The following is a 288,358-nucleotide window of genomic DNA, read 5'->3' as shown; positions in this document are numbered from 1 at the left end:
ATTATATTCCACAAAGAGTCTAATATGATAACATTGGACTTTCCCAAAGGAGGTCTTTCTGCCAAACAGCAAGTGTCAAACGTAAAACTTGCTCTTCTGGGGAATTCGTAACTCCCAGATGTCCCAAAGGAGCTTAAGTCACTGATGTCTTCCAACACTGCACTAGCTCATTTCCCCAGGCATCTGCTCTCTACTATGAGCTCCTAAGTGAAAGGTCCGAGGCTCCCCTCCAAATATTGCCACATATGTCAGCAGGGGCAAGGGAACATCAACAACATCTCTGGGACAGGGAGGAGCATGAACTACTACTGTGCCTGGACTCTGTGGAATCACTCATGCTCCTTCAGCCAAGGAGTCTTCACTGGGCATTCCAATCGCCATTTGTGCCAGGAAGACATCAATCCTCATCTGACAGGTGTAATTCTCTCCTGCGGAAGCAGGTGCACCTCCCCCTGGATTCTCCCTTTCCACTTAACCATATTGTAAATAGGCAAGATAAAACAAAAAACATTGAGAGTGACAGAGGGGGCTGCCTGACACATCCTGTCTTCAAGCTTTCATCTTGGATCTCCCAGGAAAATTAAAAGTTTTCAAACATTAGCAGTCCTTACATGAAAACTCTTAGTTCCTTCAGCCTGAAGCTGGTTAAATTTCAATTTGGACAAGTGATATTAGTTGAATATTGTCAACAGCCCTAACACAACAAAAAATTTACCATTTGTGATGTTTAATCACTGATGAATGCATCATATATTACACAAATCAAGATCAAGGGTTGGAGAGAGGAAAAAGAAGAAAAACAAAGCACAATATTACCGAGTTGTTTAAATTCAGCTTTTTTAGCAGTGACTCTAAGTCCCATCACTGCAATGCTGATTTGTGTAGTAAAGCTCAGACAAGTTATATCTTTGGTCACCAATTAGCAAGCAGATTCCTAGATTTTTACTCCACATTAGCGCATTTGCAGCATCCAAGCTAATGCTCAGTTTTTAAAAAATGGTTTAGGTAACCATGTGCGAGAGGATGCTGTTGGGGATATTTAATGCTTAAACCTCTGTACAAACTCTGTGGTTGTTTCAAGGAGACTATATTAACATTCTGCATTGCATCTGGGCAAGGTTCAGTGAAGGATGGAAACCCAAAATGTCATAGACATGAGGAAAAACTAATTTTTTCCACATAGAGTTTAAAATATGTGCTTTTCGAGATATGAATAGCCACTAGCTTACTGAAATCCTAAACCAAAACAAATATTTTATAGAAATCACTCATTTTACAGTTCATATTCCAGGTGTCTTTCACATTCATTTGCTGTCAGCAATGAAGTTTTTCAATTTAATTTTAAGGAAATAGAAACTCTTAGCGTCTCCATTTTGCAATGATAAGACAGACTATTAGTAGCACTGAAAACTTGCTTCTAGGAAATATATTCACTGGTGTGAAAGTATAAAAAAGTTTCTGTATCCTTGAACTATATTTTATATAAAAATAAAGTATATTGATAAGAATGTAATATTTTACAATATCAGTCATCACAGTATCAGGTACATTGCAATTTTAAAAAGAAGTTATCATGTAACACCTTAGGGATAGCACAAACGCCCATTCATGGTCAATTCTGTGGACACTTAGAGTGTCCTGCCAAGAATACCTTAAGCTCATTTGTACATATGCTCCTATACTAGCAACCTCCTGCCCTCCAACTAGATTCATGCTTGCCTCTGGGCAATTACCTTTCCTACAAGGGCACACTAAAACCTCACAAAATCCAAGGGGGTCACACTGTTCTTAAAAATGTATCCTCAAACCAATCAGTCACAAAAACAGAGCTAACAAATTAAAAAGTTCATTAAAACAGAACAATGAACTGAATTCATACAATTAATACTATCTATGTTATGGTTCTACCCACGGTGAGCCGCGGGCAGTCCCTCCACTTACCTGCTTCAGTTTCATGGCAGTCCACCGCTGCCACCGTCCCCTGCGGCCTGGAGGCTGCAGCAGGTCCCGCTGCTGAGTCTCTGCTTCCGACTCCATCTTCACAGTTGATGCTGCCGCTTCTGCCGATGCCTCCTCCATGCGGTCCAGAGGCCGTGCCATTGCGGCCTGGACTGCCACACCCAGAACAACCTATTGCGGTAGGGTGCTGCGAGTCAATCCTACCTGGAGCGGCAGGGGAAAGCCGCTACCGTCCTGATGTCATTCCATGGCCTGTAGGCCGCCCCAAAATCTGCCTGCTCCTTATCTGTCCTGCGCAGTGAAGATGCAGCTGTCCAAGATCCAGCGTTCTCTTTCTGGGCCTTCCTAGGTGCCAGCGCGCATCTCTTCAATGTATTTAAAGGGCCAGTAGCAGGAAGTGCTCCTGGCCCCACCGGAATCAAGCTGGACTTCATTTCCTGGTTCAGCCCTATATAAGGGCCTCTCTTTAGTCACTCCTGGCCTTCGGATCCAGTGTCACAGTCATCTGTGCTTCACGACCGATCCAGGTCCTCCATGGTCTTCTCCTGCTTTGACGGCTTCATCTTCATGTTCCTGATGTCCTTCGTCCGTGCCTCCAGATGTCTTCATGTTCCTGATGTCCTTCGTCTGTGCTTCCAGATGTCTTCATTTTCCTGATGTTCTTTATTCATACCTCCTGATGTCCGATGTCCTTCCTGACGCCTTTGCCTTCGCCTCTGCCTCCATGCCTTGGTTCCTTGATGTCCACTGTCCCGGCGCGCCGTTGTCGTGGTCCGTGACCAGTCCATGGACGGGCTGTATAGGGTGCCTCACGGCACAAGGCCACCTTCTCCTGCACAGTGCAAGCCTCCGGAAGACTTTTGCTTGAATCCTTAGTCTTGAATCCTGAATTGTCTTTGAATCCTTGAGAATCTTGAATCCTGTGTTTGAATCTTGTCTCGGTCTTCGGAGCTCCTTGCATTTGCGTCCATCCATGCCAAAGACTCTGTTTGAACCTGCTCCGCATCAGCATGGTCCGCGACCAGTCCCGCGGGTGGATTGTGTAGGGCGCGCCCCAGTGCAGGCCTCTTCACTATCTTCGCCATGTTCCAGTATCAGCCTTCATTATCTCTCCTAGAGTCTGCTTCGAGCCCACAGTCTCGACCCAGCACTTTGATCCTATGCCTTGATTCTTCGTCTACAGTGTCTTGATCCTTGCCTTCGTATCCTCGTCCTCACCTGAGTCTTCGTCTACAGTGTCCTCGCCTGAGTCTTCGTCCAAAGTCTTCTATGTTACAAGGACTCCGTCTGCCCTCGTCCTCTGTCCAGTCTGCCGCCTATTGCCGTTACCCAGTGGCAGATCCGAAAGGGCTTGGAACGTTCGGAGGACTGTTCATTGATCATCATTGCGTTGATGGTCATCCTGGGGCGTGCAGGTCCGGTAGAGGATCAGACCTTCCGTCTCCTTGTCTTTGCTCCAGCCTTGTCATGCTCCTTGTTACCCGTGCTCGCACCAGCTCACCTCCTGCGGTGTGTCTTGGGGCTCCTCCCTGAGTCGTACCATGGTCCAAGGGCTCATATCACCTGTTCTGGAAACGACCGCACCGCCGCGCTCGTAACAATCTAGACAAGTTTCACTGTTCTTAACCAGTGTCCAGAGAAGTTTGGGATAGGCTGTCCTAGAGCTAGATCAGGGCCTTGGTACATATCTGTTTCCTCTGCTCTCCCAGCCAAGATTGGAGCAATGTGGAAGATTTGGGGGTGATGTCTCTGTGGGCTGTGTCTGGACCAATTAGGGCACAAAGTAATAGCTTTCTGACCAATGATACTGCAAAATGTATATAATGTTGCAGCTCCCTGAGTCAAACAGGTATTCTGTGATGGCATAGGGGTGGGCAATTCCAGTCCTCGAGGGCCACAAACCTGTCGAGGTTTTAGGATATCCTAATGAATATGCATGACATAGATTTGCATACAACTGAGGCAGAGTGCATGCAAATCTCTCTCATGCATATTCATTAGGGATATCCTGAAAACCAGACTGGTTTGTGGCCCTCGAGGACCGGAACTGTCCACCCCTGGCATAGTCTGTCCGAGGTAAAGCCAAGAGCAGGCAGTGCACAGAAAGGGTGAGACTAGTGGGCTTTAACTAGAGCAGAGGCAGGGCATATTCTGCCTGCAATAGACATCTTCCTTTCAGGTTGAGCCTTCAGGTGCTAGAAGCTGGCAGAACTTGGACAGGAAAAACAGGAAACACAAGGCATATGCTAGGACAATGTAGACTCCAAACCTGGAGGCATGAAGGCACCCTCAGAAGTAGGGCAGAACCTCTGCAGAAAACCTGGAGACACAAAGGTGCCTACAGAGGTAGTGTAGTAGCATTGCAGGACTGGATATATGAAGCACTCTAGGACCAACAAGAACACTGGATACAAAAAAGCAATCTAGGACCATACAGGGACATGAAACATAGAACCAAGTACAGGACCTACGGTCAAATATAAGACAAAGCTCTTGCAAAGTGCAGACTATGAGCCTGGAATATATATATATATATATGTCCAAACAAAAATAAGATGAAGGCCAACAGGTAGGGAAATAGTTCAAGATGCCCACCTAGGACTTCTGCTGGAGGGAGGCAAGAACTACTCAACACAGCCTCACACATTCCAAGCCTCAGTTTGAATTACAGTGTTGAAAGTGTCTGGACGATTCCTGCAGGCTAGCTTAAGGGAAAGGAGTTCTCTCTGGAGAAAAAAAGTCCCATGGCAAAACAAGGAATCACAGTGCACCAAAAAAACCCCTGTTTTGCCACATCTCCTTCCTTAAAAGGAGACCTCAGACTGTGGCTTATTTGAACCAGTGGTCATATCTGTCGAGGTTTTAGGATATCCTAATGAATATGACTCAGCTTTGTTTATACTAATAATTGTTCTTCTGTCTCAAGCCTTTCCTTCCTTCCATCAGTCTATGCTTCCAAGTTTAATTTCCCTGTTAAATGTAACTTTGTTTTTCATGTTCAACCTATTGTTTGGTTACTGTTCTTGGTTCAGTTCCCCAATTCGATGTAAACCGATCTGATATGGTCACCACCATGAAGGTCGGTATAGAAAAGTGTTAAATAAATAAATAAATAAATAAATAAATAAATAAATATCTCAGCAGCTCAGTGTGTTGTGGATGTAGACCCTTGAGCCGGAGTGAGAGGTGATGACCGCCGAGGGAGAACCCTCAATGAAACTCATCTCCGGGAGGTGGCGCTGGCGAAGAGAAGAACTCACATGGAATGGTTCCAAGGGATCAGGCAGGATGGCCCTCCGAGAAACGGATAGCCTATGAACGCAGGAGAGCCCCCAAGGAGCGGGTACTCAGAGCGTTCACCCAGCGAGACAGGAACCGAACTCCATGAAGAGGGGGGATGGAGTCCAGGCAGAAGATCCAGGGCAGGCTGCGAAGATGCGGAACAAAGATACAGGCCAAAGGTCAGGATGAGCAGCAGACAAGCAGAAGCGAGGAGACGCGCCAAGGTCAAACCTGGAGATCAAGCCGAGGACTGGGTAAGGAACAAAGGCAGGAACTTCGGAGGCAAGGCAGGAACACGGAGCCAAGGTAGGACCTTTGGAGGCAAGGCAGGAGAACGGAAGCAAGGCAGGAACTTCGGAGGCAAGACAGGAGCACCGAGGCAAAGCAGGGGCACCGAGGCACGGCAGGAGCACAGCCAGGTGGCAACAGAGAAGACCTGTTGCAAAGGCAATGAGAGAGTGCAGCTGCGGGGTTTAAATACCCCTCTTAGCAGATGTCATCTTCTGGGGCCGGGTTAATTCTCCCACCGCGGCCCCTTTAAGAGGCTGGGCCGCCCACGCACGTGCGTCAGGGGAGGCCCCAACATTGACTGGGAGGAAGACACTGCTTGAGCCGCGCGGTCCGGCGTTCGCGGCCTGCCGCAGACGGAGGGCCGTCACGCCAGAGAAACACAGAAGGTAGGAGGGACTGGCTGGGGGCTGCCGCGTCCAGGTGCCGCAACACAGTGTCAGGGCAGTTTTGGTTCATCCTTCTTGGAGACTCCATGTTTGCTGCCATTCCAGTGCTGGATGGTGAAATTGTACATTCGAAGGGACAGACTCCAGTAAAGTAGCTTCCTATTCTCTCCAAGACTCATTTAAGCCAAATCTGTAATGACAGTGAAATCCCATTCATACAGATAAAGTTCTAGCTTCTTAAGAACCCACACTAAGGCCAGATATTCTCTCCCACTAATGGCATAGGCCACCTCTCTGTTCAGAAGCTTGCGGCATAGATGCATAATGGAATGCTCTTCTCTTTTACTATCCACTTGAATGAGTACAGCTTCAACGCCATAAGCCGAGGCATCAAGCTATATCAAAAAAACTTTGTTTTAGTCTTTAGGGCTTGAAAAACTGCTTCAAATTCTGGGGATACAAACTTTCGGTAATACCCTCTTGTCCCTCTGAAAGCTAGAACCTATTTCTTAGTTTGGGGGGGTGAGCTAGTTTTGTATCGCTTCTTCTTTTTTCTGGTTTAGGCTTTAGTAGTTCACCTCTCATTGTGGGTCCTAAAAGAGTAACTTTAGTACTGGCGCAGGGGTGCACTTGTACCGCGTATGCCGGTTCACCTCCAGAGATGCGGCCGTGTATATGCGCACATGGTATAAAACAGGCTGAATGTGCGCACAAATAGCACCTTTACCACATAAGTGAGGGGACTTTAATAGAAAAGTGTGCCGACGCAATTAAACCACTTCATTCCCAGTTCACCCAGGTAAGGGACAGGACTTCCTAATCCCCCTATTTAAATAGCCTTCCTTTTCCCCTCTTAACTCCAACCCTTAAAACCCTAGTGATTAGGACTTGCACGCCATCCATAGCTGAAGTAAACTTAACGCGGTAGAGGACCCCAGCTCACGCTTGTGCACGTAAGGTTTTACGTGCTGGTTTCATTCATAAATCCAGGAATGCCCATGCCATGCCCATGCCCCACCCCTTTTTTGGACTTTTTCATTTGTGTGCATACTGGAAGTCACATGTGTACATGGGTGGCTTTTAAAATCTGCTCGATGTGCACCGGCCCGACATACTCACATATCTTCCTGTTCTGGCACATGCCAGGCTTTTAAATTCACCTTTAAGGCAGCAGTTTCTGTGGAAACTCAGCTGTGCTAAATGCCTTGACTCTTCAACAAATTCCATCACTTGATTGAGCATAGAGTGAAAAAATACTTTCTTTGATTTGTTTAAACCTATTAGCTTCTCAGAGTGCCCCCTGATGTTATTATCATTGTAAACAGCCTAAAGCTGGTTTACATTATATAGTATATCATATCAAATAAAATAAGTATTTGAAAGGGTAAAAACCATCCCCCTATTTATCTGTTACACTCCATTCATTATTTTGAAATCACGTAGTCCTCGGTTCTCCAAGCTGAAGAGCCCTAACGTGTTTAACCTTTTTTAAATAAGGGAGCCATTTTATCCCATTTTTCATTTTGATTGCTTTCTATATATATTTCTGCCTCTGATTTATCTTTTTTGAGATGGGGTAACCAGTATTATACATTTATTTATTTATTTATTTAAATTTCTTATATACCGGCATTCGCGATGGGAGTCGCATCATGCCGGTTTACAAATAACAAGGTGTGACAACAGAATAAATACTTAATAACTTAAAAACATTAACATGTGATAGAAGAATAAGGTAGCAGTTACAATAAAACAGGGATAAAATGCAACTTGGAATGAAGAGAAGGCAAAAGAGAGATTAACACTGAGATAACAAAAGAATGACCAAGGTAAATAAAACCAAGGTAAATAAACCTGCCTCATTAAAAAAAAAAAAAAAAAAAAAAAAGAGAGAACATTATTGAGTTGTCAAAGGTTGTTGATTACCCTGACGGGAGTTCTTAGTTGCTTGAGTTGAGAGTGGGTTCAGTTGGTGTCTGGAAAGGCTTTCAAGAATAGCCAGGTTTTAAGTCTTTTTCTGAAAGTGGGGAGGCAAGGTTCCTGTCTCAGTTCTGGTGGGATAGAATTCCACAAGGTAGGTCCTGCTGTAGAGAAAGCCCTGTCTCTGAGAGTCCTATGGTTAAAGGTTTTTGCAGGAGGCACCTGTAATGAGTCTCTGTAGGACTCTCTGATAGGTCTGATGGAGGTATGTTTTTTAAATGGGATTTGGAGGTTAAGCGGAGAGAGTTGATGGAATGCTTTGTAGATGGTAGTAATGGATTTATATAAGATTCTATAGTGCACTGGCAGCCAATGTAAGTCTTTGAGAATCGGAGATATGTGGTCTCTTCTTCTTGTGTTTGTCAAAATTTTGACAAACACAAAATTTTGACAAACACAAAATTGTGTTTGTCAAAATTCTTGAATTTCATGAATACATGAAATTCAAGATGCAGTTGCATCATGGAACAATTAAGATATTCTCAGTTTTCTCAATGGAGAGAGGCAAACAGTGGAGTGCCACAGGGATCTGTATTTGGAACAGTGCTTTTTAATATATTTATAAATGATCTGTAAAGGGGAGCGATGAGTGAGGTGATCAATGTTGCGAGCAAAGCGGTGTGGTCTCTTGCTCTAGAGGGATGTAAGCCCTTGGACCACGGCACGGCTCAGGCACTAATACAGGGTGAGTACTGCACCACAGCATGCCCTACACAGCAGCCCATGGCTGGTCGCAGACCACACCAGAAGTGAAGTAGACTCTAGATGAGAAGATGAAGATTTTAAGCTGGAAACATGACAAAGATTCAGGAGAGGCCTGCACCAAGGCGCGCCCTACACAGCTGCCCATGGCTGGTAATGGACCACGCTGAAGCAGAGCAGGTTCTGGCTTGAGTCTAGGGCATGGACAGAAGCAGGAACAAGGAACTCCAAAGACCAGGAAAAAGATTCAAGGATTCAAGACTCAGGATTCAGGAACAGACCTCAGCATTAAAAGCAAGGGCCTTCCGGAGACTTGCGCTGCAAACGTGAAGACAAGCCTTGTGCCAAGAAGCACCCTACACGGTCCCCCATGGGATGGTCATGGACCACAAGAGTGGCACGCCAGGAAAGGTGGACGAGAAAGAAACCTGGAAGCAGGATGAAGAGCAAGAGATGGGAACATCAGGACCAGGACTGGAACATCAGGAACTTGGAACATCAAGAACAAGGAACATCAGGAACAGGCAAAGAAGGAGCTCCGATGAGGAACAAGACTGGGAACATCCACAGGAGACCCACCAAACATGTAGATAAGAACCCATTTGCCCGCAGCCTCGCCAACACAAAGGTGAGGTGGTGGCATCAAACTTACAATAGAGCATAGGATATCTGTAACTTCTCATTATTAATCTGACCAACAATTCCGCTCTTTTAGCACATAAAGAAGATTTATGCGCTTTGTACCAAATGAGCCTCCATGTCTTAGGTTCTAGCCGTAACCCCAAGTCCATTGCCCATTGTTCCTCAACCTTCAAGGTAGGGGTATGATTTAGGTGGGATTGCACAATTGCCCTATAGAGAATGGAACACCCTTTCTTCCTGGTAGGGCCGCCAGCAAGAGCTAGCTCAACCGGTGAAGGTCTAACCCATTACCAATCCTTCCTCTGCTTACTGTTTAGCACCTCAAGCAACTAAGTGTAATATGAGCGGGACTGGGCTGTGATTTCAAACTCTTCTTGAAGCTCGTCAAAGGATCTAATCCTATCCACTTCATACAAATCATTCAAACATTGCAATTCTGCCTCCCACCATTGTTTTGCCTCATAGCTATAAGTATACAGGGACAGAGCAAGGTTCTTTTTTAGGGGCAAAAATGCCAGGGGGCCCTTTCCAATAATACCCAACCCTCTACACAGTGCTCTCCAAGATTTAACTGTACAGGCGATGGTGGGGCAAACTCTGCAGGCCCTTCTACCCCCAGGTTATAGTAACGGAGATATAAACAAGGAGAGAAGATCAATCTCCTCCACCATGTTCCTCTCGATAGCTAACCACAGTGACAGGCTTGTAGATCTGACACCATGTGATATTAGAATTTATTGTAATTAATTTATCTTGGTCAGTCTATAGATGCTGTTTTACTTTTTATAGAAATCTGTTATATTGGCACCAAAAACAAAATAACACATTAGCACAGCACACATATGTTTCCTTTTTAATACTATGCAAGAAAAGAACGGCTAATATCTCTGACATGAGTAAAGAACAACTTCCTAACCCCTCCCAGCCCATCACTCCCCTGCCAGCTCATAACCTAGCAATAATAACACAAAAATGATTGAAAGGCATTATAAAAGTTGTGTACTAGAAAATAGATCATGTAACCTCATAAGACTAAGCAAAAAACAACAGTCACTGAGGCAAATTGTCCAATTAATAAGTCATTTAAAATAAGACTATGTGCCCTCTGAAGTAGTGGTTGAATGTAAAGGCACCAGACTTTGAGGAAAAACTGATCTGTAATAAAAAGATCCATACTGACATATGTATTTCTCCATTGTCAACAGGTGATGAATTTCATTTCATTCTTGTATGAATGAGGGAGTATCTGGCATCCAGCAACATCACAAAATGGATACCTTAGCCAAGAGCCATATCTTTCATATGCATAATTTATGAAACATAGTCCCTTGTTGCAAAGAAGACGCATCATCAAATAAACACGCTTCTGGGTGAAAAGGCACATTGAAATGTACAATCTCAAAAATGTCTGAATCTGATGCTATAAGGACTGAATCTTAACACAAGACCAGAATTGATGTCCCAGCATACCCACAGCCATCATGCTTTTGAGACATTGGTCGGAGTTTGAGAGATTGGCCCTATGGGTCTGTTCCTGTGAAAAATAGAAACACATAAGAAATTTATATTGAACTTGTCTCAGATTAGCATTAATTGTTATTGTCTTAATTCTAGAAAAACAATGTTAAAATACTATAGATGGTAAATGTAAACCCAATTCCATGTTCCATTTATTAACTATAGCTTGTAACTGTCATCAAGGTTCAATAAAAATGTCTGAAAAAAGGAAATGGCATGGGATCCCTTTTCTCCCATTAACAAAAAATCATGGGCTCCCTACCTGGGTAACATCAAGCTAGGTTGAGAGAACATTGTACAAATATCATCGTTGTGTGAGTTTCCTCACTCCGAAGGACGTCAAATCTTCACAAGAGTGCACTGTTCTGTTCGTACATCTCACTCTGTATGTCAAAGTGGCCCCTAAACCCTACACTGCTACCTAAACCTCACCTCGAGTTACTAGGTGGGCCTCCTATCGTAGCATAAATAGCTGTTTGCTAGAGTGCCACCCCCAGAGGTGCTCTTTCTCTCTCTCTCTCTCCTCTCCCCATCTCAGGGCCCCTCCCCAGCTTAAAAATGCCCAAAACACAATTTGCAAAAAAAAATCACAATTTGTGTTATGGGCATATTGCACAGCTTAATGCCAATGAAAAAGGTGTAGTTATTTTCGGCATTAGAACTATGCGATATGGCTTCGCAAAGCCAGCCTACTTTTTCAAAAATCCCACCCCCAACTCCTCCCCTTTTAAAAATTTGCATTGCACCATGCAATATGGTGCTTTTTGTATGCATTAAGGAATTTTTCGCCATAATGTGACTTGGAAAATAACCCCTAAGTTTGTTCCTAAGTAACCCTTACTTGGGGTGTGTTAAATCCCAAGGGCACTCAATCTAATGTATTTCTTTGGGGCTTCTATGGCTAACCATTCACTCCCACACTGACCCTTAATCCCTGGAAGAGACGTTTTACAGGGGGAAGGTCTCGCTTATGGCACAGATGAAAGAAGGTCGCCAGTGTTTGTGCTGTATTTTAGGTGCTTCCCATGAGGTGAGAGGCTGTAAGAATTAGACAGGACCAGGTCTGGGTGTTAAAATAAAGTTTAGTGATTCAGAATGTAAAATAAATCCATTTTTCTAAAATGATGAGTGTTCATCTGACTGTAGTTACAGGGTTTTCTTTCTGTGTAGATAGGTGTCCTTATTACAGACATCTGGATAGAGTCTGTGGTGATTTGAAATGCGCTTACTCTCTCAGCAGCTGTGCCGTGGGAATCCTTGTGGAGGGATCCTCTTTGCTTTGCAAAAATCTTACCTTTAGAAATCTTTCCCTCAGACACCCAGCCTGTCCTGGTTCCTGGTTATGCAGAGATCCGGATGGGGTTTCCTTCTTCCTTTGGTTCAGCTGTTCCTTTATCCTTACCTGTTACTTCAGGTGATTTCTCTTGTGGAAAGATCTGTGGGATCAGGTTATTAATCCTGTACTGAAACCCCAATGGGGAAGGGGAATTCAAAAACCTCCCCACTAACTCGAAGTCCAAAAATACTTCATACATATTCCTAAAATGGTGTTATTTATTTATTTATTTGATGAGTTTTATATACCGTCATTCGGTAGAGCCATCATAACGGTTTACAAAGTGAACATTTTTTCTTAACAGTATTGAAACATTATAGCAGAATGAGCATATACAGAAATAAAACAAGTCAGGTCCAATAATTATTCTTAGATTGGATGAGGAGGGTAAGCAAGATTGGTTGGAGATTAGAGTCGAGAGTTCATTTGATGGTTGGTATGGTCAGATGACAGAGGGTCAGTGAAGAATTTGCGGGGAAAAAAAAGTTTTTAGGTCTTTTTTGAATGTTTTTATGTTGTGCTGGGTTCTCAGGTCTTCAGGTAGTGTGTTCCAGAGTTTGAGGGACGCGATGGAGAAGGCTGTCACAGGTGCTTGCCACATTCAGGGTGTGAATGGGCTGACTGGTCTTCAGCTTCTGTCCCTTGAGTATGGCCAGAGACGATGACTTTCCCCAAAGAAGCAGAGTGAACTCAGTTCCCTCCAAAAATAGGACTCCTCTAGCCTTCCCTGACTCTCGCAGCAGGATACATCACTGGTGCTTGCCTACCTAGGGTTTAGAGAAGGCTCACGGGACTTTTGTCCCCTGGTGAGAGCCCTTTTGCCCCTAAAGCAGTGGTTCCCACCCCTGTCCTGGGGACCCTCCCAGCCAGTCGGGTTTTCAGGATATCCACAATGAATATGCATGAGAGAAAATTTGCATGCATATCCTGAAAACCCGACTGGCTGGGGGGTCCCCAGGACAGGGTTGGGAACTACTGCCCTAAAGGGTATCCAGCTCAACAATCTAGGATCCCCTGGCAGGGAGTGAACAATGAGGTATCCCCTCTGAAAGAAAGCTCCTTAAGGCAAGGCCGAGAGGCCCTACCAGAGTGTGGAAAAAATACATCTTTACTCTCTGACTGCTTTCTCAAATTGAACCCCTGAGTGTTAAAATGACTGGGCTAAATAACACAGAGTCATCCAATCCATAGCCTCCTAGTAGAAAGCCTGAAGGGATGGATGGCTCCTTTCTAACTGGTATAGGATTCTCAACAATAGATCAGTATTTATCATGTGGTTTAAATTATACACAAAACTTAATAAGTAAGTTATTCAGATGCATTACATACTCTCACAATAATGTTACAAACATTTTAGGGAATTTTCTGAAAATTTGTTGTGAGTTTATATAGAACAGAGAGGGAATTTTTAGTCTTCATTTTGGAGAAGGTCGCTGGAAATAATCACGGATTTCCAACCATCTGCAATTGTATTCATCAACCATCAGGACTGCAAAGAAATTCTTCTAAAGTATTCAGCAATCACATGAGGTTGAACTCAAATAATATGTTAATATTCTGGCAAGAATTTAGATGGGAATTTTGAGAATTAATTTTTTTATTTGAACTGAAAACAGATATATAGTAGGGTTAGTGGTTTTCAGTTTAAACTATAAAAAGCTACATTTTCTTATTTTTCCAATGCTACTAAATTTTTCTTTTACTATAATGCCACATGCTTCTGTGACATTATATGTATATGTAAATGTGCATGCATGGAGTTTGCTTATATTACCTGAAATAATAATAATTTGTGGTTTTTATTACATTTTACTTTTTTTCTGCTCCGGCCTCTTATCCCCATCCTTGGAAGAACCTTTAAGTATGTGGCTCCTCCTATAGGTGGGGGGTTTACATTTGCTTTATAGAGTATTAGTCTTCATAACATTTTAAGAGGTCAATGTAATAAGCCACATGAAAACCAGCTGCTAACATGCGTTAAAGATCAATTTAAACATGGATGCTATCTTCCGCAAAACATCATCTTAAATACACCATATACTAATGGACGTATAAATGCAGGGCTTTGCAGCAGATAATGTTGATCATGCAATGGCCAATGTGAGCCATGAGGCATATTGCCCCCTGCCCTCCTTTCTGGACAGCCAGAATAAAGCCCTTCTGGGCTGATTGATGCCACTCAACTCCCTTCAGAACCATGCAAAATTAGCACATTGACTCCTTAGTTTTCAAATTGTCATTGTCCTTTTCAAAATTTTAGAACAGCTATGTTAGAAAGACTAACTCTAATATAATTGTTACAAACTTACAGTTAATCTTGCTATATCCAGTATGGAAATACATCATTGTGTGCAGTCTTGGTCACCACATCTCAAAAATACATTATTTTGAATGTGTCATACTGTGCTGTGTCAATTTATTTTTATCTCTTATGATATAATTCCCATTCCCCACACTGCTGAACATGGACCTCAAAATGTTTTGATGTATATCGGGCACAGTGAACAGGTTTTTTTTGGGGTTTTTTTTGGCGAAGCTGCTCTGTAATGGTTGCTAGTTCTTGTTTTATTTTCACAGATGCTGCTTACATTTTTTTTCTTTCTTTCTCAAAATCCCATATTATTCACACCTATAGACTGTGCATTTCAAATCATGCTAAAAATAATTTTTAGAAAGTAATAGCAAGCAACATGATTAATTTTTTATGCTGGAGCAATGACAAGCACCCTATTTTCTTTGTTTCTAGATTCCAGTCCTGCCATCTTTTAAAGACATGGTCAGGAAAATCAGCCTGTTTCATTTTTTTTCAAAGTTTCAGAATCAACTGTGCTGTTTGTTGCATTCATATGCAAGTTTAATTTGGAGGTTCATTTCTTTGGATATTTCGCAGTGTCCATAAGGGAAACAACAGTGTCCACCACAAAACAAAGTAGATCACATGCAAGTTTTAGTCTGGTTATACTAAATCAATTTGGAAACACCAGTTATCAATATTGTTAGATTTATGACCTCAGTCCTGGGATTATATAAAGTTAGTCTATACCAGGAGTAGGAACCTCTATTCTTCTAGTGTCGCAAACTGGTTGAGTTTTCAAAATATCCACACTGAATATAGACAGCTGTGCCCAATAGGGATGTGAATCGGATCCGATATCGGATCCGATTCTGGTTCCGATTCACATCTCTATAGATGTGAATCGGATCCGATATCGGATGTGAATCGGATCCAATATCGGATCCGATTCACATCCCTAGTGCCCAACACTCTTAAGAGAAGTAGTAAAACTAAGAGCTATTATTCAATAGTAATAGCTAATGAAATAAGAAGCAAGCCTAATTGAGGAGAAACTGCATTTGTATCTACCTGCTGCTTAGTTCTGCCGCAGATGTGATGAGTATTGGCCAACTCAACGCTCTATGAATAAAAAGTAGTATTTTCTGAAGAAAGCAAAGAATCTAGGAATATCTTTTTTTACATTATTAGGAAAGTTTTGAAAGAAGATACTGGCTATACAGTGAACCAAGAGTTATCATTTTATTATACTCATTGCAGAAGAGCTCCAAAAATGTTTGATATTGACCTTTCGAATTTATATGTTTTTGAAATTGGGAGCTTCTTCACAATAAAAATTTGTTACTGACTTAAATTGAACATTTTCATCCTCTAAAGAGGACAACAATGGCATTTGCCATGCTTTCTCTTTTTCAGTTTTGATATTAAGCTTATACCATATTCAGAACTATACACAAATTTCCTGAACTCAGAGACAATACTCACCCACCCCTCTGATGGAATTCTACGTCCTGTATGTCATCCAATACAATGTCCTTTTGCTAGCAGTCATTCTCCTAGATATGATGTTCTACTACACTATGCTGCGGGTGACTTCCAGTAGGTTGGTCACAGTTTCCATAGAATGCTTTGTGTGGATCAGCTTGTACGTGGTCCTTAGTATCCATAAGGCCGGTGTGACATGTTGCTGGCTTCTTTATGAACAGTATAGAGAGGGAGTACAGTTGTAGGGCAGTAAGCTGTGCCATTTGTTCGGGCCAGTCTCCTTCAAACTGGGAGGAGGAAGAACCATGAGGAACAACAAAAGGAATAGATGCTAGTGAAGTCTTTTCCAAAATCTTTAATAGGTGGAGATGTATTAGATAATTGATAAAATTCGCCCGACTCAGGCCAAGTTTCACCACCTTCTAGTGGCTGCCTCAGGGGCTATGAATAAACATACATATAAACATAATAAATAATAAATAGATATAAAAACATAACTCATTCTATAAAAGGAAATTAACTAAAATAAGACATAAATATAAAACCATTTAAAGACAATAAAAATTATATACAAAATCTCACATCAAATTGAATAAATAGAACAAAATAACATAAAAAGACATACCATGGAAAAATGTGGATAGAGTAGCAGAGCATAAAACTGACATCAAACTCAATATTGTACCTCACTCTAAAGATATCTAAAAAGGCGAACAGAGACCTACGTATATTAAAATTGTTATGTACTAAACCGCATGAAGGTGGCGAAACTCAGCCTGAGTCGGGCAAATTTTATCAATTATCTGATACATCTCCACCTATTAAAGATTTTGGAAAAGACTTCACTGGCATCTATTCCTTTTGTTGTTCCTCACGGCATTTCTAGATTGCCTACCTTGTTGTTTTTTAAGGAGGAAGAACCATGACATGAGATAACCTGTGTGGCCTTTGGAGTTGCTCCTCAGGGTGACTGATGCAGTTGCAGAACAAAGAAACTCTGAAGCAAAATGGTGAGTTTAAGGACTCCTTTTCCCCCTTCAGATGCTCCTTGAACAAAACAACACATTATCCACGATCCATCTTGGAGTTCCAAATGAAAAAGACTATCCTAGTGATGGCTCTAGCTAGTGCTACTGGAAATGACTATGTCTGTACCATATACTGTAGCACGGGGAGAGCCTTGTTCCTCAGGACCATGAACAGTTCATTTAGTTTCACCAGTTTCACCAGCTGAGGAATAGATTACAAAAATTGGCAGCTTTCTTAATCTAGTCGTTGACTTTTGTTGTACTATATGTAATCCCTGCACAATGGAACCAGTTACTTCATAATATTTGTGAAAATCTTTTTGATATATAGTAATAATAGCTCTTGTATAAATCAGCACTATGTTTGTGTGCTATAAGCCCTTTCATAATTGCTTATGGAACTCCTTGTAGACAGAGAATCTTGCAAACTAGTTTGACACCCTGTGTATGTGTAGAGATCTCTAGTATTGGAACAGTGTAGAGAAATCAGGCAGATCCCAGGAGCAAGATGACATCAAGCTGGCTCCAGGACCAGCATGGAGAGCTAGAGCAACTCACCATGCTTCTAGGGTGGGCTTGCTTATTGTTTTTAGGAGACCAACGCAGTACTACCAGAGAACCTCCTCTTTCCAAGAACCTCTTTTGGTATCAGCATCTGAGGACTGCGAGCAAATATCTTTGCTATACTGGATGCTGAGAGATTCAGGGCTCTTAGCTGGACTGCCTTAACATTTCTGGGATGCCCAGGTAATCTGGGCTAGTCAACTCTTGGAAGCTGCTACAACTGTCTCAAAACATGGATTTAAATGCATTTGCTTTGAAGTTTCCTGAGGATTTGACTTTGTAAATACTTTTCCTGTTTAGAAAACACAGCTATTCTAGTTTCATGCTCTCCCGTACAATCCTCACAACATCTCTGTTGATGCCAATTGGTGACAACTCTGTATTATCTTGTTACTGCCGCTTTTTAGAGGGGGGTGAGACATGACTGGCATCAATCAGTTCTCTGTCTTCCAGATGGGTCTACTCTTTTATGGAAACCATATTTACCTACCGATCTAAAGCCAGTATATCTGTTCTGTCCTGGAGAGGTGTGAAATACAAAATGTCTTCCATGAGATAGCATCTATTACATTTGGGAAATAAGTTATCAATTGGTTCTTCCGAGTGCCCCAAGAAACCAGCTATCAGAAACATAAGCATTATCCATCTTATTAGTTTGGTGTGCTGTGACCACAACTTGCTGGTGATAAATGTGGTAGCCTGGGCCCTGCCATGATGCCTTTATATTAAGATAGAGGCCTTTTGAGGTCAGGATCCACAGGACAGAATTCTACTAGGTGAGTCCTGAGACTAATGAATACTTTGGTGGTGCTAGAGATGCCTTCTTACCGGTCGATTTTAAAAGACCTATGCGCGCCGAAGCCAGGAGATATGCATGTGACTGGGCACGGCACACGCCGTGCGGATTTTAAAACCTGCATAGGTATCTCCTGGTACACACACACAAAAATAAATTTTCCCAAAGGGGGCAGGGCATGGACGTGGTCTGGGTGGGGCGTGGGCAGGACATGGGTGGGCTGGGCCTGCACCGTGAAGTCAGCCTGTAAGTAGTTATGCACACAAGCGCGCACTGGGGTCCCCTACAGTGTAACTTTACTTCTGCTATGGACGGCGTGTAAATCGTGTAACAAAAAAAACAAGGCTAGTCAGCAGGGTTTTAAGTCTCAGGGCTAATAGGGTAAAAGAGAGTCAAGTTAGCTAGGGGGTTTACGAAGTCCTCTCCTTTACTAGGGGGAACTGGAAGTGAACTGGGAAAAAGGCCTATTGCGTCGCCATGCGTATCTATTAAAATTCCCCCACTTACGCGCTTGAGATGGCATTCACGCGAACATGCACGCGTCAATATAAAATTATGCATGCGTGTACGCGCAGATAGTTGATTTTATAAACGCACATAATGTTATAAAATTGACGCGTTCATGTGCGCTCACCGGCAAATGTGCACACACGTGTGCCCGCATGCGGATCTTAAATTGTACTTCTTAGTGTCTAGCAGTTAATGGTATGCAAATTCTATTCTGTGCTTATAGGTGTGGCATGGGTGCCACTAAGTGTTGTTGAAAAGGACCGGTGTTGGGACCGGTCCTTTTCAATATCTTTGTGAGCGACATTGCGGAAGGGATAGAAGGTAAGGTATGTCTTTTTGCGGATGACACTAAGATCTGCAACAGAGTGGACTCGCCGGAAGGAGTGGAGAGAATGAGACGGGATTTAAGGAAGATGGAAGAGTGGTCGAAGACATGGCAGCTGACATTCAATGCCAAGAAGTGCAAAGTCATGCATATGGGGAATGGAAATCCGAATGAACTGTATTCGATGGGGGGAGAAAGGCTGATGTGCACGGAGCAGGAGAGAGACCTTGGGGTGATGGTGTCTAATGATCTGAAGTCGGCGAAACAATGTGACAAGGCGATAGCTAAAGCCAGAAGAATGCTGGGCTGCATAGAGAGAGGAATATCGAGTAAGAAAAGGGAAGTGATTATCCCCTTGTACAGGTCCTTGGTGAGACCTCACCTGGAGTATTGTGTTCAGTTCTGGAGACCGTATCTCCGAAGAGACAGAGACAAGATGGAGGCGGTCCAGAGAAGGGTGACCAAAAAGGTGGAAGGTCTTCATCAAATGACTTATGAGGAGAGATTGAAGAATCTAAATATGTACACCCTGGAGGAAAGGAGGAGCAGAGGTGATATGATACAGACTTTCAGATACTTGAAAGGTTTTAATGATCCAAAGACAACGACAAACCTTTTCCATAGGAAAAAAATCAGCAGAACCAGGGGTCACGATTTGAAGCTCCAGGGAGGAAGATTCAGAACCAATGTCAGGAAGTATTTCTTCACGGAGAGGGTGGTGGATGCCTGGAATGCCCTTCCAGAGGAAGTGGTGAAGACCAGAACTGTGAAGGACTTCAAAGGGGCGTGGGATAAACACTGTGGATCCATAAAATCAAGAGGCCGTCAATAAAGAGTGGGTGGCTAGCCAGAATGACGGCTACTGCCTGGAGACAATATCCTTATTCAATAAACATACACATGGTTACTGTGACTCCAACATCGCTCTAAGCTACAACAGCAAGAGGAAATGTGGAAAAAAGGATTTGCACTCACAAAGTGGGGAGTAGCTGGCTTGTTACGGCGGTTACTACCCCAAACCAAATAAGCCTGATACTTCACTTTCAATGCATATCCAGCATAGCTCTCTGCTTCAACGGCAGGGGAGAAGAAAACCTGATACTTCACGCATATCCAGCATAGCTCCCTGCTTCAACAGCAGGGGAGAAGAAAAACTGATACTTCACGCATATCCAGCATAGCTCTCTGCTTCAACGGCAGGGGAGAAGAAAAACTGATACTTCACGCATATCCAGCATAGCTCTCTGCTTCAACGGCAGGGGAGAAGAAAAACTGATACTTCACGCATATCCAGCATAGCTCTCTGCTTCAACAGCAGGGGAGAAGAAAAAAGGATTTGCACTCACAAAGTGGGGAGTAGCTGGCTTGTTACGGCGGTTACTACCCCAAACCAAATAAGCCTGATACTTCACTTTCAATGCATATCCTGCTTCAACGGCAGGGGAGAAGAAAAACTGATACTACAAGCATATCCAGCATAGCTCCCTGCTTCAACAGCAGGGGAGAAGAAAAACAACCAATAAGGGCTGAATAACACAGTCTGGGTAAAACAAATAAGCATGGGTGTAGCTTGCTTATTGCGGCGGTTACTTCCCCTACTACCCATAACTAATCAAGCTTGATATTTCACTTGGTTGCAGCTCCATCACTGCTCTCTACATTAATGGTGGGGGTGGAAGGGAAATAGAACCAAAGAGCTAAGAGAAACAGATAAGTATGAGAAAAAAATGTGAAGCTTGCTGGGCAGACTGGATGGGCCGTTTGGTCTTCTTCTGCCGTCATTTCTATGTTTCTATGTTTCTATGTTTCTATAAGTGTGCACTAGTACTGTATTTTTATGGGGTTACATGTTCATATAGATTTATTCTATATAATGTTTGAAAGTTTAAAAGTGCAGAAGTCCAGGGTTAACAATTGGGAAGGTTGTGGGCTGGGCAAACCTGGGCAAAATATGTTGGTGGGAGGACACTTTGGGGTAGTCCTTCCTCTAAGGGGATGTTCAGAGTGTTTTGGGTTTTTTTTTTATAAAGGTTAAAAGTTTATCCTATTTCCTGAACCAGGAAAATGTACTCCTGGGGGAATTCTGCGCAAAAAATGTAAAATTCTGCGCACAAAAACTGAAAATTCTGCAAAATTCTGCAAACTTGATATTGGTCAAAATAACACAATTCACATGACAGTCTTTAAGTAATCAACAATTATATCGAAAGCTATGATCCCAAACAATCCATGCACTTCATCGTGTGAGTACACAGTATGCTAGTTGTAAGCAGACCTCATATCAAGGCATACATATTCATTGCTATTTAGCAAAAGGTATACTGAAAATATAATCATAGGTCTTATTGTATTTTTTCAAAACTTATTTTGTTGCTAAAGTGCAATAGTGCATAGTCCATACGTGACCTATATTTTGATTATTACGAAAAATGTAACTTAGCTTCATAGGCAAAATGGAGGATCGCCAGAGACATGGTCGTGAGTTCTTACAACCGGAGAGCCCGACACGGACCGCGTTTCGGCGTCAGTGGCCTTCATCAAGGGCAATTAGTATCTATGAATGCAAAAATAAAATTAGTGACAATATAGCAACAATAATAGTTACACATCCAACAGATACGAGGTACTAACGTGAGATAATAAAACACAGCATATCAGAATAGTACTGGTTGTCCTTTATCCGGGGATCCATTTTCGCGCTATTTTTAAAGGAAATAGTAACCAATAAAATCCATCCCAAACCGGAAATGACGAAAGTTGTTGAGGAATTGTCATAGCAACGAATACCACTCGATGGCGGCATTTAAGCCATCGGGTTGCATAGTTTTTAACTGGAAAATCCAGCGTTGCTCACGATAATTGAGAAGCTTCTGAGGATCACCACCACGAGATGTCAAAAAAATTCGGTCAATAATGTGCCACTTTAGTTCCACGAAAAGATGTTTCTTATCAAGGCAGTGCTTGACAATAGGAGCGTTGATCTTGCCGGTATTCAGGCAGCTCCGGTGTTCAATAAGGCGAGTTCTAATCGCACGTTTTGTCCTCCCTACATATATCTTCATACATGGGCATATAATGATGTAGATTACATGACTAGTAGTGCAATCAGAATGAAAACGGGCTGAGTGTGAATATCCATTCTGATCGGACCATGTGATGCCATTCATAGATTGAGAACATACAGTACATTTACCGCAAGCCCAATGTCCAAGGGGTCCTTCAGAAGAGGGATCAACAGCTGGTTGAATAATCGGACGAGTAAGTAAGTCCCGTAGATTCTTGCCCCTACTATACGCTATTAATGGAGGTTCATTGAATATTTCATGAGTGTGTAAAACGTGCCAATATTTATGTATAATCGCAGCAATTGCTTTTGATTTAGTGGAAAACCGAATAGTGCATACCAACGGTAGATCTTGAGATTCATCGGTGCTATCCAACAGAAGCCATTCAGTTTTTACTGCTTTTCTGTACCCTTTCCTGGTGCCAAGAGAAATTAACGCCTACCTTTGGGTAGGCGTTAATTTCTGAAAGTAAAATGTGCGGTTTGGCTGCACATTTTACTTTCTGTATCGCTCAGGAATAACTAATAGCGCCCGCAACATGCATTTGCATGTTGCGGGCGCTATTAGGTTCGGGGGGGTTGGCCACGCATTTTCGACACGCTATTACCTCTTACTGAATAAGGGGTAAAGCTAGCGCGTCGAAAACGTGCGTCCATATGCGGGTTAACAGTGCGCTCCACCGGAGTGCACTGTACTTTATCGGCCTTAGGTGATTCTACTGTGTCCTTCTTTAAGCCTTTCTGAGCTGTCAGGCTAACCTAGTATTGGAAAGTGAAGTGTTGCTATGCCATCAAACTGCCCTTTATGGACAGAAGAGCAATTAATAAATTGAGAAGGTAGAGGATAAATATAGAAAACGTGTTTTCTTTCTTTATTACCAACCTCTTTAAATAACAAATTCACCCAAGGCAGGATACAACATATTAGAAAGGTAACATATAGTCAAAGACCGATAGGTATAGCAGCTTAACACTTCTAAATTGAAGGAGAGATGGACAGTAAAGACTAAACTTGAAATCAAACAATAGTACAATAGGTAACATGTTTCAGCACCTCAACAAAACAATAGGTTGTAGCAGCATGTTCTGGCAATTTACAGCAGTCAGTTTCATTCTAATGAGCAAGATTCTCATTGCTTTCCGGGATGTAGGTAATTATGGGATTAGCATTAAAGGCCTAGCAAAGAGCCAGGCTTTTATTTGCTTCCTCAAGTGGGAGAAGTCACATTTTTTGGAGGAGCTCCTCTGGAAGAAAGTTCTGCAGGACAGGTGCTGCTCTTGAGAAAGTTCGGTCAACAAGTTTCTGTTCTTTTGATTTCTTTTGTTTACAGGTGCAATTGAGGCACCAGGTGAGGAGCTTAGAGGTCTGGAAAGCTTCTAGAAGGCCTGTCTACCAGGCACCTTGGTCTGTTTCCTCTCAGGGGACTTGTAGAGCAGTGTCAGGATTTTGAATTTGGTTGGGGACTGGTAGCCGATGTAGTTTTTGTAGGACAGCTGTGATTATTAATCATGCAGAAGAATTTTGTATTAGTTGGAGTTTGTGAAAGGCCTTATCTGTTAATTCCTTATACAGTGCATTACAGTAAGCCAACTGTGGTTACCATGGCAATCACAACTGTGGTGCTTCCATTAAGCAAACTAGACACTCACTTAGAGCACCAACATTTTGGGGTTGGCAAAATCCCACCAGCAGAAAGCCCAGAAGCTGCTGTGCCAGAGCCAATACCAGAGAAGGGGGCATGGTGCTGAAGCCATTGCCACCGGTAAGAGGAAGTGTTGTGCTGAAGATGGCACCAATAGGTAAGTTGGGGTAGGAGAGTGCATGACCGAAGGTTCACCTAGGGTGCCAAATACTCTTGCACCGGCTCTGTGTGGCTAGATTCTTTTTCTCAGAGAGAGGACAGAGTCTTTGTAATGTACATGTAAGATAATATGCATAAAATCCATTAGGCTTCACCATAGATTAATATGAAGAATTTTCCAGCAGAGGTATATAAAGGATGCATAGCTAGCAGTAACTAATTGATACGATCCGTCCCCCAGGGTGGGTCCTTTTTCTCAGTATCTATACAGGTGTTTTCATGAGACACTAGAGGAAGTTATTCAATGCCTTGGAAGAAAGGAAAGAGGCAACAAGAACACTGGCCTGCTGTCTGGAGAGATTTCACCAACTTCTCACTTTTTTTTCCAAGCAGGAAGGCTGCATGTCTTTTCACCAAGGCAGAGTGGACCTGATTCTCAGTTATTCTTAGATTCTGTAAGAACATGCCATACTGAGTCAGACCAAGGGTCCATCAAGCCCAGCATCCTGTTTCCAACAGTGGCCAATCCAGGCCATAAGAACCTAAGTCTATTCCATGTTACCGTTGCTAGTAATAGCAGTGGCTATTTTCTAAGTCAGCTTAATTAATAGCAGGTAATGGACTTCTCCTCCAAGAACTTATCCAATCCTTTTTTAAACACAGCTATACTAACTGCACTAACCATATCCTCTGGCAACAAATTCCAGAGTTTAATTGTGCATTGAGTGAAAAAGAACTTTCTCCGATTAGTTTTAAATGTGCCACACGCTAACTTCATGGAGTGCTCCCTAGTCTTTCTATTATCCGAAAGAGTAAATAACCGATTCACATCTACCCGTTCTCATGATTTTAAAACACCTCTATCATATCCCCCCTCAGTCGTCTCTTCTCCAAGCTGAAAAGTCCTAACCTCTTTAGTCTTTCCTCATAGGGGAGCTGTTCCATTCCCCTTATCATTTTGGTAGCCCTTCTCTGTACCTTCTCCATCGCAATTATATCTGTTTTGAGATGCAACGGCCAGAATTGTACACAGTATTCTAGGTGCGGTCTCACCATGGAGCGATAAAGAGGCATTATGACATTTTCCGTTTTATTCACCATTCCTTCTTTTTTTTTTTAATTTATAACTTTTATTTTGAATGGGGTAAAAGTAAACAGTGAATACAATGAGTACCATGTTTTGCAGGTCCCTTCGCAAAGGGGGACAAAAAGAACATAGAGTGGTACTTATCACAATTTCCATTGCATACATGGTATAATACTGGCAACCCATAAAGTACAATATACAATCGAAAACATCCCCTTCCCCCCTCCCACTTCCTTATAGAAATCGAATAATATAGAACTCCAAATACTCATCGGGTATTCATACATGAAGGATATATATAACCATCACCGTTTGCAAGAACGCCCAAAGCATAGAAAGAACCCTATAGGGTACATAAACAATCTTAGCCTCTTACTATAGAAGTACACTAGGCCCATTACAGGAAATCAACAGTGCCCCCTCCTACAATCATGCTCATTTAGAGAGGTTAAGTACACCATTCCCTTTCAAATAATTCCCAACATCCCAGTAGGACTGGGAGACTTACTCCACCAAGGTAGGCAAGCTCAACCCTCTGTAGCATATTTTTAATCAAAGGATCTCCAGTGAGATGCTAGAAATCCACAGCTGTGAGCTGTATTCTATTTTTGTGCAAGAGAAGCTGGTGAGAATTCTGCAGGTGCCACCTTTAGGAGCGGGTACAGCTCAAAGGGAGGAAGATAGAGCCATGGTTGAAGGACTGCAAAATTGACAGGTATCTGCCAGATCTGAAATAGTAATAGTAGAGCCAGCACCACTTTTGGAGAGGTCTAAAAGGGAAAGGTAAAATCCAGAAGGAGCTCCTGGAATCTGTTGAACTGCTCTATATTTTTCTTTTTCTTGCCGGACTGTGAACTGTAACTTTTGGGGAGAATCCAGTTGTCTGAGCTAGATTTGTTTTTCTGCAATATTATTAATTTTCAGGAAACTTGTTTTGGATCAACACATTTTTTTTTTGTGAAGCACTTTCTTTTATTGATTGTATGAGATTGCCTTGGGATTTAAAGCAAAACTTGTCCCCCACTGGAAGAATCCTGATCCAGATCTGTAGCCAGTTTCCCTTCTATACTGCGGCACTCGAAGGTGGTCCCTAGTCTGCTCTCAGGGAGTGCCCTGAGAAAACGGGCTACATACTGTATGCAATAGAAAATGGGGGGAGGCCTAAAAACACACATGAAGAGGTTTTATTTAGGGTTGCCAGATAACAAATGCATTTTAGCCTGAAAGTTCTGTAAATCCTGAGTGGGGTTAAGTCAACCCATATTGTACTTGTTCTCCATGTCTATTAGAAACAGAAAATTGGACTTGGGCAATTTAAGAATTACCTCCTTAGGGCCGGATTTTAATAGCCGCGCGCATGTTATAAAATCCGGGGTCGGCACACGCAAGGGGGTGCACACTTGTGCACCTTGCGCGCGCCGAGCCCTAGGGGAGCCCCGATGGTTTTCCCCGTTCCCTCCGAGGCCGCTCCGAAATCGGAGCGGCCTCGGAGGGAACTTTCCTTCTGAGGCCGCTCCGAAATCCCTCTGAGGCCGCTCCGAAATCCCTCTGAGGCCGCTCCGAAATCGGAGCGGCCTCAGAGGGAACTTTCCTTCCGCCCCCCCCCCCAGCCCTACCCAAATCCCCCCCCCCTACCTTTATTTTGTTATTTACGCCTGCCTCTGGCAGGAGTAACTTGCTCGCGATCCCCCGGCACGGCCGCTGTGCCAGATGCCTCGGTCCCACCCCCGGACCAGAGCCCCGCCCCCGTCCCTTTTTCGAAGCCCCGGGGACATACGCACGTCCTGGGGCTTGCGCGCATCACCAGGCCTATGCAAAATAGGCTGGGCGCGCATAACCCCCCTGCGCACATAAATCCAGCCGGATTTACGTGCGCAGGGCTTTTAAAATCTGCCCCTTAGTGTCTCACTATGAACATGTTTAGGAGAAAACTTGAGGTTTAATAAGAAATTAAGGCAGATGGGCTGGTCCAGTGTGAACTGCCATGTGGGAAACCTGGGTTCAATTCCTGGGTCAGGTCTTCTGCTCCCTGGGCCACTGAGGCAGCACTCACTCACAGTCCTCAAGGGGGTGGGGGGTGAGAGAGTCTCAGTCATCGTGCAATAGCGACACTTAATGGCCTGATTTAGTGTCTATGATTGCAGGAATACAGAAGGAGCAATGGTGAATGGCTTCTGGCTGAGAACTGTTGCTGCTGGTGAGATGAGAGAGAGTATAAAGTAGGTGGGAAATAAATTCTCCATGCAGTTACCAAATAAAGGTTTATGGTGCCTAATTTCAACACAGGTTCTGATTGAGCTGGAACCCCAAGGAGAAGGAGGAAACTGGCAAGTCTATAAAAAGAAAAGAAAAGAATTAGGACTGTAAAAAAAGAAAAAAAAGACTGATGCCAAGGGGTTGTTTAAATCAACTGACTTACAATAATGGAATATAACAGAAAAAAAAAAAATAACCTCACAAGGAACAGCAGTTCCAATATCCCATAATTCCTGTAAATGCAAATATGCAAATATTTACTCTTCTTCAATGTGGCTGCTGCTGTCATGAGGTTTTTTGTTTTTTTTTTGCTACAGAGATCTTCAGATCATTGCAATACATTCTAATTGTAAATTTTGTAACATTAACATCATCTTTTTATTTTGTTTTCTTTTTCTTTCAAGACAATATTTTCCGTCACTTTATAATACAATCCGTTAGCATGTTATTTTTATTTTAACCAAGGTTTACTAATGGCAGCATTCTTTCTGTTTTATAATTGAGTCAATATACATTAAGACTGAGAAGACCGAACATTTAGGAGTTTCACTCATTTTGTAAATAGATAAGCTCTTACCAGTTGAAGCATTTTTAGCTGCATAGATGGATCATACAACTTAGACATAAAATATCAGCAGCACATCTTGGTCAATGCGGTTTTCCTTTTAATGTCTAACTTGCTATGTATTTGAACATAGTTTAACTGCATGCCATCAGTACCCCACCAAATACTACAGAAATGCCTTGAAATGTGCAACCTGTTAGCAGCAGTTTGTTTTTTGTTTTTTTTGCTTATATTATTTTTTTGTGTATTTATATAGGACCCTAAGCCAGGGTGCTTTACAACAGAATGCATACATGTGCAATAAGTCTCTGTCCCATGAATATGCCTAAGGTGGCAGTGGCTGAAACAGGATTTTAATACAACTCTCCTGTTTCCCAATTCAGATCTTTACCTAAGGTATTAAAAAAGAAAAACCTGAAATAAAAGCAAAAACTACTTAATGGTACATGGGGATGAAAGAAAAACTCCAGGGCCCTGCAAAAAAAAAAAAAAAGCACAAAAAAAACCCAATATCTGCAGCTCCAGAAATTTTCACTGCAGTCAGGGACAGCGTGAGGATTAGGCAGGACTAGGTGGTTGCCTAAGGTGCTGTAAATGTGCAGGGCGCCATAGGGTGACGCGAGGGCGCCATTTTTTAAATGCGCGATGGAGGAATGAGAGAGTTCGCGGCTTATCATACGGGAGGCAAGGCAAAGGTAGAGATTGGGCATGAGAGATATGCAATTTTTATGGGGGGAGAGAGAGCATTGACTCCGTAAAGTCACCGCATAGGGCAGCTGGAGACTCTCGCACCAATGCTGACAGCAGTAACTGTGAGAGCACAAAGAACCGTGACTTGCAGGCTTTGCGGAAGAAATGAGACTGAAGGACCCTGCCTGGGAGATTGGGAAGTGGCTTAATCTGCACATGCTCAGTAGAGCATGCTAAAAGCTTCTAGAATCTTTGAAATCAAAGTTCCGTGCCAGGCTCCATCGGATGATTTCACCCCACATGTGAGGACTGACATCCTGCCTGTCCTTGGAGAGTCCAGTGGCACTGTTGACATGCTATTGTTATGTGAACTAATCAACTTTCCTCCCCTTATTATACAACATGCACACATACTGGAAAGTTTCCTCAGAAATTAAAAAAAAAAAATAATCTTTTTAAATAATCAGAAATAATCTCTAGTGCAATGGTATATGGGAAAGCTCATATCTAAAGCAACCATCTTTGCTTCTAATACAAACTGCAAAATCACCAGAACTACACACAAGAAAAAGAGAGCCAAGAACGAATGTCAGTCCAACTTCCAAGGAGAACATCGTGCAATTTTACACATACTTCATTGTATTGATTAGAACTGAAAAGCACAAAACACTCAGTTTTGTATTACATATCAATCTGCACCTAGAAGACAGATATTCTGACAGTTTATACTTTTTAATAACACAATAGCAAAAACTTTTGCTCTCCTTGTTTCCATCGCATGGCCATAATGACTTTCTTTTTATTGAATTCTAACAGTTTAAAACAGCAGTACTAATTCTGCAGCCTGGCTTCCTTTGTCTGTTTTTATGATTGGCTGAGTTAATGTCCCATTAATGCCTCAACTCTTTCAAATAGTCATTAACTACCAGTAAATGCCCTTTCCATCTGCCATTATTGTTTAAAGTTGAAATCTCGCAGTCGATCCCAAATTGAAAGCTGTAGGGAATTTACTACCCAAATAGTCTTTGGTAATGTCAGCAAAAATACCAGAATCTTCTTTTCACAGCCAGGCTTTATTTCCAGGCAATTCACTAGAAATAAAGCAGCCCGGCACTTTCTCACTCTTTCCTCTGCTTCTAGCAGTCTTCTTGTTATCGTTGTATAAGTCGTGCATGCTATGAAGAAAATGCAGGGTGCTAAAGTGATATTTCAACAGAGCACGATGAACGTTTTCCACCATATGTTGAGAAGTCTGCTCTTATATCCCCCTTTTTAGCATTTTTTTTTCTTTTAAAAAAAACATTATTTGCTTTGCATGTGTGCACTTTGTTACAGAACATAGGAAGTGAGCTATGGAGTGATTAGATGACAGAGAGAGAGAAATTCTAGATATAACACAATTTAATTGTTATTATGCAAATTACATGATGTACTGTGGAATAACCTGCTCAGACACACTTAAATCTTTAGCTATCTATCCAATGATATTAAAAAAAAGAAATTCTCGCCCCAAATCAGTCAAATTATATTTATTTGATTTATTAAAATATTTGTGTACCACATTATCTAGAATTCTAAGCAGTTTACAATAAAACGTTCATAATAAAACCATAAAATAGACAATAACTCTTGTTACTGTCTTTGTGAGAGACAGAGAGAGAATGTGGGTGTGTAAAAAGAGTTCTGATAGTTTTTATTGTGTAAGTTCTGAATGTGAGAATTCTCATGCTGTCACCGACAGACACATTCAGGAACTGCATGGCCATATTTGCGATGTCATTTGCTGTTTGGTCATCAAACATGGAAATGATGATCCTTGACAATAGTTGAGACAGTCAGTAGATTTAGATTAAACTTTTCCATATATTGATGAGTGGTACCTTATATACTGACCAAAAAATAACCTTTTTTCTAACTCGCAGATATACTCTGCCACTTCCAAATGGGAGAAAACCATTGTACGATATCCTGTCTTCCTTTGCTGCTTTCCATCTTGCAAACCAGTTGCCAGTTTGTGATAATGAGCATTGTTCTAAGATATCAATCTGAAACTGCAGATTTCCATTTCTTTAACATGCTTAAACAGCTTGCTTCCTTGTACTGCCTGGTGTAAAGATCAGATATAGTTTATAAAAACAAACAGACCATTGTGCTCTTTTCCTCAGTATTCAGCAGATTTTGTGCTGATAGAGAAACAGGCATCTTATACTAGCTCTATGACAAGGCGTGTTAGACTGAGTTTTTTAAATTGTTGTCTATTATCTACAGCAATGGCTCTCAACCTTTTTCCCTTTGTGACAGACCTGACGGACAACACTCACATGTGTGATACACTGCTCATTATAATCAATGACAGAAATTTAAAGAAAAAAGACCCAATATTACTTTTATTGTTAAGAATGACACAAGGGAAAGATAAGTATTCTTTCTGAACAGAAATTACATAAATATTAAACCTTCCATACCAGAACAGCATCAACTTCCAGCCCTCAAACAGAAACCATGTTACATAAGAAAAGGCAAAACTAGAGCCCTACACAGAAACAACATGCCAACAGAATACCTCACCTCAGTCACATGTGCAGACTCTCACCTAACAAAGAATAAAGAGATTATAAAGCATAAATAAAACATGTAAATCATAACTGAACTGGAAATCGTAATAAGCCAGAGACTGTATGTAGTGCAACAAAGAAAAAAAAGAAGCATCATCAGTCCTCAAAACAAATCAAGAAATATAAAATCAATAGCAGATATACTAACAAAAGGAATAGATTATTTCAAAACAGATGATGAATGGAATATCCAATAATTAAAAACTCTTATCAAAAATTTCCAGACACAAATATTTCAAAACAGCAAACACAAAGACCCAATAATTAAAAATAATAATGATTGAAAAAACGCTCTGCTCTCCCTTACCTGGAAACATTTGATTTCCAGGTGCCCTGAGATTTTTGTGAATTAGGAGGGGGGGAGGTTGCTTGCAACTTTCTCCTCTCTCAGTCACACATAAGCTCTCTCTCTCACACAGGCTCTCAATCACACACATATACACATGCTTTCTCTCTTTAGGCTCTCAATCACACAAATTCACACATGCTCTCTCTCTTTCTCTTATACACACAGGACCAGATTTTCAAACCTACGCGCGGGCGTAGATTTGTGCACGCAACCCGGTGCGCAGAAATCTACACCCGATTTTATAGCATGTGCACGCTGCTGCGCGCATGTTATAAAATCCAGGGTTGGCACGCTCAAGGGGATGCACACTTGTGCACCTTGCGCGCACCAAGCCCTAGGGGAGCCCCGATGGCTGCCCTGTTCCCTCCGAGGCTGCTCCAAAATCAGAGCAGCCTCGGAGGGAACTTTCCTTTTGCCCCTCCACCTTCCCCTCCCTTCCCCTATCTACCCCCCCCCCCCCCGCCCTACCTAAATCCCCCCTACATTTATTATTTAAGTTGCGCCTGCCTCCGGGCAGGCGTAGGTTGCGCGCGCCGGCTGAGTGCCAGTGCGCGATCCCCCGGCCTAGTGGGACTTTGGAGGCCTCTGGCCATGCCCACCTGGACACCCCCTCCCTGTCCCTTTTTTCAAGCCCCAGGGCATACGTGCATCCCGGGGCTTGCGCGCATCGCCGAGCCTATGCAAAATAGGCTCAGCGCGCGCAGGAGGGGTTTAAAAGGGTTACGCACGTATATTACACGCGTAACCCTTTTAAAATCCGCCCCACAAGCTCTAAATCATACATACACATGCTCTCTCTCACTTCTACATACAGGTTCTGAATCACACACTTTCATACACGCTGTCTCTCTCACACACAAAGGATCTCAAACACACACACATGCTCTCTTTCACACAAAGGTTGTCAATCACACATTTCCACATACAGGTTCTCAATCACTCACATACATGCTGTCTCTCACTCTCACACACACACACACAGGGTCTCAAACTCATATGCTTGCTCACTTGCTCTCCCCCACCCCCACTGAAGAACAGCTAGCGGCAGCAACAGCCTCCTCTTCCAGCCCTCACGGTCTCGAGAAAGGAGTCCCATCAGCAGCAGGGGCTGATGTTGCTGCTTTTTTTGCTCCAAGCCATGCTGATCTTCTCCTTCAGGCCAATGCTGCATGCACTTGTACCTACCATGGTCTCTTCTTCCCATACGCAACTGCTCTTCCAGGCTGCAGGGTAGGAAGAAGAGACCATGCTGCCAGTGCCACTGATTCCAGCTATCCTGCCGCGTTCCACCCGGGCTATCAGCATTTTAAGCCTGGGCGGAGGAAGAGTTTGCATCTCGCTGGAACAGGGGGAGTTTCTGGGCCAGTAGGAGACCCTGAAGTGTGGTGACATTCCTGCGTTTGCTTGGCAACACACTGAGGGCCGGATTTTTTAAAAATTATGCGAGCCGGGCCTATTTTAAAAAGGCCCGGCTACACGCATAAAGCCCCGGGACGCGTGTAAGTCCTGGGGCTTTACTAAAGGGGCTGTCCGGAGGCGGGGGATGGGGTGGGGGGCGGGGAGGTCCGGGAGCGGGGCGGGACCAGAGGCCTCCAACACAGTGGCCATTACCGCTGTGTCGAAGGATCGCGTGCTGGCAGGCTGCCGGTGTGTGCAACTTGCACCTGCCCGGAGGCAGGCGCAAAAGGTAAAATAAAAATTTTGGAGGGGTTAGAATAAGGCTAGGGGGAGGAAAGGTTAGGGGAAGGGGTGGGAAGGTCAGGTTAGGGAGGAGGGAACAGGGGAAGGCAGCACGGCTCGGCGCGCGCAAGGTACACAATGGTGCACCCCCTTGCGCGCGCCGACCCCTGATTTTATAACTTGCGCCTGTGCACGCAAGTTATAAAATCAGGCGTACATGTGCGCGCGCCGGGTAACGCACGCACATGTACGCCCGCGTGCAACTTTTAAAAATCTACCCCTGATTGAGAACCGCTGATCTACATTAATCGATCTATACCTATTGATTCACCCATCTTTGTATATTAACATATATAATCATTTATAAAAATTACAAGTCTGAATCATAGGGCTACAAATTTGTTGGAAATGAAACAGAAAATTATAGCAAAATTTTCTGTTTGATTTCATTTTGTTTTTAAAATGAAAAAAAACCCACATTTTGTTTTAAAAACAGGGCATCCTGCTGCAACACTTACCCCCCCATACACAAACCCCTCCTGGATCCTCCCTCACCACCACCCCCCCCCCCCCCCCCCACACACACACACAAAATTCTTACTCCATGTCTTCTTTCTTTACAGAACAAAAGAAACCCCTGGTCATTCCTGCCAGCAGACTGAGACCAGTGTCATTATCAATTTCTTCTGTAAAAGTAAATGTCATCAGCCTGGCTCAGGCCAGTGACATTTTCTTGTACTAAAGAAATTAATCATGGCAATGGCCTTAGTCTGTCAACACAATTTATAATTGTAAAACCAGCAGGTCAAGAGCAACTGGAGATTGTTCCTGCCCTGTGACAAAAGGAGACTTGGGGAAAGAAGATCCAGAGATCCTGGGGGTTATCGAAGGAGGGTCTGGAAAAAATTTGGCATTGGGGGGGTGACCAAATGTTTTTTGTTTGTTTTGATTTTCATTTATTTCTTTTAATTTTGTTTTTTGTTTCAAATAAACAAGAAACTAAAACCAAAATGAAATGAACACAATGTATGTGCACAGCAATACTAAATAACTTTTTCTCATTAAATGTATGTAACTATTCCAAACTAGGGGCCTGATTTATTAAGGTTTTTCTCCTATTCTGTGTCTATGGGAAAAAATTCCTAGTAAATGAGGCCCTAGGATTGTGCATTTGTTTGTACATGAAATGAAAAACATAATATAACACCCTTGTTTCAATTTGTTGGTAATTGAAAGAAAAAAAATCTAGCTGAATTTGTTTCTTTCCTTTTGGAAAATAGTATGCACTATTTGCAAACAGTGCATGCTATTAGGAAATATTGTGTACTATTTACAAATAGCACACACTATTTCCTGAAAAAACAAAATGGAAATAAAATTCCATTGACATGAAATTTGTTTAGAAAACTCCTCCAAAAATGAAACAAAACAAAATGAAAGCTTTTGCCTGCACATCCCTAGCCCGATTTTTTTAAATAGAGACTTTTTCTCATTAAACTTATGGTTCTAGTACTACATTTATAAAAAATGAAAAGAAAAAATTGAGAAAAAAAGCATTTATACAACCTACTCTGCAATTCTTTAATTTTTCCATTGATATGCAGGGTTGAATTAACCATTACACTTGGGTGATGTCATCCTGTGGCACTGAATGGACCTCTCTCTTACAGGCCGATACAGTAAAAATCGCGGGAGAGCGGGTGAGCGCACAAGCCACTCTCCTGTACGCGTGATTCAGAAAAATAATTTATTCAAATTAGGGCCCGTGGTAAAAAGAGGCGCTAGGGACACTAGCATGTCCCTAGCGCCTATTTTGGACAGGAGCGGCGGCTGTCACCGGGTTTGACAGCCGACGCTCAATTTTGCCGGCGTCGGTTCTCAAACCGCTGACAGCCACGGGTTCGGAAAACGGACGCCAGCAAAATTGAGCGTCCGGTTTTCGAGCCACGGGCCGATTTTACATTTTTTTTTTATTATTTTTTATTATTTTAAACTTTTGGGACTTTCGACTTAATATCGCCATGATATTAAGTCGGAGGGTGTACAGAAAAGCAGTCGGCCTATGAGCTATTAGAGCTTTTGCTCTACTAGCTAACAAGCTAGTAGAGAAAAAGCTAGTAGAGCAGTCGGCCTGTTAGCTAGTAGAACTTTTGCTCTACTGAGCATGTGTGGGAATTCCTACTTGGATGTTGCTTCGTGAACCTCTTTTTTTTTCATTCATGTACTAGCACACCTTTTGCTCTCTCTCTCTCTCTCTCTGTTTTTTTCTAATTATCTTGATAACTTTTCCTTAACGTTGTCTCAGTGCCTTAGCAGCCCCCAAACAGCACTTTTCAGTGCTATTTAAAAAAAGGAATAGGAAAATTAAGAATATTTTTCCTCAACATGTCTTTCAAGAAGAAATCTACAGTGAGTGGATTCAAGGAGTATGAATGTGGACAGATATCCCTGCATATTCAAAAAATGAGGGCCTAGAAAATGGAGGAACTGTGTAAGACTCTCAGAAGCTGGTCTGTCCTCCTTCCTGCAGTCAGCCTCATCTGCCTTTCTGGGAATTGAGTTGAGTGGAAGTGTCTCCATTGGTGGAACAGGCCTAATCCTTGGGATCGACTAAGCATCATAGATTGAAAAAGAGGCGTTACTCTGTGGAGCTTCAGGAGCAGCCAGCATGCAAAAAGCTTCTAGTCTTGGGTGTATCAGCACTGTTGAAGCATGGTGTTGTCAATGCACAAGACCCTGGCACCATTAGCGCATAATTCCTCTATGGAATCAATACTTCATTCTCCATCATCAATGCATCAGGCAGAAATACTTCCAATAAAGTATGCTAGCCTGCACAGAATTTTAACAGAGACTAATGGGGTTATCTTACTCCTACCCCAACCAATTAGCACAGCTCTTACACCAACAAAATTACTGGAACAAGGGCTATGCCTGGTGACTCCAGATCCCATTTGCTCTCTGGTACCTCTCACATCCAATAGGCCTCCAATTCAGATTCTGTAGAACCTAAAGGATGTGAAATATTCCATTCTGATATCAGAAGAGGATGTTCCACCACCCATGTCAGGACAAAGAGTAGGTCAACCCTTAAACCAGATAGCAGAGTTGGTAAAGGATTTCTTTACCTCTGTATTGGCTAAGGATAAGGAGGGTACTTTCCAACCTCTCCTTTCCAGGATATCAGATTTACTCCTACAAAAAGAAATCCCAGTATCTCTAGTTCAAGGGTTGTGCTATCAGAGCTCCTGTGGATGTGGTTCTAGTCCATGGCACTTCATGATTGGGGTCCTGGATCAATGTTTTCTCTCTTCAAGATCTAAGGAGGAATAAATGGGAATCCCCTCTGACATCCTCCCAGAGCCTCCAAAACTCTCATCTCTACCACAAGACCTTTCCTACTCTAGATTTCTGGACAAGTTGGGAAAAGTGCTTGGAGTTAATGTACACAAGGACAAAGATCACCACACAAACCTCTTTGGTCTCCTTCGAAATATGAACACTCTGGTGGTCCCAGCAGCCATATCATCCTACAAGAATTACAAATAAATATGTGGGAAAATCCTATTTCCTGTGTCCCAGTTGCCAGGAAAGTAGACCTTAAATATGGAATGCAGACAGCCACAGGATTTTGGATAATGCAATTATCCCATCAATCAGTTATGGTATAATCAGCTCCAAAAGAGCAAAGGAAACAAGGATATAGTCAATTACTTTGCTGAGAAAGGATCCCAGGATACTGGAAACTTTGGTAAGGTGGTGTTCCAAAGCTACATACTGAATGCATGGATCTCTGCACATCAGTCTTACTTGCTCAGTACTTACACAATTATATACAAATCTACAGCCTTTCCTTCTACCCAATGAAGGAGGACGTGCGTACCCTCAGCCACTCCTGGAAGCAGAAAAGTGGTATACACTATCGGATTTGATCCATCTACAAGGCATTCAATACCTCAGCATGTACTTCGACAGCATCTATTGAATCTTGCTACATGGCTTGGTTAAGAGCCAGTAGCCTAGGCATCGCTGTCCATGACAAGTTGGCAGATGTCCCTTATCTGGGTTATCACCTTTTGGTGAAAAGCTCAGAGAAACAGTCATTCAAATAAAAGAGCAACATATGGTTTCCTGTGGTGAGCATGGTAGTGGCTCAAGGCACGGGGTACACCAGAGGTTCCATCAGCAAGATGGTAGTAATGAGAGGCGTACTCATAAGGCTGGGTCCCAAACAAGGATAGATGGATTCTCCAGGCAGGAAGGCCCTCCGAGGAGCGGATAGCCAGAACGTGACAAGGCCCACGAGGAGCGGGTACCTATAGCGTTCTAAGTCCAGGAGTTCAGTAACGAGTACAGAGTAGCAAAGTGAAGCGTCTCAAAGAGGAGTGGAATTAAGCAGGAAGGAAGTCCTTGCTAACTTGTAGGAAGCATAGGCTGGAAGGTTTAAATACACTGGCGAGTGACATCATGCGGAGGGGATGCCCCTGAGGTTCCCGCCATGACGTGAATAAGAGAGGGCCTGGTGTGCACGCGAGCCCTAGGTAATCCCTGATTCAAGATGGCAAACAGGATCGTCCACGCTGTCCCGGGGATGCCGGGGAAGACGGCATTTGCAGGCTGAGGCCGCCATGCTTCTGAGAATCGCTGGTGCAGGGAAAAAACAGGTGAGCATCAGAGGTTGCAGCCATCTGCGACTGACAAGCGCATCAGTACCCCCCTTCTTAGAGCCCCTCCCAGGGGGTTTCGGCTTCCTTGGATGAGTTAGATGAAATTGTTAAATTAAATCCTTGTCAAGGATGTTATTAGCAGGCTCCCAATTATTTTCTTCCGGCCCATATCCTTCCCAGGATATGAGGTACTCCCATTGCTTTCCACATTTGCATATATCCAGAATGTCATCCACTTGATACGTGATGTGCTCTTCAGCAGTAAGAGGTTGCGGGTCCGGAGTCTTTTCTGAAAACTCGGAGAGGATGAGTGGCTTCAAGAGAGATACGTGGAAGGCATTGTGTATTTTCATGGAAGTAGGTAGTTGCAAGCTGTAAGTTACTGGTCCCAGGCAGCGGAGAATGGAGAAAGGCCCAATGTAGTGTGGAGCGAATCGAACAGATGGCAGCTTGAGACGGATGAACTTGGTACCGAGCCATACCTTGTCTCCTGGTTGGAATTGGGGTGCTGCTCTGTGATGAACGTCATAACATTTCTTGGCCTGTTGTCCTGCCTTTTGCAAAAGGCCTTTGGTTTTTTCCCAAAGATGATGGAGTTCTTCGGCTGAAGCCTGGGCTGCTGGAGATGAAATCGACAAGGGTATTGGTAGCGGAGGCAATGGCTGACGGCCATACTCTATTTGGAAAGGCGTTGATCGAGTAGCAGATGATGGGTGTGAATTCAGGGTGAACTCGGCCCAGGGGAAAAACTCTGCCCAGTCACTTTCTCTGGAGTTGACGTAGGAGTGAAGGAACTGTTTAAGTGTACGGTTAGTTCTTTCAGTTTGACCATTTGATTGTGGATAGTATGCTGACGTCAGGTCTAAAGAAATATCGAATTTCTTACAAAGAGCTCTGCAGAACTTAGCCGTGAACTGTACACCTCTATCCGAGAGGATATGCTTTGGCATGCCGTGCAGGCGAAAGATATGCTGTATAAACACAGGAGGGAAGAGTTAGGTCAGCTGTCATAGTTGGTGATTCGATTATTAGGAATGTAGACAGCTGGGTGGCTGGTGGGAGTGAGGATCACCTGGTAACATGCCTACCTGGTGCGAAGGTGGCAGACCTCGTGCATCACCTACATAGGATTTTAGACAGAGCTAGGGAGGAGCCGGCTGTTGTGGTACATGTGGGCACTAACAACATAGGAAAATGTGGGATTGAGGTTCTGGAAGCCAAATTTAGGCTCTTAGGTAGAAAGCTGAAATCCAGAACTTCTAGGGTAGCATTCTCTGAAATGCTCCCTGTTCCACGTGCAGGTCCCCAGAGGCAGGCAGAGCTCCGGAGTCTCAATGAGTGGGTGAGACAATAGTGCAAGGAAGAGGGATTCAGTTTTGTAAGGAACTGGGGAAGCTTTTGGGGAAGAGGGAGTCTTTTTCGAAAAGATGGACGCCACCTTAATCAGGGTGGAACCAGGCTGCTGGCACTGACCTTTAAAAAGGAGCTAGATCAACTTTTAAACTAGAACAAAGAGGAAAGTCGACAGTCATGGTTCAGAGGGAGGTATCTTCAAAGGATACTAATGAAGCATTAGAATTAGGGCAACCTAACAGTGAGGTTCCAATAATGTATTTATTTATTTATTTTTCTATACTGACATTCGATTTGCCATATCACATCAGTTTGCATATAACAAGAAGTCTAAGGCTAGCCTTATAATGACTTGATACAGTTTAAGAGATTAATTGGATAACTAGCTAAGTACAATTAACAGTTATATAAGATAGTATTACAAATATAATATGCTTAACATTATGACTTTTTACAGAGTGAATTTGAAGATAAATTAACTATGTACAGTGGCGGAGGGGGGGAGGTGGGCGGGGTGGAGGGGAATGTTATTTGTTGGGGATGGGGGTTGAGGGGGAATTATTTATCTGGTGTGAATGCTTTCTGGAAGAGCCAGGTTTTGAGGTTCTTTCGGAAGGTGGGTGTGGAGGGGTCAGTTCTGAGAGCAGGTGGAAGATTGTTCCAGAGGTGAGGGCCTGCTACGGATGCAGCACATTCTCTTGTGGAGATTCGATGTACTTCCTTGGTGGGGGGAGTGGGGAGCAGTCCTGTGTTGGTTGAGCGGAGGTTTCTAGTGGAGCTTCGAGGGGTCAGAGGTCCTTGTAACCAGCTGGCTTTCTCATTATGGATTGCTTTGTGTATGAGCATGAGTGTTTTGTATTGAGATCTGAACGGGACGGTTAGCCAGTGGAGTTGTTTGAGTGCAGGTGTAATATGATCTGTTTTTTTCTTATTCGTTGGGGATTGTGTGGCAGCATTTTGTAGGAGCTGGAGGGGTTTGAGGATGGATGCGGGAAGGCCGGTTAGGAGGGCGTTGCAATAGAAAAGAAGAGATTGTAGTACTGTCCGGTAGTCTGGGGGATGAAGTAAAGGTTGGAGTTTCTTAAGGATTTAGAGTTTGTAGAATCCTTCTTTTATTAGTGTCTTGATATGAGGTTTGAAGTTCAGTTCCTGGTCCAGGGTGACTCCGAGGTCTCTAACCTTCGAGAACATATTGTAATTGGATTGAGTTGTGAGGTCGGGGTTGGGTGTTGATGTATTTCTGGAGAGGTGACGAATTTCCGTCTTATTGTGGTTGAGCGTTAGTGCCATTTCAATGAGGATGGAGGTTATGTCTGTCCGGTGTGATTCCCATCGGTTTAGGGTATTGCTGATGTTGTCTCTGATGAGGAGCAGGATCTGTATGTCATCGGCATATAGAAAGTAGGTGAGCCCTGTTTTGTCTAGGTATTTGCATATTGGCAGCATATAGACGTTGAAAAGGGTAGGGGATAAGGATGAGCCTTGTGGGACTCCCTGTGAGAGGGGGATTCTTTCTGATGTTGAATTTCCTTGGGCTACTTTAAAACGATCTGTTGGTGAGAAATGATTGAAACCATTGTAGAGTGGTGCCACTAATGCCTATTTCTCTCAGCCTGTGAATTAGGATCTTATGGTTGACGATGTCAAATGCGGCGGAGATGTCCAGTAGGATTAAGAGGAAGGATGTGCCTTTGTCAAACCCTCGTAGTATGGTGTCTGTGAGGGTGAGTAGCAGTGATTCGGTGCTGTGAAATTTTTTGAAGCCATGTTGTGCGGGAGCTAGTATGTTGTGGTTTTCCAGGAATTCTGAGAGTTGGAGGTTGACTGTTTTCTCGATGATCTTGGCCAAGAATGGTAAGTTCGAGATGGGATGGTAATTGGATGGGATGGTCGGATCGAGATGGGTTTTTTTTAGGATTGGTTTGACTACAGCACATTTAAGGGATTCCGGGAGTATTCCTTGTTCAAGGGAGAGATTGGTGATGTCAGCGATGGGCCTCGCTAGGCAGTTCGGAATTAGTTTGAGGGTTTTTGTTGGGATGGGGTCGAGCGGGTGTGCTGCTGGGTTGATCTTTCGAATGAAGTTTTCAACCTCGATGGAGGCTATGGTCTCAAACTGTGTCCATGTTGGTGCTGTAGGGGGTGTTTGTGAGATGGGTTCAGGGTTGATTGGTAGGTCTTTTGGACTCAGTTTAGCTATTTTGTAGAGATGTGAATCGTGTGATCGATCGTCTTAACGATCGATTTTGGCTGGGGAGGGGAGGGAATCGGATCGTCGCAGTTTTGTTTTTTTAAATATCATGTAAATCGTAAATCGGGGGAGGGCGGGAAAACCGGCACACTAAAACAACCCTAAAACCCACCCCGACCCTTTAAAATAAATCCCCCACCCTCCCGAACCCCCCCCCCAAATGTCTTAAATTACCTGGGGTCCAGTGGGGGGGGGGGGTCCCGGTGTGATGTTCCACTCTCGGGCCATGGGTGCGTTGATAGAAATGGCGCCGGCGCTACCTTTGCCCTGTCAGGGCAGGTGGACGGTAGCGCTACCTTTGCCCTGTCAGGGCAAAGGTAGCGCCGGCGCCATTTCTATCAACGCACCCGTGGCCCGAGAGTGGAACATCACACCGGGACCCCCCCACTGGACCCCAGGTAATTTAAGACATTTGGGGGGGGGTTTCGGGAGGGTGGGGGATTTATTTTAAAGGGTCGGGGTGGGTTTTAGGGGTGTTTTAGTGTGCCGGTTTTCCTGCCCTCCCCCTTCCCCTCCCCCTTCCCCCGATTTACGATTTTTGACGATAAATCGGGGGAATTCCTATTATATATCGCCTGTAACGATTTTTGACGATTTAAAATATATCGGACGATATTTTAAATCGTCAAAAAACAATTCACATCCCTACTATTTTGTCTATCAGGTATTGGGCGAAATTGTGACTGGATATTGTGGAAGCCTCTATTTGTGAAGGATTGTTGATTGGTCACGTCAGCTGAGTTACATATTCGAATAATAAGAAAAGTAGTCCAAATTCCTAAAATTAAAAACTCACCTGAGCTAAAAGATTCCAATTTATCCGTGTCAACTGAAAACCAGAATGTAAATACAAACAAAAAACACACTTTGAAATGTTTGTATGCTAGTTTAAGAAGTAAGATGGGAGAATAAGTGTATAACAGTGAATGATGACATAGACTTAATTGGCATTTCATAGTCATGGTGGAAAGAAGATAACCATGGGGACAGTACTATACCGGGGTACAAATTATATCGCAATGACAGAGAGGAGCACCCGGGAGGTGGTGTGGTGCTTTATGTCTGGGATGGCATAGAGTGCAATAGGATAAACATCCTGCATGAAACTAAATGCACAATCGAATGTTTATGAGTAGAAATCCCTTGTGTGTTGGGGAAGAATATAGTCATAGGAGTAGACTACCGTCCACCTGGCCAAAATGGTGAGATGGACAGTGAAATGCTAAGAGAAATTAGGGAAGCTAACTAAACTGGTAGTGCAGTAATAATGGGAGATTTCAATTACCCCAATATTGACTGGGTAAGTGAAATAGGGCATTCTACAGAGATAAAGTTCCTGGATGGAATAAATGACAGTTTTATGGAGCAATTGGTTGAGGAGCCAATGAGAGAGGGAGCAATTTTAGATCTAATTCTCAGTGGAGAACAAGATTTGGTGAGAGAGGTAAGAGTGATGGGGCTGCTTGGCAATAGTGATCATAATATGATCAAATTTGAATTAATGACTGGAAGGGATACAGTAAGTAAATCCATGGTTCTAGCGCTAAACTATCAAAGGAATATTTTGATAAAATGAAAGGTAACATGAAGGTACTATTAGGGTTTGTGGACCCTTGGCCGAGGCGGTGTTGGCACAACCTGTGAAGGATGAGCTCCAAAGGTCCCTACCATCGGGAGGCGAGGCCAAACGGGAAGCAGAGCAGACAAGAACTTCCCTAGTACCAGCCCATGTTCCCCGCAGACTGAGCCCTTGGGTGCCGGGGCCAGCTGGTCTTACGCGGACCTCTGGGTGGCTGATCTTGGGAGCGGCCAGAAGATGGTGATGTCAGGTCTTGGGCCCGAGATGGACGATGCAGGTGGCAACTAGGTGAAGGAGAGGTCAGGTCCAGTCCGAGGTCAGAGGCAGGCAGCGACAGGCGAAGGTCAGGTCCAGTCCGAGGTCAAAGGCAGGCAGCAACAGGCGAAGGTCAGGTCTGGTCCAAGGTCAAAGACCAGCGACAGGAGGCATAGGTGAAGTCTGGGCCAGAGCCCCAGGGGGTCCTGGAGGAGCCGGAGCCAAAGACAGGGGTCCGGCTGCAGTCAGCCCTGGAAGGAGAGTAATCAGCTGAGGCAGAAGGCTGAAGCAGGAACATCTCAAGCATGAAGTAGAGAATGCTGAGCAGGGACCTCAGAAGCAGGACCGCTGAAGCAGGAACCTCTGAAGTAGGAATGCTGAGGCAGCAATCTCTGAAGTAGGAACGCTGAGGCAGGAACTGCCGAAGCAGGAACGCTGAAGCAGGAACCTAGGAACTCGTTGCCAAGTCAGTCAGCTGGAGCTGAGGTGGTCCTTTTATATGCTGGAGGGTCAGACGTCATCAGTGCGGGCCAGAGCCTGGTTTCTGTTGCGACTGTCGCTGCCCGACATCTTCACTCCGCCCTCTTTACTTCTGTGGCGACTCCCTCCAGGTCTGAAGGACGGCTGGCTGCCGTGGCGTCTCCCTGGCGTCTCCATCCGGTGTCCCCGGACCGACTCGACGCTGCAGATCCGCCATGTTGCCTGAAGCCTAGGGCGCGCACGCTCCGAGTGAAGTACCAGCAAGGGTGCGAACCTCAGGGGCGTTCCCCTGAGATTATGTCATCCGCTTCCAATATTTAAAGGTCTTTGATATCGCTGACAAACTGAGTTAGCAACGGATAGGACAAGGTTTACTAAGGTTACCCTGCCTAAGCTACTCTGCCTCCTCGGACTTACCAGAGGTACCCGCTCCTCGGAGGCCTTGCTCTCTCCTTGCTTTTCAGGTTACAGACAGGAACCGGTACTCGCTCCTCGAGGGCCCTCGTTCCTGACTATGTGCTGATTCTCTTCTGCCTGGAAGCCATCACTGTCTACATCATTGTGAGTTACCATCGCTCTCTCAGAGCTTTCCCTGGAACCAGGTACTCGCTCCTCGAGGGCCTATCCTTTCCAGCTCCTGAGCTCTCTGAGACCAATATGTGAGTGTTGTCATCTAGTTCTGTTCATGAACTCTGCATACCCTGCCTACTCACTGTCTTCAATTTCTCAACAGCTCAGCCATCCAGGGATCGCTGTTCCAGTATCTGAGGGACTTCAGCCCTGCCGGGCACTTCAGCTCACTACTGCCACCTCTGGTGGTTTCAAGACCTGTTTAATAAAAGAACTAGTGTGTGTCTGTCTCCATACTCTAAGCCTAGCCGGTGGTCCCTCTTGGGATCTTCCCCTGGGGGTGTGGTCATCTGCCACTGGCCTAAGGATCCACCCACTACTATCTCCAGCAGTCTATAACAACAGATTGCTACTCCGCCTACGGAATACATCAGATTGCTACTCCTATCTGATTGTTCCTCCCATTAGCATAGAGGATCATGACAGTTTCCCACTGCTGACCCTTTAAAAGGAGCCAAGGCGGCGCGCACGCATGCCTAGGGATAGCCCAGATGGAAGCAGCGGTCGGTGGAGTCTCAGCCGCCACACGGAGTGCAGGAGGCCCGGGCCAGAGACGGAGTATGGCGGCAGCGGCTGGCTGCTGCCACGAGTGCCCCAGGAGCCGAAGAGGTCGAGAGCCGGTGGGTGAGTGGTGCTGGCTGTGGGTTGCCGTGGCCATTGAGCATAACAGGTACAATTAGATCTTACCTAGCTAATTGTCTTTCCTGATAGACCAGTCTTCACAGTGGGATTTGTCCCCCTACCAGCAGATGGAGACAGAGTTCCAGACGCATTCCCTGAGGCCTTCTCTATATAGGCTGGTTCAGCAGGGAAGGAGTCAGTAGGTTCTTTACCCAAACTGGTGCTATCTATCATGAATCTCAACAACCTTGCTGTTTCCCATGCCCCCTAGGAAGCATAACTTATAAACCACACACTGAAAATAAGGGGAAGAGAAAAAAATGAAATGCCGGGTGCTACTACTCGGGGTGTCCTATCTGGGGAGGCCAAACCTCTTGGTTGCCTCCCCTTCCCCCCAACTTCTCTTTTTATATACGTATGTTATATACTCTCTTTTTTATATTTTTGGTCCCCATCTACCTGGAGTAGCCTTAAACCAATTGGAAATTTAAAACATGGCCTGCCATGCGCCCGGGTTCACCCTTGCCACTCGCCTCGAGGGGGCTGCTCTGAAGGGCGAAGGTAACGCCTCCTCTAAGCGCTGCTGTTTTGGTTGTCTGCAAGGATGTCTGCAAGGAAATAATATTCTCCCTCTATCTCTTTCTCCTCTTTCCCCTTTTTCTTTTCCCTTTTTTTTTGTACCAGGGAGGTACAGGCCTTCAGGAAAAATAATTAGCGAGGTAAGATCTAATTGTATCTTCCTTTTCATCCTGCCAGACCAGTCTTCACAGTGGGATGTACCTAAGCTATCGACATCCCGGATGGGAAAGAGCTAAGGCTGCTTCCAGAATTCTCTTCTCGAATCTGGTATCCCTTCTTTCATGCAGGTGCAACCTGTAATGCTTCATGAAAGTGTGAACCGAGGCCCATGCGGCTGCCTTGCAAATGTCTGTAGGAGCCACCAATCTAAATTCTGCCCAAGAGGAGGATAGTTGAGTGTGCCCTTAGGTCCTGGGGTCACTGCTTCTTTGCTCTGCTGCAGGGAGAGGGGACGAACTGTTCCCTTATGCTGCTCTTTAGTTCCGAGTAGTATCCTTCTTTGATAGTCTCAAGAACCATTGATCTGACATTTCTAAGATCCACTCGTGATAGAACTCCTTTAATCTGCCCCCGACCTGTGGAGGCTTTGAGTGGACCTTCAAAACTTCATTGTGCCCCCTTAGGGGAATGACCTCTGTTTCTTGTGCCTCATGATCCACGTCTGGGCCCCCGAAAGGGCTGCCCGCATGCCCTGCCTTCTCCACTGGATTGGAATCTTGACCACCTGGTCTGCCTGGTGTCCCTGGGATGCTGCCTACCGGTGCCCCCTCTCTGTGGTCTCCTGCTTCGGTCCTCTGGAAGCCTCAAGGACTTGGACTCCTGGGCCTTCATTAAGGCCTCCAAGTCCTCCCCAAACAACAATTTCCCCTTGAACGGGAGTTTACATAGCTTGGTCTTAGATGCTGAGTTTGCTGCCCAGCTCTTCAACCACAAGAGGCGCCTGGCCATCACGTTACTTGCGGCTGCTTGGCTGTAATCCTAATCAGGTCATAAAGAGCATCTGCCACATAGGCTGCAATGGACTCTGCTTGGGCCAACTCTTGGTTACTGGCCCCTTCTTTCTTACCTACTTGTGGGGAAGGCTGTAAAGTGCAGAGTAAAGCCTTTGCCGCATTCCTTCCACAGATCGCTGAGCGTAGTGCTAGGGTAGACAGTTCAAAATCTTTCCTTAAAAGTGTTTCAATCCTTCCATCCTACAAGTCCCTGAGGGCTGCCCCTCCTTCGATTGGGATGGAGATTGCAGCCACTGCTGCATCCACCTTAGGGAGTTCCAGCAGGACCCCCTTCCCCATCTGACCCATCACATAGAGTTTCTTCATGTTCCTTCTAGTCCGTAGCCTAGATTCTGGCAAGGACCACTCCGCGTTAATCATATCTTGAATTGCAGAATGTATGGGAAAGGCCCTTGCTAGTTTTTTATTCCGCCATAAGGATAGAATTACCCTTTAGCCTCGGGCCCCTGGGCTGTTCCTCTGAAAGCCTAAGGACCTGGGAGATCTTTGAAATCAGAGCCCCTAACTCCTCAGCCATAAACAACCAGACCACTGAGTCTTCCTGCTCTGGTCCCAGATCCTCTTCTTCCTCAGTCTCCTCCAGGGAATCCCCCCAGGATGAGTCCTCCTGTTCATCTGACAGGCGCTCCTGTAAGGACCTGGGTTTCTCCTCTTCCCTACATTCCAATTTCTTCTTCTTTCCTGCAAGGGGAGTGGGATCTGGGCCTATGCCTTTGGGGCCTGCGCCCATGGGCTTCCCCTTCATTTCTTTGTAAGCTTTGTGCATCAGAAGCACAAATTCTGAAGAGAACGCCTCTCCCCCTCCTCGGAAAATTCTTCTTCCAAGGCTGCCGGGGAGGGGGCGGGGAGCTGTCCAGAGGTGACCTCTGATAGTGGCGCAGAAACCAGGGCTGCTTCACTGCCTCCCCCCCCCCGACTACTTCCGGGCTGGTGGGTGCCGCACCGTCGCAGTTGCGGCAGAAAGAGCCAGTGACTGTCGAAACATGCCGCACCCCACACGCTAGGCGCTTCCTGCTCCTCTCCATACCTTGTCACTGCGGGGGGTTTGGGGGACTTTGGGCTGGGTCCTGTGGTCTTTTAGGCACTGGGCCTACTCTGCTGTCGCTGCTTCAACTTCGTGTGTGCGGGAAGTGCTAGGCCACAAGGCTTGATCACCTGACCTGAGGGAGGGAAAAGAGACCCTAGGAGGGCCATCATCCCAAGGAGAGAAAAGAGACCCTAGGAGGGCCAATGACCCGGCCCAAGCTCTTCCCTGTATAAAGCAACCTCAGGGAGGCCGTCACCTCTACCTATTCCTCCTGCCAAACCAGCTCCACCTGCCATCTGCTGGAGGCAGAAAACTACTGACTCTTTCCCTGCTGAACCAGCCTATACAGAGAAGGGCCTCAGGGAAGAGGTATAAAACTCTGCCTCTATCTTCTGGTAGAGGGACAAAACCCACTGGTCTAGCAGGACGAAGAGGAACAAATATTTGACAAAAAAAACATTGAAACATAGAGAAGACATAGAAATAGAGAAAAACAAATGAAGAAATCCAATGTACAATGAAAATAAATGAACCTGAATAATTTAAGCTTGAAAACCTTTTAGTATATTTGTCTCACCTTTAGTGTACAGTACAATATAGGACTTTGTATCTACTATATCTATAGACATACAGTATTTGTTTTGTTCACTGCCATATAAATCACAAGCCAGGAGTTAGTTGTGGCCCTCAAAAATAGTTCAAAACTACAGTTTGAATTTAAGAGTGGTAGAGGATGGTGATTCCTTTATCGAGTACTATGTTCAATTTTTCATAGATCAACACTGCCACACTGTGGTCACATCTCTCAAATTAAGCCTAAAAATATAAGTAAAATGGAGAAATGCAGCTAACAAAATAAATGTGTATTTTTTGCAGTTTAGCCAATGTTGATGCTTTAAGAACAGTTTGATTGCTATCTGTTTATTCTACTTATATGGAATGTCTGGAAATTGTTTTATTGTTTGTAAATAATATACTAAATAATATACTTAGACAATGTCACATGCAAATGCAGAGGCACTACAAATCCAAATTTATACTCCAATTTTGGAGATCTACGGAATATATAGGGCTCAACGTAGGCAATGAATATCTAGGAAAAAAGACTGCAAATGAACAAAAATATTCATTTTTCTTATCATAAATGAACTTTTGAAATTTGTTTGGAAAAACTAAAGAAATAAATGTTGAAATATTGATTTTTTTTTTGAGTCATGGAACATTCTAAAAACGTGTATATATACATAAACTGGATTCTGGACATCAAAAGGTGCATTTTAAAAGCCCAATGCATGCCAAACCCGGGATATTTGTGCATAAGTTGGGCTCAAGGGCGCTGAATGGATTTTATAAGCCATAGGGATATGCACGTACTTGCCAATGTGTGCACAAAGAAAACGTTTCTAAAAAAGGGCAGGGCACGGTCTGGGGGGGCCATGGGTTTCCCCATGAAATTGTGCGTACATACTTATGCACACTGACGTGCACTGGGGTCCCCTACCACGTAGCATTACTTCTGCTATGGATGACGTGTAAGTTTTAAAACAAAAGAATTGAGGGGAGTCACGTGACATGTTGGAGGTGTAAGACGTGTTCTTGCTGAGATCCGCGTTCCCTCCCTCCAGAGAAGTTCAAATTTTTACTTTCAAGACTCCCTAATTCTTTTGGTGTCCGGCTTGGCGACTCGGTATTATTCTCAGCTACCAACCGGGGAGCCTCATCTTTGGACTGTATGGCTGCAAAACCACAATGCCGAGGTTTAGAAAAAGCTAAGCTGGCAGAACCTAAAATGGGGACAATCTCGAGCGCTCCCCTGTCTCCCACGGCTCATGACATAAAGGTAACGGAGGTTGTTGAGGCGGCGCTAGACGTGAAGTTTGAAAAGCTATACGAGAAATTTGAAGATATAAGCCAGCTGCCAGCGGACTCAATGAAAAGATTTCAGGAAGTGGAAGCGCACATAGCTACAGTGGAGGATCGCGAGGATATTTTCGAAAAACAGCTTGCTGACTTAAAATCAGATATGGATAATAAAGCTAGGAAACTTGACGATCTAGAGAACAGATCCTGATGGGGAAACTTACGTTTTATTGGTTTTCCTGAAACTATTTGTGAGATCGATCTTACGGAGATTTTGGAAAACTGGTTGCCACGTGTGTTTGATCTACCTGCTAAACATATCCAGTTACCGCCAAGTTTCTCAACTCGGCCCATAAATTGGATATTCTTCAGGCTTATAGGAAAAATCACACAGTAGCGTACGAGGTCACTCCGACCCTAATCTTTCAGGATTATTCAGTGGTGGTGATGGCACAGAGGAAAGCTTTTGCTCCAGTTTGTGCAAAGCTTGTGCAACGTAAAATACCTTTTATTTTACAATTTCCAGCCAAACTAAAGAAGGCAGAATGAATCTCAGATATATGACTCTGTGGATGAAGCGCTTAAGTTCCTGCATTCTGTGGAAGTGACGTCCTCAGAGTAAGGGGAAAGTACTGTATTGCTCTTGCTTGTCTTATTATAAAAGGATTAAAGCTTTTGCAGCCGTGAGGTGTCTGCTTCCCTTATGAGACTTGTTTCAGCATTTTAAATATTGCCTTTTGTTTTGTCACCTGCGAATTTGGACTTCACGGCTGATTGCTCCGTACTGTTTATTATTACAGCACATGGATCTACAGTGGACATTAATTGTATAGGTGAATATGAAAGTGGAGCTCCCAGGTCCGCTTTTGTTCTGGTCTTCACGGGACTTGTATAGCCTATCCTATCTTTTCGTCTCACAGTTCAGCTTATATTTTTTTTGATATGGAAATTGGAATTCTGATATCTGGCTCGCCGGGGTTGATCTTTCCATCCCTATGCCATTTGGTGGTAGTGACATTGAAGTCCAGGGCATGCACACCACGGCCCTTGGTTGCTTTGTAGGATAGCTCAAGTCTGTTGCAGTACAGTGCCATTTGTTTGACTTTTGAGCTCTTTGCAATTGATTGGTTGCATATTCTCTCAGCCTCACCTTTTGCAGACCAGTGATTTATCTTTTTATGTTTCATGCTATGCTTGTTCATTTTGGGGAACATAGACTCATAACAATGTTCAAAGATGTTCCTAGAGTATTTGGCACCTGGGGCAGATACTTTTTTGGCACCCCCCCACACCCCCCAATATATAATTTAAAAATTTCCTAAACATCGATAAAATATTTCGAAACAGCAGACACATCAAACATCACCCAATAATTAAAACAAGGATTTAAAAAATGTCCCGCTCTCCATAGCTGTCATCCTAAGATTGTTGTAGACTGGAAGCATGCATGCATGCATACACACACACACACACACACACACAATATGCTCCCTCTCTCTCATACACACACATACATGCTTGGTGAGTGTTAAGGTCCCGGGCTTTGCCCCGGTCCCTCCACCTACCTCGGGGCCGGCCCGAGCCGCAGGAACTTCTCTTCGGCTGTCTAGGCCCAACCTGGCTCCTGCCGCGGCTCTCCCTTCGCAAGGGAGATGCCACCGATCCGACGCATTTGGCCCTGCCCCTAGGCGCGCGCGCACGGGGGCTCAAACTTTTAAAGGGGCCAGCGCAGGAAGAGGGAGGACAGCCCTCGGATGACGTCAGACACTGCAGGGTATTTAAACCCTGCAGCTTGTCCTAAACCTTGCCTTGCAACGAGGTTCACTCTTGTTAAGAGTTACTAGTTGCTGCATCAGGATCTCTGTTCGTCTCTTTGGCCTCTGTCTTCTGGTTTGTGACTCTGGCTCTGTTCCTGGACTTCCGATTCAGCTTCCGTCCTTGGCTTTGTCTTCGGCTTCTGACTTCTGGCTTCCAACCTTGGCTCGTCCAGACTTCTGGCTTCAGCTTCCACCCTTGACTGGATTCTGGCTTCTCTTCATCCTCAGGTATCCGATTCTTCGCCTACCAGGGGCCTCGCCTAAGTCCCAGCGGCTCAGGTCCTCACGGGCTCCTCCCCGGGGGACCGTGGGCTTCCAAGGGTGAAGCCTTCCAGAGCCACCTCCTCAGCGCCACCTCCCGGCTGCGACGTCCACTGTGGTCCCCCACAGTGCATCACCATCCATCTCAGCTGACTCAAGGGTCCACCCCCCTAACAGAGAGAGACAGGGGGAGCATGTGTGTGTGTGAGAGTCACACACATACACACACACACTTTCTCTGTACTTCTCATACACACACACTTCCTCTGTGTCTCTCTCACACAAACATGCTTCCTCCATCTCTCTCTCTCTTTCACACACACACACACACACACACACACACACACACACACACACAGACAAAAACTGAACTGGAAACCACAAGCCAGATTCTGTATGCAGCGCAACAATGGCAAAGCAGAAAATCACTATTCCTTAAAACAAAACAATCAAGAAATATAAATCAATCAGAATAGTAAAACCCTACTACAAAATATACATTTCAAAACAGCTGAATAGAATATTCAATAATTAGAAGCTCCTATACAAATTTTTTAAAATTTCCTAAACATTAATAAAATATTTCAAAACAGCAGATTTCAAACAACACCCAGTAATTAAAACTAATGATCCCCCACTCTCCACATCTGTCAACCTGAGAGTGTTGTGAACTGGGGAGTTGGGGAAAGAGGGATGGGTGGGGAGGGCAGCGGAACATGGGATTTCCATTTGAAGGAAATATTGCAGGAATAAGGGTTGTTTATCCTGAATTATCGGGTACTGTTTTGTGGTATATAATGCTACTTTCACACATTTACCTGTTTGAGCTCGGACCGTGGCTGGGAGGTCCAAGCTTTTCTGTGGTATTTTTTCTTACTGATTCTTTCACTACGTATACATATTGGGACAATATGACACCCATACATCTTAGCTTTTGGTGATGGAATGTTTCTGGTGTAGGCTCTGTAGTCAAAAGATATAAACTCTTGCAATCTTTGCAGAGGCACAGAGTACATATAGCTCTCTTGCAGGAAATGAAACTAAATCGAGCGGTACACCAGAAACTACATCACATGTGGGTAGGGAAAGTGTTTTCTGCACAGTCCTTGACCAGGGCTGCTGGGGTAGCGATATTAATTGGCAAACAGGTCTCATTTCAAACTGAACAAGTGATAACAAATGATGACGGGTGGTATCTTATACTCACAGGGAAGGTAAATGGGCAATTGCTTACACTTTGTAACATCTATGCTCCGAATGTTTATCAGCATACCTTTTTCACCGAGATAACGAAATTGATAGCTGAAAAAGCTCAAGGCCTCTTATTAATAGGAGGCGATTTCAATTGTGTGCTGGATCCGGCACTGGACAGGGCGTCAGGATGCCCAGGAAAAGGGGGATACAACGACGAGAGGTATATCTTATGTGTGTAACACCTTAGGACTTGTGGATGTCTGGAGAACACGCCACTTGATGGATGTTGAGTACACCCACATCTCGAGAGCGCACAAAACTATTAACGAGGGATAATGATTTTGCCCAGCTGCTGCAAGTGGATATTGGGCTGCTGGAAATAACAGACCATGCACCGGTGACCTTAGATCTGCAGGAATTCCGTCAGATGAGTGATTTCTGGGTATGGAGATTTCCCAAACATTTATATTGAGATGAAGGGTTTCAGATTTTTTTTTAATAAAGAAATGGGAAGCATATTCCAGCAACATTGTGGAGCATGGGAGTCAACCACTTTTTTTTTTGGGAAACCGCTAAAGTGGTTCTATGTGGGGACATCATTTCATTTGTTGTAGCAAAGAATAAAGCATTGCTTAATCAAATTTGACAACTTGCGGGTCAATTAAGAGAGGACACATTGATTTATGAAAAGGAACCAACTAAATAAAATAGGGAGAAGCTGCTTACTTTGCAATATGTGCTAAACTCTTTACCACACCAGAGGGCACAAAAAACCCTTAGGTATTATAAAGCGAAATACTATCATTAAGGGGAATAGATTGGGGAGAATACCTGCCAATATTGTCTAAATCCTGGTGAGGGAGGAGGTATATTTCTGCAATGCGGTTCCTACAAGATAAACTGGTTAATTCTACCAAAGACATTAGTGATATATTCCATACTTATTATAAAACTTTGTATTTAGCTGAGCCGGTTTCTGTGGCCCGTGTTGAAGAATATTTGCAACATTCTGACCTGCCCAAACTGACAGATTCTCAGTTAGCGGTACTTAATATGCCTATGCAAGCACAAGAAGCAATGACTGGCATTAAGCAGGCTAAATTACTCAAAACACCTGGCCCTGATGGATACTCAGCAGAATCTTTTAAGATTCTAGCCATGCAATTGGTGTTGCCTTTGAGCGCAGCAATTAAAGATCTTATAGATCACATACATTCACCTTATTCCCCTAATCTAGCTTATATCACTGTCATTCCCATAGCTAATAAAGATCCCACATCTCTGGTCTCATATCGGTCTATTTCTCTTCTAAATTTTGATCTTAAACTTTTAGCCAAAATCATGGCTGATGAATGGAATATCCAATAATTAAAAGCTCATAGCAAAAATTTCCAAACACAAATAAAATATTTCAAAACAGCAAACACAAAGTCCCAATAATTAAAAAAATAATAAAGATTTAAAAAATGCTCTGCTCTCCATATATGTTCGATTTCCAGGTGCCCTGAGATTTTTGTGAATTAGGAGGGGGGGGGGGTGGCTGATAGACTAGCTAAAGGTTTGCCACATCTAATAAAATATGACCAAGTAGGATTTCTTAAGGGAAGGAGTTCATCTTTAAATGTACATAAGATTCTGGCTTCTTTGGAGACTTGCCAATGGAGAGGACTTCCTTCAATGTTGATCAGTTTTGATGCTGAAAAGGCATTTGATCATGAAAGCTGGTGTTGCATCGGAGGTGGACCCTTGGGCCGAGGTGCGGTTGATGCAACCCGTAGGCAAGGGCCTATAGGTCCCCACCGTCAGCAGGTGGAGTGGGCTGATAAGCAGAGGCCACTGAAGCTTCACCTATACCAGCTCTCATTCCCCGCGGGTTGAGCCTTTGGGTGCTGGGGCCGGCAGGACTTAGGTGGGCCTCGAGGTAGGATAGTGAGAGAAGCTGGTTCTGCCCAGAGACAGCAGGCGAGGGATGGAGTAGTCCTACACTGGACTGGGTAAGGTTCTGGAAACTCGAGCGCCAATGAGACAAAGGCAGACTGGGGGAGCTAAAGCTAAGATAGGCCGAAGGCTAGTAAGTCCACGTCCAGAGAGTAGGCAGAAGAGGCGTCCAATGGTAGGCTTGAGTCAGGGCCGGCGGCAATCCAGGGGCTGTGGCAAGCGATGCTGAGGTCTGATCACGGAGGTAGTCAGTAGCATAGTTAATCAAGGCTGAGGTCAAATCACAGAGAAGTCAATAGTGTAGTCGGATGAAGCGGTGATCTGGGTCTGGAGATAGGCAATACGTGGTCAGGCAAAGCAGAGGTCTGGGTCTAGAGATAGGTGGTAGCATAGTCAGGCGAAGCGGAGGTCTGGGTCTGGAGATAGGCAGTAGCGTAGTCAGGCAAAGCGAGGTCAAAGTCCGTGTAATCAATCCGAAGCATAAGCAGGTCAGGAACAAGGAGAACAGGAACCAGGAACAATGAGGAGTAGAGACGAATCTCTAGCAGCAACGAGTACTTGAGTAGCGAGGAGACCTGCATGGAGCGGAACCAGAGACTGGAGTCCTTAAGAAAAGGTGAGAGAGCCATGCCATGGGTCTGAGGCGGTCGGCATGCGTAACAGTACCCCCCCCCTTACACCCCCCTCTTGGAGGTCAGGGTTTTCCTGGATGGGCACGATTATAATTCAGGAGGAGAGTTTTGTCCAGGATGTTCTGAGCTTTCTCCCACAAATTTTCTTCGAGTCCGTAACCCTCCCAAGAAAGGAGGTATTCCCACCGGCGGCCACTATGGCAGACATCGAGGACTTCGTGTACCTTGTACGTCATATCGGTTTCCGCCACAAGTGGAGGTGGTTCAGGAGTCTTCCGGGCAGGCCAGGATAGGACCACAGGTTTTAAAAGCGATACATGGAATGTATTATGTATTCCCAGCGTAGAAGGCAGCCGAAGCTGATAATGGGTCCAATGCATCGGGTGACCATAGAAGGCACAATATACCTTGGAGCGAATCTTTGGGATGGTATTCGAAGTCTGATATACTGAGTACTTAACCAGACTTTCTGGCCAGGGAGGAATTCAGGAGCCGAGCAACGTTGACAGTCAGCAGTTCTCTTAGCCCAGGAAGCGGCCTGACGTAAGCATAGATTCATCTGCTCCCATAAAGTCTTGAGGGCATCCACAGTAGCTTGTGCCACAGGGTCGGCACTGATAGAGGTATGGGCAGCGGTGGTCGTGGTTGTTTTCCATAGACAATGGAGAATGGAGGTGTGCCTGTAGCAGTGGCAATGTGGGAGTTGTGAAAAACTCCACCCAGGATAGCAGTTTGGACCAATTGTCTTGGCAGTCATTGATGTAAGCACACAGGAAGGCCTTCAAAAAGCGATTAATTCGCTCGGCTTGTCTGTTAGCTTGGGGATGATAGGCAGTTGTTAGGCTGATATTAATACCGAATTTTCGGCAAAGAGCACACCAATATCTAGCAACGAACTGTGGACCTCTGTCTGAGACAATGTCCTTGGGTAGGCCATGCAATCTAAAAATAAGATGGAAAAACAGGCGTGCCAATTCTGGAGCAGATGGTAGGCCTGGTAGACGGACGAAATGGTCCATGTTTGAAAATCGGTCTATGGTTACCCATATTACGGTATGACCCTTCGATGGAGGCAAATCTATGAAGAAATCCATAGACAGGTGGTTCCATGGTTCTTCGGGAGCAGGAAACGGCTGTAGGAGACCCCAAGGTCGACCGACCGGGGGTTTTTGCTGTGCACAGATATTACAGGATTCAACGTATGCTTTAGCATTGGAGATCATAGAAGGCCACCAGAAGAACCGCTGGAGCAGTGACAAGGTCCGTGCTCATCCTGGATGACCGGCAAATTTGAAATCATGTGCCCAGCGGAAAACTCTTTCTCTGAGTCGTCGGGGCACAACTGTCTTCCCAGCAGGAACTGGGTGCGGAGCAGATAAACAGATACAGGCTGGATCTATGATATGGCTAGGCTCTTCCGGCGTGTCTTTAGGCTCAAGGGATCGTGATAGCATATCTGCCCGGAGATTTTTATCTGCTGGGCGATAATGAAGTTCAAAATCAAATCTGGAAAAGAACAAAGCCCATAGAGCTTGATGGGCGTTGAGATGTTGGGCTTGGCTCAGATGTTCCAGATTGTTATGATCAGTGCACACAGTAAATTTGTGTTGTGCGCCCTCTAGCCACGGGCACCATTTTTGAGAGCCAATTTTATGGCAAGTAACTCACAATTCCCTATGTTGTAAATTTGCTCTGCAGATGAAACTTTACGGGAGTAGAAGGAGCAAGGGACTATAGTACCGGAAGCAGTGCGATGACTCAGGACCACCGGAGCCCCAATGGCAGAGGCGTTCACTTCCACCAAGAACGGATGATTCAGGTCAGGATTATGTAAACAAGACCCCTTCTGAAAGGCTCTTTAAGACGGAGGAAGGCTGCGACAGCCTCCGGAGTTCAATTTCGCGTATCTCACCCTTTGCGAGAAGGCCATCAAAGGAGCAGCCAGAGTCGAGTAATGTGGGATGAAGCGCTGGAGAGCTTTAAGGCCTATGGGCTGGGGCCAATCCTGGATTCCCTTTAACTTGCCTGGATCCATGGAGAACCCTTGCTGAGAAATAATATAACCGGGGAAAGTCAGGCTGGTTTTCTCAAACAAGCATTTGTCCAATTTTGCAAACAGGTGGTTCTCGCGAAGGCGTTGGAGGACGGTATGGATATCAGTGTGATGGGTGTCCAGGTCTTTGGAAAAGACTAGGATATCGTCCAAGTAAGCCACTACTTTGATATACAGCAAATATCTAAAAATTTCTTTCATCATCTGCTGTAATACTGCAGGCGTGTTTCAGAGGCCGAACCACAGATTTACAGCAAAATATTTTATAATAGTTAAGATGTATAGTTACATGTGTATATATCTATACCTATATATACAGTATGTATGTGTGTATATATATATAATATATATATATATATATCTTAATGCACACACATAGTGGCAGAGTTCTAGATGGTAAATTTATCAGCCAGAGGCTGCTATGAAACCTATTTCCCTTAAACCAGGGCTAATTAAAAGAAACAAGACAACTCCAGGGACAGCAGATTAAATGAAATTAATTGGTCTAAGAAGAGATAGAGCAATAAAGGGTTCCCTGGGACATAGGGGTAGAAGAGTTCCTGGCTTGAGGGAGCCACGGGACTCCAAACCACCCAGAAGCAGGTGGTTATAATCATTGGCACTCTTAAAAAGAGGGAGCCTATGTAATAAGCTGAGTGTTACAACTGTGCGCTGAAATTCAGGAGTTAAAAAATGCACATAAACCAGAGAATGTGCACAAAGAAAAAGTTTAGTGCACAGAAAAAGATGATTTATGTGCATAACTCATTTCATATGTTGGTTGGTTCTGGCTAGCAAACTAAAATGGAGAGCACAAGGTGAGGGGTACTTATCTAAGGAAATCTGGGAGTGAGGATTTTGGAAACCTTTCTAAATAATGCTCAAGCAGGGCCAGCGCAAGCATATTTGGCGCCTTAGGCGAACCTTTGGTCATTCATCCCAGAACTTAAGTATTGGTGGCAGCTCAAGCACAGTATTCACTCCTACTAGCAGCAGTGTTTCCAGCACAGTTCTCCCTTCTTTGGTAGTATTGGCTTTGCTACAGCTCCCCTCTGGACCTCAAGCTGGCAGGATTTTGCCACCCTGAATATTTTGGTTCTCTAGGCGATCGCCTAGTTTGCCTAATGGAAGCAATGGCCCTGGGCTCAAGGCAGCTAACAGCATTTTTAGAATTCAGGTACAATAAGTGCCTTTCCCAAAGAGTATTCAATATTACTGGGTATCTAAGACAATGGGAGATAGTGACTTGCCAAAGGTCACAAGGAGTGTCAATGGGATTTGAACCTGGTTCTCAGCCTATTGCTCTAACCACAAGGATACTCCTTTTCCTACATACATCTGTTACGCTCCGCGGCCGCAGATGGCTGTTGCTCACCTCTCTTTTTGCTGCACTGGCTCTGTTGGGCGAACTCATGGCCTTCCGGCCTCCGTTCCCGGGCCTACCTGAGCAGCATAGAACCTGCCGACCACCATCTTACCCTTGGGGTTCCCTAGGCGTGCACGCGTCCCGGCCAGCTTTAACCACGTCATGGCGGGAACCTCAGGGGCGTCCCCATCAGTTGACGTCACTCTACGCCAGTATTTAAGCTTGCCAGCCTAGACAGCCAGTGACTTGGCAACAAGTTCACTTGCTGCATTACCTACTCTCACTTTCAGCATTGTTCCGGTTCCTGCTTCCGTGGTGGGAGACTATCAGGTACCCACTGCTCGGGGGCCTTCCTCGTCTCCTTGGCTATCCGCTCCTCAGAGGGCCGTCCACCCGGACTCCTGTGTGCCTGTCTGCCTCGTTTCCTGAGGCTTTCTTCAGAACTTCTACTCATCTTCAGCCGCTGTGAATACCACACTGTGGACCCCCATTTGTGTCATCTATGTGGGACCTCTCTCCGGTGTACTCTGCTCTGCAGACCATTGCCGTGATTATTAGAGGAACCCTCACCGGTGTACCCCGCTCAGCAAACCATTGCCATGATTACTAGAGGAACCCTCGCCGGTGTATTCCGCTCTGTGGACCACTACCGTGATCTCCCACCAAGGAACCCTCTCGAGTATCATCCCTATGGACCCAGTGTAACTACTGTATTTGTAACTTTCTCCCGGCACCCCCATTCCTCGGGTAGTGCCGCATCTATTGCCTGACTCCAGTCTTCTGAGCTGAGTCTGACGGCAGCGGCAGCGCTGCCACTCCCTGGCCCGCCTCCTGGAGTCACCCTCTCTTTCTCCCACTACACATCTGCTGTATATCATCCCGCAGCAGAGACTCCACCTCCCGATGGTGAGGCTCAGCAGGGCTCCTCCCCCAGGCGGTTCCACCTCTCATCTCGGCCAAAGGGTCAATTTACAAATCCTAACAACATCTAGACCTATAAAAGAGGTTAAGAATCCTTAGGGGCGGATTTTAAGAGCCCTGCTCGCCTAAATCCGCCCAAATCCGGGCGGATTTAGGCGAGCAGGGCCCTGCGCGCCGGTGAGCCTATTTTACATAGGCCTACCGGCGCGCGCAGAGCCCCGGGACTCGCGTAAGTCCCGGGGTTTTCTGAGGGGGGGCGTGTCGGGGGGCGGGCCCGAACCGCGCTGCGTTTTCGGGGTGTGTCGGGAGCGTTCCGGGGGCGTTCCGGGGGCGTGGCTACGGCCCGGGGCGGTCCGGAGGCGTGGCCGCGCCCTCCGGACCCACCCCCAGGTCGCATCCCGGCGCGCTAGCGGCCCTCTGGCGCGCGGGGATTTACGTCTCCCTCCGGGAGGCGTAAATCCCCCGACAAAGGTAAGGGGGGGGTTTAGACAGGGCCGGGCGGGTGGGTTAGGTAGGGGAAGGGAGGGGAAGGTGAGGGGAGGGCAAAAGAAAGTTCCCTCCGAGGCCGCTCCGAAATCGGAGCGGCCTCGGAGGGAACAGGGGTAGGCTGCGCGGCTCGGCGCGCGCCGGCTATACGGAATTGATAGCCTTGCGCGCGCCGATCCAGGATTTTAGCGGATACGGGCGGCTACGCACGTATCTACTAAAATCCCGCGTACTTTTGCTTGTGCCTGATGCGCCAGCAAAAGTACGCCAAATCGCGCGGTTTGAAAATCTACCCCTTAGTGTTTGTTGCAGTTGACTATGTAAATCGTGTTTTGCTTCCTGAAACCGTGCTGCTTTGTGTTTTTCTGAATATTTGGCAGCTTAAGAGGAAGGCCTCCTGGGAACAAAGGACATAGATTTGTTATAGCCACTCACATGACTAGCAGGAAGCATGTGCAAGATATAGACACAGGAGAGACCAACTACTGGTTCTATAATATTTATTATAATACTAATATATAACAAAACAAAAAATCAGAACACGGTAAGCTAGCTCCACACAGAAATATCTTTCCATGCCTAGCTACCTAAATGAACATGAGTTATCTTTCACCCAAGCCAGTCTATTATCCATTTTGGCCAGAAGCAAAGGAAGCAATATTCTGCATATAGACACTTCAAAGTGGATTACATTTACGTACTATAGATGGTTGCTGTTGGTGCTGCTGCTGATGCATTCTCTGATGCTGCTGTACTGTGTGTTGCTTTCACACATATTATTATAGTCCTTTGTTTAACAGGCTGCACTGTGTCAGAAGCTGGGGGGGGGGGGGTTCCTTTTTTTTTCAATTAGTAGTAGTATTTCTTTGAGCCATACTTGGCTGAGTTGTTTCAGCAGCTTGTTAGCGCCTTCAGGAAACAAGGGAGAGATGTCTGTGCAGTCATATGTAGGAGACCATCTCTCTTGCTCAAGAAAATACTGTCCTTCCATTAGTCATGTAGCTTATTAACATGTTGGAGGATGTATCGTTTTGCAGATGGTTATTAGATCTCTATGTTCCATGCCAAATGACCTTGAAGCTGTTGAGCATAATGTATTTCTTCTGTAGGAAGGTACAACTGTATTAATGAGGTCATCCAGAAGTCTTTTCTGCTCAAAGTAGGGAATAGGCCAACAATGCTTAACCAATCCTAAGTCTCATTGACTAGGCCTCAAGCTAATGGTTATGCCTACCCCAGCTCTTTGCTTACCCTAACAAATTAAAGTTGCTTCCCAGGAACTGACTGCATTAGCATCCACTCTACTACCTGGGATATCATCTGGATGACTGGTGGACTGTCATAAGTAGTGACAGTGGTGGGATTGTTCCACATTAGGCTTGGCAGAACTAGGGACTACAGAGGCAGAAAACATTAAAATCACTCACAAGAACTCTGGTAAAGGTTGCGGAGTACAAGAGACCTGGAAGGACAGATTTTCCACATGGTACCAAGGGGAACTGAGTCTGGGTAGAATAACAATCCATGTTTGCAATCATTTTTTTCTGTTACAAGAGAAATGAGATATAGTAATTTATCAGGACTCTAGTGAAGCAACAACAGCAGAAGGAGTTTAAAATCCAAGTCTCACAGCAACTCTAGACTCATCTGCAGCAACAGCTGCAGCTACTCATGACCCACACTCCAAACTCCACTGTGACTGAACCTATTAGACCTAGCTAGTTCTTGGTAAAAAAAGATTTGTGACAAATGTCATAAAGGCAATTCTTACTGCATTTGAATGCACTGCTACCAGAGTCCAAGCCTCTGCATTAATGGGCCAGCCTTCTTGTCTTTTTCTAATAAGGGAAGCCCAGAAAGCCTATCAGGATCTAAGTTATGACGGGGTAGAAAACTATGTCATACTAAGAGAGAAGCTATGAGAAACCCAAGAAAGAATCCTGCGCTAATTTTACTGGCCTGGGATACATGAAAGAAGTATGACAGTACTGTCTCTCCTGTCTTGAATGTCTATTAACTGCACCACAAACACAGTTTAAGGCCTTGCTAGTATCCCTCTCTAGTATCTAGGAGCACCATGGATCTCAGGAGCCCACTAGAGAAAACAACAAGGGGATAACAGGATATTCTTGTCATTCTGGACTATGTTGTTTGCTATCCAGAGGCCATGCATCTGCACTATATGAGTATGAAACCACTGTCAAGGTGCAAGTCTTGTAAAGAGTCAAAATCCCACATTTACAGATTAGGGGACTCATTTCATGTCTAGATTAAGTAGCAGCTCTTAAACAGCTTATAATGCAAATCATTAGGACAGGGGTCCCTAAACTATGGCCCAAGGGCTCAACTTCATCTGGCCTTCAGCAGCATAAGAAGCTTGATCCAGCCCACAGTAGCAATGATAGGAGTGTGCTCTGGCCTGCAATGGTGGGAACATTCTACTGCTACCAACAGATCAAATACTTGAAGTCTAAAATGCAAGTGGCAGAACATCAGAGCGACTGCATTATGCATGGCTGGCATTAGTGCTACTTGTGCAGACGGAGCTACTTGGACCAAAGATGGAGACAGGCTGCAGCAAAGCCACACAAGTTTTCAGCCACTGTGAAAGGTGGTGCAGGCCAAGGAGAGAAAGGCTCTGGTGGTACTGAGCTGTGTGTCTGCGGGGATACCATGGAAAGCAAACTAAGTATGGTGGTGCTGGGAGTTCCCATTGTTCCATCTCTTTGGAGCTGTTGGGGAAGGCACATGGACATCATCCCCTAAGGAAGAAGGCTTTGGAGGTGTACTGGGCAGAAATCCTCATTATTATAACCTAGATACCAAGTCTCTCTCCCTGACCAGGGTCTCCAGAGGGGTTGTTTTGCTCATACTGTTGCAGCTTGAAGCTGCTGGAGAGGATAGTGGACCCTTGGGCCGACCTACCGAGGGTGACAGGGTAGGCCGGGAGGCGGAGACACAGCCTGGCAAAGCTTCACCCGGAGCCGGGGACCCCCCGGGAGGAGCCCGTAGGGACCCGGGCCCTTGGGACTTAGACGCTGTTAAAGAATGTCCAGAAAGGCTGAGGCGGAGAGAAGGCCAGAGGCCTATCAGCAGCAGAAGAAGAGCGGGTCGAAGGGCTGGACCAGCAGGGGCGCCGGAACCAGGGCAGGCAGAGTGAGATAAGAGTTCGTGATACCCGGGTAGGCTTGGGAGCCGGCTGAGCTGAGCAGAAGGTCGGGTGGAGGCAGGGCAGACCGGCGGCTGCAGCGGAGTCAGAAGCGAACCGGAGTCTGAGGCAGGCAGCGGGCTGTAGCAGAGTCAGAAGCAAACCGGAGTCAGAGGCAGGCAGCGGGCTGAACCGGAGTCAGAAGCAAACCGGAGTCAGAGGCAGGCAGCGGGCTGAAGCGGAGTCAGAAGCAAACCGGAGTCAGAGGCAGGCAGCTGGAGGTCAACAGGAACGCAACTGGAAGCAACTAAGAAGTTGGGAACCTCGTTGCAAGGCGTTTAGGGTACGTCTGAACGCCGGTTATATCGGGAGCTGGGCGTGACGTCAGCCACGAGGGCGGGGCCGGGCTTCCGGGAGCTGGGCGCACAAGAAGGACGTCTTCGCGTGCGCGAGACCGGAGAAGAGCAGGCCCGCAATGGCGACCACCACGTGGGAAGAGAGAGACTACCGGGACCCGGACCAGGCGGAATCCGGCGACTACTGGAGCGGAGGTAGGTGGGCCTGAGCCCTATCAGGAGAGGGGCGGTTGGGACCGCAACAGTACCCCCCCCTTTACGGCCCCTCTTGAGAGGACCGGGCTTCTCCGGGTGGTCACGGTGGAACTGTTGCAAAAGGGATTTGTCCAGGATGTTACGGCTGGGCTCCCAAGTGTTGTCCTCGTCACCGCAACCCTCCCAGGCGAGAAGATATTCCCACCTTCGGTTGTAGAAACGAACATCTAGAACCTCGGGTACCTGAAAAGTGGGATCATCATTGATGGAAGTGGGCGAAGGATCCGGAGGTTTTCGGTGGTAGCGGGAAAGAACTACGGGTTTTAGCAGGGATACATGAAAAACATTGTGGATCCGAAGAGAGGACGGCAATCTCAGCCGGTATGAGACCAGGCCCACTCTCTCAGCGATCCGGAATGGCCTGCAGAACCTGGGAGCAAATCTCCTCGAGGGAAGGCGGAGATGAATGTTTTTCGTACTGAGCCAAACCCGGTCTCCTGGCTGATAGGTGGGAGCTGGGCATCGGTGGCGATCAGCGGTTCGTTTGGCTGAGGAAGCTGAGAGAGTCAACTTGTCTTGGGTCTTCTGCCAAATGGTCTGCAATTGTTGAGCCGTCAACTGGGCGGCCGGGGAGGCACTGGGCGTAGAAATGGGAAGCGGAGGTCTCAGCTGTTTCCCATATACTAGCTGGAAGGGTGAGAGTCCGGTGGCGGCATGAACCTGGTTGTTGTAGGCAAACTCGGCCCAGGGCAGAAGCTCAGACCAGTTGTCCTGCCTTTCATTGATGAAGGCTCGCAGGTAGGTTTTCAGGGACCGATTCATCCTTTCGGACTGCCCATTACTTTGAGGGTGGAAAGCAGTAGAGAAGCTGAGCTGCACCTTGAAGCATTTGCAGAGAGCCCTCCAGTAGCGTGCGATGAACTGCAGCCCACGGTCAGAAACTATGTCTTGAGGAAGCCCGTGCAGCCGGAATATATGCTGGGCGAAGAGGAGAGCCAGTTCGGGTGCAGATGGTAACTTAGGCAATGGAACAAAGTGCACCATTTTGGAAAAACGGTCGACGGTGACCCAGAAAACCGTCTGACCGCGAGACAGCGGCAGGTCAACCATAAAGTCTGTAGCGAGATGGGTCCAGGGTTCTGTGGGGACCGGCAGAGGCTGAAGAAGACCACACGGAGGTCCAGGACTGGGCTTTTGTCGAGCACAGGTGGGACAAGAGCTTACGTAGGTGCGAACATCTTGTCGGACGTTGGGCCACCAGTAGTATCGATTGAGGAGTTCCAATGTTCTCTCTCGTCCGGCGTGCCCTCCAGTGAGGGAGTCGTGGGCCCAGCGGAGGGTCTTTAGACGGTCTCGACGGGGAGCCACGGTCCTATCCTGGGAGAGAACCGTCAGGGCGGATAAACAGACCTTGCTAGGGTCCAGAATGTACTGCGGAGGCTCTCGGTCCTCCTCGGACATGGAGGTCCGCGAGAGAGCATCGGCTCGAAGATTCTTGGCTGCAGGACGGTATTGTAGGGTAAAATCAAAGCGGCTAAAGAACATGGCCCATCGGGCTTGGCGGGGGTTTAACCGTTGGGCCTGGGACAAAAACTCTAAGTTCTTGTGGTCCGTGTACACGGTGGTAGTATATCTTGCTCCCTCAAGCCATTGCCTCCATTCCTCGAAGGCGAGTTTGATCACTAACAGTTCCTTGTCGCCAATGGAGTAATTCGCCTCAGCAGGGGAGAACTTTCTGGAGAAGTACGAGCAAGGCAATAACTGTCCAGAAGCGGAGTGTTGGCTGAGGACCGCCCCCACGGCCACGCTGGAGGCATCGATCTCGACGATGAAGGGTCTTGCCGGGTCTGGATGGCGAAGGCAGGTGTCCGCCAGGAATGCCTCCTTCAAGTTGGCGAAGGCTTCGACCGCAGCGTCGGACCAGTTCTTGGCGTCGGCTCCCTTGCGGGTCATGGTAGTAAGGGGGGCGACCCGATGTGAGTATTGCGGAATAAAATGTCTATAAAAATTAGCGAATCCCAGAAATCTTTGGAGAGCCTTGAGGCCCCGGGGTTGAGGCCATTTGGTTATGGATGAGACTTTCTCGGGGTCCATCCGGAAGCCCGTGGACGAAATGATGTACCCCAGAAAGGGCAAGGACTCTGCTTCAAAGACACACTTTTCTAGCTTGGCATAGAGATGATTGTCCCGGAGAGCCTGCAGAACTTGTGTGACGTGGTGGCGGTGAGTCTCCAGGTCCCTGGAAAAGATAAGCACGTCATCCAGATAGACAATGACGTGAGAGTGCAGCATCTCACGTAAGACCTCGTTCATGAGGTTCTGGAAGACAGCCGGGGCGTTTGCAAAGTCCAAAGGGCATTACTAAGTACTCGTAATGCCCGTCCCTGGTATTAAAGGCCATCTTCCATTCATCCCCTGGACGAATACGGACGAGGTTATAGGCCCCTCGGAGGTCTAGCTTCGTGAAGACGCGTGCTCCCTGAAGGTGATCCAAAAGTTCAGGGATCAGAGGAGGCGGATAACGATCCTGCTTGGTGATGGCATTCAAGCCTCGATAGTCTATACAGGGACGGAGTGAGCCGTCCTTCTTGGCCACAAAGAAGAAGCCGGCTCCAGCGGGTGAACGAGAGGGGCGAATGAAGTCCTTGGCAAGGTTCTCAGTCACGTACTGAGACATGGCAGCAGTCTCTGGCAAGGACAAAGGATACAGCCGGCCACGGGGAGGTGTGGTACCCGGTAGCAAATCTATCGGGCAATCAAGAGGCCGGTGCTGAGGGAGAATCTCTGCCATCTCCTTGGAGAAGACTTCGGCGAACACCTGATATGGCTCTGGCAAGAGAAGAGTCGAGCACAGATGTAAGGACTTCGGTGGATGTGGAAGCTGTAGGCAATGAGCAAAACAGAAGGGACTCCACTGGGTTAGTTGAAAGGTATCCCATTGAATAACGGGCGAATGCCGTTGTAGCCACGGAAGTCCAAGGACCAGAGGGTGCACGGCCCGTTCCAAAACCAGCAGGGAGATTTCTTCTGAATGGAACAGCCCGGTCTGGAGAGTCAAGGGAGCCGTGCAGCAGGTGATGGTTCCAGGGAGCAGCGTACCTCGGATAGAGGAAATACGCAATGGAGGAACCTTTCGCTGTGTGGGGAGAGACAGCTGGTTTACCAGATCAGCAACAATGAAATTACCCTCGGCACCAGAGTCAATGAAAGCCCGGATCTGGAGTTCCCCACCGGGGTATTTAAGAGTCACTGGTAAGGTGCATTGAGGAGCTGAGTCCGCAAAGCCTAGGAGTAGCTCCTCGTAACCTAGGCACGGTCGTTTCCCGGACACTCCGGGCAGTTGGCGAGGAAGTGCCCCTTGCCTCCGCAGTAGAGGCAGAGACCCTGCGAGCGGCGTCTCGTCCTTTCCTCGGGAATTAGTGGAGATCTGCCCAGCTGCATGGGCTCTCCAAGGTTGGCAGAAGCAGGAGGTCCCTTGGGTGCTGGATTCTGGCGGCAGTTGAGGACAGTGGTGGTGTTCTACGGTAGGAGCGGGTTTCCTTATCCCGCTGCTGTAGGTGGCGATCCACCCTGCCGGCGATGTCAATTAAGTCATTTAAGTCCTCCGGGAGATCTCGGCCTGCTAACTCATCCTTGATGCGGCTGGCAAGACCTTCTAGGAAGATCCCCCTAAGGCAATCATCCTGCCAGCCAACTTCCATGGCTAGTGTGCGAAAGTCTATAGTATAATCCGCCACCGAGCGTGTCCCTTGCCTGAGATGCAAGAGTTCCAAGGCAGCGGTGGTCTGGCGTGCAGGATCGTCAAAAGCGAGGTGAAAGTTGAGACGAATTCTTGAAAATTCTGTAACAAGGGATCCTGACGCTCCCACATGGGAGAAGCCCAGTCGAGTGCTTTGCCATCCAGTAGAGAAAATATGTACGCCACTTTAACTGCGTCTAAGGGGAATTGCGCAGGCAGGAGAGTGAAGCGCACATAGCATTGATTCAAGAAGCCACGGCATGTCTTGATATCCCCGGCATAGCGGGTCGGTGCAGGCAACTGGGTCACCGATGCCGGACTGGGTACTGAAGCAGGAGAAGGGGCTGGAGGCGGATCCGGAGGAGTGGCCTCCAGACGACTGACCAGCTGTTCCACGGTGGCAGCCAGAGTGTCGATACAGTGCTGTTGCTGATGGAGACGTTGTGCCATCCCCGGGATGGCCTGTAGGCTTGGGGCCTCCGCCGAGTCCATGGCCTTGCAAACTGTTGCGGCTTGAAGCTGCTGGAGAGGATAGTGGACCCTTGGGCTGACCTACCGAGGGTGACAGGGTAGGCCGGGAGGCGGAGACGCAGCCTGGCAAAGCTTCACCCGGAGCCGGGGACCCCCCGGGAGGAGCCCTTGGGACCCAGGCCCTTGGGACTTAGATGCTGTTAAAGAATGTCCAGAAAGGCTGAGGCGGAGAGAAGGCCAGAGGCCTATCAGCAGCAGAAGAAGAGCGGGTCGAAGGGCTGGACCAGCAGGGGCACCAGAACCAGGGCAGGCAGAGTGAGATAAGAGTTCGTGATACCCGGGTAGGCTTGGGAGCCGGCTGAGCTGAGCAGAAGGTCGGGTGGAGGCAGGGCAGACCGGCGGCTGCAGCAGAGTTAGAAGCGAACCGGAGTCTGAGGCAGGCAGCAGGCTGTAGCAGAGTCAGAAGCAAACCGGAGTCTGAGGCAGGCAGCGGGCTGAAGCGGAGTCAGAAGCAAACCGGAGTCAGAGGCAGGCAGCGGGCTGAAGCGGAGTCAGAAGCAAACCGGAGTCAGAGGCAGGCAGCGGGCTGAAGCGGAGTCAGAAGCAAACCGGAGTCAGAGGCAGGCAGTGGGCTGAAGCGGAGTCAGAAGCAAACCGAAGTCAGAGGCAGGCAGCTGGAGGTCAACAGGAACGCAACTGGAAGCAACTAAGAAGTTGGGAACCTCGTTGCAAGGCGTTTAGGGTACGTCTGAACGCCGGTTATATCGGGAGCCGGGCGTGACGTCAGCCGCGAGGGCGGGGCCGGGCTTCTGGGAGCAGGGCGCACAAGAAGGATGTCTTCGCGCGCGCGAGACCGGAGAGGAGCAGGCCCGCAATGGCGACCGCCACGTGGGAAGAGAGAGACCACCGGGACCCGGACCGGGCGGAATCCGGCGACTACTGGAGCGGAGGTAGGCGGGCCTGAGCCCTATCAGGAGAGGGGCGGTCGGGACCGCAACATATACTATGAATCTGGCATTTTGCAAGAGGGGAGGAGCGAGGAGGGTAAAAGGCAGAAAGGGGTCAGGGAAAGGGGCAAGAAAAGGAAAAGAAGAAAGGCAACAAGTGTGTGAGGAGGTTGCGAGAGTCTACCACACATACAAGCATCCCCATCCCACCATTAGGCTCAGTGGTGTAGCGAGGGTGGGCGGCCGCCCCGGGCGCCGGGTCTAAGGGGGCGCCAAAACGCGTGAGGGATACGCTCTAGGAATCACAAAGCTCCTGTTACGCTCTCCGACCAACTTTTTCCATTCCCACGCGCACCGCCTCGTGGCAGCAGTTTACCATAGCTCGTCGCGCACAACTGGAAGGAACCCCAATCGTTCCCGTCGCCGGCACACGCAGACTGTAGCCGAGAAAAACTGGCCGCGAAGCCTCCCCAACCTCGCTCGCACGTGTCCCCTATTGGCGGCAGTCTCTCATCTGTCTTCACTGCTGCTGCCCTCTGATTGGCGATGCCGGCCGGCAGTCAGAGGTGTTTCTCGGGAGTGGACTTGCTTGGAGTAGACTGCGGCGGGCGGAAGCTCATTCGAGCTTGGTTTCTGTTTTGACTGAGGCGGTGGTGGCGCCGCCTTTCTTTTGGGAGCTTTCCCTGTTAGTCAAACGAGAGGAGTCCAGCAGCATTGTTGCAGAACTGCACTCCTCTTTGTAGCGGCCAAAAGGAAAGGGGGGGTGGTACAGGAAGAAGGCGTGTGGCCGTGGAGGGCCCCTGCAGCACCGTGTACTGAGTGCAGGTCAGACACTGAATGTTGTGTGTTAGCCGCCGACAGCAGGGAAATCAGTATATCTGTGAACTGAGCTGGACTGGGATCTTGGAGACTTCACATGCGCCACTATTGTGTTTCTCTTATCTTTCAGAAGGTCTAATGGGGGCGGGGGTGATGCTGCTATCTGACAGGCCAATGGAATAAGACTGCTGATTTTTCTGCGTGGATTTTTTTTTGTGCGCATCCTGCAAAAACTTGTGGAAGTACGGGATGTAATAACAGCCATGTATGCTAATTAGACACTGTATAAACTCCATGCACACTGAGCATATGTGCCGGGTCTAAGGGGGCGCCAAAACGCCTGGCTCTACAGAAAAATAGCACCAATTTCAATGCAAATCATTGATGGAGGGAGGGGGCGCCAAAGAAGTCTCTTGCCCCGGGCGCCAAATTGTCTAGCTACGCCACTGATTAGACTATCCTCCCTGCCCCCTACTTCCCAAGAAGAGCAGATATTGGAGAAAGGGAAAGGCATGAAGCAAGGTTGCTGGGGGTGTGGCATGGCTGCCAGATATTCTATCTACTACACTCCTAGAAACCCTACTCCCTGCCTCCCTCCTTTGCCAGCATTTGAAATCACTGAAAAGGCTAGATAGAAATGGGAATACTGGATGTATCCCATAGGGGTAGATTCTAAAATGCCTACGTGCGTAGGTGGGGTTACGTGCACCAGGCCTATTTTAAAAAGGCACGGCGACGCACATAAAGCCCCGGGATGCACGTATTTCCAGGGGCTTTGAAAAAGGGGTGAGGCGGGGTGCTAGTGCGCACAGCATGTGCCTGCCCCAAGGCAGGCGCACAGTAAGTTAAAGGAATGGGGGAGGGTTAGAATAGGGCTAGGGGGCGGGAAAGTTAGGGGAAAGGGTAGGAAGGATAGAGTAGGGTAAAGGGAATTTCCCTCACAGGCTGCTCCTAAATTGGAGTGGCCTGGGGAGGGAACGGGTGAAGGCCGCGGGTGTCGGTGCGGGCAAGATGCACTAGTATGCACCACCTTGCATGCGCCGACCCCCAATTTTATAACATGTGCGCACCTGCGCGCGCATGTTATAAAATCGGCATCTATGTGTGCGCGCTGGGTAGCGTGCACATGGACACCCGCGCGCAAGTTCTTAAAATCTACCCCATAGTGAATAGTCTAGTCTTGTAGTTCCAATCCCTAAGCAGATAGATCAAATTGATTCTGCAATGACTTCAGATGACTGAATGAAGTATTGAAATGTGATGCCTACCTGCTACTACACAAAGATGGAGTTAATGAAGGACTAGAATTGTCTCAATACTTCACTGTGTTACATCTTACAAAGGGATACTGGCAAATTCCCTAAACAACAGCTCCAAAAAAAACATCAAACAAAAAAGACTTTCAGTATACACAAAGGTTTATTGCAATGCTCTATTCTCCCTTGTGAACCCCTTGGAATCTAGCCACTTTCCAACAACTGATGGATAAGCTACATAGGCCCATTGAGAATATGATTTTGTTATTCATGGATAGAATTGGGAATCCCATTTGAAAAACTACAAGATGTATTGAACAGCTTGTGCCAAGCATGACTGATAGTCATTCCCACAAGTGACTGACTGATGCCAGTTAGCAAATGTTGCTTACCTGTAACAGGTGTTCTCGCAGGACAGCAGGATGTTAGTCCTCACATATGGGTGACGTCAGTGGACGGAGCCCTGTTACGGAAAACTTTTCTGTCAAAGTTTCTATAAAGCTTTGACTGACACTGGCATACTGAGTGCACTGAGCATGCTCAGCCTGCAATTATCCCTGTGACCACAGGTGTCTCCCCTCAGTCTCTTATAGCAAAAAGCACAAACGAAACTAAAATAATAAAACGTATGTAGACCCAACTCCGCGGGGTGGTGGGTGGATTTCGTGAGTATTAACATCCTGCTGTCCTGCGAGAACACCTGTTACAGGTAAGCAACATTTGCTTTCTCACAGGACAAGCAGGATGGTAGCCCTCACATATGGGTGAGTACCGAGCTGAAGATGCCCGAGAGTGCACCAAATGCACCCAAAGACGTGCAAAAGGCGCAACGACGGGGATGGAATTTGGTAAGGTGGGCATCCTGAAACCCTTAACGGGTTGTGGAAGGATGTTGGGTAGTTAAACTGAAAAGAAGATGAGAAGATGGACTGGCCAAACATGGAAGCATGCCGGCCAGTCTTATCTAAGCAATAATGGGCTGCGAAGGTATGGAGAGAGCTCCAGGTCGCAGCCTTACAAATATGTACAAGAGGCACTGGCCGAAGGTGAGCTATTGAGGCTGGTACGGCCCTAACAGAGTGTGGTTACACACGGTGTTGTAGTGAAATGCCTGCTTGTTGGTAGAAAAAAGAGATACAGACCGTCAATTAGGAGGAAAAAGTCTGTTTGCCCACTGGAACTCGCAGCTTGGCTTTTGCCACAGAAGGAAAGAGTTAGGTGTAATTCCTATAGCGTGTAGTGTGATCTAGATAGAATGCAAGTGCACTTTTACAGTCCAAGGAGTGGAAAACCCTCTCGCCCTGGTGAGAGAGAGGTGTTGGAAAAAAGAGGGCAGAGTATATTCTGAGTAAGGTGAGATGCTGCGTCTACCTTAAGAAGGTTATGAAGTTGAATACGTAAGACCACTCAGTCACGGAGGAACGCAGGGTCGGGTGAGTATGTAACAAGGTGTGGAACTCACTGACCCTGTTGGCAGAAGTGATGACTACGAGGGAAAGAATTTCCCATGCCAGACTGTTAAGTGAGAGGAATGGAAAGGCTCGAACGGGGAACGTATGAGTCTTGTAAGCACTAAATATAGGCCTCCTCCCGTAACCAGTAAAAATAGAAGCGGCTTAATCAGTGGATAACCCATGGTAAGCTGACTCAGAAGGGGTTGAACCGTTAATCGGGTATCCCCACTCCCGAGTGGTACGCCAATTGGAACTGAGGTGTACCCATGTGGAGGATGTCTGGGGAGCAGAATCTGAGGGAGTAAGAGAAAAGAGTGGTGTAGAAAAAAAGGGGGTAATACCCTTTTGTATGCGCCATGTGGTAAATCATGCCATTTTGAATGGTAAGATTTATGTGCGGAAGGTTTTTGTGATGCTACCAGTACCTGAGAACATCATTGAGTCCATGATATGAGACTAACCTGTGAGAAGGCGAATTGGTTACTGGTGTGATAGATTGAGAAGTATGGGAAAGCATACTGGTCTTGGCTAGGATGTGAGTCTGAGAAACAGTGAACCCCGTCCCGGTGCAGCATAATAAGAGTGCTGGCTATGAGAGGCATCGAAAGAGACAGAGCCCTTTGTTGAAGCAAAGGTGTCCATGGAAACGCATTCAAGACATGTGTAGGGAGTAGAATCTGTCCACCGTATGGTTCTATTCAGACGCAGAGGGCAAGGTCGGTTGACCTCAGCGCTAGAAGATTTTTCTCGCTACACATGTAGTCCGAGACCATCCGAGAGGATGGAAACCTATATGGAGAAGGTTTGCTAGTGCGTTCAGTAAGTCTGTTAGATAAGTGGCCTGGGGATGCATGGAGTGAGCATGGAGTGCTCCTAGCAGAGCAGCTAAGAGGTTGTGCATACTTGTGTGTTGGAAATATCACATTGTCACTATGCTGTCTGTCTGTCTGCACAAAGGTTTGTTGCAGAGGCAGTATTGTAAGGCATAAAGGCATAACTCATGGTGCGAAGCTCCAGGAAGTTGATGTGAAACTCTGCATGGAGCGGAATAGACTGCCATTATCACTGAGAGCAAGGTTTCCATTTAAAAACAAGTCACACGCAAATGACGGTTGACTCCTTTGAGATCCAGAATGGGATATTTATTTATTCATTTTATTTTAATTTTTTTATATACCGGAATTCCTGTATGCAATACAAATCAATCTGGTTTACAAGTAACGAAAAGGTTGCCCTGGTCTGGGAGGTTAGACCGGGGTTTTTTCACATAGAACATTGAACAATAACAATCAACCATTGAATGAATCTCTCCTTCTTGGGCATAACAAATCTCTCCTTCTTGGGCATAACAAAATAAATGGAATAGTAGCCCGTATTTTCTTGAGATGTGGACACTGGAACCACAGCCTGCAGGCTGAAGAGTCTTGACAATGTACAATCCACTGTGTCTCTTCTGCAGAGAGTTGCATGGAGACACCATGAACACGTCCCGAGAATCACTGCAAAACTCCAGCGCAGATCCATCCCGTATCACCTCCAGGACTCACTGGTCTGTCATGATCTTGACCCACCTTTGATAAAAAAGAGAGAGGCAACCTCCTATCTCCTGATCCCGGAGGGTTGGCACACCTTCATTGGAAAGCTTGGGGTTCTCAACTACCTGAGCCTCACCCCATCTGGGCTGCCTGGGACAAAATGTCCTCTGAAAAGCCGCTCTTCTGTAGAGTTGAAAATGTCTGAACCCCCTAGTGCGACCTCTTGCACTGAAGGATCAAGGTGCCTGTTTCTTATCCTCTGGCAATCGAGGAACCAGGGACTCACCCCATTTATTGGCCATCTTCTCCGGTTCACTCCCAAATAAGAGTGAGCCTTTAAAAGGCAATTTCATAAGGTTAGGACTTTGAGGTTGTATTGGCTGACCAAGTTCTCAATTACCGAAGCCAACTCTCTGGCCGAAGTGTGGACCAAATCACAGCCTGCATCTGCCAAAAAAGCAGCTGCTGGTTCCATCACTGCCCTGGAATTTACACCAGATTCATTAATCTCCTGAGACAGCAGTAAACAAGAGCGAGCAACCAGAGAATAGGGATGTGAATCGTTTTAGGACGATTAAAATTATCGTCCGATAATTTTAATATCGTCTTAAACCGTTATGGAACACAATACAATAGAGATTCTAACGATTTATCGTTATAAATCGTTAGAATCGTGAGCCGGCACACTAAAACCCCCTAAAACCCACCCCCGACCCTTTAAATTAAATCCCCCACCCCAATGACTTAAATAACCTGCGGGTCCAGCGGCGGTCCGGAACGGCAGCGGTCCGGAACGGGCTCCTGCTACTGAATCTTGTTGTCTTCAGCCGGCGCCATTTTCCAAAATGGCGCCGAAAAATGGCGGCGGCCATAGACGAACACGATTGGACGGCAGGAGGTCCTTCCGGACCCCCGCTGGACTTTTGGCAAGTCTTGTGGGGGTCAGGAGGCCCCCCCCAAGCTGGCCAAAAGTTCCTGGAGGTCCAGCGGGGGTCAGGGAGCGATTTCCCGCCGCGAATCGTTTTCGTACGGAAAATGGCGCCGGCCATATGCGTATGGCCGGCGCCATTTTCCATACGGAAAATGGCGCCGGCAGGAGATCGACTGCAGGAGGTCGTTCAGCGAGGGTTCCGGCGCCTCGCTGAACGACCTCCTGCAGTCGATCTCCTGCCGGCGCCATTTTCCGTACGAAAACGATTCGCGGCGGGAAATCGCTCCCTGACCCCCGCTGGACCTCCAGGAACTTTTGGCCAGCTTGGGGGGGGGCCTCCTGACCCCCACAAGACTTGCCAAAAGTCCAGCGGGGGTCCGGAAGGACCTCCTGCCGTCCAATCGTGTTTGTCTATGGCCGCCGCCATTTTTCGGCGCCATTTTGGAAAATGGCGCCGGCTGAAGACAACAAGATTCAGTAGCAGGAGCCCGTTCCGGACCGCTGCCGTTCCGGACCGCCGCTGGACCAGCAGGTTATTTAAGTCATTGGGGTGGGGGATTTAATTTAAAGGGTCGGGGGTGGGTTTTAGGGGGTTTTAGTGTGCCGGCTCACGATTCTAACGATTTATAACGATAAATCGTTAGAATCTCTATTGTATTGTGTTCCATAACGGTTTAAGACGATATTAAAATTATCGGACGATAATTTTAATATACCGGTGTTCGTGCAAGCACATCACGCCGGTTTACAATAAACTTGAGAAGGAGGAAATTACAAAAAACAGGGAGTGGGGGAATGGAGCAGGAGCGAAAAAGGGGGGGGGGGGAGGGGGGGAGAGAGGTAAAGGAGGAAAGACAGCAGTTGAGAAAGGTACAAGGAACGTATCAGTATTTACAAAAAAGGTTGCTTAACATGGTGGATTATATTGATAACTTATTAAACAATTAAACACATATATATAAACTCATATGTATAAACTATTAGCTTATTTACAGCAGTTATAGCAAGTAGTAACGGTATCATGATTTAAACATAAAGGTTGTAAGTTTTAACTGGGGGTACAGTGGAGCACGGTAGATAGGTGGGGATGGGGTGATAGGTGGGCGGGGGTATAGGGAAAGGGTGGAGGGAGGGTGGGTATGGGTGGGTTGAAGGTGAGACTAGGGAGGTTTCAGGGAGGTGAGACAGGGGAGAGACAGGGGGGGGGGGCAACTAGGGGGGTTTCAGGGGGGTAGACTACGAGGGGCTGGAACAGTGGTAAGCCTGTCTGAAAAGCCAGGTCTTAATGCCTTTTTTGAAGATGGTTAGGGAGGGTTCAAGACGGAGGTGTGTGGGGAGGGAATTCCAGAGGGCGGGGCCTGCGATGGTGAAGGCTCTTTCTCTGGTGGTGGATAGGCGGGCAGTTTTGAGGGGGGGGAGTGTGGAGGGTGCCTGTGGAGGTGGATCTAGTCTGTCGGGTTGAGAGGTGGAAGTGGGGCATTTCTTTAAGCCAGGGGGAGTTGTTTTTGTAGAGGGTGTTGTGAAGAATAGTAAGGGTTTTGTATTGGGAGCGGAACTGGATGGGCAGCCAATGTAGGTCTACTAAGATGGGTGTGATATGCTCTCTTTTACGTGTGTTAGTAAGAATACGAGCCATGGCGTTTTGAAGCGTTTGTAGGGGTTTGATGGTGGAGAATGGGAGGCCTAGTAGGAGGGCGTTGCAGTAGTCCACTTTGGAGAAAATGGTGGACTGTAGGACTAATCTGAAGTCTTGAGTATGGAGTAAGGGCTTAAGTTTTTTGAGGATCTGGAGTTTGTAGAAACCTGCTTTGAGGAGGGACTTGATGTGTGGCTTGAAATTCAGGTGTTGGTCAAGAGTGACTCCCAGGTCTCTCACGGAGGGGGGTAGTGTGGGGGAGATGTAGGGGTGCGGTGGTGTGGTGGAGGTGTCGTGTTCAGGTTGCTTGGATATAAAGAGTAGTTCGGTTTTGGTGGTGTTGAGAGCAAGGTGTAGGTCGGTTAGTAGGGAGTTGATGGAGACTAGGCAGGATTCCCAGAAAAGGATGGTTTCATTGAGGGTTTTTTGAATGGGTATGAGTATTTGTACGTCATCGGCGTATAGGAAAAAGTCCAGGCCTAGGTTTGAGAGTAAGTTGCAGAGTGGGAGGAGGTATATATTGAAGAGGGTGGAGGAAAGGGATGATCCTTGGGGAACGCCTTGTCTGAGGGGAACGTGGCATGATTCAAAGTTATCAAGTTTTATGAGGTATTCTCTGTTAGTAAGGTAAGAGGTGAACCAGTCTAGCGCTGTGTCGGCGACTCCTATCTCTGTCAAGCGTGTGATAAGGATTTGATGATTGACAGTGTCGAAGGCTGCCGAGATATCTAGAAGGGCCAGTAGGTAAGATTTTCCTTGGTCTAGTCCGATGAGCATGGTATCAGTGATGGCTAAGAGGAGATTCTCGGTACTTCGGCCTTTCCGAAAACCAAATTGTGAGGGGTGCAGAAGGTTGTGGTCCTCGAGGTAGTCGGTGAGCTGGGTGTTGACTACTTTCTCGAGGACTTTCGCGAGGAAGGGTAGGTTGGATATGGGCCGATAGCTTGCTGGGTCAGCGGGGTCAAGGGAGGGTTTTTTTAGGAGGGGTTTCACAACGGCGAGTTTGAGGGGGTCTGGGACTTTGCCGAAGGTGAGGGAGCAGTTAATGAAGTTAGCTAGGGGTTTGGCGATGGTGGTGGGTATGGAGAGGAGGGTTTTGGAGGGGATTGCGTCTAGGAAGTGTGTGGCCGGTTTCATTTTTTTGAGGATGGTCTCAATTTCTAGCGTGGAGGCGGGGTCGAAGGCTTTGATGCAGGAGCTATCGTGTTTAGGGGAGGGGGATGTGGTCGTGGGGTTGTGGGGGAAACGTAGGAGGATGTTTGAGATTTTGTGCTGGAAATAATTCGCAAGATCCTCGCATTTTTTCTTGGAGTTTTCTTCAGTCGTGGCAGGGTGTGGGGTCTTAGTGAGGTTATTGACGTAGGAAAAGAGGGCGTTGGCATTGAATTGTAGGTCGTGAATTTTTTTTGCGTGGAAGTCCCTTTTGGCGGAGATGGTGGCTAGTCGGTAGTTGTGCAGTGAAAGTTTATATACTGCTTTGTGTTGGGTGGAGGGATGGCGGCGCCACAGGCGTTCTTTTGATCTGAGGTCTTGTTTTAGTCTTTGGAGTTCGTTGGAGTACCAGGGTTTTTTTTTATTCTGAGGGACGGGGATTTCTTTGTGTAACACTGGGCAGAGTTTATTGGCTATGGAATTGGTTATATGATTCCAGGAGTCAAGGGCTGCATCTGGAATTGAGAGGTCCAGGTTTGGATCCAGCCTCAGGTACTCCCAGCATCTGCAATGTCTGGGAAATCAAAGCCGGTAACTCATATTTATGAAAGAACCGCAACATAGTTCTATACGGCTCCAATCCTGGACAAATTTTCCCATCCTCCGGGGAATGAGGATTGGTATCATCATCTGTGCCATCTGGGTCCCTATCGGGAAGACCAGCAGCTGATCTAGGCGTACCCCGACGCTTACCCGCAGCACCAAGCGTGTGGGGTTTCACCGCCTGTGACCCAGAACTGGTAACAGTGGTTGGGGCAGAGGACTGCACCTGAAGAAAAGACTAGCCCTTGAAAAAAGTGCTACCCAGGAAAAGGCAGAAGGATCCATGCCAAAACCAGGGGGCACCTGTCCTGAGCCCATTGCACTACCGTCCCCTGCTGATGAGCCAGTTAGGGGAGCTCCAAAGCTAGGTGACCCTTCTAGCAGCTCTTTTCCCAGTCCCACATCAGGCTAGGGTGAACCGGGCTTAATAAAATCAGATGAAGACAATTCCCTTTCAGCCTCCAAGCAACACTGACACAAGTTAGAGGGAACGCCAGGCTGAGATGCCCAAATATGACAAGCAGCAAGAGGGTAAGGCACTTAGGTTTCTTAGCTACAGGCACCATCAGTCTATCAATATGCTGAAATAAGCATCTGAAAAGTGTGTGTCCAGCTGTAACCACACTGCAAAAATTAGGAATCTAAAATTTAGACACTCAAAACTGTACCTCGATGGGCACCCAAAAACTGTGATCCCATGAGGCTGAACCGCTTGAGCACACAATAAGTATGTGTAAATGGGCACACAGATGGATGCCCCTAACCAACTGGATGTCTAACCAGGTGCCCAAATAGTCGCACACTTGAACGCACAGCTGGACTCGCTTGCACAATCTGACGGAACTGAAGAGGGCAGCCTAATGTACAAGAAACAAGCCCGCGAAACGCCGCCACAGCCTACCATATGGTGAAAAAGGAAAAAAATCTAAGACCGGCCTAGCCAAAAAGCCGCTCAACCCGCCAGGCTGCCCACATCCCCCATACTCCCACAGAGGTGGGAATGAACATCAGATTGGCATGCAGAGGAACCCCTACAAAGCTCCAGGAAGCTTTGTAGGGGTTATAATTATAATTTATAATTATAATTTTTTTTTTCTTATTCTTTACCTGAGATCAGCCCGTCCCAGCTGAAAACAGAATTGGTCAGCTGCGGGGGGAGAGGGCATATACCTTCACCACTGTGCTCGGATTCCTGCACCCACTGCCTTTCAGCTTTTTTTTTTTTTTAACAGCTAAGTTCATGCCAACTGAAAACCAGCTCATGGACCAAAGCACTCATCTGAGGGAGGGATCCAAGGATATCACCTCAGGAATTCTCGATTGAGGGAGAGACCATATGATATTACTACAGGAGAGCGGTGTGAATTAAATTTCTTCTTTTTTTCTTCTAAGACTTAAGCAAAGCCCAATAGGGAGATGCATGTCCACCATCTGCTGGAGACAGAGAATACGGGCTGGCTGATGCCACTGCAGGGGTATATATACTGTGATACCAGCTTTGCTCCATCTCCATCTGCTGGTAGAGGTGCATAACCCAGTGTTTTTGGATTCACCTGTCTGTATGCTAAGAAATATGGAGTTAAAGTGTATTTAGGAGAAGGTGTAAGGTAATTAAGTCCCCCCAACAGGGTACATTGCAGTGGAATGGTGAGAGTTTAAGAGTGTGGGTAATGACCTACTGGGTATGGTTTTCCCCTAGGGAATAGGTAAGAACATCAATTGGTAAATGATTCTCCCCACAGAAGAGGTGAAGGAGAAGCAGCAGAGGATTTTCACTCCAGGAGAATGAAGATGAAGGTGGTATAGGAAGGTGCAATATCTTGTATTGTAATTATGATGTGTGTCAAGGTAAGGTTCTGATCCTTCAGCCTATGCTGGATGTAGGTTCCACTTAGGATGGTAACCCCTTGTGGTGAGACCAGGTATTGTAACAGCTACCACGTTGTCTGTTTCATGTATTATGTACAATAGAAAAACTGTATTCAAACAAGTGTCCCTCCTTCTCACACATTTTTTGTGGGGAGGGGAGAGTGTGGACCTAGATCCCTTTCATCAGGTCTAGTAACAGTGTAGTAGGATTTTTCCATTCCCTTTTCAGTCTTTCCAATAAGCTGTGATTGGTTATCCCTAGGCGGAGCTAAAGGTAGAGAGAGCTTGGTCATTTTGAGTTGGCTCTTGAAGAGTAAGGAACTATTTTTCATTTTACCCTGCTAAGTAGGGCCCACTAACCCAACTTGGTAATTTTCTTGCATACAGAAAAGGTCTACTTCATTTTTGAAGAGATAAATGTTTGGAGATTTTGGTTAGGTTTTGGATTAGTTTTCTCATTCTGGGGAACACCCTGTGCTTTGGAGAGGGACAAGCCCCAATCTAGAGAGCAGGTCAGGAGACCTGTGAGCCACCCCTCTATACTCACTAGAGGCAAGATCAGTGATAGCACTACCCAGTGTGAGATTTTTGGATTCTGAGCAATTTGGATGTTTCCCTTTTGTTAGTGTGGAGGTTTTTTCCCAGCCCTCTTCACAACTTGGAGAAAGAAGATAGAGAACTTTGTTCAAGGCTGTGTGTGTCTTTGTTCAAGACTCTGTGTGTCTCCTCTTCCAGAGGAGACACACAGAGTGGAAAGAGAGAATGGGACTGAAATATCAAGATCTGGCGACTCCTAACAGCATCTCCACACCAAAGAGATCAGGACACAGACTGTGGGCAAAAGACAGAACCTTGGACTCAGGATCTTTTCGTGGATTTGGGTTGTCCCCAGGATTCTCCTTCATTCTGGGCTATTGTATCAGGATGAAGAAACTGTGGCAAGCTCCCTCCCATGAGCTGAAGAGAGCAGCAGAGACTACAGATGTACAGTTTAATGTGTGAAAAGTTTCTGGGGCAGTGATTGACATTTTGGAAATAATCAGTAAACGTCATTTGAAGACCCAGTCTGCGTGCAGCCTATTTGACCCCAAGGAGAATACTGCAGTATGAAATACACACACATCAGGAGAAATACTCCATCACCTTTCCTCCAACAGAAAGAGCTCAGTCCCTAGTGCCTATGAGTTGTAGAGAGGAGGGTGAGGGAAGTAACACCAACTTTTAGAGCCCTAGGGGAAACAACAAAACCCCTGGGAAAGGGTTACATAGCTTTTTAAAAAATTGTCATCCTTATTTTGTGTTGGTATATTTTGCTGTTTGCTTTGTTTCTTTGTAACTTTCTTTGCCCTACTCCCAGTATTTCTTCCCCCTTCCATTTCGGCCAAACTCTCCTTTTTGTGGTCAGCCTGCAGCAGGTACTCTCCTTCCTGCAACCTTAAAACACCTTTCCTGACTGCAGCTGCCAAAAATTTTAGGAATTTGTGAATTTAAAGAATATTCTGGTTATTGCACCAACTGCTACCCTTTGATAAAATGATAACCATTTTATATAACATCAAAGCTTGCTAAATGGATTGATGTACTCTGATACTATAGTTTTGAACAGTATTTATATGAGACTTCACTATTATCTCTTTGGATTACTGCACTACAGAGATTAAAAATGTACAAACCTAAAGAAAGGTATACACCAATTCCTATAAAGGTAGGGATGCTGAAACAAAGCTTTATATGCCAGTTACACATATCCGTGTGCTTCTATAAGAAAAAAAGATTGAAAACGCAGGAGACAGAATATTCCATACATTTTTATTTTATGTTTGTCTTCCCTGCGTCCTCTTCGGATTTTTCTCCATTTCATTCATTTGATCCCAACCCAGCCCATTTCAGCTATGGTTGTAGCGTCAGCCGTCCGGAATAAGAAAAGCTGCGAGTGACGCAGGTCGCCAAGCATGATCACTGCGATGCACAGAGAATGGGTACAAACTGTGATAACGCACTCGTCCGCATCAAAGTAGTAAAATGACAGGCATGCATTTTACATCAACGTATGCTGGGTGTAAGGAAATAAAATGTGGAATATGTGCCCCGTATAGTCATGCCGCATACCAGCTGTTTGCAAACAAACCGTCTCTCCAACTACTGACCCAGTCTCCTTAAACCACCGTCCTGTTTCCAGAATAAGAAATATATCAGCTGTAGTAAACCAAGAAAGGGTGTTCCTTTTCCCCATGGAGTGAAAAGCACACACCCATGTACTATTAAAATAAGAACAGCTCTGCGGGGCAATTTATGCTCATTAGCAAGTGCCTCTCTTTCGATTGTATTTTAATGACGGGCACAAAGGCGTTCAGCCGCAGGAGCATTTCTCGCCTCACTTGCCTCTCAATAGGTGGAGCCTTTATTCTCGGACCTCATCCTCTTTCTCATTCATCGCTACATACTTCAATGGGCTTTAGTTCTAAAATGGTGGGAGCCCAAGGGGCTTTATGAACTGGCCTCTTGGCATGTCTGCAAGCTGCTCTAGGGTGGAGAAGCTGCGTTCCTATTTATGTATCAGCAGCACGGGACCAGGGCAGACAGACGTCTCCACACCTGGCACTGAATCCATCGCTCTTACCTGAGGCCATCAAAGCAGCCAGCTGTGCACATAAAAGCACATTCGGGGTTTCCCTTGTCTCTTTTTACTCTGGGCCGCATGAAAACGGGAGAAAAACCAAGCAGTCAAAAAAAAAATGCAATTTATCGACTGCGTCTAGACTCTCCATGTCCTCTGCGGAACAGGAAAAACAAAACAGTCAACGCGGCCTATGGTGGTACTACTACTGCCGCCATAATCCCCTGACGCCAGCGTTCCCTCCATCGCGAACCTCAATAAGGCCAAAAATAAAGAAAAAGACACCCTCCCAGCGCCCGGAACGCATCACCGCCCGGTGCCACTTTGCAGGCCGTACCCTTCCACCAGGTCAAAAAGTTCGCCGGGCCTTTCCGGCGTGAAAAGCCGGCTGAGCTGACAAGACGTCCGCTGTTCTGAGCAGATCTACATCCGCCGAACTACTATTTTTAAAGGCGTCCGAGAGCGTGGCCAGGGGTGGGGCGACTAAAGGGAAATAATGGGGGGGAGGGCGGTGCAGGGATACATTCTGCCTACCGTGCTGCCTCGCTGCGTGCGGAGAATCCTAGCTACGTGAAGGGGAGTGGCCGTGCGGAGTAGGACGGTGTTCCCTGCTTTCGCTCATAGGCGACTCCATGTTAACTTTCCGCAGGTCTATTTGATAGCATTTTATTTTATTTTGTTCTATTTTATTTATTTTTTTTTTTTTGCACGTACTTGGTGTTAACGATGCCGGGAATGATGGAAAAAGGATCGGAGTTCCTGGGGAAAGGGCGCTCAAACGGTACGAAAAGTCCTTCGACCGCCTCGAACGGGCACTACTCGGAGGAGAGCGGCAGCGACGACGAGCACGGTGGTAGCCTCGAACTTTATTGTACAAGCTGTATTGCTGCATTTTTTAAAACGTCTTGCATGATCTTGCCGGTTGGAAAGATAACAGTGTAGTTATGCTGAGTGCTTTGCATTTCAGATGTTGGGATGAGAGTGGGAGCGGACTATCAAGCTCGTATTCCGGATTACGATCCTGGTAAATATATTCTACCTGACATTTGCAGCGCGGTAGCCTCGGTAGCATGAAACAATTAAGGCTAATTTCAGGCTACTTGTAAATAACATGAAAATGTCTTGTTCCACCATAACATGTCTTTTTTTTTTTTTTCCCCCCCAAATGATGTTTTGCGTTGCATTTGTATTTTTTTTAAACTAGTAAATAACAATTCGTTTTAATATTTTGAATTTGTAATATAAAGAGAAAAAAGCTGAAAAATTGTGAACTGGAGGAAACGTAATGTTATACTTCTGTGGGAGATGGATTTTTATGCACTCAAGAAAAGGAGTTGAATTTTTTTTCTGAAAGTCTTTAGTATTTTGCTTGATTGGACTATAGTTCACATACAGCTATTAAATATTAGTAGATTGCTTGAACATATATTTAAAAGCTGGATATTTCGAAGCATTTTTTGATTCAAACAATAGCCTCTCTGCAGAGCTATTGTGTTTGTCACTCTTAAGGGGGAGGTGTGATAGGTAGACAGCTTATGCTAGGGTAATATGTTAACTGACAAGAGACTTCATTTTCACCCATGATAATTCTGTTGGTGCCTTGCTACTAGAACCAGTGAACGAGACTACCTACTGCTTCACATTTTGATCACGTGTTCACTACCAATAAGTTGGAGCATATTAATTGCATGGAAAGGTGTAAGAATCCTTGTGAGCAGTATGTGATGGGTGTGTGAAATTATATACTAAGTAGTAAAGATCCTTTAGGGTGACCTCCATAGTAGTAAAATTGTGATAAAGTAGTGACCAGAGCTAAAACAATGTTAGGGGGAGAATACATTGGGACAGATATAGTCAATAGCAAAAGGAGGCAATGACACATCTATGGGATGTTGATGAAATTTCACCTGGTGTATTGTATCCAGTTCTAGAAGCCATACCTTTACAAGGATATCTGAGTGATGCAGGGTATGAATATGCACCTTCCTTTTTAGGTTAAACTGATTTTCACCTATAAATTCCCAGATTTTTTCTAAAGTTAGTTTTCACCCTAATCTTAAGAGCAGCTCCAGAGCTGCAGATGCAGTTTCTCAAGGCCTCCAGAAACTGCTGGGAGCCAGTGTGGGCCAAAGCACCTGCAGCGTTTAAAGCCCTTCTCTTCCCCCCCCATCGCCAAAGCAGCATTTGAAGTGGACCATGCCCACCAGAAGCACTTCCCCGCAAGCTCCCTGGCCCTGCACAAAAACAAAAGTGCAGTGCTACAGAGCATGGGAGCCTCAGTAAGCATGCTGCTGAAGGAGAGAGGAGAAGCCTGGAGCCACCAATGGGGAAAGGGGGTGAGGGACATACTCAGGGATGTGAGGAAAGAAAGGGACATGCTAGGCAGAGGATGGGGGTGGGAAGAAGAATGTAGGTGACTGGGAGAACCTGCTTAATATTTTTATTATCCTGGCTTCTGACCACCAAGATAAACTTGGATAATTACCCAGAAAAATGTAACTTTTTTTTTTACAGATTTTTTTATTTGCCTGTTTTTGTCTTGACATAAACCCTGTTAAATTCTGAGGAAAAGTTAAAGAATTAAAAACCGAACATGAAGGTTCATAGGCATGTCCCAAAAGCCTTAAAGACCTAAACATATATGCCTTTGAGAGGCTGGGGGAAGATATAAAGAGACTAAAAATACATCCAAACTATAAGTGCAGAAGAAGCAAACATTTTTCAGTGGCAATATAAGGCTCAGAGGGTAGACTCAGGAATAGCATTAGAGTTTCTACTTGATGAGGATGGTAAAAACATGGAATAGCTTTGAGATGAAGGTGGAGGCAAAAACTTAAAAGAGAATTTTAAGAAGGTTTTGGATGGGCACAACTGTGCCCTACATGTGAAGGAGAGAACAGATCAACTGGGATCTAAGATTATGCAACAAGAATGAAATAGAATAGACTAGGTGGTCTTTTCAAAAAAAGCTCTGCCAAGAGAAACAGATTTGATTACTAAGTTAAGCAGCTTTTATGAGCAGTATTAGACTTCGTAGAATAAGTGTTACAAAAACCATTGTTCATTACTATATCCCTGGTAATATATATTATGCTTTAAGATAAACTGTTTAATATGATATTATCTGTTAAGAGGCAAGGAGCGTCTGGTCATACAGTGTTCAAAGAATAATCCAGAGTTCTGTCCTGATAGCACAGTAAATAATGAAAGCTACTGGCATACATATATTTGTTCTTGAAGTGTGCAGTCACTCTGTTTTTGTTGTGTTTTGTGTCATGGGCTTCTTTTTTTTGCTCTCATACATATAAACTTAACAAATTGTTAAAAATTACACATTACAAATCCTGACAGCTGATCCTTAACCAAACAGTATCCTTGGCTCAAGCAGTATTTTCCTTAGGGTTTTTGCAAACACTTGCAGGAGTTTGAATATCTGAAGCAGATTCTCCTCTCCACTGTTTTCTTGTATCCTGATATTACAAGACCCTGCCAGGCACATAATGATCTTCCATACCACCAACAGAAGTCTGATTCCCATTGAAACTCTGCTGTCAATTGACTAGTAGTAAAACACTTGCAGAACTCGGTCTGATAACCTGCGCAGCAACTTTTTTTTTTTTTTTTTTTAAATCAGCTAATTATAAATTAAACTATAGGGCTATGCATTTGGTTCATTTATTTTGGACTTTAAGCGCATAACTCTCTTCTTTAAAGCCCGATACGCGCATCAGTCAGGGGCTGCGTGAATAAGTCGGGCTGGTGTGCACTGATCAGATATGCGCATATCTCCCTGCTGTGCTCACAAACGAAAAGTTTCCAAAAAAGGGGCAGGTCATGGGTGTTATGGGATTTTAACCTGAAAGCGCATAAATACTTATGCAATCCAGGGTCCCCCTGCTTTTGTAACTTTACTTCTACGGATGATGTGTAAGTGATAAAACAAAAAAAACTCTAAGCAGACACGTGGGGTTTTAAGGGTTCAGGGCTAGCAGGGGCGAAGGAAGGGTATTAAATTAGGTGGGGTTGGAAGACCTATTCCTGAACTGGCAATGGTGTCTGGTGTGTGTCCCTATTTAAATCCCCCCACTCATGCAGTAGAAGCAGGATTTGTACACACCCACTTAAAATTGAGAGCATGTGTCTGCGCGGCCAGGCTATCTTATAATGTGTGCATATACGAATGCATACGCATGCATGCCAGTATGAGTTGATGCGCATGAAACACACAAAAAAAAGTGCATATCTTCAAATCTGTATGCGTAAATCTGGAGTTTCCTAGTGTGTAGACAAATGGACTCGGGACCAGTGGGTTTATGCTCACCTGCCAGCAGATGGAGACAGAGCAAGCTGATGTCACAGTATATATAACCGTGCAGTGACACCAACCTGCCAGTATTCTCCATCTGCAGCAGATGGTGGACATGCATCTCCCTATGGGGCTTGAGATTTTGGAAGGAAAATTTAAAATTGAATAAGGAAAAGCCCTGCTCTTCTGCACTGATACCAGATGGTCCCTCCCCCAGCTGAGAATTCCTAAGGTGATTTCCCTGGTCCCTCAGATGTGTGCCTTGGTTTGGTAGCTGGGTGGACTTAGCTGATTGTACAGCTTAAAGGCAGCAGGTGCAGGAGGCCAAGCACGGTGGTGACTGCCCATACCCTCTTCCACCCCCCCCCCCCCCCCGAGCTCGGGTTAAGTTAAAAAAAAAAAAATAAATTGTAAAGACAATGTAGAGAGGGGTTTGTAGGACTTTCCCCGGTCTCCATGCTTAGCATGCCGTACCGATGTTAGTCTGTTCCTGTGGGGGTTAGAGGAACTAGGCAGTCTGGTGGGTTGAGGAGCCCGGTGGGCTAGGTCCTACAGTTAGGCCTCTTGCCTGCGTGCCACGTGGTTGGCCGCGGTGGTGTTTTCGCGTGCTTTACTGCCCTCTACTGGACGTCAGTGTGTGCAGTGTGTCGGCTGTGCACACGTGTTGTGTGCTCAGTTTTGGGTGTGCCTTTTTTGCATGCACAACTTAGTGTTGGTGGTGTGCTCAGGCCTTGGCGCACAGTTTGTGCCTGTGCCTTTTTTGGGGCACCTAATTTTTGTGCGCATAAATTAGGTGCACTTGAAACCCTTTCAGCGAGAGCTGGCTGGGTGCACATTCTCCGTCGCCTGTGCACTGATGGAACCAGTGAACGAGAAACCTAAGTGCTTTTCTTTCTGTGTTGCCTGTTGTATTTGGGCATCTCAGCCTGACAGGTCTTCTCACGTGTCAGTGTTTAGAAGCTCAGGGAGAGATGTCTTTCTCTGACTTTGCTAAGCCTGGATCCACCCAGCCTGATGGTCTGGTTAAGGATCTGTCTGGAGGTATGCTGAATCTTGGAACTTCCTTGAGTGGTTCCTCTGCAGGAGATGGCAGTTCAGTGGGCCCCATGCCAGTTCCATCTGGGATTGGCCTGGATCCGACTGTCTTTTTTTTTTTTTTTGGGTGGAGCTTTTTCAAGGCTTGCAATCTTTCAGGTGCAGTCCTCAGCTTCACCCACTCATGTTAGGTCGGACCCTCAGCCAGCGGCCCCTCCCTCTCCCAGTCCTGTGCTTAAGTGCTGGAACACTCCTCTGTTCATTGCAGGTAATCCTGACAGGAACCCGGATGGCACTGATGATGAGGCAGATCCTGATTCCCTGGAAGATGGGGAAGTTTTGGGACTGGAACCGTATTGGACCATGGTGGCAGTTTTTTCATAGAGATGAACTGCTGGCCCTGATTTCCCAGACCTTTAAAGATGCTGGGTGTTCTGGTGCGGATTCCATGTCTGAACTGAAGAAAAATCCCATTTTGATTTCCTTGCATAAAGCCTCTTGTTTTCTCTCTATGAATGCCATTCAGGAATTGATTGTTCCCTGTACGTACCCGGATCAGTCCAGACAGTGGGTTGAGCCTCCTGTCCAGCAGATGGAGACAGAGAAAAACTGAAAGGGTATCCTATATAAGGACAGAGCCCACCCTTCGTCCCTTCAGTATTTCTCTATCTCCAGCAGATTCAGACAGTTGAACCTTTGGTTCCCTAGCTTTGTTTTTTCTTTTCCCTGGAGATTTCTCCTCTTCTCTCTCAGGGTTGATACAGGATCAAGCAAGTATTATTAATTTCATTAAAAAAAAAAAAAGAGTAAAGTTTCTAAGGGAGACCCAGTTGTCTCCTAGCTTTTACTGGGTCCCAGGGGGGACTTGTCCCCTTGAATATTCAGCCTGGGACCCACTTCCCGGTGACCTCCAGCCTGGCTGCCTGGTGTGAAACTGGTGTTCCAGTCACTCCCCCTCCTTTGCCTAATCTGTGCCTGTGAGGTATCTGCCTCAGGTCCCATAGCAGAAAGCTGCTATTTTCCTCTGCTTGTTAAAAGTTGTATTTAAAAAAAAAAAAAAAAAGAAAGCAAAGTGCAGAGATCAGACTTACAAGCAACCGGCAGCATTTCTGAACAGATTTGGGAGAAAGGAGCGCAGCAGGTTCATTCCCTGCTCAGTCTCGTGGTCAGCCAGGCATGCGGTGGGGGGGGGGGGGGCGAGCGTGCCCCCCCCCCCCCCCACCGGAGCTCATGCCGCGGTCCTCTGGATGCCTCCTGCGGGGAGCCTGCATCGCGGCTCTCCACGATGGGCGTTCCTCGTCCTTCCTCCGGGGCAGTCGGTAGATCTCCTTCTCGGGGTCGGGCAGTGAGGCGCGCTCCCAGGCCGGCTCCTGCGCGAAAAACCACGGGAGCTGGTTTTCGGAGTTGCTGCCTCCTACCAGCCCTGCTGAGCCGACGGAGCCGGTTTTTAACCCCTCGCTACCCGATCCCAGGCCCTGTTTCTGACCTTCCCCGTGGTTCTTCCTCCTTCCCCCCCCCCATGCCTGGCAAGGTTCATAATAGCTTTTATCTGGCGTTTGTGTTACTACATAAGTCATTCCTGGCTAGCCTGGAGGAAGAGAACTGCCCCCCGACCCCCGGCTAAGGTCCCTCGGGTGGTCACAGGCCAGGGTCCTAGGGCTCCAGATGTTACCGGCTTCTACGAGGGTTAGAACTGTTCCGGATCCCTCAGACCCTGCACCGTATGCGGATCCTGACTCAGATTTGGTTCTCCTGAACCCGCCGGTCGATGGGGATGATCCTCTGGTCCTGCGGCTGTTCCAGCAGGAGGAGCTTGAACTGCTTATTCCCTTTGTTCTGGATGAGCTAGGAATTGAAGTTCCCGCAGAAGAGCCCCTCACACCTTCGTCCTCTCGCACTGTGGATCCAGTCCTGGCAGGACTGAGAGCTCCGCCACACACTTTTCCTTTCCACCTCATGCTGATGCAGCTCCTGCTACGGGAGTGGGAGTCTCCTGAGTCAGGTCCCAGAGTGGGCAGGGCGATGGACAAACTTTACCCCCTGCCGGATCAATGCCTGGATATGCTCAAAGTGCCTAAGGTCGATGCTTCGGTGTCTGCTGTCACTAAACATACCACTATCCCGGTGGTAGGGTCCACAGCATTAAAGGATTTGCAGGATTGGAAGCTGGAGCTTCATCTCAAGCAGATCTTTGAAGTTCTGGCTCTCGATTCAGGGCGACAGTCTGCAGCAGTCTCAGGTGGGTCCAACAATTTACTCAGCACCCAGGACCTCCCGTCTCCAGAGGCGGCACAGGCACAACGGCTGGAAGGTGCGATTGCGTATGGGGCGGATGCCCTCTATGTTCTTCTCTGGGTCCAAGCCAGACTTATGGTTTCTGCTGTATCGGCCAGACGCCTTCTCTGGCTGAGGAATTGGGCGGCAGATTCCTCGTCCAAGGCACAACTGGGCACTCTCCCCTTTAAGGGTAAGTTGCTTTTTACTGAGGACCTGGAACAGCTTATTAAATCCTTGGGTGACAACAAGGTTCATAAGCTGCCAGAGGACTGCCCCAAACAGTCCAGGTCATTTTTTCCATCGCGCTCTCGCTTCAGGGGTCAGTGCAGGTTCACCAAACTGCAAAAAGCATTTCAGCGAAACCTCTCCAGTCAGGCTCAGGCGTGGCCCTTCCGTGACACTACCCACCCAGGTTCCACCTCCAAGCCCTCACAATGAGATGTGGCCGGCCCATTCCTTCGTTCCAGATTCAGGTGGTCTGCTGTCCCTATTTCTTGAGGAATGGGTCAAGATTACTTCGGATCAGTGGGTCCTTGAGGTGATCGAAAGAGGTTACGCTTTAGAGTTTGCTTGATCTACCGGACTTCCATTTAATCTCTCCCTGCGGATTGCGGAAGCGACTGGCGGTGTGCCAGATGCTCAACAGGCTCCTAGCTCTTGGAGCAATAGCCCCGGTTCCCCCACAGGAACAGGGATCTGGCCAGTATTCCATCTACTTCGTCGTTCCCAAAAAGGATGGATCCTTTCGGCCGATCCTGGATCTCAAGAGTCAACCGGGTCCTCAAGGTCCCACACTTTCACTGAGAGCAGTCATAGCAGCAGTTCACACGGGCAAATACCTCACCTCCCTAGATAGATCTTACGGAAGCCTACCTTCACATCCTGATCTGGCAGGATCACCAAAAGTACCTCCGTCAACATCCTGGGCAGAAACTACCAGTTTCGGGCGCTTCCGTTCGGTCTAGCCACCGTGCCACGCACATTTACCAAGGTCACTGTGGTAGTAGCATCCTTTCTCCAGCGGGAGGGAGTTCTGGTCCATCCGTATCTGGACGACTGGCTCTTTTCGGGCAAAGTTAGAGGCCCTGTGCGTGACAGCGGTCAACAGAGTCCTGACAGTCCTCTCCTCCCTAGAGTGGCTTGTCAATTACTCAAAGAGCTGCCTGAAGCCCTCCCAGGTCCTCTAATTCCTGGGAGCTCGTTTGGACACCCGCTTGGGCAAAGTGTTACCCGAGGCCTGGGCGCTCAAGCTCATGGATCAAGTGCAACATCTGATCTCCCTCCTGGTTCCCAAGACATGGGACTATCTTCAAGCTCTATGGCTTCAACTATAGATTTGGTTCCTTGGGCGTTTGCACATATGCATCCGTTACAGAAAGCCTTGCTGTTCTGCTGGAAGCCGGTCTCTGAGGAATTCAGAGCGCCCCTGCTGCTCTCCAATACTAGCATCGCAGACATACAGTGGTGGCTTTCTCTTGCCCATCTGTTGAAGGGGATGCCCATGGAAACACCTCAGTGGATCATTGTAACGACAGATGCCAGTCTCTCCGGCTGGGGAGCGGTGTGTCACTCTATCTACGCAGGGATGCTGGTCTCCAGTTCAGTCCCGCTGGCACATCAGTCCTCTAGAGGCTCGAGCGGTCTGTCTAGCACTCAAGGTCTTTCTGCCCCTGATCCGCCGCAGGGCGGTGCAAGTCCTCTCGAACAACGCCACTTTGGTAGCCTACATCAAAAGATAATGTCTGCCCAGGGAGGCACCAGAAGTCACCCGGTGGCCGTGGAAGCCAGCAACCTGCTCGCCTGGGTAGAATGTCACCTGGAGCGGCTGGCAGCCTCCCATATAGCGGGGAAAGAGAATGTTCAAGCAGACTTCCTCAGCCGGCAGCGTCTAGACCCCGGAGAGTAGTGGGAGTTATCAGACGGGGTGATGGAGCTGATTGTGCGCAGGTGGGGGATCCCTCACCTGGACCTCATGGCCACTATGAACAACGCAAAGGCTCCCAGATACTTCAGCCTCAGAAGGGAGCACTGCTCTGAAGAGGTGGATGCCCTCCTTCTTCCTTGGCCCCACGGCATCCTTCTCTACGTGTTCCCACTTTGGCCTCTGGTGGGAAAGGTTCTCCGAAGGATAGAACTTCACAGGGGACCTGTCATTCTCGTAGCACTGGAGTGGCCTCAGCGGCTATGGTTTGCGGATCTGGTGAATCTGGCGACGGACGGTCCTCTTTGTCTCTGCCACCGCCCAAATCTGTTCCATCAGGGTCCAGTATTTTTCGATCAGGCGGATCGCTTTTGTCTAGAGGCCTGGCTTTTGAGCGGCAGCGTCTTAAGGAAGAAGGGCTATAAGGAAGAGGTCATATCTGCCCTGTTGCGGGCCCGCAAGCCATCCACCTCCCTCGCTTACGTCCGGGTCTGGAAGGTGTTTGAGAAGGTCTGTGTTGTGGCCGGGGTGCTGGCCGCAAGGCTCTGGTTTCCCAGGTCCTCTCTTCTACAGAATGGCCTTTCCAAAGGTTTGTCTTTCAATTCTTTGAGAGTGCAGGTTTCGGCTCTCGGGTCTCTCCTAGGTACTATCAGTGGTTATGTGGTGGCGGCTCATCCGGTTATCGTTCGCTTCCTCAAGGGGGCCAAGCATTTAAATCCGCCTGTACAGGCTACTTGTTCTTCCTGGAGTCTTAATTTGGTGCGTCGGGTCCTTTGTGAGGCGCCCTTCGAACCCCTCTGGCGGGCTATGCTTAAGGATCTAACTCTCAAGACTGTGTTTCTGGTTTCTATTTGCTCCGCAAGAAGGGTCCCCGAGCTCCAGGTGTTGTCTTGTAGGGAGCCCTTTCTTCGCTTTTCGGATTCAGGTGTTTCTCTCAAGACTGTCCCGTCCTTCTTACCGAAAGTCGTCGTCTTTGATGTCAATGAGTCAGTGGAATTCTCTGCCTTTTCCACTGAGGCTATTGCTAGCACCTCTGGTGGTGACCTACGGCGTCTCGATGTAAAGAGAGTATTGCTTCAATATTTACAGGTCACCAATGATTTTAGAGTCTCTGATCATCTTTGTCTTATGAAGTGGTCCAAATAAGGGAAACAAGGCTTCTAAAGCTACAATTGCTCGTTCGTTAAAAGAAGCGATTACATCGGCGTATGTCTGGGCCAACCGGTCCCGGAGGGCTTGAAGGCTCATTCTTTGCGTTCGCAGGCTGCCTCTTTGACTGAGAATCAGTCTGTATCTCCTCAAGAACTTTGCAGAGCAGCTACTTGGAAGTCGCAGCACACCTTTGCTTGTCATTATTGCCTTGATGTCCAAGCGCCAGTTTTTGGCTCCTTTGGTAGACAAGTGCTTGGAGCGGGACTGTCTCGGTCCCACCCTATTTAGGGAAGCTTGGGTACATCCCACTGTCTGGACCGATCCAGGTACGTACAGGGAAAGGAAAATTAGTTTATTACCTGATAATTTTCGTTCCTGTAGTATCACGGATCAGTCCAGACTTCCGCCCTCTCGTCGGCTGATGTCTTTTTTCCACTCAAAGCTTTCATTTCACAGAATGTTGAATTGACTACTTCCTATCTGAAATACAAGGCACCGGAGGAACTCATATGTAAGAGCAAATACTTACCTGTTGAACCTCTTGGTTCCATTTGAATTTTGCAGTTATTACTTGCTTGATCTTATTCGGGTTTATCTTTACCTTGTTCTTGTCTGCTTTGATAACGTTTATACTGAAGGGATGCAGGGTGGGCTCTGTCCTTATAGGATACCCTTTCAGTTTTTCTCTGTCTCTCTGCTGGACAGGAGGCTCAACCCACTGTCTGGACTGATCTGTGGTACTACAGGAATGAAAATTATCGTAAAACTAATTTTCCTATTTTGAATGGGGCACCCCAGAGGCAACTTTCAAAAAGGGTCGGACATTGGAAGGCCTGTACCCCCTATGTCTTAGCAGTGAGAGCATTTGCATTTTCTCATGGAAACCTTTATGCTCAGTGAAAATGGCCATGCAGTTGGAATTTCTGACCTCTGGATCTGTCCGAGGGCTACCTTCATATTCTCATCCTTTTGGAACACTTTCTGCGTTTTGAAGTGGTGGAGAGCCATTGTAATTTCAGGTGTTGCCTTCTGGTCTAGTTACCACTTCAGAACGTTTTCCAGTCTTTTTTTATTATTATTTGACAAATGAGAGGTCATTTCCCCCCCCCCCCCCCCCCAAAGTTATCCTTTTATGTTTTGAGTTAATAGAGCAACAAACAAATAGGTGACAGCCCAATTCCACAAAAATATCAAATGCCCGCACAATTGTTAGCTTTTGAATTTAAAGAATTTTGACCTGTCTTAAAGCTCTTGACATTCGCTCCCTCCCAATGCAGTTTCACAGGAAACGTCAGTCTAGAGGACTGATGTGCCAGTGTTGGGGGACCGTGTAATCGCCATAGACATTTGGATGCCTGCTGATACATGAACAATAAAATTTTGGACAAATAAAACTTTTTTTTTTGCCCTTCCCATTCATATAGAAATGGATTCTAGATTTGAATATTGGCTTGATGGTTCTTAATGCTAGTTATAAGCACGTATTTAGTGTTTTTTGTTTATCTACACAATTGTGAGTAATGGGGAAAGCATTGGGTTGCTATAAATAGATGAGACTTTATAATTGGCTGATTTTAAGGGTTGCTATATAGGATATTTGTGACAGGTTTGTCATTGTTTAGTTTTATGAATAGTTAATTGAGAACGGTTTCCATAGCAACCAGACTGATTTTGCTTATATGGGGAGAATTATTTTTTGTGACTATAGCAGTTTTGTGCTATTGTATGCTGTTGGAAACTGGTGATATAGGAGATAATTTGCTGCTTGTATTCAAACCAGTCTTGAGTATAAAAATAAACATTGGTTGTAAGGCTTCTTAATGTAAACTTTTTGAATGGTGTTTTGTGTGTGTGTGTGTGTGTGTGTGCTTTTTTCATTTTTTTTTTTTTTTTTGTAAGCCACTTAGAATACCAGATAATGGTGCATATAATTTTTTTAAAAATCAAAATGTGTGCCAAATGGGGAGAGATTTCATGTTAAATTGAATCTGATCTCTCTCTAGGTTTCAAACAGTGTAATAAGGTAGACCAGAGTAAGGTGGGTTTATGGTCTTTAAGTTGGAGGGACACTGCATTCTAGAAGAGGCACAAGGTCCATACCTGGTGTCAGGTTCTCTTATTCCTGCTAGGTCTGTATTCTATCACGTGCCCTGCACCATGTGCTCTACAACAAAATACATAAGTTGAGTCTTTGCCCTGGTTTACATACAGTCTCTCAAGTGGGTACCTCATCAGGTGCTGGGACTTTCCTAAATTCCCAAGAAGTAAAAATGGGAGAAGCAGATTCTGAACTTTGGTCTGGTTCCTATTCCATTATCTTTACTACTAGGCCATATGCACTTTTCAGCAGGGGTTGAAAAATGTATGCATCAGCCATGGGATATCTTATCTCCCTCTCCACCTTATTTTTCTCATTGAGGACTTTATTTTTGGTGATTATGGCTTTTTGCTTTTCTCTTGTCCTCCTTCCTCCCCCCCCCCCCCCCCCGGGTCCGGGCACTATCCTCTCCTCTTCCAACACACTAGGACAGGGAGTAGCTCCAGATTGCAGTACCTTGGCCTGGGTCCTGGCAGCTAAAAGGCTTTATCATCCTGATGGGTGAAGGTGGTGAACTTTTATAATACTGATGAGTGACAAAATCACTAGTTTGGGGAGGGAGTGGGCAGGGAGAAGCAAAAGTACAAGGGAAACATTAAGGATAGAGTATGGGAAGCAGGTGATAATTTCAGCACAGTTAAGCTAATTCTTGCCTGTATTGGGCGAGAAACCATTAATATAATCTAAATATAGTAAGTCAATTTACATAAGAATTGTCTTTACGGAGGAGGGGTCAGACTGAGAGTCCAAGCCCAATACCTTATTTCCAACAGTGACCAGTCCAGGTGACAAGTACCTAGCAGAATCCCAAACAGACGTTGCTGCTGTGGCCCAGGGATAAGTAGTGGCTTTTCCTAAGTCTATCTGATTAATAGTTTATGGATGTCTCCTTGTTCAACCCCCCCCCCCCTTTTTATTTTTTTTTTTTTGTTGAAATCTGGTTACGCTAGCGGCCGTTACCATATCCTCCAGCAATGAATTCCAGAGCTTGATTGTGCATTGAGTGAATTTCTTTTTCCAATTTGTTTTAAATGCGCTACTTATTAACTTCATGGAGTGTCCTGTGGGTCTAATCCCAGGCTCTTTGACTCTGTGTTGACTGCACCGGCCTTGGCACAGCTTTTCTGGATTGAATGGTTATGAACAGCGTTCTTCCATTTTTATCAGTGGGAATGCTGAATTTCTTGAGATCTTGCTTGACTTTGCTTTATACAAAAGCTTTTACCTTACTCTGTCATGGGCAGTTCTTAAATTGGAGATGAAGCACATCCTTTAGCTGACAGAATTGAGACGTAGGTGTTGCATGTAAAATAAAAACCCTGTGGCCGGTGTATTCTGCATGGACTGCAGGCTGAGTCACTTAAAGAGCTCTGGTTCTGAGAATTTTTCTTATACAGTAAAAGGTAGAAGCTGTTAAATTTCACTCCTGCTTGGGGTATATGAGCGAGGTCTCATAGCCTAAGAGATCAATGATCCAAACCTGACACAGGATCACAGTTTTGTGTTCAGGATTAGCGGCTTGTTATGTTAATAGGGAATTTTTTGGTTTTTATTCTTTTAATTTTTCTGGGGGGGGGGGGAGAGAACCCGTGGGGGAAAAAAAAAAACTTAGTTTTTCCTGGCTTATTTTGATGGCCAGAAGCCAATATAGGTCATAATGGGTCCTTCCATTGTCTGTTCCCTCCCAGTCCACCTATATGACCTCCCAACAAATGATTCTTCAGTTTATTTCTTTCCCACTCTTCCTTCTTTCCATATTTGGGCCTCTTCAAATTTATCCAAAACCTTGTGCAGCTCCTCTTCTGGTTCACATTCCTGTCCTTAAATCATTAATTACCCTAGTTGCCCATACATTGGAGAATTCAGTATAAGACAGCAGTCGTCATTCACAGCTTTCTTAATAAAATCTTGTGGATCACCTCGACTTTACGTCTTCATGCTCCAATCCCTCCTCCGTTCTGGTTGACGTCCCTTCTACAAAGCTTGAGAGTTAGCAGGTGACTACTAGAGAGCTCCTTCTCTCTGATTTTTGGGCCTGTGCTGTGGAACTTGCTCCTTCTTGCAAGATTCAAGGACATTCAAACTCAACATGAGTCTTTTTTGCTAATAGTAGCTAATGTATTCTGTATTATGACACTGTGTGGTCAGTTCTAAGTTTTACTTGCTTTCTAGTTTGATATTTTTAGGTTCAATTTTATTATGTATATTCTTTTATTGTACCCCACCCCAAATGCTTTGCTAGAGGGGCAGGTAATAAATATTTTAAATACATTTTTCGCCTTCACCCTTTACAGCTGCAGTGCCTCCTATGCTCTACAGTGCACCACGTGTCTGTGTGCAGCCAGGGAGCCTGCCAGAAAGATGTTTTTTTTTTTTTTCTTGGGGGGGCTGGCTGTTCTTGCATTGGGCTGCTGCTCATGCGTTTGGGTAGATGACTGCTGATCTATGATCTGGCTTGTGCTTCACCTTTGTCCCTTTTTCCGGTGGTAAAACAGTAGCCCGATCCTTCTCCCGCTGGCTGTGGTGCTTTCCTAAAGGAGCCAAGAGGAGTCTCATGGGCTCAGTTCAGTGAAGCCTCCATGGACCAGGGAAGCAACTGCTTAGGTCAAAACTTTGCATCCAAGACACACAGTTTTGTCCTCAGCACCCACACTGAGCTGAGCCTGCGCAGCTCCCGTAAAAGAGCGGCAGCCGTCGGGAGAAGGTCTGAGGCATCTTGGTTGCTGGGGAGGACTGGGCTTGAATGCAGCAGGCTCTTCTGCTTGCACTGGCTTCTAGATGTGATGGAAAGAAGGTGTTCAAATACAGCTGCAGTTCTTCAGTTCACATTAAATTAAGGTGAAAATTAGTGTAAACTGATTTCCACCTTGGGGGAAAATCCAGGGATTAATCGGTAAAAAAATAAAATAAAATAAATTTTAAAATAAAGCCCCCCCCCACCTCAAGTTTATCAGAGCTAATCGAAAACTTTGCCAATTTCTAGCATCATGGGTGGAAAAAAGTAAAAAAAAAAATCAAAATAAATAAATAAAAAAAAGTAGGTGTCTGCTCAAAATGTTTAGGGGTTACTTTTTTTTTTTTTTTTTTAAGAAGTCTTTAAATAGGCAGAGCATCTTGAGTATCTAGTTCTCAGTAGATGCCATTCTTGCTAACGTTTTTGAAAGTCCTCTGAAAATCAAAAAATGCTACATACATAGGGGCTAGTGCAATACATTTTGCGGAAAGTGGGCGCTGAAGAGTTAGCGCACTCATGGTGCCCGCAAATGCATGTGAATGAGGCTGTTACTCATTCACTCCGCATTCAATGACTGCCTGGAGCAGGCGTTAATCACTGAGCGCACGTAGAAGTAGTACAGAAAAGCAGAAAAAACTGCTTTTCAGTACTTCTTCAATAAATGCATGTGCTTCACCTTTAAAGTTTATCAGCATCCGTTTTCATTACTGGCAGACGGCAGGTTATGAAATCTGATGCCGAGTTTACCGGGATCGGTCTTCATAACTTGGCTATCTGCCGAGGGGTTTTGTTTTTTTTATTGAATAATTGAGACACATTTATTTTTTTGAATGCAGAGTGAATGAGTAATAGCCTCATTCACATGCATTTGTATGTGATGAGCGCTAACTCATTTGCTCTGCATCGGAGGAGCGTTAAATAGGTGCTAATCCCCCTATTGCATTAGGGGGTGGATTAGCGCCTATTTAACCCTTGTCTGACAGTGGGTTAAACAGTGTGCTCATGTGAGTGCACTGTATTGCATCGGCCCCATAGAGACTTATTCGTGTCAGTTTCTTGCTATAAGCACAGTTTGAAGGACATATCATAGCTTGCCATTCTTGCAGGTTCCTTGGGATAAATTCTTTTCTCTTAAGTCTTTGGAGCCTCTTTAGCAAGACCCTTGCAAGCACCTTGCTGACCACACTGAGCAGGGCCATCCCTCCATAAATTTGTTGTTCATTCCCTTTTTTCTATGGCGTAACTTCCTTTTGCATCTCCTTGTTTACAGTAATTCTAATACCTCAGCTAAGGCTTATAAATCTGTAATGCTAATCTAAATTCTGCTGGACACCACCTTATGCTCGTAGTCAATAGGAATTCCCACCTTGCAACTTCCTACATACAATAGCTTGCAAAAAGCATTCGGACCCCCCCCCCAAAAAAAAAAAAGTCAAATTTTGTGTGGCTCACAAATAACACTTAGATTGTTCCAGACATTAAGTTATTGCACATCGGTATGCTCTTAAGTAAATTTTGAAAATCACAATTCATTATTTCTCTGCACTTAGTTTTATTTTACAAAAAAAAACAAAACTGAAAAATGCTGTTTGCATAAGTATCCAGTCCCTTTAGACTAGTACTTGGTTGTTCCGCTTTCTGCTGCAATAACATCTTTAAGTCTGAGGTAAGTTTTTTTTTTTTTTTTTTTTTTTTTTTTAACCAGCTTTGCACACTGTTTGGGAGTGATTTTTGCCCATTCTTCCGGGCAGATTTGCTCCAGGTTGTTCAGGTTAGTTGGATGATGCTTATGGGCTTTAATTTTCAAATAGTGCCTTGGATTGAGATCTGGGCTTTGCCTTGGCTGTTGTAGAACATTCACCTTTTTTGTTCAGCCACTCCTGTGTTGCTTTGACCTTGTGCTTGGGATTACTATCCTGCTGAAAGGTGAACTTTTCTCAAGTTTTTTTGTGTTTTAGCAGACTGAAGCAGGGTTGTCTTGCAGTATCTCCCTGTAATGTTGCTCCATCCATTCTTCAGTTTTAACAAGATGCCCAGTCCCTGCCAAAAAAAGCATTCCCACATGTTGCACCCCCATACTTTTCTGTCAGGATGGTGTTTGCTGAAGAATGGACAGCGTTTTGAATTTTGGCCAAAAAGCTCCATTTTTGTCTTATCTGACCAGAAAACCTTATCACACACTTTTAGCTGGGTCACTCTGCTTTCTGGCAAATTCCAGACATGCTTTGATGTGTTTTCTTTAGTAACTGCATCTTTTTTTTTTTTTTTAATTTTTTTAATTTATTGGATTTTAATACAATACTCCAAGAATATACTTGAAAGAAAAAAACAAATGACATATGCAATAATTAAATCACCCAAAGAAAACCTTGCATTTCAGGCCATCTAATAGGAAAATGCCAAATACAATCCTAGTCTTCAAACATAAGGGATCCAGACACAACTCCCAGGAAAAATAGTATACTAAAAATTACAGTTGGTAATAGCAAAGAGGAGCAAAACTTGTATAAAGGACATTTCTAACCATCAAAATCAGTCAACATTTAAAGGTGCAGACTCCTTCTACAGGAGGTAATTTCACACTAAAAATGTGAAAGCTGAGATGGATGAAAGACCATGTTTCATATATTTTATTTGACAATACGTTTGCAAGGATATTTTAGGAGGAAAAAGCCCCCAGCTGCAACACTCTGCCTCAATAAGAGAAACTGCTTCCTCTTCTGAGTTTGTCTTGCCAAATCAGGAAAACCTTGAACCTTCAGATGAAGAAGATTCCAAGCGGTACAAAAGAGACTACCATAGTAGCTGGTTGGGCCAACTCGCTATCGGAAGTCTCAGATTATTAGGATCCATAGGTTAAAGATTGCATATTCCCACCCTCTGTTGGCCCTTTCTTGAAATAGGTGGTATCACTTGTTCTGGTAATTTTAATATTTCTAGTAAGTATCTCTTCCACATGTCCTTAGCAGAAATAAGAGGAACTTCAGGAAAATTAATAAAATGCAAATTCCTCCCACGAGTTTTGTTCTCCCAAGTATTCTACTCTTAGACAAAAGTTGGTTATATTTCATCAGAACTTGTTGCAGGGCTGAAACACCTTCCCATAGCCTGTTGTAAATACACAGGCATGTCCATTATTTGTATTCTCCAATTCTAAAGTCTTTACTTAGATATCTAACTCATTGACTTTATTCACCGTAGGATTTAGTTTGTGCTGTAATAGTAGCATTCAAAGTCACAATCGCTTCACAAATTGATTCAAGGGAAAATACAGAATGTCTTACCATTGCAGGAGGAATAGTTCCTCAGAACAAACCCTGCCCATATTGAAAGATTCACCTTCATAACGCCATCTAGATCATCTAGCAGGATTTTCCCCTGAAATGCCAGTGACTTCATTGTTGGGCGCTGAGGCGATTCCAACAAATGCCATGGCCTCAGGATGAATATCAGCAAATTCAGCATCACTACCGCATGCCAGATCCTGTTGTGGAGTTAAGGTCTTCATCACGGTGGGATTAATAGGGGCCGTCCTTTCAGCTGGCGTCGGATGTTAAGAGCATAAGATATGCCATACTGGGTCAGACCAAGGGTCCATCAAGCCCAGTATCCTGTTTCCGACAGTGGCCAATCCAAGTGCCAAGTACCTAAACAATAGATAAATCACAAGCTACTATTGCTTATTAATTATCGTGATAGCAGTTTATGGACTTTTCCTCTAGGAACTTATCCAAACCTTTTTATAAACCCAGTTACTCTAACTGCTGTAACCACATCCTCTGGCAATGAATTCCAGAGCTTAACTATGCTTGAAGATATTCTTTTTCACTCAGATTTGTTTTAAACTAGATTCTTGCTAATTTCATGCCCCATGGTCCTTCTATTATCTGAGAGAGTAAATGACCGATTTACCTTAACTTGTTAGTCTTTTTATGATTTTGTAGACTACTCATATCCCCCCTCAGTCGTCTCTTCTCCAAACTGAACGGTCCTAACTCTTTTTAGCCTTTCCTCATAGGGCAGCCATTCCATGTCTCGTATCATTTTGGTCGCCCTTCACTGTCTTCGGTGCAGCTATATCCTTTTTGAGATGTGATGACCAGAACTGCACACAGTATTCAAGGTGCGGTCTCTCCAAGAAGCGGTACAGAGGCATTATGACATCCTCTGTTTTATTTTCTATTCCCTTCCTTTTAATTCCTAACATTCTCTTTGCTTTTTTTGATTGACACAGCACACTGGATGAGTTCATTCTAGGACACCTAGATCTCTTTCCTAGAACCTACAGCAAAGGTTATTTTTCCCTATATGCATCACTTTACACTTATCCATGTTCAATTTCATCTGCCATTTGGAAGCCCAATCTTCCAGTATTGCAAGGTCCTCCTGCAATTCATCACAATCCGCTTGAGATTTAACTATTCTGCATAATTTAGTGTCATCTGCAAATTTTATTATCTCACTCATCTTACCTCTTTCCAGATCATTTATAAATATATTAAAGCACTGGTCCAAGTACAGATATCTGAGGAATTCCACTGTTTACCTTTCTCCAGTGTGAAAACTGAACATTTCCTAGCGTGTAGCAGATGGACTCAGGACCAATGGGTATAGTGTACGCCTGATAGTTGGAGACAGATCAGATTTCAATCTGACGTCAACCCTAGTACATATACCCCTGCAGGAAGTGCAGCTCTTCAGTATTTTCCATCTCCATAGCAGTTAGGGACTCTGTGCACGCTCCTACAGCGTTAGAGTAATTTTACCAAAGAAAACCAAAATAAGAAATCTTACCTCTACAGACGAGCCCCGCTCTCTTGCGGTGACACCCATTGGGTCCCTCCCCCAGTTGAGAATTCCTGAGGTGATTTCCACGATCCCTCGGAGGTAAGCCTCTGTCAAGCGCCCGACCCTTGGTGGGGACCTCGCCCCCAACATCGGGTGAGGCTGAGAGGCAATGGGTGCAACTTTGAGCGTGGCGGTGAAGGTATTTTCCCTCTTCCCCATAGCCGGAGACCGGGAAGCGCAGAGACAAGGTAAGGTAGAAATCTATTTAAGTCTCCAATCTCCGAAGTTCGAGGAGTCGCACAGGTCGCCAGCCGGCACCAGTGCCACCGGGTTGATCTGCCCTAGCAGAGCTAGACCCTGGTCACATCCAAGGGTCCTCCCACGTGGAGACCCTCCCCCCTCCCCGAGGTGGTCACCATATTGTCCGCATGGTCACCGTCACCATTTTGATCTGTTCGCCGTTCCGAGCCGTGCGCACAAATACCTTGTGTGCACAACGGCGCGCGTCCAAGTACCGTGCGACAAGCGACACGCATAGCCACGCGCTTACTGTGCCGGGCTCATAACTTCAATCTGTGCGTACAACCGCGCGCACATCAAACCTAAGCTCAACTTCGCACCAGCGCACACAACTGCCACCACCGGAAAAGAAACTCAAGGTTCAGGGCCTGTGCCCAGCATGCCACAATAGAGTTGCACAGCATGAGGAGGCCACGTTCCTGTGTATACAGTGCAAAGAGGCCCTAGGGGATCCAACTCATGGCCCTACCCAGCCGGTACTGGGTTCCAGCCTCTCGAGCAGTACGCTGGGACCCCCCTCAAACGGGGCTCCCCAGGGACACAGCGCCCATTAGTCTAGACACAGCATCTATCTCATGGGTGGAATTCTTCAAAGGTCTGCATACCTTCGTCCACATGCAACTAGGGCCTCCTATAATACGGCCACAGGCTCCACCAGAGGATCTTAACATCCCGGGACCCTCAATGCCCAGGGAAGTGATCCCACCGCCCAGAAGCCCTACCTTCGGGGACACGGACAACTTGGATGAGGATTCAGAACCCCTGGAGGAAAGGGAACTCCCTCCGGGGACAGAGCCCCACCGAACCATGAGACACTGCTTCACCAAGGACGAGCTTCCAGACTTGGTCACACACAGCTTAAAAACTTGCTATCCTGGGCACAAATGCCTCTGGGGAACCTAAGACGAACCTCCTACTAGAGGGACTCAGTCAGACCTCCCGCCATTTCCCACTACTACAAGCCGTCCAACAACTGATTGACCTGGAATGGGATGCCCCGGAAACTATGTTCAAAGGGGGGTGGGCTCTGGCAGCCATGTACCCTCTGGACCCAGCCGCCAAAGATCTCCTGGCATGTCCGAAAGTGGATGCCATGGTCTGTGCAGTCTCGAAGCGCACTACTATCCCGGTGGAGAGGAGCAGCACTCAAGGATGCTTAAGACAGACATCTGGAATCTATCCTCAAACAGTCCTTTGACATCTCCGTTATGTCTTTACAGATCGCGGCCTGCTGTGTCGTGGTGACATGCGCCTGCTTATCACAGACCAGGAGCAACACGCCTGGGGAGGCCCTGGAACTAGCAGTATCATTCCTCGCGGATGCCGCTTCTGATCTGGTGTGCACCGCAGCTAGAGGAGTGTCATCCGCCATGGCAGCCAGAAGACAACTTTGGCTCCGAAAAATGGTCTGCCGACGCATCCTCCATTCATTTTCACAGTATGACCAATTAGAGGGTCTCTTCAGAAAAGCTGACCTTTTTTTTTTTTTTTAATGATTCACAGGTAGAGGACAATTATTAGGGCAATATATTTGATCTGTGTAAACTTAGACCTTCCACAGCACAGGGACTGAATAGTTATACAAACAGCATTTTTCAGTGTTTTTATTTTTTTAATAAAATGCAAATAATGAATTGTGACTGAAAATTTAATTTGAGCATATACTGGTTTGTAGTAAACATACTGTCTGGAATAATCTCGTGTGTCGCTTGTAATCCACACAGCTGACTCTTTAGGGGGTTGAATACTTCTGCAAGCCACTGAAAAACTTTCAAAACTCTAAGTTAGGTCTGAATTGGTCTTGTGTGAACTCTTACTCATGTAATGTAATATTGTATTGGTTTTCTGAAAAGATATTTCTCATAATTTTGCTAGGCTTTGTGTTGGTCACTGTGTGTCCACATCTTTAGCTATATTTATGCTTCCTTTTTGGGAGAATTGAATGCATTTTTTCCCCCCATTTTTCTAGGGTCTATTTTTGGTATCACTCCGAAAATTATCCCTTAATCATCAGTTGAACACAAAATGTTTCCCATAAGAAAATCATTTTAATTTGTAAAGATGGAATACTATGTGCATTGTTTTCCTCTAGGTGGATGTGTTTACACACACAAGGGTTTCTGAATCTTGCCTGGCCTCTGTAGGTTAATGGGGCATGCACTGTTACAGCAAAAATACTTTTCATAGATGAGACAAGGGGCATCCCTGGGTCACGGAAATGACTGTGGATGTACATAAATACTATCTTTCCTGCTATTTTTGTTGGGCTCCTTACACTGGTCAAGCTGTAAACTCTTGTTCTCTAAACTAGTACTTGATAGGGATGTGAATCGTTTTAGGACGATTAAAATTATCGTCCGATAATTTTAATATCGTCTTAAACCGTTATGGAACACAATACAATAGAGATTCTAACGATTTATCGTTATAAATCGTTAGAATCGTGAGCCGGCACACTAAAACCCCCTAAAACCCACCCCCGACCCTTTAAATTAAATCCCCCACCCTCCCGAACCCCCCCCAAATGAGTTAAATAACCTGCGGGTCCAGCGGCGGTCCGGAACGGCAGCGGTCCGGAACGGGCTCCTGCTCCTCAATCTTGTTGTCTTCAGCCGGCGCCATTTTCCAAAATGGCGGCGAAAAATGGCGGCGGCCATAGACGAACACGATTGGACGGCAGGAGGTCCTTCCGGACCCCCGCTGGACTTTTGGCAAGTCTCGTGGGGGTCAGGAGGCCCCCCACAAGCTGGCCAAAAGTTCCTGGAGGTCCAGCGGGGGTCAGGGAGTGATTTCCCGCCGCGAATCGTTTCCGTACGGAAAATGGCGCCGGCAGGAGATCGACTGCAGGAGGTCGTTCAGCGAGGGTTCCGGCGCCTCGCTGAACGACCTCCTGCAGTCGATCTCCTGCCGGCGCCATTTTCCGTACGAAAACGATTCGCGGCGGGAAATCGCTCCCTGACCCCCGCTGGACCTCCAGGAACTTTTGGCCAGCTTGTGGGGGGCCTCCTGACCCCCACGAGACTTGCCAAAAGTCCAGCGGGGGTCCGGAAGGACCTCCTGCCGTCCAATCGTGTTCGTCTATGGCCGCCGCCATTTTGGAAAATGGCGCCGGCTGAAGACAACAAGATTGAGGAGCAGGAGCCCGTTCCGGACCGCTGCCGTTCCGGACCGCCGCTGGACCCGCAGGTTATTTAACTCATTTGGGGGGGGTTCGGGAGGGTGGGGGATTTAATTTAAAGGGTCGGGGGTGGGTTTTAGGGGGTTTTAATGTGCCGATTTTTCGATTTTTCACGATTTTTCACGATATTTTACCCCCCCAAACGGCAACAATACGATTCCCTCCCCCTCCCAGCCGAAATCGATCGTTAAGACGATCGAGGACACGATTCACATCCCTAGTACTTGAATGCTTGATTTTCTGCCAGATTCAAGGATGCATATTTGAGTTTTTTGTTTTAAATTACAGGTCAGGGATGAGCAAAATAAATGTTCATATTACCATGAAAACATAATGCAGAAAGTTGGCAGTGTCCTGACTTTGCATAAGTGAGGTTCACATGACCTGTTGAGGTCAGGTCCTTTCAGTCATGGAATAAATGCCTTATTTTGATTTTGTCTCTCCATCATCTGCTTGCCACGCCAAATGACACCATGCACATCTGGAATGGGTTGGCAGAAGCATGTGCACGGTGCTTAAGTTGTGATTAAATTTGAAAGCCACAGATGACTACCAATTCTTCAGAGGAATTATTTTATTACAGGTTTTTGTGAGGTTTTTTTTTTTTTGGTTGTGTGGTATGTAACTCCATTGCTTTTGTGGGCACACCATGTCCTGGTCTTTTCCTCCCTTCTTATCTCACCCTCTGATCACCAGTCCACCAGAGATGCACATGAGGCTAAAATCAAACAATTAGATTTTATTTATTTTTAATTTTCCCCTTTTTGGTTTTGAGCTATATCTTTGCTTAGATCTTCAATGTAAGGTAGGTTATTATAAAACATAACATGTAATACTATTTGGGGCATCTCTACAGTTCTTGGAAAAAATTTGCAGAAGATATTAGTTGAGCAAGTGGCTCTTTCCTGTACGTACCCGGATCAGTCCAGACAGTGGGTTGAGCCTCCTTTCCAGCAGGTGGAGACAGACTAAAACTTGCAGGATGCCCTATATCAGGACAGAGCCTATCCTCTCACCCTTCAGTATTCGTCTGTCTCCAGCAGGTGCAGCATCTCCCCTTCGGTTCTCTGCTGTAGGCTAGTCAGCCTCTTCATTCTCTTTAGGCTCAAGCAAGTACTTCTTTTGGTTCTTGTTTAAAAAAAAAAATAAATAAATCTCTGAAGGAAATTTCTGTTTTTTGTGTGGGAGACATCAGTCTCCCAGCTCTTGCCCGGCTCAGGGGGGCTTTGCCCCTTTTGCAGGAGGGGGTTCCCTGCATAGTCCTGAGTCCGTGGACGCTTCCAGGTGTGGGGACCGACGCTCTCTGGGCCTCATTTCCCCTCTGGCTGCCGAGAGGGTTTTGAACCCGCTGCTGCGCTCAGTAAAAAAAAAAAAGTCAAAAGGTGTTAAACTTTCAATAAGTTGCAGGTACTCACCTACCTCTAACTTATTTGCAGCAGTTGACCAGCTTTTTTTATTTTTTTCTGGTCAGAGTAGGGCTAGAACAGGCAGTCAGAGAAGCAGGAGGCAGGTTTTCCGCCTGCTCTCTCCTGCTTTGCAGGCTGTCAATCAAGTTTTTTTCCAACTTTTTTTCTTCAGCTGAGGTTTAGCTATGTCCCAGCTGACAGCCTGTCTTTCTTGTGGGCTATCCTCTTCGCGTTTTTCACGTCAGGGCCTCTGCACTGCTTGCCTGCCGGGTGGGGAAGGTCCCTCCTTGGCAGGACAAGCAAATTTAGCCCGGGGCTTCACTCCTCCCGGCATGGCTAGGCCTTTCCCTGGTCGGCAGAGCCCGAGAACGGCCGCCATCTTGGATTTTTCATCTGGGCCGATTTCAGTGCTCCCGGGGGCTGGGGGGCCGGATATTTTGATTTAACCCCTGATTTTGGCCCCCGCGGGTCCCCAGGAGGGGGGTCCTGACCTCCCCCCCCCCCCCCAAGCAAATCCAGGGTCCCTTTTTCTGCGGATTTCGTCATCTTCATGCACAAATCTTATCTAGCTAGCCTGCATGAGCTGGATGAAAGCCCCCCCCCCCCCCCCCCGCCAAAAATCCCTCGTTCAGCGCCGTTGACCACTGGACCGGCCGCGGAGCCTCTGGGATCAGTTCGGGTGCGGGTGATCCCGGGGGTGCCCCCCCCCCCCCCAGAGAGGGATGACCCCAGAGCCCTTCGCCTTTTTCGAAAGGAGGTGTTAGAGCCTCTCCTCCCTTCTTGTTTTGGAGGAGCTGGGTCTGGAAAGTCCCTCCCTGGATAATCTCATGGCCTCACTCCCTAAGGATATGAACCCAGTTTTGGGAGGGCTCCGGCCTCGGCCTTTCCCTTCCACCCCATGCTTAAGCTCCTTATCCTGCGGGAATGGGAGGCTCCGGGTGGGGCGTGCGATGGATAAGCTCCCGGAAGAGGGCTTGGAGCTGTTGCGATATCAATCGGTGGATTCTTATGTTTCTGCAGTGGCCAAGCACATCACGATTCCAGTGGAAGGTTCCACGGCCTTGAAGGGTTCACAAGATCGTAAGCTGGAGGCTCACCTGAAGCGCATCTTTGACGTCCTAGCCCTCAGGGTTCGGGCGTCTTGCTGTAGCAGTCTCATGATGCGGGCGGGCCTCCAGTGGGTCCAACAGTTACTCTGTGCCCGGGAGCTTCCGCCAGGTGAGGCAGAACAAACCGAACGTCTGGAGGCGGTAATCGCTTACGTGTCAGACGCCCTCTACGATTTGGTCCGTGTGCAGGCGAAGGCGATGGTTTCGACAGTGGCTGCCCGGAGGCTCCTTTGGCTACGCCGCTGATCAGTCCTCGAAGACCCGGCTGGGCACGCTTCCCTTCAAAGGTAAGATGCTCTTTGGTGAGGACCTCGACAAGCTTATGGACTCCTTGGCTGACAACAAGGTCCATAAGCTTCCAGAGGACCGCCCTAAGTCTTCTCGGTCCTTCACTGCCTCTCGCTTTTGCTTCAGGGGTCAGCGTCGCTCTGCTTCTCGCGGGCGGGGCGGTGCTGTGAGGGGGTCTTCTCGTGCGCAGTCCTGGTCGCAGTCCTTTCGTGGCAGGCGGCCTTTTCGCGAGGGCCAGCCCGTGCATACCACTGCTAAACCTGCCACGCAATGAAGTTCAGCCGACCCATTCCTCGGTCCCTTACCTCGGCGGACGCCTCTCCCTGTTTTTCGAGGAATGGGTCAAAATCCCGTTGGATCAGTGGGTCCTCGACATTATCAGAGACTGGTACGCTTTCGACCTCGTCAGGGAACTTCCAGATCTCTTTCTGCGAGAGGGCCAAGAGGGACACGGTGGTCCAGACTATCTCCAAGCTTCTGGATCTGGGGGCGGTGGTCCCAGTCCCAAAATGGGAAATTGGCGCCAGCCAGTATTCTATTTACTTCACCGTGCCAAAAAAGGACAGGTCCTTCCGCCCAATCCTGGACCTCAAGAGGGTCAATCGGGCCCTCAAGATCCCCCACTTCCGCATGGAAACCCTACACGCGGTCATTGCGGCGGTCCGTCCCGGAGAGTTCCTTGCTTCCCTCGATCTCGCAGAAGCATATTTTCATATTCCCATCCACCATGACTACCAGAAGTATCTCAGATTCCACATTCTCAACCAGGACTTCGTTTCGAGCTCTCCCCTTCGGCCTCGCGACCGCTCCTCGCACCTTCACGAAGGTCATGGTGGTAGTGGCAGCGGCCTTGCGCCGGGAGGGGATTCTCGTCCATCCCTATCTGGCAATTGGCTCATCAGGGTCAAGTCGGAGACCTCTTGCTGGCGGGCGGTGGATCGCGTCTTAGAGCTCCTTGCCTCTCTCGGGTGGATAGTGAACTTTTTCCAAGAGCAAGCGTCAGCCTTCCCAGGAGTTGGGATTTCTGGGAACACACTTCGACACCCGAGTAGGCAAGGTATTCTTACCTCGGGCACGAGCCCTCAAGCTGATCGATCAAGTCCAGAATCTGATTGCGCTATCTTCCTCGACAGCCTGGGATTATCTCCAAGTCCTGGGCTCCATGGCTTCTACCATCGATCTGGTCCCCTGGGCCTTTGCTCATATGCGTCCGTTACAGAAAGGTTTGCTGCCTCGTTGGCAACCAGTGTCTGAGCAGTTCCACGTAGTCCTTCCGTTCTTGGAGTCTACTACTGATGAATTACAGTGGTGGCTGTCTCTTCCTCATCTCTTGCAAGGGATGCCTCTTCAAGCTCCACAGTAGACGATAGTAACCACGGACGCCAGCCTGTTGGGCTGGGGTGCGGTCTGCCTTTCTCAGTCCACCCAGAGGACATGGTCCCAGACTCAGTCGCGCTGGCACATCAGTCGACTGGAAACTTTGGCGGTCCGCCTGGTCCTTCAGGAGTTCCTTCCCCTGATCCGCGGCAAGGCGGTACGAGTCCTGTCAGACAACTCCACCACAGTTGCCTACATCAATCGCCAAGGGGGCATTCGCAGTCCCCTGGTAGCCTTAGAAGCCAGCCGTCTCCTCGCTTGGATGGAGCGTCACCTACAGTGCCTTGCGGCTTCTCACATCGCCGGAAAAGACCATGTTCAAGCCGACTTCCTCAGCCAGCAGTCGCTCGATCCGGGAGAGTGGGATCTCTCGGACGCAGCCATGGCTCTGATAGTGGACAGGTGGGGTCCTCCTCACCTCGACCTCATGGCGACTCTGCGCAATGCCAAGGCCAATCTGTTCTTCAGCCGCTGGAGGGAGCACAGCACAGAGGGCGTGGATGCTCTGGCTCTACCTTGGCCAGCAGATGTCCTTCTGTACGTGTTTCCCCCCATGGCCACTGGTGGGGAAAGTTCTCAGGAGAATCGAGCTCCACCGGGGACCAGTGATTCTCGTCTCTCCCGAGTGGCTGCGAAGGCCGTGGTTCGCGGATCCTCATCAATCTAGCGGTGGACGGGCCCCTGCGCCTCCGTCATCTCCCTCGTCTCCTCCGGCAGGGGCCTGTATTTTTCGACCAGGCCGATCACTTCTGTCTTGCGGCCTGGCTTTTGAACGGTGTCGCCTGAGGCGCAAAGGTTATAGGGAGGAGGTCATCTCCACCCTGCTGCGAGCCCGGAAGCAGTAGACTTCTCTGGCCTGTGTGCGCATCTGCAAAGTTTTTGAGTCCAGCCCTATGGAGGCGGGTGTCCCTGTGCGCTCCGCCTCGATTCCTTTGATTCTTTCTTTTCTTCAGAAGGGTCTCTCTCTCTAAGGGCCTCTCCTTCAGTTCTCTACGCGTTCAAGTCTCTGCGCTCGGCTCTCTCCTGGGTCGGGTGGACGGTCATGCCTTAGCAGCTCACCCTGACGTGATTAGTTTCCTGAGGGACGTTAGACACCTCCGCCCCCCCCCCCCCCCTCTCGGGCCACGTGTCCGTCGTGGAGTCTCAACCTGGTCCTTCGTGCTCTCTGTACGGCTCCCTTCGAGCCTCTTCGCCACGCTACGCTCAAGGATCTTACTCTAAAGACTGTCTTTCTGGTCTCTATTTCCTCTGCTCGCCGTATTTCCGAGCTTCAGGCGCTGTCCTGTCGGGAGCCCTTCTTGCGTTTCTCCGATTCCGGGGTTTCTCTCAGGACAGTTCCTTCCTTCCTTCCTAAGGTTGTCTCTGCTTTTCATGTCAACCAGTCAGTCGAACTCCCAGCATTCTCTCCGGAGGAGATTGCGGGTACGGCGGGTGGCGACCTTCATTGGCTAGATGTGAAACGAGTCTTGCTTCGCTATCTCCAGGTCACAAATGACTTCCGGGTATCGGACAATCTCTTCGTCCTTTGGAGTGGTCCCAACCACGGTAAGCAGGCTTCTAAGACCACGATTGCGCGGTGGTTGAAGGAAGCCATTTCCTCGGCGTATCTTTGTCAAGGTCGTCCGCTTCCTGAGAGTCTGAAGGCCCATTCTCTGCGTTCTCAGGCTACTTCGTGGGCGGAGAGTCAATCTGTCTCCCCGCAGGAAATTTGCAGGGCTGCCACTTAGACGTCTCTGCACACTTTTGCTCAGCACTACCGTCTGGATGTACACGCTCCGGTGTTCGGTTCCTATGGGCGGCAAGTGCTTCGAGCGGGACTGTCTCGGTCCCACCCAGTTTAGGGAAGCTTTGGTACATCCCACTGTCTGGACTGATCCGGGTACGTACAGGAAAGGAAAAATTAGTTCTTACCTGTTAATTTTCGTTCCTGTAGTACCACGGATCAGTCCAGATGCTCTTCCCTGTCTGTCTTCTGTCCTCTCAAAGCTTGTCTTCTTGCAGGTCTGCAGATTTTCATATTTTCCTTGGTGCAAGATTACTGAGCATTTACACCGGAAGCCTTGGTGGTTATTTTATACCAAGTTTATGCAAGAGTGTATAGGTATACCATGCTTCTACATTAATCTATGGTTGCTCCGTTGAGCTTTTTGGTTACTTGCTTGATCCTATTCTTGGGTTTATTGTTTTATGCTTTGACATACGTTATACTGAAGGGTGAGAGGATAGGCTCTGTCCTGATGTAGGCCATCATGCAAGTTTTAGTCTGTCTCCACCTGCTGGAAAGGAGGCTCAACCCACTGTCTGGACTGATCCGTGGTACTACAGGAATGAAAATTAACAGGTAAGAACTAATTTTCCTTTAAATTTTATTGTAAGGATGACTCTAAGAAGCAGGTGCTATGAACCACGCACATGTTGCAAGACTCCCATCTTGTGCTGGTATGGAAGATGTTTCCATGTGATTTCTTATTTACCACTAGACTAGCAACTGCTTAGTTGGTGGGGTACTTTTTTTCCTTTTTCTGCTAGCAGCAGAGGACCTACCATGGAATGCTACCTTGTTCTGTGTGTTTGGTTTTTTTTTTTATTTAAGTTTTTAGCTACAGAGACAGGGTTTTTTAGGCCGTCCTGACATCACTCCTGCTCACATTGGGGTTAGAGGAACTGGGCAACCTGGTGGGTTGAGCTGTTCAGATGGGCTAGGCCTTGCGGTAGGCTTTTCTCTGCACACCAGCTGTAGGTAGGCTGCAGTGGCATTTTCGCTCACCCTTGTGCCTGCTTTATGCCCTCTACAGGTCATCGGAGTGCGCATTGCGTCAGCTCTGCACACTTGAGTGCCGTGCTAGGCATGACTTTTGCACTCAAAACCTTTTGAGCGTGGTAATATGCTCCAGCGGGGTGCACTAGTAGTGTGTGCACCTTGCCGCACTTATTGCTGGGGGGCTAACTTTTTTGAGCTCAAGCCATTTGAATGCAGTTACCGCCGCTCGTAGTAACAATACAAGAAGCCTAAGCTCCTTTCTGTTTGTATTGCCTGTCATATTAGGGCTTCTCAGCCTGACCTGTCTTCCAACATGTGTCAGCGCTGCTTGGATACTCAGTTGTCTTCCTCGGATTTTGCTAAACCTGGATCATCTTGTTCTGATGGTCTGGTTACGGTATTGGCTGAAAGTGTGCCAGAACTTGGTATTCCCTTGACTGACTCCTCCTCAGGATATGGCAGTTCAGTTGGGCCCACTCCAGTACCTTCTGGGCTTGGTCTGGATCCGGCTGCTTTTTCTTGGGTGGAGTGCCTTCAAGGTTTACAAACCTTTGTTCAGGCACAGTACTCCACTTTGCCCACTCCAGTCAGGTTGGACCCTTGGCTGGTGGCCCCCCCCCCTTCCAATCCTACGGTTAAGCACTGTGGAATGCCTCTACTTGCCACAGGTATCCCTTGTGGGGACCCACATGGCACGGCTAATGAGGCAGATGGTGAAATTCCTCCTGTTGGAGCCATATCGAACCATGCTACAGTTCTTTCATAGAGATGACCACCTGGCCCTGATTTCCTAGACATTGAAGATGCTGGGAGTGCCTGGCAAGGATTCTGTCAAAGCTGAAGAATCCTATTTTTGTCTCCTTGTGTAAATCCTCTTGCTTTTTTCTTGTTATGGACGCCATTCAAGAAATGATTGATCTTGAATGAGATGCTCTGGAGGCAAATTTCAAAGGGGGTTAGGCATTGGAAGGCCTATACCTTCTGGATCCAGCTGTGAGAGCATTTGTATTTTCCCAAAGAGGATGAGTTTGTCTGTGCCATATCTAAATGGACTACCCTCCCCCCGTGGAGGGAGGAGCTGCTTTTGAAGGATGTGCATGATAGGCATATCCTTAAGCAGGCCTTAATGTGGAAATGACCTTGCAGATTGCTTCCTGTTGTGCCCTTGTGGCGCCTTCTTGTCACTTCTCGGGAGGTGGATGATTCAGGGGTGAATTTCAGAGCAGATGCGGGCTGTGATTTGGTCCGTACCTTGGCCAGAGGAGTGGCTTCGCTGGTGGTGGCCAGGCGGAATTGGTCAGCTAATGCAGCCTCAAAGGCTAATCTTACAAAAATGTCCTTTAAAAGCTCACTCTTTGGTAGCGAGTTAGAAAAGCTGGCCAATAAGTGGAGCAAATCCCCAGTTATTACCAGAAGATAAGCAATTGCAGGTTGACTCAGAGGTTCCAGGTGTTTTCGTCCCTACAGAAACCTGATCTTTTAAAGGACTCTGCCTTTTGGTAAGTCTCATTCTTTTCATCCCCAGTAGTCCAAGAGAGGAGCAGGCTCAGGTGACAGCCCATCCCAAGCTTCCCAATGAAAGTTTGCCGACCTACCTTAGGAGATAGGGGGTGCCTCCTACCTATCTTTCTTTTATCAGAGGTGAGTTGAGATCACATCTGGTCAGTGGGTCCTGGAAGTGATACAGGAAGGATATGTGCTGCAGTTTCACAGTATTGCTTGGGATGTGATTATGGTATTTCCTTGCCACTCCCCGCAGAAGAAGCAGACAGTGGAGTTTATGCCTCTGAAGCTCCTCTGGCTGAGGGCTGTGCTTCCCATGCCTACGTCTCAGGAAAATATGGGGCGTTATTCCATTTATTTTGTTGTACCGAAGAAGGAAGGTTCCTTTTGTCCCATCCTGGACCTAGAGCGTCATCCGTGGGTGACTCATTTATCTGAGATAATGGCCGTACAATTGAGAATTTCTAACCTCCCTGGATCTGTCAGAGGCTTATATTCATCCTCCCATCAGTTTGGAGCACCAATGTTTTCTACGCTTTACGTGCTGGGTTGTCGTCATCTGTTTTGGGTGCTGCCTTTTAGTCTCGCCACCGCTCCCAGAACTTTTTCCAAGGTTATTTTGGATGTGGCAGCAGCGTTGAGAAAAGATGGGATCCTGGAAAACTCATGCTTGGGTGACTGGCTTATTTGGGCCAAGTCTTTGGCAGAGAGCTGTCTGGTGACCAACAAGCTAACTTCTTGCTGCAGAAGCTCGGTTGGGTGGTGAATGTGGCCAAGATGTCTCCAGCCTTCTCAGTCGGAGTATCTGGGAGTTCACTTCGACAAGAGGCTGGACAAAGTCGTCCGTTCCCCCCCCCCCCCCCCCCCCCCCCCGGAAGTTCACATTCAGAAATTGATGTCTCAGGTGCATCAGTTGATAGTACTGCACCGCCTGGCGTATAGCATTTATCTGCAGGTGCTCCAGCTTGATGGCAAAGTGGAAGTAGTGCCGTGTGCAAAGGCGCACATGCATCCTCTTCAGCACTCGCTGCTGTCTCATTGGAACTCAGTCTCAGGACTGTTCGGCTCCACTTGCTGATGGAAATCTTGCTCTCTCCCCCAGTGGTGGTTGCAGGAGGCTCATCTGAGAGAGGGAGTTTCCTTGTCCTTCCCGAACTGGTTGGTGCTCACAATAGTTGTCTCCGGGGTTGGAGAGCTCACAGTCAGGAACTGATGGCCCAGGAACTTTGGATGGCTTTGCCTGGAAGCCCAGTTTTGTTTGGTGCCATGTCACAGGTCCCATCTTTTATGATGCAGAAGATTCCTCGCCCCCCATGATACTGGCACACCTTTTCTTCCCAGATCCCTGCACATCAAGGGGGATTGATAGCTTCAGTGCAGAGCATGCTTTCCATAGCACCACTGGTGTGGAAGCTGAAAACACCTGTGCCAATTCCTTCCATTATTCCTGCAGTATCAATTTTAAAGAAGGTGCCAGAGGTAATTCTGCCACAGAGGACAGCTGAGCTGGTCTAACTTAGCATTGAGTGCCTCTGAGCCCTCCCTTCTGTTGGAGCCAAGCACTTCTTCAGCAGACGGAGAAGAGGATTTCTCTTCAATTCCAGCTCAAAGACCCATAGCAGTTGGTGGATGAAGTCACTGGGTTGGTGAAGAATGTCTGTTTCCCTGGCTCCTGAAAACAGGAGAGGAGCACTGGACCTCTATCAAAAATGGGTGACTTATTCCTCAAATTGGGGCACCTACCAGCTCCACACTGCGGCATAGCCATATGGAAGAGGCTGGGCTGCATAGAGAGAGGAATATCAAGTAAGAAAAGGGAAGTGATTATCTCCTTGTACAAGTCCTTGGTGAGGCCTCACCTGGAATACTGTGTTCAGTTCTGGAGACTGTATCTCCGAAGAGACAGAGACAAGATGGAGGCGGTCCAGAGAAGGGCGACAAAAAAGGTGGAGGGTCTTCATCGAATGTCATACGAGGAGAGATTGAAGAATCTAAATATGTACACCCTGGAAGAAAGGAGGAGCAGGGGTGATAGGATTCAGACTTTCAGATACTTGAAAGGCTTTAACGATCCAAAGATGACGACGACAAACCTTTTCCGTCAGAAAAAAATCAGCAGAACCAGAGGTCACGAGCTGAGGCTCCAGGGAGGAAGACTAAGAACCAATGTCAGGAAGTATTTCTTCACGGAGAGAATGGTGGATGCCTGGAATGCCCTTCCGGAGGAAGTGGTGAAGACCCGAACTGTGAAGGACTTCAAAGGGGCATGGGATAAACACTGTGGATCCATCAAGTCTAGAGGACGTGAATGAAGAGGGGGTGGCTCGGATACAGTATGCCGAACAAGCAGCAGCCCTCAAGATAGAAGGGCTCAGAATAAAAGAACAGGAAGCCACAGCTGCCGCCGAAGTGCGCAGAAAGGCTGAGCTAGAGATCGCCTTAGACCTGTTGCAGCAAAAGGGAGAAGCTGCAGCCCTTGAAGCCCAAATTAAAGGTCTTGTTTGGGGGGGGGGGGGGAGTTGTCACAGCCACAAAAAGTAGCGGATGCAGGGATCAATACCCGGGGCCCGCAAGGCCAGAGGTGGGAGGAGGGGGCAGAACACTGCACGGAGCGGCAGTAGCCACAGAGGCATTCACGGAGCGGGATGCCAGTGGTCGGTGTTCCATCTTCACGGAGCAGAAGGCTGGAGTGGCATTCACGGAGCGGGATGCCAATGGTATACCACCTTCATGGAGCGGAAGGATGGAAGGCTGCCATCTCCAAAAAAAAAAAAAGCAGAGGGGTGGGTAAGAGTATATAAAATTACCGGTGAGGACATAGGCTATATAGGTATTGCCAATTATTAGGCTTGTTCAATATTTGTTGATTGTTAATGTGGCTCGCGAGAATGAGCGCTACTACCTGGAGATTTATTTATTTATTTATTTAAGGTTTTTTTTATACCGGCATTCATGAACTCGTTCACATCATGTCGGTTTACAGAAAACAGGGGTGCGGATAATACAACCAAAAAACATAAATAACGTGATGAAGAGAAGCAGTTACAATTAACAAGGGCTAATGAACTGGGAATGTAAGAAATAGAAAGAGATAGAGGAGAATAATTATATACAAAAGTTCAATATAAATATGGTGTCTCATATGTACAGTCTCTGAGTAGAGAGTTTGTTTATGGTGCATCTTAGGTAGAGTTTGAGAAGGCTTGCCTGAAAAGCCATGTCTTGAGTCTTTTCCTAAAGGTTAGGAGACATGGTTCGTTTCTGAGTTATGGAGGGATGGAGTTATGGAGGGATGTTCTGAGTTCTGGAGGGATGGAGTTATGGAGGGATGGATGTACTTAACCACAGCCTTTGCCTGTGGTTAAGTACATTGAACAAGATAATACCCTTGTTCAATGTACATACACACGGTTAATGAGACTCCATCATTGCTCTAGGCTTCAACCGCAAGAGGAAATGTGGAAGAAAAAAAAAGGATTTGCATTCACAAAAAAGCGAGATGTAGCTTGCTTGTTATGGTGGTTTCTTCCCCAAAACCAAATAAGCTGATACTTTACTTTCAATACATATCCAGCATAGCTCTCTGCTTCAACAGCAGGGGGAATGTGGAAAAGAGGATCTGTATATGGACAACAACCAACAAGGTCTGAATTACATAGTCTGGGTGGACAAAGGCATGGGTGTAGCTTGCTTATTGCTGCGGTTACTACCCCTAATTAAGCTAGATATTCACTTGGATGTGGTTCCGGCACTGCTCTCTACATTGGTGGTGGGGTGGAGGGGAAATGGAACTAAGGGGTACTAAAACCCAGGCGTAACAAGTATGAGAGAAAAAAAGAGTGCATGGCTTGCTGGGCAGACTGGATGGGCCATTTGGTCGTCTTCTGCCGTCATTTCTATGTTTCTAAGAGCTGTAAGCCAAGGTTGTTGGTCCTTAATATTCAGGCAAAGCCTTTGCCTGTGGTTAAGAACATAAATTGCCATAGTTGGTCAGACCAAGGGTCCATCAAGCCCAGTATCCTGTCTCCAGCAGTGGCCATTCAGGCGGCAAGTACCCAAAAATTAAGTCTATCCCACGCTACTGATGCTAGTAATATTAGTGGCTATTTTCTATGTCAACATTGATTAATAGCAGGTAATGGGAGCTGTGCCCTGAGTCATAGGACAATGTGGAAGATTTGGCTAGATCATTGTTCCCTCAAGATGTTTTACCCCTGAGGCAACAGGTCTCTTCATCATTGGGTTATGGATCAGTGTTTTTCTCTTTACCTGGATCAGCGAGGTCCAATGAGGATTCTATTGAAAATCTTGCCGGAATTGCTTCACCACCTAAGGACTTCTGCTATTCCAAGTTTCTAGATAAGTGCAAAGGCATCAAGTGTCGGGCAATAGATCTGAGAATGGAGGTTTAATCTCTTTGTAGCTCTTGCCACCCCTGGTAGGTGCAGCAGTGATCCCAGTATACAAACTGCTTTCCAGAATGTTGCAAACTCCCACCATGCACATGCTGGTGTCCAGGAAATTGGATTTCAAATACAGGGTGCAACCACCTCCTTGTTTTTGGCATTGTACAGCTTCTGCACTGTTCAGTAGTTTACTCCTGGGGGAATTCTGTACACAAAAACTTAATTCTGCATACTTTATATTGGTCAAAATTTGACAGTTTTTAACTACACTTTAAATTAGTACAGAAAAGTTATTTAAAATTCTGCATCTTTAAGTAATTTTGAGCAGACTTTTCCCAGAAATCCACCGTAAAGTGTCCCTTCCACACTCTCTCCCTACTCCCCTGGCCACTTTGTTCTCTCAGGCCCCAACTCCTCCACCTGCCAATATCTATCTCCACATCTAGGTTCCAGCCCTTCCACTCTTATCGCCACTTCCACTGTCCCTCTCTCACACACCTCCCTCTAGTGCAGAAACACACCTTCATACAGGCTCTCTCCTCTCGCGCACACACATCCCCCACATACAGTGACCCTCTCTCTTGCATACACATCCACACAAGCTCCCTCTCTCTCTTCTCTCTCTCGTGCATACTCTCACACGGGCTACCTATGTCTCTCACACATACGCACTCCTTCACAATCTCCTCATGTAGGCTCACCCACTCTCATCAGGGCCTTCATCTTTGCTCATGCTCGGCTTGCGGCACACTGGGGTTTCCTCTGCCATTTTCTGTGCGGGAGAAATTCTGCGCTCTGCAGTAGTGCAGAATTCCCCCAGGACTAAATAGTAGTCAGCTCTCGAGGGCAAGAAAAATAGGGAGATTTGACATTCAGCCAGGGTAAAGACTGAAGTTACTAGACACCTTTTTTGGGGGAAAAATGCCATGCTGAATATGATTTTAGTATTTACATCCATGCGGGACTTTATTTTCGTAATAGTTCTTGGACCCTGAGCAGTCTGCAGTGTGTAAAGTGGCTCAGGATGCCGAGGAGTGTAAGCAGCGTCTGGTTCACTTGGTCTGTAAAGCTTTCAACACTGTGGTGAGGACTTTAGAGGTAGCCATTGGGGGGTCTGTGGGCAGGCGTGGTTGAGAGAAGATGTCCATGACCAGATTGCAGATGTCCCTTGTTCAGGGGACAGAGTCAAGGGGACTGTGGCACAGATTGGACAGCAGCCTAGTGCTATCAAAATAGAGGCAACCAACTTCCAGCTCTAAGATGCCAATACTTGTATGTTCTTTCTTTCAGAAATTCTCCTTCTGGTCTTACTGGCATTCTGTCTGCCCCTCCTTTTGCAGCAGCAACATCTTCTTCCTGCCAGAGGGTATAAAAAGGGAACTGTCAGCCTAAAATATTTCATCAGCCCCAGCTGGAATCTGTATCTGGCTTTTGATGCATCTCAACCTCCCTGCTGCTCTAGTGAGAGAGAAGGCTTAATCTCTTTTTTTTTTTTTTTCCCTTGAGTAGAAAAAAAACGCTAAAGATCACAGGGTCCCGAAAAAATGTGGTGTGGTTACAGCCTGCATTTCTCACCTACCTTTGACCCAGTGGTTTGCAGTCTTCAATTCATATCTTATCAGTCAGCCCAGTTTCATCTGGAGGTGGTCACGCCTCTTGACAAAGATTGATAAAGCGAGTTCTTCCCGAGGAACAAGACCTGTTAATCTCTCATTCCTAAAGACTTTATGTGGGAGTTTGAGACTAACTCCTTCACATGATTCTTCTCTTCATCCAACCAGTTAATTCAGTGTGTGCCCTGGATCTCAAGGATGTCTGTGCTCATATCTCAGTTCATCATTTGCACTGGAGATAATTCATTACCAGTACAAAGTTCTTTCGGCCTATTTGCAGCCCAGAGGATATTTGCCCAGTACCTGGTGGTGGTGGTAGCTGCATATTTACGCTGGATGGGGTCTGCGTTTTTCCCTCTGTACGATTGGTTGGTGACTGGTTTTTTTTAGGGTATCTAGAACACCTAACTGGGAGGAACCTTTCAGATACTACTGTCCATGGATTTCCTGGTCATCTTCATCAAATCAAACTTTATTCCTGTCCAGAAGATTTAATTTGAGACCTGGAGCTCATACATATATGGCTCAAACTCTGAGAACATGGTTCTTGGTAAAGAGTCTTCTTCAGATCAACCTCTTGGAGCTATGTGCCATCCAGTATGCATTGAAAGCTTTCGCTCACCTTCTAGCAGGAAAAATAATCTTGATTCAGACATTCCAAGTTGCCGTGTTCTATGAAAACAAACGAGGGGGGAAGAGGTTCCTTTGGTCTTTGTCAAGAAGCTCTCGATTTGGATGTGGGCTATCCACAATGGAAATCTGCTAGTCACACCTTCCCAGGGTTCCAAAACACTCTGGCAGATTGCCTTAATCAAGTAGTTCATCCTCACTAGTGGATATTGGATTATCCCTCCTCCCTTCTTCCTCTGAATAATATGGTCATCCTTCTGGTCCCCTCAGCCCATAATCTAGAAGTCGTCTTTTGATCTTGTTCTCTTCGCATATCCAAAACTCTGCTAGAACGTTCAGTTTTTCTCTCAACATTGCTAAAAGCTTTCCTTTCTGAACACATTACCAGAACACTTATCCACTCATTTCCTCCTGCTTAAGACTATTGCAGCCTACTCCTCACAGCACCTCCTGGCAAGCCATCTCTCTAACTACAATCTATCCTAAATGCAGCTGTGTGACTTATCTTTCGCCAAAGTTGCTACTCGCATAACCCCTCTTCTGAAGTTACTGTATTGGCTCGCATACAGTTAAAGCTCCTTGCCTACAAATACCTTCATTCTGTAGCATCTCTCTGCACCAGGGGTCAGGAACCTTTTTGGCTGAGAGAGCCATAAACGCCACATATTTTAAAATGTAATTCCATGAGAGCCATACAATATGTTTAAAACTAAATACAAGTAAATGTGTGCATTTTATGTAAGATCACACTTTTAAAGTACAATAAGTCTCTGAAAATATTACACCAGGCCTTAAGACACCAATACATCTCCTATTAGGAAAATGGACCAAGTCAGGCTGCTATAGAGTCCTACACAGAAACTACACGCCAGCAGAAAATCTCACCTGAGTCACATGTGCTAACCCTCACCTAACAAAGAATAAAGAGACCAAAACGCATAACTAGAAGCATGCAGACAAAAACTGAATTGGAAACTGCAACAAGCCAGAGTCTCTGTATGCAGTGTAACAAAGGAAAAAAGAAACATCACCCATCCTTATAAAACAAATCAAGAAATATAAAATCATCAGCAGTAAAACTGTACTAACAAAAAGAACATATTTCGAAACAGCTGATGAGTGGAATATCCAATAATTAAAAACTCATATAAAACATTTCCAGATACCAACAAAATATTTCAAAATAGCAGACACAAAGACCCAGTAATGAAAAATAAGGATACAAAAATTTTTTTGCTCTGCATACCTGGGAACGTTTGATATCAGGTGTCCTGAGATTGTTCTGAATTAGCAGGAGGTGGGGTGGTTTGCTTGGAACTTTCTCCTCTCTGTCATATACCAGCGCTCTCTCTCACACTGGCTCTCAATGACACACATATACACACATGCTCTCAGTACTCACATATACCCATGTTTTTTCTCTCTCACTTATATAGGCTCTTAATTACGCATTTACACACATACTATCTTTTCACGCTTACACACACACACAGGCTTTCAATCACATAAATACATGCTGTCTTTTTCTCTCACACACAGACTCTCATTCACATGCTTACAAACATGTCCTCTTTTTCTCTCATTTACACACAGGCTCTCAATCACATACTCACATGCTCCCTCACCTAAATCAGCTCTCAATCACACACAGACACACATGGTCTCTCTCTCTTATTTAAACACAGGCTCTCAATCACATACTCACATGCTCCATCACCTAAACCAGCTCTCAATCACACACAGACACATATGATCTCTCTCTTACTTATACACACAGGCTCTTAATCATACATACACATGATTTCTCTCACACAAAGGATCTCAATCATACACACATACTCTTTCACACAAACAGGTTTTCAATCACAAACTTACACATACAGGTTCCCAATGGTAAACTTACATTCATGCTCTCTCTCTCTCTCTCTCACAGGCAGGCTCTCAATCACAGACATACTCTTTTTCACATGTACAGGCTCTCAATCATTCACATACATGCAATCTCTCACTCTCACACACACACACAAGAGGAAGTGGAGATGCATCTCTCACTCACTCACACACACAGGGCCCCCCCCCCCCGCGGCCCGGAAGAGGAAGTGGAGAGTATCTGGTGCCTGCGCGGCAAGAAGAGGCCACGCTAGTGCGCTCGGCATCGGCCCAAAGAAAAGAAGGCTGCAGCGCGGCTCGGAGGAAAATGATGAGGTTCAACCGCGGCCGATGGGACGCCGCCTCCGCGAGGGCTGAAAATGAAGAGGTTAGCGTTGGGAGGAGGCTGCTGCTGCCGTGAGTTCCCGGGGTGGGGGGGAGAGAGAGTGAATGAGCGAGTGTTTGCTCACTCATGTTTGCTCGCTCATTCACTCTTTCTCTCCCCCACCCCGGGAACTCGCGGCAGCAGCAGCCTCCTCCCAACGCTAACCTCTTCATTTTCAGCCCTCGCGGAGGCGGCGTCCCATCGGCCGCGGTTGAACCTCATCATTTTCCTCCGAGCCGCGCTGCAGCCTTCTTTTCTTTGGGCCGATGCCGAGCGCACTAGCGTGGCCTCTTCTTGCCGCGCAGGCACCCGATACTCTCCACTTCCTCTTCCGGGCCCTGGGGGGGGGGGGGGCCGGGAAGAAGAGAGCACGCCGGTGCCGCTGACTCCAGCTGTCCTGCCGCGGTCCGCCCGGGCTGACAGCATTTTAAGCCCGGGCGGAGGAGGACCGGGGAGCAGCTGGGTCAGCGGGAAAGTGTGGCGACTGTCTGCGAGCCAGATGCAGCCCTCAAAAGAGCCATATCTGGCTCGCGAGCCATGGGTTCCCGACCCCTGCTCTACACCCTTCCTCGTGCACTCTGCTCATCAGATAAGTCACTCCTATCTATGCCCTTCTCTCCACAAATTCCTGACTGCTTTCCATCTGGCTGCACCATGTGCTTGGAATAGACTTCCTGAACTGGTGTGTCATGCTCCCTCTCTCGCCATGTTTAAACCACATCTAAAGACCCACCTTTGAGGCTGCTTTTAAATCTTATGCCTGAATGCCTTTTAGCCTCATTAAATTTTTTTCTCATTTCTTTTTAACCATTGTTTTACTTTATGAAATGCCCCAAGTCTCTTGTCTTTTTTATGTTTGTTTTATTAGATTGTAAACTTTGAGCAGGGACTTTTTTTTTTGGTTTACAGAGTGCTGTGTGTCGTACCACTATAAAAATGTTTAGTAGCAGATGACAAATTTTGTTCCTGCTTTGGGGGGGACTCAACCGTCAATCAACAACTTACTACAGAGACCAACAAATACAGATATTTGTTACATTCTTCAGGCAGATTCGATTTAACTCAGAATGCTTTTCTGCTATGCTGTGTTGCAGATCTTCTGTATGCCTAAGCTCCAATCCTGTTAATTGCAAGGATAGTCCAGAAAATGCTACAGGATCATGCAAAAATGATTCTCATTGCTCCAGAATGACCAAGAAAAGCATGGTTGTCCAAGCAACTTCCCCCCCCCCCCCCCCCCCCCCCCCCCCCCCCCCCCCCCCCCCCCCAGTGGGTAATTCCCCCATCCCTCAACATCCCACTCAAGGATGGTTTGTGTCTGCATTTGAATTTGCTTTCTCTAGTCCTTGCAGAATGAATGTTGAATGAATTATAGTTTCTTCCCTGGTAGTTCTTTAAAGAAGTGGAAGCTATCTTGATCTCAGCAGGGAAGAGCTGAGAATGGAAAGAATTGATTCTCTAATACAACCTAGACTGAGCCATCATTTGTCTTTCCCCTCTGTGGGGAGAATGAAATCAGATGCTAAGGAGATATTCAAGAATAAGTTGTTCTAAAGGTGCTGAATTGGCCAAGACTACCTTGGTATGCTAATCTATGCAGATAAGTGGGAACCCACTGTGGTTACCCAAGGGCAGAGGATTACTGTGCTAAGGTCCAATCAAGGAGGAACCCCCTCAGTTCTTGCTTAGAGCTTGGCCCGTGAGAGGACATTGAAATTGGGGTATTCCTCATTGTTGGTGATTCTTCTGAAGGCTTGTATATCTTGCACTTTCTTGGCATACATTAGTGTGTGGGAAGCTTTTTAGAGACCTGGTGCTGTGAAGGGGGTTATTTGTTGAAGGCATCAAGTTCAGCAGCTTTTGGCTTTTCTTTAGAAGGGATTATTAGGGCAGCTTTCCCCAATCGGTGTGCTACGGCACACTCCTGTGCTGTCTGAAGTACAGGTGTGCCGTGGCTGCAGGCATTATTTTGACTTTCCCCTCTGGGCCTGCAGGATGTCCTCCCACCAGGAGGGGGTGTCAGAGCAGCGCTTAGTGCTGCTCCTGCTTTCCTTCTGTTGGCTCTTTGCAATGGAAACTGCACTGGGGCTCTGTAGACTTGTGAGATTTGCTAACCTCCCCCTTGTGGTTTAGATTGCAGATGGAAGTTGACAAAGGTGGAAGAAACAGCACTGGGTAAGTCTGCTCCCAGGCATCTGCTGTTCAAGGATTGGAAGTGGGGTGGGGACAGCTGAAATGTGCCACCAGGTGTGGGGGAGAGAAGAGAAGTTGATGCCAGGAGATAGAGGAGAGGGGAGATGATGCCATGGAGCGAGGTTGAAGGAAGGTGATGACAGGGGGTGTAAGGGAAGAGAAGGTTGATGACAGGGGAGGGGAAAATGGAGGAGGATGATGGTGGGGGAGAGAAGTGGAGAGAGGGAAGATGATATCATGAATTGAGGGAGAGGGGAGATTCTGTTTTTGTAATACTTTATCCCTAACCGTTCTGCACCTCCTGCTTTGGTGACATGCAGGACAGAGCAGCGCCCTCTTTTCAGCAGTCAGCACATTGTGCTCCACCGGGGCTGCAGTGTACTGCAGTCCTGTCTTACAATGCTGCCGCAGCAGGTTGTCTTCTCTTGCAGGCCTGGGATCAGTCTTGCAGCTGGCTCCTCCATACAGAAAAGTTGCATAGCAAGTGTTGCTATATAATACCAAAGTTGCTTAGAAAAATTGAGGTTTGTGTAGATTTTTGAGATGGTAATACCAAGGAATTTACACCCTAATTTGGTTATAAAGGTTTAGGTGATCTTTAGAACTGAGAAGTAAAGCTTGTTTTCTAAACATGGACATTAATACTTTTTTTGTTTAACTTCAGGGGCCACAAAGTATACTGATAAAGACAATGGAGGGATGCTGGTATGGTCCCCACACCACAGTATACCAGATACCAAATGTAAGTTTGTTCGCTTTCTTCAGAAGACCTGGTTTTTTGTTTTTTTGTTTTGGGTTTTTTTTTTTGTAAAAGTAGAATTTTAAATCTAGGTGATCAGTAAGAAAGTAATTCTGGAAAGGTCAGGCCAAAGTCTTGCATAAGTGTGTTCTTTTCTTTTTCTTCCCCCCCCCTCCGATCAGGTTTTGCCCTCCTGCTTTTAAGGCATCATAGGTGGGTGGGGAATGGAGTGTGTACCAACCCAGTCAGCTTTCAGTTCTAACATGACATGAGTAGCCTGCTGGACCACTCAGCTAGTGTTATGTATTACTGTCCTGTGGTATTTCCCCACAGTAGAATCTGTCTATGTGGACAGTCTGTTAGTTTCTACAGCCAGCGTTTCATTTTCCTCTGTATGAATGAGAAATTATTTTTTTTTTCTTAGTTGATTTACTTTATGAAAACCAGAGTGGGGACATGCAGGAATTGCCAAGGTCTTGTCCTTAGAATACGAAGTTCTAATGGTCATCATTAGACCTGGAAAAAAACTGGACTCTGGGTAGCTGTGATCTTCTGGCTTTGCCGGTATTAACAACTGTTCATTGAGGGACAGGACTAGGCTTGTAAAGCAGGGCAGATCCCTGGAGGGGGGTAGGGGTGAGTTTAAAAAAAAAAAAAAAAATCTGCATGGGGTGGGAATGCTAGTGGCAAACCATAGGCCGCTGGCTGCCGTATCACAAATGCAAGCAGTCTAAAGTGAGTGCATGACCAGGCAGCCAGCCCACTTGCCCTCCCTAAGACATCTCTGTTTGAAAGGTCATGTACAGCAGCATCTTGGGTACATTTTACTAGACCAAGGTAGTGAACTGTTGTCACCTGCAAGGACAGATTTCACTGGATGGATGTGCTCTGTTCTGCAGATCTAACTAAGTCCCTTGAGTTTAGTCCTAGGTGCAACTATAACTTCTATACTGTAGTTCTAGCTGGGATTGTCCAAAGATGAGCGTTAAACAGAGTGCCACATGGGTTGGGTTTTGAAAATCTGCTTGGAGGAGAAGGTAGCTGCACTGTCTGTGGCTCTGATCAGCAACAGGAGGAGAAGGAGAGGGCTGCACTGGGCAGAATGAGGGGTGGGGGGGGGGAACAAGGAGGTTCCTGGTGACCGGCGTGTAATACATGGTGCATGTATTTCTGCTGTAATGAGTAAGTCACAGTTTTCAAATCCTTGAACATATGGTTGTCTTTAGGTAATGAAATCCTATCGGGCAGTTTCTAGCATGTAAAACATCAAATGCATTTGGAGCTTACCTCATGCTTCCACACTCTTATTTTGAAATGACTACTGCTCCATACAAGTGCATAGAAAAGTGGCCTGAAATTGAATGCATTGTAGAAAAGACAACTCTATTAACTTTCAGAACCTAATTCTAATTTATTAACATATGTATAGCTTTCTGTGCTTGGTGGTAGCTTCTCAAGGCAAGAGAAATAATTTTGTTGCTTTATTACAGTGGATGAATATATTGCTATAGCAAAGGAAAAACATGGCTACAATGTGGAACAGGTGCGTAGCTTTTTTTTTTTTTTTTTTTTAAATATCTTCATAGCTTTCTTGGCTCTCACTAAATGGCTACCATAATGCATTTTACTCATTTTTATAGGAAAGCAAACTGTCCACATCCTAAACTTGGCACTAGTAGCATGGTGGCCAGTGGGCTGTCTTTGGGATATTGTGGTTATTTTCTTGCTGGATGTGTCGAGTTTCTTACAACTCCAGCAGTTAAAGAAATGTGTAGGAATTGAATGTCTTACTATGCCACACTGCAGTATTTGAGATGCCTACAGTTGTAAGGGCAGATTTATCTGTTTCACGCCTAGTGTTTGCTTTGGCAGTTTTCCAGTTGAAAATATTCGGTCTTCATCAAATCTTCGGCAGTTTTTACCCTGGAGTAAATAAGCACTAATGCAGCTCAGCTGGATTGAGAAGTCTTGTGCAGTGTGCGAGAGAGCATTCTTCTTTCATTTACTCTCTGGTATAATAGCAAAGAGATGCACATTAGAGTAACACATTGCCCATACTGTTGAGCCAGTTCTGGTGAATGTCACTAAGTCTTTTAGATTTGCATACCTATACTGCTGCACCACAGTTTTAAACTTCAGCCATTCCAGTTTTTACCACTGATGGTGTCCTAAGTGTGGTAGGCTTGTACAAAACCGTTTCTGGACTCTCTTGCTTCTTTGTTTTGGATTTTTTTCCTGTGCCTCTACTTACCTTTTTTTTTTTTTTTTAAATATTTTTCTCCTAATGCAATATCATGTGAAAGATTTTTAAAATTAAGTGGCATGGAACAGGTAATTATTAAGGAACAAACAGTACTAGGTCTAGGTAACACGCCATTAAACACAAAGTAGGAGCAAATTAAAACAAATTTGAGTTTCATTGCATAAGTAAGAAAATCTCTGGATTGTTGTCAAAAGACATAGTCAAGGCTAATAATATAAATAGGACTAAAAGAGGGTTGAGAGAGGTTTTGGAAGACCAGACCAATTAAGATGTGGGGATTGCTGCCACTTATTTCTAGGAGTGAGCAATAGGGAAGGGATCTCTCCCTTAGGATATGCTATGTAGGTACTCACTCAGACATGATACTGGACTGTTCTAGCCTAGCGGTTGTGGTTTGGTTTTTTTTTTTTTTTTTTGTAATGAAGTGGACATTTTATGGCTGGAATGTATGTTTTATATATCTCCTTACTCATGTCAGCTTCTCGGCTGTTTCATATATTTACTCTTTACTTATATTGGAAGAATGCTTTCCTGGGGTTTTAAGGAGAATCAGCACCCAAATGCACATTGATTTTATAAGGAGTGTCTTTTTTTTTTTTTTAAATAGAAGATGCTTTGAAAATGGTTCCTCTGTGCTCAGGCAGGCCAGTCCACACCAGTTAATTATGCACTCCTACCAGCAAATGGAGATTGAGCAAAGCTAACTCATTTACATCACTGATATATAGCCTTCCCTAACACAAATCTGCCAATATTCTGTCTCCAGCAGATGGTGGACATGCATCTCTCTAGTAGGGATTGCTTGTGGTTGAAGGAAAAAAAAAATAGAAAACAAGAAGTTTCAGATGCATCCCTTGAGCTCTGGAGGTGACACCTTGTTTGGTCACTCCCTCAGTTGAGTGCTGTTAAGTCTAGAAGCCTGACCAGGTATAGACTTTCTTCCTTTTGTCTTCAAAAAAAAGAAATTTAGGCCCCCTCACTTACCAATTGTCCTTGCCCCTTTCCCTTTCACTTCTCTGGAGAGTTAGTGTAGAGTGGAGAAGGCGTGGGCTCGGTGGGTTGAGTAGCTTTTGGCTAGGCCCCCACGTCTCAGACTCAGTTCAGTCAGCTGTGTGGTTGGCTGTAGCGAAAGTTCTCCCTCCCCCTGCACACTTAGGCATGTGTGTGCATTCTCTTCCCGTGGGTCTTGTGTGCATTGGGCCATGGCCTCGATGTGAGTGTGTATTTGCATGGGTGCATGCAGGAAGCTGCCTAGAGCAGAGTGCTGGGGACAAAAAAAAGTCTAAGCAACTTATCTGTGAGGCTTGCCATGTAAGGGCAAGCCAGCATGGCTTTACCCAAGGCAAGACTTGCCTCACAAATCTGCTTCACTTTTTTGAGGGAGTTAATAAATATGTGGATAAAGGTGAACCGGTAGATGTAGTGTACTTGGATTTTCAGAAGGCGTTTGACAAAGTTCCTCATGAGAGGCTTCTAGGAAAAGTAAAAAGTCATGGGATAGGTGGTGATGACCTTTTGTGGATTACAAACTGGCTAAAAGATGGGAAACAGAGTAGGATTAAATGGACAATTTTCTTAGTGGAAGGGAGTAGGCAGTGGATTGGCTCAGGGATCTGTATTGGGACCCTTTTCAATATATTTATAAATGATCTGGAAAGAAATGAGAGGTAATTAAATTTGCAGATACAAAATTGTTCAGAGTAGTTAAATCACAAGCAGATTGTGATAAATTGCAGGAGGAAGTGGATAACACATAGTCGTCATAGTGGATAACACATTGAAATCGGTTCAGTGTGCTGCGGCAGTCAAAAAAGCAAACAGAATGTTGGGAAAATGTCATAATGCCTCTATCGCTCCATGGTGAGACCGCACCTTGAATACTGTGTACAATTCTGGTCGCCACATCTCAAAGATACAATTGCGATGGAGAAGGTACAGAGAAGGGCTACCAAAATAAGGGGAATGGAACAGCTCCCCTATGAGGAAAGACTAAAGAGGTTAGGACTTTTCAGATTGGAGAAGAGACTGCTGAGAGGGGATATGATAGAGGTGTTTAAAATCATGAGAGGTCTAGAACAGGTAGATGTGAATCGGTTATTTACTCTTTCAGATAATAGAAAGACTAGGGGGCACTCCGTGAAGTTAGCATGGGGCACATTTAAAAGTAATCGGAGAAAGTTCTTTTTTTACTCAACGCACAATTAAACTCTGGAATTTGTTGCCAGAGGATGTGGTTAGTGCAGTTAGTATAGCTGTGTTTAAAAAAGGATTGGATAAGTTCTTGGAGGAGAAGTCCATTACCTGCTATTAAGTTCACTTAGAGAATAGCCACTGCCATTAGCAATGGTAAAATGGAATAGACTTAGTTTTTGGGTACTTGCCAGGTTCTTATGGCCTGGATTGGCCACTGTTGGAAACAGGATGCTGGGCTTGATGGACCCTTGGTCTGACCCAGTATGGCATTTTCTTATGTTCTTATGGACTGCGCTTCTAGGATTGTATTTTTAAACAATGTCTAAGCCTGTTGAACACTTTTTTAACCTTTGCAGCTGCACCTTTCAGTTTTTTTTTAACTATTTTCCTCTTTATCAGTTTCCCTTTTGAAAGTTTAGTGTTAGAGCTGCAGATTTACTTATTGTCCCTCTTCCAGTTATTAGTTTAAATTTGATCATGTTATGATCACTGTTGCCAAGTGGCCCCACCACTGTTAGCTCTCTCACCAAATCCTGCATTCCACTAAGAATTAAATCTAAAATAGCTCCCTCTCTTGTTGGTTCCTGAACAGATTGCTCCATGAAGCAATCATTTATTACATCCAGGAACTTTCTCTAGCAAATCCTGATGTTACATTTACCCAGTCAATATTGTGGTAATTGAAATCTCCCATTATTATTGCACTGCCAAATTGATTTGCTTCCCTGATTTCTCTTAGCATTTCATCATCCGTCTGACCATTTTGTCCAGGTGGATAGTAGTATACTCCTATCACTATACTCTTACCCAATACACATGGGATTTCTACCCATATAGATTCTACTGAGCATTTAGTCTCTTGTATGATCTTTATCCTGTTGGACTCTATACCCTCCCGGACATAAAGTACCACACCCCCGCCAAGTTGATCCTCCCTATCATTGCGATATAATTTGTACCCTGATAAAGCACTGTCCCATTGGTTATCCTCCTTCCACCAAGTCTCTGTGATGCCAATTATGTCAATCTCATCATTTGCTGCTATACACTCTAACTCTCCCATCTTACTTCTTAAACTTCTGGCATTGGCATACAGACATTTCAAAGTGTGTTGTTTGTTTTAATAACCTGCTTTTCAGTTGTTTGGGATAATTCGGAAATCATTAGCTTTGGTGATATGGACTATGTTTGCTTTTAATGGAACCTCTGTTGGGATGCCCTAACTCACCTGTTTCATTAGTATCCTTCAAGGATACATTTCTCCAAACCAAGCACTGCTGAGTGACTGTCTGCTTTCCCCCTTGTTCTAGTTTAAAAGCTGCTTTATCTCCTTTTCGAAAGTTAGTGCCAGCAGCTTGGTTCCACTCTGGTTAAGGTGGAGCCCATCCTTTCGGAAAAGTCTCCCCTTTCCCCAAATGTTTCCCCAGTTCCTTACAAAGCTGAATCCCTCTTCCCTGCACCATCGTCTCATCCACACATTGAAACTCTGGAGCTTTGCCTGCCTCTGGGGACCTGCACGTGGATTAGGAAGCATTTCAGAGAATGCCACCCTGGAGGATCTGGATTTTAGCTTCCTACCTAAAATCCTAAATTTGGCTTCCAGAACCTCTCTCCCACATTTTCCTGTGTCGTTGGTGCCCACATGTTACCATGACAGCCGGCTCCTCCCCAGCACGGTCTATAATCCTATCTAGGTGACGCGTGAGGTCTGCCACCTTCGCACCAGGTGGTCTTCACGTCCACCAGCCACCCTGCTATCTACATTTCTAATAATCGAATCACCAACTATGATAGCTGGCCTAACCCTTCCCTCCTGGGCAGTAGCCCTGGAAGACTTGTCCTCAGTGCGAGAGGACAATACATCACCTGGAGAGCAGGTCCTTGCTACAGGATCACTTCCTGCTACACCAGGGTGATGTTCCCTACTGGGAGACCTTTCTGATCCAAGGCAGCACTAGGGCTGCCAGACTGGATTTGGGCTACTATGTCCCTGAAGGTCTCATCAGTGTACCTCTGTCTCCCTCAGCTCTTTCAAGTCTGCTACTCTAGCCTCTAGAGATCGGACTCGTTCCCTGAGAGCCAGGAGCTCTTTGCACTGAGTGTACACATCTCTCACCGGTGGGTAAAAAAATCATACATGCTCAGTAGAATCTATATGGGTAGAAATTCCATGTGTGTTGGGTAAGAGTATAGTGATAGGAGTACACTACCGTCCACCTGGACAAAATGGTCAGAGAGATGAAATGCTAAGAGAAATCAGGGAAGCAAACCAATTTGGCAGTCCATCACGACCATCAGCGCTTCCTACGTTTTGTGATATTGGACCATCATTAACAGTTCTGGGTGCTACTGCTGCTCGGACCTTCACCAAAATCATGGTAGTGGCGGCAACACTGAGGAAAAAAGGAATCCTCGTACATCCTTACCTGGATGATTGGCTGATCAGGACAAAATCTTCAGAGGAAAGTCACCAGGCAACCACCAGAGTCAAGAATCAACTGCAGAGTCTTGGGTGGGTCGTCAACACAGCCAAGAGCTGCCTACAGCACTCCAGTCGCTGGAGTACCTGGGAGTCCACTTTGTCCCCCCCCCAGGAGAAGGAAACTGATGGGTCAACTGTGAAAACTGAACTATGCTCATCCCAAGGTATGGGACTACCTCCAAGTCCTCTGTCTCATGACATCAACTCTGGAAGTCGTTCCATGGGTAAGGGCCCACATGCGCCCACTAACATTCCCTACTGTCACGATGGAACCCGACGTCCCAGAACTACTCCATTCACCTCCAGCTACCAGCAGAGGTTTAGACCCAGCTTCAATGGTGGCTACAGGAAGACCATCTGAGCAAGGGAGTAAAACTATCCCCACCGAACTGGATCTTGCTCTCCATGGATGTGAGGGTGGGGAGCCCACTACCAGAAACTAACAGCCCAGGGACAATGGGACAAGGAAGAGGTGGGTATAAAACAGACTGGAAGCCTGAGCAGTCAGACTAGCCTGCTTACGATTAGGTCACAGACTCCGGGGAGAATCTGTCGGACAACGCCACAACAGTTGCCTACATCAACCGCCAGGGAGGAACCAGAAGCCAACAGGTGTCCCTGGAAAGAGACCCCTCATGGCATGGGTGGAAGCAAACCTGCAAGGAATCTCAGCCGCCCACAACGTGGGAAAAGACAGTGTCTCTGCAGACTACCTTAGCAGAGAGAAGCTCGACCCAGGGGAATGGATGCTGAGGACCACAGCCTTCCAGTTGATAGTAAACCACTGGGGAACCCCAGCCATGGATCTACTGTCAACCTGGTCCAACTCCCAATTTCCCAGGTTCTTCAGCCGCAGATGAGAACCGCACTCCGGGGGAATCAATGCCCTCGTCAAGACCTGCTGTGTGCCTTTCCCCCATGGCCACTACTGGGCAGGATCATCCGCAAGATAGAACCCCTCAGGGGACTAGTACTGCTAGTGGCCCCAGACTGGCCAAGAAGGCCATGGTATGCAGACATGCAAAGACTTCTTGCGGGGAACTCTCTGTGCCTACCTCCACACAGGGACCTTCTCAGGCAAGGACAGATCCTCCACGAAGACCCAACTCTGTTCTCTCTTACGGTCTGGCCATTGAGGACTCGCCTGAAGAAGAGCAGATAATCTAAGGCAGTGATTGACACCTTGCTCAGAGTACACAAGTTCTCCACATCTCTAGCTTACTTATGAATATGGAGAGTATTCGAAGCCTGGTGTGAGGACCGCAAGATCCTTCCGCAGACAGTCAAAATCCCCATGATCCTGGAATTTCTGCATGACAGCTTGACGAAAAGGTTGTCTGTCAACTCCCTCAAGGTTCAGGTGCCTGCGCTGGCCTGCTTCAGAGCCAAAGTGGACGGCATCAGTCTATCAACCCATCCAGATGTTTCCCGCTTACTGAGAGGGATCAACAAATCTGACCACCTCTAAAGTGGCCGGTGCCCCTATGGAATCTCAATCTAGGACTAGACTTCCTAGCGGGAGCTTCCTTCAGACCTACACACGGTCTGTCACTATGGCTCCTGAACTTGAAGACTGCATTCCTAGTGGCAATATGTTCAGCCCGTCGCATCTCCAAGCTTCAAGCACTATCCTGTCTGGAACCGTTCCTCAGGTTCATACCGGGATACATACAGCTTTGCACTGTCCCCTCCTTTCTTCCGAAGGTGGTTTCTCATTTTCATCTAAACCAAACCATCTCGCTGCCATCTCCAGACGAACATAAGGACCCTGAGAACTCGCGCCTTCTTCGCCATCTTAACGTCGGCAGACTCCTAGTCCAATACCTGGAAAAATCGGAATCTGTACGAAAGTCGGACCACCTGTTCGTCCTTCACAGGGGGAAGCAGCCTCGTAGGCAACCATAGCCTGCTGGATCAAAGAAGTAATCAAGGCGGCCTACATAGAGGCAGGGAAGCCTCACCTCTACAAGTCGAGGCCCATTCTACAAGGGCCCAGGCAGTGTCCTGGGCAGAAACCAAGATGCTGTCGCCTGCTGAGATCTGTCAGGTGGCAACGTGGTCCTCCATACACACCTTCTGCAAGTTCTACCCACCTGGATGTCCAGGCCTGGAGGTACAAACTTAGATTGTAAGCCCGCTGGGGATAGGGAAATACCTACAGCACCTGAATGTAATCCACTTTGAAGCTCTGAAAAGTGGAATATAAATCTAAATAAAATAAATAAGTGAGCCACGGGCAGCCTCCCGCCCAGTTCAGGAGTAGCTTTTGTACATCCCTTTGGTCCTGAGTCCATCTGGCTACACGCTAGGAAATGGAGAAATTACTTACCTGATAATTTAATTTTCCTTAGTGTAGACAGATGGACTTAGCATCCCGCCCATGGCTGCCATAACCAACCTCGAGACTAAAGTAATTCGGGTAAGCCATGGACTACCCCTAGCGCAAGACACCCACTGTCTCATCTGATATCGGCGTTGATCGATTAAGTGCACTGGCAGTCTCCAGTTTGAAAATCAGTTGAACCAGTTCAAGTTTAATCAAGTTATTTGAGGTTAGTAAGCAAACATATCTACAATGGCTTTTCGAGGAGAATACTGAAGAGCTAAGCTTCCTGCACGGGTATATGTAGAGTGATGTCAGCTTTGAAATCTGTCTCCCATCTGCTAGCAGAAGAATACAATAACCAATGGTCCTGAGTCCATCTGTCTACACTAAGGAAAATGAAATTATCAGGTAAGTAATTTCTCCATTGTCTCAACTGGAGAGTTCACAGGCTTTTTGGGATCGGGATGCCCAGACTCCTATTGCTTTCTTGTCCCTTCAGGAAGGGGGGATTAGACTGGGTTCAGGGCAGTTCTTATGGGTTCCCCTCTGGATGCCTGGTTGCCCACCCCTACAAAGGCTGTCCTTCATCCTCCATTTCCAGGAGAAGGTATGTCACTGCTTCTGACTGGCAGTCACTCTGTTTCTCATGGGATCCAAGAGCCGGTCAAAGTAGTGTTCTCCTTAAGTCATCCTAAGGCACAGAAGGTCTAATACATGAGGGAACCTTTCCAGAATTGCTCTCTGGTGAAGATTAGGGGTTTCTCCTGTTCAGGAGTCACCTTTTGATACCTGCTGAGTTCAATGGGCATTTTTTGATAAGGCCCACTGTTGCCAGTCATTCTCATCTGTGGAACCCTACCTCAGTCAAGAGGGTTCTAATCAATCTAATTGGTGAGTATGCCTTTCAACCTATCACCATATCCATGACTGAGGGAGCTGGGGAATGAGGGACCCTGCAACAGAGGTGCTGCAGTGGCTTGCAAGGCATACTTCCCCCATTTTAGGGATAACCCTGTCTGTGGACAGGGGAGTCTTGGTTCATGCAATTTGAATACTGTGTACAATTCTGGTCACCACATCTCAAAGATATAATTGCAATGGAGAAGGTACAGAGAAGGGCTACCAAAATAAGGGGAATGGAACAGTTCCCCTATGAGGAAAGACTAAAGAGGTTAGGACTTTTCAGCTTGTAGAAGAGACGGCTGAGGGGCGATATGATAGGTGTTTAAAATCATGAGAGGTCTAGAACGGGTAGATGTGAATTGGTTATTTACTCTTTCGGATAATAGAAAGACTAGGGGGCATTCCATGAAGTTAGCATGGGGCACATTTAAAACTAATCAGAGAAAGTTCTTGTTCACTCAACGCACAATTAAACTCTGGAATTTGTTGCCAGAGGATGTGGTTAGTGCAGTTGGTATAGCTGTGTTTAAAAAAAGGATTGGAGAAGTTCTTGGAGGAGAAGTCCATTACCTGCTATTAATTGAGTTGACTTAGGGAATGGCCTCTGCTATTACTTGCATCAGTAGAATCGGATCTTCTCAGTGTTTGGGTACTTGCCAGGTTCTTGTGGCCTGGATTGGCCACTGATGGAAACAGGATGCTGGGCTTGATGGACCCTTGGTCTGACCCAGTATGGCAATTCTTATGTTCTTAATTGTTCCATTTACTGGACTGTGTGCTCCTTGGAAGTATATGCTGTCATGGCTGAGGTATTAATACCTAAGCCATGTTTGGGGCAGTCTGTTCTGAGATCACCCTTGCCCTTCCTTGGTACTGAGTTTCCAGGTTGGTGAAGAAATCCTGTTCAACAGGGGTTTGCACTTGCGGCACCCTGGCTTTGTCTCGTAGTGGAGTATGTCTGGATTTCTTCCCTATGGTATTTGCTCTGTTTCAGCTGTTCCAAGCAGGCTGAGGGCTCTATCTCTTAATAACTCCTTACTGGAATCAGCAGTGAGTTATTCACTTGGGGTTATACATCCTAGTGACTTGTGCTTACCCCAGCAGTCCAGTGGTCTGCTGCCTTATGTTCTTCGCTCCTTCCAATTGGAGTTTTGAGGGGAGGAAAGCTAAGGCATTTGTGATATCTTAGTGTATACATCACATGAAGGAATCAACTGTTGCTAATATACAAACTATAAATTTTTTAATTTTACCAAAAAAATTATTTTAAAACATTTTTTTAATAGTAATATCACTCACATATAATGTGCAATACAAAAATAGGATATCTAAAAATGGAAACAGCATGCATAATCATGTACCACAATTTTGATATCAGATGAAATATATTACACTGATCTCATCCTGTACACTACACTCTATACATATCACTCCCTCACTAAAAATTCTCAACTCAACCCTTTCCAAACATACAAACAATCTTTATATGAAGGGGGCGATACAATACATTCATATTAATAATTAAGATGTAATACATCCCATTTAAAATATTTTAACAGTGTACAGGATGAGATCAGTGTAATATTTCATGTGATATTTAAAATTGTGGTACATAATTTATGCATGCTGTTTCCATTTTTAGATATCCTATTTTTGTAATGCACATATGTGAGTCTGTATTACTATTAAAACAAAAAAAAAATTTATAATTTGTATATTAGCAACAGTTGATGCCTTCATGCGATGTATATTTAAATATTGGAATCTTTCTTGTACCTTCATGTGGTGATATCTTAGTGTATACCTACAGGGAAAAATACACCACTTTTTCCCTCATTTTCACCAAGCTCTGGCCAATACTGCCTTTAGCTTTTCTCACTTTACTAGGTTGCCCAAAGTGTCTTCCTACTCAACTGAACTATCCTGTAGACAGGATGGATAGCCCTGCCCCTGACAGGGTGCAGTGTGGGTGAGCTTCAGGCCTAAGGTATCTTCCTGCTCGGGGATTTGGGCTAGCGATCCCATTCAGGGATTTCCTTTCATGTCCTGCTGGTCAGGTGCTGTAGTGCACAGGGTCTATCACAGACTCTGCCATTGTTGCTGATTAATTTTCCAAGCATTTGGCTTGGCTTTTCTGCCTATTAGCTAGACAGACATACTTCTGCAGAGACATTCTGTCCTTTGAATGTCAGTGGACTCAGTTTTTCTGGGGAGTTCTTGAGCCACAGTTGGTTTTTCAGTTGTCTTGTAACACCGAAGAAAACTGTGCTGTCTGTGAGTCCTCTTATTTACATCTCTAGACTTTTTCCTGTATCCAGGAGTTCTAGACCTACTGTCATTAGGGTTTACTGATCCAAAACCCTGCTGGTAATGTTTTCTGTGATGCAGAGTATGTTTCTTGTTGGCCCTCGCATCACTCCCCTGCCTTAGGTGCCTCGGTGTTACGCATCAGGGTTTTTTTTTTTATCTCTTTTCTATAGGTTTTTTGTAGAACCAAACTCTTTCCCTCCCCCCCCCCCCCCCCCCCCCCCCCCACCTAGACCTCTTTGTGGGTCGGCTGTCTCGCAGGCAAAAGGGAGAAAGGTGGTGCTTTCTGCATGGTGTGGTTTCCCACTTTGTCCTGCTCGGACAGCCTATAGCTTGAGAGTCATCCGTGGGTGAGGACTACCATCTTGCTTATCTTCAGAGAAAGAGTTTCTTACCAGTAATAAGTATTCTCAGAGGACAGCAGGATGTTAGTCCTTACGAAACCCACCTGCCTCCTCTGGGTGTTGGTTTCTCAATGTATTAGCTTTATTATGGACTGAAGGACTCTGCCTAAGGGGCAGAGATGACTACAGCTGCACATGCTCAGTAGGGCATATTTGATTTCAAAGTTCGATGATGTAACCCATGTGAGGACTAACATCCTGCTGTCCTCTGAGAATACCTGTTACAGTTAAGCAACTCTACTTTCTCCAGGATTTTGGAGCCAATTCACTATGGTGAGCCTCCAGTTCATGGATTGGTGTCAATTTAGAAGTTGCCTCCAACTTATATTGAATGAATCTGACTCTGAGCAGCCATGAGGTCCCCAACAGGTTGGAGGACTTGGGTTCAGTAGAGGAATACTTACCTGAATTTACCTTGGATGCTTCACCACCACAGATAAGAACTAAGTCATCCATCCAGAGGACCTTTTTCTTTGCAGATTTTGTATAAGTTAATGTTTGTATAAGATTTATATAATATAATTTGCAGCTCCAAGGAGAATCCAGGTCACCCCTCTTTTTTGAATTCCTGAAGTACTTTAAAAAAAAAAAAAAAAATCTGTCATGCTGGGTTGACCACTGTCCTCCAAGCTAGCATCCTGTCTGACAGTGGCCAATCTGGGTTCCGAAAAGTAGATCCTTTTTGTTACTCCATTCCCAGTCTACCAGCCTAACATTTTATGGACTTTTCTCCAGAAGCTTGTCCAAACCTCTCTTAAACCCTGCTATGCCAGTGGCTTTGACCACATCCTCTGGCACCAGATTCCACAGTTTGATTTGGGCACTGAGTGAAAAAGTACTCTGTCCTTATAGAGTTAGTGTAGTGCTGGTCCATTTTCTCTACTAGGACATTTGTAGAAGAGTGTGAGAAATTCCAGCATTCTATATTTTTGGTCAGAAAGAGGATGGACACTGTATCCAGATAACTGAGGAATTCAATTGACTTTCAGTTACCACAGCAATCTGTGTAGTGCTTAAATTTGCTCTGAAAAGGTTTTTGAAGTATGACATGTGCCTCCATACCCCAAATCCAGTTCTAGTTAGACTGCTGATCCATCCTTCAAAGCCAAAAGCTGTGTACAATTCATTATCAATACATACAATCCAATGGACATGAGTTCAAACCTCTGACTGCTTTTGAGAGTATTTTCAAAGTTGTATTCTCCAAGCCCATATAGCATCCTACCAGCACTATATGGTAGAACATTTGGACACCATATGGAAAGCAAATTCCTTTCATTAATATCTTAAAATGAAGTATCTCATATTTTTGAGGTAGCACAGTCTCTATTGTGGCCATAGATATATGCAGCCATGAGAGTCTGCACTCAGCTGGCCTCCAAGAGGATATGCATGAAACATTAGCCATTGTGCCATTTACTGGAAGGATCTGATTTTGGAGAACAGGTCAAGGAGGCTGTGGAACTGACTGACCACCACATGTTCCTCCTTCAGGCATTTTTTTTTCTAACAGAAGCTGCTTCTAGAGGTTGCCACTATAAAAGCAGAAGCATTAAGCTCCATATCATGACCCATTCAAGAAAGGGGATAGATTGCCTATTCAGCTATAATAGCCAGCACTCCCTATGGGCAGGAGGCTGAGGTTTTATGCAGACCATTTGGCTATTGTTGCTTCTTACTGCTTGGTTTCTTGGATAATTTCCGAGGCTTCAGATTTATGCCATTTGGCACGCCCTCCCAAGAATCACAATGCTTAACAAATATCAAGACCTGTTAAGGTTGGAAGTCTCCTCCATCCAGGCCAAAGTGGTCCAGTCTGTGCCACTAAGGGATAAAAGGTGAGGAGTTGATGATTTTTTTTTTTTTTGTTTCCAAAAAACTGTGGGAAAATTATCCCCATCCTAGTCCTAAAGATCTTGAACAAATATCAGGAAAGAAAAGTTCAAGATGTTATCCTAAGCACAGAGTTCTCCTTTCTAAACAATGGAGACTGGCTATATGATCTGGATTTGAAGGCTGCTTATACCTGCATATCGATACATCTAAGTCATAGGAAGTATCCAGTTTATCATAGGAATACACCACTTGCAGTACAATGTACTGCATTTTGGCTTATCAGTCCACTGAAATTTAAGAAATATCTAGCTGTTGCAGCATTCCTACACATGAAGTAGGTTCACATGTTTCCCTATTTGTATGGTTGGGTGATCAAGGGCCTTTGTTAGGCAGAAGCACACATCGATGCTGGGGTTACTAGGATTTGTCATAAACTTCCCCAAATTCAGTTTAGGCCTCTCACCAACTGAAATTCATGGGGAATCTGCTACACATGACTCAATCTACAGTTTTTCTCTCTGTCACCAGAATATTACTTAGTGTCTGACTGGTGGTTCCTTTGTCTTCAGAGAACAATTGTTCAAGTAAGCAACTTTTGGTATACTTTGTGTAGCACTGTTGTGAATGTGGCTGTTTCTGGGAGTTCAAGTCATTGTCCAGGGGGGCTCATGGAATTTTCAAAAAATTCCTTGTTTTCAAAAAAATTTTTTTGAAGTCACTGAGCTGAGGGAGGAGAATGTCAGGGAGTTTATACAGTTGAGTTCGCCCTGGGTTCTGGCAGAGGGATCCAGAGTTTTTTGAAGATTGAAGCTCTGTTACCTCCCAAGTTTGGACGTTTACCGTTGCATTAGAGGGAGTCTTTAGAAGCATTATGACTATGTAGTGAGAGGTATTCAATATTAGCCATATGCAGTCTCTAATGTAGGTTTTGAAGCAGGGATTATTGTGGTACGTTTATGGGCAACTATGGGGTTGCTGATCAAAGATTGGTGTACCTAGCTGTGTGGCAATTTCAAACCCAGTTACATTTCCATCTTCCCCCAAGGGAATCATTCTAGGGTGTTCAATTTGTTGCAAAACAAGGGCCTTGTTGGGATGGGACATCATATCATCTGGACATTACAGCTTGACATCCAGAGGAATCCTGAGGGACATCACAACATCAGGATATTTACAGTTCAACACCCATATATTTAAATATTGTTTTTGGTTACATACATTAGTACATGAGATGTTTTCTTAGAATGTTTAGTGTGATTTCTCATTCTGTAATCATTCAACTTGATTCAATGTTTTTCAAAAGGGTTTGCCCAGCTCAGGTTAGCTATAGATTAGCAGCAGTTTAGTCTTGAGGGTCTGCTTTTTCTAGATCTGTACCCAATATAATTATGAATGGGAAATATGTGTCTAATGTGTTAAGACACATGCATAAGTATTCTAGGGAATAATCAAGGTTGAGTGTATGTAATTTGTTCTAATGAGGTTATTTTTTGAATAAAAGATTCCTTTAAATGCTTATATTTTTTTTGTTGTAGAATTTGTATAATTGTGCTCTTTTCCTTTTGGAGCTTTTTTGGTATATTTTATTTAAAAAATAAAATTGGAAATACACTTAGGATGAAACTGTATCTACTCATGTTTTTTCTAAATATAGAGCAGACCATGCTTTTTAAACCAAGTAATTGGGGGCAAAAACATGAGTTGATTTGGATTTTCAGTTAAACAGAAGAAAAAGACCAATTTAAATCTGTGGCTGTAGTTCCATCCTATTTTTACCCTGTTAGGATCTGGTGATAATGCTATGCAGTCCTATCAATCTAAATCGGTGCCTAGCAATAAATACGATTTCATTGCAAATCTGAGGCAAAGAGAACTAGAGTGAATGGATAGCCATAAAGCAGCAGTACCAAGTATGCTCCTTTACATATTAGGTTGACTTTTCTTTGCTCTATTGTTCCATTTTTGGGTGTCTTGTCCAGGTGTCCTTTAAATCAGAATATAACAAAATATTTTTACAGTGTGCAAAAATATGTATACACAGTGCTCCTTATTTTCAGTTCTTGCCATCCTATGTTTATGCTATGTTTATAATTCACATACCATGCTGTGATGTTTGATATTGCTTAGCACACCAGCACTTCAGTTTACTTATTTCTCACAATAGGCTCGACAGTCCAGAAATCAAATATAAATCGAAATATAAGCAAAGGATCTTATAAAGCTTTTGGTTTTGACTTTGAACAAGGAAAATTTTCTAGTTCTGCTGCTTTAACTTAGATGATTGACAGAGCTAATGATATTCTAAATATCTTTTTGTGGTTTATTATGTGATTTGTATGTTAACTAGAATCAAAAGGGCTGATTTCTTTTCAAAGGCACTTGGCATGTTGTTCTGGCATAAGCATAACATTGAGAAGTCCCTTGCTGATCTGCCTAATTTCACTCCCTTTCCTGATGAATGGACTGTAGAAGATAAAGTCCTTTTTGAACAAGCTTTTAGTTTCCATGGGAAAAGTTTCCATAGGATACAGCAAATGGTAAGGTAATATTTTAATTGTGTATAAATCTATAGTGCTATCTTTGTTCTAATCACTCTTTGGGAAATTACATTTTATACTGCATAGAGAGAAACGTGTGGGTTCAAGTGTAGCATCGTTCTTTATTCCAAACAGTTGTTGATATTTTCTTACTCATCTTCTCAAAACAGATGGCTTTAGGCCCTATATCAAAAGCATTTCCATATTATTTGATTGTTGCAGATTTGGTAGGAAAAGTGATGTGGTGTGTTTTTTTTTTTTTCATTCTTTTTGTGTGTGTAAAACTAAAATGTTCTTTTAGCTTCCAGATAAAACTATTGCAAGCCTTGTAAAATATTACTACTCTTGGAAAAAAACTAGATCTAGGACAAGTTTGATGGATCGACAGGCTCGAAAATTAGCCAGTAAAAATAATCAAGGTGACAGGTATGTGTGGGGGGTTTTGTATGTGTTTTATTTTGGTTTCAGAATCAACGTTGTCCTGGAAAGTTAATATTACAAGCAAATTAAGTGAGGGTTGTTAGCAGAAACTGTATTGATGCAATTAAACAAAATGGCTAGTTACTGAAATTTTACTTTTATGAAAATAAAATGGGCTATTTAATTTTATATGCTCTAGAACACAGGATGTTTGCTTAAAAAAAAACAAAACCCCCAAATAACAAAGGGTTTAGAACATCTGATCTTCAGTGTACTTTTGATCACACCACCCCTAAAAGTGTGTCTGGCAGTCGATACGTTTGATACTAGATACTATTGTTTTAAGTTCAAATTTAGTGTAACATGAGTACAATAGATATGCATCAGGAGTAATTAGTGTATATCATGATCAAATTTTCTAGTGGGAGCAGTGCAGAAACATGCTTTGTTCCATGTTTTGTGGGGCAGAATGCAACAGTTCTGCTTGAACACTGCATTCACTCCTTGGCTTTCACAGTTGGATCAGGGCATCATGACAGTGATCAACTACACCAACTCGGCCAGAATTCCAAGGCTATCAGCTAAGCAAATTACTGAAAATTTTGCCAGGTGGTCTCATAATGTCACTTTACCATATAATGTGGGCCTGTTCCAGCTGCCCGGAGCCCACAGCTAGCTCAGCTTGGTGTGCTGCACCTGCCCTTTGTTTCCTGCACCACCAGTGTGTGGCGGGTGACTGGACGGCTGACCCCCCCCCCCCCCCCCCCCTTTTGCCGCACCATGGAGGCAGTCATTACGATACGGCCAGCTGCATGGATTGGAGGAGGGGGAGGCATGTCTGCTCCTGATGACATCAGCAGGCATTTTAAAGAGCCGCGTGCCATCGCCACCCCCTCCTTTGTCCAGCGCAGCATTCAAGCGGCATCTGTGGTCGGAGCAGTGGTTTTTTTTTTTTTGTTTTGTTTTTTTACTTGTGCACCCCCCTCTTCGTGGCCAATGGAGCATGCATTTCAGGTGGCTTTCCACATATTCCTTTTTTTTTTTTTAATTTTTTTTTTTTAAAGGAACTAAAGACAAGCACAGTGCTGTGCAGACGAGACTGCTCCAAGCATAGTAACCGCTCTTGAGTTCAGCTTCCCAGCCTGATCAGATTGCAGCCCAGACGCAAACTAAGCTGCAGCCTGAATACATCTGAAAATCCCTACATTAGCAACTTCTATAACTAGAGCAGAGGCAGCAGACTGGCGAGGAGTCGACCATGTGTGGTTCAAGGTCCTTTGCCATGCTTGTGCTCCACTGGAATTGCTTCAGAGCAAACAGAAATCAGTCACACTCCCTGAGGTCGGGGGCATCGTACACCACCACCACTCATGGGCAGATGGGGCAGCATCGTCAGATATGAGGCAGGACAAAACAGTCACACGGCGAAACAACCACTACAGTCTGTCACACCAGAAAACTCTGACTCATCAAGGGCTGTGAATCAGCCAATAGCAGGTGAAGAGGGAAGGGATGGCCTGTGGCAGCAGATCCTGCAACCCAGGTGGCCCAGTGCAGTGCTTGGGACCATGGCAAGGGCAGCATTTGTGCACCCATTACAGCAACACCAGTTGCCTGCAGGGGCACCATGTGGTCTGGCGAGCATTTGCCTTTCGCCACAGTATGGGCAACAGCAGTGGCCATTCACTATACATCCTGTTTACCCAGGAACCTACCCCTATGTGCCATAGGCATGGAGGACATGGGCTAGACCCTTGCAATTGCACCAGGGAAATATGATGTAGATCATGGGCCTCAGACAGTCGTTAACCCAGCAACAGGAAGTGGTGTATTGCCTAAGGACAAGATTCCCAAAAATGTACAGGCGGTGAGAACTATGGATCTCGAGCAGCAAAATCCAGGAACCAACCAAGGAACCAGCACAAAAAACTATTGGTTTTGTAGGATAGACCAAATACTATTGAGATGATCATCACAACAGCAAATCGGGACGCTGACTGGTGAGCGAGGTGGGGACTGGGAAGCTGGGGTCAAGCCTCAGGGGACACTAAGTGTGCAAGTGGAGAGCAAGAAAAAAGGAACAGGACAGGGTCTAGCTCGAATAGCTCCTCAGATACTTCAGACTCCAATGGCATCTCTGAGTCCGGTCAGACTTTCCAGCAAAGCAGCATGACCACCTAGGCAGCCAGGACAGACGCTTCTGCCCCAAGCCGCCACCCCCTTACAACCAATAATTCACAGACACTGTTTTTGGGAGTCAACAGGCCGCAGCTTTATTAAACACTCCGGAGCCCGAGCCAGGCAAATGTATACATCTTGAATTCCCCCTTTCTCCCATCCGCCACAAGTCAGCAAGATGGGCAACCCAGGCTATCCCAGCCTGCCAGGGACGCTCCCTAGGCTGTCCCAGCCTGTATGAAGCACTGCCCCTTTTCACATCTCCACGACTCCCGCCACCATCAAGCAAGGAGTCGAAGAGACCGACCCCCCGCCGCCATCAAGCAAGGAGTTGAATAAATCGACCCCCGCCGCCATTCAGCAAGGAGCCGTACCAGCCACAACTGCACCCAGTTGTTTGGCTATGGACCACTGACCTGCCCCCATTCAGGTCCGCCACCAGTTACCACAGCATAACCCCCCCACCAATTGGCTCGGGCTACCCGCCACAGGCGCAGGTGAAATCACCTGCGACCCCCAAAGATGCGGCCAGGACTCCCCCGGAGAATACATTCAACAGCCTCCTGCATTGAATTCAAGAACAAATCCATGCCAATAAAGGAAAGATGCACCCCATCTCCCCGGAAGAAGCCAGGCACCAATTCCCAAGACCAGTCGTGCCGGATATGGAAACCCCCCATCGAAGTCAGCCATGAACCAATCTGCTGATTGGCCTTAGCACGACAACGATGCCAGATTTTTTTGCTCGATCACTGCAGGACGCAGAATGATATCGGACCAGCAGATAACAGTGGATGGCAGTAGGAAAGAAACATACCTCAGGTCCCCACGCACCATGTTAATGAACTGCCGGCCCGACATCTTCCCCCAATCATTTCCTCCAAGGTGAATGATCAAAGTGTCTGGAGGACTGAGACAAGATATCCCCCGTTGCAAACACCCCAACAATATCCCCCTCCGTCCCAGCCAACAACAAGACACCCCATGTCCGTCCCCCCCAAGTCCAGATTTGTCCCATAAGGACGCTCCTGAGCGTGTGAAAAGGCCCAAGCCACGTTGGAGTGTCCCACGATCCACACAATGAGCTCACGAGGGACCGCACCTGCAAAGAGAGATATGTTAATATCATGTGCGCTTAAGGAGACCCTTTACGCACATACCTAGTGAAAGCATCAGACTTCCACCTACCGATCCGCTGAATCACGCCGCCCGATAGACCTGACAGTGCCACCGAGGTCGCAGTCCCGAACCTTGCAGAGTCAAGCCCCAACTCAACCAAGCACGCCCTCAATATCGCCTCGAATTGATACTTCGTCAATGGCTTCAAGTCCTGGTGAACCAGAAAATGAACACCCCCCACAGGCCGAATCTGCCCATATGCAATGCCGTTCGCTATGGGGCAAGTACGCAGACCCAGCACAGGATGAAGCACTACAGAAGACCCTCTGCTGACTTGATCAGTCTTTGATCTATGAATAAATAAAACTGACTCTGCACCTATCCGCACATGCTTGAATAAAAGCCCAGATGCATCGGACCCCTTGGTCGCCCGCGCCACCATCTCACTCACGTGAAAAGCCCCGAAAAACGCCCAAACGAAGGCCAACCAGAACATACAACACTCAAACTCATTGTTGCAAATACCAGACAACACGTCCCACAACCGACCCAGAATATCCTGCGTAATAGGCAAACGTTTGTTGCGTACCTGTGGCGCACCGCGCGCCCAGCCCTACAGCAATCGTCTGATCAAAAACCTCCCAACCGGGAAGCCCCAACCATGCGCTCTCGCAAAGGAGAACCCAGCTAAATGCCTATAAACTGCCGACCTAGAAACACCCAACCCCTTAGACGTCTCCACAAACCTCACCAGCAACTTGTCGGATACCGGACCCCAATGCCAGCCCTGACTAGCCAAGAAGGACACCACCTTATGTGCGGACTTCACATAGCAGTTCCAGGTTGAAGGAGCTAACGATGACCGGAGCAGCATCCGAGTTTCCGGGTGCCGAAGCTCCAAAGGAAAGGCGGCACCGACGCTCCCAGTAGATCCGCTTCTGGCATGAGCTCCCGGAACAAGGCCCACTTGCAACGAGAGAGAGAATCAGCGATAGTTAGCTACGCCTGGGACATGTCTGGCCCAAACCGTGATGTTCAATCCCATACAACGTAGCACCAGCTCGCGCAGTAGGTCCGAAACAAAGATACACTTAGCAAGCCCGCCTGTTGATCACCTCTACCACCCCCAGATTGTTGCACCAGAAGACCACATTTTTGTCCCGCAATCTCGCACCCCAAAGCACAATGGACACCCCTATTGGAAACAGTTCCAGGAATAAAATATTCCTGGTAACACCCGACTCCTGCCAGTCCCTCGGCCAAACTTCTGCACACTAAGATCCCCGGAAATAGGCACCAAAACCCGCCGACCTGGCCGCATCAGTATAGAGCTCGACGTCGTGGTTAGATAACGCCGCACCTTGCCACAGCAAACAGCCATTACAATCAACCAAGAAACGGTCCCATATCAATAAGTCTTCCCACAACTGTCGCGTAATTCGGATTCTATGGCCGCTTTTTCACAATCCAGACATACTATGGCTCAACCGACGGATGAACACCCGGGCCATGGGGATCACCCGACATGCAAAGTTAAGACTCCCTACTAACGACTGCATCTGACGCAGAGCCCGGGACACCAGATCCCGTAGTGCAGACGAGGTCATCGTGAAGGAGTCCAACTTGATGCCCAAAAAGGCCAAACAAGTACAAGGGCCTTCAGTCTTACCCACAGCTAAAGGAATCCCGAATTCTGCCGCAGTTTCCTGGAAACACTGCAACAACTGGGAACACATCGTCTAAGACACCGCCCCCACAAACAGGAAATCATCCAGGTAACGAACAAGAGTAGCTATCCCGGCCCGCTCCGCCACCACCCAATGGACAAAGGAGCTGAAGGCTTCAAAATAGGCACACGCAATGGAACAACCCATAGGCAGGCACCTATCAAAATAGAATTTGTCCTGAAAACGAAAGCCCAAGAATGGAAAGCATTCGGGATGGATCGGGAGAAGCCGGAAAGCAGACGCCATGTCCACCTTAGCCATCAATGCCCCCACGCCACAACGACAAACCATAGCCAATGCTGCCTCGAAGGAAACATACCGCACCATACAGAAATCCTGCGGGATGTGATCAGCTAGAACTTACCCGGCTCTTTCTTCGGTACTACAGCCAAAGGGGAGAAAACCATACCATCCATCGGGGGGGGGGGGGGGGGGGGTCGGGAAAGGACCCCCAATCCGCCCCAAAGGAATCTCGCTTTGCAACTTGGCCAAGACCACGTGAGCCAGTTTATGAACCGACTGACAATTGCTACCTCCACCGGACCCACGAAGGGGATAAGAAATCCTCGTTCAAAACCCACCCACAACAAATTAGCATCCGCCACTTTCGGGTACCTATCCAACCAAGACCGCATGGCGTCCAGGCGGACTGGGGTAGGAGCCACCCCCGAAACATCACTTAGGAGGGTTCTTGGGAAGACTCCCCCCCCCCCCCCCCCCCCCCCCCCGACCCCCACCAGCCAATCGCTTGGGACACTTGGACGCAGGATGCCCCCTGTCCGCACGCGGAGCATGCATGCCGGAACTTGCAATCGGGAAAACTGCATCCCGAACGATTGTACTTCCAGCACACATCGGGGAAGGCAACCCCCACACGACTGCCGCCCCCGGAGGCGGCCCCAGACTGAAAGGGCCGCACACCAGAAACACCAGCAGATTTACCCGCGTCTGCAGAGGAAGAATACCCTACCTTGGAACCCATCTGGGTTAACCACAACCCGACATCCCTGGTCCCCTAAGCCATGTGCTTGTTTTCCTCCATTAAGTCGCGAAATCGCTCATCATAATTGAGCCGCGACCATCCCTCGTACACTCTGCTGGCGTCCAAAATGGCATCCGCATAAGCCAGCAACTGCCCATACTGGGAAGGATCGTGATGACCCAGCACGCTGGCCAGCCGAAGGAAAGAGCGGGTCCAATTAAACACGTTACGCGCCACCTGGCGATCTCCCCCCTGCGGCCTATCCACCCTCCCCTGCCAACTTTTCTTAGCCTTCCTCCTACCCCGGCGGCCCTCGAGCAGAAGGAAAATATCCATGTATTTTCTCTGCCTAATTTTCAGCCGAAGGGATCTCGGAACATCCTCCCACAGCTCAGATAAACTGACGAGAGCAGGGGACCCCCTTTTCAGGGCCTGTCCGGATGCTCCCCCGACCTGCGTACCAGCGCCCTGCCCCGCCACCTCAGAGGATGCAGACGAGGAGGACAAGGAAGAAGTGGAAGAGCTGGAGCGGGATCGTTTCTTCTTACGCCGAGACCGCTCACGTTTCTTAGCAGCCACCGCACTAACCTCAGCAGGCGCCCCGACTGCAACCGGAGAAGCAGCGGCCACATCACTCACGCTGACACTCGTCGCTGTGACACCCACATCAGACACATGTAACTCACCAATCTTGACTGCTGGTACCACTGGAATTGACCGAAACTGGAGCCTCTGAACCCGATGCATGCCGCCCACTGGTAGGACCACTCATGCCGACCGACGCTCTCACAGGTCCAGGTACGCTGGCAGCCGCAGAGAAGGGATCATTGCGCCACTCCTCCTGTCGTTCCTCCTCCGGCCCGTCCAGTCCGCCAGCCGGAGGAACCTGCGAATACAAATCAGAAGCAGCAGCCACAGGCCCAGCCGACCCGGCACCGCCCTGACACGCCAGAGGCCCTTCAAAGAAGTAAGGACAACCCCGTGGACCGTCACCCGAAGAGATCGGGACCTGCATACCCCTCCAAGGACCCGAATTAACCCCAAAACACACCTAAACTCTTGATGTGAGCTGCAGCATTAACCTCAGACTGAGGACAAACTGCTTAAGCTGAGGTTAATGCTGCAGCTCACATCAAGAGTTTAGGTGTGTTTTGGGGTTTTTTTTTGTTTTGTTAAAGGACATGCAGTCCCTGATAGGTACCCTAAATTTTACATGTAGAATCATACCTATGGGAAGAGTTTTTCCTCTAGATTGGCAGCAATTGCAAGTGTGAACAGACTGCATCACTTCATCAGGGTAACTAGGTCCAAGGACAATCTGACCATTTGGACATAATTCATTGAAGAATTCAATGGCATTTCCATGTGCCAGGAGCTGCCTCCTGTCTAGCAGGGATTTGGATATATACTCTGATGCCTCAGGAGGATGGGGATTTGGAATGTATCGTCGGAGCGCCTGGTCCACATCCTTGTTAGGCTCATGGATCAAAGCAGGCTTAACCCACATCTCATTTCTGGAACCATCTCCCATAATGGTTGCTCTGGTTATATGGGACGGCAAGTTACAAAACAAGCAGATAATCTGGTGTGATAGTTGTGCCATGATAGATGATATTAAGACAGACTGCCAGGTGTCCTACAGTGGTAGATCTGTTGAGACAAATTATGTTGGCAGGCTTAAGAATTAACACTACAATATGGGCACGACATGTGCCAGGCATCAGCAATGGTATTGTCAATACTTTACAAGCTAAATGTGACTTTTTCCACATGAAGTTTCCAAATGCATACAAAGCAGGGATCCTGGTTCCAGAGAGGCTGTGGATGATTAGATTGCAACTACCAAAGACCAACTCCAGCGATCCATAGTCCTGGTGACTTGGGCTGCATACCGCAGAGGTTTCAAGCTCATCCATAATTTTTTGGTTTGTTTTTGTCCCATACTGAAAGATTTAATTATGCAATACGTAGCCAAGGCGAGAGATGCAGGTATATCCAGGGGAGCTGTGTCCAATCACTTGACTGCTTTTGCTTTCTTTGCCAAGGCACAATGTTGGGGAGACCTACTAAGGGCTTCTCGGTAAAGAAAATGATTGAATCGGCTAAGAAAATGGGAATCCTTCGAAATATCCAACACCCGGTTACGCACGACTTATTAATCAAACTATGGCATTCTATTTGTGTATCTGAACTTGAAATGTCCCTGTTCAGATTGGCATTTTCTCTTGTGTACTTTGGAGCACTACGAGTGAGCATGTTGGTGGCAGGGTCCAAGACTGATATTGGCCCTAATGGTATAATATTTAAGAATGTTGCGATCGGGGACCAAGCCATGTACATCCCAGTTCAATAGCCTAAGACTGCCCAGGCTGGATAGGGTTTCACTTTCTCTAAAACAGGATGTCACTAGTTACTTGCCCAGTTAAAAACTTGAGAGATTACCTATTGCCCCCAAAGTTGAACACTTCTGCTGGTCCATGATAATGGGGTCCCACTGTCCAGATATCAATTCTATGCAGTTTTTAGATCAGTTCTAATCAAGTTAGGTATCAATGCAGCACAATTTGGTACTCATTCCTTTAGAATAGGTGCAGCCACCAGTGCGGTGTAAGTGGGTCTCCATATGGAAGCAATACAGATAATCAGAAAGTAGAAGTTGGCTGCAATTAATTCTTATGTACAGTAAGATTTAGCTAGTATGCTTAATATTCTCTATTAATCTCCCTTTTAGACGTGCCTCTTGGGTGAAGGAGGGTGTGGATTGTGGGACATTCTTTTGTGCATAAGAGAGCCTGCTTTCTTATGGGGTTAACATTTCTTGGTTGGGCACTTGCAGCATGCGATGGGGTCAACTGTTACTTTTCTTGTAATGTCAGAAGGAAATGGTTGCAAAAACTGGGAGGCAGACAAACTTTTGCATGATTGGGCTAACTAGTGTGAAGGGTTTTACAGGCAGGATCAAATTCACCTGTCTGATGTAGGGTATGACCTGTTCAACAGTGTGCTACAGGAAGCTTTGGAAGGTGCTCCTGTGATATGCAATGCAATTTAATGGTAAGATATTAGGGTTGTGGGGAGAGCACGAGTCAAGTATAACACTGCCTCGTGCCTGTGGTGGGGTACCTGTGCATCTTAGTGCTGGATATGTTTTACGCTGACCTTCAGGGTCATCGGTAGACAAAATAAGGGCTGTAAGGCCTCATTTCATGTTGGGCCTATACGGCTGGCAGTGCAACAAGGATAATGGCATGGTGTAATGCCTGGCAAAGGGCCCCCTTGCTTGGTAGCATCATTGCTGTCTTGCTAGCCATGCAGCAGACAGCTGAAATTGGGCAACCTGCTTAGTAACAGGGTGCTGTCTGAGTACATGTGTGGGGGTGGTGGGCAAATGCGTTCGCCACTGCCGGGACTAGAACGTGAGCCTGTGCCAGCTGCCCAGAGCCCACAGCTAGTTTGGCACAGTGCATGTGCCCTTGTCTCTCGCACCACCAATTTGCTTGGGGGGAGGGGGAAAGGGTGGCTGGACAGCTGACCCCCCCCCTTCCTATCTGGCTTCTCACTGTGCCATGGAAGGGGGGGTCATGATGGCATGGCCAGCTGCGCAGCCTGGAGAAGGGGAGGCACATTGGTTTCTAATGTCGGCATTTTAGAGCTGTGCGCCATGGCAGCATTCTCCTCCCTCTCCTACCCAACCTAGTACTGTGGTTTAAGTTTGACAGGGATAATAAATGTTGAAACCTATGGGGGCGGGGAGAACTCTATTCCATTCTTCATTTTTACTAAAACAATTAAACACCCAAAACAGAGTGAGGATATATGACCTATATGTATGTGCACATATGTAAGTGTGCAGACATGTATGTATAATGCTGTTATATATTGTGCAGAGATCCTAATGTTCAGCTAGCTTCTCAAATTAGCTGTTTTTTATTATTATTCTTGAACGTTGCAGCTAGTAGGTGGGGGCAGTATACCCGAGCCGATGTGCATTTAAAGCTGGTGTTTGTTACGCTGACCTTCAGGGTTAGCAGTAGACAAAATGACTGACTGTAAAGCCTCATTTCATGTTGGGCCTACATGGCCGGTAATGCAACAAGGACGAGGGCCCCTTTGCTTGGTAACGTGGTGGGGAGCTGGATCAAACATCGTTGCCGCCTTGCTAGCCACAGTGGGCAGCTGAAATTGGGGCAACTCGGTTAGTAACAGGATCCAGCTCGGGTACGCTAAGAGCAGTTTTGTCGATCTGGAAACTTATTAAATAAAACTGGCTGCGGCCCTCTTCATCCAAAATAAGCGTGCGCTGTTTCATTGATGTGCCGTTTTGAGTAGGTGTGTGGAGCGGGAGGCAGGGGTCAGTCATGTTCTTAGCCGCTGCTGGGACTAGATTAGTGTGTCTGCACTGTGGAAGAAATGCAAACGCACCAAATTGAAACATGTATTGTATTTATTGTCAGTGATGAGGAAGTGGAAGAAACCAATCCAAAAGATGGGAATGATAGTGATTATGATCCTAAAAAGGAAACAAAAAAGGAGGTAATTATGAAACTACTTACTGAGTAAATGTAAACATTAAATAAAAGTCTGTTTTATCATGCTTGCTGTTCCAAAGCATTGTTCAACTATGTACTAAAGTACTGCTTTTCTTATTGGTTCATTGTTGTAAATGAAACGTAGGATTTAAAAATGCTTTTATTCTAAGCATCAGGCTCTGGTCACCTGGAGATTTTCAGTGCTTAATCCTGGGTGTAGCGATGCAAACAGAACAACAAGACAGATGTTTATATAATGGGATTTATAAGGTGCACAGTCTGGTACCAAGATTATCTTCCTGACTGAGGAGCAGAGTCCTGTTTATATATAGCAAAGCTTCTCTACTTAGTCGCTTTGCAAAACATGTTACTAGCCAGGAAAGCTCATGGTCTTTTTCAGCATCTTATTTGCACCTGCTCATCAGCTCAACCAAATGTGCCTTTTCTTATAATCAGTTTCCAAGAAAACAAAATGCTCAAGAAGTTAAGTTTTTTTTGTCTCTGAAGGCAACATTTTTTTTTTCTGTTCTCTGAGGACAAGCAGGATGGTAGTCCTCACACATATGGATGATGTCATCAGATGGAGCCCCAAGGCGGAAAACTTATGTCAGAGTTTTTAGAACTTTGACTAGGCACACTGAGCATGCCCTATACCACACATCCACAAGGGGTCCCTCTCCAGTCTCTTTCTACAGAGCTGTAAGCCTTGTGGTGTGAGTGAGCTCACTTTGGCTGTTTTTGACCTTGTGGAAAACATTCCTCTTTTCTCGGTTTTTCCATCGCCATTTCCCTCTTGGTGCCATTCCCCTAGTGCTCCTTGTCAGGGTTTTTGGCAATTTGGGTAAGTTACCTTTCACGGTCAATTTACCCGAAGCTGTGGTGCATCGGTGCCCACCAGCCATCAACACTCTGCTGCCATCGTTTTGCACTTTGTGTCTTTTTGTTTCGGCTGACATGGCTACGTCAGGTTTTCAGCAATGCCCCTGGTGCCTGAGGACCTTGTCCATCCGGATGCAATTGAGATGTGTCCTATGCCTGGGGGCATTGCATGACGTCCGGGATTGCTGCTTATGTGCCCAAATGCCCTCCCCCCCCCCCAAAGGGAAGCCTGCTTTGACTCAAGATGGATCAACACTTCAAGTCTAAGGCCAACCCATTGGTATTGGATTCAAAGGACCAAGGAGCAGCACGGATGGACACAACTATCGACAGTCTGTTAGTCTATGTCATCGGCAGATAGGGGCACCAGAGACCAACCACCATTTATCTCCAGGCAAAGGTTGTCTAGTTCCTAGTCAGTGGCCTTGGTACTGAGGAAAAATTGGGCCGAGCATTAAGGGGGAGTCGAAGCATTGGCCCTGGTTGCCGTTGGCGCACGGTGCCGGGCACAGGGATGCACCAGTTTTTGCTGTGATGCCCCCAAAGTGACCCTGCGGCGAGGAGTGTCAGTCCTCCATCAGTGCAGGGGGTCTGTGACAGTATCCACTGGTCCTGATGCAAGTCACTGATCCACCTCAAAATGTCATTCCAATCTGTGTTGGCATTGGCAAGGTGATGCATATAGGGAAAAATAACCCATGCTATAGTTACACAATGTTAGGTTCCATATTAGGAGCTACCACCCAAGAAAGAGATCTAGGCATCATAGTGGATAACACATTGAAATCATCAGTTCAGTGTGCTGCGGCAGTCAAAAAAGCAAACAATGTTCGGAATTATTAGAAAGGGAATGGTGAATAAAATGGAAAATGTGTACAGTTCTGGTCGCCGCATCTCAAAAAAGATATAATTGCGATGGAGAAGGTACAGAGAAGGGTGACCAAAATGATAAAGGGAATGGAACAGCTCCCTTATAAAGAAAGACTAAAGAGGTTAGGACTTCTCAGCTTGGAGAAGAGACGGCTGAGGGGGGATATGATAGAGGTGTTTAAAATCATGAGAGGTCTAGAACGGGTAGATGTGAATCAGTTATTTACTCTTTCAGATAATAGAAAGACTAGGGGGCACTCCATGAAGTTAGCATGGGGCACATTTAAAACTAATTGGAGAAAGTTTTTTCACTCAACGCACAATTAAACTCTGGAATTTGTTGCCAGAGGATGTGGTTCGTGCAGTTAGTGTAGCTGTGTTTAAAAAAGGATTGGATAAGTTCTTGGAGAAGTCCATTACCTGCTATTAAGTTCACTTAGAGAATAGCCACTGCTATTACTAGCAACGGTAACATGGGATAGACTTAGTGTTTGGGTACTTGCTGGGTTCTTATGGCCTGGATTGGCTACTGTTGGAAACAGGATGCTGGGCTTGCTGGACCCTTGGTCTGACCCAGTATGGCATGTTCTTATGGCAGTGTTCGAGCAGGAGGGTCTAGTTGTTGGCGGACCAGGCACTGCAGGGCTTCGGTCCTGTGGCGCTGATGGCACTAAACCCAGTGCCGCCCATCCTTGTACTGCTTCTAAAGAAGCTAGAAGTGCTCTGGGGAGGAGGAAGCTCCACTGGGCTAGTAGGCGCAGAGGCCTGCCACCCCCTGTCCAGTCTTACCAGTGCCTGCACCTCTGGATGAAGGCTGATCACCTAGGGACCCATCCCCTGTTGCTTACAGTGAGGATAAGGAGAACCCTATGACCCCTGGAGGAGGTCCAGAGGAGCAAAGCAAATCTCCATCTGAGGACTTGACCTACAGGGTTTGTGAGGGTTATAGTGGAAACAATCCCATTTCAGTTGTTAATGGAGGAAGATTCCAGGCACAAAATGCTTGAGATCCTCTAGTTTGTGGAGCCTTCTAAGGATATCGTGGGAGACCCAGTGCACAAGATCCTTAAACTGCTGCTAAGGATATCGTGGGAGACCCAGTGCACAAGATCCTTAAACTGCTGCTAAGGATATCGTGGGAGACCCAGTGCACAAGATCCTTAAACTGCTGCTAAGGATATCGTGGGAGACCCAGTGCACAAGATCCTTAAACTGCTGCTAAGGATATGGGAATACCCCTCGCAAAGCCTCCTGTTAAGGTGGACAGGGACTACCTCATTCAGAAGGCTGCTGGATTTGATAAGTCAGCTTCCCCACCAGTGGGTGGTCGAATCTGCTCTCAAGGGCCAAGTAATTTCAGATCATTCCTCAGTGCCCCCCAGGAAAGGACCATAGAGCAATGGACGCTTTTGGGAGGAAGATGTTTCAAGGCGCTAGGAGGCCAGAGAGACTGGGGCCAAGGAAGTCTTTATTTCACCAAAGGAAGTACTATCCTTCACCCCCTCACTCCAACACCAACAGGGCTCCTGTGGCCACCCCAACTGGCATCTGTCAACTCCAGGGACAGGGTTTTGACTGGGTCATACAGGGCATAGGCCAGTCACCCATACCTGGGACGGTGGACCCTCTGGTCGGGTGCAGGCTGCATTCTTTGCAAGCCATTAGCCCAATAAACCTTTGGACCAGTGGTTTTTTTCCATCAACCATCAAGGGTAGTAAGCTAATATATTGGGTGTCCCGCTAAATTGCCCTCCGTGCCCATTTTGGGCATCAGGAGGTACTACTAGCGGAGCTCTCCTCCCTCTTAATGGCCAGGGCTGTTGAGCCTGTACCACCAGGGCAAAGAGGGCAAGAATTCTACTCCAGGTACTTCCTGATTCCAAAGAAAACAGGAAGACTCTGTCCCATCCTAGACCTAAGGGCCTTGAACAAGTTTCTTAAAAAAAAAAAAAAAAAAAAAAAAAAAGTTGGTTTTCCTGGGCATCTTGATCTCCCTCATTCTAAAGGATGCATACACTCATCAAGATCTTCCCTGGTCACAGGAAGTATCTGATTTGTGGTGGGAAAACACTTCCAGTATTGGGTTTTGCCATTCAGGCTAGCTTCAGCCCCCACAAGTCTTCACAAAGTGAGTGGGCATGGTGGCGGCACACCTGCAGGATGGGAGTGCATGTTTTCCCTTATCTGGATGATTGGCTGGTCAAGAATACATCTCAAGCAGGGGACTTGACCATCTGGGTGTTGGAGTCACTAGGGTTTATCATCAAGTACCCAAAGTCCCATTTCAGGATATCACTTCAGTGGACTTCATAAGAGCCCTGCTAGACATGGCTCAGGCCAAAGCCTTTATGCCTCGTCAAATGCTTGTCACCTTGACAACCATTGTGGCAGAGCCAGCAGGTGTCAGCCTGGCACATGCTGAGGCTGTTGGGCCGTATTGTTGCGTAGAGCCCAATGGACCCGGAGGTCACAGTGGCACCAGGCCATTCTGAGCCTCTGACTGTATCCGTCACCCCATCTCTCCAGGACTTATTGTCCTGGTAGTGGGTACTTTCAAATCTGGAATGGAGGATCTAATTTTGAAGTCCCCATACCCATCCCAACCACAGATGCATCCACCCTGGGGTGGGGAGCTTAGGTAGATGGGCTCAGCACTGAGTCTCTGGTCTGCCCAGGAACGTTCTAGTCAAATCAACTTCCTGGAGCTTCGGGCAATCAGGTATGCGCTATGGACTTTCAGAGATCAGCTGTCTAAAGTTGTCCTGAACCAAACAGACAACCAGGTAGCTATGTGGTATGTCAACAAGCATGGAGGCACGGGAACGTATCTCCTGTGTCAGGAAGTGTCCAAATCTGGTTGTGGGCAATGTCCCATGTGATGGTGCTCAGGGTCATGTACCTGGCCAGGACGGAGAACATGGCAGTGGACAGGCTGAACCTTCAGACACCATGAGTGGTCCCTGGATCAGAGAGTAGCAAATTGGGGAGCCCAGACGTAGATCTGTTCGTGTCCCCCCTGCAACAGGAAGGTGCCTCTGTTCTGCTCCCTGTATGGGTCAGATGGCAAACCAAGCTCTGACACCCTTGTCCTATCATTGGGGCAAGGATCTTCTGTAGGCGTATCCTTTGCCTTAGTGGCGAAGACTTTCTTGAAGCTTTGCGAAGGCAGGGGAACTATGATTCTCGGAGCCCCTCATTGGCAGAGACAAGTCTGGTTTCCACTCTCACGGGAGTTGTCCACATAGACCGATTTTTAGTCTGGGGACTTCCCCCAGATCTCATCGCACAAGTTAAAGGCAGGCTGCAGTATCCCAACCTCCAGGCCTTGTCACTCACATCCTGGATGTTGAGAGGTTAATTCTGCAGGCGCTTGATCTTTGAGGATGTGTCTATGGTCCTATGGCTTCTAGAAAATCTTCCTCTAGAAAGACCTATGGATTGAAGTGGAGCAGGTTTTCCATATGTTGTGAGCAAAAGGTCCTAGATCCTTTCTCCTGCCCCACACACAAACTGCTTGATTACCTTCTGTGCTTACCGGAATCTGGCTTAAAAGACCAACTCCATTAGAATTCCTCTCTGTGAAATTGGCACATACCACCAGGGTGTAGATGATATACCTATCATTGTACATTTCATGTGGGTCCTGCTTCAACTGAAGTATCCCTTAAGATCTCCCGTTGTGTCTTGGGACCTCCATGTGGTGTTAGTTCAGCTGACCAAAGCTCCTTTTGAGCTGTTACACACTTGTGTCCTGAAGTACCTGACCTGGAGGTCATATTTTTGGTGACAGTCTCCTTAGTGTGCAGGGTGAGTGAGCTCCAAGCCTTAGTGACTTATATACTTTATACTAAGTTTTCATGACAGGGTGGTCTTGCATATGCATACTAAGTTCCTGCCTATGGTGGTGATGGATTTTCATTTTAACCAGTCCGTCGTCCTGCCAAGATTTCCCAGGCCCCATTCACACCAAGGTGAATGAGCACTAAACAGTTTGGACTGCAAGCAAGCCTTAGCCTTCTATCTGGAGCAGACTGAATCCTATAAGACAGTTCACCCATCTGTTTATTTCTTTTGATAAGAATAGGTAAGATGTGGCCATTGTCAAACAGAACTATCCAGTTGGCTAACATATTGCATCTCCTCCTGTTATGCCCAGACAGGACTGCATCTTGGTAGTCATGTCATTCTATCAGCCATGGCAGTATTGATGGCCCACTTGCAAGCAGTTCCTGTGGAGGAGATCTGCAAGGCTGCGATGTAGAGTTCTCTCCACACATTCACCTCTTTTTACTATCTGGATAGGGATGGCAGACGTGACAATAGGTTTGGCCAGTCTATCCTTCGGAACCTGTTTTGAGGTGTAGAACCCAACTTTCCTTGCTTATGGCCTATTTAGGTTCAGGTTGTCTCCCCCTCTGTTACCATGGTTTTGTGCCTGTTGTCCCCTGGTTAAGTATCTTTTGGTCCCCCTTTTTTTTTTTTTTTTTTTTTTTGTTGGAGCAGCCTGTAACTAGGGATTCACCCATGTGAGGACTACATCCTGCTTGTCCTTGGAGAAAGAATTGATTACCTGTAACAGGTGTTCTCAGAGGACAGCAGGATGTTAGTCCTCATGAAACCCACCCACCATCCCGTGGAGTTGGGTTTCTCCTATTTCTTATTTTAATTCTAATTCTGTTACAAGACTGGAGAGGGACCCCAGGTGGATGTGTGGTATAGGGCATGCTCAGTGTCCTAGTCAAAGTTCTAGAAACTTTGTCATAAGACTTTCACATTGGGGCTTCATCTGATGTCACCATGTGAGGTCTAACAACCTGCCATCCTCGGAGAACACCTGTTACAGGTAAGCAACTCTGCTTTATTGTCCCCCCCCAGGTCACTACTTGTACAGCATAGATAATATATCTTAAAACTGACTTGCAAACCGTTGTTCAGACTTGGACCTACTTATGCTAACTGTTCTTAGTGCACTACTTTATAGGATGCAGACAGTAAATTAGTAACTTTTTTTTTCATTTTACATTTTGATTTATCCACTTTCAGGGGTCCCTATGCCTGCCTCTGTCTGAGCAACATGATTTCATGGTATGGTAACTCTTTGATAAGAGATTTAAAAGCAAATGTACACAGTTATGAATAGATCACTGATACTGTACACATTAAAAACAAGTGGCATTTTAAAATATTGGGTTCTCTTGCATTCAGAAACAGTTGCACACTTTGTCTATTGTACATATAGAAAATGTGGGCAGGTCTTCCATTCTGATAAGAGAAACCATGGTCACACTTCAGAATGTCTATTCATTTCTTTTCACATATGGTAGAACTCATACTTTTGGACCTGACATTGGAGAATCTCAGCTGACTCATTACATAACTAGGTTATTGCATTCCCATATTGACATTTTTTTTAATTAGTGTTTCCAAAAAAAATCTCAGCATATCTAACTGGGGTAGCATCTCTCCAGTTAGATTGACTTACATTGGTTGCCTATTAAATATTGTTCAGTCCTATTTTTTTTTTTTTTTAAGTTTCATTCATAAGATGCTCTGTGCTGAGCACAAGTCTGTTGTCGCTGAGCAAATAAAATGGTACAGTGCAACAAGAGCACTTAAGTCCATGGGGAATGTTATTGGAGGTGTCCCCAGTGCTACATTTTTTTTATAAGCAAATGACTCGTGCTGCTAGCAGGCCAGCCTCTGCTTGCAGCGAAAATGAAGTAGGACCAGGTGTGCCGCGAATGGAGGCTGGCCTGCTCGCGGCGAAGATAAAACAGGCCTGAGTGAGTGTAAGACTGGGAGGGGGGTGTGGGTGGCAGAGAGGGAGCCTAAGGGCCGGGATTGTAAGACATACGCGTGGGTGTAGATTTGTGTGTGCAACCCGGCACGCAGCCACGCGCTTGTTATAAAATCCGGGGTTGACGCGCACAAGGGGGTGCACACTTGTGCACCTTGCATGCGCTGAGCCCTAGGGGAGCCCCGATGGCTTTCCCCATTCCCTCAGAGGCCGCTCTGGAATCGGAGCGGCCTCTGAGGGAACTTTCCTTCCGCCCCCCCCCAGCCCTATCTAAAACCCCCCTTACCTTGTTAAATAAGTTGCGCCTGCCTCTGGGCAGGCGTAGGTTGCACGCACTGGCCGAGTGCCTGCGCGCGATTCCCCCGGCATGGCCGCTGTGCCGGAGGCCTCTGTCCCGCCCTGGACATACGCACGTCCCGGGGCTTGAGCGCGTCGCCGAGCCTATGCAAAATAGGCTCGGCGCGCACAGGAGCGGGTTTTTGGGGTTACGTGGGCAATATTCGCACGTAATCCTTTTAAAATCCACCCCTAAGTAAGATGTGAAGGAGTATGTATGTATATTTATTTATTTTATTTATTTAATTAAGGGTTTTTTATATACCGAGGCACGTTTGCAAAACATCACCTCGGTTCACAATGTAACATAACTTAGCAACAGGCTTTACAATAATAACATTTTTTAACAGGGAGAGGGTTAACAAGGGCAGGAGTAGATAATACGAGAATTATATACATATGTACAAGTTAGTTTTAACAAGAGAGTTCATCAAAGCAGTCAGAGTAATTAGCAGGGGAAAGTATTAATAGGGGAGGGGTAGAGGGGAGTATACCCACAGAGGGTAGGGTGAGTAAGTAGATGGGGCGAGAGTCAGTCGGGTGGTCATGTCGCATCTTTGGGGGGGGGGAGTCAATTCGTTATATGTGAGAGATTCAGAGCTTGTGTATGAGGTCAAACTCTAGGACTGGGTGGAGAATGGAAGTGATGGAGCTTAGAGGGGGAGGGAGAGAGAGAGTGTGGCAGGTAGAGGAGTTGGGGCCTGAGAGGGCAAAGTGAAAGACTGGCCAGGGGAGTAGGGACGAGAGGGTAGAAGAGACACTTTTACAGTGAAATTCTACTCAAAATATTTAATACTGTGCATCTTAAGTTTTTTTTTTCTGTATTACATTTTAAATTAATTACTATCATGTATATTGTGTTTTGACCCAGTACTAAGTTTGCAGAGTGTTACATTTTTGTATACAGAATTTATTATTTTATTTTATTTTTGGCACCTAATTCCCCCAGTAGTACATCTTGCACCTGTTTTGTGGAATTCTCTACTTCACGATTTAAGCATGCAGCCTAATCTGTGAAAGTTTAGGAAATAATTAGACTCTAATTTTTTAGAGCTAGTATTTCCAAATTGAATGTTTTTAATGTGTATGTTGCAAGACGTTTATGTATACAGTTTATTTTGTGTTTTTGTAACCTGCAGCAGGCTATAAGAAATTAAATACATTTAATTCTTTATCAGTTCAGGTAAAATTAAAGATTTTCCCTGGTGTGTTTTTAATGCATTGAGTTTCATGTAAAAGAACACTTTTGTTTAGTGTGGTGGTTTGCTATAAAATATAGTCCATTGAATCTAGAACTAAGCATGGAAGAAGATAAAGAATTTTCCAAAGGTGAGTGTTTTGTAGATGGACATTGATGGGCTATATGAGTTGTAGAATGTCAAATTTTTCAAATCCATAGATTGACCACCATTCATTTGGACCTTTGATCCTTTTTCTTCTGCAACAGAGGAGTTTCTCTGGTTTACTTTTATATACTTTGTTTTTGTTTTTCCAATTTGTTATACATTTTTTCTTGCAGTTTTTTGTTTCAAGTTAACTCATTGCTGCACTGGTGCTTTGCAGTCTAAAGATGTGCTGTCACTTTTGGGAATTGGGCACCTTTTCTGAATGTTGGTGCAATCAAACTTTCACTTCACTTGTACCTTTTCGTGTAATACTTGAAATGCCAGTGATAGGTTCCATTCCATCTCTGGCTGAAACTGAAATTTGTATCACTTCATTCTTTTTGGATCATGTGGGTGCTGGTGCCACAAGTTTCTTGCAGTCTTACTGCATCTCTTAAATTGGCTTTTCAGAAGACTTTGGTACCGGAGCTCTTCAGTGTTGCTCAGTACTTTCATGTTGCAAGTGGGTTTAGCATTTTGTCCTGGCACAGTTCTAATAAGTCAGTAAGATATGCTGGCTGCCATCTGTACAGTGCCTTAAAAACGAAGCACAAAATCTTAAATTTCAACCTAACTAATATAGGTATCCAATGTAGTTGCTTAAGCAGAGGAGAGACATAATCATATTTTTCATCCAAAAATGACTTTGCTACAGTGTTTTTTGCACAAGCTGAAGTCTTTTTAAAGCCAACCTAGGTAACCTGATAAAGCACATTACATTGTTTTATAATATGCTATTTTATTGGAAACTGCTTTGATTAGTAGTGGAAGGCAGTGTGGGACCTGGAAACCAGCACAGGCTCTGCAGTGGCCCCATCTCGCATGAATTTCTCTAGTAACAGGAAACCTTACATGAGGAAGTTTTGAGGCCGCTACTAGCTCACAGGCCCCACACTGACTTTTGTTACTAATGCTGCTGCCACTTGCAGATCGGTGTCTGGCTTGGGAGCAGACATGGGTGAAAGAGATGACTGACTGCACCTCTCATTCACTAATGAAATAGCCAAGAGAAAAATGTTGTTCTGTTTGTCAGGCTGCCCTCTCCCACCAGTTGTCAGCCACCTTTGGCCTGGAGCCCAAAGGAAAATGTTGCTCCTGACCAGAGGGATGTCTATAAAAGGGGCTGTTTGAAGGGAGGTATCAGCTGCAGAAGAAGTTTGAGGGTTGAATCAACTGGAGAGGGATTGGCTGTAGAGGTTGAAAGGGGGGGGGGGGGGGGGATGACAGAAGATCGAATGGGAGTAGGAGTCAGCTGGGGGAAAGAAAAATAGCAGGGAAGGCTGGGAGATGAGACAGATGGACATGAGGACATTTGGGATAGTGAGACAAGATTAGTTGGGGTGAGAGAGGATCAGCTAAGGGGGATATGAAAAGGGATGGGCTTGGGAGGTGAAGAGTGAGGGATCAGATGGAGGGTTGAGAGAGGAAATAAGCTGCAGTGTGGTGATAAGTTATTAGTTGTGCAATGCCTGTTTTGGTTGTCCTACAGATACGGGGTAATTGCATGGAGTGGCAGTTACTACCATAAGCAAATTACTAGGCAGACTGGATGAACCATCTGGTCTTTATCTGCCGTTGTTACTATGTATATGTAGGACAATCAAAACAAATTATTAGGACTGCAGTCCCTAACCTCACATTACAGCTTATTTACTCTCTCAGCCTCCATCCCTCCAGCAGCAACGTCTGGAGTCAACTGAATTTTCCAATGCTAAAAATGTCACATCCCTAAATGTTTGGGAAGCTTGTGACATACACTTTCTAACTTGTTCTTCATCAGCTTTTTGTACTAGTTCTTGTAAACTTTATGGCTTTAGATACAGCATAATCTTTTTTGCTTCTTACCTTAAATCAATATTGTGCCTTCTGGTGAATAGCAAACAAGTGTGTATTGACTGAGAGGGACCGGAACATTGGTTTCTCAAGTTGATTATTCTTTTAAAGTTTATCCCTTTAATCAATCTCTCTCTGAAAGTCTTCACATCTTTGTACATTTTTCACATTGTGCAAACCCAAATTGGCTTCAGATAAAAAAAAAAAAAAAAAAATGTTAAAGCCCTAATTTAAATAGAGCCCATCTGGGTCCAGTCACAGCAGTTGAGCTGATTTAAATACTCGTGGATGAAGAACTGAGCTGTTTCTATTGTATGAAATGAATTTAAAGGCCAAAATACGTCAAACGAGCTCTTGACAGAACTCTGGTGTAGCAGTATTCAAAAAGTGCAAATTGGGTGAAGGTTATAAATTTGTGTGTTTTGGATATCCCTTGGGACACTGTCTGGTTCATCATTGTACAATGAAAACAGTTTAGCACCACCAAGACGCTGCCGCAATCAAGTCATCCCCCCAAAGCCAGTAGCCATAGGTTAAGGATACTGCTACGAAAGGTCACATAAGACCTACTTTCAGAGACTTAGAGGTCTCTAGCTGAGACGGGGGAAAATGTTGACCGTTCAGTATTTCAAAATTACAAATATGTCCTGTATGGGAGGGTGGCAAGGAGGAAGCCACTGAAGAAAAGTCATCATGTGCCACAGAATTTACAAAAACACTTAAAAGGACACTGCATGCATGTGAGAGGAGGCTTTGTCTGAGATCAAAGTGGACTTTTTTGATTTCAGTGCTAAGCAATAATTGGTATAAAACATTATTAGTGCTAACACTATTAAAACATGGTGGTGACAGAGTTTTGTTGTGGGAAAGCTTTGCAGGAGTGAGGACTGGGAGGTTTGTGAAGATGGAGGGAAAGATGAATCCTGGAGGATAATGTATTCCAGCCTGCTGAAGACCTGGGATGGGGAGATTTGCCTTTGAGCAGGACAATGATCCTAAGCAGAAAGCAAAAACAATGGAGTGACTCAGCAAGAAGAAAGTGAATGTCCTTGAGCGGCCCAGTCCTGAATCCAATAGAAACTTAAGACTCAAACTGTTGTGGGTTAGTAAAATAAACATTTTATACTGGCAACTTAAAAATCTTTAGAGTATGAAATATATTCCATGAGCGTGCAAGGGAATTCAGAAGCAGTCTCCCAGAGCATTGTTGACTTAATAGATTAAATAGATCACACTTCCAATTTACATAGTAATGAACTTGTATATTTTGCATAACATTTTCCTAATTGGATGACATAAGACAACATTCTCTTAATAGGCTGGGGTATTATAATTTTGGAGGAGCCAAGATGGCAGACAAGTGAGGGGAGAGAGCGTTCTGATCCTTCCACTATTGTTGCTTGAACGCTAGTATTAGCTTTTTCTCTCCAATGCTGCTCACTAAATGGAAAGCGAAGCCCCGGGAGAGCTTATCAGTGTCTGATGCTTTGGATCAAAACCAGCCATGGATAGAGAGCTGCTTTTCGTCCACGCAAACTATACTAGGAGCGAGGGCCGCAGCAGGAGGAGATATGGAGCGAACGTCAGTCCCTGTGGCTGAGGAGATCTCGCTAAGTCCCAGCGTGCCAGAGACTCCTTCCCCTCCCCATCGGCTGGGCTCTGCAAATGTTGCAGCTCCTCTTGTTTGTTCTATGGGAAGATTTGCATTGCAGGGGGAAGAAATGGAAGCCATGGGAGGTGGTTCCAACATGACTACAGTTGCTGGAGAGGCCTTGAAAGTGACCTCTTTGGTTCGTTTACCTTTTTCTCCTTCTGAACAAACTGCAGTGGCTGTTTCATCGCTGGATCTGATTTGGGATGCTAACACTGAAATCTCTGAAGGTGGTGAACATGTGGTATTACCAGGTTCATTATTTTCGAAACCGGCAGTTATAATCCTTGATTCGGTTTGGGAAGCATTGGTATTAATAGTCTGCAATCACTACATTTAACTCAAGTCTATCTAGGTACCAATAAACGTAGTATAAATATGGAAAAAAAATGGCTGTAGAACAAGAAACCAGTCTAAATTCTATTGAAAAAAAAGATTAGTCTCAGTAGAAAAAGTCCAACTGAATCTGGTACAATCTGAAAATATTCAAGTTAAGATGGAAAATATAGAAAACTCCTTAAGCCTTAACCTGGTCTTGAATTTTCCTGTTATCAAGATGTTACCTACAGTGGATGCCTTCAAGAATTATCTGATTAATAATCTTAAGGTACAGTCTGGCTATGCCTTTAGTTACCAACGCCTATTTGCCTCTGAACCCTACTGAGATCTCAAAATGATTTGCATGCTCAACAATCCATGAATCTTACTGATGTTTTGGAACCATCAAAGGAAGCTGTAGTTGTGCAAAGTGGGATGTTGTTGGTGAGCTTTGCTTTTGCAAGCGATTAAAAATACAGTCCTTAGATTCTTCTTTCGAAATAGGAGTTCTCTATTCCATGGCCAGAAAGTCTGGATTTATCCAGACATCACACGGATAACTCAGGAAAGGAGAAGAAAGTTCTTATTTGAGACCTGACAAGTTGTTCTAAGTTTATACTATGCTATCCTTACACATGTATAGTAAAATTTCAAAATTCTAATTTTCTTCCAGCCCTCGCAACTGCGGTTTTTTTTTTTGGGGGGGGGGGGGGGGGGGGGGGGGGGGGGCTTTTTTTTATCACCTTAAGTGATGATCATAATCTGTGTAGAATGGCAATTGTGTAAAGGTGATGGAAACCCATTTTTATTTCATAGATATTTCGCTCCTTTTGTATTTCTTAGGGCTGTCTCCCCCTCCCTTATTTCATATGTATTTAGGGCATTTCTTTACTTTATTTCTTTGTGACTTTATTATGAATGATAAGATTGGATTTCTTGTCCCTTTATTGCTGTTACAAGTTATATTGTGTTAATTCAAAATGCAATAAAAAAAATTATAATAACTTTTTTTTTTAATTTTAATCTCATGTTAATGAGGCTGGCATTCTTATAAATCATGCAATTTCTTGTAAATTGAGCTTAGAAGGCCAGAATGAAATTTTAAGGCTCAAGACTCCTGGCCTACATTTTAGCATTTCAGCATTATACTGTCCTCCCGCTCTCGACCTGTTAGCTTCAGTGCCTAGACGGTCAGTCAGTTAAACCTTATTCCCAGCTTCAAACACTAAAAACTCCATTCCTTGAATACCAAACATTTATTTGAATGACGAACATTTCAAATAGTCACAGAATGAGGGAGTATCAAGAGTAGCTGCATAAAGACTGGCAGCTGTGATAACTTCTGTCTGGAAGCTCAGCAGTCTGAAGGAAGCAGTTGGAGCTGAGAGAGAAGCTGTAGAATGTGAATGGTGAAAAGCCATGCTTCTGCGAAACATGGAGCTGCCAGCCTGCAGAGATCCCAGTTCCAACAGCAAGCAAACTGTCCCAGGTATTCCTAGCAGCAAGAGACCAAAGACAAGCAGGCAAGAGAAACCAGACAGAAACAAAGCAAAACAGGAACGATCCAGTTAAGGAGCTCAGGATCAATCAAAGGACACCCAATCGGCAGAGAGTCCTACTACAAGTAAAGCAGAAAGAAGGGTAACAAACATGTATATAAAGATGCTGTGGAGTCACAAGCATATTTTGGCAGGTCAACACCTTTGATAGTTTTACAAGTCTGAGCAGTTTAATTTCACAGTGCCTTAATAGCTTAATAGGGTGCTAACAGTTGCAGTCCACAGATGATTCCCAGTCAACATGAAAGCTTGAGCTTTTGCCAAGAAGAATGGTCAAACTGCATCAACCCACAATGCAAAATTGCTAGATTTTAATACTTGGTGGAAGCCCCTTTTGCAGCAACAGCCATGAGTTGTTTACTATTAACATAAGACTTGCCATACTGGGTCAAACCAAGGATTCATAAAGTCCCATATCCTATAATACCTGGAAGGATCCCAAGGGGTAGATAAATTCCAAGCTGCTTATCCCAAGAATAAGCAGTGGATGTCTGCAACGCCACCTTAATGGTTTATGGACTTTGCTCCAGGAACTTGTCCAAACTGTTTTTAAACGCAGCTATAGTAATAGCTTTTACCCCTGGCAACGAATTCCAGAGCGTAATTATGTGTTGAGTAAAAAAAAAAGCAATATTCTCTTATTAGTTTTAAATGAAAAATATTTATTTTATTTGTACTATTCAACTTATTTTAAGAACCAAATTTTATTGAATCAAAGGTGTAAAGACATGTGCAATAGACCCCTTATTATTTTTTGTAAAATTTCTATAATTGTTCTTGCATGATGAAAGCATAGCATGGGTTGTATAGATCAGTGGAATATACTTGTCTTTTTTTTTTTCGACACTGTGAAAAGTATACAAGGGTGTGAAGACTTTTTTTCAAGGCACTGTATATATGGTTTAGTGCTGAGAGAATTTGTAAACCTCCTAGGATGGACTGTATTTTAAGACCATTAAAACTGAAGTATAATTAGATCCTAAGCTAAAGCCTGATAAGGAGAAGAGAACCCCATTGAATAAACATGGACAAAAGAGGTTTTGATTTATTCAGCATCAGTGTTCAGCATTAAGTATCTATGTGAGCCCTTCATTTAGTAACTGGTGGCACTTCCTTGAGCAGTATTAACTTCAATGAAACATTTCCTGTAACTGTTGATCAATCTTGTATTGCCCTTCAGGAATTTTGGCCCATTCTTCCATACAGAACTATTTGAGAGCTTCCTTGCCTGAAGTGCTTGCTTCAGGTCTTGCTATAACATTTCAGTAGGGTTTAGGTCAGAACATTGACTTGGCCAATCCAAAACCCAGAATTTCTTTAGCTATTCTGTAGTAGACTTACTTGGATACTTAGGGTAGTCTTGCTGAATGACCCACTTTAGGCTCAGCTTCAGCTCACAGATGGATGCCCTGACATTCTCTAAACTTTTCTGATAGGAAGCCAAATTCTGTCATTGGCAAGCCCCCACAGGCTGATATCGCTACCTCGTTGCTTGACAGTCTGAATTTGGAACTTACTTTGTAAGGTAGTGTGTTTGCCAAACAAAACATTAAAACCAGACATTTTAAATGAACGCGTATGTCCAGAGAACATTGCATAAGTTTTTTGAGGTTCATCCAGATGATGTTTGAACCTGAGGTTTTTAGCATTGTTCTTTTTAGAAAGCAGTGGTTTCTTCCTAGCTATCCTTCCATTAACTTCATTCCTAGCCATTCCCCCCCTCCCCTGATGGTTAATGTATGAACCTTGACAGCCACTGTGAGAGGCCTGCAAATATTAGCTAATAGTTTTGGGTTTTGTTGAGACTTTCATGTTTGCTCTTAGGGTGATCTTAGCAGGAAAGATTATCTTGGCAGAACAACTATTCCTGAGAATAGTAGCTGGAGTCAACTTTTTCCTTTTGCAAGCTGCTATTTGACAGTGGATGGATTGACCCCCAAATGCTGCGTAATGGTCGTCTTGTAACCCTGTCATGAAAGATTAGCATTAACTTAAGGTTTCTAGCTCCTCTGAAATTTCTTTTGATAGTTGCAAACTATCACACTCTCAACCTCCTTAGACCCTTATAGAGGACAGAATGTTTGGCAGATTTACTCTGTGGGGTGATCTACTCATTACCTAATTATTTAAGCACCTGACTTTAATTATAAATGAAACCCTATCTTCCTTAGCACAATTGATTGGCTGTTTCATGTACACAGATTCTGAAGTGGTCTTATTCTTTCTTTGTGCATTGCATACCCTTATTGCATAAGAAACTGATTTTAATTAAATATGGATATCCTGGGGTGTGAGAGCGAGAGCTATTTTGGCATTTAGTCATTTGGAGGTCAGTATTCAGAGGGTTTGAGTACCAATATTCAGTATTAGCTGAATGAAGTTAGGGTAATGGATAAGGTTAACTGCTTTTATTCAGCAAAACATGTACCTGGGTATGTTCTGCTGAATATCCAGTTAAAATTCTCCTGGTAACTTACCCCTTGCTAAAGGTTGAGCACTGGTGTGTGTCTGTTACTTTCTGAAAGCAAATGTCTGTCTACTTTTTTAGACATACTTTTGGGCATGCTTGCTTATTCCTTTTTCTCTGCTCTTGACTGTGTTCATTCTTTTGTACCCTAATCTAATTGGTGTTGTATGCTTATAAAATCTATAAAGTCTTGAAACTTTTTTTTTTTCATCTTATTAATTTGTTACTGCAAACAGAAAATGCTTGTCCAGAAACAATGGGTTCCTTCTCAAGACAAATACAAAAATAAACTCTCAAGTTTAGAAAAAGTGGGAGGAAGACCCTGAAACAGGAGCCATTCAAAACACTTAACATAGAAAAGAAAAGAGTGGCTCTCCGGCAGGACCATTATATGCAAACACCTTTTTTTTTTTTGTTGTCACTAACTCGCCAGTAATCTTCTCGAATCAAAAAAAGAAAATCAAAGTTGGCTCTGGAAAGTACATATTTAACATTACAAAAGTTAATACATATACAGGGATAGTGTAAATAGAAATGAACCCCCAAAGCTTCAGGAATTATTTCCTTCTCTTGTATTGATTTAGCCACATCAGGGAAGATGCAGAATATTTAGCCAAAAAAAGTAACAGCTTTCTTAATTATAATTTCAGGATGTAACTTTAGTTCTCACAGGACAAGCAGGATGGTTGTCCTCACAAATGGGTGACATCGAGGATGGAGCCCAACCACGGAAAACTTCTGTCAAAGTTTCCAGAACTTTGACTGGCCCCTACTGGGCATGCCCAGCACGGCACTAACCCTGCAGCCAGCAGGGGTCTCCCTTCAGTCTTCTTTTTTCCGCGCAGCAGTAGCCATGCGGTGAAAGAGCTCTTAACCACGTTCCTGACAGGAATATAGAATTTATTATTCTGAAGAAAATTTGCCCCTCAGGGGTCTCCCTTCGTTGAATTTTTTCGTCCACGGAACTCCGGTAAGTTTTTGCCGTTGTTTCATCGACTTTCGTCGACTTTGGCCCTCGGGGCCCGTTAGCAGTCGACAGTCCCACGGCTAAATTTTTGGCCTTCCGCCATGGCATCGGGTTTCCGACGGTGTCCGGACTGTACCCGGACTATGTCTATCACAGACCCTCATGGTGTCTGTGTTTTATGCTTGGGTAGTGAGCATGATGTCCTGACTTGCACCAAATGTGCCTTAATGACACCAAAAGGTCGCAAAGCAAGAATGGAGAAGATGGGGCTCCTCTTCCATGTTCGCACCCCAACGCCATCGATTGCATCGACGTCATCGGAACCGGCACCGTCGAAGTCTTCCTACCATCGACAGCCCTCCGGTGACCGTCAGCCATCGACACCTTCTCGGCCATCGACTCCTGTCTCTTCCCCCGATCATCGAGGAGATAGGAAGGAGAAACATCGCCATCGACGTCATAAGTCTCGGCCCGTCGAGGAATCGACGTCATCGACCTCTGTACCGACCGAGCCTCCGCAGAAAAAGCCTCGATCAGAGTTGGCACCGTCCACTTCTGTTTCGCAGGCACAGAGGCAACCCTCACCCCTTCGGGGTTTGGGAGCCGCATTTCCACCGGTGACGGTGGTCCCTCCGGCTCAGCCTCCCTCTCCCGTTGAGCCGGGTCTAGTTACCCCTGGTCTCCGGGCAGAACTGGACCGGCTGGTCCAGGAGGCCATCGATAAAATGATGCAACGGTTCCAGCCTCCCCCGGCACAGACTCCGGCACCGAGAGCGGAACCGGCCACCGAGCCGATTGCGGCTGCACTGGCACCGCTGTTACACCAGATGGAGGCACTAATGACAGCCCTTCCACCGGTGATACCTATGTCACTGACACCGGCAAGACCGCTGTCACCGACAGATATTTCCTCGGGTGGAGAAATACCGTATCGGATCCCACCTTCGGGTATAGTTCTGTCGGTTCCAGGGCGTCCCTCGCCACCGATCTATCCCTCGGCACCGATACGCCCCTCTGCTCCACCGAGGTTTCCGATGCCGGCATCGATTCCATCGAGACCGACACCGGTTCCTTCAATGCCGACCCCGGCATCGATCCCGACATCGATTCCATCGAGGGTTTTCTCGATGCCCCCAGTGGCTCCTTCCAATTTCTCGGAGCCTCAACCAGGGCCTTCAGGTGTTCAACCCCCTAGTGGTCGTAAAGTTCACCAACCTGATCCTTATGACACTTGGGGTGATGATACCTCCTCTGATACTGATGATTTGCCTTCACCTCCCTCTCCCGCAGGGAGTAGAAAGCGTTCTCCCCCTGAGGACCTCTCTTTCATAAATTTTGTGAAGGAAATGTCAGAGTTGATGCCTTTCCAGCTCCAATCTGAACAAGATGACAGGCACCAGATGATGGAATTACTCCAGTTCCTGGATGCCCCTAAAATTATAACATCTATACCAATCCATCAGGTTTTCCTAGATCTTCTAAAGAAGACTTGGGAATCCCCTGGATCTATTGCTCCAGTAAATAAGAAAGCTGACACTACATATCTTGTACAGTCAGCTCCTGGTTTTCAAAAACCACAATTGGACCATCGTTCTGTAGTCGTAGAATCAGCTCAAAAGAAAGCTAAACGACTAAAACCCCACTCTTCTATGCCTCCTACCAAGGAAAACAAATTCCTAGATAGCATAGGTAGAAAAGTATATCAAGGAGCTATGCTGATCTCCAGAATAGCTTCCTATCAGCTGTACATGACCCAATACAATAGGGTCATTCTCAAACAAATACAGGACTATTCAGATTCCTTGCCAGAACAGTTCCAGCCACAGCTCCAATCCCTACTAGCTAAGGGATTTGAAGCTGGGAAACATGAGATTAGAACATCTTATGATGTATTTGATGCTTCCACGAGACTTTCTGCTACAGCAATCTCTGCTAGACGCTGGGCTTGGCTCAAGTCATCTGATCTGCGTCCAGAAGTTCAAGACAGGCTATCTGATTTGCCTTGTCTTGGGGATAATCTCTTTGGTGAGCAGATTCAGCAAATTGTTGCTGAACTTAAGGATCATCACGAAACCCTTAAACAGCTCTCCTCCATTCCTCCTGAGGTACCTTCTAAACAGCCGTTTAGAAAAGACTCCAAGAAGCCTTTCATTCGGCCCAGGAAATATTATCCCCCTTCATCTAAGCCTAGGCCTGCACGGTCTTATCCTAAGACTCAGTCTCGCCGACTTGAAAGCAAAAACCTGCAGCAGCTCCACCTCCGGGCCCTGCAGCAGGTTTTTGACTTCGACTTAGAGAGCACATACCAGACCCCTCTTCCAGCCATACCAGTGGGAGGTCGACTATGCCACTTCCTGGACAGATGGCATCAGATCACCACAGATCAGTGGGTATTAGCAATCATTGCACAGGGTTACCATCTCAACTTCCTGACTCTCCCTTCCGACTCCCCACCCCTGCAGGCGTGGAGTCTCACGGATCACTCGGTTCTTTTAGAGCAGGAGGCTTCTCTTCTCCTGCAGTCAAACGCTATAGAACCCGTTCCTCTCTTTCAACAAGGACAGGGGTTCTATTCCAGGTACTTCCTGATCCCCAAAAAGTCAGGGGGACTTCGTCCCATCCTGGACCTAAGGGCCCTCAACAAGTACCTCCACAAGGAGAAGTTCAAAATGGTGACCCTAGGCTCGTTGCTCCCTCTGCTACAAAGAGGGGACTGGTTATGCTCTCTAGACCTGAAAGACGATATACCCACATTGTGATAACACAATCTCATCGCAAATACCTCCGTTTCCTAGTAGGCCAAAGTCACTACCAATATCGAGTGCTACCTTTCGGCCTCGCATCCGCACCACGCATGTTTACCAAGTGCCTCGTGGTGGTTGCAGCATTTCTTCGACAGGAAGGTGTCCACGTCTACCCCTACTTGGACGATTGGTTGATCAGGGCCCCAACCCAGCAATTAGCTCGGTCCTCCCTGACCCTAACAATTCAAACTTTGCTTTCGCTAGGTTTTCTAATCAATTACGAAAAATCCTGCTTAGTCCCATCTCAAACCTTATCCTTCATTGGGGCAGACTTGGACACCTTACAGGCAAAAGCCTTCCTTCCTCATCAACGGGTCCAGACCATAGTGTCCCTAGTTCACCAGCTGCGTGCACACAGCCACAGCTCGCCAACTCCTGGTTCTTCTTGGACACATGGCCTCCTCAGTTTATGTGACTCCCACAGCCCGCTTAGCCATGAGAGTCACACAATGGACTCTGAGACTACAATGGACTCAAGCTATTCAGCCTCTGTCCTCCATAGTCCACATCTCCAACACCCTTCGTCTCTCTCTTGCATGGTGGATGAATCCGTTCAACCTCTTACAGGGCTTACCCTTTCTTCCACCAGATCCTCAGGTAATTCTCACCACCGATGCTTCCAACATCGGTTGGGGTGCCCATGTAAACGATCTGCAAACTCAAGGGCACTGGTCACGAGAGGAAGCCAAACACCAGATAAATTTCCTGGAGCTCCGAGCGATCCGCTACGCTCTCAGGACTTTTCAAGATTGCCTTTCAAATCAAGCAATCTTAATTCAGACAGACAACCAGGTGGCCATGTGGTACATAAACAAGCAGGGAGGCACAGGTTCCTTCCTTCTGTGTCAGGAAGCTGCGCAGATCTGGGCAGAAGCCCTCTCCCGCTCCATGTACCTCAGGGCCACCTATCTACCAGGAGAAGACAATATATTGGCAGACCAGCTGAGCCGTGTCTTCCAACCACACGAGTGGTCACTCAATCCTTTGGTAGCGACCTCTCTGTTTCACAAGTGGGGTTATCCCCACATAGACCTCTTTGCGTCCCCTCAAAACCACAAAGTGGACAATTACTGCTCTCTCATTCGGAGCCAGCACTCTCGGCCGAAGGATGCATTCTCCCTCACTTGGACAATGGGTCTGCTTTATGCATTCCCTCCACTTCCTCTTCTGTCGAGGACTCTCGTGAAGCTCCGCCAGGAAAGGGGAACTATGATCCTAATAGCACCGCACTGGCCTCGCCAAGTGTGGTTTCCCATACTCCAGGATCTCTCCATCCGCAGGCACATTCCTCTGGGAAAGGACCCGCATCTGCTCACTCAAAACGACGGATGCCTCCTCCATCCCAACCTCCAAGCCTTGTCCCTGACTGCATGGATGTTGAAAGGTTAGCCCTTCAGCCTTTCAACCTTTCAGATTCAGTTTCTCGTGTCCTGATAGCTTCACGAAAGCCTTCAACAAGAAAATCTTACTCATACAAATGGAAAAGGTACACATCATGGTGCACTTCTCAGTCCCTTGATCCCCTTTCCTGTCCAATCTCTAAATTCTTGGACTATTTATGGCATCTATCAGAATCCGGTCTAAAGACCTCTTCTATAAGGATGCATGTCAGTGCGGTAGCCGCCTTCCATAAAGGTATCGGGGGTGTCCCTATCTCAGTACAACCCCTGGTAACACGCTTTCTTAAAGGCTTGCTCCATTTGAAGCCACCCTTACGTCCTCCGGCCCCATCTTGGGACCTTAATCTGGTTCTTGGTCGTCTAATGAAACCACCTTTCGAACCTCTGCACTCCTGTGCATTAAAATATCTCACATGGAAAGTGTTATTCCTTTTGGCTATCACTTCAGCTCGCAGGGTTAGTGAACTACAGGCCCTAGTTACCTATCCGCCTTACACTAAGCTCCTGCAGGACCGGGCGGTACTCCGCACTCACCCTAAGTTTTTGCCTAAGGTAGTTTCGGAGTTTCATATCAATCAATCCATCATACTACCTATCTTCTTTCCCAGGCCCCACTCCAACTCCGGGGAACAGACTCTGCATACCCTAGACTGTAAACGAGCTCTAGCTTTTTATCTAGACCGTACAGTTTCTCACAGGAAGAGCACTCAATTATTCGTCTCTTTCCATCCTAACAAGTTAGGACAACCTGTGGGTAAGCAGGCTCTTTCTTCCTGGTTGGCAGACTGCATTTCTTTTTGCTATGAGCAAGCTGGCATTCCTTTCCAAGACCGTGTTAAAGCACACTCTGTGAGGGCCATGGCGACTTCAGTAGCACACCTTCGATCGGTGCCGCTTCCTGACATCTGCAAGGCTGCAACCTGGAGTTCCCTCCACACCTTTGCAGCCCACTATTGTTTGGATAAAGCTGGAAGACAGGATTCCATCTTCGGCCTATCTGTCTTGCGTAACCTTTTTCCAACTTGATGTACCAACACCTTTCCACCTTCCCGGTAGGGTACGGATGTCCTTTACCAAATTCCACCCCAGTTGTTGTGCCTGTTGCACGTTGTTGGGTGCATTTGGTACAAGTCAGGACATCCTCAGCTCGGTACTCACCCATTTGTGAGGACAACCATCCTGCTTGTCCTGTGAGAAAGCAAATGTTGCTTACCTGATGTAACAGGTGTTCTCACAGGACAGCAGGATGTTAGTCCTCACGAAACCCGCCCGCCACCCCACGGTGTTGGGTTCGTTTATTTACTTTTTCGGCACTGCCTGTAGCTATAAAAACAAGACTGAAGGGAGACCCCTGCTGGCTGCAGGGTTAGTGCTGTGCTGGGCATGCCCAGTAGGGGCCAGTCAAAGTTCTGGAAACTTTGACAGAAGTTTTCCGTGGTTGGGCTCCATCCTCGATGTCACCCATTTGTGAGGACTAACATCCTGCTGTCCTGTGAGAACACCTGTTACATCAGGTAAGCAACATTTGCTATCTTGTTTGAAGGCAAATTTCATAAATGTTGCTCTTTCCTATATTTCCAAGTGTGATTTGTGTTCCACAATACTCCAAATATCTAACTAGCTGAAGAAATCTGAGCTACATCTACCCCTTCGATACCTCCCCAGGCTTCCAATAGGGAAGATAAGATTTTGCTGACTTTGGGGTATTGCATCAGGTGGTAGCCCAAAATCTCTAAGATTTTTTTTTTTAAAGATCACTTGGAAAAGGGTTCACAATGAACAAAAGATTTAATAATCTAGAAACATGTTCAGATTGTTCCATTTTGTGTTCTTTGACTTGAGACCTTTTTCCAAAGTTTCCCCTTTTGTCTTCTCTCAAATAAGAATCCATTCTAGAAAGGACAGTAAGATCGAAAGTTCATTCCTCCAGTGTTCCTGGGATGTGAAGTGCTGACCTTTGGTCGTCTTCAGGCAGAAGGTTTTAGAATGCTATGCTAAGTTCCTCCATAGCATCCTATCAGATGTGCATATATTGGACCATGGACCCTGTTCTGGAAGGGGCAAAGATGTTTTCTGAGCATCTCTTTCAAGAGATGTAAGAAGATTTGTTCTGATAACCTTAGTATAAGAAACACGTGGTCCTTTTTGACCTACAATGCTTTCAAGATGGCATTGTGAGCCTCTGCCATGGCAATAGGAGCCTACAGACTCTCATGGCTGTGAGTGTGCAAGAATTTTCTGTTTTTTCCCTAGTGCCCTCTGCAGTAGAGAATATATTCAGAGATGGTCAGAGACATGCTGGATCAAATCACTTAAAAGATGTGCATGATAGGTGGATGGAGTCCATCCTTAAGCAAGCCTTTGACGTGACAGCAATGACTTTACAGATTGCCTCCTGCTATGCCCTGGTGGCTTGCTCATGCCTACTCCTCTCTAGAGGTGGATGACTCTGGGCATATTCCAGAGAAGCTATGCAGCCTGCCACTGCCTTTTTAACTGATGCAGGCTCTGACTAGTCCGTACCTCAGCCAGAGGAGTGGCCTCAGTGATAGCAGCCAGAAGTCAACTATGGCTGCAAAATTGGTCAGCAGATACAACCTCTAAGGCAAACCTTACAAAGATGCCTTTTAAGGGATCATGCCCCTTCGGAAGCAAATTGGAAAAGCTGGTCAAGTAAGTAGGGTGAATCTCTAGTGCCTGGCTATCAGACGGTAAGAGAAAGTCACAGTGCCCCTCACATATGAGGGGTCAATCCAGGGGCGCCCGATGCTATCAGCCCTACAGAAACTCAGCAATTCAGAGGCCTCTGTCCTCTGAGGTCTCAGTCCTTTTGGAGCCAACAGCCCAGGAGAAGAGGGGCAAGTTCGGGTCCAGGGTCGGCCCAAACTCCTCAATGAAGTTTTGCTGACCATCCACGGAATGAGGAGATAGGGGGTCGACTGTCCCTCTTCTACCAGCAGTGGGTTGAGATAATGTTAGACAAATGGGTACTGGGTGTCATGAGAAGGATACGCACTGGAGTTTCGCAGCACTCCTTGGGACATGTTCATGATGTCTCCTTGCCATTCCCAGCACAAGAAGCAGGCAGTATAGTCTACCTTGATAAGGCTTTTCAAATTGAGGGCTATAATTCCAGTACCCATGCCCTAGGAAAATGCGGGATGTCCCATCTATTTCATCATACCCAAGAAAGTTCCTTTCATCCCATCCTGGATCTCAAGAGTGTCAACAGACATCTATGGGTAATTCATTTCCGCATGGAAACTCTGCGCTCCATGATAGCTGTATAACCGGGAGTTCGTAACCTCCCTGGACCTCTGAGGCCTATCTTCATATTCGAATCTGGCAAGAACATCGATTCCTACACTTTGCAGTACTGGGCCACCGTTATCAGTTTTGGGCACTGCCCTTTGGCCTGGCCACCGCCCCCAGAACAATTTCCAAGATTATGGTGGTTGTAGCGGCGGCACTGAAGAAAGAAGGAATCCTGGTGCACCTGTATATGGACGACAGGTTGATCCTGGCAAAATCATTGGAAGAGTCTCCGGGTGACCAGCAGGGTGATGTCCCTGCTTCAAGAGCTTGGTTGGGTCATAAATATGACCAAAAGCAGCCGAAAGCCCTCACAGTCCTTGGATAAGGAAGTTGATATATCCCAAGTACATCAGTTGATTAACACGATACTCCTCCAAAGGTGTGGCGCTATCTTCAGCTCCTTGGTTTGGTATCAACCCTGGAGGTAGTACCATGGGTGGGGACACATGCAGCCGCTTCAATGCTCCCTGCTAACATGTTGGAACCTGTTGTCTCAAGACTATTCAATTCGGCTCCAGTGGTGGCTTCTGGAAGCTCACCTGGGCAAGGGTGTAAACCTGTCCCCGCCAAATTGACTGGTCCTCACGACAGATGTGAGCCTTCAGGATTGGGGAGCTCACTGTCAGGGACGTTGGACCAAGGAAGACGTGTTCTGGAGTATAAACCACCTGGAAGCCAGGGTGGGCAGATTGGCATGTCTATAGTTCACCCACTCACTCCAGGGTCAGGCAGTCCATGTGATGTCGCGTTGTCAGACAAAGGTAGCCTACATCAACCGCCAGGGAGGAACCAAGAGCCAGCAAGTGTCTCTGGAGATAAATCTCCTTCTGGAATGGGTGAAATTGAATCTACAAATGATCTCTGCCTCCCATATCACAGGAAGAGATGTCAGAGCAGACTTTCTAAGCAGGGAAAGTCTCTCTCTCTCTCTCTCTCTCTTTCTCTCTTTCTCTCCAGGAGAATGGGTGTTTTTGGCCATAGCCTTTCAACCGCTGGGGCCTCCCGTCTATTGACCTGCTGGCCACATCTCCCAATCCAAAGGTGTCCAGGTTCTTCAGTTGCAGAAGAGATCAGTATTCCCTGGAGAAAGATACCTTTGTTCAGACCTGGCCAGAAGAGGACTTACTTATACACTTTCCTTCCCTTCCCCCCCCCCCCCCCCCCAGTGGCCACTGGGCAGGGTGATTCGCAGAATCGAGCGCCATAGGGATTAGTGCTTCTAGTGGCTCCAGACTGGCCCAGGTGCCTGTGGTATGCAGACATGCGGAGACTTCTTGTGGAGATCCCCCCTTGTACCTCCCACCTCACAGGGACCTGCTCCAGCACGGTCCGGACCTTCATGAGGATCCAACTCTTGTCTTATGGTTTGGCCCTTGAGAGGGCTCGCCTCATGAAGTGGGGATATTCGGCGGCAATAATTACCATCTTGCTCCGCGCACGCAGAAGTTCTCTACATCCTTAGCAAATGTGCAGGTCTGGAGAGTATTTGAGGCCTTGTGCGAGGAACACTGTGTTGCCCCTTGGACGGCCAAAATCCCTCCGGATCTGGAATTTTTACAAATTGCTTGAATAAAGGGTTGTCCCTTAACTCTTTGAAGGTCTAGATAGCTGTGCTCCTGTTTGAGGCGAGGTGAACGGAACCTGCCTGTCGGCACATCCGGACATGGCCCATTTTCTAAAAGGAGTAAAACACCTCCAGCCACTCTTTCAGTGGCCAGTTCCCTTGTGGAATCTGAATCTAGTATTGGAATTTTTGGCAGGGCCCTCCTTTCGGCCGCTGCACAGCCTGTGCTCAACGCCTGGTAAACCTGAAAATAGTGTTCCTGGTGGCAATATGCACAGCTCGCCGCATTTCTGAACTACAGGCATTGTGTGGGGAACCTCTTTCTTCCGGATGACCATAGGGGCGTTACAACTTTGTACTGGTCCATCCTTCTTGCCCAAGGTAGTCTCGGAGTTTCATGTGGATCAGTCAGTTTCTTTGCCATCCTTAGATAGGCCCAAGGAAACAGAAGAATACCGCCGCCTCTGTCATTTAAACATTAGGATTTTGATGCAGTATCTGGAACTTTCAGAATCTGTGCATAAGACGGATGTTTGTTCTTCACGGTGGAAGGAACAGGGCGAACCAGCTTCGCGGACTACCATAGCTCGCTGGATCAAGGAGGTGGTCACCGGAGCTTATGTAGAGGCAGGAAAGCCATTACCTTTTCAGGTTAAAGCTCATTCCACTAGGGCTCAGGCAGTCTCCTGGGCAGAAATTAAACTACTGTTTCCCGTCAGCATCTGCTGAGGGGTGACGTGGTCTTTCTTGCACACCTTCTCCAGGTTCTGTTGCCTGGGCGTTCAGACCTGAGAGGCCGTAGCCTTTGCAAGGGCGGTGCTAACCTGACCACGGGCAGCCTCCTGCCCTGATCGGGAGTAGCTTTTGTACATCTCATTGGTCCTGAGTCCATGTGGCTACATGCTAGGAAATGGAAAGATTACTTACCTGATAATTTTGTTTACCTTAGTGTAGACAGATGAACTCAGCATCCCGCCCATGGCTGCCCAAGAACAGTGCCAAGGAATAGCCTGTGAAGTGAATATTAATTCCAAGATGTTCCGGGTAAGCTGCCTCCTAATCCCTAGATCAGGTCATCTATATTCTTGCTGGGATTCAGCATTTGTTTATTTGGTTTAGTACAGTTATGGTTCTCCATTTTAATAGTTTTTTTTCAATAGTATGTCCACAATGGCTTTTGAAGAGAATACTGAAGGGCTGTGGTCGCTGCAGGGGCGGATCTAAGGTAACGTCAGCTTTGAAACCTGACTCAGTCTCCATCTGCTGGCAGGGGAGCAGAAAACCATTGGTCCTGAGCCCATCTGTCTACACTAAGGAAAACAAAACTATCTGGAAAGTAACTTCTCCAATATACAGAAGAACATAATTGTAGATAATACAATAAATCAAAGAACACATGTTTAAATGTAATAAACAGTTGAGACTTTACCAATCCTCACCCACCCCCACCACATTCTTATAACATACCTCCCCAGATGCCAGTATAAGCAGCTGCTGCACTTTCTGCTCTTCATCCATTCTCCTCTCTTTTCAGAACACCATCAAATAGAGACAAAAAAATAATTACAGAAAGAAATAAGGGCCAATAATAGGAAACTAAATCCAGACATTATTTAAAATCTGACGTGCTCACTGACTTTTTGTTTCCAGATCTCTTGAAATTTGAGGATGTATTTAACTGCTGTTCAATGGTACACAAAATGTACCCTCAATATCAGCCTTTTGTTGGAAAAACATTTCTTGGCCGATCTCCCCTCAAGCCCTATAATTTGGAGAATCAATTGCCAGCTTTTCATAGGGATATCCAAATCTGGATCTGATACCCAATTAGAAAAAGGTTAGGAACTTTGGGTAAAGGAAACCCTGTTTCAAAAGTAGGAAAGATCACATTATTCTAATAAATTTGGATCTGCAGACAGCCATGCCATACTGGGTCAGACCAAGGGTCCATCAAGCCCAGCATCCTGTTTCCAACAGTGGCCAATCCAGGCCATAAGAACCTGGCAAGTACCCAAAAACTAAGTCTATTCCTGCTAATGGCAGTGGCTATTCTCTAAGTGAACTTAATAGCAGGTAATGGACTTCTCCTCCAAGAACTTATCCAATCCTTTTTTAAACACCGCTATACTAACTGCGCTAACCACATCCTCTGGCAACAAATTCCAGAGTTTAATTGTGCATTGAGTAAAAAAGAACATCTCAGCAGCATTTGATACGGTGAATCACTCCACTTTGCTAAGCCGTCTCTCAGACATTGGTATTTCAGGTTCGGTACACAGATGGTTTAATTCATTCCTAAGCAACAGAACCTACAAAGTCAAAATTAATAACAAAGAATCATCCAGTATTAAATCTTCAGTAGGAGTTCCTCAAGGAACCTCCTTATCCCCCCACCCTATTTAACATCTACCTCCTCCCCCTCTGTCAACTGCTTACCAACCTAAGATTAACACATTATCTCTACACAGACTATGTTCAGATCTTAATCCCCATAAGAGTCACTCTCAAAGACTCTCCTATACTGGGAAAATTGCCTTCATTCCATTAACCAACTCCTCAACAATCTGAATCTAGTCCTAAATACGTCCAAGACCGAACTGCTCATCATTTCAACCGACCATTCCAACTCCTCGCTTCAGCCCCCTCATACAGCCCAAATCTCTCATGCTAGAGACCTCGGAGTAATCCTTGACAATCGCTTAAATTTAAAGAAATCCATTAACAACACGACAAAGGACAGCTTCTACAAACTGCAAGTCCTAAAAAGGCTCAAACCCCTCCTGTTTTTCCATGACTTCAGGGCTGTCCTCCAAGCCACGCTCTTTGCCAAGATTGACTACTGCAACACACTCCTTCTGGGGCTTCCACTCTCCTCCACAAAACCTTTGCAGATGCTCCAGAATGCAGCAGCTAGAGTCTTGTCTAATACAAACCGCAGAGAGCACATCTCCCCCATCTTAAAGAACCTTCATTGGCTCCCAATAAACTATAGAATCTTACACAAATCCCTTACCATAATCCACAAAACGATCCACAAACACCCGCTGGACCTCCAGTTCCCCCTCAAACTCCATTACTCATCCAGACCCATCAGAGAATAATACAAAGGATCTCTCCATGTGCCTCCTAACAAAACTTCATGCCACACCGCAACCAAAGAACGAGCATTCTCGATAGCAGGACCCACTATTTGGAACAATTTACCTCCTGACCTCAGACAGGAACCCTGCCTACAAACATTTCGAAAAAAACTTAAAACCTGGCTATTTAGCCAAGCTTTCCCTTAATCTATTCACTTTCGGAACTCTACATCTCAAGCCTACCTGACATCTTACATAGCGAATTCCTTTAATCACAATGGTTATCCCTCTGTCCTTCTCTTTCTTCTATTCCCAAGTTTGATCTCCTTGTTATATGTAACTTTTTACCTCCTCTGATTATTCTACTGTTAAATGGTTGATAGAATGTTTACCCCTTGTTCCATGTAAACCGATTTGATATGACACCCGTCATGAAGGTCGGTATATAAAAGAATTAAATAAATAAATGTGCCCCATGCTAACTTCATGGAGTGCCCCCCTAGTCTTTCTACTATCCAAAAGAGTAAATAACAGATTCACATCTACCCGTTCTAGACCTCTCATGATTTTAAACATCTCTATCATATCCCTCCTCAGCCGTCTCTTTCTAATAATTCCCAACATTCTGTTTGCTTTTTTGACTGCCGCAGCACACTGAACCGATGAATTCAATGTGTTATCCACTATGACGCCTAGATCTCTTTCTTGGGTTGTAGCACCTAATATGGAACCCAACATTGTGTAATTATAGCATGGGTTATTTTTCCCTATATGCATCACCTTGCACTTATACACATTAAATTTCATCTGCCATTTGGATGCCCAATTTTCCAGTCTCACAAGGTCTTCCTGCAATTTATCACAATCTGCTTGTGATTTAACTACTCTGAACAATTTTGTGTCATCTGCAAATTTGATTCTCACTCGTCGTATTTCTTTCCAGATCATTTATAAATATATTGAAAAGTAAGGGTCCCAATACAGATCCCCGAGGCACTCCACTGTCCACTCCCTTCCACTGAGAAAATTGTCCATTTAATCCTACTCTCTGTTTCCTGTCTTTTAGTCAGTTTGCAATCCACGAAAGGACATCACCACCTATCCCATGACTTTTTACTTTTCCTAGAAGCCTCTCATGAGGAACTTTGTCAAACGCCTTCTGAAAATCCAAGTATACTACATCTACCAGTTCACCTTTATCCACGTGTTTATTAACTCTTTCAAAAAAGTGAAGCAGATTTGTGAGGCAAAACTTGCCCTGGGTAAAGCCATGCTGACTTTGTTCCATTAAACCATGTCTTTCTATATGTTCTGTGATTTTGATGTTTAGAACACTTTCCACTATTTTTCCTGGCACTGAAGTCAGGCTAATCGGTCTGTAGTTTCCCGGATCGCCCCTGGAGCCCTTTTTAAATATTGGGGTTACATTTGCTATCCTCCAGTCTTCAGGTACAATGGATGATTTTAATGATAGGTTACAAATTTTTACTAATAGATCTGAAATTTCATTTTTTAGTTCCTTCAGAACTCTGGGGTGTATACCATCCGGTCCAGGTGATTTACTACGCTTCAGTTTGTCACAGGCCTACCACATCTTCTAGGTTCACCGTGATTTGATTCAGTCCATCTGAATTATTACCCATGAAAACCTTCTCCATTACGGGTACCTCCCCAACATCCTCTTCAGTAAACACCGAAGCAAAGAAATCATTTAATCTTTCTGCGATGGCCTTATCTTCTCTAATTGCCCCTTTAACCCCTCGATCATCTAACGGTCCAACTGACTCCCTCACAGGCTTTCTACTTTGGATATATTTAAAAAAGTTTTTACTTTGAGTTTTTGCCTCTACAGCCAACTTCTTTTCAAATTCTCTCTTAGCCTGTCTTATCAATGTCTTACATTTAACTTGCCAACGTTTATGCTTTATCCTATTTTCTTCTGTTGGATCCTTCTTCCAATTTTTGAATAAAGATCTTTTGACTAAAATAGCTTATTTCACCTCCCCTTTTAACCATGCCAGTAAATAGGACCTCATCTCCACACATCTGGTGCAGTTGGTGAGGCATGGGCATTCCCGGATTTATGAATGAAACCAGTGCGTAAGTATTTCCATGCACATCTGGGTCCTCTACCTTGTAACTTTTTCTGCTATGGACAGTGTGTAACTCATAAAACAAAACGAGGCTAGTTAGCGGAGTTTTAAGGTTTGGGGCTAGCAGGTTTAAAGGGAGGCTATTTTACTAGGGGGGGGGGGGGGGTAGGAAATCCTATCCTTCACATGGGTGAATTGGGGAAACTGGTAATTGCAACCGTGCATGTCTCTTAAAATTCTCCCGCTTACATAGAGGCAGCATCTGCGTGCAAATGTGCGCGCCCATATAAAATTGTGTACACGTGTACGTGCATACACAGCCTATTTTATACCATGCGTGCATATACGCGCATATTATAAAATGGCTGCGTCCTTTTGGCGTGAGCTGGCATATGTGTATATGTACACCCGCGCAGCTGTGTAGAAGTTATCCTCCTAGGTATTAGTCTGTATTACTGTTTTTAGGTGACTTTAGAGAAGTAGCATTAATTGGCTTTTCTGAATGTAAATGTACATTATTTCAAGGAAACCTCATTCCAGTCCACGTTTTGTTAGGTTTTAAATTGTGAAGCATATCTGCCTAAAATTTGTTGGAAGTTATGAATGTTGAAATTCACAACATCCACAGACTTGCAGGTGTGCTGTTTTTGAAGGAGTCATGCTTGGGAGAACGTATTGGCGAGCTGCACTGTACTTTTGCTGGCATTACCATGTACAAACTAAGGATAAACATTTGCTTACAGGACCACTGTAAAGTGTTTACAGTGGTCCTGTTGTGAGAAGTGTTCTCACAAGTAAATCCATTTTATCAGACTTCTTTTTTGTGAGCTCAGTGTTTGTTGCATGGATTCCATGTACATCACACCTTTTTGATTATAAGAATTGTTTCTTTATCACTTTACTACAACTGCGTTAGAGGCAGGGGTAAGGGTAGACGGCAAACTTTCCCACAAAAAGAAACCTAAATTCCCCTCCTCCCGAAGCTACTCGACATGTTATCAACTTACTTTTTGTTGCTTTCAGCCCCTTCAACCTTCTCTGCCGTCCTCAGGAGGGGGCAGCCAGCGGTGCGGGCCCCCCCCCCCCCCGTGCAGGTCCCGGTTCTCCTGGCTCTTGACGATGTTCCCGCAGGTACTCCAGCTTGACTTCTGGCTGACAGCTACCCCCCCTCCCTCATTGGCATGAGCGCCCAAATAGACAGGCGCTCATGCCAATGAAAGCACAGGGACGGGCGGGCGTGACGTTTTTTGTTTTTTTTTTTCCCCTTGGCTGCACACGCGCTCTTCTTTTAATTTCTTGGCTGCTGGTGACGTGAGCGCTGGAGGCAGCCCGCTGTCTCCTTTTATTTCCTGCTGCCACCTATCTGGGGTCCAGTTGTGGGCCATGGTCTCCTTTCTTTGGCTGGCACCGGCCTGGGCTACGGAAGGAACCCGCAGTCTGTCATGTCATGGCCATCCCTGTGCTTTCATTGGCATGAGCGCCCATCAGTTTGGACGCTCATGCCAATGAAAGCACAGGGGCGGGCGTGACGGCGCTCAAGCCCAGGAAAGTACGCTTCGCTTTGGTTTCAAGGCCGTAACTCAGCAGTCTTGGGGGGGGGGGTAGCTGTCAGCCAGACGTCTAGCTGGAGTACCTGCTAGAACATCATCAAGAGCCAGGAGAACCGGGGGGGAACGACACCGCTGCAAGCCGCTTTCGCCGCCGGCTGCCCCCCCTCCGGAGGACGGCAGAGAAGGCTGAATGGGCTGAAAAACAACAAAAGGTAAGTTGGCACATGTCTAGCTTCGGGAGGAGGGGATTTTAGGTTTCATGGGTTAAAGTTGGGATCCACTTCCTGGTGCCTGTCATTTCAAATGTCATTTGAAATGACAGGTACCAGCGCACCCAGGATACTGTATAGGCGCTGTATTAAGCGCCTATACAGTAAAATCGGTTGTGCGGGCCTAACGCTTCCCCTAACGCTTCGCAGATGCGGCTTGCCTTTGCAAGTAATTTAAATAGAGTATCGAGCGGTATGTGATCAGAACTGTGTGTGCGACAAACGAGGGTGCGCCCGGCACTGCCGCACTCTTTCTAACGCGGCCTTACTGTATCGACCCAAAACTGAATAACCTGTGTGCTCATAGCAAGAAATAACTTCTTCCTTTTCTGCATAGCTCTTCCATTAGCAGGAAAAACCTGCACCTTTTTTTAGATTCATAATTGAGACATTCCGATGACAGAAAATAGTTTTAAGATTCAGTCTGAATATAGGATGACATTCACGGTTGGTGCAGTAAATGTGGCACTAATTGTAAACTGTCAGATTCTTCAAGCAAGGCAGATAGTTCTCAACTGATTCTCTCGCAGCCTATGTGGTCCTGACCACAAGTCATTTCCACTGCACTACCAACAACTTGGTCTGTGGAAGAAATGCTCCATGCTTGCTGCAGTTAGTTGCTGAGTCTGAACTTTCAGCATGGCGCTCAGTGTCTCTCCATCTAGCCTGAATGATGATGCTCCATAGGCAGAAACGTCTGACTTGACCTAAGGATGACGTCCGGGTCAGCTGCAGAGACTACTTGAGATTTTTGGGGCTCAACAAAATATATAGTCCAGAGTCCCAGCTGACAGCATGCTTTCCTACAGGGCCACTGAAGATTCATCCTCTGGGTCCTGAACTGACCCATCAGGCAATCAGATGATATCTATGGCTCTGGGAGGAGGAAACCCCCCCCCCCCCCCCCCCCCCCCCAAGGTCTGCCCTTCCTTGTAACCATAATAAATAGGTGTGTGTATATTTAAAAAAAAACAAAACCCTCAGTTTGAGGAAATTATCGGGTCATGGAGCAGAGCGGTTGCAGAATCCGCTGTATTGGCTATCTTGAGTACCATTCTAAATGGGTTTCTTGTTTAGAGAATGCAGATAAAAGACGATGTGAATACGATTCTTCTACAGTTATTTAAAAAGAAAAAAGCGCCAAAGCCTAGCTTCTCACGAGCAGAGGGATTTGCAGTATGTGCTATACATGAACATTTTGAATTAAATAGTATTGATGGCTAGCAAATATTTTTTTCTTTAACTAGTGATGATCAGTTATCTGTTGAACAGAGTTGAGACCTCATGAATGAGGTTTAGATTTACTTGGATAGAAAACATATATTGTGGTCTTACTAAAGCATAACTTTCCCCATGTATTGTTAGGATGAACATGAATAAAGAACTAGTGATTTGATTTTGTATCTTTGCTTTCTATTTCTGTAGGGCACTATTGAGCAGTGTGTTCAGACAAGTAAGATTGGGCTCGGTAGGAGAGATTACCAAAGTTTACAACATCGTCATCATTCTCAGCGTTCAAAGTGCCGTCCGCCCAAAGGCATGTATCTGTCCAAGGAGGATGTGGTAGCCGTTTCTTGTAGCCCCACTGCAGCCAATACAATTCTTCGACAGTTGGATATGGAGCTAATTTCTTTAAAGCGACAGGTATCTATAGTTCTTTTTAAAGCTGTTGATTGATATTTCATTCATGTGTTAAGCTACAAGAAAAACTGAAAAGTAGCTCTTTATTTTAAAGTCAGCATATAAGCAAGCCGATGTCACTAAAGCATGGGGGACGCATCGTCCTAAAGGAGTAGACCATTTAAATTGAGATACTATGCTAGGTTTCCAAAGAAAGAGCAAAACAAATTTGGGAGCTACAAATAAGGAAGAGTGTTTTCAACCATGCATCAACTCTTTGCAGCTACAACAGTATCCATACATCAGAAGGGTAAACATCTATTTTATTTTTTTAATTTCTCTAGGAAAACCTATACACTTGAATGAATAAATCTCCCCCCCCCCCCCCAAAAAAAAATGGAGCAAATGAATATCTTAAGAAATTGATAGTCCCTAATAAGCATGGGAAGTGCGTTGAGTAAAGCAATAACTTGTGCTGTACTTCTGTCTACTGCTGTGGGGAGCTCGGTGATACGGGTTAGCCTTTGGACGTCTTGTACTGTAAAACCCGATATTGCCATATCCCAGAGGGAGGAAAAAGGTACATAGAGGCTCCGTAAGCCTTGTGTTGTGATAAAAGAATACTTTAAAATATTTTTAGGGGCAAAAATGTGTCATTTGTTTACCTAATCAAATACAAGATTAAAAAAAAAATAGTGAATGCTGCATGTTTTATAAGATTTAAGCAGTGGCAGAAATAAGACTTCAATTTTATTTTCTTAAAGGTTCAAAATGCCAAGCAAATAAACAGTGCTCTTAAGCAGAAGCTGGAAGGAGGAATAGAAGAATTTAAACCACCAGAGGTAAACTTATTCAGAATGTAAGCGTATAATCTTTGCCTGGTGGTAAGGTAAAGTGTTTACTCATGGGTTAAATCTTCCTGCTTACCTTAATGGGCAGTTCTTGCATTGGATCACGTTTCTTTCCAAAAAAAAAAAAAGAGGAAAATGTAAGGGGCAGAGCACTTCCAGAGCCTTCGCACTTTTATTATAAACTGTGTAAAAGTTTCTCCAAGAACAAGCTGGATAACCAAGCTACATTTGTGGATATCAACTGATGGCATCAACATTGGGAAATTTCTGGAAAATTGAGAAACTGACAAAAGCTTAACTCTGCATGTGCGGGAATTTCCATTGCCACCATGACACTGTGAGGCCCCCTTAGACTTGTTTTGTCCACAGAGCCCTCTATACAAGCTTTTTCCCTGCTCTAAAATGCTTTGGCCCTGTGGTCTAACCTCTTTGGAGGTACATTGCAGTTTCTTAAGCAGGTTTGTAGTCATTTGCAAGTTTTTCTTTTTGTAGGAATTGCTGTCAGTGGGTTCTGCCTATCCCCCCACTTATTGAAGCCATCTTGATCTAGACATATTTTTCTACAAATACTTCGGCCCTTGTTGTCATGTTTGGTTTTTTTGTTTTCTTTAACTATAGTGCAGAAGTGGTATTATCAAAAGATGTCCCTTATGGATCTTCACATCAATTGCATGTATTGTCTCTGGATCAGTGTCCCTAGTTGTAGAAACTGTTGGATTGCCAGAATCATAAGGCAACAAACACAGCTTTTTTTGCTGAAATCTTCAGTTCTGAATCAAAGTCCAACCCTCCTGTGTTGCCTTTGAAGAATGCAGGAGCTGCATAGACCTCTGGTAGACCTGAGACATCAAGGGAGCATCATTTCTTCTGAGTTAGGTTACAGGAAGAGCAGCAGGAGCAGAGAGCCTTCCTGTTCCTTCCACTTGATGCATGAGCAAGGTTTATCTGCTTGATTCAGTATTGAACAGGGTCTATGCTGAGAGTTGGGCAAAGGCATCAAATTATCATAGTCTGTCAGAACATGATAGGGCAGGAAGATTTTTGCATCAGCTGTTCATCCTCCTAAGCAGCATTGTATGGATGGGAGCTTACTCTTCCATGAAGGTACAAAGAGGCAGTCTCCAGAGGCCTATACCAGGACCATCAAGACTTCCCCTCAAGTCATCCAAAAGGATCTGTCTTAACCTACTGAACCCAGTCTGGTTTTGGCTCTGCGGTTTTTGAGCAGCTAGAACAAAGGATTAGAGGCCCTCTTTTTGACACTTGTTGAATTAATGTGCCTGCACTGAATGCAGAGTCATTGCAAACATTGAGCATTTTTTTGTGGCAGCACCTTTAGTTGTGGAACTCCTGACCCAAGACTTATGGTTTGGAAAATTGCACAGAGATTAAGAGCCTATTAAAAAAGCTTATTATTAAGTAATGAGACTTTGCAGTCCTTTCTATTCTGAGCATCAGTTGCCTATAAATTTTGTATGTCATCAGTATTCCAATATTGTTTTATTTACGCCACGTGTAAATGGGTTATAAATGAATAAATTAAATGTTGAGAGAGATGGTTCTCAAGACCTTTTGGACATCGCATTAATGTAATTTGCATGAACTTAAGTCCACCTCTTTTTAGAAAGGAAAGCCTTGACACAGCTTGGAACCTAAGCCCAGTAAACCATTTGAGACCCTCTGAGGGCATAGATGAAAGGTCAGTGCCTTCTCAGACAGACTTGTAGATTAATTGGGGTCAAAGGAGTTCTGGAATCCCACCTAAAAAGGTGTGGGGAGTCAGATTTTTGAACAGGATACTTCCACAGGTCTCCCTCTGGAACAGGCCAGGAACAGTGTCCCTACCAGAAGCTATTTCTCAGCATTTGTTCAAGAAATGGCTACGCCCATTCCCTTTCAATTTGGAATTTGAGGGTGTGCCCAGGCACCATTATTAGATTTCAGGTACCTCGATGGTCTGAAAGGAAAGGCCTTGCCTAAAAGGGCATGTCAGGGCTCATAAAGTTAGAGCCATGACTGTTGGTTGTCCATTTCCCTTGGAGTCTTACAAGGCTACAACATGGAGTTCTATCCACACATTGACAGTTCATTATTTGGACACTGACTCCCAATTTGTCAGTAAATTTGGGCAGCCTGTTCTTCTTCAAGATCTCCCAAGGGGGTAGAACCCAACTTCATGCCTCCTATTGCCCATTTTTGTGGTAGGCTGTCTTCCATTAAAAAGTGTGTGTGTATTTACTTGTTGGAGATCTCCATTTTATTTTTGGATGTCAACTCATAGCTACTAGGTATTCACAAATGTGGCTTGCTTTTTCTACTTTCCTTGGAGAAAACAGTTGTATACCTGTAAAAGGGGTTCTCAGATGACAGCAAGGTAAGCCACATTCTTCAATCCTTCTCCCCTTAAGAGTTGGCTTCTTTTAGACTTTATATAAGGCAAAGGCAGAATGAGAATTCCCACTCATGCCTAGTAAAGCTTTTATAAGATTTTCTGAGCTTTCCAGAAACTTCCTGATGGCACTGTGAAATGACACAAGTGTGGCTATCCAGCTGTGCTTGGAGAACACCTGTTACAGGTAAGCAATTGTTTCGGGTCTGTATTTGTTTGCAGTCCCAGGATCCTGTAGTGCAACTTTTCATAAAACAGATAAATCCATGGTGTTTCCTGATAGATGCTGCCCTGTGTTGCACTCCCGCTAGCAAGTGAAGAAACTTGCCCACAAGATCAGTTGAAAAAGAAAATACAGTTAAGTGTTTGGAGTATCTAAAGCAGTATTACCGACTGGATTGCTGAAAATAACTTCTCTTTGGTTCTCTTCCTCATTCAGTTAGTTCTTCATCTTTCTTGTTTGTTCTAATATTAGTTATTTATCAAAAAAACAAGAGAACATAAGTGTTCTGCTCACCTATTTATCTATCCTTGTATACTGTATCATGAATGAATCTTTTATTTCAAAATCATATATAAAATTTCAGCTATATCAAACTTTTCTTCTGTTTAGATTGACACACCTGTACCTCACTCGTACTATTAAATATCCCTTGCTTACACTATCCCATCCCACTGAATATATTGATTTATTCAAAATCAAACTATACCCCTTATTCATACAATCCCGCCCCAGTAAAAATGTACTCGTCTATTGAAAACCCACTTTAAAGACTTATCAAATACCCTTATTTGTCAACGTTTTTAACTTTTTATTTTAACATAACTGTTTTTTGCAAGATTTTTATTACAGAATACCTTCTTATTTTAAGACATCTTTTGTTATACAGTTCCCAATGATGAAAATATTAAGATGGTGTTCCAGAGAACCAGTTCTATTCCAGATAATGAAAATGAACAAATTTTATTTCAAAAACACTCTTTTTTTTTTTTTTTTCTCAAAAACCAACTTTGGCAATAGTGAGATGATTTTCTAATACTACTCACTATTAGAATCTCTTCAGGAATGAAATAGATTAAAACAAAACCATTATGATGCCCCCCCTCTTTTTAACTACCAACAGAATTATATAATACTTTTTTTTTGTTTACTAGCACTGCTGCTTTAAAGTGCCACTTGAGACTCCCTTTCTTATCTCAAATGAAAATGGACTCTTTAATATGGAAACTGCTTTAAATATCACCTTTTTTATGCTTTTCAACATATGGAATGTTGTAAAGAATTTATAAGATATTGATGAACATCCACCCATAGACACAACACTCCAAAAAAGGGTTGGAAATTCATCAAATTTGGCATGCAGGAAAAAAATATGAATATCTGATAAGTGCAAAAAAAAACCAAACCCAAAATTCTGGTCAGTATTTTCAGCAAACTGAGCCTCCAGAAAAATCCTCATTGCTTTCTGTGGTAAACAGTTAAAATCTTTTAGAATGTTGATCACAGCGCCATTCCAAAAGCCCCTTCACGTTTCTAGTATTTTGGCCCAGAGCGGCACAAGCAGACAGGAAAGAATAACTGAAGTAGCCGTTGAAGAAAGACACTTTCAAAGCCACTTCCCCGCACACCTGTACATGTATCCATGGCCACACTCATATTCCTACACAGATGCACTTCTTCATTGTCAACCATCTTATCTCCTTATACACTCCCACTTAACTCTTACTCTTATGTCTACACATCCACCAGGCACTCATATGCCAACCCAAATCCCCTTAGGCCCTTACCTGCCACACACATTCTATACGCTCTACACCACATTCCTCCACATATTCCTACATACCCACTCACAAACTGCAGTTCTCATGCTCCTATATCCATCCTTCCACCCACCTGTCCCCTTACCACACCCATGCATGTATATGTAACATCACTGAGACCGGATGGTATTCATATCGGAGTTCAGAAATAACTGAAATATGAAATGGCTGACCCGTTGCTAGTAATCTGTAACCTATCATTTAAAAATAACCACAGTACCTGAAGACAAGAGTGCCTTTTGTAAGAGCTCCAGCAGTGTTCTAGAAACTATTGGCTGGTGTGCCAGGTAAACTTGTAGACGGTATTCTAAAAAACAAAATTACTGGCAATATGGATAGATGTGACCTAATGGAGAAGAACGAATGTGGATTTAGCAAAGGGAAGTTTGCCTTGCCACTCTAATGGATTTTTTTGAGGAGTTAATAAATGAGTAAGAGTGATTCAGCCAGTGTGTCTGAATTTCAGAAGGCATGTGACAGTCCCTTGAGATTCCTCAGGAAATATAAAAAGTCATGGGATAAGATGCAGTGTCCTATTATGGATTAGTAACTAGTTAAAAGACAGAGTAGAACTATAGTTTTCCCAAGGTCAACAATGGGGTTCTAGAGATTTGTACTGTGACCAAGGCTGATCATGTTAAATAATCTGGAAATGGGAGAGAAGTGAAGTAATCAAATTTACATCGATAAAATTACTCAGTAGTTATTACACAAGTGGAATGTGACTGGAGGTCTGGGCATCTGAATGACTGGTGACATTTCATGTAGAGAAGTGCAAAGTGAAGCACATGAGGAAAACAGGTCCCTTAACTGTAGGTGCACAATATTGGATTCCATATTAAGAGACACCACTAAGAAAATGATCTTGGAGTCATTAACAATATGTTGAAATCTTCAATTCTGTATGTGGCAGTGGTTTTAAAAAAAAATAAATAGCAAATAGAAATGATTTACAAAGAAATAGAGAATATCCATAATACCTCTGTATTGCTGTATAGTGTGATTGCACCTTGAGTATTGTGTATGATTCTGGTTGCCCTGTCTCAAAGGTGTAAAGTGAAACTGGAAGTACAGAGAAGGGGCAGCAAATGATGAAGGGGATGGAATGGCTCCCGTATGAGGCAAAGCTAAACAGATTAGGGTTCTTCAGACTGGAAAAATAGCAGATCTATAAATGTGTGGGCTGGAATGAATAAATAGAGGGCAATTATTTACCCTTTAAAATAATACTAGGGGACATGTCATGAAACTAGAAGGTAACATTTAAAACAAATCGGAGGAAGTTATTTTTCACTCAACATAGTCGCACTTTGGAATTTGTTGCCAGAGAACATAAATCCAGCATACTAGATGCCCTAAAATGTGGTCAAGCTCCTGTAGGAAAAGTCTCTATAAACCATGATTAACCAGGTAGACTTGGTGGAAAGTCACTGCTGATCTCTGGAAGTGAGTAACAAGAAACGAATTAACTCTGTGACTTGGATTGGCCACTGTCAAAGACAGGATGTTTGGCTTGATTAGACCTTTTTTGGTCTGTCTCGGCATGGCATATCTTACGTTCTACACATCCGTACCCATCCTGTACTTACATTTATACATAATATGCTCGCACACTACCCTCCCCCCACAAACATCCACGCCCCTTCTACAAATCTGTTGGAAAGCATTCCCAAAGTCATATTTCTGCATGTTTAATGTACTTGCACAACATTTTGAAAAGGTTTCTGTACTATCTAAAGCCAAATTAAAAAAATGACTGATAGCTGTTAAGGACCAAGGATCCTGTAGACTTTTTATGAAAGTTAACATCTTATCTTAAAATCATCTATTCCGTGTCCTGTTGGGTCACAGATCCTTAATAGTACTTTCTTATTAACTTTGTAGTCAAATCAGAAAATTAATGCTCGTTGGACCACAGAAGAGCAGCTTCTTGCTGTGCAAGGTATGTGTAAGAAAAGCTGTAACCTTTTTTTGTTTTTGTTTTTATTAAATATAAATCTGAAGTGAATCAAGGCTTCTATAAACCCCCAAGGAGCTTTCGCTGTCAAAGTAAGTTTCATATGATTTGTGTCTTGACGTTTTGGTTTTTGTTTTTTCCAGTTAGTGCTAAACATTTTGTAGAAAAAAAAAAAAAGGAAGGGATTTGGGAGGCTAGACTATTGTACGGGTGGCATTTCTGTTCCTTTACTAATTTTGTTTGGCTCACAGTCTCATGCTATTTTAAGTACTGAAAAGCCAAGAACCATTAAATATTTTAGCACCAAGTCTAACTAGCAGCTTTTAAAAAGTGTGGTGCATGTAACCCAGAAACCCCCCCCCCCCCCACAAGGCTAAGCAAACCACAGAAAGCAAATCCCTGGGTGAGCACCTGTCCCCAGACCCGGTGCGAGGCATTAGGAAGACTAGGCGATCAGGCAGGGTGCCATCACTGGACGGGAGGGTGGTATTCTTTTTTTTAACGCGAAGGAGTCTGGCGGCAGGTTTGAAAGTGTAGGACTCTGGCATTGGTCAACTAGGTAAAGGAGCTCTGGTGACTCAGGCACTGTGATGCGGAGGGGGTGGGAATATGAAGGATGATGTCTTCATGATGTCACTGCCTAGGATGGCTGGACACCCTCGCACTGCCATAATTTCAGTAAATTTGAATGTTCTGTGAGTACGAGACTGCTTATTGATCTGACTAGGCGTGATCTCCGTGAGAGGACATATTCCTTTGCTTAAACATTCTCAGCTTGAAGAAACCCTTTTTTCCTGATACTTTTTATTTAAAGCAGCAGTGCTACCAAAAATGTTTAATTTTGCCAGCCTAATTAACAGTATATGGAATGAAGGAAAGGATTGTTTTCCAACAGCTGACAATCCACAAAAGGACACTGGGAATGGTTTAAAAAGAACAAAGAAAAAACTAAAGTAAAATAGCTTTTTAATTTTGAAGCAGATGGGGGGGGGGGGGGGACTATAAAATTATTACTAGGCAAGAAAAAAGAGATCCAGGAATGAGATGAGAAGATTGCCTGATAGAGAATGGGGGAGAGGTCCATAATTCTGGGAGGGGTATCTGTGGAGTTTTTTTGTATGTGATAAACGCCAAACACGCTTAAGGCGCTTCTCCATGGACACAAGGATACTATACTAAAATTTGTAGAAACTGATATACAATAAAAAAAATTGATATTTATCAGTACAGATATCCTTGAGAGATACAGGTGGCAGGACTTCTGCTTATGCAAAGCACTAGCCCCTGTCTCTTTGTGCATCAATGTGTTTTTCTTTTTATTAGATGAAACAGGCAATCTCAAGTAAGTAAAGTTGCATGAACCTATGGGAGTATCACGTACACAGTTTATGTCAAAAAGAAGATAAATTAGACCTATGATACCCTGATTCCCCTTCCCAAATTGGGGCCTAATTGCCTGATGGTCACATTAATCTTCCATTAGTCCTTTGTCCTGACATTTTCTTCACCCCCAGAGAGATCTCCAAGACTGTTTTTTTTTTTCACAGGTGCCACTATAGTTAGTTAGCTGAGATTCTGACCCTTTCCTTCTGCTTTTTTGGTGACCCTATGACCCTGCATCATAGGTTTTAGACAGCTCCAGCTGCTGTAATTTCTCCAGGTTAGGCTCAATAGTGCATTTAGGGCCAGATTTTCAAAGGGGTATGCACGTAAGATACGTTGCCCCCCCCCAAAACCTGGCCCAAACTCCCCCTGCGCGCACCGAGCCTATGTTGAGTAGGCTCGGTGGCACGCGCAAGCCCCAGGACGGGCGTGTCGGGGGGGCGTGTTGCGGTCGGCGCATCATCGGGGGCGAGGCTGCGGTCGGCCCAACGCACGCAAGTTACGCCTGCTTCGAGCAGGAGTAACTTGTACATCAAAGGTAGGGGGGGTTTAGATAGGGCCGGGGGGTGGGTAAGGTGGGGGGAGGCCGAAGGAAAGTTCCCTCCGAAATCGGAGCGGCCTCGGAGGGAACGGAGGCAGGCTGCCGATTTTGGGCAGCCTTGTGCGCGCCGACCCCGGATTTTAATGGATACGCGCGGCTACGCGTGTATCTATTGAAATCCCATGTACTCTTGTTCGCGCCTGGTGCGCGAACAAAAGTACGTGTGTGCGCAAATTTATAAAATCTACCCCTTAGAGTTCACATGGCCAGAACTGCAAACAGGCCAAGGCAACAGGATTCTGGGTCAATCAGTCTCCATGTTGGTCTCACTCAGGCACACATCAGTTAGGTTTATTTAATCTTTCTGCTTTAGTAATGGCTGTAATTTAAATCATGCCTCCAGTGGGAACTGATGACAGGGTGTTTAAAACCCCTTCCTTCCGGTTGTCAGTCGCAGCTAAGAAGGGACCTTTCTCTGCTCCTAGCTCAGGTCATGCTTAGTATTAGCTAAAAGTGGGAAGCTCCATTACTCTAGAAGACTCAAAGGCTCAGAGCCAAGTGCATGTTGAGGGTCGAGTGGAGAGACCCCCTCGGGTTGTAGAGATATTAAGCTTTTAGAAGCGGGAATATTGCATTTCCTTGACTAAAGTAATAGATGATGTAATCTCATTGACTTTGTCATATTTTGCACAGAAAACAAAATATAGCCGGGTTAATATGCATAGCTTTGGAAAGTCCTTGAAGGGAGAGCTCCTCAGGAGAAACGAGTTTCTGCCCTTCGCTATTTACTTAATATAGATTTAAAGTGCTTTCATACTGTACTAATACCTTACAGAACAAATTTAGCCCTGTTTTAGTAATCTGTACTTTCATGGCCAGTTTTCTCTTTTTAACCCATGCACCTCATGCCTTACCCTTCTACAACTTTTCAGCCTCATTCTATTTTGTGGTGGTCTCCTTCTGTCGCATCCTGTCCTGTCCTCTTTCTTTGTCACATTTATTCCTCTGTGCCCTTCTTTTCCCCGTGTTCTTGATAGTTTAATTTTTTTTTTTTCTTGCATGACTTGTTTCCCCACCTCCAGCCCTTATTGCTTCTTTTCTCAGCTCAGTTTTGCAGCTTTACATCCTTTCGTTCCTCTGTCCCATTTTATACAATTTTTTAAAAGTGGGTTGTTTTTGTTTTTTTTCTGACAAATCCATTTTTTCCCCTGACTCCTAAAATTTGGGTAGCAACTCTCCTCGCTGCAGATTTATTAAAAGAAAAAAAAAATAGGGTGGAGAACATTTGCAGGGAATGTGAAGAAAGCAAGTATATTAAATTACTTTTTCCATTTGTATTTAACAAAATTGTTTACAGGACATAGGACTGTGGAGATCATAAGCTTTACTGAAAAGGAAGTTTTTTTGCCTCAATGAAGTATCTGGGGCAAATGTCATTCGTTCAAGGATTTGAAAAAATTCCCAGCTTGAAAATTCATGGCATCTATTGTCTAGATAGTTGAAAATACCCCTTTAGCTGGACTGTAAATTTTAAAACAAGTGGATTGTAAGAAGCTTATGTTGAAAATGTTATCACAACATCTCTTTGGAACATCTGTCTTTATGGTGCAGAGTCAGTGGTCATTGATGTCAGCAAGCTTACTGTTTCCTTTAATGGGGATGGCTTCCTTGCACCTATGCTTGTGTGCAAGCACATACATTGATACTTTACAACAGGAAGTTTAAAATAGTTGCTAGAGAGGCAGATGAAGAAAGTTGAACACAATGGACATCTGGTCTCCTTTCATCCTAATTTACTGTTGGTCCTGGCCTGGGGCTCCATTTTCCTTGTGCGACCAGCCCCCCCCAGCAGTTGATCTTCACCTACCACTGGGTCCAAAGCCATTTCCTGATTGGGCAGGATAGGTACTGGTGTGCAGCAGCTTCACAGCTAGTCAAGGTGAGACTATGGTGTTCACAAGGAGGGGCACAAAGCCATACCAGACACAATGAATCAACACCAGAAAGCATGGTATTGACCATAAGTGGTTCCTTTGGTAAAGTCCTGTATAGTATGTTTATATAGACATCAGGTGTTGAGGGAGTTGTTTGAATTGCATGAAGATTGAGGGAAATATTATTGATAGCAAGAACCTTCTTCTATATTTTTTTTTGCCTCACTTAACAGGGTAGAGAAGAATAAGTCAAAACCCAAAGTACATTAATGTTTAGAATAATAGTGCTCTTGACCTCATTCCCCACTCCATCCTTCATTTAAGTAATTATCCAGGTGTATCCAAACTCTTGATTTCCTGTGTGTGTATCACACACAGAGAGCTTGCTCCTCTCAAGATATTTTATAGTACAGTACATCCTCTTTATATGTTATAAGTTTAGAGGGCCTTATCTAATAGGATAGACAGCCGGGAGTGTGATAATATGGAAGGGGAGTTGAGAAAAACGGAAAGAATATAATAGTCAGGGGTTTTGGAATTAGTTTCAGTGGAAATGAGATGTCAAATTTAAGCAGTATATCTGGGATGTAAAAATACATGGGCCATTTATCAGGCGAACAAGAACTGACAGCAGTTAAACAAGGAAAGTTAAGAGTAATCTTCCCAGATGACCTGAAATTCACTGGTTAATATAATAAAGCCACAAGGAATGCTAACTGCGAATGAGTGCATAAGTAGAGGTGGAATAAAGAGGCAATTTTGCCCTTGTATAAGTGAGACCCTCTTTCCCCCCCCCCCCCCCCATATCTTGAGTACTTTGCTCACTTCTAGAGGAGTGACCTTTTTTTGTACCACTGATAGGATGCCAGCAGTTCAGGGAAGTACTGCTAAAAATGGTATGGGGGCCGTAAAACAAATCCCAACACAAAGAGCATATAATAGGTCCTAAAGATCAAATCCAAAACACACAAAAGGCACCTCTTCTGTCAATTGTAAATCAAAATAGGCGTGCAATCAAACAGTGAATATATAAAGGAAAATTTTTTTGTTAAGGCAGGAGCCGCATCTGCAAGCCTGACGACGTGTCTAACCTCACCCGGTCGGACCGTCCGGTCTATTCTTCATCTGCGACTCTTACCCGGCCGTGAAGCCTATTAATTGTTGTGAAAGCAATAAAGCCTTAGAAATGTGTTTTTCATAAATGACAATTGTTAAAGAATAATGTCCCAGTGTCCCGTTGATATTTATAAACAAAATTCCCGACAGCGGCCGGTGTTTCGCTGCATGGCTGGCAGCTTCGTCAGGGGTAACAGCCTTTTCAAAAAAGGAAAATCAATACAGATAGCGGGACAATTAAAGAATCTGCACTTAGCTTGTATTAGCGCAACGCCAACCTCCTTAGAAACGGACTCCAGGCGTATCCCTGGGCTATTTAATTATTCTACTCTGGCGTAATCGGTCTCTGTCCCGCGGTTTTGTGAATATATACCATTGAGAGACCTGGAGTCCGTTTCTAAGGAGGTTGGTGTTGCGCTAATACAAGCTAAGAGCGGGACAATTAAAGAATCTGCAATCTATATTGATTCTTTTCCTTTTTTGAAAAGGCTGTTACCCCTGACGAAGCTGCCAGCCATGCAGCGAAACACCGGCCACTGTCGGGAATTTTGTTTATAAATATCAACGGGACACTGGGACATTATTCTTTGTTAACAATTGTCATTTATGAAAAACACATTTCTAAGGCTTTATTGCTTTCACAACAATTAATAGGCTTCATGGCCGGGTAAGAGCCGCAGATTAAGAATAGATAGACTGGGTGAGGTTAGACACGTAGTCAGGCTTGCAGATGCGGCTCCTCCTGCCTTAACAAAAGATTTTTCCTTTATATATTCACTGTTTGATTGCACTCCTAAGTTGATTTACAATTGACAGAAGAGGTGCCTTTTGTGTGTGTTTGGCTGTAAAACAAACCATACACACAAGTTTAAACTCAAAATATACTTGCTAGAGGAAAGACAGGAAATGGAGATATGATCAAAACCTTCTTCATATAGTTATCAGACTGACCAAGTACAGGAAGGTGCAATTTTTTCTATATAAATGATCACATTTTCACTTTGTTGCAGTGTCAGTGTATGACTGTACATGAACAATTTTGTAATCTTAAAGTTTCTTAATTTTTACTGAAAAATTGTATAAATGTTTTTTCAGATTTAACACTTGCATATACTTTTCCCTAGACTGCAATTATAATTTGTTCTTTAGTCACCTAATGCCAGGTTTTTAAAAACACAAGACAATATGATCCTTAATTCAAATGTTAAAAATCCATTGTAATTAGACAGTCTTCTAGGATGCTGCTCTTGGTTTGATTTTTATTTTCAAGTAATTTATAGTCCCTAAAGAGGATGAGCTTATGAACAGAGGGAAGACAAGTTACCTCTGTTTTGAACTGAGTGATCTTTTGGCCTCAATTTGCAAAATTCCTAAACCATGTAAATGGATGAATATCTGCAGAGATATGGTCTGGACCACTTTTTGTCCATGTGGTGAAGAAAGATGTTCAGGCTGGTTTGGGAGGTCTCAGACTCGTGTGGGCAACTAGTTCTGTGTGTGATTTATTTTTGCACAACTCTAAATTTCAGAATTGAGGCCTTGGGAAGCACAGATTCAAAATCTTACTCCAGACTATCATTGGGAGGTTGGTTTGATCTAAAATTTGAAGTCTGTGTGCTCTAAACATTTTCACTGGACCTATGCCTCCTAAATGTTGGGAGAAGGGATTTGAGCCCTTTTTGCCTACTTTGAAGTATTTCAAATTACAGTACCAATTTGTTGAAAGCCTAGCTGTTTTATTTTATCTTGATGACTTTTTCAGGTATTTGACATAATTCGTTTAATGGGAATAATGATGAAATCTGATTTGTAGTGGTGTAGGAATGTTCTTACATTGTTACATTACCTCTTGCACTTGCCTGAGCAACAAGGTACAGTGATATCAAGCGAAGAGTATATCACATGAAGTTGAAAATGTGAGCAAGGAGGATTTAATGCATTCGCTCCTCTGTTTTTTGAGGCATTTTAGCAAATGTTCTACTGTGGAGTAGTGGATAGACTAACGGGGCATTTTTATCCCAAATTTCACACAGATGCGCACACAAAAAACCTGGTCCTGGAAAATACTTGTATTAGTCTTACAAGGACTGCAATCCTAAAAGATAATCCCAAAATTCCCTCTAAAGGGAGATGAATGTCTTAACATGAAGGTATAAGAAGGGAAAGCTGATGTGCATTATTTTAATGTTCTGTGATGGATAAAAGCAATTCATTCTATTTTTGTGCTAAGAAAAATATTTACAAAATTGCAACAAATTAAATATTGTTTTTTGTTTTTTTTTGCTTTGCATCAAGTGAATGTTACCATCTCTTGGTTTGGTTTTTTGTGTTTTGTTTTTTGATTGCTGATAAGTTCAAGACACTAATATTTTAGTTTTAAATGGAAAACAATATATTTGGAGCCAAATATATGAAGCATTTTTCCATAGCCACAAAATGGGAAAGAAACTGTAGTACATCAGTCCCATGTCAGCTTAAAGCAAATGTACTAACGAAAATGATTTTGAATAATGTAGTTTAACGTAATCATTCAAATTCCTATTTTTTTATGAATAATTAAATTCTTCTGGAGATGCTAGTGTTTACAGCTTGTGAAAGCTGCTCCTATTTATATTTTTTGGTATCCCAGTGAATCACATTGATGCATTTAAAGTAGGTTACTGAACAGAGTGGACTTGAGGATTTTGGAAGGGGTTCATAGCCATTAAAGCTGTTAGATTGTAAGCCCTCCTGGATAGGTAAATACCTGCTGTACCTGAATGTAACTCACTTAGAGCAAGCAATGAAAAGGCGTGCAATAAATAAAAATATACTATGAGGTAGATTTTATAAGCATTGCTAGCACAAAAACTGCTACACATGCGCATATGTGGGCTGTGTGCAAGCAACGCAAATTTTAAACAGCTGGAAAGGGCAGGCATGCATGCATGTACATGGATTCAGAATAAGGCGGCGGAAAAAAGGCAGGTCATGGCGTTCCGTGAGTAGGACCAAGACTGACACATGTAACCACAAATTTTGCAAAGGCAACGCGAGTATGTTGCCTGTGTAACTTGCTACTGCTCCTCATGAGGAGCAGGAACGTTGAGGGTGGGGGAGAGATGGTAAGGGGAGAGAGTCACTTTATAGGTATCACTGTCGAAGGGGCTCTTTGTCAGGGTCTGGTTTTCGGGAGGTGGGTTGGGGGGGGGTGTTAAACACATTCAGAGATATTCATAGTAAAACTGACATCAGTAAAGAATGTCTTAAGAGTTGATTTGTACACTGCAGTGCTAGCTGCATTGTACAAATCTATTATCCCAGGACAAGCAGGATAGTAGTCCTCACATATGGGTGACCTCATCGATGGAGCCCTATCACAGAAAACTTCTGTCAAAGTTTCTAGAAACTTTTGACTGTGGCACACTGAGCATGCCCAGCATGTCATGATCCCTGCAGCCACAGGGGTCTCCTGTCAGTCTCATTTTTTTCCACGATGCTGTTAGCCTCGCGCTTCAGGAGCTCTGAGTTTTCTCACTAATTTTCCTCACGGAAAAAATTAATATTTGTCATAAAATACCCTACACGGGTCTCCCTTCAACATCCCGTTCGGTGAGTACCAATTTTTTCGGTTTTTTTCATCTGTTCCTGTTACCTCACTTCGATATCCACAGGCCACTGACTGTTACCCGGCCTTATTTTTGCCATGGGTTTAAAAAAAAAATGTCTTGAGTTACCCCGAACGATGTCGATAACAGACCCGCACAACATCTGTGTAATTTGCCTGGAATCAGGCCATGATGTCCGCGCATGTTCCACCAGTGCTCAGATGACTCCGAAGGGCAGGCGTGCCAGACTGGACAAATGGAGGAACTTTTTAAAAAGATTACTCCATCGACGTCTTCGCAGTGGTCACGGAAGAAAATTCCTTCCTCCACTGAAAAACATCGATGAAAGTCCAGTGACAGTCCATCTCCATCCCCATCTGGATCTTCAATCGCATCGTCCTCTATATACCAAGGAGCATTGACAGAAGAGACAGCATAGTCATCGTCCATCAGAAGAACCAGTTACCGCATCTGCATCTATGGCCATCGAGCCGATGGCGAAGCGGGTCCGGGTACAAGAGCAGTTATGCCCTTCTGTACCTGAGACACAGAGGCGCTCTCCACCGGGATCGGTGTTAGTCTGTGCCACCACATCCAAATGTGGAAGAGCCACTAGCGCCGGTCTTCCCTTCTCCTGTGACAGTGGACCCAGTCCCAGTCTCCAGGGAAGAAGTGACTTCCATGATTCAACAAGCTGTCATCGAGGTTTTTCAAAAATGTCAGCCTCCACCGACGCTGACACAGACACCGGAGCTGTTAGTATTGGCATGTCTGCTCAACAGACTCTATGCTTTAATTGGAGCTTTCCCACAGCCTGCACCAAAACCGTCTGGATACTCAGATGACTCCATCCATACCATCGATGCCAAAGGATCCTCCAATGACTCCAGCTATACCCATTCCAGGTTCATTGGAAGAAGATGAAGGGGATTCCGATCCCTAACCAGGTCCATTGGGCTTACAAAAATCCCACAGGCCATCAATGCCTTCGATACTGCGTCCTGGTCGTCTATTCCCATCAGTGCTATTGATGCCATTCGATTCCCCATAGATGCCTTTTTTTTTTTTACCTCAATCGATGCCAAAACATATTCCAGGGAAATCATTGAAATCTAAATCGATGCCAAAGCGTCCTCTTCCACAGGACACTCTGGATCCAACAGGGATCACATTTCCAACCCCACTACAGCCCTTGGGAGGACATTGACACAGATACAGAAGACCTTGTATCTGAGCCTTCTCCACCTGAAGGAAGTCCCACCAGAGGACCTCTCTTTGCAAATTTCATCAAGGAGATGGCGGATACCATTCCTTTGAGCTGGTGACAGAAGAGGACACCAGGCATAAGACACTGGAGGTCCTCCAGTTTGTAGAATCACGCAAGGAAGTCATGGCTATCCCAATCCTTGAAGTGCTCCTGGATCTCTAGCACCGTCTATGGGAGCATCTCTGTTCTGTGCCACCTGTTAACAGATGGATGGACACAATGTACTTGGTCCAACATACACCAGGTTTTCAAAAACCACAACTGTCCCACGAATCAGCACAGAAAAAGGCAAAGAAGCAAAAGCCTTCTCTTCTGCCCCTCCTGGAAAAGATCAAAAATTTCTGGATGGATTAGGAATAAAGGTCTTTCAAGGGTCCATGCTAGTATCCCATATTGCGGCATATCAATAATATATGATGCAATATCAAATTTGTGGAAGCAAGTACAGGACGTAGCTGATGATCTTCCTCAGCAGCAGCAAGTAACACTCAACACCCTTATTCAAAAGGTCTGGAGTCGGGCAAGCCCGAAGTATGAGCAGCGTATGACTCTCTTGAAACATCTTCCCGTATGTCAGCTGTTGGGATCAGTGCATGAAGGTGGGCTTGGCTAAAGGCTTTGTATTTAAGATCAGAAGTACAGGAAAGACTAGCAGACCTCCCATGCTCCGGAGACCATCTCTTCGGAGAGAAGATTCAAGATACTGTCTCCCAATTGAAAGAACACCATGAGACACTCCGCTAGCTTTCCAAGTTGCCATCTGACCAGTCATCCTCTGCGCAGAAGCCCACAAGAAGGGATACCAGAAGACCCTTTTATCGGCCTCGTAGGTACTATCCACCTGCATCCAGTGCAAGTCCTTTCCAACCACCTCAAAGGGACGTCCACGTCAGCCAAAGCAGACAAAAACTCAGCCACCACTGCAAACAGGATCAGCATCCGGTTTTTGAAAACATTTCCAGAGTAGAACTTTTTCCATCAATCCCAGACCAGACCTACCGGTTGGAGGTCTGCTCCATTACTTCATACACTATTGGAGCCTCATTACCAATGATCGATGGGTGTTAGCCATCCTGAACCGGGAATACTGTCTCAAATTTACCACAATACCCCCAGATTCCCCACCCATTTCGCTGTGTGCAGCCAACGTCGTAACATCTCAACTTCGGCTAGAACTCTCCTTCCTGCTGACTACCAGGGCTGTCGAACCTGTTCCCCGGTCTCAACAAGGCAGAGGGTTCTACTCCCACTATTTCCTAATTCCAAAGAAAACAGGAGTTCTCCGCCCCATACTAGAACTCCGCAATAAATTTCTTCAAAAAGAAATGTTCTGGATGGTCTCCCTTGGGATCATTCTTCCCTTACTACACCAAGGAGATTGACTCTGGATCTTCAAGACGCCTGTGCTCACATACCCATTTCCCCACAACATCACAAATATCTAAGATTTGTAGTGGGACCACAGCATTTCCAATACAGAGTCCTACCATTCGGACTAGCCTCTGCACCTCGGGTGTTCACAAAATGTCTAGCAGTAGCTGCTGCACATCTAAGAAAAAGCAGTATTCATGTTTTTCCCTACCAAGACGATTGGCTAATCAGGAGTCCATCCAGACAGGAAACTCTCGCTGCCTTGGAAAGCACTGTAACTTGCATTCCCTGGGATTCATGATCAACTATCAAAAATCACATATGACCCCGTCTCAGCACCTCACTTTCATCGGAGTAGACCTCTATACCAGTCACAAGCTTTTCTTCCAAGCAACCGTGCGAAAAATCTAGCAAACTCTGTGACCAGCTGCAAGTTTGCCTCTGCCCATCAGTTTCTTACAGTGCTGGGCCACATGGCGTCTACAGTCTGTGACCCCTATGGCAAAGTTGGCCATGAGAAGGACTCAATGGACTTTGAAATCTCAGTGGATCCAAGCTGTTCAGCCATTGTCGTCCCTAATACGGGTCACCCACCAATTAACGTCTCTCGCTCCGCTGGTGGACTTGTCTCCCATTCCAGCAACAGACTCCAAGTCACCTTGACAACAGATGCATCAAACATGGGATGGGGCTCACGTCTACGACCTTCAGACACCAGGTATGTGGACTCCGCTCGAAAAAAAACTGTCAAATCAACTTTTTGGAACTTCGAGTGATAAGGTATGCCCTTTATGCCTTCAAAGACTGCCTCTCATACAAAACTGTGCTGATACAAACGGACAACACTGTAGCAATGTGGTACATAAACAGGGAGGCACAGGCTCCTATCTGCTATGTCAAGAAGCAGTGCAGATTTGGGCCTGGGCCCTGCTACACTCTATCTCAGGGCCACTTATCTGGCAGGCATATAGAACGTCCTAGTGGACAGTCTCAGTTGACATTTCCATCCCCACGAATGGTCTCTGGATTCCCTGTGTAGCTAGCAAAATCTTTCAAGGCTGGGGTCACCCAACCATCAACCTCTTTGCATCCAAACTGAACCACAAAGTGGAAAGGTTCTGCTCCCTCAATAGCCGTCAACAAATGTTTCCCAGGGATGCCTTTGCTCGCCCCTGGAACACAGAACTTCTATATGCGTATCCTCAGGTTCCACTTATAGCCAAAACTCTCATAAAGCTACCACAGGACAGAGGGTCAATGATCCTCATAGCCCCGTACTAGCCTCGACAAGTATGGTTTCCATACTCCTCGACCTCTCGATCAGAGAACCAATTCGCCTGGGCACAGCACCCACTCTCATAACTCAGAACCAGGGCATGTTATGCCATCCCAACCTACCAACCCTTGCCCTAACAGCTTGGATATTGAAAGCTTGATCCCGCAACCACTCAATCTTTCTAATCAAGTCTCTCTAGGTTCTCGTAGCTTATGAAAACCTTCCACGCGTAAATCTTGCCGCTCCAAGTGGACTAGATTTACAGAGTGGTGCATACAAAAAGGTTTTGACCCTTTCTCCTGCCCCATTCCTTCTCTATTAGACTATCTGTGCCACCTTTCAGATTCTGGTCTCCAGACTTCTTCTGTGTGTGTACACCTAAGTGCCATTGCAGCATATCTCAAGGGAATGGGATGCCCCAATAACTGCGCAACCCCTAGTGAGTCGGTTTATGAGGGGTTTACTTCAACTTAAGCCTCCCATGGGACCTGAATGTAGTACATGCAAGGCTCATGCGGCTCCTGTTTGAGCTTTTGCATTCCTATGATGTAAAATTTCTTACATGGAAAGTACTATTCCTAGTAGCCATTACATCTGCTAGAAGAGTCAGTGAGTTACAAGCTCTTGTCACATACTCACCCTGCATGACAGAGAGGTCCTTCGCATTCACCCCAAATTTCTGCCTTAACCAATTCATAGTCTTGCCCACTTTCTTCCCAAAGCCCCACTCACCAGGGTGAGAGGGTTTTGCATACCTTGGACTGTAAACGTGCACTTGTATTTTATCTTGAACGCACTGCAGCCCATAGGAAGTCCACCCAACTCTTTTTGTTTCTTTTGACAAAAACAAACCAGGAGTTGCAGTGGGAAAACAAACTCTATCCAACTGGCTAGCAGATTTTCTCATAGCAAAAATAGATACAGCAGGCCTTCGCCAGGGGCGAGTAAAGGCCCACTCAGTAAGGACTATGTCAACATCCATAGCACACTATTGTTCCGTACCTATTGCTGACATCTGCAAAGCTGCGACTTGGAGTTCTCTGCATACATTGCAGCTCATTACAGCTTGGATAAGGAAGGAAGACAGGACTCTGCCTTTGGACAATCTGTCTTGAAAAACCTATTTCCAGTATAATACCCAACTCCTTCCACAACCACCTGCTGTGATTCAGGTTGCCTCATCTTAGTCAATGGCACCTCGGTTGTTGTGCCTGTTGCACAAGTTATGTGCCATTGACCTGTTAAAGGATGAGTCAGCCTGTAGGTTGCTAATCATCCATATGTGAAGACTACCGTCCTGGGATAAAGCAGAGTTGCTTACCTGTAACAGGTCTTATCCCAGGACAGCAGGATGTAGTCCTCACGAAACCCACCTGTCTCCCCGCGGAGTTGGGTCCAAAAGTTTTATTGTTTTTGTTTTTTCGCTCGCACTCATTGCTACAAACGAGACTGAAGGGAGACCCCTGTAGCTGCAGGGATCATGGCATGCTGGGCATGCTCAGTTTGCCAGTCAAATGTTTCCGTGATAGGGCTCCATCAATGATGTCACCCATATGTGAGGACTACATCCTGCTGTCCTGGGATAACACCTGTTACAGGTAAGCAACTCTGCTTTCCTTTTCATCACATATGTGTACATATATGCGCATCTGGTATAAAATAGGCTGTACGCACATAGATGTGCGTGCAATTTTATATGGATGTGCGCCAAAATCTGTACAGCGTAAGTGGGAGAATTTTAGTAGATGCACGCTGGCGCAATTACCAGTTTATCAAGTTCATTCCTAGTTTAACCAGGTAAAAGATAGGACTTCCTAACCCCCCTAGTTAGCCCCTATACTTAAAACCCACTAACTAGCTTAAATTTTATTTTTTTTTTGTTTTAGGACTTGTGCCATGCATAGCAGAAGTAAAGTTACGTAGCAGGGCACCCTGCCGCACGCATAAGTATCTACACGCTGGTTTCATTCATGAATTCTGGAATGCCTGTGCCCTGCCCCTTTCTCAGGGAAAAAATGTGTACATACCTTCTTAAAACCCATGCAACACATGCTGGCCCATTTTACATATCTCCTGGCTTTAGTGTGTGCCAGGCTTTTAACATTCATCCCTTTTGCAATAAAACCATCAATTTAAAATACAAATGATTTTTCATGGGCAACTGATGTCTCTTTCAACCCAAGGGCAATTTGATCATATAGATCCCACTAATTAACTTAGCACCCTCATGCTGAACCAGTTGGAAGGCATGAAAGAATTTGTCAGGAAGACAATCCAGATGCTGTTAGCTAGATTATTGTAACTGAATGCCAAAGTCTGGAGAACAGATCTAAATAGCGTCAGAGGCAATAGAAGCTTTAGGGGTTTCAACCGTTTTATCTTGTAAAATGCTGGCTTATCAACCAACTTTACATGAGGTTGCAAAGTGAGTTTAGAATCCATTTGAAGTCCAAAATTTCTGGTTTCTTATTGAATTTCTCAAACATCTTAATAGATATCCTGAGTGCTTCCATGTGGTACAGTTTTTCCAATCCACAACTTTGTTATATTTAATGATTAGTTACTAGAACATTCCTCCCTGTAGAGGTTTGCTGTACAACTGGAGCAGTTGAAAATGCATGGGATCATTGAGAGATAAAGACAGTATCTAAAGCAAAAGGGAAGTGTGCTTTAAAAACTATTCTAATCACACTGAGTCACATGGTCTTCTAAGTTCATAAATGTTTCAAATTCTCTTCCTCCTGGGTTGTATTAGAGGTGCTGAAACAACTGCTTTCTTAATTTACTTGACTGAGAAGCATCTTTGAGATTGTTCTATCCCCTCCAAGTTTAATTTTTAATTTTGGTTTGATAATTTTCATTTATTAAAAGGTTTTTAAAGGGGGTTTTTTTGTTTTTGTTTTTGGGTTTTGTTTTGTTTTTACAGCAAACTCCACTGATTTACATGAAGACTTTATTGGTAGTCATGTTTTGGGGAAGGTGCTTGCTGGGGTGCTGTGCTTTCAGTTAAATTTTTTTTTTTTTCCTATCTTGCACTTGATGGCAGCGAAGCAGGCCAATCGCTTGAATTGTTCCTGTCAGAAGATTTACTTCTATTTTCATTTATTTATTGGGGCTTTTTTGTATACTGGCATTCACGTAAACATATCACGTTGGTTTACATTAATGAGCAAATATCAGTTAAAACATTTGCAATTCAAAATTAGCAGTCTAAGATATAAATACATAATTTCAATGTCTTAAAATCTCTTAAATAGCTAAAATCAAATACTTAAAATCAGAATCATAAAACATATAGAAAATAAAAACAAGTAAAATCAAAATCTGGTATTATTGAAAGGCTTGGTTAAACAACCACGTTTTAACTCCTTTTTTTTTTTTTTTTTTTTTTTTTTTAAAGACTTTGATGTCTGATTCCATCCTCGAGTGCGATGGCAGGGAGTTCCATAAGTTAGGCCCGGCAATTGATAGTGCTCTTTCACGGACTTCTAGATGCAAGGGGGTTTTTTTTTTGTTGATTCCTCCTCCCCCCCATGCCATCCTGAATGTTTAGTCTACCAGCTCTGAGCTTGCTAAGGACTTGAAAATTTTTATTCTGGTTCACATTGCCTTTTCTAAATCTTAGCTCTGGGCAAGTTGCATTTCAGGTACAATAGTGTTTTGTTTTGTTTTTTTTTTAATTGACTTTTATATTCTATTTGGCACTTCAAAGTAGATTACATTCAGGTACTGTAGTTATTTCCCTGCCCAAGAAGACTTACAATCTAAGTCTGTACACGCGACAATGAAGGGTGATGTGATTTGCCCAAGACCACAAGGAACATTAGGGGGAGAAGCAGGATTCAAACACAAGCTTCCCTGCTTCTCAACCTGCTGCTCTAACCACTGGGTGGCTTCTCCACATCTGTTTTCTATGAAAGTCTACTGGTAGCCTGAAAGCAGCTCTTAGCTGGGCATGTAGCATTGTCCTGCTCTAAAAATGTATTCTTTGAAGAGCATAACACGTTCGGTGCGCAGAGGAAGTTACAAAAATTCTGAAATGCAATCTGAAATCACATGTTAGAGCACATGGCTTAGAATGATCAAACATTGTGGAAGTATCCTCTGCTTCTAGGTTTGCTCATCACATTTGACATGGAGAGCAGGAAGTATTTATGAGGTGATATAACTGTGTTCATGCTGCTTGATAACCTGGAAGAATGCTGTTCTAGCTGGCATAGTAATGCAGGATAGGGAGCATTCCTACCCTTTAACTGTTAAAAGGAAGATACATTTCTCTGCTTAGCATAAGGTCTCCTTCCCCCTCCTGGGTTATATTCCAAGAAGTATCAGCCTTACTTGACACATCTGTCTTAAGAGATGAGATCAGATTTATTGATAGGTTTTCTAATCTGCAGTGCAAAATGCTGATATTGTAGATTACCGGGCCTTCCTGCAAACTGCCTGTTCAATTTGTAGAAAGTTTTATGCTGAAATTTGTACCTTTTATTCTTAAAGATTTCAAGAAATGCTCTCAAATTTATTATGGGTTGATGTGTGAAAAATATCAAATTTAGATAATCTAATATGTATGACTTTGTATTTAGAGGTGCAGGCATACAATTATGGGTCTGTAAATTTCAGCCTGAAGTTCAGGCGCATGACCATGTTGTAGATGAAGTGGAGGATACTTTTCACCAAAGTAGGAATGTTTTACTCACCTTGCACCTCGTTTTCATCTGCTGCCTTTAAGAGCTTCTATTGAATTCCTATTTTTGCATAAGAATTCAGGTATTACAAGTGCAGTACAGAGCACTTCTGTATGGGGTAGAACTCTGGTTCATCTCTGCATTGTATGTAATGTAGCATTTGGTTTACTGTATGGCCAGAACTCACAGAACTACTTCCAATAACTTTTTTTTTTTTTTGTTTATTTACTTCAGAAGGTTATAGTTTTATTCTCAGTACACTGAATTAGCCTAACTTCGGCACAGTCATGACAAGAGACGGTATAGACATATCATTGCAACTTTTTATTTTCTCTTTTGAGCTTCTTGGGTCCTTAACTGCTATCAAGTTCTCATCTTCTGCTCCATGGTTCCTTGTTGCTTAAGATGTAGATTCCTCATCTACTTTCTCTTCCTCTTAGCTGCTTCAGTTTTTTGGGGTTTTTTTTTTTGCTATTCTTACTCTTTATACAAAACTAAGGTTTATTTTCAGGGGTTCTGATAGATGGTGAATGTATTAATAATGACTGACTGTTTACAGATACTGATTGTTAGTTCATAATTAAAGGTAACTGTACAGGAACTTCAGTGTCTTTCTGTCAGATTTGGGTATTTCCTAGTTATAGAAGTGGCTGGCTTGGAGGGGGAGAGGAGACCAACTTTAGAGTAAGACCAGTTTTACATGTACATTCATTGTTGTCGACCTGAGATTTACTTCTCTGTTCGTGGCTTTAATTCTTCTAACCCCATCACACCTTCAGGGCTTTGCTACCACACAGATGCAAACGTTTTACAGAAACATGTTTCAGAAAAGTTTTTCCTCTGGTCTTTAACAGCAGTAGTAGATTTGATGCATTAATGGGATATTTCTCAATTCATTACAGTATCAGAATGGAATGCAGTCCTACTACATACAGTTCGATAAAGCATCAAATCATGTCTGTCTAGTATGTCATATATAATAATTATAAACACAAAATGCAATAATTGAATACAAAATCTTATTAAAAGCCCATGCCTTCTAATTGAAATTTAAAATACACAGCCAAGATTTTGCTTTCTTTCTGAAGGGAAGATAGTTTAACTCATGAAGTTTCAAATCCTTGATATAAAGCAATTGAATGCTGACTGAAATTGAGGGATTACTAATAAAGATTGGGAAAATAACATCTACAATTATCTTTCTGTTGAGGAAAAGTCCCATGTGTACATCTATACAGAGAGCTCCTACCTCTTAGAATGAATACAGTCTCAAGAGAGAGAGGAAAGTGTCTTTTAAGGATACTTGAACAATTGGGAAGTTAGCATATCCCAGTAGAAAGATTGTGGTTAAGGCTGAAATAGCCCAGATGGATGTAACTAAAGAGCATGCAGGTGTGAATGATGATACTCCTACTCCTCAGTTCTATAGTGTTACATGATATACGTAGTGCTGTACAAATATACAAAAAGACAGTCCTTGCTCTATCAAGTTTACAAGAGACTTGGTTAAAAGAAAGTTAGTCAAGACTAAAACCAATCTGCCATAAGATTTAAAAGTAGTTTCAAAAAGGTGGGTTTTTAATGGGATTTAAACACGGAAAGAGAGGGAGCGCTAGTTCAGGAAGACTATTCCAAGCTCATGGCACAGCCAGGTGGAAAGCACAGTCTGGAATTGATAGTGATGGAGAAGAGTATGGATAGGAGTGACTTACCTGACGAGTGAAGTGCATGATTCTAAGCTTATATACTATGCAGCAGAACACCCTCCAAATATTATACAGTCACAAAAACAAAATAGAGATGCAGAACCTTGTAAATATAGGCATGAACATTTATTTAAATTAAACAAAAAAAACAAAAAACCAGTGTAAAATGATACTGGTATCAAAATGTGTGGGTGCCATACTTTTGTCCTTTGTGGTATTCCCTTGTGTATGCCAGTACCCTGCCCACTTCTGGCACCCTAGGTAACTGCCTAGTCCTGCCTAATGGTCATGCCATCCCTGGTGTTAGGGGAAGGGGCTGGCTTTACTGGTTTGGAGTTGGTCTTCCCCTTTGCTGTGTATAAACTCAGCCCTGTCAGAATCATCTGCTTTGTCGGCCTCACTAGAGGCTAAGGTGCTGACTTAGCGGTCTCAAATTACCTTCAACCACTAGCTGTTCAATATCCTGTGTTTCAGGGACTCCAGGACATAAATCTTCTGAATCAATTTTTGTGAATGCAGCCTCCATTAACTGAGAAGCAGTAATATTGGAGTGCTGTCCTTGTTTTAGGTGCTCTGCTTCTGCTGCCTGTGCCTTTTCCTGTGGTGCAATCTGTTGAAAACTAAATGACACCAATACTCAGTAAGAACTATAAGGGAAGGGAGTTTGAAGAAAAGGTGCAAGAAGACATGAAGCCAGTTAAGATAACTGGATAAGGTTTGTGTAAAGCATTGGATTGCCAGGGCAAATCCAAGAGTTGGAAAGTACCATAACAGAAACGAATTTGGAAAGCACCTTGAAAACTGCCAGATTACAGGAGGAACCACCCAAATACGGCACGATTGGCTTGGAACAGCAGCAACGCTGACCATTTTAAAATTGTAAATAGGTGCAGAGCAACACAGGAAGAAGAGTGGCAGCAAAGTCCCAAGATATATAATGAGGACTAAAGCAAGAAGATGAATGGCATCAAAGCCCAAGGATTGATGAGTGGTGCAGAAAGTATGCAAAACAGCTTGTCAGGGCAAGACAAAGGATCCACAAGTACTATAAGGGAAGGGAATTTGGAAAGAAGCTCAAAGACAGCCAGAGCAGAGGAGGAACTACCCAAAAGTATCAAGAGTGGCTTAGAGCAGCAGTAGTGGCACTGGTACTTTTAAAATCACAAATGGTATGTGCAGAGCACCATCGCAAGAAGCAGCACTGTTTAGCAAGTGCAGTTAGAATGCTTGGCAGTGGCCTATGTAGTTCACTACATAGTATAGTACTACACCCAGTAACTCTGTCCAAAAGTGTCTATTGCACACTCTGTGCTGACTCCTTGTGTATGCATGCACACAAACTCTGAGGTAAATGAGAAACAGACAAAGCTTAAGACTGGTGTTCACTGCAGCCTGCCTCTGAAATCAGCTGGTGCAGATTACTAAAAACAGTGTACAAAGTGAGAAGTGGTATCAGAACCCTTCAAGATGTATAGTACAGGGTACTGCAAACAGAATAGAGGCATACCCCCCTCTCCTTCACACCAACGGCTTCCGCCTAGTCTTACAATCCATCATCCTAACAAAACTTGACTATTGCAACTCTATCCTACTCTGTCTCCCTTCCAATACCATCAAACCCCTACAGATGGTCCAGAATGCCGCCGCCAGAATCCTTACAAACGCCAATAAAAGAGAACATATCACTCCCATCCTCCAATGTCTACACTGGCTACCCATCAAATTATAGAATCCTCTTTAAAGTTCTCACTATCATTCATAAAGCGATACACAACATCTCGCCCATCACGTTAAAGATACAACTTTGACCGTATACATCTGCTAGACCTATCAGAAGCGCCTACAAAGGTACACTGTATGCCCCTCCTGCAAAAACATCTCTAACGAAGAGAGCACTATCTACCGCAGGACCTCACCAATGGAATGCCCTCCCGCCAGACCTACGACTTGAACCCAGCCTACCAGAGTTAAAAAAAAAAAAAAAAAAAAAAAAAAAAAAAAAAAAAAAGCTAAAAACCTGGCTCTTCAGACGAGCTTTCCAGATATGTAAAGCTACTAGGATGACATAATTCCGATACTTCAATATAAATGCCTTTCGTCAAGATTCACTATGCACTTTCTCCTGATTAATACCTGTTCTCCCCTGCAGTTCTATTATTCTCCCCCTCCCCCCCCCCCCCCCCCCCCCCCCCCCCCCCAATGATCCTTCCTCCAGTTGACAACACTGTTCTCCTTATCTCCCAAGCCTGTTCTCTTCTAGAATCCAACCGGATCTCCCCCTTCATGTGACACCTCTCGTTTATCCATTCCCCACAAAGTTGAACTTCCTTGTGTGTAATCGTTCCCTTATTGCATCGCATTTATTCTCTCCGTTTGCTCCCTGTCCACAACCTTGTTCAATTGTTCTCAATTTAAATCAGTGGCGAGTTATTTAATGTGTGTAAAGCCTCAGACCTGCACTTATGGTCCCGCGCAATTTCCTGTTCAATTGTTAAAGTTTTATACTAATACTAACTGTTTTAATCGTTAATTGTAAAATTTTTGTAGACTCACTTTCTAACTGTTTCATTCCTAACTGTTTCTTGTAAAGCCGTGGGCAGTTTTTAACCCCGGCCGATTATCCGTTCTATGTAAACCGGATTGATTTTGTATCTCATACATGAATTTCAGTATATAAAAATATAAAATAAATACAGTGTGGGGTATTGCAAATAGCACAGAGGATTAAAAAAAACAAAAGCCCAGCGTGTAGCGTATGGGACATTGCTAACAGTACAGAGGCATCAAAAGCCCCAAAGCAATATTAGCAAGGAAAAGGGAATCAACCATCGTTGTATGAACAGTCCAAGGCAGTGAAGGCACAAAAGAGCTGCAAAAGCAGTGCCAGCTATGGCATGAATTCCTCAATGGAACCGCACAATGGTACCTGTAGTGGCAGCTGTTTTCCAAGGCATTATGACAGGGCCAGGAGCAGGCAAAGCAGTAACAATGGCAGACTTAGTCTGCAAGGTGTAGAACCAGAAAAGAGGTGGAGTGGAAGGAGAAACTTGTATCTTTTCTTTTTTTTTTCCTTTCTTTATATTTTATTTTAGGGACAAAACAACCCCGTATAACCAAGAAAGAAACAAGGTGGCAGAAATGGGCTGGGATCCAAGCAGCAAACAAGCTATCAAAACCCCCAACGAGTAGTATCGGAAGTGGGGCAGCAAAGCAGCAGCAGCAAGACTCTCAAAATGCTTTGCCATCTTGCCACTTGCATGGAAATTCTAGAACACCCAGCAAAAGCAAATTGATTTTTCAAAAGAACAACTTTTCCATCAAATCTAGCACTAGCCTTGATATGAGGGCTCACTGTGTCCCCCTTCCATTGTGAAGAGTGCTGGGCATGCTGGTTTATGGGTAGGAAAGATAATGCTGAGCCTCCTTGGCCAGGTCTAACCAGACCATGGACTTCTGTTCCCATTTGACAGCAGATATGTGGTCATGTACTTGATGGGTTGTCACTGTGTCACAGAAATTTCCACTGGGGTGGGGCAAGGGTCTCTGTTGCCATTTGCTTTAGCTATGGCCTGTGACAGGAAAGATGGTTCTATCAGGACAACATGTTGTGGGGTAGTGAGGTGAGGAAGGAAGTGGTAGTTGACAGGATATTGCTTGTGGTCATGCTACTTTCTTAGGGTAGTCACACTTTTCTGTGCTACATCTCCCCTGTACCTATGCCTCTGGTGCTCCTGTTCATGCACATAGCCGCCAATGTCTCCTTCATATAAGTTAGATATTATGACCAGAGGGTATGACTCTGTCATCTGTTGATAAAAGTGGTAAGCGTAAGTGTTCTTTACTGTCAGAGGTTTCTCTCTAGCACCTGTTACTGCAAGGAGTCTACAAACTGCATCACCTCTGCTTTCATTCCATCTTGCTCATGCCAACACTTAGCAAATATTCTGGAGAAAAAGTTATGGGGATGACTCAGCCCAGTGTGGTGCTTCTGGAACTCAGATCCTCTGTGACATTATTTTAAGGGCTCCAGAATTTAAAGCAGCTGCCTTATTACCCAATCATGATGCCCCAGGGGACAATCCACACTTGTCTCCATTGCCGGGGACTGAGCGTGAAGGTATGTCTGATTCTACCCTAACCTCTGCAGCATCAGATGGGTGGAATTCCATCAAATGTGAACATCTTGAATGAGATGCTTATAAGGCACCTCAGATTCTTTCTGTTCTTCATAGAAAAGTTGCCCACCCCTTCATGCTATGATGAAAATGCACTACAGTTTTTCTGCACCTCTCTATCAGGTCCTTCAGAACTGGAAATCTGTGTTCCCTGGGTCCCATCTTCAAGGCACTTCTCCCTGCCAGGTGCAACAAATGTGCAAAACAGTGGATCTCCTGATAGCTTCCATCTTGCACTGCCTTTATTATATTTGCACCACTATCTTTTGCAAACTTCCTGCATGAACACACCTGCCTCACTAATCTAGCTGCCAGCCCTCCTACATCTTTCTTATGGCTGTTAGAATATTGCACAAGGCATGCATGATATTAATCACTTTAATGTTGAGCACAGCCCTTCTGCACCCAGATGCTTGGTCCCTGCTAGAGCTGTTGCCTGTCCTTGTCTCTTCCAGCTCCCACCGGTGTGCCATCAGGTTGAGAGGTATATTAATGAAATGCATATACTCCCATCTGTCTTGGCCAACTATGCTTGCTTGTGACTACAGCACCGATTGTACAGGGTAGGATAACCTGTCCTGGAGCGCACTTTTCTAATGGGGGCTGAGGTGTAGCAGATGCTTTAAACCCATGTTCTTCACTATCCTCAGGGGCTAGTCAACAAGGACAATAATTTCTCTGATGCACCTCATCACAACTTTGGATACTACCTTCCTCTTGGCCTGGGACAGTGATGCAGAACACCACCCCATTTCTTCTGATGATTTGTTGCTGTAGATGCAGGGGCCTGCCATCTGACTGGTGGAAGGGGCCATGAGCCCAACTTGAGAAAAATCCCCCTTTTCAACTGTTTTTTGCTACAGTTTCTACTTTGTGTGGCAGATGGAGTCCCCAAGCTACTACTGTTGCCCTTCCTTGATGCCAATGTTAACAGGTGGTATTTCTGTGGGTGATGTTGCATACCAGCATTTGTCAGATGCCCCAGTACCTTCTCTTGACTGAAGGCCCTACTGCAGTGAACATATTGAACCAAATGCAGTTTGTTCCTCACTTTAAAGTGCCTCTGTACAACCAGTGTCTCTTTTTGATTTCCTTTCTGCAGTGTTGGTGGTTGCTGTTGGTACTGGAGTTGAGGTTGAGTGTGGACCATGAGGAAAAAGGCCAGGGGTATCACTTGCATGTGCTCTACCTGCACCATCTGCTCTTTCTGGGGATTGCTTATCACCATCAGTATCTTCTACCTCCCTATCTCCTCATTGGAGGTGAAGATGCTACTGACTAGAGCTTCCAATGTCTCTTCAGTTGCTAGTTCTTCAAAGCCGCCTAATTCAGGGAATCCCAGACATGATTCTTCACAATCAGTTTTTGAAAATACTGCCTCTTATTACCTGAGAATTAGTAATCATGGAGGAGCATAATGCTGATTTGGGGTTTTGCACTTTTGTCCCACCCTGCTAATGCCAGCCTCGGTTAGTCAAGAAGGAGAGGAATTGGTGGTAGTGGTGGCACATGCTTTCCCAATTTTAACTTTCTATGGCTTGATCTGGCTTCCTTTCCTGGCTTTCTGCAGCTAAAATGTCTCTTGGGGCAGAACTTCTTCTTTTTTCCTTACTGCTGCTTGTATTGTACTGATTGTTTGGGCTGGTTCTGCAGCAACCCCTAATTCTCTGTTGCTGCCATTTCCTCTCTCTTTTTTTTTTTTTTGCAGTGGCATGATAGAATATACTTTGAATGATATAATATCAGTAATCAAATTGACTGAGTTTACTTCACTGCTTAGCAAGCATTGCCAACTTGCCAAGCTGCATTAGTAGCTTGCTAGTGGCACAAACTGTCTTTCTATGGCTATCACTCTCACACGCACACAAAAACACTGAGAATAAACTGGAAAAGCTGTTTCTATTCACTGCAATCTGTCTGCAGCTAATCAGGCAGTGCAGAATCACACACACAAAATCATTGTTCACTGCTCATATATCTCCAGTCCACTGCCCTGCTCCAGTGAGCAAACAGAAAGCAGTGCTTCTCTAGCACTTTGCCTGTGCCTGCAGTAATGAAGATTGGAAAAAAAAAGTTTGTTTTTGTTTTTTTTTTTGTTTTGTTTTGTTTTTTTACATTGCCAAAATTCTTTTGTAAAGCTTTTTCTTTGACTCTGAGAGATACTGGAAAAAAAACCACTTTCTTTACAAAATCCAACAGAAAAACGCAATGTTTTTTGCACATTCAGACCTTTTTAGTGGGAGGATGTCAGTGTTACTTGATCCAGATACTAGCTAGGAGTTAGTTTTAAAAAAAAAAAGCTTCACCTTGATTGGGTCTCCATCCTATCTACTTGCCTCCCACTCCCACCACAGTTCTGGCCCAGATGCCAAAGTTACCAATCTCACCATACTTTTCAGTGTGCCATAGATGTGAATGGGAAACATATATACAAATGAAACAAATGTTTTTAAATTTGTGGATACCCTGTATTTCAGGGGTCCATGAATAAAATGAACATTCTCATTCATTGTATTTTATTCATTTGTTTCATACAATGAATATCCCTATTGGAGACAAGACTGCCATTATCAGTTTGATCATTAGGGATGCAAATAGCTAGATGACTGACTTGAGGATTGCTTGCCTGATGCAGTGGTAGCAGATCTCAGGCATACTCTAGATAATATTTTGGATAGTTGAGAAGGAGTCGGCTGTCTTCATCTATGTGGCTACCACTGGCATAGGAAGATGCAGGAGGGATGTTTTGGAAGTCAGATTTAGGCTTCTAGATAGAAATTAAGAATCTGCAGGGTAACCTTATTGGAATTGTTCCCGGTTTCATGTGCCCAGAGGCAGAGTGAGCTATGGAATCTCAAGGTATAGTTTGAGATGTAGAGAGGAGGGCTTTAGATTCTGGTTAAGGTGAAACTTATCTATTGGCATATAATTAAAGGGGGGAGAGCAATCTTTATATTTTCTAGGCACTAACCAAAGGTCACATTAGGAGTGCATGGTTCAGAGTGAGTTATCTATGAAGGATAGTTTTAGAACGGAAATTTAGTGTATCCTGAGAAAGAGGATGTTGAAGAATCCAAGATAATGCTGGAGCATTTAAGTGAAGAACAAATATAAATGATGCAAAATTGCTTGAATCTGTTTGCTAATAAACAGGTTATGACTAGAAGTAAATGCATTTATGTATCTCTATGCAAATATCAGAAGTTTAAAAATTGGATAGTTAGAATGTATGTATGGCACTAACTATATTAACATAATGAAGGCAATTTTCAAATCTCCATTTGGCCAAAGATCTTGTGGGTTTTTCTTTATCTCTGTATTTTATGTCAATTTTGAAAGTGAGTGTACACATGAACATTTGCTTTGAAACTTGTAGTGGGTACAAAGTATGTTTGATCACTTGCATCTGCTTTTTCTACAGGTAGAATTTTGCTGAATGTGCACATTTTCTCCTCTGCCAGACACACCTCTCATTGTAGCTAAAAGTATGCATGTTGTACACAATCTACCAATCAATTCACAAAAGCCCCAACAACAAACATATTCCAGAGACCCACACAGTCATATAAACTCACAAAAACAAAATTTGTCAACTAGTCATATAACTTGATCTTCCATAAACTCATACTTTGTGAAAACTTTTTATGCAGATATTGATGTGGGACCGGCAACCCTAAGCTCTTTAATTTTATAAAAGAGCCAATTCAGGAGGAAAGTCCACTTTGCTTTATTTAATCCTATATTTTTTTTTTATATTTTGTATTTTGTCAAAAATATTTAGAAATCACCAAAAACAGTCCTGTACATTCACCGAACAAAATTCCTTTTCAAATGAGCATCAAAGCATTTCCACACTTATCTTATCAAAAGTCCAATCCAACCCAGACACGATATCATGTTTTGAACTTCTGTCTGCCGCAGGGGGGAAAAAAAATCACCTGATCAGAAAAACCCTTGTGTATCTTAGTAGTCTTCAACCAGGAACGACATCCCCTCCATTGTATTGCTATTCCTTAGTAGTCTTCAACCAGGATGTCATTCCTAGTTGAAGGCTACTAAGATACACAAGGGTTTTTCTGGTTAGGTGATTTTCTCCCGGTCGCCATGTTTGATTGCAGTAACATATAAAAGGTGCAGCGTTGCAGACAGCATTTTAAGACCGACCTTACTGGAGTGAAGATATGGAACTGGTCCCAGACAAATAAAAGAATGTGAGCAAATTGCCTCGGGGTAAAAAACCGAATCCGACAGAAGTTTGAAACATGATATCGTGTCTGGGTTGGACTGGAACGGACAAAGACTAGGGGACACACAATGAAGTTACTAGGTAATACATTATAAAACTCTTAAATATATTTTTTTTTACTCCATCCATAATTAAGCTCTGGAATTTGTTGCCAGAGGATGTGATGAAAGCTTATTAGTGTAGCTGCATTTAAAAAATGTTTGGACAAATTCCTGGAGGAAAGTCCATAAACCATTAAAGAAGTTGCAGATATCCACTACTTATTCTTGGGATAAGCAGCTTGGAATGTGTCTACCCTTTGGGATCCTGTCAGGTACTTGTGACCTGGCCTGGCCACTGTTGGGAACAGGATGCTGGGTTTGATGAACCCTTGGTCTGATCCAGTATGGCAAATCTTATGTTCAGCTTGGAGATATGATGACTGAGATATCATATAGAGAGATATAACATCAAGCTAATAAGGAGCAGTTATTTACTCTTTCAGATAGCACTAGGACTAAGGGGATATGCTACGAAACTAACTAGTAGCAGATTTAAAAATAACTTTTTTTTTGGTTTTTTTTTTTCAGTGAATGTACATTTAAGCTATGAAATGTGTTGCTCAAAGATGGGGGTCATGGCTAGTATCATTGCTGTGTTTAATAAAGAGTTAGACAAGCGGCTAGAGGTCAGATAGGCTTGGATTTTCACTGGTTACTTTTGAATGAGCAACAAGGAATGGATTTCCTCTTTACGATCTGCTGGATATTTTAAAATGATATAGATTGGTTGCTGTCAAGGAAAAGAAGGTTGGGCTCAATGGACCATTGGTCTGACACAGCATAGCACATGATTAATTCCAATTAGAACGAACATAACTTAAGTTGTACAAGATGCAACTTATGCCAAGGACTTGCCTGTCTGATTCTAGAGTCGGTGACATGGTTTTCAAAGGGAAGACTAGTCTGTGTCATTAGACATCAGCCAGGTCAGTTCTTAAAGATTCACCAATTCACACAAGTGGGTCATATAACCATGTTCAGTATCTTTCAGAGCTTTCTAGAAAAGCACCAAGTTTTTATTGTCCATTCACTAGAAAAGGCATATGAGTCCCTTCTGTTTGCCAAGATAGATGCATCTTCCTTGAACCACAGCCCAGTAGAATAGGTGATAAACTTCTTATTTTTCTGTCTTTTTTTTTTTTTTTTTGCCAAAATTCCCCCACCGTCCCAGCTAGGATTTTTGGTACTTTTAAAGTTTTGGAGGGGTTTTTTTTTTGTTTTTTTTTGTTCTTCAATCCTGCTGCGCTAATTCCTATGTTTTTGTTTTTTTCTTTTATGTGGGACATTGCCAGTAGGCTATCGTGCTGAATTTATGTGTAATGAACTGCCTTAGCTAGACAAAAATCTTATTTTATTTTCTCAGCTTTTCCAATCAGGTATAATCCAGAACTTTCAGCACTGACCTTCAGCAAGCTGTATAGAGTGTCTAATACCCTAAAAGGCTAACTTTGCTGCTGCTATGTGTTAAATAAACACATCAGATGTATTAGTCCCAGTCCCCTTGGTTGATCAGATTGGCATTAAGAGCGGTCTGGAACCTTTGTGCTTCCTATGTCAAGTCCTCATTGAACAGAGTAAAAGTAAGAAATCTTTCCTACCCCTCAATCTTTATGTCCTAAAGCCCAAAGAGCTGAGTTTTAGATCAGATAACCTTTGCTCCAGGATCGGTGTTTTCTTTGGTTCCATGGTAACCAATGATCTTGGAGTCAAAATCTGAGGACCTGTGGGGCCCCGGACTCCTGTTAGATGAGTAGTAATCAAATGACCTCCCTTCACAACCCTCTGCCTGCAGTTGGGATTTGTTCTCTGCCTGAAGACCTTTTCTTCCCAGACTTAGCTCAAAGGATAGCTAAGGATGTCCACTTTTGATTTATAGGTTGAGTGAGCCCAGAGCATGTCTTTTTCAGCCTTAATACCTGGAGGCGCCTAGAGAATTGGTGGCAGTATCAATCTACTCTCTCTTCTAGGGTGCACAGAAGAGGATGTGAGAAACCCCATCCATTGTACTTTGTGTCTGTAAGACTGTGGACACAAAGCATCATATTCATGTAGCTGAGAGATTCAAAAGGCATCAGTTACCACACATATAAAGGTGGTAATCTAATCTGCCTTTATAGGGGCCAAGCAGGCAAGAGCCCATGCATCGGTATCACTTGAAGGTGAGGGTTTTGATTTTGGACTTTTGAGAAGAAGCATCCCAGTCACAGGAAGCCTCATGTTTGTATTGGGGATTCAGCATCGCTAGTACCATGTATTGCCCTTTTGTCTATCGGATGTCATGTAGGTATTCATAATGTCTTGCATTTGTTGCGGTAGTTTTATGCAAATAGTGGTGATGATCAGTAGGACAACAGCATATTTCTAATAGCAGCAGGCAAATTCCTGCAGAGCATCATGTGTGCTGTAGGCACTAGAATTTGTTTGCTATCCCAAATCTAGTCTGAGCCCAAACCTCAAAATTAATAGCAGCTCTGCAAGATTTAACTTAAACTGCTGGCCCTTCTCAACAGAAGATAAGCCATAGCCTAACAGCACGTGCAATTGAAGGAGTTGTTCAGAGTCTGCAGATATTTAACTTGCTCCATGTTGAGAGTTTTGGGCCTTGTGGCTTCCACAGTTCATGTACTCACATGATACAGCTTCATTTGAGACAAGCCCATTGGACCCTAAATTTCCAGTGGATCCAAGCCATTAAGGTACTTCAGGAAATCATCTGTTATAGACAGAGGCACTCGTACTCTTGTATTTGTGGCTCTCCAATTCCAATTTGACATTGTTTACTCTTTCAGAATTCTCCTCATCAAATTAGCCCAACTACACGTTTCTAGTCCAGACTGGAGGCCCTTGGTTTCTAGGAGAAGAGGTTACACATGAGCCTAATGCAGCTACAGGCAGCCCTGAATGCTCTAAAGGTTTTCAGAAATCAGGTGGCTGACAAAATTGTCCTTGTCAAAACAGTCTAGTCCTATTTTTCCTGAACAGAAAAGAACATGCACCATTCCCGTCAGTAAGCTGTCAAGGTGTAGAACTGGGTCTTCTCTCCCAACCCTAAGAGCCATGTACCTGACAGGAAGTGACTTTAGTAGCAGCCATAAAATTGACACATGGACCCTCTCATCCCTGGTTCAAAATATAGCAAACAGGATCTTCCTTGACTAGGAAACACTTAAGAAGGACCTGTTTGAAACAGACCAGAATAGCAAGGTATTGGTTTTCTTCTTCAGGAGGAAATTAAGAATTAGACTAGCACTAGATAGACTCTCAATTTTTTGGGAGGGATGGGTTTTCTTTACCTCTGTCCTGCATACCCTTTAATAAAAATCACACGGTATCTAGGAACCATGACCTTAATAGCTTATTTGACTAAGATAAATTTGGTTTCCTCTTGTTTCTGAATTGTCCCTAAGGAAACTAATCAAGTTAAACTTTTTTCCAACACGTACAACCAGGAAGCCGTGCTGCATCCTAACATCCAGTCTTTAGCCCTCACAGTTTGAATTTTGCTTAAGATATAATACGGCCTCTTGGTTTCTGTGAGATGCCTTAAATACATCTGGCTTCTAAAAAGGAATCCAGGTGTTTCTGGTGGATGTCAAATGCTGTCTGGTGTTTGAATAAATCCCTAGATCTCTTCTCATGCACCATACAAAAAATGCTTATATATCTTCTGAATCTTTCAGGATCTGGCCTATAAAGATTTCTATTAAGGTTCACCTCAGTGCATTTGGTGCATATGACTAACAAATAGATGAAACTCCATTTACATAGTTTCTAGTTTTCTGATTCATACAGGCCTTGCTTCTTTTGAGGCCTCCCATCAAGTCACCTGCAGCCATAGGCCATCAACATGGTTTTTAGCCAGCTGATGACAACCTTATTTGAGCCTGTAGACACTTAAAGGTGAATTTTCAAAAGTTGTGCATGTGTAAAATAACATACAGCGTATGCTATTTTAAAAACCTCATGTGTGTAAAACAGGGTTCACGAGTAAATTTGCATGTGTAAAAAAAAAAAAAAAAGGGGGGGGAGGGGCCAACATTTACACAAGTAAGTTTATATTTTATAAGCAATTTACGCATGTAAATTTGGCTCCTTTAAATATATTTACTGTTGCTCAATAGAGTAAGGATCATTAAGAAGATCTAAGAAGTGAAAAGGTGACTGGGTGAGAAGTCTGCATGAAACGGGGGATTTCAAGCTGAAGAGCTAAGAGGTCTTCACAAGCTGCTGATGGACTGGGTGAACTGGCTAGTTCATGGCCGTGCGCTTATTAGAAAATTTCCTGACTTGCTCGTGTAAAAGTAGATTTATAGGGGGTAAATGTGTCTAATACATGTTAAATCTGTTCACGTATCACTTTAAAATTAGATGTAAAAATACACTGGTGTGCCAGTTGCTTACACTTATCTGGCTATTTAGTGACTTGCTATTTGGACAAATTTGAACTTATCCAGCTAAATAGTGTCCCTTATCTTGCTAAATTCTGATTTATCCAGCCAAGTCACAGCAGGTGCTCCTTAGCCAGATAAGTAAAAAAAAAAACCAACTTTTTATCCAGCTATCTGACTTAAAAAAAAAAAAAAAAAAGTGCTACTTCGCCACACAAGTAGTGATTTTCAGACTTTACCTAGCTAAATGGTGGCTTTTACTGCTACTTACCTGGATACATCGTAACTTGTCCGAATAAATCTGAACTTCAGAACTTGCGGTTTTTATATATGTGAGCATTTTTGGGTGCATTTATATTCACATTTTATCACCTGCGTATGGGTGATAAAATACTGCAACAACTTTGTGAACACCCATATACAACTTTGAAACTTATCCTCTTAGTAAGTTATTGCACCTTGTTTGGAATGTTGCTATTTATGGAAGCGGTCACCAGCCCACAGGCATTGAGCTCCCAAGCACCAATGACTTATCCACCTATATATTAAATTTCATCATAATACAGTAGTGCTTCACATACATCTTAAGTTCACATCTAAGTTGTGAGACTTCTGCCTTTTAAGCTGTCAGTTCTTCCAGCATTTTTTCCAAGACACTATGTCCATAAAAATCTCTGTAATGCTATTAAGTTCACTTAGAGACTAGCTACTGCCATTAGCAATGGTAACATGGAATAGACTTAGTTTTTGGGTACTTGCTGGGTTCTTATGGCCTGGATTGGCCACTGTTGGAAACAGGATGCTGGGCTTGATGGACCCTTGGTCTGACCCAGTATGGCATGTTCTTATGTCTGCCTGAAGCAGACTTGAGCCCATAATAGACCACACACTGTTCTATGTCTCTTTTGGCCCCAGTAGGCCTGGAAGTGCAAGGACAAAGTGAACTATTCCTAAATGGCTAGCAGATCTTTTTTATATAACATTCTTAACAGCCCCCCTGGTCTCAATAGTAACTGATCAAAGCAGTGTTCAATAATACATATAAAAATACAATATAAATAACCTACCAATCACATACCAGTTATAATTGACCAAATCAATTTAAAAGTTTAGGTCTGTAACTTTTTTTTTTTTAGAAGGGTATGTCAAGGGTTATGGTAACATTAGAAGAGCAGTCTGTCTATCTTCGTTTAGGAGACATACAGTACACATTCCTGTCCAAACATGGCTTCTCAGTGGGCTGATAGGTTTGGACTGTCTATTCTCCACAATATCTTTGACTGGCACAGCCTAACTCCATTGCCCTAGCTTATTTTTATGATTTCAGATATCAATAAAAGGGATTTTTTTCAACACTATTTCCCACCTATTGGTGGTTCAATACTTGCCTTCCTTGAAAAAGTTTAACTAGGGTTTCCCATTTTTGTGACTCCATGACATGCTTATAGTCCGAGAAAGTGAAGTTACTTATCTATAACAAGTGTTTTCTGAAGACAGCAGATTACCTATTGTACGGACTCTCCCACCACCTCTTTGGAAGAGTTCTCACCCCTTCCCACTTCTAGAACAAATATATACAGCAGAGGAGAACTGTGAAGCAATTGCAGTATAGGAACTGTTGTGCAAGGAGCAAACACTTTAGGAGTTAAGGGATAGAAATGTTTTAAAATATTTATCAGTGAAAAGCTTTTGCCTTTCTAGAAAATTCTGAAGACTCATGTCTGTTCAGTGTTGTGTGGTCATGTGCTCCATTTGTGTGACGACTGAACTGCTGTTTTCAGAGCACATCTCTTGATACAGGGCTTGTGCTTTCAAGTTCTATCTTCTTTTAATTCTTCTGATAATGGTTGTATATAACCTTGACTGGAGAACTGTATTAGAAGAACTTTGATTATAGAGTCTTCGTTCCCTTTTGGAAGCCATATGCTCTACTAGCCTTCTGAAATTGAATGTAGTTAACATTCCAAAAAGGACTTAAGAAATTGATTGGTAAACAAAATTATGCATATACTAATGAACAACTAGTTCATGAATAAGTAGGGACGGAAGCTCAGAGTATGGAAATAAGGTGATTACTGAGATCCAACAGCTGCAAATATTTCAGAAAACACATCATAGTAGATGAGCTGATTGAGATCTACTAGACCAAAAGATGGTAAGCAAGGTTTTTCTTTTGGCTTGGGGAGGGAATCCTGGTGTAGATCAGTTTGTAATACTTCAGAACAGGAATGTACCAGCTGCTTGTTCGGTAAAAATTCAAAGGTAAGCATATATTCTAATAAGCCAGGAAAGTCTTATATCCACTTTAAGTTTGAACCTGGAAGGGTGTTTCATGATGGCAGTGTTAACCAGCAACAATGTGGCCTTTAGTGATGAGATGTGCAAGGCTGCTAGTGTTGAGTCCACATGGTGTAGACACTGTCAATTTAAACCCAAAATCTCTACAGAAGACAATGTTCATGATATTGTTCAGAGAATACTAAACTGAACATGCCATGGTACATTTTGGTTGGTTTTCTTTCCAGAGTTGTTGTCTTCTCTTAAACATATTTGTAAATAGGAACACAAACATGTTTTTACTTGTTAGTCTGTGTCACCTCTACTTCATTTATTTTTTTGTAACAGACCATTTTTAACTAGCTAATCTTATCAGTATGACTAATTACTGTGCAAGGACAGATCATATATTCAAGAGCTGGAGCCAAAGCATTTTCAGTTCTTGAAATTGGGTAAGGTCCTCTGGTATCCAAAAAGACTTTGGCCAGTTACCTTGCTTTGCCACATCTACAGGCTGAAAATGCCTTATCCTGAGTGTTCCCCATTGTGGAAAAATAATTCATCCCTGAATGAATCAGTTTTTGTACAGGCCAATTACTGAATCTCAACCAGTATGTTAAAGATAATTGTGGAAAATGCCAAATCACTGGCATTGCTCTCATCAGTATAGGATACTGTTACCCATCCAATGCTGCTTTAAATGAAGTACAACATAAGAAGATAAGAACATGCCATATTGGGTCAGACCAAGGGTCCATCAAGCCCAACATCCTGTTTCCAACAGTGGCCAATCCAGGCCATAAGAACCTGGCAAGTACCCAAAAACTGTCTATTCCATGTTACTATTGCTAGTAATAGCAGTGGCTATTTTCTAAGTCAACTTAATAGCAGGTAATGGACTTCTCCTCCAAGAACTTATCCAATCCTTTTTTTAAACACAGATATACTAACTGCACTAACCACATCCTCTGGCAACAAATTCCAGAGTTTAATTGTGCGTTGAGTAAAAAAGAACTTTCTCCGATTAGTTTTAAATGTGCCACGTGCTAATTTCATGGAATGCCCCCATGTCTTTCTATTATCCGAAAGCGTAAATAACCGATTCACATCTACCCGTTCTAGATCTCTCATGATTTTAAACACCTCTGTCATATCCCCCCTCAGCCGTCTCTTCTCCAAGCTGAAAAGTCCTAACCTCTTTAGTCTTTCCTCATAGGGGAACTGTTCCATTCCCCTATCATTTTGGTAGCCCTTCTCTGTACCTTCTCCATCGCAATTATATCTTTTCTGAGATGCGGCAACCAGAATTGTACACAGTATTCAAGGTGCGATCTCACCATGGAGCGATACAGAGGCATTATGACATTTTCCGTTTTATTCACATTCCCTTTCTAATAATTCCCAAAATTCTGTTTGCTTTTTTGACTGCCACAGCACACTGAACCAATTATTTCAATGTATTATCCACTGACGCCTAGATCTCTTCTTGGGTAGTAGTACCTAATATGGAACCTAACATTGTGTAACTATGGCATGGGTTATTTTTCCCTATAATATCACCTTGCACTTATCCACATTAACTTTCATCTGCCATTTTGATGCCCAATTTTCCAGTCTCACAAGGTCTTCTTGCAATTTATCACAATCTGCTTGTGATTTAACTACTCTGAACAATTTTGTATCATCTGCAAATTTGATTACCTCACTTGTCTTATTTCTTTCCAGATCATTTATAAGTATATTGAAAAGTAAGGGTCCCAATACAGATTCCTGGGGAACTCCACTGCCCACTCCCTTCCACTGAGAAAATTGTCCATTTAATCCTACTCTCTGTTTCCTGTCTTTTAGCCAGTTTGTAATCCACGAAAGGACATCGCCACCTATCCCATGACTTTTTACTTTTCCTAGAAGCCTCTCATGAGGAACTTTGTCAAACGACTTCTGAAAATCCAAGTATACTATATCTACCGGTTCACCTTAATCCACATGTTTATTAACTCCTTCAAAAAAGTGAAGCAGATTTGTGAGGCAAGACTTGCCTTGGGTAAAGCCATGCTGACTTTGTTCCATTAAACCATGTCTTTCTATATGTTCTGTGAGTTTGATATTTAGAACACTTTCCACTATTTTTCCTGGCACTGAAGTCAGGCTGACCGATCTGTAGTTTCCTGGGTCGCCCCTGGAGCCCTTTTTAAATATTGGGGTTACATTAGTTATCCTCCTGTTTTCAGGTACAATGGATGATTTTAATGATAGGTTACAAATTTTTACTAATAGGTCTGAAATTTCATTTTTTAGTTTCTTCAGAACTCTGGGGTGTATACCATCTGGTCCATGTGATTTACTAGTCTTCAGTTTGTCAATCAGGTCTACCAAATCTTCTAGGTTAACTGTGATTTGATTGAGTCCATCTGAATCATTACCCATGAAAACCTTCTCCAGTACGGGTACCTCCCCAACATCCTCTTCAGTAAACACAGAAGCAAAGAAATCATTTAATCTTTCCATGATGGCCTTATCTTCTCTAAGTGCCCCTTTAACCCCTCGATCATCTAACGGTCCAACTGATTCCCTCACAGGCTTTCTGCTTCGGATATATTTTTAAAAGTTTTTTTTATTGTGAGTTTTTGCCTCTACGGCCAACTTCTTTTCAAATTCTCTCTTAGCCTGTCTTATCAATGTCTTGCATTTAACTTGCCAATGTTTATGCTTTATCCTATTTTCTTCTGTTGGATCCTTTTCCAATTTTTGAATGACTATCTTTTGGCTAAAATAGCTTCTTTCACCTCCCCTTTTAACCATGCCGGTAATTGTTTTGCCTTCTTTCCACCTTTCTTAATGTGTGGAATACATCTGGACTATGCTTCTAGGATGATATATATTTTTTTTTTTTAACAATGACCATGCCTCTTGCACGCTTTTTACTTTTGTAGCTGCTCCTTTGTTTTTTTTCTAACTATTTTTCTTATTTTATCAAAGTTTCCCTTTTGAAAGTTTAGCACAAGAGCTGTGGATTTGCTTACTGTCCCCCTTCCAGTCATTAATTCAAATTTGATCATATTATGATCACTATTGCCAAGCAGCCCCACCACCATTACCTCTCTCACCAAACCCTGTGTTCCACTGAGAATTAGATGTAAAATTGCTCCCTCTCTTGTCGGTTCCTGAACCCATTGCTCCATAAAGCTATCATTATTCCATCCAGGAACGTTATCTCTCTAGTGTGTCCCAATGGTACATTTACCCAGTCAATATTGGGGTAATTGAAGCCTCCCATTATTACTGCACTACCAATTTGGTTAGCTTCCCTAATTTCTCTTAGCATTTCACTGTCAGTCTCACCATCTTGACCAGGTGGACGGTAGTATACTCCTATCACTATAGTCTTCCCCGACACACAAGGGATTTCTACCATAAAGATTCAATTGTGCATTTAATCTCATGCAGGATGTTTATCCTGTTGGACTCTATGCCATCCCGGACATAAAGCGCCACACCGCCTCCCGGGTGCTCCTCTCTGTCATTGCGATATAAATTGTACCCCGGTATAGCACTGTCCCATTGGTTGTCCTCCTTCCACCATGTCTCTGAGATGCTAATTAAGTCTGTCATCATTCACTGCTATACATTCCAATTCTCCCATCTTACTACTTAGACTTCTGACATTAGCATACAAACATTTCAAAGTTTTTGTTTTGTTTGTATTTTCATTCTGCTTTTTAATTGATAGGGATAGGTTAGAATTTTTTAGCTCAGGTGAGTTTTTAATTACAGGCACTTGGACTACTTCTTATTATTGGAACCTCACTGTCGGGATGCCCTAATTCTAATGCATCATTAGTATACTTTGAAGATCCCTCTCTCCGAACCATGCGCTGCTGAGCAACTATCTACTTTCCCCTTAGAGCAGCTTTTAAACTAGAACAATCTCCTTTTGAAGGTTAGCGCCAGCAGTCTGGTTCCACCCTGGTTAAGGTGGAGCCCATCCCTTCGGAAGAGACTCCCTCTTCCCCAAAAGGTTCCCCAGTTCCTAACAAAACTGAATCCCTCTTCCTTGCACCATAGTCTCATCCACGCATTGAGACTCCGGAGCTCTGCCTGCCTCTGGTGACCTGCGCGTGGAACAGGGAGCATTTCAGAGAATGCTACCCTGGAGGTTCTGGATTTAAGCTTTCTACCCTAAGAGCCTAAATTTGGCTTCCAGAACCTCCCTCCCACATTTTCCTATGTTGTTGGTGCCCACATGTACCACGACAGCCGGCTGCTCTCCAGCATTGTCTAAAATCCTATCTAGGTGACGCGTGAGGTCCGCCACCTTCGCACCAGGTAGGCAAGTTACCAGGCGATCCTCACACCCACCAGCCATCCAGCTGTCCACATTCCTAATCGAATCATCAACTATGACCTAATTCTTCCCTCCTGGGCTGTAGGCCTTGGGGAGATATCCTCGGTGCAAAAGGACAATGCATCAACTGGAAAGCAGGTCCTTGTTACAGGATCCTTTCCTGCTGTACCAGGTTGATGCTCTCCAATCATGAGACCTTCTTCCTCCAAGGCAGCACCAGGGCTGCCAGTCTGAAGTTGGGACTTGGCTACTATGTCACTGAAGGTCTCATCTATATACCTCTATCTGTCTCAGCTCCTCCAGGTCTGCCACTCTAGCCTCCAGAGATCGGACTTGTTCTCTGAGAGCCAGGAGCTCTTTGCATCACATGCACATGTACAACTTCTCACCGGGTAAAAAATCATACATGTGACACTATGCAAAAGACTGGGAAACCCCCCCTTCTTGCTGCTGGACTGCGGCCTTCATCTCAGTTTTGATCAGTTCCTAGTTAAGTTTTAGGTTGCTATGGGAGAAGGAATGTTTCTAATGTCCTTTAAATGTATTAGTGAATTCACTATATGTCTGGTAGTGGCCTACAGGGGACTGATCAAACTCTCAAAGTTCTTGTTGTGGGTTTTTTTTTTATTTGGAAAGTGGCACCTGCCTATAAATTAAAGGATGAGCTAGGGGTAGGTGGGCGAGGGTTGGGAAATACAAACTGTCTAACTTCAGTTAGCCAGAGTGACTCACTGCTCTCTTGATTTAACAAATGTTGGTACCTATTCAAATCAAATCACACTACCTCAACACCTTTCCAAGGTGAGTAACTGAACTGAACTTTTCAACCTTTTTACTTAGGTATACACTGCTCCTAGCTTATTTCTAGCTTCTGTCTACTTTTTTTTTTGTCTAAATACAAACACTCAGTTCTGCTTACTAGCTGCCTTACTCACTATTTAAAAATACAAACAGTCTAACTTATTTATTCGCTACCTTACTGACTATTAAAAGCACAAACACATTAAATAATATTCCCAAATAGTTAACTTTGCCCCAATACTTAAAAAAAAAAATACAATGTCCGAAGCAAAAACTTACTGATTCCTTTCATTCACTGCAAGGTGATCCGATCCTCTCAGTACTCCCAGTGGGTCCATGTGCTCCGCATATTTACTGGAAATCACTTTCTGTACCCAAACTTAAAGGAGAATTAAGCTGTTGGCACCACGCCTCTAGGCTTTTTTTTAATCTAGGAAATTCTGTGGAATGCCTTGTGTTCATGCAACTTAAAACCTGGCTCTTTAGCCAAGCTTTTCCAGGACCATGATCATCATTTTTTCCCCTCCAACCAGCAAGAACATATCTTCTTCACAAACCCCCATTTTCCATACCACTACCTACTTCGGTATCTAATCTCTTGCTGCAGGACACTTGAGACTTTCTCACTTATACGTTATAATTTTTATGCTCAATAAGACCTGTCAACTTAATTGTTTAAGTCTTTTTTTTTTTTTCTCCTTTATCTTTTGGTCATCAATGTTACAACGTTATTGTTAAATTTTGAACTTATGTACACTGTTCCAAGTTTCATAACCTTGTTCTATGTAATGCCTTTTGGCAATTTTCATGTTCTGTTTCAATGTAAACCGATGTGATCTTTATTTCATATAGGAACACCGGTATATAAAAATCTAAAAATAAATAAAAAAATAAATGTAGATTTCTATATTTCCATCCATGTCCGTCCCCCCCACTCCAACTTGTGTGTAAGTTGAAAAAGCACATAGAGGCAAGGTTATACAGCACATGGGGGGGGGGGGGGGAGGAGGTTGTTCCCCCCCCACCCCCCACAACCATATACAATTATGCTCATAAGTTTACATAACCCTGGCAAAATTTGTAAGATGTGTAGCATTTTAAAAAAACCATGGTGATCAGACAAAACATGTCACTTGTAATGTGTTTCAAATTAAACTATTATGCATCACAGAATAGCACAATCATTAACCAAACCATAGCAATAAAGGAAATAATAAAATGGTCCTGTTCAAAAGTTTGCATACCCTTGAATGTTTGGACTGATAATGTATCCTCAAGTTGACACACACAGAGATGGTATTGAAGGGTAGGTATCCACATCTGTGCCTTGTTTGATTGTAATTGGTGTTTGGGTATAAAAAGTCATTGAGTTTCTTAGCTCTTGAGAGAACCTTGCGCATTTCATCCAGGGCAGCACTGCCTGGTGGTTACAGAAGTATGGGGAAAGCAAAAGAACTGTCAAAGGATCTGCAAGCAAAAGTAGTTCATCTTTATAAATCAGGATTTGAATATAAAAAGATATTCAAATATTTGAAAATCCCAATCAGTACTGTTCAAACTCTGATCAAGAAGTAGAAAATTATGGGTTCTCTTCATAAAGCTATTTTCAAGCCTAATATTTCTTCTGATTACTCTTTGCTGGTTGTTCTGATTTCTACTGTTTCTAATGTCCCTTTCTTTTACATCCTGTGGGCTCATTAATATGATATCTTTGGGTTCTAAGTATTCTATTATAAGAGTTAATATTGACAAAAATTAGCATCTGATCTTTCTCATACAAGCCTGCCCACTGGGCTATTCTTTTTGTTCGGTGATTTTTTTGTATGGATTTAGAACTAAGAGAATTATCATTAACATCTCAATTCATTGATGCTATTTTAGTACAATCTCATTTGGCTTCAAAATTAGCTTTTCTTATTTAAAACCCTCTGGATTATTTTTTTTTTTTTTAACCAGTCTCAGAAACAGTGAAATTTTATCTTTGAAATATCGGTTCAGTTCAAGAATGTTAATTTTGGATGATTTCAATATTCACTATGATTCATTGGATACGGCGCTTGATAGAAATTTCTTTGCTTTTGAGTGCAGTTCCTGTTCCATGATCTGATCGTGTATTGATTTTATTTCAGTTGAATACGGTGGCCCTGAATTACTGTTTAGCTAGTAATTTAGTTGATTATAGATATCTAAGCAATTTAAATTTGGCATTATTAGTAAAGGAATTGGACATATTACATGAAAATCAGAGCTCTGTCTTGTTGATAATCATAGTCCACAGGTGTACTTTATCTGAGGCAATTGAAAAAATGCCTCATAGACTGCTAAGTATTGTTACCATTTCAATCAATATTGGTACCATTCTGGTCTTAGATTGTTAAACAGCCAAGTTTATTGTTTTGAATGGCTCTGTAGGAAAGAGAAATCTATCTTAAATAAAAATAAGTGAGGAGAAGCAAATAAGTCCTGTCTGCAGGATATTTTAGCAGATATAAAAAGGTTGATTTTTAATATACTTCTGCAGATTGTCGTTCAAGAAAATTATTTGTTTCTAGTATGGTTAACCAACAACCTCCACATCCTGCAACTTTGCATTGTATTTTTTTTGACAAGATGAGTAAAATTGATGACAACTTTCCTGGGTCATTATGGGGGGCTAGTTCAGACCTCAACCGTTCAACAGTTTTCTAGTTTCGCTTCTTGGTTATCAGCATTCAATTGTATTTCTGCAGTTGGGGTGAATTTTCTTTTAAAATCTATTTGCTTAATGACTTCTAAATTAGATTCTCTGCCTTCCAAATTATCAAATCCTGCCTTGGACTTGGCTGCTCCATTATCAGTTGTAATAAATTAATCTTTAACTACAGGTACTTTTTCTCCTTTAAAAAAGGCAATGGTTTGGCCCCTGCTAAAAAAAAAAAAAACCAAAACACTGGATCCTAGAGAGGTTTAAAATTACAGACCTGTTTCTAACTTACCCATTTTGTTAAAAATAAGGTCATTTTTAACCCAGGAACTGATTTTTGTTGGAGTCCAATGCTCTTCATCCATATCAATCAGGTTTTTGGAGGGCATATAGTACTGAAACAGCTCTTTTCTCTCTTTAGTCATTGATAGCGTAATTTTTGATGTTTCAAAATTAAGTCTGACAGTATTTTTAGATGAGTGCAGCATTTGATACTATTAATCATCAAGTACTTGTTTCTGGATTATGTTTGTTTATTTATTTAGAGAATTTTATATACCGACAGCCGTTTGCACATCGTATCGGTTTACATATAACTTATAACAAATTGGGAATGCCATTACATAGAACAGGAACAAAGTGTACAATAACTAACAATAACAAGATAATCTGAATAACTGAGAAACTATTTACAGGATTCAATGGTATATAGACGATAATTTGGTTAGGGGGGGAGTCCATAGTGTGAGTAACTGGGAAGGCATAAGTGTTACAGGATATGCATAGAACGAAATCTTAACAGAGTGGTGTTTCAGGGAAAGTTATAGCAGGGGGGGGGAGGGAGGGACAGCATGAGAGGTCTAAATAATTGTTGACGCAGGGTGAGGAGGTAGGAAGTTATAGGTAGTTCAGAGCGATGGTTCTAACTGCAGCTCTGTGGGTTGTCAGGTGGGTGGAAGTCGCATGAAGGGGAGGCCTGTAGGAACAGGCCTACCAATGTTACATTGGCATGGCAGACAAGGCCTTGACTTGAACATAAGTTGCCATACTAGGTCAGACCAAGGGTCCATCAAGCCCAGCATCCTGTTTCCAACAGTGGCCAATCCAGGCCACAAGTACCCAAACATTAAAGAAGATCCCCTGCTACTAATGTCTGTAATAGCAGTGGCTATTCCCTAGTGCTGAAAAAAGTGCAAAAAGCAGAATATAAATCTAAATAACGGATAGATTTAAAAAAGAAAAAAAAAACCCGTACATGCATCCATGTGCACGTGCGATTTTATAACATGCGCGCCTGTGCACACGGGGGGGGGGACGGTACATTTTCCTAGTTTACGTGTGGCGATGAGATCGGGCCTCTGCCAGTTTCCTCCCTGACCACTCCAATTAAGGAGCTTTCCTTCCTCTTTCCTTCCTGACCCCTTTGAAGGCCCTACTTTTGCTTCTTTTCTTTATTTTGGAACTTATGCCAGCTCGCAATCTCCTTGCACAGCGGCAAATGTCCGTTGTACCAGTAGCCTTCAGCTCCACCCCACCCCTGGGTCTGCCCCTTCATAGAGGCCTGGCTCTCGTGCGCGTAACGGAATCTTTTAAAATGCATGCAGCACGTGCAAGGCCCAGCTGCACGCGTAACCCCTCGTTTTTTTACGCACAGGCTTTTTTTTTTTTTTAAATCAGGCTTTGAGTCACTTTGATTAATAGCAGTTATCCTCCAAGAACTTATCTAAACCTTTTTTAAACTCAGCAACACTACTGCATTAACGACATCCTCTGGCAACAAATTCCAGAGCTTAACTGTGCATTGAGTGTGAGAATTTTTTCTGATGTTTTAAATGTGCTACTTACATACCCCCTAATCCTTCTATTGTCTGAAAGAGTAAATAACCGATTCACATTTACCTGTTCTAAACCACCCATGATTTTATAGACCTCTAGCATATCTCCCCCCCCCCCCCCCCCCCCCCACCGTCTTTTGTCCAAGCTGAACAGCCCTATCCTCTTTAACCATTCCTCATAGGGTAGCCATTCCATCCCCTTTATCATTTTGGTCGCCCTTCTCCAGTGCAACTATATATATAAATTTATTTATTTTTTTTTAGATGTGGCAACCAGAATTGTACACAGTACTCAAGATGTGATCTCCCATGGACTGATACAGAGGCAATAGGACACTTTCCGTTTTATTTACTATTCCCTTTCTAATAATTCCTAACATTCTGGTTTGCTTTTTTGACTGCCACAGCACACTGAGCCGACGATTTCAATGTATTATCCATTATGACGCTTAGATCTTTTTCCTGAGTGGTAGCTCCTAATATGGAACCTAATATCGTATAACTACAGCATGGATTATTTTTCCCTATATACATCACCTTGCACTTGTCCACATTAAATTTAGTCTGCCATTTGGAAGCCCAGTCTTCCAGTCTCACAAGGTCCTCCTGAAATTTATCAGAATCCGCTTGTGATTTAAGTACTCTGAATAATTTTGTATCATCTGCAAATTTGATTAGCTCACTCATAAATGATCTGGAAAGGAATATAAATATATTGCAAAGCACTGGTCCAAATACAGATCCCTGAGGCTCTCCACCATTTACCCTTTTCCACTGAGAAAATTGACCATTTAATCCTACTGTTTCCTCTCTTTTTTAACCAGTTTGTAATCCATGAAAGGGCATTGCCTCCTCTCCCATGACTTTTTGGTTTTCTTAGAAGCCTCTCATGAGGGACTTTGTCAAGTGCTTTCTGAAAATCCAAATACACTACATCTACCAGTTCACCTTCATCCACATGATTATTAAACCCTTCAAAGACTTCCCTTATGTAAATCCATGCTCTGTTTCATTTAACCATGTCTTTCTATATGCTCTGTGATTTTGATCTTTAGAATAGTTTCCACCTGGCACTGAAGTGAGGTTCACTGGTCTATAGTTTCCTGGATCACCCCTGGAGCCCTTTCTAAATATTTGAGTTACATTGGCCACCCTCCAGTGTTCAGGTAGAATGGATGATTTTAATGATAGGTTACAAATTTTAAACTAAGATCTAAAATTTCATTTTTTAGTTCCTTCAGAACCGTGGGGTGTATATCCGGTCCACGTGATTTGCTACTCTTTAGTTTGTCAATCTGGCCTACATCTTCCAGGTTCACAGTGATTTAGTTTAGTTCATCTGCCTCATCACCCTTGAAAACCATCTCCGGAACCAGTATCTCCCCATCATCCTTGTTAGTAAACACAAGCAAATAATTCATTTACTCTTTCTGCAATGGCCTTATCTTCCCTAAGAGCCTCTTAAACCCTTGGCATTTAACGGTACAGTTGACTTCCTCGCTGGTTTCCTGCTTTGGATATATTTTTAAAAGTTAGAGTTTTTGCCTGTAAGACCAACTTTGTTTCAAATTCTCTCTTAGCCTGTCTTATCCGTGTTTTACATTTAACGCTTATGCTTTTTCCTATTTTCTTCAGGATTCTTCCAATTTTTGAAGGATTTTTTTTTGGCTAAAATACTCATTCACCTCACCTTTTAACCATTCTGGCTATCGTTTCCACCTTTTTCAATGCATAGAATACATCTGGACTGCACTTCTAAGATGGTATTTTTAAATAATGTTCATGCCTTTGTACACTTTTAACCTTTGCAGCTGCACCTTTCAGTTTTTTCTAACTATTTTTCTCATTTTATCAGTTTCCCTTTTGAACATTTAGTGTGAGAGCTGTAGATTTACATATTGTCCCCCTTCCAGTCATTTGTTCAAATTTGATCATGTTGTGATTAATATTGCCAAGGAGTCCTACCACTGTGTTCTCTCTCTCTCACCAAATCCTGCATTCCACCAAGAATTGGCTCTAAAATCACTCTCTCTCTCTCTCTCTCTATCACTATACTTTTACCCAACTCACATGGGATTTCTATCCATATAGATTCTACTGTGCATCTAGTTTTTGGCAACTCTAGGATGCTGCCCATTTTTGTTCAAGTATCTCCGTATTGTGCATGCTGAAACCCACACTTTGTTTGAGAAGCCTGTCTTTCAGTAAAAGTTGCTTGTGGGTTTTTCTTTGCATCCCAACAAATTTTCCTGGCAGTTTTGTCTGAAATCTTTCTTGGTCTACCTTACCATGCCTTAGTATTTTCATTTAAGAAGACAATATCCCATGTGATAAAACGTTAGCTTAGCAACAGTATAATACAATTATAAATAAAAGTAAATACAAGCAAAACATTACAAACAATGCAAAGACTATACAAAACTTATTTAAACAAAACACATGAATAAAATCACAATATACATTTTTTTCCTCTTCTTTACTCTGTGTGCTTTCCAGGGGGAGTGGGATGATAAAATTTCTAAAGTGATTAAACTTCCAAATCCTCCAGGGCTCCATTTTGCCCGATTACTGTTTAATATTTTTGTCTCTCCTTTGGTCACTATGAGTCAGGATATGGGTTTTTTTCCTTCGTTCTATGCAGATGATTTACAGATAACAGCTTTTTTCAAATGGAAGAATCCTATTGCTTTATGTATTTTAAATACTTGTCGAAATAGGGTAGTAAATTAGCTTACCGATCAGAGTACAAGTAAAACCCTCAAAATCCGAGGCGGTATGGTTTAGTTCTAAGTCTTTCCTCAGTTGCAGTCCCTATGATGTTAGGAACACCTATTCCCATAAAGTCAATTAACTTCTTCAGGAGTACAGTTGGATTTTGCTCTCATTGTGACTACTTTCATGTCGGCTATTGTTCAGAAATCTTTTTTTCTCATTGAGATACATAGGAAACTTTAAATCCTTTGCATCCAGCATAAGGACAAAGTCTGTAGTTCATGTTTTTCTGATTTCAAAAATTGACTATTGTAGTTCTGTTATTGGGTGGCCCTAATATTCAGTTCCAGTACCTTCAGTTGGTGCAGAATACAGCTGCTAGGTTGAACTTAGGTCTCAGTAAATAGTCATATCTCCAGCTTTAAAACAGTTATACAAGCAACTGGGAACCAGTATAATTCAATTTAAAGTGCTTTGTATTGTTTCTCATACTTTTTTCATCTGGTTTTCTCTTTTTCTCTAAGTTGTTGATTCCCTAAACTCCATTTCTTGTATTAGTAGTCTCAAGCTGGTATGATTCTTCCCTGTTGTTATGCTGTTTGAATCCAGTAGGGGGGAGTCATTTAGTTTTCAGGTACCTTCATTCTGGAATACTTTACGGTCTGATCTGTGCTCTATATTGGATTATTTGAAGTTTAGAAAAGCTATGAAGTCCTGGTTCTTTATTAAGGCATTTGATAATATCTAATTTGTCTCTTGAAAGTCCATTAGGATAGTCTATTATGCCATGTAGATAAAGCTCTTGAATGATATTTGTAATATTTTGCTTGTATTTACTTTTATTTATATTTATTGTGTTTTTATTATACTGCTGCTAGGCTAATGTTTTATCAAGTGGGATATTAAGTCTTACTAAATGAAAATGAAGATACTAAGGCATGGTCAAGTAGACAAAGATTTTAGATACAAGGGCCAGGAAAATTTATTGAGATGCAAAGAAAAACCTACTACCACCTTCTACTGAAGTACAGGCTTCTCTGAAACAAAGTTGTGTGGGTGTTTCATCATGTACAATAATGGGCTACATTGTAGAGTTGTCAAAAAAAAAAAGCCATTGCTGCCTCAATGCCCTACAACAGCCTGTTTCTACTATGCTAAAGAGCAGCTTCAAAATATCTGGCACAAAATCATGTGGAGTGATGAGATCAAAATTGAACTTTGTTCATAACCATAAAGAACATAAAGAGAAGTACACCATCTCTACCTTGAAGCATGGACATGTATCTCTGTTTTGGGGGGGGGAGTGACCTACAGCGGCACAGGGACTTTAGTGAAAATTGATGGCAGGATCACTGCAGCACCTTATCCGAAAATATTGGAGAATTTTTGTATTTATGAGCTAGGAAGTTGCAGTTGGGCACACTTGTCCTTTCCAATAAGACAATGCTCCAAACATAAGCTCAAATTCCCTCTTCAGTGCTTGTAGCAGAAGAAAATGAAGACGTGTGGCTATCGCTGTCCTGACCTCAACATTACTGAGCTACTGTGGACAGAATGCAAAGATGCAGTTCATGCTAGACAGTCAAAGAATTTACAGGAGCTGGAGTCTTTGCTAAGAAGAATGGGCATCTGCACCACATGTGAAAATAAAGGGCCTCATTTACAACTGTTTTTAAAAGATTGCAAGCTCTTGTTTGTTGCAAAAGGGGTCAATCTATGATAGTAAAAACTAAGCCTAGGCAAATGTTTAAACAAAACCATTTTCTTCTTCCCATTCTTGCTATGGTTTGATTGTGCTGTGCTATGATCTACAATAGGTTAATTTGAATCCCATTAAAAATAAGACATGTCTTCTTAAAATGCTAGGCCTTTGCAGCCCTTGCTAGGTCTATGTGGCCTTATAAGCACAACTGTAACTAGCACTTCTCAAGAATGCATCCATGTAAAATCATCTATCAAATACACATAAAAACCTCCCCTATCACAAACCTACAAGTCTCCGTCTTGTAGAAAGTATTGCCTCTGTTATTTATAGGCCTCCAAAAACATTTTTCATATATGCATGGAACCTTGGCCTCAATGTGTTTGGAAATTGTGTAGGCCATAGAATTCATCTTTTGGGTCTTGTTCATATCTATACCTACCAATTTATCTAAACATATCCTTGCTATTTTTGCCAGTGCCCTAGTAATGGTGGTACTAAGAGACTGACCGGCTCACATACTCTTTGACAATTGTACTAGCCAGGCTGACTATCATTAATCAGCATTGCCCAAGTAAAATGCGGGTCAACCTCTTCCACCTCCATTATCACAGTAAACCTAAATATCAGTTGCAATGGCACAAATCTGCTTCATTATATGAATACGTTATTCCTCAGAGAGACTGTGGACTGCACAGTTTCCATCAAGATCTACATCGAAAAACAAGAAATAAACTTAACACCCAAAATATTTGTAAGCTTCCAAACTCAAAATGGGGGGGACTACACCTAGCTACAGTCATGACATCTGTACTTGCTTCATCCAATACTGAGTACAATTGTTCAGAAAGGGAATGCTTTGTTTATACAAAGAAAATCGGTCCAGTGCTAAATAACAGCTGCTGAATTATCACAGGCTGTCTTAAACCAACTAATCTCAACAGTTTGTATATCCTTGCAGGATGAGTGCTGCCAGACATCTGAAGAGTCGTGCCCAGTCAGCGAGGAAGGGCAAACAGGACACTAGACACCCTCTATGCAGTCACATAAGGGCAAAAACTATACCTGAGGTCACACTGGAACTTCCTCACCAAAGAGATAATTAACACCATAATCGGTCTGCCCAGGTGGAGATGTGGCAGGCCTGACTTGGCAGTCTTGCCAGTGGAGTATCATGGGTATTTGAGAAACTGAACAGTTTTGTGCAGGGGCAGAGTAAAAGTGGACTACGTGGGAGGCCCTAAATGCCAGGTCAAGACCCAACGTGCTGAAATCAGAATAATCTAGCAGAGCTGCGATTGCAGTAAGAGGCAGAACATGCAAGATCTTTTTGTCTTTCCATTGTTCAAGGACAGCCCTTGCTGGTACAGGATATTGCTGAAGTCAACTCCCAAACTACTGAAATGTGCTTATTGTGGAAAGAAAAAAAACTTTGGATAAACATAAGACAAATAAGTATGACGGTGTTGGGGGTGCCTGCCTTTTGGAGAAAGGGTAATTTTATAATTGTAACTGGTATTGTAGTAGTTACAAAACTAACCCACCTTTTTTGTGAGCTATCTTTTGCCTAGGGCTTAATTTGTAGGGAACCCCCTGCAATTTATTTCTGCCATGACTTTTCATCCTTAAGAGATAGAATAGAAGATGTGTTCTGCTCCAACCCCTCCCTTCTAGGCAGCCTGCAGGGAAAAAGAGGGAAGGGGTGAGCCTAGAGAAGATAGCAGGGAACAGCTAAGCCCCTCCCTCTCCTGTTTTACAAGGCTTCATCCGTGGCTTTGATGACTGATTGGTAGTACTGCTCATCTGTTTCATACTTGTGCTAATTCAACCCCTTTTTGTATCTGTTATCCAGAGCTTAATGTCTGGCATTAATGCTCCAGCATGCTATTCTGTCACCTTTTTTTTTTCCCAGGACCGGAGAAGAGCCAGCAGTGCAAATCGGTTCTGGCTGTCCTGCAAAAACTGAGTAAAAGTGGTGGCTGCATGGATCACGTCTAGCCCTAGCCACTGTCGAAAGTAGAGCAAGGAGTGTTGGAGCTGCTCTGCCTGAGAAGGGAGCAGCCACACCGCCTTGATTTTTGAGTGATGTCCCAGCATAATTGAGGAGGCCTGGAAGAATGGTCAATGTTGAAAAGACAGACTATTGTATGCTGGTCAGCCCCACTCCTACTTATCATGCCAGCATATTGGGCTCCATAGCCACTCCTGACCCTGTTGAGGGAGGGGTGAGTGAATGAGCAGTTGTGGGTTGTATGGGGAGTGAAAGTGCTGTGGGATGTGAGGAAGGAGATTAGCAGAAGGAGGTGTGGGTGGGGGACACTGAGTGAGGTAATCCAGGGGAGGGGGGGAAAACAGTGGGAGGAGACCATCTGGTGCTGTTCTCTGCCATTCTACTCCAAGGAGGGAAAGAGCAGACTTTTTTTCCCCCCAGCCCCACTTGCTGCCATCTGAGGAAGCTGAAGAAAGCAGGCAGTACATGCTGGTTTTGCCCCATCCCCAAAGGTAGAGGAAAGATAGTTACAGCTGCAAGTGTAGGCCTGTGCTTTACAGGCCAAGGAGGGGAGAGGAAGAGTGTTGGTAGAGAAGGTAATTTTTGAAGGAGGGGAAATCAGTGACCAGTGGGAAGGGGGTGGGCTCAAAGACCACTGGGGGATTCATGGGGGGGGGGGGGGGGGCCCTAGGGATAGAGAACCAGGTGTACAATGAGAGTAGAGAGAGGGAGACCCATTCTCTCTACACTGCTTCCCTTTATGCCCATGATCCTCTATTCCCCAGCCTCTACCAGTGCTCAACCCCCAGGTATCCTTCACCCACCAGTGTGCATTGAGCACTGGTGATTGAATAATGAGCAGGGGTTGAGTATCACTGAGTTAAGGATGAGGAACAATGGGTTAGAGCAGTTCTTCTCAACCCAGTCCTTGGGGCATGCCTAGCCACTGAGGTTTTTAGGATATCCACAAAGAATATACATAAGAGATTTGCATGCCCTACTTCCATTGTATGCACATTATCTCATGTATATTCATTGTAGATATCCTGAAAACAACTGGGTTGAGAAATACTTGGTTAGAGCTATATGTGTACTGTATGGCTGAGAGAGAGTTTACACCTGGCCCTACCCCCAACCCCATTCCCTTCCATACCATAGTTCCACTTCCTTCTACTTTCTCCCTTGTATTATTATCAGTCTCGGTGGCTCTAGTGCTGCACAGACCATGCTAAGGTTTATAGCTTGGAAGAAACTCTTTCAGCCAGTCCCACACCATGCCTCCTGATCTGTCATTGTGACTTTTAGGTTGCTGTTTGCAGAGAGCAGTTACAGGCATTTATCCTTTCTATACCTGCCCCAGCAAGCACAATGTAGCCTGAAACGCAGAAACCATTCTTTAATATCTTCAATGTGAGTGTAATGGGGTTATTGAACCTGTGAGTAGATGGGGAAAGAAGCAATGCAACAGGCCAAAGATAAATGGATAAAGATTGGCAAGGAAAAATATTGATGAGGAAGAAGGGTGTCCCTGGGTGGAGCTTCAGGAGAGAGCGGGACAAACTCCGTGCCGCCCAAGCCTGCCACACCCTAAGCTCTAGAAAAGCCCAGGATGGGTGAGGAGGAAGCTGAATCTCAGATGGAGACCGGTGCTAATGCTGGGCTGAGATCTGCCGCGGGAAGGAATAGGCTGTAGGTGACTACTGACCTTCTGTTTACCAGCCAGCGAAGACTCAAAAGGAACAAAGAGGAGCCAGAAGACTGGAGACAGCTAGACTGAAAGAGCGACTGGAGGGCTGTCATCCACAGCAACTCTATGTTAAACCAAAAAAATAAAATAAAATGCAATGGTTACCTGGCCTTTTTATCATTAAAAGAGAACTGTTATTAAATCTGGGTATGAGACTGAATTACCAAAGGGATTCCAGGTGCCTTAACTATTTAGGTGGTACTAAAGGAGCCGTATCTGGTAACCGTTGAGCAGAAATAATGTTTACAAGTAGGATTTTTGTTGCAGTGAATTATAACTTTTTCCTCCATAATTTCATTTTGTATGACAAAATAATTTTGAGAAGCTATTTACATGTACAGTTCAGTATGCCATACAATAAGACTATATAATTAGATAGTGGTAATAAAGGTAATGTTATACAAAAAATAAGAATTAATGGGGTGCCTCTATAGGGATATACAACTCCTGTCCTTTGGGACCTCAAATAGGTTTGATTTTCAGAATAATGAAAATACAGTTTTGTTCTGAAGTTACAGCAAAACATAGCTTAAGGCAGAGATTAAAATAACTTTTTCTTTAAAAGACATCCTTCTCTTCCCCTTTCTACTGGAAATACTTTCTGTTAAAGCTCTGTGTTCCTACAGATGGCAAGAAGGGTAATTGGGAAGGCAGGTAACCCCAACAGCATTTCATGCATAAAAGTACACATCTTCAGGGACCAAAATTCATTCACACAATGCCTTACTAAATACACTCCCTTTTTCAATATGAACAAAACATTGTTATAAATAAAGATGCAAGAGCACAAACACAACGAAACCAAAGCTCTCTTCATAAGGAAAGAAAGGGATGCGTAAAAAAATAAAAATCAAAACCCCGCAAACTGGAAAAAATCAAAAATATTAAGAACAACACTACAAAAAGTATTCATAAAGTAAATGTTCATGGAAACATTACATCTTTTAATCATAACCCCATGTGTGTGCTTTTCAGCATAACCAAAACATACAGATAAACCTTGTTTTTTGACCAAATACATGGCAGTATACTGTGATCATGCAGACAGGCCGATGCAGCAAGACACACGTTAAAACGAGCACTCGAGTTGAGCGCCTGTATTCCTAATGCGCACACGAGAGCCACCTCTTCTGGGCCCCTGATGCTATATTTTAATGAGCTGCTACATTACAAAGGACGCGCTAGGAAAGAATTATGCATCCCTGGTGCTCAAATACTTCAGGCGGCCAGGAGACGTGGCTGTGTGCCCACAATTGCAATAGGCGCCCAATACGAGCGCCCATTTTCTCCCGCTTCAGGTCCGTTTCTGGACGCCAAATATACATGCACAATAGTAAGGGGCGAAATTGACCTGGAACATGTCTATTTTTTGTGTGTATATTATGTGCAAACAGTCGGTGTTATAGAATAAAGGTAGAAACCACACAGGACACTATTTTTAAAATTTCTCCTGAGCCTTTGGCTCACGGATTGATTCAATGCCAGCTCTGGAGCTAGAGTTAAATTTGCCCCGTTACAAAGTGTGTGTTGGGTGCCCAGCGATTTTCTGCATTGGGGGGGATAATAGCTAATAGCCTCATGTACATGGAATTTACATGTGATGTGCGCTATTGGCTATGCGATTATTTGGACATGCTAACCACCTTATTGCATTGGGTGCTAATCTAGCATGTCCAAATCGCACATAAATCTGTGCGCTAGGCTGAGCACAATTTATTGCATCGGCCTCTTTATTGCATTAGCCCCATAGTGGGTAGCAGCAAACCAGACTGGCTTATGGCCTTTCAAGACCACAGTTGTGCGTTTTTAATCTATTTGATAATTTCCTTTAATTGCCAAGAGCCATTCTCTCAGTACAGGTTTCACTGCAATTGAAGAAATTTTTCTGGACCAAAGTGATAAGATTTGGGCTGTAGTTTCCAGCTCTGTTCAGCCTTCTTATTTCCGCTAGAGTTACACAATGGAACTATCTTTAGTCTATAACATATTCCTTGAAGCCCAAAGCAAGGGGCAGTAAATAGCGAACATTTATTCACTGAGAATTGTTGCAGCTCAGATAACAATGACCATATTAGTTTAATGCGTAACGGATTCATTTTATATTGTGATTAAAAATACTGGCACTTCATGTTAAATTACAGTGCTTTATAAAAGTCTTCACACCCTTGTACATTTTTCACATTCTGCTATCTAAAAAATACAAATAAAAATGTATTTAAGTAGAAGTTTTGTTTCAGTGATCTACACAAGATATTGTTGTTTATCATGAAAGAACAGTTACAGAAATATTCTAAAAGCAACTAAGAAAAAAAAATGAAAAAGTATTTTGAATAAGTCTTCACTCCCCTTTACTCAGTACTTGGTGGAAGCTACTTTTGCAGCAGTAACAGCCATAGTTGTTTAGAATAAGCATCTGCCAACTTTGCATAATGGGATGGTGCAGCTTTTGCCATTTCCATGCAGAATAACTCAAGCTCTTACAGGTTGGCTGGGGGGGGGGGAGGGGATCTTCTGTGGACTGCAGTCTTCAAGCCTTGTCACAGATTTTCTATTGGATTCAGAAGTGGACTTTGACCGGGCCACTCACATTCAGTCTTCTTGCTCTACCACTCCATTATTGTTTTGCTTTGTACTTAGAACCATTATTCTACTGAAAACTGAATTTTCTCCCCAGGTTCATGTCTGACAGACTGGCATGGGTTTTCTTTCCTCCGTGATCTGCTTGCACTTTATACCGTCTGTCTTTCTCTCAATCTTCACTCGCGCCTCTGTCCCTGCCGCCACCTCTGTGCTTTACCGTAGGGATGGATTAGCAGGGTGATGTGCCGTGTTTGTTTTTATGCCACAATATATCACTTATGATCGAGAACCAAAAGTTCCACTTTGGTCTCATCAGACCATAAAACCTTCACCCACACACGTGCAGTGACCCCTAAGTGTTTCTTCGCAAATGCTGTGCGGCACATCAAATGGCTTTTCTTCAGGAGTAGCTTCCTTGCCACCTTCCCATGTTTATGGAGTAATCTTGAAAGTGTTGTCAACATTTTCCCTGTTCTCAACCAGAGACCACTGTAGTTCTTTAGGTCTCACAGTGATCTTCCACAACAGTTTCCTTAACCCATAACTACTGGCTTTGGAAGAATGACCTGATCATCGTGGCAGTGCCAAACCATTTCCAATTTCCAATGATGGATCTGACGGTGCCCCGAGGTGCATTCAAATACACTGAAACTTTCTTATAGCCTTCCCCAATCTGTACCTTTTGAATAATGCTATCCTAGAATCCTTTCAGTAGCTTCTTGTTCAGTATATTTTGACTTTTGCTTCTGATTCACTTCATACAACAGAAACAGCTTGATTTTTCATGCAGAAGTATTCAGATTAGCTCAACTACTGTGATGAGACATAGGTGGGCTTTATTTAACTTATGTGCTTTAAAACAGTGTTTTTGAACCACATCCAATTTGGGTTTGCTTTGACAAAAGGTATAAAGACTTACGTAATCAAGACTTTTTGTTTTTATACAGTATTCTTAATTTTTGAATATTTCTATAATTGTTCTTTCACAATTAAAGTATAAGAGTGTATTGCGTAGATTAGTGAAACAAATGCCTACTTTTATGCGTTTTGATTTGAATATTTTAGAAGGCAGAATAAGAAAAATATACAAGAGTGTGCAAGGCATTGTAAGTTTGCCCTTTGATACCTTAACTTACATTTTATCCCATTGAATCCTGAAAAGTAATCCAGTTTTAAGTAAAGTCAGTACAAACCTTGAAGCAGATTTCTCTTTTCCTGTGTAGATTTTATTAAACAATTTCTAGTTATTTTGGAGATGAAGAGGCACTCGTGTTCAAATCATGTACATTTGTACATTAATGTTTAGCATTTGAAAAGCTACACCAATAACTTGCCAGCTATTTTTGGTAATACATGGGGGGTTGCCAGCTGGCCTGGCTGGTTCTTATCAGTGAGGCAGGCCTCTGGCACAAGTTGAAAAGCAGTAGGCCTCTACTGTATTCACTGCTCTTCATCCACCCATTCTGCTGCTAATGAGCAGTTTCCCCAGACTGCTGCAGCAATGCTACGTCCCCCTACCCCTCTACCAACAGTTTAGCATCAGTCTCTCTGGCAGGCTCACAATCTTCTCTCACCAACAAGCAGCTGCTGCAGTTCCCTGAGAAACAGCCAGGCCAGAGCTTGACCTGCTTTGGCCTTCCAAGTGGGGAGGGTGAGGGGAAAGTCACTGTGTTGGTAAAGATAGTACAGGCAAAGAAAGCATAGTTTCCAAATGCTGTTCTTTTAGGCATACAAGAATCTGTCCTGTAGCATTTAGCTTATAATGGTGTTCAGAAATATAAAACATATATATATATTTTTTGAAGCTATCATTTGGATGCTTCCACAGCATTCCCTCTAAGGCTGTTAACTTTTTATGTATAGTGTTTGTATATTTCCCCTTTTCTAATGGTGTCTATAAATGAAGGGGGTCACACCAGGGATTAGTCTGTGCAAAGTCTCCCCAAACCATGGCATGAAGTATTCAAAATGGGGAAGAGTCTACTTCCAGGGCCCAAGGTGCAGGGTAAAAGTCTCTCTTTCTGGGGTACAGGTTTGGTCTTTTGCCAAATAAGACTGGACACTCAAGTAGGGTGTTCCTAAAAATAAAAAGCTTACTGTCCAAAACATAAGCTACATATGTGGTCCCTTAGTATTTTCCCAGGGTTTCCTTTCTTCCTGTGAGTAGAAAATTAGGCTGCTTGGTGTGGAATGGATCCCCTATCACTGGTGGTGCTCCCACTCCAAAATACTTGTGGCCCACTGCTTGATGTCAATCTCCAAACCTCCCTATCTTGTCCCTTAGGGTAGAGACTCCTGTAAGGAGCTTCAAGTCACTCTTCCTTTCTCTAGACAAAATCCTTTATACTCCCACATCTCTTCACACATGTTACTCTGATCTTTTGAGCTGGAAGATAAAAAAAAAAAATCATATCAGAAAGGAAAGCAAAATCGTCTTCTTCCCTCATTCCTTTCTTGGGCAGGAAGGATGAGCAACAAAACTTCCTTACAAACATAAAACGTCACCCCATTCGCCAAAAATAATTCAAAACGCTGATCCATTATCTAACCACTGGATGCAGATCAGAAACTGGTTTTCTAATTTCCCATAGCCAATTCTGGGAAAAGATAAGGGAACTAATAAAAATCATCCTTCTCCTCAAAACTGCAACACAAAAAATCACACTAAGCCCTTGAGTCACCTTCTCTTAAGCAGGCAGGATCCTACCCCTGCAGCAGGCTCCAGTAGGAGTGTTATGGCCTACACTTAGCTAGTCCTAACACTAGGCCACTTACTAGTGGAGATCCTCATGGGGTCTCAACACACATATGTAAAAGATTGTTATAACATCCTTGTAAGTGGCACCCAGTGTACGTATGGTTGGAGAAATGTTATCTACAACTACTTCCATATTATTGTTTTTACCACTATAAAACTTTTTTTTCCCTGTGTTTGGAATAGAAATAACATACAGTATACAAATTACAGTACATTCAAGGTATGCTTTACACTCAGTGGGTATTGTGAAGTTGGGTAATTTGAGATTGTTCCTTTTGGTGGCAGTCTTATTTTGCCAAAATAAGCTTTCTGAATTTTGGTCAGATTCTCCCTAAAGGGTGAATGAGGTTAGGCTTCAGCAACAATATAAGCTGTGACTTTTTTTTTTTTTTTTTAAAGATGAGCATGTGTATCTCACGCGTCACCTAGATAGGATTTTAGACAGTGCTGGGGAGGAGCCGGCTGTCGTGGTACATGTGGGCACCAATGACATAGGAAAATGTGGGAGGGAGGTTCTGGAAGCCAAATTCAGGCTCTTAGGTAGAAAGCTTAAATCCAGAACCTCCAGGGTAGCATTCTCTGAAATGCTCCCTGTTCCACGAGCAGGTCACCAGAGGCAGGCAGAGCTCCGGAATTTCAATTTGTGGATGAGACGATGGTGCAAGGAAGAGGGATTCAGTTTTGTTAGGAACTGGGGAACCTTTTGGGGAAGGGGGAGTCTCTTCCGAAGGGATGGGCTCCACCTTAACCAGGATGGAACCAGACTGCTGGTGCTAACCTTCAAAAAGGAGATAAAGCAGCTTTTAAACTAGAACAAAGGGGAAAGCCGACAGTCGCTCAGCAGCGCATGGTTCGGAGAGAGGTATCTTCAAAGGATACTAATGATGCATTAGAATTAGGGCATCTCGACAGTGAGGTTCCAATAATAAGAAAAGTAGTCCAAGTAAGTGCCTGTAACTAAAAATTCACCTGAACTAAAAAATTCTAACTTATCCCTATCAATTAAAAAGCAGAATGAAAATACAAACAAAAAACAAACTTTGAAATGTTTGTATGCTAATGCCAGAAGTCTAAGAAGTAAGATGGGAGAATTAGAATGTATAGCAATGAATGATGACGTATACTTAATTGGCATCTCAGAGACATGGTGGAAGGAGGATAACCAATGGGACAGTGCTATACCGGGGTACAAATTATATCGCAATGACAGAGAGGAGCACCCGGGAGGCAGTGTGGCGCTTTATGTCCGGGATGGCATAGAGTCCAACAGGATAAACATCCTGCATGAGACTAAATGCAAAATTGAATCTTTATGGGTAGAAATCCCTTGTGTGTCGGGGAAGACTATAGTGATAGGAGTATGCTACCGTCCACCTGGTCAAGATGGTGAGACGGACAGTGAAATGCTAAGAGAAATTAGGGAAGCTAACCAAATTGGTAGTGCGGTAATAATGGGAGACTTCAATTACCCCAATATTGACTGGGTAAATGTATCATTGGGACACGCTAGAGAGATAACGTTCCTGGATGGAATAAATGATAGCTTTATGGAGCAATTGGTTCAGGAACCGACGAGAGAGGGAGCAATTTTAGATCTAATTCTCAGTGGAGCACAGGACTTGGTGAGAGAGGTAACGGTGGTGGGGCCGCTTGGCAATAGTGATCATAATATGATCAAATTTGAATTAATGACTGGAAGAGGAACAGTATGCAAATCCATGGCTCTTGTGCTAAACTTTCAAAAGAGAAACTTTGATAAAATGAGAAAAATTGTTAGAAAAAAACTGAAAGGAGCAGCTACAAAAGTAAAAAATACCATTCTAGAAGCACAGTCCAGATGTATTCCACACATTAAGAAAGGTGGAAAGAAGGCAAAACGATTACCGGCATGGTTAAAAGGGGAGGTGAAAGAAGCTATTTTAGCCCAAAGATCTTCATTCAAAAATTGGAAGAAGGATCCAACAGAAGAAAATAGGATAAAGCATAAACATTGGCAAGTTAAATGTAAGACATTGATAAGACAGGCTAAGAGAGAATTTGAAAAGAAGTTGGCCGTATAGGCAAAAACTCACAGTAAAAACTTTTAAAAATATATCTGAAGCAGAAAGCCTGTGAGGGAGTCAGTTGGACCATTAGATGATCGAGGGGTTAAAGGGGCACTTAGAGAAGATAAGGCCATCGCGGAAAGATTAAATGATTTTTTTGCTTCGGTGTTTACTGAAGAAGATGTTGGGGAGGTACCCGTACTGGAGAAGGTTTTCATGGGTAATGATTCAGATGGACTGAATCAAATCACGGTGAACCTAGAAGATGTGGTAGACCTGATTGACAAACTGAAGAGTAGTAAATCACCTGGACCAGATGGTATACACCCCAGAGTTCTGAAGGAACTAAAAAATGAAATTTCAGACCTATTAGTAAAAATTTGTAACCTATCATTAAAATCATCCATTGTACCTGAAGACTGGAGGATAGCTAATGTAACCCCAATATTTAAAAAGGGCTCCAGGGGCGATCTGGGAAACTACAGACCGGTTAGCCTGACTTCAGTGCCAGGAAAAATAGTGGAAAGTGTTCTAAACATCAAAATCACAGAACATATAGAAAGACATGATTTAATGGAAAAAAGTCAGCATGGCTTTACCCAAGGCAAGTCTTGCCTCACAAATCTTCACTTTTTTGAAGGAGTTAATAAACATGTGGACAAAGGTGAACCGGTAGATGTAGTATACTTGGATTTTCAGAAGGCGTTTGACAAAGTTCCTCATGAGAGGCTTCTAGGAAAAGTAAAAAGTCATGGGATAGGTGGCAATGTCCTTTCGTGGATTGCAAACTGGCTAAAAGACAGGAAACAGAGAGTAGGAGTAAATGGACAATTTTCTCAGTGGAAGGGAGTGGGCAGTGGAGTGCCTCAGGGATCTGTTTTGGGACCCTTACTTTTCAATATATTTATAAATGATCTGGAAAGAAATACGACGGGTGAGATAATCAAATTTGCAGATGATACAAAATTGTTCAGAGTAGTTAAATCACAAGCAGATTGTGATAAATTGCAGGAAGACCTTGTGAGACTGGAAAATTGGGCATCAAAATGGCAGATGAAATTTAATGTGGATAAGTGCAAGGTGATGCATATAAGGAAAAATAACCCATGCTATAGTTACACAATGTTAGGTTCCATATTAGGAGCTACCACCCAGGAAAGAGATCTAGGCGTCATAGTGGATAACACATTGAAATCGTCGGTTCAGTGTGCTGCGGCAGTCAAAAAAGCGAACAGAATGTTGGGAATTATTAGAAAGGGAATGGTGAATAAAATGGAAAATGTCATAATGCCTCTGTATCGCTCCATGGGGAGACCGCACTTTGAATACTGTGTACAATTCTGGTCGCTGCATCTCAAAAAAGATATAATTGCGATGGAGAAGGTACAGAGAAGGGCTACCAAAATGATAAGGGGAATGGAACAGTTCCCCTATGAGGAAAGACTAAAGAGGTTAGGACTTTTCAGCTTGGAGAAGAGACGGCTGAGGGGGGATATGATAGAGGTGTTTAAAAATCATGAGGTCTAGAACGGTTATTTACTCTTTCGGATAGTAGAAAGACTAGGGGGCATTCCATGAAGTTAGCATGCGGCACATTTAAAACTAATCGGAGAAAGTTCTTTTTTACTCAACGCACAATTAAACTCTGGAATTTGTTGCCAGAGGATGTGGTTAGTGCAGTTAGTATAGCTGTGTTTAAAAAAGGATTGGATAAGTTCTTGGAGGAGAAGTCCATTACCAGCTATTAATTAAGTTGACTTAGAAAATAGCCACTGCTATTACTAGCAACGGTAACATGGAATAGACTTAGTTTTTGGGTACTTGCCAGGTTCTTATGGCCTGGATTGGCCACTGTTGGAAACAGGATGCTGGGCTTGATGGACCCTTGGTCTGACCCAGTATGGCATGTTCTTATGTTCTTAACCAGTCACAAGTTTGTTGTTTTCTGCAACATTCTCCAATTTCACAAACAATTTCATATCTTTGGAAGGCAAACATTCCTATCTTTCAAGTGAAGAAAATATACATTTGTATGCCTGATAAACCCAGAAAAATCATCACATAAACTATGCACAGGATCTGCAGTTATAGGGAAGGCCAATGGATATTTTTCTGTGGGTTAATTTTACATCAGATTTGCATACATTTTTCATAAGGCTTAAGTATTTTCTTTTAGCAAATAGCTTTTCAAACTTTGGAGGTTATTTTCCAAGCCGCGATAAGGGCCTTATCGTGGCGGTAAGATTTAAAACAGTGGGAGGAGAGGAGTCGGGGCGGAGTTAGGGAGGGAATTATGCTAAGCGCCACCTTTTACGGTGGCGTTATGCCCACGATAGCCTGCATCCAGCTGCATCGCAGCAGGAGAAACCGCACTGCCGTGGTGCGGCCGACTGCAGGCTATTGCCCGACCGACCCCTGCTTCATCCCTCTGTAGCACAGGGTTCATCATTCCGCATGGCCTTTGTTTGAATTATTTTTTTTGTTCTGTATCTTACCCAATTTCAACTTTTAAATTTTTTATTTCTTTGCATTTCTCCTTTCTCTTTTACTTCAGCTTCTCTCCAATTCCTTCCTTCCATAGATTCTTCTTTTCCTCTTACCTCTCTCTGCTTTTTGGTCTACCGGTTTCCCTCCTATCCAGGTCTCCTCCTTCCATTATCTCCATCCCAGTTTCTCCTATGTTCCTTTCATTCCATTCCTTTCCTTCTAATCTTTCACCCCTGCTTTCCACGCCTTCCTTCCAACCCTTCCATGTACTATTCAACCCCCTTCTCATCCCATTTGTGCAACTAATTGAGCCCAGTGCTCCCTCCTCCACTACTGCTGCATTAGTATGGCCCAGGCAGCAATGGAGGGAAGGAGACATTAGCCAAGCTCCTTATTCAGCTCTAGAAGGGAGAAGGGAGAGTTTTGAGTGATGATGAATGCGGGGGAAGACACAGACCGGCATCTGAGTCAGAAGTCAGAACAACAACAGCAGTAAAGACGTCAGAAGAAGGCAGTTTGCTGCCATTCTACGGAAAGCCCTATATTTTTTTCACAACTGGCCCAGAATCACAGAACATTAGGGGCTTTGACCATAGGTACTGATACAGCAGAAACTACACAGACTCAGATATAACACCTGCAAACACCATTTTATGATTCAGAAGATACAAGGTTTAAAAATTCCCCTTGTAATAGATTTAGGAAAACAAACTATAACTGCAGGTAAAAACTGCAAGGCCCACCCAGTCTTCTCCTTTTTCTTTCCTAGCACAATACCACAAACCTTTGTTCTCCATCTCTCTTGCCTCCCTACCACTAAGGATTCTCTGCCTCTGTCTCATGTTTGTGTGAATTCTAAGAGATTTTGTACCTGCCATTTCCTTTCAAAGACTGCTCCCTGAATCCACCACCCTTTATGTAAAGTCATGTTTTTGAACATTACGCCAGAGTTTGCTGTGTCCCATGGCTCCTTCTAGAACATTAAAAATGCTCCCCTCTTGTGTATTTTGTAGCTTTAAGGTATTTCCTTCCTCCCTCCCTCCCTCCCTCTTTTTTAGCGGATACCTATTTGGGTGTTAACACTTATTGCATAGTGTCTGAAGTGTAGACTCCACCCTGTTTTGTAAACGTTCCTCTGGATCTGCAGCCTCTAGAATTGGCAGATAATACTCCAGTTGTACGAAGATGTTACTGCTGCTATATATTTCTGCTAGTTATGTTGCCCCTTTGCACCCTAATATTCCATAGGCTCTCCCCTACTTTGCCACTTGATCATTTCAGTTCCCTCTTCTATTGAGTAGTAGTCCATCTCTTGCCTCCAGTTGTAAGTGCCCTATATACATGACGTCAGCAGCTAAGCTTTAATGCAAATAATGCAAACTCCCTCAATTGCACCTTAATCTTTTTAGATTCCTCCTCTTCCCTTCCTCCTGCTTGAGTTGCAAGCTTGTTGCAGATCTTACCATCATCCTAAAAAAGATGGGGCTTTCCTTCTAGGTTTTCTGCAGTATCCATTAAAACTGGATCCAGGACTGATCCTTGTTGTCCTCTTCTGTTGCCTACTGTTCAACCAGTTTTTAGCCCAGTTTACTACTTTGAGATCCATCCCCGGATTGTTCAGCTTGCTTAGGAGTCTAGTGCATCTGGACTATGGGGTCGATTTTAAAAGAAATGCACGCCCATCTATGGACGCGCCAATTTTATAACGGCGCACAAGCCTTTGAAAATCTGGGCGTATATTTATTAAATTATAGGAAGTTGATGCTCTTCACAAACTGTCAACATCTTTTTACAAAATAAAATGTTTCGTATAACTTAAAAAAACAAACAGAAGTTTGCATTTCTCATTTTTAAGTGGAGAAATGCACATCTCACAATGCATCCAAGGCATGCTATTCTTATGTTTTATAGTTTAAATGCATAACATTTTTCTTTTTCAACTGTTTCTCCAGCTCTTATTTAAAGGCATAAAATACCTTTATGCCTATACTTATATACCAGGTTTTGCATAAATATTTCCTCCCCCAGGACCCCACTGGATTATCTCACTAATATAATTTTTGTACCATTTTGTAGGCCATTCAATTTGGAATTTAACAGTACCTTACGCAATACTTAAATGTATTATTTATTTTCATATGATAGCGAAAAACAGCATCAGATTGACCATATTGAGGGGCGGATTTTAAAAGCCCTGCTCGCGTAAATCCGGGCGGATTTACGCGAGCAGGGCCTTGCGTGCCGGCGCGCCTATTTTCCATAGGCCTACCGGCACGCGCAGAGCCCCGGGACTCGCGTAAGTCCCGGGCTTTTTTGTCGGGGGCGTGTCGGGGCGGGGCCGATCAACGCAGCGTTTTGGGGGCGGGATGTGGTGTTTTGGGGGCGGGCTTGGGGGCGTGGTTTCGGCCAGGGGCGGTCCGGGGGCATGGCCACGCCCTCCGGAACCGCCCCCGGGTTGCGTCTCGGTGCGCCAACGGCCTCCCTCCGGGAGGCGTACCGGCTGCCCAAAATTGGCAGCCTTGCGCGCGCCGATCCTGAATTTTAGCAGCTACGCGCGTACCTACTAAAATCCAGCATACTTTTGTTTGTGACTGGTGCGCCAACAAAAGTACGCAAATGCGCATTTTTTTAAAATCTACCCCTAAGTGTATTGCATTTCAAGAGGCATGTGATGTTGGTGCAATCTTTATTACGAAAAAGTGTATTGCCAAAAAATTAGGTTGATGTAAAAGCTGGATTCAGAGGACATGGAGCAAGACTGCTGACGAGTGTTTTATGGAATTTGGTAATAGTTGCTAAAATTGTCTCAAGAAATCAAAAAAATTATTGAACATTCCAGCAACAAGCAGAAAAAAAGCTGTTACCAGGTGGCATGAATGATTTTTGATGAGAGGTGGAAAAAAGTTGATAGAGGAACAGTTTATCATTGAGTCAGGGCTGATATCCAGGTGTTTTGTGTTATTTCGAAACCATTGAAAACCGAAACCCATATCCAAGACAGGCTCTAGCTGGCAAATTGGTTACGAAATAGGGATGAAGAGGATTTACTTCATTTAGCGCCTTCCAATGAATTTTTCATTTGATCAATTCGAAAATCAAATTTTCAAAATGATCAAGTTTGGTCAAAAACTTTGAATGAAATTAGCAATGAGGAACATTATCGCCTAATTGTTAGAAACTCTACTTGCATTGATCTTTCATGTTCACAGTAAAGAAAATGTGGGTAATCAAAGAACATGGGGAATCTTGGGATGGTGCCTATTTTCCGAATATGATTTTAGCCGAAAATGTTATCCCATTTTTGAGTGATCCGGAAAACATTTTGTAGTAGGCAAAGCTACTTTTGTCCATGATAAACGCCATGCAATAGCTGCTTAAAGAAAATGGCATTGATTTTTGGGGTAATGATGTTTGCCCAGGGAACTCTCCAGACTTGAATGCTGCTGAAAAAATAGGTGTCATTATTAAGGATGAGGTGTAGAGTTTAATGTTGAAGAAAAGTAAGGTTTAAGTTTTATTTGTCATTTATATACTGTTGTCTCAGCATAGCCTTCACAGAGGTTAACATTTCAATAAATATATAAAAGCGATGAAATTATAATCAGTCATAAAAGATTTAACAGCTAAAATAATTAAAAGAATGTCACGGACGTTATTCCACCAAAATTTTGCATTGAAATTTGGGATTGGTCTTATTAAATTTGGAAAATGATACACATTTCAAAATTTGTGTTCATACCCCACTCATTTTAAAGCCATTTTGCAAGCTAATGGTGGGCACACCAACTATAAATTATGGGATAGATTTTAAAAGGCTGTGCGCGGGCTTATATGTGCGCGTGCTACGCAGCGCGCAAACATGTATGCCCGATTTTTATAACATGCGCGCAGGCGCATGCATGTTATAAAATCCGGGGTCGGCACATGCAATGGGGTGCACAATTGTGCACCTTGCGTATGCTGAGCCGCGCTGCCTTCTCCTGTTCTCTTCCCCCTAGCCTGACCTTCCCACCCCTTCCCTTAATCTCCCCCCGCCCAGCCCTACTCTAACCCCCCCCGACCTTTGTCTTACTTTTTTGTGCGCGCTGGCAGCCTGCCAGCACGCGATCCTCCAACACAGCGTCAATGGCTGCTGTGGTCGGAGACCTTTGGCCTCGCCCCCGGATTGCCCCTTTAGTAAAGCCCCAGGGACTTACACGTGTCCCGGGGCTTTAGGCCCGGCGCGCGTAACCCTTTGAAAATCTGGCCCTATATGTTTAATTCCATTTTGATTGCTGATTAAAATGGTATATTGCATGTTTCTATCATATTTCTGGTTGCTACTGCAACTGGGGAGGCAAAGGTTATGCAACACCTGGTACAGGTGCCTACTTTTTTATAGTGATGGAGTATTGTGGAGCATAGATTTCTTCTGTATTATCTTTGTTATGTTTTTTTATTGCCATGACAATGAAAGGTGGCTCATGAGTTCTGAAGGAGGCCCTTCAGGCTAGATCAGAACATTATCTTAGAGGTGTTTTTTGGTTGTTGTTTTGCTTTTTTTTTTTTTTTTTAAAGAAGTGTCTTGACATATTTGCACCTCCTGAAAATATCATAGTATTTTATTTGGACTTGAAGGTGTTTCAGTGGGATGTTGCATGTTTACCTTTTGGATTTTAATTTTCATAAAACTTTGAATAATATGAATCATTACTTTGGTTCACCATGATGAGTGTATAGCGAAATATAAAGAAAAACAAGCAAGTTCCCTTTTCTCAAGCTGCCTATAAACATTGTTTTCATCTGTCCTTTGTATTTATCAAATATTTTTTTGTAAAGATTTTTAGCTTAATTTTCAAGACCATTGTAAATACTTTTTTTTTTTTAAAAGTCTATCGACTAATTGAAAAAGTAATTTAATCACAAGATACCTCCTTAACCATTCTTTTACAAAAGTATTGTGTATATATAATCTGCTAAAAACTAAAACTAGAAGAAATTTAGGTAAACTGCAGGATGAGTGTATAGACTAAAATTATCAAAACAACTCAAAGTGAGATATTTTGCTGGAAGATTAAGTAAATTAAAACTAGACTATTCATTCTACAGAGGAAGAGAGACTATAGCTTATACAAGAAAATCCATTGATTAGAGTCCATGGTAGAACAGTAAGGTGGTAAAGATGGGTAGATGAAGTGGTCCTTATCTGACAGTATTTATCTTTCTAGGAAAAATAATTCAGTTTTGGGAAATGGGAGAGAGAGAGAGTAGAGGCAAAGTCTACAGGAGGAAAGACGATAAGAAGGGAAAGAAGCTAGACAATGGAAAACAACTAAGGAAGGAGGTAGAAGAAAAAAGAGAGGCTGACGAGGAGAGAAGAGAGAAAAGACTGAAGAAAGACATTGGAGGAAATTTCCAAAAGGATTTACACGCGTAAAAACAGCATATATCATAGCAATTCTCAAAAGCCCATTTATGTGCATAAAACCTTTAGAAAATTACCACCATGGGGTAATTTTCAAAAGGATTTACGCATTTAAAACTGGGTTTTACACATGTAAATATACATTATGAGGTAGATTTTAAAAACTTGTGCGCGTTCGTCCACGTGCGCACGCTACCCAGCGTGTGCACATGGACATGCGATTTTATAACATGCACGCGCCAGTACACCCATGTTATAAAATTGGGGGTCGGCGCACGCAAGGGGGTGCACTTTTGTGCAACCTGTGCGCATCGATGCCCACAGCCTTCCGCGGTTCCCTCCCAGTCCGCTCCAATTTAGAAGCGGCCTGGGAGGGAACATCGCTATCCCCTCTACTAACCTACCTAACCCTTCCCCTAACCTTCCTGCCCCCTAACCCTAGCCTAACCCCCCCCCCCCCCAAATCCTTGTTTTACCATTTGCTCCTGCCTCGGGGCAGGAGCAATTTGCGTGTGCCAGCACCCTGTGGCACACGATCCCCCAAATGGCTGCGATGTCGGGCGCCTCTAGCCATGCCATGCCCCCTCCCCGAGGCCCCGGGACTTACGTGTGTGGCCGGGCCTCTGAAAATTGGCCCGGTGTGCGTAAGCCCGGCCACGCACGTAAAGGTTTGAAAATTTACCCCGTGTGTGTTAAGTGGGCTTTTGAAAACTGCTAAAATATGTGCTATTGAATTATACATGTTTTACATGCGTAAATGCACTTCGGCATGTAAATGAGCTTTTAAAAATTGTTAGTTTACATGCGGAACATTTACATGTGTAACTCCTTTGAAAATTACTTCCATATTGTGTAGATAAACATTTCTCCCAGGACAAGCAGGATGGTAGTCCTCACATATGGGTGACATCATCAGATGGAGCCCTGTCACGGAACACTTCTAGAACTTTGACTGGCACAATGAGCGTGCCCAGCATGCCACTAATCCTGCAGCTAGCAGGGGTCCCCCTTCAGTCTCTTTTTTTCCACGCAGCAATTGCCTCGTGGTTTAGGAGCTCTGTGAGAAATTTCTCACAACTTTCCTCACGGAACTATTTGAAGTTTATCTTCTTAAATCCCTCATTGGGGTCCTCCATCGCACTCAGTTCCCTCCTAAGTGTTTTTTCCGGTACTTGCGGTCGGTTCCTGGTGGTCACCGACCGCGCACCCGCCAAATTTTAACATGGCAACCAGGTTTAGGAAATGCCCCGAGTGTCCGAGGACCATGTCCATAACGGACCCACATGAAGTCTGTGTTTTGTGCTTAGGCCCCTCACAGGACGTTCGTCGATGCCCTAGTTGTGCACAAATGACCCCCAAAGGCCATCGTGCTTGCCTGGAGACAAAATGGAGCATTTGTTTGCTTCAAAACATACTGCTTTATCGGAGGTCTTACAATTTGTAGATACTCCAAAAGAAATAATGGCAATACCGGTACATGAATTTCTTTTGGACCTCATGCACCGCCTGTGGGAACATCCAGGTACCATACCCCCAGTCAATAAAAAGACAAATGCTTCCTACCTGGTTCAACAAGCCCCAGGTTTTCAGAAAAGCCAGCTGCCCCCACTACCCTGTAGTTGTGGAATCAACTCAGAAAAAGGCTAAACGATCATGTCCACATTTCTCTGCTCCTCCCGGTAAGGAACAGAAAGTATTGGATGCGTTGGGATGAAGAATTTTCCAAGGGTTCACGTTGATATTGCGAATTGCAGCATATTAACTATACATGAACCAGTATAATAGAAATCTCTGGAAACAAGTCCAGGAGATTGCGGAGACATTATCTCAGCAACAAGAAGCCTTGTTCTCCATCCTACAAAAAGGAATGGAGGCAGGTAAACATGAAGTCAGAGCTGCCTACGACTCTTTTTGAAACAGCATCCAGAGTCTCAGCAGGCATCCGTGCTAGACGCTGGGCCTGGCTTAAGGCCTCAGACCTACTCCCGGAAGTGCAGGACAAACTGGCAGATCTACCCTGTACCGGAGACAACCTGTTCGGAGATAAGATCCAGGACGCAGTGGCCCAGTTAAAGGACCATCATGAGACCCTGCGCCAGTTGTCAACTGTCTCCCCAGATGTTCCCTCTGTAGCCCGCAGGGCCATGCATAAAGATCCCAAGAAACAATTATACAGGCCACGCAGATATTACCCTCCTGCATCCCATACACGACCGGCTCAGGCACCTCAGATTGGACATGCGCACCAAACTAGAACATCTCACCACAGCCAGCTCCACAAGCTGGCCCCGCGTCTGGATTTTGACTCTTTTTCAGAGAGCAGCAGCCATATTCCAGTGGGGGGGGGGGGGGGGGGCCGCCTGTGCCACTTTGCAACAAATTGGCATCCAATCACCACAGACCAGTGGGTACTGTCCATCGTAACCCACAGTTACTGTCTAACTTTTTCAAAAACACCCCCGGCCTTCCCACCCATTCCATCCTGGAGCTGGGACGACCACACAGGGAAACTCGAGTCAGAGCCCTCAACCCTTCTGAACCGGTTCCACCGAATCAGCAGGGAAAAGGGTTCTACCCCAGATATTTCCTAATTCCAAAAAAGACCAGCGGCCTCTGGCCTATTCTGGACCTCCGTGCCTTGAATACATTTCTTCACAAGGAACGGTTCAGGATGGTATCCCTGGGCACCATGCTTCCTCTACTTCAACAAGGGGATTGGCTCTGCTCTCTGGACCTGCAAGACGCATACGCTCAAATTGCGATATTCCCGCCTCATCGCAAATATCTGCGATTTGTGGTGGGCCGCAGTCACTATCAATACAAATTACTACCATTCAGCCTCGGTGCCTCGAGTCTTTATGAAGTGCCTGGCAGTTGTGGCTGCGCAGTTCCACAGCAGAGGCGTATATGTTTTTCCATACCTGGACGACTGGCTCATAAAAAGCCAGTCAAAACAAGGAGCCCTCAACTCTCTCGGTCTCACCATAAGGCTTCTAAACTCATTGGGATTTCTAATAAATTACCCCAAATCCCAACTGACACCGTCTCATCTTCTCTCCTTTATAGGAGCAGACCTAGACACGACACTGTCCAGAGCATTCTTACCCAACGACTGTGCGATTACGCTGTCCAACCTTGCCAGCTCTATCCGCCGTCGAAAAAGAGCCTCAGCTGGCCAGCTACTCAGGTTGCTCGGCCACATGGCATCAACAGTCCATATCACCCCTATGGCACGCCTGGCCATGAGAGTGACCCAGTGGACTCTGAAATCCCAGTAGCGACAAGCTACTCAGCCGCTGTCGTCCCTGGTACACATAACCAGCCAGCTTCGTCTATCCCTTGACTGGTGGACACACAAAGCCAACTTACAAGTGGGTCTTCCTTTCCAGCAACCGGCTCCTCAGGTGACCTTAACTACGAACGCCTCCAACCTAGGTTGGGGACCCCACGTCCAAGGCCTTCAAACTCATGGGACTTGGACAAAAGCCGAAGCGACCCAGCAAATCAACTTTCTGGAGCTTCGAGGGATGCGGTACGCCTTTTAGACATTTCTGGATTACCTCTCCAACAAAGTTGTCCTGATTCAAACAGTCAAACAAGTTGCAGTGTGGTACCTGAACAAACAGGGGGCCACGGGCTCTTATCTGCTTTGCCAGGAGGCGGTGCTGATTTGGGCCTGGGCCCTGTCATATTCCATTCTTCTGCAAGCCACCTATCTAGCGGGCACTCAGAATGCACTGACAGACCGCCTCAGCCGACGTTTCCAGCCCCACGAATGGTCTTTGGATCCCTCAGTTGCGAGCAGACTCTTCCATTGATAGGATCATCTGACCATCGACCTCTTTGCATCCAGTCAGAACCACAAAGTGGAAGAATTCTGCTCCCTGCACAGGGACCGGCATGCACCAGCCAGGGATGCCTTCGCCCGTCCCTGGAACATAGGTCTGCTATACGTGTATCCTCCGATTCCACTGATAGCCAAGACTCTTGTGAAGCTACAACAGGACCGAGGCTTCATGATACTCATAGCCCCATATTGGCCACGCCAAGTATGGTTCCCCATACTTCGCGACCTCTCTGTCCAGGAACTCATTCGCCTGGGCACAGTACCCAACCTCATCACACAGAATCACGGCAAGCTACGCCACCCGAACTTCCAGACCCTGTCTCTGACAGCCTGGATGTTGAAAGGTTGATTCTTCAACCACTCAATCGTTCTAGTGGCGTCTCTCAAGTCCTTGTAGCTTCACGAAAGCCTTCCACGCGGAAATCTTACCGCTCTAAATGGAAGAGATTTACCTTGTGGTGCATGCAGAAGGGCTTTTATCCTTTTTCTTGCCCCACATCCAAGCTATTGGACTATCTCTTGCACCTATCAGAATCTGGTCTCCAGACATCATCTATCTGAGTGCACCTTAGTGCCATTTCTGCTTACTATTAGGGAATAGGGGATGCCACAATAAATGCTCAACCCCTGGTGAGTTGCTTCATGAGAGGCTTATTACAGCTTAAGCCTCTTCTACGACCACTGGTTGTGGCATGGGACCTCAATGTTGTCCTTGCACGGCTCATGCACACTCTCTTTGAGCCCTTGCACTCCTGCGAACTCAAGATACCTTACATGGAAAGTACTTTTCCTAGTAGCCATCACGTCTGCTCGCAGTGTAAGTGAGTTACAGGCCCTTGTGACCTACTCACCCTACACAAGGTTCCTCCATGACCGGGTGGTTCTCCGCACTCACCCTAAATTCCTTCCTAAGGTGGTAACTGATTTCCATTTAAATCAGTCCCTAGTCTTGCCCACTTTCTTTCCAAGACCTCACGCTCATCCAGGTGAGCGAGCTCTCCACACCTTGGACTGTAAGTGTGCTCTTGCGTTTTACTTAGATCGCACTATAGCCCACAGGAAGTCCACTCAACTGTTTGTATCTTTTGATAAGAACAAACTTGGGAATGCAGTGGGCAAGCAAACACTGTCAAACTGGTTGGTAGACTGCATCACATTCTGTTACCAGCAAGCAGGCCTTCCACTGTAGGGACGAGTGAAAGTCAGAGCAATGGCAATATCAGTTGCACACTACTGTTCTGTACCGATTGCTGACATTTGCAGAGCTGCGACATGGAGCTCTCTCTACACCTTCGCAGTTCACTACTACCTGGACAAGGCTGGGTGACAGGATTCCGTCTTTGGCCAGTCTGTCCTAAGAAATTGGTTTCCAGTGTAGGAACCCAACTCGTCCTATCTAGACCTGCTGTGAATTCAGGCTGCCTCATCCTTGCTAACAGCACCCCAGTTGTTGTGCCTATTGCACATATTCAGTGCTGCTTGGTCTCATACTTATGACTCAGCCTGTAGCTTGTGAGGACTACCATCCTGCTTGTCCTGGGAGAAAGCAGAGTTGCTTACCTGTAACAGGTGTTCTCCCAGGACAGCAGGATGTTAGTCCTCACGAAACCCACCCACCATCCCGCGGAGTTGGGTTTGCTTACGTTTTATTATTTTATTTTTCACTCATACTTTTGCTACAAACGAGACTGAAGGGGGACCCCTGCTGGCTGCAGGGCTAATGGCATGCTGGGCATGCTCAGTGTGCCAGTCAAAGATCTAGAAACTTTGACAAAAGTGTTCTGTGAAAGCCTTCATCTGATGATGTCACTCATATGTGAGGACTAACATACTGTTGTCACGGGAGAACACCTGTTACAGGTAAGCAACTCTGCTTTCTGAAAGTGTAGTGCCAACTATGCAATGTACCTTAACCATACTTTGATTCATGATAAATCTAATACAGTACATATCACAGTGAAATGTTCTTCCGTCCACAGCAACACGGAAGAATGAGAAGGCAGTTGCAACCAGAAAATTGCTAAAAAAAAATCGAGGAAAATGAGAACTTTGGGCTAGAACAAATAAACACTAAAGCAGGAGTAGAGAACTCCAGCCGGTCCTGGAGTATCACAAACAGATCTGGTTTTCAGAGTATCCATGAGGAATATGCATGAGATATATATTTGCGTACAATGGAGGCAGAGCATGCTAATATACTTCATGCATATTCATTGTGGATGTCCTGAAAACCAGACCTGTTTGGCAGTGCCAAACCAGCAACATTTTAGTGGACTACAAGTTTTTTTTTTATTCTCCCCTTTTCCGGAGTTTTTTTTTTTTTTTTTTTTTTTAATGTAAAGGTGCACACACACGCATGTTTGTTAACGCACCTAGAGCTTATTGATTAATCCTTCTTAGGTGTATTATTTACTTTGCCTTCCAGGTGTCCGCAAATATGGTAAAGATTTTCAAGCTATTGCAGATGTAATTGGCAACAAGACTGTTGGTCAAGTGAAGAACTTCTTTGTAAACTACAAGCGCCGGTTTAACTTAGAGGAGGTATTACAGGAGTGGGAAGCAGAACAAGGAACCCAGGCTTCTAATGGTGATTCTTCTACTTTAGGGGAGGACTCAAAAAATGCTTCTAATGTGCCGTCAGGAAAAAGCACTGATGAAGAAGATGAGGTGTGTTTGTGTACTAGATCTCAGGTGACATGAGCTGAAGAACAGTATTTCATTCAGTGGGCTGCCAAGTTAATTTGGTGTGTGAATAACTTAATCAGTACAATGATGATAGTACATTTATCATCACAATTGTGAATTTTACAATTGAATTAAGATTCTAAGGATTTGTAAAGAAATCTGTACTGAAATGGACTCTATTCCATCATAAAACTCTTATTTTTGTCTGTATTTAGTAAGTAAAATGCTTGTGAAAGCTATGTTTTTCACATTTAATATGATGATTTTCTGTTTTATACAAAATAGGACATATTGATATTCCAAAGTAAATACTTCCCTTATCGATGACGTCTCTTGAAAATTACTATTTTGTTTTTTTTTTTTTTAATGCAGGCACAAACCATTCAAGCCACTCCGTCTCTGGGCCCTGCAACTCCTGTGCAAGCATCCACTCCAGCGTCGTCAACACCAGTAGCAACTCTGAACCAGCCGCCTCCACTGCTTCGTCCAACACTCCCTGCTGCGCCAGCTCTCCACCGTCAGCCTCCACCACTTCAACAGCAAGCTCGATTCATTCAGCCAAGACCCACTCTAAATCAGCCCCCACCACCTCTCATCCGCCCAGCTAGTTCCATTCCTCCTCGTCTAAATCCAAGGCCAGCATTGACCACAGTGAGTGGTCAACAGCCGCCATCACTCATTGGAATTCAGACTGAATCAACTTCTCTGCACTGAAATAAGAATGTGCAGAATTATAGTAATTACAAAACAAAACTGCAAACATTATCTTCTGACTAAGATAATGAAAGCAAGGAAAGAAGCTGTATGGTTCTTCAAAGATAATGAAGAAAAGTTAAGATACACACAGCAGGTCATCAACTATTACAGTGGAGTCACTTAGATTATCAATTGTTTAAAATAGATTTTCTGTACACCAGACTAAAATATGAGTATAATGTAGCCCTCTTTTTATATTCCTATCAATTAAATGGCTAAACTTGTCTAAAGTACATTTCAGTGTGTTGACAGTTATTTGTACTATATATCCATGAAATTCTTTATACTAAATTGGGAGCTGTAGTAACTTCTGAGCCGCCTTAAAATTAGTTTTCATATTTTCCTAAACTAGGATTAGAAGAACAAATGCAAGTAAATGCATGTCAGAATTTTAGCATATATTAAGTATAAAAAGCACATCACACACTTAGGTTTATATAACTTTCCCTTCGATTTTGCTGGTCTTCCTACTTCAATATTACCAAGACTTAACTTTTTACCATTTTAAAACAATTTTCTTGAAATACTGCTCTGAAGCAAAATCAGGTTCATCTCTAACTTTATTGCCCAACTAACAGTAAGTTTATTTTGCGTTATTTCCTTCCATGTTTTGTGCACATTATAGTCTATTGGAGGCCCAGTTCAAAGCTTGGACTCTAGGATTACCTGCATAAAGATTTACATTTCGGAAATCATCCAGTCCAACTGTTCAGCCTTTCTGGTTGTGCATTTCATCTGTGAAGTGTGCATACCAGAGCCCAAAGTCTGAATTGGGCTATTTGAGTACATTCCTGTTTAGTTGTGTCACAGTGGGAGTCTGGATTTACAATACAAAATCCATGACAAGTAACTTTTGAAATGCCATTGGTGAATGTCAGGGAATCTATTCCCATGCTGCTATATACGATGCTATTATAAGAGCAATTCACTTGAACAGGATTTCAGCTTTCGTCAGCTCAAAGCAGACAACATTCATTTTAAAATACTAGTTTCTGTAAGATCTTGGGGCTTGCTTTCAAGTACCATGCTTCCCGCTTGCTCCTAACTGCCTGTAGACCCTGTCAGGGACTTGCTGCAGAGCACATGGCTTTCATCAGTCCTGCAGGGGTATGGTATTACCACTAAGGCGAGAATAGTTTGGTGTATCGTTCCATATTTTAGTATTGTACATCTTCAAGGATCATTTCAGCCTCATAGATTTTGAGTTGGTGAAATTAAAGTGCCTCGAGTATAGTCATCGCAACTATTAACCAGCAGTGCCTTCTAGAGATGTCTCTAAAAAGTACTAAAATGTCTTGCCTTATTCATAGTAACCCTTAGAATAGATTTCCTGTTTGAGGGGGTGGAGTTGGAGGGAAGAGAGGGAATTTTTAAAAACATTTTTTTTGTTTTAAAGAGCATTTCTTAACTAATCAATCTCACTAAGGTATTGACCTCCCATTATTATTTTTCTGCCATCTTCTGCAGTAGCTCTAAAATTCTCCCCTTGCTTTTACTGTTTTCCTAATAGGAACTCAGTATATGGTACAATATAGAGCTGTAGTAGTTGTATTTATCATTAAGAAAACTGAATTCTTAATAGATTGTAATACCAGTTTATTAGATCAATGTGAAAATTCAAAGATTAGTACATGAGCTTTTGGGATGATATGTCTTCAGTTGTAACTCAAAAGCTCATGTAGTATATTTTTTAGTGTTGGTCCAATCAAAAAGATATCATAACTTACAAAGATTCTATAATGCAGAGAAATATTGTTACAAATTGGAAAAATACACTGTGGCCAAGTTTAAGTCTAAATCTTCAAAAATTCTTAACTGTATTTACCATCTCTTTAAAAGCATGACTGTAAGAATTATTTGGATTACTTGGTCAGAGTAAGTCCTTTTCTTTGATTTGACTGCAATTGAGAATGTAGAATGCACAACTGCTCTAATAGCTTCCGAGGTCATTGAATCCTTTTTCCCTTGGGGGCCTGTTTATTAACAACTTTAATTGTACAGAAATTATAGGCCGCATGGTACATGTGCATACTCTCTAACTGGCCAGTGCTGTTTTTGTACACATTGCGCCTTATTAAAAAATGTTTTTTTATCCCCCCATTCTGTGCCTATGGAAAAAGCTTTATTGAATAGGACTTGCAGTATTGTATGGACCCTGAATGTACTGTCTAGAGACTTAAGGATTTTTTTTATAGGCATGGAATGAGAGAAATCTAGGACCCATTGTATCTGTTGGTAATGATATTTTGTCAATCATTGATTTAAATAACTGCCACTGAAGATACGTGAAACAAGTGTTTGTTTTGTATGCTTATATATGGTAACTTGTGCTAAGCACCAAATCATTTAGTAGTATAGTTAAACTATCAAAAAAATTAAAAACTTGTTTTCTGAAGAAATCTTGGAGCCATTGGCTTAAGTCTGGGAATTTGTACTCATTACCCAGGCGATAGAAAACTGAAGAGAAAAAGAACTAGAGAGATTGGCTTGGCCAATTTGCCCTCATCTCCCTTTTTTTTTTTTAATCTACTTTGTTAGATGTGTAGTGAAGATAAATGTTCTGTTTTCACTGCTTTTGAGTCCCATGTTTTGTCTGTGGGGAGAATTGCACGTACCACAATTCATGACAGTGAGATCTCAGAACGTAGCTTTTTATAATTCTTTGTGTATTTAGAATTGGATGTTCATCAACCATCTTTATAACCTCTGGAATATTGAACTGGGGATCCAGTTACAATTGAATCTGATGTCTACATCTCTCTGCTGATTTGTAGTGATTCAGCATTGTTAATTTGCTATTGGTACTTTTGGCAATGGCTTCTGTACCCCAAAATCTATACCATAAGATTCACCATATAATGCTGATTATACTCTTTTCCAAAATTGTTAATTTCCTTATGTTCTTTAAGAGGGAAATACTGAGCTGCTGTGAGGCTCAGCTAGTTAGCCAGATAAACTCTCTGGCTAACCCTAGCCTGTATATTCAATATATTTAGCTATCCTAAAGTTAGGGGGATATGTTTATCTGGCTAACTTTAGGGCAGGTGTATAGGCCAACCAGAGTTCACTGTATAAGTTATCTGGCTAACTCAGCTCCTCCCCAGAATGCCCTCGCCCTGCTCACAACTTGTTCAGCTAAAAATGTAACCGGATAAGTTCTAACGGCAGCCACTGATCCCCAGAAGATATTCAACCGCTGCCACAAAAGTCAGTACTTATCCGGAGAAGTCATGCTGATTATCGCCCTCTTAAATTTTTATCCACTAGATGGAACAAGATGCCTGTTTGTTCTTAATCATGTTCTTTACCCTTACATGTTGCTAAAAGATTATTCCATCATCTTAGTTTTGTGTATGTTCCCTTAGGGTAGCAAAGGCTATCAAGACATGGATGATATATGTACACCACTAATCAGTGAACTGAGCCCAGCAGAAGTGAAAGAAGCAAAATACAGTAAACTTAGTACAAAGGAGAGGGAGTAGAGGCCCGCTTCAGTCAGCTTTATGCATCTTTTTTTTTGAGGCACTGCATTTTTGAAATTGAACCCTCCTGTATATTTTTACTGTGAATATGTAGCTAACATTAATGGCTTCATCATTATGAAAAAACAAACACTATTTCCATTAACTGGATTCAAGTTACTTAATACAAAGATTTTCAGTTTGTACATGATAGAGCCCTTAAATGTTTGGATTAGAAGAAAATAGTGTGATTAAGACTGCTTGCTGCAGTGGCTTGTGCAGCGACCAAAGTTGTGTACCATTTTCAAATAACTGCAAGACATTGAAGAAATCTTGAAACAGAAGGAATGTGGAAAACTGAAAAGATTCCTTACCCATAACTCTTCCGATGGACCTAACCCCACCTGCTTTACTGAAATGGTCACAGTGATTCCAGAAAGCAACTGCATGGTGGTTATCTTACAAACATTTGTTGTGCATTTGGTCTTAAACTTGAGTGAGACCATCAATGTTTGTCTTAATAGAATGCAGTACAATTGAAAACTGATATACTGTACTGCAGCTTTAATATTTGTTTTAAAGGTGTTCAGTTCAAGTGGCCAATGCCTGTGAACTTCAGTTTATTTTTGTCTTGTCTAATTATTGTCATGAAAGAAGGATTGTGGTATAGAATTTCAATGTATGTGGGTTATTGCAGTACAGTTGACCAGAGATGACCGCTATAAAACTGTGCAGTGCAAGTCTGTTACATTTGTTAAATGTCCTTAACTGGGAGAAGGTGCTGTATTTTGAATTTTAAAAACCATACTGTGATTGTTGTAGCACACAAGTTTAACTGTAGTACTGTTAAATATGTATATAGTGAAATGTCATTTTTTAACTGTGCACTGTACAGATTTTGTAAATATTAGTTGGCATGTTTTTGTTCAAGTAGTGTTATTGCCTGGATGAATGATAACTATGCTGCTTTGATCATAGGATTAAAGTTTTAAAGAAGCTTTTGTGTGTTGTTCTTCTGCCCATGGCGATATGACATGCTATTTCTAGATTATACATGTGCCTGTTGTAAACACAACTGCATTTTCTCAAACTGTTCTGCCTGCTTGCAGTCATTCTTGGAGTGAACATTGCCTGCATTTGCAGTATAAAAACATAATCCTTTTTGTGTGTGTGTGTGTGTGAATGCTGTGTTTCATTGATTTCTTATCCTTATCTCATCCTCCTACATTTTTCTGGAAAACAAATTATTTCTTTGTACTCCCTTCCCCTTGACATTTCTGAGATCCCTTGTCCGTTAGTAATTTTTTTTTTTTTTTTAAATGAACAATACTACAGTTGCACCATATTCTCATATTGTTATCAGTCACCCCCTTTTACCCTTTCCTTCTCCTCCTTTCCACTCCCAGCAAGCAAAGGTGTCCAGATATTTTTGTGGTAACAGTACCACTATCAGCTTTTGCATTATGCATACCGGTAATTCTATAACAGATGTGCCACCCTTGCTGGTATGGAAAAATTAACAAAATTAAAATAGTTTCTTTTCCAGTTATAATCATACTAGTATAGTTCATAACAATCGCTTTGCCAAACCCATTTCTGCAGATATAAAAAGAATCTAGGCATTTGATAAATGTTGTGTGTGCTGCCTTTCTCCACAAGTGTAATATAACATTGCATAACTCCTCCATAAGAGTTGACCCATTTTCACATCTTAAGCATTAGTTCCTCAAAGCTTCCCTGGCGCTTCCTTAAAAGCTAGATTTTAAAAGGTTTGTGCGCGTGGTTCCCAGCGCATGCACATGGATGCGGCTATTTTATAGCATGCGTGTGTCGGTGCGCGCTTGTTATAAAATGCGATTCCCGCGTGCCGGATTTTAATGTCCTCATGCACATATGCGGGCGGTGTTTTAAAAGAATTGCGCGGTGTCTCAATCGGGCCTTTGCCCAGTTCCCTAACCCTAAACCTATCTTTCCTCCCTCTTCCCCTCTCTGACCCCCTAAACCTACCCTAATTAACGTTTTTTTTGTTTTGTTTTTTAAGAACTTACCTGCTCCTCCAAGCAGGAGTAAGTTCCATGCGCCTGCCGGTGCATGCTTCCTGGGGCAGGGCCTAATGGCCACTGACCTGCCCAAACCCCGCCCCTTTCTTCAGACCCGGCACTTCTGCGTGTATTGGTAGAAACGTGTGGCTGGACCTTTTTTAAAATGCGCTCGGAGCACACAAGGCCTGGCCATGTGCGTTATCGCCCTGATTTTACGTGCGCGAGCCTATTAAAATCTACTTGTGTTTTGCCTGAGCAACCATTTAGCCAGGAAGGCCTGTCCAGCAGCTGAGATCTGCAACCACTTAGTTGCTCCTAACCATCACCTTCTGATGGTAGTTATACTTTTTATCATTGTAAGACCAGGTTGGGTTGATCAAGGTCAAGTGCGATAGATCTAGCTCATCCGGCCTGTATGATTCCACACACTTGAGCTCTCCATTTATTTCTTGCTGCTCCTGTCTTTTGTCTGATGTCATGTTCTCATCCATATAAATCTGGTAAAAGTTCAAAACTATTCTTTATTAAATCTATATCTTTAATATATACTATGTTGTTTTCTTTATAGGTAAATAACAAACATCTAGCATAGTCTTGAATGTTATTTATTTATTTAAAGTTTTTTATATACCGACATTCGTTAAGATAACATCACATTGGTTTCCATACAATGAGAAATCAGCCAACGAGGCTTTACAGTGTAACTGATAATAGAACTGGGGGGAGGAGTAGGGAAGTAGGGGGGGAAGGAGTAGGGTAAACAGAGGCTTTGGTGAACAGTCAGTAAATGCAAAACAAAATTGGATACATATATACAAATTATATACAATCAAAGTACAAGGAGGGGGGGGGGGAGGTGTGACTGGCTAAGGGCTGAAGGAAGTTTTTTATTTTTTATTTGCCACAAATTAGTTTCTTTATGGTCTGACCTCAGTCTGACAGTATGTTTTATTGCCCTACAGGCAATATAGATTAAATGCCTGGATCTGGCTTCTGTTCATTGGCCATGCAATAGAATACTGTGGAGGCAGCATATGAAGCCCCTGGGAGGAAATCTCAACCACTGCATAGCAACAATACCTATAATTGGGATTTAGGTTGCATGTTTACCAAGTTATGAAGGGAGCCCTGCTATATAAGATACAGTGCCTTATAAAAGTCTTCCCACCCTTGTATATTTTTCATATTCTGCTGTTAAAAATATAAATCAAAATGCATTAAACTAGGAGTTTGTTTCATTGATCTACAAAATACACTACACTTTCATCATGAAATAATTATAGGACTATTTAAAAAGTCATTAAGAAAAAAAAAAATCTTGATTGCATAAGTCATCACCCCTCTTGATTCAGTACTTGGTGGAAGCTTCTTTTGTAGCAATAACAATCATGAATTTCAGGATCAGTGTCTTTATCAACTTTGCACCAAGGGATGGTGCCATTTTTGGCAGAATAATTCAAGTTCTTTCAAGTTCACGAGGGGTTGTCTGTGGACTACAGTTTTTAAAGGCTTGCCACAGATTTGCTATTGTATTCAAATCTGGACCACTCAGGAACATTCACTTTCTTCTTGTTGAGATACTCCATTGTAATTTTTGCTTTGTGCTTGGGATAGTTGTCCTACTGAAAGGTGAACCTTCTCCCAAGTCCCAGGTCTATGGCAGACTAGAACAGGTTTTCTTCCAGGATCTATCTTTTCTTTGATCTTAACAAGCTTCCTGTCTCCACTACTGCAAAGCATCCCCACAACATAATGCTGCCATCGCCATGCTTTACTGTAGGAATGGTGTTAGCAGGTAATGTGCTGTTTGTTTTACACCACACCCATCACTTGGCATTGACTCCAAACTGTTCCACTTTGGTCTCAGACCACAAAACCTTCTCCCATGTGCGTGAAATATACCTTAAGTGTTTCTTTGCAAATGCTATGTGGCACATCATATGGCTTTTCTTCAGCGGTGGCTTCCTTTTTGTCCCCCTCCCATAGAGGTCATGTTTGCTTACCGTAAATATTGTTCTCCACAGACAGCAGGATGAATTAGTCATGCTTAATACTGTCCATCTCCTGGAGAGTCAACTACCTAGCTAAATCTAAGCTTTACAAATGGACTGAGGGGGTCCTGAGGCAGTGCATGTGTGAGAACTCCCATGCATGTTCAGCAGTAAACACTCTACTGGGAAAAGCACAATCGGATGACATCACCCACGGGTCATGGCTAATTTATCCTACTGTCTATAGCGAATACCGTTTCTCCAAGGCAAGCAGGATGGTAGTCCTCATTCATGAGTGACATCATCGGATGGAGCCCGGCACGGAAAACTTATGTCAAAGTTTTTGGAACTTTGACTGAGCATGACCTAATCCACACATCCACACGGCAGTCTGTTTTTTTCCACGGAGCTTTCGCCTCACAGGAGAGTGAGCTCATGGCTTCTCTTATTGGAAATTGCGTAAGAAAATTTCGCCGTCCTTTTTGGGCTTTCGTGTTAATTCACTGATCGTGAGTTCTTCTCAGTTCCCTCTAGTTTTCCCAGTTAGGTTTTTCAGCGGTTCAGTAAGCCTCTTTTCGTCTCCATTCCCCCTCCCGTGATGACAGTGCCTTGGTGCCCTCAGGCGTTGACCACCCGCTGTCAGTCTTTCATTTTTCCCCTTTTTCTTACATTCGCCATGGCCTCATCTGGGTTTCTGTCTGTGCCTCCCAGTGTCCAAGGACCATGTCCTTGGACACTGGGAGGCACAATTCTCTGCTTGGCATTGCACACGTCCGGGGTTGCCGCATGTGCACCCAGATGACCCCTAAGGGACAACAGCTTGGCTCGATAAGATGGAGAAGATCTTCGGGTTGAGGAAGTCCGAGGCATTGACATTGATGGACCTAGGAGCCGCACCGATGGACACCAAGCCATTGGCATCAGCAGGGCCATCGGCAAATAGAGGAACTGGGGACCGGTTCCTGTCATTCTCTTCTAAGTCGAGTTCGTCGTCATTGACCTCAGCACCGAGGGAAGACAAGAAAGCATCGGCACCGGTCACCCTCGATGCATGGCGCCGGCTCCTGCTGTGATGCCCCTGAAGCAGCTCTGCGGCAAGGAATGCCCATCCTCCATCGATGCCGGGGGTCCATGATGGTTTCCACCAGTCCTGGTGCCAGTCGCCGATCCACCTTGGGGCTCCAAAGAAGATCTAGCTACCCCTCCTGCCTCCCAGTTTTAGTATCAGCAACTTTTGGAGTGCAGGGTCCAGCTGGCAGTCCAGCAGGCGTCGCAGGTCATTGAACTGGCGGCACCAATTGTGCCAATGCCGGCACTCGCCCTGCTGGAACCACTGTTGGAAAGGCTCAACGTGCTTATTGGTGTGTTACCAACCCAGTTGGCGTCAGTTCTCAGGAGGCCATCGATGCCTGTTGGGGCACCGATGCTTTCCCAAACTGATACAGTGCTCATTGCCGGTTCCTTAGAGAAGGAAGCTCCATCGAAGCCGGCAGAGACACCTGCAGCCCCCCCTGTCCAGATTTGCCAAGGCCCGCATCAATGCCACCAATGTTCATGCCTCTGGATGAAGGCAAAGCACCCAGGGCCCCATCCTCTGTACACAAAAGTGAAGATGAGGCCCTGTATGACCCATGGGGGGGATGACACTGTGGAATCCTCCTCTGAGGACTCGAAGGGTCTCTCTTCGGAACAGTCTCCTCCAGATGAACAAAGGAGGTCTCCTCCAGAGGACTTGATGTTCACAGATTTTGTATGGGCAATGGCGGAGGCCATCCCTTTTCAGTTAATGATGGAGGAGGATGCCAGGCATAAGATGCTGGAGATGCTCCAGTTCATGGAGGCCCCTAAAGAGATCATGGCAGGGCCAGTGCATGAGATATTTAGGAAGTTTCTACTGAGGATATGGGAGCACCCCTTCACAGTAACTCCCATAAACAAGAAGGCGGATGGGGGTTTACCTTTTCCAACAGGCTATCGGATTCAAGAAGCGTCAGCTGTCACACTAAACGGTAGTGGTTGAATCCGCTGCAAGAATGCCAAACACTCTCGGACCCATGCTTCAGTGCCCTCGGGCAAGGATCATAGAGCGATGGGTACTCTTGGGAGGAAAGTGTTCAAGGGTCCATGCTTATTGCCTGCATCGCCTCTTAATACTCTTGCAACCTCTGGAAGCAGGTGCAAGAGGTGGCCGAGGGACTGCCTCAACAGCAGCAAGACCCTCTCTTATCACTTTTGCATCAGGACCTGGACTGTGGAAAACACAAGGTTTGTAACGTGAATCTGTAGTGGGAATCAGCGCCCGTAGAATGGCATGGCTGCGGGCCTCGAATTTCTGACCAGAGGAACAAGAAAGACTTGCTGTTCACAGGAGAGAATCTCTTCGGGGATAAGGTGAGGGACGCGGTGGTCCAATTGCGGGATCACCATGAGACCCTCTGTAAATAATACTCTGTGCTTAGGGCCAGGGACACAAGAACACTTAGACTCAGTAAAAGGTATAAAGTATTTTTATTCGGCAATATAAGTGTTCTTGGGAGATGCTGGATACTGGGTGCCCTTAGTCTTACAAACTGACCAACATCTCGTTGGATACAGGAAGTGACCCTTTTATAGATAAATATACAATATTGTCGAAGCTTCTAGACTTACGTGACTGCCCAAAGAATCATTTACAGAGTCACATCATGCTGTTGACATGACAACCTATCCCTGAACTGCCCTGACCAGTCTTCCCAAGCGTAGCCCATTTGCCCTCACTCTCCAGATAATCCTTTATTCTGTTAATTATCTTGTCCAGTGAGATTTTAACAGAATAGTGCCTGAAGCTCCCGCCGTTGGTTTCTTCTTTGTGACCCAATGAATAGGCCCTCACCGTTCTGGTGCCAGCTACCTGTTCAGGGACATTCTGCAAGTCATGCTCAGAAAGTCACTCAGAGTTCATTCAGCCCAGGCAGGCTAAAGAATAGCAGAGGCGTCTGGGAATTTTCCTTCTCCATGTTGGTTTGCTGTTCAGGCATACTTCTCATTTCCCTCTTGTGCCACTTACAAACGGCATGAGTGGCACACCCAAGGACCAGAGGTGAAGACAGAGAAAAGTGATTATGGCAAATGGGCTAAATGTGTAAGCTAACAACTAACCTTGTGTGTGTATTGTTATCCCTCTAGATCCCCCCTAAAGTAAATGAGACTCATAGGCAGACATGCACTCATGAATTGACAAAGAATAACAGCATAACTAATTTTCACTAGGTAGCAATTAGCTCTATAATTGAGCTATACGGATACCTGCGTTATAAAAAGGTCCTAATTTATAATAGCAAGACCACATATGTTATTTTTTTCAGAGTCAAATAATTACACAATAGTGGTATAACAGGTAAAGATAAGGAGAACAAAGAATAGTATGAAAATATTATGTTTCTCATATACTATCAGCATATGGACTCATACTGTGTTGTGCATACATCCTGTGGGACAAGTTATAAAAGTATTGCAAAAAATAAGACATGTTCTGGTCATAGACAGAAATGGGCCTAGGTGAACAGAAGTGTCATACTACCAGAACACATCTGTGAGAGGTTGTGAATAAACTCTAGGTGAAGAAACCAATAGGTAGTGTTACAGGAAGAAATACTCAAAAAGGTATATAGGGAAAAATACTAAATTCAGTATATTGGGTACAGAAAGATACTTGTGCAGAAGCAGCAATAGAGCAGAATTTACCTCAAAGGAATATTTGATTTATACCATGACATATCACACTATCAAATGGCCAGGAATAGGACAGGGTGACTGATTAGTGTGATCAGATTAGCTTTCATAAATAAAAGTAAAAGAGAACATATCAAATAATCTGACTCATCAAGTAAAATGCATATACTCATTATAAGGTCTAGGACTGGATAATGCAACAAAATCCTGGAACTGTAAGGCTACTAAAGATTGCCTCAATTCAAACTGTGGTATTAACTTGAAATCTAAATAGTGGCATTTTTAAATGAGTACATAACTAAAATATTGACTAGGTGTATCATTTCATATTTTGTTATTGACAATCAGTTATCACATATGAAATAAAGGTCCATATCATGAAAAGTACATGATGACTTCTGTGCATAGGATAGGATGATTTCTAAAATAAATGACATCTGATGTATGCAGCTTCCTCCTGCTGGGTGAATTCTAGACATCAAAGCACAGCCTCTTTAATCAGCATTAGAGGTATATATTATTAAAGCCTAGTAAGAACAAAACAAATTAAAATTAATCAATGCGACAAAATCTGTCATGGCCGTAGCTCCCTACATCTATCCCTACATCTGCATAATAATCTCTTTATTATTAGGTAATATGCTATAGTCTCAGGAACACAGACAACTTAAATGCTCAGACATCACACAGAAACATGCATTTCACTAGACTGACATACAAATTCAGGTGTCATGACACACACATAACACAAAAAAGACACAAAACAATTAACATATTTGAGCTAAAAAAGTATTTGGATCGATCCATAATAAAACAAAAATCAAAATGCTCTATTTAAAAATGGACAAAAAAAAAAATCAAACTGAGGAAAAATATAATCTTCAAGCTTTACAGCTCCAATGGCAAAGATGTTTTCTTTTTTCAATCTGGAAAGATATAAAATCTGGCATACAATAAAGTAAGGTTATAGTTAAAGTGAAATTGCAGCATGGTTAAAATTAACATTCTGATATATCTTAATTCAGCAAATAGCAGTCAAGCCAAGTTCTTTTTTTTTTTCAAGGTGTGGTGAGTGAGCTGTTCTCCATCTGGGATTTAAAACTGTTTGTGTTCCTTTTCTTAAGGGGATAATGGTAGTGCTTTGTAATTCAAAAATTGAAAATCTGCCACCTTTGTTAATGGTCCTGCAAATGCACCTTCAATACTTGTACCATCAACTCCTAACTTAATTCCTAAAAATGAAACCTGGGACAGACCCAATCATTCCCTTCATCTAACACCACATCCCTCTAGTGAGGTATACGCAAAACTAAGAAATATCTATCATCATTAGAATATAACATAAATACTGTAATTAACAAATACTGCAGCATGCAGTTAATGCATATTAGTGCCTTCTGTTTGTTTCTGACCTTTGTTTAATTAAATAAATCATATCTTCACACAATTGTTTAAAAGCAAACCCATGGTGAGAGGTTTAAATGCAACTGACTCACATTTTGTTTTTCTAACAAAGACATGCCAAACCCCCTCCAAACAGTGAGCTAAGCACTTAACAAAATAAATCTCTTCCCTCTTTAACATCACTATGTCCCTGCTAATGCCATCAAATTCACTTCCGCCCACTTCCAACAACACAAATTTCTGTTTTCAAACTAAACAGATCAATTCATTGAAATGGAGTCGCTCTCTTTTCTTTTTTTTTTCTTTCTCTCTGCCCATGCACTCAAGCAAAAAAATGCCCAAATCCCTCTACCACGGATATTATTTCCCCTAAATGTAATTACTGCACCTATTAATTGATTCTGGGGGTAATCTGCATTACACCCATCCTGTCCATATCATATTTCTGACACAAATTCTTTATCTGGACATGCTTTAACTCCTTCTGTCCCAATCACCTTATTTATCTCCCCCTCTTTTTGTTTATTTAGCTGTTCAATTTGCATAGAGCATAACGTAGTTTGGATTTTAGTCAAATCATCAGCTCCTTTACCTTTCTCCCTAACATACAAATCACCATAATAGCATATATTAAGGAACATTTTGCAAAAATGTATTCTGATCCTCCTCCTTCCTCACTTTTTTTTTTTTTTTTTTAAACAGAAGCCCTAAAACACAATATCTGATAGAAGATTTAACACACAATCACTATACACTATACATGTGCACACAAACAAGCAAACAATGGAAAAAAATATATATATAATAAAAAAAAATGTATACTCACAGATTTTTTTTTTTTTAAAATTAATTTACATACTTACAAAAATGGATCCATCCTACGCCAACCAACAGGGAAGCGCGAATATCTCTTTAAGCCTGGTCTCTGGGCTCAATATCTTCCGGGTACTACTAAGCCAACAAGGCTCCTCCAGACCACTTAAGCCTGGGAACACTTTCTTCAGACTTAAAGCCAAATTAAATGTCCGAGAACTTAGTGTGAAATTGATTTCTGTCCACCAGAACCCAATTGAACACTACACCAAAAAAGAACAATAGCCTCAGCTATTGCTGTAAATAATACTCTGTGCTTAGGGCCAGGGACACAAGAACACTTAGACTCAGTAAAAGGTATAAAGTATTTTTATTCGGCAATATAAGTGTTCTTGGGAGATGCTGGTCAGTTTGTAAGACTAAGGGCACCCAGTATCCAGCATCTCCCAAGAACACTTATATTGCCGAATAAAAATACTTTATACCTTTTACTGAGTCTAAGTGTTCTTGTGTCCCTGGCCCTAAGCACAGAGTATTATTTACATCTCCAAGAGCTCTCCAGCAGCACTTCAGACCCGACCTCCTCAGCCAGGATGTCCGCAAGGCAGGGTCAGAGGAAGTCTTTCTATTGCCAGAGGAAGTACTATCCTCTGGTCCCTTGCTCCTGTTTGCAGAGGGTGAGTTCATGGGGCCAACCCAGGCAACAGAGAGCTCCCAAACCCCAGCTGGCTCCCCAGCCAAATCCTGGGACAGGGTATTGATTGGATCCTAGGGAGTATAAGCCAGCCACCTGTATCCAAGACGTTGGACGGGGCAGGCTACTGTTCTTGGCGGATTGGTGGTCCAGTACAACCTTGGACCAGTGGATCTTGTTTATCGTCCGTCAAGAATACCAATTAAACCTATTGGATGGCCCGCTAAATTGCCCCTGCTCCCATTTTGGGGGCCAATAGCACATCAGGAGGTACTATTTCGGGAGCTCTCTGCCCTCTTAATGGCCAGAATGGTGGAGCCTGTCCCACCAGGGCAAAGAGAGCAGGGATTCTACTCCCGGTACTTCCTGATTCCAAAGAGAACAGGGAGACTCTGTCCTATCCTAGACCTAAGGGCTTTGAACAGGTATCTCAAAAAAGACTTGGGTACTCTGATTCCCTCCAGCAAAAAGGGGATTGGCTATGCTCCCTCGATTTAAAGGACACATACACTCACATCGAGATCTTCCTGGGTCACAGGAAGTATTTCAGATTTGTGATGGGAAAGCAGCACTTCCAGTACAGAGTGTTGCCGTTCAGGCTAGCATCGGCTCCATGTCTCTTTACAAAATGTCTGGCCATGGTGGGAGTGCACCTCCGCAGACTGGGAGTGCATGTTTTCCCTTACTTGGACGATTAGCTGGTCAAGAGCACCTCCCAGGCTGGGGCAGTTCAGTTCTTGCGCTTGACCATCCGAATGTTGGAGGGTTCGTCATCAACTACCCAAAGTCCCATCTCAGCCCGTTACCTCGATTGGACTTCATAGGAGCCCTGCTAGACACGGCTCAGCAAAAGTCTTCTTGCTGCGATGCAGGGCGGTCACCTTGGCATCCATAGCGGCGGTGATCCAACAGAGCCAGCAGGTTTCAGCTCGGCACATGTTGAGGCTGTTGGGCCACATGGCCGCAACCATCCATGTCACTCCCTTGGCATGTTTACAGATACACAGAGCCTAATGGACCTTGAGGTCACAGTGGCGCCAGGCCACACAGAATTTCCAGGTTTGCATCAGAGTCATTCCGCTTCTCTGGGACTCTTTGTCCTGGTGGCGGGCTCTCTCAAATTTGGAACGGGGAATATCCTTCCAAAATCCCCTACCAAATTGTCCTCACCACAGATGCATCCTCCTTGGGGTGGGGAGCTCATGTAGAGGTGCTCCGCACCCAAGATTTATGGTCCACCCAGGAAGCACAGTATCAAATCAACTTCCTGGAGCTCTGGGCAATCAGGTACACACTATGAGCTTTCAGAGATTGGCTGTCCAGCAAAATTGTCCAGATACAAATGGACAACAATGTTGCCATGTGGTATATCAATAAGTAAGGAGGCACAGGATCATATTTCCTGTGTCAGGAAGCAGTCCAGATTTGGTCCTGGGCCCTGTCCCACGGGATGGAACTCAGGGCCATTTATTTATTTATTTATTTAAAACCTTTTCTATACTGTTGCTAAGTTAAATACCATCGCAACGGTTTATATGTAGGCACATATTTAATGAGGGTAAAAGCGTACTATAGTACATTCTAACAGGTGCCATCAAAGGTTCGGTTACAATATATCATTAGACATAGACATTTCGCGAAGTAGTTCATGACCAGTTGTACCAAAGGTACTTACACGGGTAGTTTTATCACACATAGTATTATAGTTATGTTTGATGTGGTGTAGAGTTCATAGACTAATCTATTGTAAAGTTCTACTTACTGTGTGTCTGTGCCTTTCTGTTTTTCCTGAATAATTTCTCTCTATTCTTTCCATGTATCTAGCAGGAACGGAGAATGTGATAGCTGCCTTCAGACCACATGAATGGTCTCTGGACCAGGGGGTAATGAATCAGATTTTCTGC

The 288,358-nt window shown here is 44.4% G+C and overlaps 1 protein-coding gene and 2 long non-coding RNA genes across 17 annotated transcripts in view; 2 read left to right on the top strand and 1 right to left on the bottom strand.

The window, feature by feature from the left end:
* The window catches only part of LOC115086862, a 65,188-nt gene extending 54,284 nt beyond the window's left edge, over positions 1-10,904 (top strand). The window contains exon 4 of the long non-coding RNA XR_003855352.1: positions 10,448-10,904. This is a non-coding gene — a long non-coding RNA (uncharacterized LOC115086862). The remainder of the gene's footprint in view (positions 1-10,447) is intronic.
* A 71,185-nt stretch (positions 10,905-82,089) lies between these two features.
* On the bottom strand, positions 82,090-83,245 carry LOC115086860. The gene is made up of 2 exons (XR_003855351.1): positions 82,920-83,245; positions 82,090-82,258 (listed from the first exon to the last, which is right to left on the bottom strand). It is a non-coding gene; the product is annotated as an uncharacterized LOC115086860 (long non-coding RNA).
* Positions 83,246-83,403: 158 nt separating this feature from the next.
* RCOR3 (REST corepressor 3) lies at positions 83,404-276,797 on the top strand. Of its 15 annotated transcripts, none has more exons than XM_029593269.1 (14): positions 83,404-83,769; positions 83,884-83,940; positions 126,186-126,227; positions 126,910-126,987; positions 128,475-128,527; positions 144,074-144,235; positions 144,537-144,661; positions 155,116-155,194; positions 161,983-162,024; positions 190,753-190,971; positions 191,712-191,789; positions 197,893-197,950; positions 271,323-271,564; positions 271,955-276,797. In XM_029593269.1, exons 1-14 carry the CDS (start codon positions 83,643-83,645, stop codon positions 272,294-272,296), a joined length of 1,704 nt encoding a protein of 567 aa, XP_029449129.1. In that variant the 5' UTR covers positions 83,404-83,642; the 3' UTR covers positions 272,297-276,797. The 15 variants fall into 15 exon arrangements, with proteins under 15 accessions (XP_029449129.1, XP_029449131.1, XP_029449132.1 ...); XM_029593274.1 differs by having other exon boundaries at positions 83,405-83,697; XM_029593270.1 differs by having other exon boundaries at positions 83,405-83,766.
* The last annotated feature ends 11,561 nt before the right edge of the window (positions 276,798-288,358 follow it).

Source organism: Rhinatrema bivittatum, chromosome 3 (assembly GCF_901001135.1).
Source record: "Rhinatrema bivittatum chromosome 3, aRhiBiv1.1, whole genome shotgun sequence".
Classification (NCBI taxonomy): Eukaryota; Metazoa; Chordata; class Amphibia; order Gymnophiona; family Rhinatrematidae; genus Rhinatrema; species Rhinatrema bivittatum.
Note: the sequence above shows the minus strand (reverse complement) of the source record. Positions and strands in the feature narration are given on the sequence as shown.

What these genes read in the sequence shown, in the direction of transcription:
- RCOR3 (XM_029593269.1), top strand. Translation starts at nt 83,643, where the DNA reads ATGCCGGGAATGATGGAAAAAGGATCGGAGTTCCTGGGGAAAGGGCGC. An exon ending in CAGTATACCAGATACCAAAT is followed by an intron (nt 126,988 to 128,474) that starts GTAAGTTTGTTC and finishes GCTTTATTACAG; the next exon opens with TGGATGAATATATTGCTATA. An exon ending in CTGAGCAACATGATTTCATG is followed by an intron (nt 162,025 to 190,752) that starts GTATGGTAACTC and finishes CTATTTCTGTAG; the next exon opens with GGCACTATTGAGCAGTGTGT.